Source organism: Rutidosis leptorrhynchoides, chromosome 4, assembly GCF_046630445.1.
Source record: "Rutidosis leptorrhynchoides isolate AG116_Rl617_1_P2 chromosome 4, CSIRO_AGI_Rlap_v1, whole genome shotgun sequence".
Taxonomy (NCBI): domain Eukaryota; kingdom Viridiplantae; phylum Streptophyta; class Magnoliopsida; order Asterales; family Asteraceae; genus Rutidosis; species Rutidosis leptorrhynchoides.
This window is the reverse complement of record NC_092336.1, coordinates 431,855,852-432,144,209: the sequence shown is the minus strand read 5'-3', so window position 1 is coordinate 432,144,209 and position 288,358 is coordinate 431,855,852.

The window sequence follows — 288,358 nt, the reverse complement described above, 5'->3', positions numbered from 1 at the left end:
GCGAGCTACAGGTGCAGCTCCTGGCACTAAGTCGATCTGAAACTCTACGGCTCTCGGCGGCGGTAATCCAGGAAATTCCTCAGGGAAGACATCAGAAAATTCGTTCACAATTCGAACGTCGTTCACGCTTTTCACCTCAGTTTCTACTATTTTCACATGTGCTAGGACAGCAAGACGTCCCTTCTTCATAATCTTTTGCGCTTTCACGTAACTAATAAGGTTCAACTTCGAGGTACATCTCTCTCCATAGATAACTAGTGGCTCGCCATCTCCTTATGATATATGAAGTGCTTTATCTCCACAGATAATATCGGCCCTTATCTTGCTCAACCAATCCATACCGACTATCACGTCAAAACTTCCCAATTTGATAGGTATCAAATCAATTTCGAAATCTGCACCAACTATGTTGATAATAGCTCCTCGACTGATATGGTCAACTTTCTCAAGTTTTCCATTGGCGACCTCGACATGCATACTCTCTTTTAACGGGACAAAAGACCAATTAATCTTATCGCAAAAATGTCTACATACATAACTTCTATCCGCACCAGTATCAAACAAGACAGAAGCTAAAAGATTGTTGATTTTGAATATACCTGTCACCAAGTCGGGGTTTTCGCATGCGTCCCTTGCATTAACATTGAAAGCTCTAGCGCGCGGTGGTCTGCCGTCTTTTTGTTTGTTTGGACACGCATTTCTGGAATGGCCTGTCTTCCCGCATTCGTAACACTTCCTCGGCCCTGTGGGGTTCGGCTTCCCATTCAAAGTGGTGACCTTGCAGTCTTTTCCAACATGCCCAGTACGTTGGCACTTCTCACAAACAACATTACAATACCCAGTATGGTGCTTGTAGCACCTCTTGCATTGAGGTAGGGTTCCCTTGTAGTTCGGGTTCGTGTTGGTGTTCGGATTGAGGTTTCCACCGTTGTTGTTTCCCCTAAAACCCTCATGTCGTTTCGTCGGGTTTTGATCATAGTTTCTTCCCTGTTGTTGTTGTTGTTGTTGTTGTTGTTGTTGTTGTTGCTGTTGTTGTTGTTGCTGTTGTTGTGGTTATCCCATTTGCGCTTCTCACTAGTACCCGCTTCAGACTTAGTTTTCATCGGTTCATCGATGGTTATTTGATTCATTAAAGTATGCGCCATGCGCATCGCTTCGGGAACATTCGGTGGCTTGGACGAGGTGACATTTTCCTTGATGGACTTAGGGAGTCCCCAGAAGTACCTTTCCATTCGCTTGAATTCCGGGGTGACCATTGTCGGACACATCAGGGCTAGTTCCAAAAATCTCCTGTTGTAACCATCAAGGTCGTTCCCAACGGCCTTTAACTGCATGAATTCCATCTCCATCTTTTGTATCTCGGTTCTCGGACAATACTCCTCAATCATGGCACACTTAAATTCTTCCCATGGCGTAGCATACGCTTCATCAATGCCCTGTGCCTGTGCCATTGTGTTCCACCACGTGAGCGCGCCGTCAGACAGCATGCAAGAAGCAAATTTGGTTTTGTTGTCCTCCGAACAGTTGCTAACTAGGAATATTGATTCTAGCTTTTCGAACCATCTAGTGAGACCAACCGGTCCCTCAGTGCCGCTGAAGTTATGTGGTTTACAGCTCTGGAATTCCTTGTAAGTACACCCATTTCGAATGGGTTGAATAACTGGTGGTGGTGGCGGTGGCGGTGGAGCTTGGGGTTGCATTTCCGCAATGGCTGCGGCTACCCTTTCGGCAATCATCTCTTCGATCTGAGCAGCGGTAGGTGTCGATGTTGATCGTCCGTTGGCCATGATGTTCTAAACAAAAATTTTGACTCAAGTCAAAATCCAGTATTCAAATAGTAATAATACAGTATATAGTAACCAACATGGAATCAAAACATCACATGTTATTAAACAACGCATCTAGGTAGAAATAACACAGAATCATCGTACAGTAATGTAAATAGAACATCGTGCAAGAATTAAATAACGCAAAGTTCCATTCAATAATAATAATAAGTTTCATACATCTGAATAAGTTCGTACAATACATAAGTGAAACATAAAATTACAACTAGATTACATAATGAAATCTAAATACAAAAGTCCTACGGTGAAGGTGGGTGTAGGATGTCCATAACATGGGACATCTGTTCCTCTAGCTCAGCTACTCGAGCACAGAGGGTTTCCACCTCCCTTGTCAATTCCTCGACAGTGGGAGCTGGTGGGGCGGGTGGTGTAGGTGATGCCGGCGGTGCAGAGGGTCCGGCTCCAGACATAGAGGCTGCAAGGCTGTAAGGCTTACGGATGAAGGGATCCGCAGGGTACGGCACAAGCCGCTTACGGGCGGTAACCCTACGACGCTGACCAAATGCGTCAGTGAAAGCACGACCTCCATTCACCCCTGGAATGACGGTGCCATCAAAACGGTACCGCTTCTTCGGCGGGGTGGAGGGTGCCTGTATAGGTACATCAGCAGGGTCCTCATCATCACTGGAGTCGTCTGAGGAGGTGTCGTCGGATGAAGCATCAGTGGATGACGGGTCGTCCGAATCATGTGGTGGCTGTACGGGTGGCTAAACTGGCCGTCCTTGAGCGGCCATCATCTGTCTGTACCTAGCGGGTCCTATCGGAATGAGACGTTCATCAGGGGTGCGTTGGCACCAATGGCGATACCGGTTACGGAACGGACCTTCCCCGAACTCCGCGGGAATCACAATCTCACCGGAGCGGGGCTGTAATCCTGAGGGTCCGGGGGCAGATGGAGCTGGAATCTCCGAAGGGTCCTGGGCTCCGCTAGAAGTAACCACTGGGGCAGGCGCCTGGCTGCTAGTCCCGGAAGATGAAGCGCCGGGGTAACTCGTGGGTAGCGAGATCTGTGTGTCAGCAGCAGCAGCAGGTGGGGTGGCTGACGAGTCTGAACTGCCCAAAATGATAGCAGGTGGAGTATCCGACATCTGAACAAAGAAAAATGAATTTTTCCATGTCAGTAAGTCATAAAGCAAGCACGTATTAGGCCAACAGTTTAAATCATGTATAACAATAAGTAGCATGGCAATAATAACGATTCGTACAGAAGTAGAATGCAATCGAAAGCAAGTAATATCATACAGTAGTGAAATCATGTAGTAGCATACGGCATGTAGCAGTAAAAGTAAGCAGCATCATGCAGTAATTTCAGCAGAAACACGTAAACTAGCAAGTTGTAGATTAGTCCTATTAGTGAATCCTACTCGGGTCGGTCTTAGACTCACTAATGCAACCTAATTCCCTACAACCAATGCTCTGATACCAAATGTGATGCCCCATACAAAAACATCATGTACGAATCATCAACAACAGGATTATTACAAGGTTAAGTACTATATGCTGTAATAAAAGAAGTTGCATTCACGATAAAAAGGTGACGTCATAACTGACATCAAATGTTTTACACCAACAGTATGCTTCTACGAATAGCAAGCATGAATAAATGTATGTGACCCTTAGGTCGTTACAAAACATAGTTTCAAATGTAATTAAGTTTGAATGCAAGATAAAGTAGTTCATGCAGTGATAACACTAGAGCAGCGGGTGTCTACGGCAAGACTAGCACGACAGCGGAAGCAAATACCTTAAGCACCTGAGAAAAACATGCTTTAAAACGTCAACACAAAGGTTGGTGAGCTATAGTTTAAGTATAACAGTAAGTAAGGTAGGCCACGAGATTTCAGTGCTACAAAGAGCGTTTCAAAATAGTATGATAAAGTATATGTTAACCGTGGGCACTTGGTAACTAACTTAACGTTTATACCCCCTGAAAGTACACTTGGAAAGTGCGTATGTTTACGAAGTATTAAACACTCGTTAAATGCTAGCGCGACTAGCCCAAGTGGGGATGTCAAACCCTATGGATCCATATCTAAGATTCGCGTTCACCGGTTCAAAAACCAATGACTAAACGTTACCGAGCTAAAGGGAATGTTTCTGCCATTATATAACCCACACATATATAAGTTTAAGTACTCGTGCCTAGTATGTAAAACATAAAATCGTCATGTATTCTCAGTTCCCAAAATAAGTTAAAGTAAAAAGGGAATGATATAACTCACAATGATAATGTAGCGGTAAAGTATGACTCGGAAAGTAAGCAAGTAATGAAGGTCGTCCAAACGGGTCCTCAACCTAAGTCAAATTGTACTAAGTTAGTAAATCGTTCGAATAGGTTTAAAAGTATGTAAATAAGGTCTTAAGGGTCATCATCATTCATCATCAAACAAAAGGCGTAAAGTAAGTTTCGTTTATGAAAGTAGTTTAAAATAAAGGCTGACTTCGATCAGTCACCACGGCCTCTACCCTTATTGAATTAAGGTGAGACCAGTGGCCATGGCTCCGTATATGAGTCCTTTAAGTGTGATAAAATTTACAGAATCAAACTCGTCTTCGTTTGACCATGACGACGGTCTAAGTGCGAGTAGGTCAGAAATTTCTGCACAACATAAAAAGAACATAGTGACGATCGGAGGGCCATAAATCCTAAACCGTAACTCGGATTAAGGCGAGTCCTATATGAAAAGTTATCTACTCGAAAAGATCTATCTGAAAATCAAGGTTACAGTAGCCCAGGTGTACTGGTCTGTTACAGAAAACAGAGAACAGTGGGCTGTAAACAGAAAAAAAAAACAGAAAAGTAAATGGGTTCCGGTGGGTTCTTGGTACTCTATGCTTATCACGGTTCTCATCCTTGATGCATATAGCTTCAAGTGTACAACTCGTTGATGTGTTTGCATCATCTTGACCAAGGTTTGACCATCATAACTCAAGTGCAAGTCTAAGAAATGAAGCACAACTCACTTAAGTGTTGCAAGTGTCTTGATGAACCAAAGTTTCATCAAAGTCTTAGATTTAGCACATACATGAAATGTAAAAGTAATACTAACTAAGTTTTGGCAATTATGACACAAGTGTGAGTCTAAGACATGTAGATCAACTCACTTAAGAGTTGTATGAAGTTGATGAACCAAAGTTACATCAAGGTCTTAGATCTAACACTTACATGAGCTTTAAAAGTAAAAACAAGTTACAAACTTGAAGTAAACTTATGAAATCAAGATCTTAAGTAGTAGAAAATAGTTCTTAGTTAGATCTTGAAGATCCAAGACCCAAAAGTCTAGATCTAAGGTTATTAAGTTAAATCCAACACAAGTATGTAAAGTTATAAATAAAGAGTTACACTTCCATGTTCTTGAACCTTTAAAGTTAACTTTAAGTTTCAAGAAAGTATGAGATCAAGACTAACTTGTAGTACTTGACCAACAAAAACAACAAACATGAAATTAAAGTGTATAAAATGAAGAAGTAAACTAAGTAAACAAGTAATTTGTTCATGGTTGTTCATACTTTAAAGATTCAAACCAAAGTTTGATCTTTAAGAAAGTAAACTTTAAAGTTTACTTCATGAATCACAAGTATGATTTTAATCAACACATGGACTTGCAATCTTTTAAGAAAGTATATGTAGAACATAACTAGTAAGTTTATGTTCTTGAGTGTTCTTGTAATACAAGATAAAATGAAGAATCAAACTAACAAGTTTGATTCTTGAAAGCTAGTAAGTAAGTAACAACAACTAGTAACTACAAGTAATCAAACATAAAACAAGAACAAATAGCATACAACAAATGATGATGATGATATATGGTGTTCTTGGTTTCGGTTTCTAGGAGGAAAAGGAAGGAGAAAGAAAGCTTGTAACTTACAAGAATGAAGAGAAAGTAAAGAGAGAAAATAAGATGCAAGTAATGTGTGTGTTTGAATGAGAGAATACAAGTGAGAAATAGACAAAGTTTGAAAGCAAAATCCACCTCCCCATGAGGCATAAACCTACGGCCAGCAGAAAAAGGAAGGGGGAAGAAGAAGGTCCATTAGGTTCTAACATGTAAAGATTCAAAAAGGTGGTTAATTGGTGTATGTGCATGGGGATTAAGGAGTAACTAGATTCTTCATGTAAATAACTAACTAGTTTCATATTAAGGTGATACTTACATGGTAGGTTGGGCTAAAAGTCCATTAAGAAGTAGGTTGGGCTTATAAGTCCTCATTCAAGAGTCCATTAACATTAATCAAGCCCAAGTTTCATGTAAGTAACAATTTAATCCAATTAAAATCCCAAGTAACTAACTAATAACCATAGTTAATTAAAATGATTAATAAAACTTAATCATGAATGTAAATAATACTTGAAAATATTATTCGTGCAAGTTTCGTGTGTCACAAAGACGTTTCGGGCAATTAAAGTCAAGTACGGGCAATCATGGCAACATGTAAATGTAATAACATACATTTGTTAAATCACAAGTGTTAATAATAACAATTATTAATAAATAACGTTGGAAAATCCAAGGTCGTTACAAAGACCATTCTTAAACACGGCTAAAGCAATAATAGACGTGTTTAGTAAGAAACTGACCCTAAATATAGAGGACGAGAGTGTTACCTTTTCTGTTGATAGAGCCATGCAACAACCACAATCTGTAGATGATACATGTTATTATATTCAAACTATAGATTCACATGCAGAATTGTTAGAAGAATTTCTAGAATTACAAGGAACAGGAGAATGTTCTTTAGGAGAAGGAACTGAACCAATTGATGAAGCTGAAATGTTAGCCACACTCATAGTTAATGATTACGAACCAACAACAGAAGAACTTCAAATGCTAAAAGAGGAAGACAGATATTGATACAAATCATCGATAGAAGAACCACCGATATTAGAGTTAAAGCCACTTCCAACCCATTTGTAATACGTTTATTTACATGGTGAATCTGAATTACCTGTAATAATATCGTCTTCTCTTACGAAAAATGAAAAATCTCAACTCATTCCTGTGCTAAAAGCTCATAAACCAGCTATTGCATGGAAGATTCATGACATTAAAGGCATAAGTCCTTCGTATTGCACACATAAAATCCTTATGGAAGAAGGCCATAAAACCTATGTGCAATGCCAACGAAGACTAAATGAAACTGCTAAATGCAGGTTTAATTTATCCAATCTCTGATAGTCCATGGGTAAGCCCAGTTCAATGCGTCCCTAAGAAGGGTGGCATGACTGTCATCACAAATGAAAAAAATGAGCTTATTCCTACTAAGACTGTAACAGGATGGCGTGTTTGTATTGATTATAGAAAATTAAATGACGTCACCAGAAAAGATCACTTTCCCTTACCTTATATATATATATATATATATATATATATATATATATATATATATATATATATATATATATATATATATATATATATATATATGACGCCACCAGAAAAGATCACTTTCCCTTACCTTTCATTGATCAAATGTTGGAAAGATTTGCCGAATACAGTTACTATTGTTTTCTTGACGGTTTCTCCGGATACTTTCAAATTTCAATCGCACCCGAGGACCAATAGAAAACCACATTCACGTGCCCTTATGGTACTTTTGCTTACAAACGCATGCCATTTGGACTTTGCAACGCCCCTGCAACCTTTCAAAGGTGCATGATGGCGATTTTTCACGACATGATAGAAGAATGCATGAAAGTTTTCATGGATGACTTTTCAGTCTTCGGTGATACTTTTGAAACATGTCTAGTTAATCTTGAACGAATGCTTACTAGATGCAAACAATCAAATCTAGTTCTTAATTGGGAGAAATGTCATTTCATAGTTAAAGAAGGCATCGTTCTTGGTCATAAAATTTCAAAGGAAGGAATTGAAGTGGATAGAGCTAAAGTAGATGTAATTGCTAAACTTCCACATCCCACCAATATTAGAGGAGTTAGGAGTTTTCTAGGGCATGCCGGTTTTTACCGACGTTTCATAAAAGATTTTTCTAAAATTGCCACTCCTATGAATAAACTCCTAGAAAAGGATGCTCCATTCATCTTTTCGGATGAATGCATCAAATCTTTTAATATTCTTAAAGAAAAACTCACTAATACGCCGATCATGATAACTCCAAATTGGAATCTACCGTTTGAACTTATGTGCGATGCAAGTGATTTTGCTATGGGAGCCGTTTTAGGACAAAGGATTAAAAAATGATTTCAACCTATTTATTACGCTAGTAAGAAGTTACAAGGAGCACAAACGAATTACACAACTACTGAAAAAGAACTCCTTGCTATTGTCTTTTCTTTTGACAAATTTCGTTCATATCTCGTTCTAGCTAAAACGGTGGTCTATACTGACCATTCTGCTCTTAGATACCTATTTTCAAAATAAGATGCCAAATCACAATTAATCCGTTGGATCGTACTCTTACAAGAGTTCGATATTGAAATTCGAGACAAAAAGGGAGCAGAAAATCTCGCCGCTGATCATCTTTCTCGTCTTGAAAATCCCGAATTAGAAGTTCTAAATGAATCGGCCATACAAGATAACTTTCCTGATGAATATCTATTGAGAATCGATTATAATGAAATTCCATAGTTTGCAGACTATGCAAACTACTTAGTATGTGGATTCTTTGAAAAAGGGTTGTCATACCAAAAACGAAAGAAATTCTTTAGTGATATAAAACACTATTTCTGGGAAGATCCACATTTGTTTAAAAATTGTCCCGATGGAATAATCCGCCGATGTGTATTCGGGGATGAAGCTAGTCAAATCTTAAACCATTATCACACAGGACCAACAGGGGGGCATTATGGGCCTCAACTTACCGCAAAGAAAAGTCTATGACGCAGGATTCTATTGGCCTACAATTTTCAAAGACGCGCACCTTCTTTGTAAATCCTGTGATGCATGTCAAAGGGCCGGAAAAATAAGTCAACGTGATGAAATGCCACAAAATGTTATTCAAGTATGTGAAGTATTTGACGTTTGGGATATTGACTTTATGGGTCCATTTCCAAAATCTCATAATAATCTCTACATTCTCATTGCCATTGATTACGTATCTAAATGGGCGGAAGCACAAGCTTTCCCAACTAACGATGCACGAGTTGTAGTCAATTTTTTAAAATGTCTTTTTGCAAGGATTGGAACACCGAAAGCTTTAATAAGTGATCGGGGTACTCATTTTTATAATAATCAACTTGAGAAAGTTCTCAAAAGATATGGAGTGACTCATAAAATCTCAACCGCTTATCATCCACAAACAAGTGGACAAGTTGAAAATACCAACCGAGCTTTAAAACGTATTTTAGAGAAAACCGTAGGATCAAATCCGAAGGAATGGTACATGATATTGGAGGATGCACTCTGGGCTTTTAGAACAGCCTACAAAACTTCAATTGGAACCACACCTTTTAAACTCGTTTACGAAAAAGCATGTCATCTTCCAGTAGAAATTGAGCACAAAGCATTTTGGGCTTTGAAGACATGTAATCTTGATTTACATGAAGCTGGACGTCTACGGTTAAGTCAACTAAATGAATTAGAAGAATTAAGACATGAAGCATATGAAAATTCGTTAATCTATAAGGAAAGAACGAAGAAATGGCATGATAAAAGAATCAGAAGTTCAAAAGAATTTAAGGAAGGAGACAAAGTTCTTCTTTTCAATTCAAGATTCAAGCTATTTCCTGAAAAATTGAAATCAAGATGGTCTGGACCATTCATAGTCAAAAGAGTTTTCCCATATGGAACAATAGAGTTGATAAATTCAAATGGAATTGAATTTAAAGTTAATGGTCACAGAGTTAAACATTACATACATGGTCCAATGGAAGTTGACAATGAAGTCAATCATAATTTCACCACCCAAGAAAACCCTCAGAATAAAAACATAAATATGTTATCAACAACATATGAAAAACCAAATTTGGAAGACGGGGAAGCTTCAAATTGGAGCGATGAAGAAGAATTTCTATATAAACCTCCCATTCTAAGAAACGATGAAAATTGTGAACAAGAAGTTCAAGTAGAAGTAAAAGAACCAAGAAAAGATCACCCGGAAAAGGTTAACAAACCAACTCTACTTACTAAAGTAGGAGACCCAGGTGAATTTATCATTTCTTGCTTGCTTAATGATGGTGCTATGTATAATGGGCTCGCAGATTTAGGAGCAAGTGTAAATGTTAAGCCTCTTTCCTTATACAAAAGATTAGGTGTGGGTAAATTAAGACCAACCAGAATAGGTGTTCAATTATTTGATCAAACCATTAAACACCCGGTTGAAATAGCCAATAATTTACTTGTTAAAGTGAGAAATTTGACCTTTGTTGCAAACTTTATAGTTATTAATATAGAGGAAGACCTTGATATTCCTCTAATTTTAGGTCACCCATTTTTAGCAACCACCGAATCATTCATTGATGTAAGAGAAGGTAGAATGACACTTAGGGATGGTGACAAATCGGTTACCTTTATGAACTGAAAGTTTAGATCTCCACCAACCAAATCTATTGAACCAATAAAAACGCCTAAGTGTGGGAAAGATGAAGCAACAACCAATGATGACCTTATAACAAAGAATCCCATTGTTGATACGAAATTAGCTGAACCCATTTTTAATAGTTCAATGAAGAAACTTTATAAACGGATTCAAGATGCTAGGATTAAGGGGAACTTTAAGTTATGTAACCGATTAGTATCCAATTTGTCGCCTAAAGAAAAGGCAATGTTAATTGAATTTGTGAATGTTACAGAAGAAATCAATCAATGGCTTGAAGCCAAAGTCAGAGATATGCAAATTATTGATGATCCAATTGAAGATAACAATGAAGTTAATCACAATTTCAACACCACAACTAACTAAGTTTGGGGAGAATCAAGTCTTTTAAGGATTATATATATTTCTGTTAGAGTTAGATTTTCTGTTTTTGTGTAGTACTCAAAAATGGAATCCGAATGGTCTTTCCCTAGCAGACCCTAAAGAACTAGTCTTCTCCCGCCATTCTGAATTTTTATTTCTTTTAGGTTTTACGAGATGAAGAATTCCTTTGATCTGAACCATGGTCTACTACTACACACTATGATTACTAAACGTAATAATAACACCTTCCCGAGTGAACTGGTATCATTCATAAGAGGAAAAATGAGGAAAGAACTCAGGAAAGATCATCATAAGACACATTTTGGTAAAGGAAAATCAAAATCCGCAACAAAAAGAAGAGCACGACATTTTGAAAGATGTCATAAATGCGGAAAATGGTCACACGAAGGTAAATGTTCGAACAATCAAACATATTCAAATACCGAATTTGTTACTCTATGCAAAGAATGACCGTTCATATGTTTAGAAGAAAAGTTATTGAAGAATCGAGGTTACGCTTATGTAGCTATGGAAAACCAAATCACACGACTCTCCTATGAGTCGGCTAAAGCAGGTCTCTGAGAATTCTATCTCACAGGTAAGTATGTACAGTTTTTATTTTATTTTTATTGCTTTTAACCTTTTGATAATAAATGCTGAATCGTTCACTATAAAGTATTAAATTGATATTCAATAAAATTAGGTATGCGAAACCGAAATTATTGATATCATACAAAAATTTATTACATCACTGCGAAATTTACCGTTTATTCATAAGGTATAAATATCTTTAATCAATCGATTCAAAATATTTCAGAAATTCGTCAGGAGTAAAACTAGGTAATATAGCCGAAATTACTTTACCCAAAAGAGGGGCGTATATTTTTGATAATATTTGATGGATTAAAGTGGGATAAAAGACCAAAAAGATTTTTAATTTTAATTTTTACCTTGTTTTTAAATTAATATTAAAATATTATAGTAAATTTTTAAAACCAATATATTTAAGTTTTTAAATATTTTAAAAATTAATATTTTCAATATAAGTTTGTAAAATTAATGTATAAAAATATTAATGATATTTATATGAATTTTTAATTTTATGCATTTTAAATTTGGTGTGAATTTAAAAACAAAAATGTACTTTATTTCATTAAGTTAAAAATATGATTTTTAAAATTCGTCGTGAGTTGAAGACTAGGTCGTTGAACCGAAATTGCTTTACCCGAAGGCAGGACGAGAAATTTTATTATCATTATTTTTAATTTTAATGATCTAAAGTATGCCAAAAACATTAAAAAAATCCAAAAACCATAGCTTTTAAAACAACGCTTTAAAAAGATAAATTTTTAAAATTTTGTCGAGGGACGAACTAGGTCAACGTACCGAAACGCCCTCAATATAAAAGGAAACAAAATTTTAAATTTATTTCATTTTTGTTTTTATAAGTCAAAGGTTTTAAATTAAAAAAAAAAGGTCAGGACCCCATGCGATCGCATGGGATATACCCTACAGATCCATGCGATCGCATGGAGGTAAAAATCTGGGCAGAAACAAAAGCCAGCGACCTGCTCTCCGTCTCACACAATCACACATACTCATACACGAACACCCACACACATAATCACCTAAAATCATCATTTTTCAACCAAATTCAACGAAATTTAGTGCTATAATCCGCTATAATCATGCCTTTCTTCAGATGAGGAAGCAAAAAGGTAGAAATTTCACCCCTAAACTCTTAAATTTCTCAGTTTTAGTGATAATTACAACTATTTCACTTAATTTAATTTTGATGATTTCTAGTGTAATTGGAGTTAAATTGTTAGTATATTATGCATGTATAACCTAGAATGATGCTATTTAACATGATTTGAAGCCTTAAACTTCAAAAATTTTAGAAATCTAGGGTTTGTGTTCTTGAGCAATTTGGGGCTTTTTGATATAAACAGGTTATGGCCGATTTTTGTTATGAATTAGTGCTAAATTAAGTAGTGTAACATGTTTAGATTGCTAAATGATCCAAACTTTGATCCTAAACATGATTTTTGAGCATCAAAGTGGACTTTTTAAGTCTAAAATTCATGAACTTGATTAAATTGATGTAAATACCATTTGAAACTTGTTTAATTGCTAGTAATGGTTATTTTAACATGTTATTTGAGTTGAATGCTTATGAACTTTGTATACCTTTTCATATATGCTTATTTGAAAAATTGTAAAATTGATAAAAATATGAAAATGAGTATAAGTTTAATATGGATTAAACATGTTATTGTAATTGTTTTAATTTGTTATTTTGCTAACACTAATGCATATTTGAATGCACAAATTTTGTGTTTAATGTGTTTTGCATAGAAATACAGATACAGACGGTGCTTCATCGTCTAGACATCATGAACCAGAACCTGAACAAGAACCTGATCAAGAACAACTACCGGAACCACAACCTGAACAACAACAACATAATGATCAACACATGCTTTATTATGAGCCGGAACCACTATTTTACGCTCATTATCGTCAGTTTCAGCCTCACCCGAGGATTGTGCACCCACTTATCGATGACCAACAGTTACATCCCAACCTAAGATTCGATCGTTGTTGGACAGAATACCCAAAATTTCAAAAGAACATGCACATTCTTTACCGCAAAAATATTGAAATGTCTCGGGTAATCGATTAGGAGCCTTTGGAAGCGGTTCACCTAGCCGAACCGGTTAGGGATTTACTAGTCCAGAGGTATGGTAGCTCTACATTTAACGATTGGATCCACGTATTTACTACGCATAGAACTATATATAGAGAATGGTGTGTTGAATTGCTTAGCACTATAGAGTTAAATAATGAAGTTACTATGATAGGAGATAAAAGTTTTATTAGATTTCTTTTAGGAGGTACAATGTATAGAATGTCCATGTTGGACATGGCTAGAGCTCTATTAATCTACACCCCCGCTGAGATTATTACACTTTATTGTAATAGTTTAATTACTGAAGGTGGAAGAGTAGATAGGAATTTTGACGCTAACGCCATATGGAGGCGTATGTCAAAATTTAGGGAATTTACGCGGGGTGGAAGACACCCCTACTTAGATATTGATAGAGTAGAGCTCTGGATAATACATAGATTCTTAGCGAACTCAATTACACAACGGGGTAGAAACAAATAAAAAATGACCCTAAACGATTTATTTTACCTTAAGTGTATTCGATACTCGAGGAGCTTTGTTAACATTCCTTATTGCGTAGGCCACTATTTATCTAAAGTGGTTGAGGGTATGCAAGCAGGAAGTATTATAGGGGTGGTATTTTTGTTACACTCATTGGAGAGTACTTAGGTGTAGATAAAGAACATGGGGGTCCGATGGTGGAGATTGTGGAACAAGCCGAGAGCATAGGCTTGCAGGTTTATCAGGGTGTAAAGGTACTAAAACGGAGGCATAATATGCCAATACCATATCATGGCACCCATCCACAGGTAGAGAGGGGTTCAGATGAGGAGATGGAGGAAGCAGATGACATTAGGGATGTCAATAGGGATAGTTATACTGATGTCTTCCAGCATATAGATGAAGTAGAGATGAATAACCAGGATAGGCATCATCGGTATGAGCAGTGGCAAGCCGCGAATGAGTATGAGACTTCTAGGTGACACCAACACGATAGCTGGCAAGTTCATCAGCACCAAATCATGAGCCAGCTATCATATCAGGTACCAAATAACTACATCCCGACTCGACCTGCTTACTATCCACTACATGAACCAGACATGCGACCACCCTATGACCTGTACGACCCCAACCAAGCCTACCAGAACACCTATCACCAACCATGGAACCCGAACGATGATATGAACTGGAATCCCTATCCAAATCAATAGTGTTCCATTGGTGATGTCTTATCTTTTATTATTTTTATCTATTTATGTTAAACATTTAACATTTTGATACTTTAATGTAATGATTAATATTTTTATTATTTTGTACTAATATTTTATTTTTGTAATTTGAAAGTGGGATATTAAGTCCCATTTCAAATTACCATGCATGTTTATATTTGTATTGTATGTATTTTATTTCATGTACACAACAGGGTAAAACAGCACATTTTCAAAAGACTGGCATTAAGTTCAGCAAAAGCAACTAATTTTGACGACAAGATGCAAAATAAATGTGAAATAATAACTACAGGAATGAACAAATGATGTGCACCATTTATCATTCAACACAAACAACAATATGTTTGGAAACTTTTGTAAAATTTAATCATTTTTCTACGCTAATCACCCTCAATAATTTAAATTGCTACTGATTTCTTGCAAATGAGGGCATTGCAAGATCTTAAGTGTGGGAAGGGATTAAATTATTTCGATTTTAAAATTTTTTTTGACTTATACACTTAGTTTAATAGCCACCGTTAAACTTTACTAGTAACATAGTAGTTGTATTAGAATCTAGTGCTCTCTGATAATAAAGAACAGCCCTAGTCTTATATACTGACTACCCACTTCTAATAAAATTTTTAAAATTTTTTAACTAAATGAACCCAAAATCATGTTTATACATATTTATGAACGATAAAACTAGGTGTTAACACCGAAATTATTGTTACCTCGAAAAGGACATAAATTGATAAACAACCCAAAACGCTTGAATTCATTTAAAATAGAATAGAGGAGAATAAAAAGGCAAAGAAAGAAAAATAAAAGCCAAGTGTAATTGTTCTATTTACAAGTGATATTCGTTTAAATATTAAAAGGTGAAGACAAAAGACAGATTCGACGAATTGAAGACGCAAATGACCAAAACGCTAAAAAGTACAAAGTACAATCCAAGAGGTTCAATTTATTGATGAGAAACGTCTAGAAATTACAAGAGTACAAGCCGCGAAACGCAAAGTACCAGATATTAAATAGTACGCAAGGACGTTCGAAAATCCAGAACCGGGACATGAACCAACTATCAACGCGCGACGCAACGAAGCTGAAAGTACAAGTCAACTATACACAAGAATATAATATATATATATATATATATATATATATATATATATATATATATATATATATATATATATAATTATATAAAATTATATATATTATATTATATAATATATTAATACCAGCAGCCCACGTTTTTGTTGCTTGGTGAGCAGGAAATGACGGCCATGCGATCGCATGGCCTGGAGGAGTTAAATCCATGCGATCGCATGGGTTACTGTAGCGAGCCAGGTTCTATAAATTCAGCATTTTTCGGACGAGTTTAATACACCTAATTCAATCTTCTCCCTAACTCTCTCAATATATATATATATATATATATATATATATATATATATATATATATATATATATATATATATATATATATATATATTTTTATATTTATAATTTTAATTTTAATTTAAGATTAATAATAATAAGGTTATGGTAGCGAATGTTGTAAGTTTGTAAGTCGAAACTCTGTCCGTGTAACGCTACGCTATTATTAATCATTGTAAGTTATGTTCAACCTTTTTAAGTTAATGTCTCGTAGCTAAATTATTATTATGCTTATTTAAGCCGAAGTAATCGTGATGTTGGGCTAAATATTAAGATTGGGTAATTGGGCTTTGTACCATAATTGGGGTTTGGACAAAAGAACGACACTTGTGGAAATTAGACTATGGGCAATTAATGGGCTTTATATTAACTAAACGATATCTCGTTAATTTAATATAAAGGTTACAATTTGACGTATCTATAAATAACCACATACGCTTAATCGGGTACGGTGGGCGGGATATTTATAAATACAAATTATTGTTCATTTGACCGGACACGGGGATGGATTAATAGTTAATGGACTCATTAAAACAGGGGTGGATTACATTCAAGGGTAATTGGTGTAATTGTTAACAAAGTAGTAAAACCTTGGATTACACGCAGTCGATAACCTGGTGTATTCATTAAACAAAGTATTAAGACCTTGTTACAGTTGGAATCCCCAATTAGTTGGAATATTTGACTTCGGATATAAGGTTAATTTGACAAAGATCCTCTCACTTTATAATTATGACCGATGGACTATTATGGACAAAACTGTATGGACATATCGAATAATCCAGGACAAAGGACAATTAACCCATGGTAATAAATTAAAATCAACACGTCAAACATCATGATTACGGAAGTTTAAATAAGCATAATTCCTTTATTTTATATCTCATCGTACTTTTAATTATCGCAATTTTATTTATCGTCATTTTATTTATCGCACTTTTTATTATCGCAATTTTATTATCGTCATTTACTTTACACTTTAAATTAAGTTATATTTATTTTTAATATTTTACATTAGGTTTTAATTGTGACTTAAGACATAAAATCGACAAACCGGTCATTAAACGGTAAAATCCCCCTTTTATAACAATAATAATATTACTTATATATATTTTTATACAAATATAGTTTAAAATAAATATAGCGTTAAACTCAGCTAGCTCCCTGCGGAACGAACGGACTTACTAAAAACTACACTACTTTACGATTAGGTACACTGCCTATAGTGTTGTAGCAAGGTTTAGGTATATCCACTCTATAAATAAATAAATAACTTGTGTAAAATTGTATCGTATTTAATAGTATTTCGCAATAAAAATATAACTATTTCGTATACACCTCGCATAACATCACCCGTCCTAATTCATAAGGACGAATACAATAACATATGGTTACATTGCGAGGTATTTGACCTCTATAGTATAAGTTTTACAAACATTGCATTCGCTTTTAAAAGACAACTTTCATTTCATCGAAAGTTGACGGGCATGCATACCATTTCATAATATATATCCAAACTATAAATGACATAATAATAATCTTGTTGACTTCAACGACTCGAATGCAACGTCTTTTGAAATATGTCATGAATGACTCCAAGTAATATCTTTTAAATGAGCAAATGCACAGCGGAAGATTTCTTTAATACCTGAGAATAAACATGCTTACAAGTGTCAACCAAAAGGTTGGTGAGTTCATTAGTTTATCATAATCATTCATTTCCATAATTTTAATAGACTACAAGATTTCATTTTTTCCATAAATAAACATCTCATATCAGGCATTTCACAAACTGCATTGAGATAGAATATCCCCATCATTCCGGGACTCTCATCGGATATGATAAATCGAAGTACTAAAGCATCCGTAACCCGGATGGGGCTCGTTGGGCCCGATTGATCTATCTTTAGGATTCACGTCAATTAGGGTGTATGTTCCCTAATTCTTAGATTACCAGACTAAAAAGGGGCATATTCGGTTTCATAATACAGCCATAGAATGTAGTTTCAATTACTTGTGTCTATTTCGTAAAACAGTTATAAAAGCAGCGCATGTATTCCCAGTTCCAAAAATATATATTGCAAAAGCATTTAAAAAGGGAGCAAATGAAACTCACGATACGATATTTTGTAGTAAAAATATGCATATGATGGAACTGAACAATGCAGGTTGGCCTCAGATTCACGAACCTATATCATTTATATATATATTAACACACGTAATTGTAATCGAACAAATATATATATTTATTACAAGTGATGTAATTTATATATATAATAACTTAATAAGTTTCATTATATATATTTTCATTTTATATATAGAAATATTAATATAGTTAGGTTATGTGTATTAAATATATATTTATATATAATCTTTATTTTTATGCTTATAACTTTAATAACGTCATTAAATTTTTTTATTTTCATAATCATAATTATTAATAATAATGATATAGATAATACTGATAACAATAATAATGATAGTTTTAGTGATAACAAAATAATAATTTTTATAAAAATGATAATAATGATTATAATTTTTAATAATAACAATGCTAATAGTGATAATCATACTGATAATAATAATGATAATATTAATAATAATATTTATGATAATAATCATAATCCTAACATTTATGAAATGATACTAGTACTAATATTTATGAAAATAACAATATATTGTTTTATTTTCATAATAATAATAATAATACTAAAATGGTAAAAGTAATAATAATAATAATATTTGTAATACTTATAATAATACTAATGATAATATTAGTAATAATACTACTTTATAATAATACTAGTAATGATAATAATATTAGTAATAACAATAATAATAATAATAATAATAATAATAATAATAATAATAATAATAATAATAATAATAATAATAATAATAATAATAATAATAATAATAATAATAATAATAATAATAATAATAATAATAATAATAATAATAATAATAATAATAATAATAATAATAATAATCATAATTGTAATTATATTTATGATAATAATCATAAATGGTAACTAATACTTTTATTAGTAATAATAATAATACTAATAACTATAACACTAGTAATAATAACACTAACAATAATAATAACAATAATAAAATAATAAAAATGATAAAAATAATAATAATAAAAGGCTACCTTTAAATGTTTTCCCAAAAAAAATGCCCATGACCGGGCTCGAACCCGCGACCTCACGCAAACCCAACATGTACCTTAACTATTAATTCGTTTCAGTTTTTCTGATTAAACTCATATGAATAAATATATAACCCGTATTCCTTTTTGTTCCATTTTTCTTCTGCTTCATAGACTCAATCGACCAGAGCACTAATCAACCCAATCGCGAATTACAAAATTTAATTAAGGCTTGAACTTGAATTATAATCGACCAGTTGTGAGGTTTTTAAATAACAGTCAAAAAAAAAAAAAATATATATATATATATATATATATATATATATATATATATATATATATATATATATATATATATATATATATATATATATATATATATAACAGAAACAATTTGCGAAGAACACAAAAAAAAACTCAAACATCAAAATCAAATTATCGAACGTTTTAGATCACAATTACTAAATGAAATAAGTTCTAAATCAATCTTAGAAACTTTTAGAATCGTCAATTTAACTTAAAACATCAAAACGTGTTCGAATTTCCTCAAGAACAAATCGGTTGACTTTTGAAAAATTAAATTTGACTCTTAAATTAGTGATCAATATGAGGATTTGAAATCTCAAAATTTGCAGATAGTTTGAGTAAAGGATTACTAACACTTCTGCATTTATAGATTTTGAAAATTTATTTGAAATCGAGCTTTTGTAAATGTTGGTCAAGAACAGAGGTTTCGTGCTTTATATATTTTTTCTGTTTATTTAAACAGATAAAAGATGTTTTAAATTAACTGTAATTAATAATGAGGGTAGAAAGTTGATTGATTTTGGCAACAACATGAGATGCTCGATCGTTATATAACAATGAAGGGGTCGACAGAAATATTCGATACATACAAAAAAATAAAAAAAATAAAAGATAGTGACTACAAACTGATTTTGTTTTGTAATTGAGATTTGAGATCGACATGTTATACAGATTAGAGACAGAATCAATTAAATCGTACCATTTTCTTATTATATATATATATATATATATATATATATATATATATATATATATATATATATAATTAATATTAATAATTATTATATAAATATATTAATAATAATAATACTTCTAATATTATTAATAATACTAAAAATAATAATACTAATTTTAATATCAAGTATATTTATATATTTATAATTATTAATAATAATGTTAATAATGATTTTAATAATAATAATATTGATAATAATATTAATATGATAATATCATTAAGGATGAAAGAATAAGTTTAATAATAATTAATAATTCATTCAAATGTAAATTATAATTTTAATCACTCTCTTAATAATATTTAAATTTGTTTATTCTTATAATCATAACTTTAATAAAGTTATTTAAAATCTTAATTAATGTAACAAGTTACGCGTATCAAATTTCATATCTATATATTATATATTAATATAATGATATTAATAATACTGATATTTATAATACTAATAAAAGTAATAATAACCATATTAATATAATAACTATATCTTAACTTGTAATTACTTAGTTTAATATTACAATTTATTAATTATATAATATTTAAAAATAATAACATATATTGACTATTTAATACCTATATGTTTTAATATATCACAATATGCATATAATCATCATTTATATATATATATATATATATATATATATATATATATATATATATATATATATATATATATATATATATATATATATATATATATTCATTTAAAAAATATAAATTTGTACATATTATATATAATTGAAATATTTATTTAATAATATAATATTTAGTTTTTTAAAACTAATTATATTTCAAAGTTCTTTATATATGTTAAAAATCGTTTGAATAATATAAACTATTATATCACATAACGTTTACACTTTGTAATTTAAATTGATATAATTCATTTATGTGCCAGTGTTTATTTTAATTTCTCAAACGTTCTAAATAACATATCTAAATGTCAATCGAATCAAATAAACAAGTGTTACTATCGTTTACTTAACTAATTTGAAATCATATATATATTCAATATTCATAAACACGTTTTAAATACATATTACGAGTTATTTATATATTTAATTCTAATAATTTATATCATATTATATATATTTAAATTATGTTATTTAACAAAAGCATTTTAATAATCAAATCCTATTGCATCCAAAAACGTTTTCGCACGTTTGAAGCTAAATCAATAGAATATTGTGAAATTTAGTTCTCCACTAACTTTTATCTAACTCTCGTTATTTGACACTTTGTTCCTACTTACAGAGCACTTTACCAATTATTCCTAATACTGTTAAAAGAGAAAGATTTCTTAAATCAACGTGGACCTCACAACCGAGACCCCTAATCATATCACAATGTATCTGATAATTCAATCCTTTGATATTATCTTTTAATTTCGTCGATAAATATATTAAACATATATCGAAACAAATACGTTCATGTAAAGTATTATACATCTAATACTTTGTTAACGTTTTTAATTAATATTTATATATAATTATATATGCATCAAGTTAAATATAATTGTTCGTGAATCGTTGGGAATAGTCGAAGGGTAATTGAATATATGAACATAGTTCCAAAATTTTCGAGACTCAACATTACGGACTTTGCTTATCGTGTCGGAATTATATAAAGATTAATTTTAAATTTGGTCAGAAATTTCCGGGTCGTCACATCCTTTTCAGCACTAATGTGGCAATGTGAAATATTCTTTTCATTTGTGCCCTTATAAAAGTCATTGTTGTCATTCTTTTTATTTGGACACAAATATAAAAAATATTTCTCATTGATGCTGAACGAGGAGTAGATTTTACAATAGAGTAAGTCTATTTCGCATAATTTTACTCTAGATGACAGCTAAACTAAACATTTGAATAACACTAATAACTTTTACAGGAACATTAACAATAAAGTCAGTGCATTCTTTGCCTATATATGGATATGAATGACACACAAAATATTTGTTCAAGAGGAACGGGTTCTTATAGACAACACAAATAAAAAAACATTGTAGTCAAAATTGAGATTTGTGTGTTTGTGACAATTATGTTCTTTATGGTCTACTCTACTACTACTGTAAAAGGCCTATTTCATACCAAAATAATAATAATTAAAACTAACTTACCGCAGTTGATACATGGGTAAGTCCTTCTTAAGGGCCTAATCGAGCCACATTTCAAAATTCGAAAGCTTAGCATTCTAATTTTCATCCAGAAGAATGTTTGCAGATTTAAAATCTCTAAAAATAATTAAAAAAATAAAAATAAAAACAAAGTTTATGATCTTGTAAGTATGCCTAAATAAAGAATAACTATAGTAGTGTACTAAAGCGTTAATATACCTGAAAGTCCATTTCTTCTTGTATATATGCTAAGCCACGGTTGAGCAACTTTTTGTCTCATGGTCCAAGAGAGAGTTTCACCAGACCGTAAAGATAAATGATCCTCCACACTTATATGCTGATATATTCGTAGACCAAAAGCTGTTATATTTTGCTTTTATCATCTTCTGCACAATAACCGATTAATTTAACAAGGTTTAGATGTTTAACCAATCCAAGAACGTTTACTTCAGTTACCCACTCTTTGTGCCCCTGTTGCAAAATAATCAAAAAAATGATCAACTGAACTCGTTGGCAAAGGGTATTTAAGGTACTTCAAATAAATTAAATAGTATTCAACATTATTTGAAGCTAAGACAAAGTAATAGGCTTCAATGTAAATGGAAAATAAGAGTCTTCATTCTACTATTTTTTGGATTTTTCTAACGACGACCTTTAGGGCTATCGTTAGTGTGCATAAATAGGTTGTACGTGGCTAATACATTTGACTTTTATGTAACGGTTATTGATTTTCACAAGCTTAACAACAACACTTATGTGTTTCATTAGAAAATTCCAAATTTTTGTATGAATTCTTAAGTGCTTTAAGAAAGTTACAAACTAAAGTTAAAAGTTTAAATTGACTTTGGATTGTCATCAAAGTTGGTTTATACTATATAGTCAAAACGTGCGTTTATTTAAGACAAAATTTCATTCCTCGTCCCTGAACTTTACATCGATTTTGACTCCATGTCCTTTTTCTTTTTTTTGTGCATTACTCGTCCTTAAACTATCAAAAGAGTACATCCCTCGTCCTCCATCTAGTTTCTGTCAAATTTTTCCGTTACCTCATATCACGTGCATATCATGTGAGGGTATTTTTGTCTTTTCAACGTTTTCTTCCCCTAAGCTCTGCTTTATTTTCATCAAATGGATAACGCATATCATCTCTGCCTATTAACATCTCATCTCATATCATCAATTGGATAAAACACAAACACAAAACAGCTACAGTACATCTTATAACCATCGTCACCCACATCATAACTTTTATTACCAAAAACGCTTAAAAATACGAAATCAAGCAAGAAACTTCACCAACAAGTGGAATCAGAGCCTAAGAGATCTTCATCATTGATCCATAGCTCTGATTGCGTGTTAAAATTGCTTAAAATTGATTTAGACCCCGTTTTGACTTTGTTGACTTTTTTAGTGGGTTTGGATTCTGAAGTGTTTTAATAAAATCTGAAAAAGTAGAGAGCTTAATCATCATCTCGTGATCATTTCTTCAAAATTTCAGGAGCTAACTCTTAGTATTCTTTGATTTATCAAAAATTTTAGTTCTGAAAATATTCATACATAAATCGAATTGTTGGGTAAATTTGGCTATGTTTTTTGAAAAAAGTCAGAATGGATAAAAGTTTGAACGATTTAACCGCTACCTTCTGCAGATTTTGAGACGTTAATTTGCAGATCTGAGGCAGATCTGACGATGACCACCATAGCTCCGTCACTCTCACCGGAATTTGTGTTTTTGATCAAGAACAAGTCCTTCGTACGAAAAAAATCAAAAATCCTGCGATTACACCTCTGATCAAACGAATGAGCTTGCTAATCCGTGCGAATAATAGGTGTTTCGTTCGAATTTTGGTAGCTTCTTAGCATATGGTCGTTCGTAGCAGTTGGGAGAGGGTAGAAGACACCACCGAATAAGACAAAAGTGTCGCAGTTCAGTTGTTCAATTTCGGAAAACTCAGAAATCAAACTCTCATATTTGATGGTTGTTCTAATTCGAAGTTTGACCAGAATTTAAGCTTTAATCGGATTTAAATTTGTAGATGTAATTTTTTATAATCTTGATCAAGATGCTTTCTTGATTTAAATCTTGATCTTTTGGGTTGTTTAGGTTCATATGAATGACCGACGGTAAATGAATTCTGTGACGACCCAGAAATTTTTGACTAAGTTTAAACTTAACCTTTATATGTTTCCGACACGATAAGCAAAGTCTGTAAAGTTGAGTCTCAAAAAGTTTGAACTATTTTCATATATTCATGTGACCCTCGACTGTCCCCGATGATTCACGAACCATTGCTTGTAAATATGTGGATATATATAAATATGTGTATATATAAATATATGTATAATATATATAATAACATGAACATTAATAAACTATCATATACATTTATTGTTATAAATAAATATGTACAATAAAATACATTGTAATAAAAACTATTATTTTATATGTATATTTCTTGTATATATACTGTTATATTTAATTTAATTATTTAATATATATTTATTTGCGTAGTAAATTTTGTTATTTAAAACTGTTTATATATATACATAGTGTATATTAAATATAAATAATTTTGAGCTTAAATGGTAAATGTCTGTAACTTTCGATTGACATATAATTATTTTTAAAATAGGTCTAATATATATATATATATATATATATATATATATATATATATATATATATATATATATATATATATATATATATATATATATATATATATATATATATATATGAAGTTTTAAAAATAAAAGTTGTTTCAAAATTTGATTAAAAAGATAATAGTTTTGATAAATATTTTTTTACCTTTTCAATCTAAGTTTTTGTACTCCGTACATATAAATTGGAACAGAAAAATAAATAATTATCGAATCTTTTTGATCAGGTTTCAAACAGGTAATGATCAGAATAAATAAATGGTCTTAATTTAAAAATTTGGGATTTTTAGGAACAATTTTATACGTTAACTGTTTAGCAATGGACACACCCCGTAAAAACTGTCGGTAGATTAAAACAAACTGGTGGCTGCTTTTCTATTTGAGATTACTATTCTTTTTACTATGCTATACTGTGTTTACTGTATTTTGTGCACATTTGTTTTAACTTACTTGACATATATTATTATTATTAATATATATGTATTATAAATATATGTTTACTTGCTCGATCAACTAGTTCACCATCTCATTCATTCACCATCAATTATAAACCCATCCTCCTCTACAAATCATTACCACCGACACCCATCACCTTCCATCACCATCTAACACCACTTCTGATTACCATCATGAACCACCATCGTTGCCACCATCTTTACCATTTTCAAATGGCAACACCAGCAAACCCACTTCATCTTATATAAATCAAACTTCATCAAACCCACATGTGTAATATTGTTCTTCTTTTCTCTGTAATGTATCGGCCTCACCCGTCACCCCACTCTCTTTGACCGTAGTACCACCATTCACCACGAGTAACCACAATCAACACCACCTCCATTCGATCAATCTGAGCAATCACCATCTATCCTCTCTTCTCTCTCTCTCTTCTCTCAAACGATCAACCACATATCCACCATTTCAAACCCACTTAAATTTAGATATATATATATATATATATATACTTCCATATCATACCATTATTGGATATATTTCAACTTATGCTTTTTCTGTCTTCATTTTCTAATCAAAGATCAACCAAAGACAACCTTTTCTTCATCATTCTCGATCACCAACCTATAAATCATCGAACCATTTTTTTTTCTATTTCGTTTACAGTTTTTAGTCAAGCCAAAAACCACGGCCATCCTATCATCTTTTCCTTTTATTATAACCGCTAATACCGAAACTGCTGCTATGAACGATCATAAACCGCCACCATCTCTCCATCTCTCTCATTTTTCATCTCTCATCTCTCTTTCTAACTATTGTGACTTACAACTCGTTTTAACAACCCTTCACGACCATCATGTTTTCCTCTTCCAACCATAGTAAACCACCACAAACATCATACTTTGAAAACCGCCATCACAAATAATCACCAACCTCCACGACCACCCTTGTAAACATCAAACACCACCACAACAACTATCCTTTTCTGTCTAAAACTATCGAAGGAACTACAAACATCATCTTATCGTTGATGCTATGATGATTAATTGTTAGCTTTTTCTTTAAATCCCACCGCTATCACTACTCGATTTATTTCCATCTCCCAAAACCAAGGCAAAAACTGCAAACAATTATTATCCTTTTCTGGTTCGTGTTTAGCCACCATAACTCACAACCGGCTACTGTAAGCCACCAGCTTTTGCTTTTCTTCTGTTCTGTCAAATAAACAAACCACCATCAATTATCTAGTACCTGCTACTGGTTCTTGCTGTATGAGGAGGATGAAACAGAAAATAAGTGATAAAGAATCGATATGATGATTACGGCTGTAAAGTGTTGATTAGGTTCCTGATTCTAAATCCATACACCGACACCCCTTTAAACAAATAACCCCACTTGTTAATTAATAAAGAAAAATAAACCCGATATACCTATCATTAGTTTATTGAGCTGTTAGATGGGCCATTTTTAAAAAAAATTGTTAAACAGGCCATTTAAATTCGTAATAGGGCTTGAATTTGTAGTGATCCGAACTTTTCCATGTTTATATATATTAATTAAGATTGATATTTACATGACTAAATGTTTCCAACATGTTAAGCAATCAAACTTGTTAAGACATGATTAAATGAAATAAGTTTCATATAGACAATTGATCACCCAAGTTGACCGGCGATTCACGAACGTTACAAATTTGTAAAAACTACATGTTGTGGTATATATAGACATATATATATGGTTAACATGAGATTATGATGAGTAAGTATCTCACTAAGTATATTAACAATGTGTGATATACATAAGAAATGAGATTACTAAGTTAAGAAACTCGAAATGATATATATAACGATTATCGTTATGATAACGTCTACTAAATACATATGTATCATATTAAGATATTGATACACTATATTTAACATGATAAAATGATATTTAAATATATCATTAAGTGTGTTAACAATGAACTACATATGTAAAAACAAGACTACTAACTCAAGAATTACGAAACGAGACTTATATGTAACGATTATCGTTGTAACGATATTTTAATGTATATATCATATTAAGAGATATTCATACATCATAATATCATGATAACATAATAATTTAACATCTCATTTGATATAATAAACTTTGGGTTAACAACATTAATTGAGATCGTTAACTTAAAGGTTTCAAAACAACACTTACATGTAACGACTAACGAAGACTTAACGACTCTATTAGAATGTATATACATGTTGTGTTTTGATATGTATTCTTACACTTTTGAAAGACTTTAAGACACATATCAAAGTACTTCTACTTAACAAAAATGCTTACAATTACATCCTCGTTCAATTTCATCAATAATTCTACTCGTATGCACCCGTATTCGTACTCGTACAATACATAGCTTTTAGATGTATGTACTATTGGTATATACACTCCAATGATCAGCTCTTAGCAGCCTATGTGAGTCACCTAACACACGTGGAAACCATCATTTGGCAACTAGCATGAAATATCTCATAAAATTACAAAAATATTAGTAATCATTCATGACTTATTTACATGAAAACAAAATTACATATCCTTTATATCTAATCCATATACCAACGACCAAAAACACCTACAAACACTTTCATTCTTCAATTTTCTTCATCTAATTGATCTCTCACAAGTTACATCTTCAAGTTCTAAGTGTTCTTCATAAATTCTATAAGTATAGTTTCATAAAAATCAAGAATACTTCCAAGTTTACAAGTCTACTTCCAAGCTTTCTAATCCATTTCAAGTAATCATATAAGATCAAGAAACCTTTGTTATTTACAGTAGGTTATCTTTCTAATTCAAGGTAATATTCATATTCAAACTTTGATTCAATTTCTATAACTATAACAATCTTATTTCGAGTGAAAATCTTACTTGAACTATTTTCGTGTCATGATTCTGCTTCAAGAACTTTTAAGCCATCCAAGGATCCTTTGAAGCTAGATCTATTTTTTTCATTTCCAGTAGTTTTATTCAGAAAACTTGAGGTAGTAATGATGTTCATAACATCATTCGATTCATACATATAAAGCTATCTTATTCGAAGGTTTAAACTTGTAATCACTAGAACATAGTTTAGTTAATTCTAAACTTGTTCGCAAACAAAAGTTAATCCTTCTAAATTGACTTTTAAAATCAACTAAACACATGTTATATATCTATATGATATGCTAACTTAATGATTTAAAACCTGGAAACACGATGAACACCATAAAATCGGATATACGCTGTCGTAGTGAAACCGGGGGCTGTTTTGGTTTGGATAATTAAAAACTATGATAAACTTTGATTTAAAAGTTGTTATTCTGGGAAAATGATTTTTCATATGAACATGAAACTATATCCAAAAATCTTGATTAAACTTAATGTGAAAGTATGTTTTTCAAAATGGTCATCAAGATGTCGTTCTTTCGATGAAAATGACTACCTCTTTAGTAATTGACATGTAACTTAAATTTCCGACAATAAACCTATACTTTTTTTGTTTGGATTCTTAAATTAGAGTTTAATATGAAACCATAGCAATTTGATTCACTCAAAACGGATTTAAAATGAAGAAGTTATGGGTAAAACAAGATTGGATATTTTTGATCTTTTTAGCTACGGGAAATGTTTAACAAATCTATACAAATCATATCCTAGCTAACTTATATTGTATTATACATGTATTCTAATATATTATGTAATCTTGGGATACCATAGATACGTATGCAAATGTTTTGACATATCATATCGACCGATGTATATATATTATTTGGAACAACCATAGACACTCTATATGCAGTAATGTTGGAGTTAGCTATACAGGGTTGAGGTTGATTCCAAAAATATATATACTTTGAGTTGTGATCTAGTCTGAGACGTGTATACACTGGGTCATGGATTGATTCAAGATAATATATATCGATTTATTTATGTACATCTAACTGTGGACAACTAGTTGTAGGTTATTAACGAGGACAGCTGACTTAATACATTTAAATCTTTAAAACATAATAAAAATGGTTGTAATTATATTTTGATCATACTTTGATATATATGTACATATTTGTATAGGTTCGTGAATCGATCCGTGGCCAAGTCTTATTTCCGAGGAAGGAAATATCTGTGAAAGTGAGTTATAGTCCCACTTTTAAAATCTAATACTTTTGGGATGAGAATACATGCTGGTTTTATAAATGATTTACAAAATAGACACAAGTACGTGAAACTACATTCTATGGTTGAATTATCGAAATCGAATATGCCCCTTTTTATTAAGTCTGGTAATCTAAGAATTAGGGAACAGACACCCTACTTGACGCGAATCCTAAAGATAGATCTATTGGGCCTAACAAACCCCATTCAAAGTACCGGATGCTTTAGTACTTCGAAATTTATATCATATCAGAAGGGTGTCCCGAAATGATAGGGATATTCTTATATATGCATCTTATTAATGTCAGTTACCAGGTGTTCACCATATGAATGATTTTTATCTCTATGTATGGGATGTGTATTGAAATATGAAATCTTGTGGTCTATTGTTACGATTTGATATATATAGGTTAAACCTATAACTCACCAACATTTTTGTTGACGTTTAAAGCATGTTTATTCTCAGGTGAATACTAAGAGCTTCCGCTGTTGTATACTAAAATAAGGACAAGATTTGGAGTCCATGTTTGTATGATATTGTGTAAAAACTACATTCAAGAAACATATGTCGATGTAATATATTTCTATTGTAAACCATTATGTAATGGTCATGTGTAAACAGTATATTTTAGATTATCATTATTTGATAATCTACGTAATGCTTTTAAAACCTTTATTGATAAAATAAAGGTTATGGTTGTTTTAAAAATGAATGCAGTCTTTGAAAAACGTCTCATATAGAGGTCAAAACCTCGCAACGAAATCAATTAATAGGGAACGTTTATAATCAATATGAACGGGACATTTCAGTTGGTATCCGAGCGTTGGTCTTAGAGAACCAGAAAATTTGCATTAGTGTGTCTTATCGAGTTTGTTAGGATGCATTAGTGAGTCTGGACTTCGACCGTGTTTTCTTTAAAAATGATTGCTTAACATTTTTGTTGGAAACTATATATTATTAACATGTAAATATTATGTGATATATTAATCTCTTAACATGTTTGATATTGTGTGATAGATGTCTACCTCTAGCACAAATCCCATTGACTCACCTAATAATAACGAAAAGTCAAATATATATTGGCAAGATTCACAAGTTCCCGAAAGAAGAGGAAACGGAACGGGAAGAAGAGGAACCGGAAGAAGAGGAACCAGAAGAAGAGGAACCGGAAGAAGAAGAGGTTTCGGAGGGGGGAATAGTAGGAACCACAGAAAACCAGTCAAATAAAAGAAAATCCTCAACCAATGGACCAAAGTTAATAATGGTCAATGGTGTTTCCGCTAAGGAAGCAAAATATTGGGAAAATTACCAATTTTCTGATGAATTGGATCCTGATGAGGATTCCGATGATGTTATAGAAATTACCCCGACCCAATTTAATGAGGCAAAAGAAAATAATAAGGGAAAAGGCATCAAAATAGAGAAATCCGATTTCGACCCCGATGAACTTTATATGTACCGTCAACACCCGTATTTTTAATATCGTGACAATAACCCGGGAACCTCTAAACCACCAGGTTTTTCTAAACCAATGTGGAAAATGACGGCTCGTATTAGAGGAACATCATATATCCCTAGAAAATTAGGAAAAAGAACCAAGTCCAAAGAAGAAGAAACCAGTGATTCAGGTTAGAGGGGTGTGAGCATGTTGTGTAATAAATGTATTGTAGTGTGCTTGTACTTTTATGTTCTATGTAAAAATTGCTTGTATTGTTTGTTATTACGAATCTAATCCTTGTCTATTTTACAGTATAAAAACAAAATGGACGTTAAGGGTAGATGTAACGACCCAACCCGTTAACCATCCGAAAACGTGCCACAAAAAAAAAATTCTGAAACAGTTGATCTGGACGGCGTCCAAAAGCTTGGACGGCGTCCAGCTCTTAAGACTGGGACGGCGTCCAGACATCTGGGACGGCGTCCAGACATCTGGGACGGCGTCCAGATGTACTAAAACATTCTGATCAGTTTCTCGAACTCACGCGGGCGAAAACTCGCTTCCCGACACTTTTAAACCAAAACACTTTCACAATATATTACAATAGTTTAAACTAAGAGTTTTTCACAATAAAAACCGAGTTTTACGACACCGGGCCCACATCGACCCAAAATATCATAAGTGACTATTTCGACCCATTAGTTTATACAAAAACTTAGACCGAGCATGTGATTGGGGACACGCTACCCAATCCTAATCAAATCCAAAAGCAAGTCTTCTAAAGCAACTACGCAAGCCCACTAGTCCCCGCGCTTACCCGAGCCACCGCATCCGTGCAATCTATAAAAATGTAAACAACGAGAGGGTAAGTTAACGCTTAGTGAATGAGAATATACTACATACATATATATGTATAAAATGGACACGCCACAATAATAATCAAATAGCGCATACCGAAGCATCCAAGTATAGGGCAAGCTAAACCTAGCATACCGTACGTTCACTAAGCACAAGCTAACAACACCAACAATATAGTAAGTTCGCAAACAACGTTGCGAACAATGCCAATAAGCTACAACCAGAAGGTTAGCTACATCACGTCAATACAACATTATACGTATACAATATATATATAACAACGCGTAAAACTCCCAAGGTTAACCATAACGCTATGGTGCTACCGGCTCGTGGTTCACACCATACGCAATTGAGTCATACTCTTTTATAGTGCTACCGGCTCGTGGTTCACACTCGATGCTACCAGCTCGTGGTTCACATCAATTATTTTATAGTGCTACCGGCACGTGGTTCACACTCGATGCTACCGGCACGTGGTTCACATCAATTATTTTATAGTGCTACCGGCTCGTGGTTCACACTCGATGCTACCGGCTCGTGGTTCACATCCTATCACATACACACATTATGGCACTACCGGCTTGATGGTTCATACCATAACATTCACAAATAAATACGCCATATACACATACGTATAATTATTCCACTCACAATACTACCCTTCGCCATTGGGGTTATATCTAAGTCCGCATCATAATATTAACCCTTCGCCATTGGGGTTATATAATCCACATCATACCGCGTGTGATAATGTACACACAAATTGTGTACCCCGCCAAAGGTGGCCAACCAAAACGCACAACCGTGCCAATTGGACCTATACACAAGTCCAACAAATCCACCTATATGTGAAGTGAGCTCTATAACCAAGAAACACTTCACCCCGACCCGCACCAATCCTACACATACATATGCACATAGGATATTAACACTCACCTCGTCTTCTTGATGAATGCTTCCGAATAATCCGCAACGCGCCAATGGAAAGTACCTATTCCATTATCACAAATACAGTAACACGATTAGGGTTGACTTACAAACCAACCCAATTGACCCTTAGTGCAAATTCGACCCATTTGCACTTCCAAGCACAAACCCGCCCAAATTAAACAATAGTCACTAATACACGTGAAAATGGTCCTAACATACCAATTAAACCCGAACACAAGTGTTAAACACGTGTCATACCCATTTTGACACCAAAACCCTAATTTTGACCCATTTCAAAATTAGTTAACCAAACTCACCCAAAAGAGTTTCACCACTTCCATAATTACTAAACCTAGTGATTAAACTCAAGATCAAACCCTAAACAACGCTAAAACGTCAACCGACCCAAAACCCGCCATGTGACAAGAATAGCTAGTCACCATAAACACATTTCATCACCTAAAAGGGTTTCACAACAAACTAACTCAAAATCCTAACTTGAACATCAAATTTAACAAATAAAATTCGAAGTTTGAGCTTACCAATACCACCACAACGTAGCTAGGAGCGAGATGACCAACTTTAGAACCCGAGCTTTTGCGAGAATCCGACTCCTTCTTCTCCAAATCCACCTCTCTCTCTAAAACTCTTACTCTCTCACTAGAACAAGATGAGAGTGTTTGTGTGGGTGTTAGTGGAGCAAATGAGGCTCCTAGAACTGATCTTGTGGCCTTAACTCGTTCCATAAGTGAAAATACCATTTTGCCCCTCTAAAAATCTTAAAATAACTCAGCTGGCCCGACAGACAAACTGGACGGCGTCCCAATTTCTGGACGGCATCCAGCCTTTAACATCTGGACGGCGTCCCAAACAACTAAAAAGTCAGAAACAGGATTAGGGTCTTACAACTCTCCCCCACTTAGAATCGATCACGTCCTCGTGATCCTCGTCACTTAACCAAACGGACCACACTCCACGGTCCTCAACATAAGTCCCAATCCGACTTTCCTAGGCAACTCTTCCCAAGGAATCACCTTTAACAACTAAAATCGTCACCCGCGATTTATCAAATCCACAATCCGAGCACTAAAACCATGCTCATTCCCTAACATCGGGAAAACTCAACCAATCTCGGACCGAGATATCAACCCTTCAGCGTACCATTACAGGTACAATGCTAGAAGCAACCAAGTCTCAATCCTAAAGTCAACAATCCGAAACGATGAAGACCGATCCAAACGAATCCCTACAGATTACACTTAATACTAAACATCCCTTGTAGTGCGCAATACGACCAATACGCAACTACCGTAACATCATAACAAACGGTTAAAACCAAAAGCGCCCAGAACGACTATGGCAACGCTAGTCCTAAGGTGTATAAAATCGGCTATTGTCACACCCGTGACAACATGTGAGCAAAACACGGCTATCGCATCACAAATCACACCACACGGTCCTCACGACCCCACCATCGGCGTATAAAACAACCAATAGTTCCCACAACACAACTCAAGAATGGTACTCTCATTTCCCACCGGTACTCGCATTTCCCGATAATGTTATGCCATGCCGACGTAACACTACTCTCCTGATGAAGTCAGTGGACCCCGAAGGCCATGCTTCACCAATCTCAACACCGGATGAAGTCAGCGGACCCGAAAGTCATGCTTCACCGATATATCACCTCGCTCATGATGAAGTCAGCGGACCCGAAGATCATGCTTCACCAATCGCATACTCCAATGATGAAGTCATCGGACCCTAAAGGTCATGCTCCACCAATCAACAACCATGATGAAGTCAGCGGACCCGAAGATCATGCTTCACCAATCAACCACACCATAATGAAGTCAGCGGACCCCGAAGGTCATGCTTCATTAATCAACAATCCCATGATGAAGTCAGCGGACTCCGAAAGTCATGCTTCATCATTCATCAATACCACGATGAAGTCAGCGGACCTCGAAGGTCATGCTTCATCAATCACATACGCACTTTCGGCCTCAAACAACGAGTAGTGCAACATCGCGCTCTGTTACACTATAGTGAACCCTAGCGGATACCACTAACCATCCACAATCGAGCAAGAACCACCTATATCGAACATAGGTACCAAACAATAATTCTACAAAAGAGAACCCGACTCACACACATCCCTTAACCGAGGGTTTTTTTACCTTGCTCGCCAAACACGTCCATTATCTCTCAACGAGATTCACCAACATACCACCTCAGTGATAATTTACAAATCCAATATCATAAGTACAAGTTAACCAAAATTGTACTCTACCACAAATCGACCTAAACTGTGTCTCGACCAAATTTCCGGATCTACCAAAAGCATCATCAGAAATCTCACACTAAAACTTCCTCGTGCGGGAGTGTAACTCCCCCACTTGGAACTACGTTCCAATATCCACAACTCGTACAATGCTACGAAAGGTAAACTTTACCAACAATTGGGTTCACACGACCCATCACTACATCTTGCTCCAACCTTGAGCATACGAAGGATTTTAACCAATCCTTAAAACCTTTCGAACGAAAAGTGCACCACAAATTACACAAACCAATACCCTCGCAATCGTCCAATTGCTTTAGTTTGTCAACTTCCACTTACTCACTCATGTACCTAAGGGTTTCACTCCGGTACCCTAAGCACAATGTAACCGCAACACCATCGGAGTCGAACACCACGCTAGTAGGTATAAAAGAGGCACCTAATGTCGCGTCATGTAGGCTCCATTACCAACATACATCGATATCCAAAACACTCTATCTCAAGGGTTCCAACCCCCCGACGAACCTCACGGTTCATCAATCTCAACACAAAAGCGAACACGCGCTTAACAACCGAACACCAAAACCCATTTCCATGGCTTGGTAGAACATTTCCCAAATACTAAGGAATGCTTGGTTGCACCAAATCTTAAGCCCTTCGCCCGACAATCCAACGTCACCATAGGGTACTTCCATTAGGAACGTCACCCATAACATCAATATGCACAACACAAGGCATTTAATCAACTCAAACGCAACGGCTCATACTAAATAATCAAAGGACATATTTATTAAAATGAAACGTACCTTAACGTCTCCTTGCCGCACCCGTCCCTGCTAACTTGGGACAATCCGACTTACGATGTCCTTCTTCTTGGTAATTAAAGCACACCATGCCATCACCCTTTGGTACCGATCATTCTCAAGACTTGTGACCCCTCACACCACAATTGTAACATCTAGCCGCACTAGAATCCAGTATACCCGTTCGCGTACCACCCGTGCTCACACTCGGACCCTTAGTCCTCTTACTCGGAGCACCATAAGAAACAACCTTTCTCTCCCTTGAAGGTTTACCCTTCTTCGATCGTGAATACGACTCGAAACCTCTAGCCGCGACGAATAACTCCGCAAACGATTTCGCCTGAACTCTGCTAATATTACTCTTCAAGTCATCATTCAAGGTTCGATAGAAATCTTGCATCAACAAATGATCATTCCCCAAATACTCCGGGCAAAAACGAGCCTTCGCCATAAAGGTCGTCTTGAGAGTATTCAAATCCATAGATCCTTGCCGCAAATTTCTCAACTCATTACGCAATTCCCACAAATCGGCCGAAGTCCGGAACTCCTCGAAGAATTCCTCCTTAAACTCGTCCCACGATAAGACCATAAATGTTTCGCCACCGACAAGATCGATCTTACCATCCAACCAATCCCTTGCCCTGCCCCGCAACAGACTAGTAGCGAGTCTTGTTTTTTTTCTCGGGAGGGCAATCAATAGTACGAAAACACCCTTCGACATCCGAAATCCAAGTTGTGCTTACCAAAGGATCCGGTTTCCCGTCATACATCGGGGGTTTAGTCCTCATGAAGCTCTTAAGACAACGCTCCATTTCACTACTACCCCGAAATTCGGAATACTTCCTATCCATTTCTTCTCAAAACGCACTCATTTGCTCCGTAACGGCGGCCGCAACTCTAGAGTTAAACTCCTCGTCATTCGTCTCGATCTCGTTTCACGTCGTCATTCTAAAGAATGCAAAACGATTAGTCCACGAACGTATAAAACAACACGCATAACACCGCCCCATCTTGCTCAACACTCGTCGTACATCACTTGTTAAACACGATTTGCACCCGTAATAAGGTTTGCAAGTCCTTATTACGCACACACATCGTATCCCTTCGTTAGTACAACGACCATCTTGCTCGATGATATTTGCAACGCAACATAAACATAAACATAACACAATCGTATATTAATAATATCCACGTATTAATATACACGTTAGTCCACCTATCAATTAAGGCACTAACCAAATTCCCATTCCGACCCGTAATCCTACAAGTCCCGCAACAAATAAGCACACACAAAAGTCTAAGTCTAGGCACCTATCTCAAGTCACCTAAATCCCTTAGACCATGCTCTGATACCACTTGTAACGACCCAACCCGTTAACCATCCGAAAACGTGCCACAAAAAAAAAAAATTCTGAAACAGTTGATCTGGACGGCGTCCAAAAGCTTGGACGGTGTCCAGCTCTTAAGACTGGGACGGCGTCCAGACATCTGGGACGGCGTCCAGATGTAGTAAAACATTCTGATCAGTTTCTCGAACTCACGCGGGCGAAAACCCGCTTCTCGACACTTTTAAACCAAAACACTTTCACAATATATTACAATAGTTTAAACTAAGAGTTTTTCACAATAAAAACCGAGTTTTACGACACTAGGCCCACATCGATCCAAAATACCATAAGTGACTATTTCGACCCATTAGTTTATACAAAAACTTAGACCGAGCATGGGATTGGGGACACGCTACCCAATCCTAATCAAATCCAAAAGCAAGTCTTCTAAAGCAACTACGCAAGCCCACTAGTCCCCGCGCTTACCCGAGCCACCGCATCCGTGCAATCTATAAAAATGTAAACAACGAGAGGGTAAGCTAACGCTTAGTGAATGAGAATATACTACATACATATATATGTATAAAATGGACACGCCACAATAATAATCAAATAGCGTATACCGAAGCATCCAAGTATAGGGCAAGCTAAACCTAGCATACCGTACGTTCACTAAGCACAAGCTAACAACACCAATAATATAGTAAGTTCGCAAACAACGTTGCGAACAATGCCAATAAGCTACAACCAGAAGGTTAGCTACATCACGTCAATACAACATTATACGTATACAATATATATATAACAACGCGTAAAACTCCCAAGGTTAACCATAACGCTATGGTGCTACCGGCTCGTGGTTCACACCATACGCAATTGAGTCATACTCTTTTATAGTGCTACCGGCTCGTGATTCACACTCGATGCTACCGGCTCGTGGTTCACATCAATTATTTTATAGTGCTACCGGCACGTGGTTCACACTCGATGCTACTGGCACGTGGTTCACATCAATTATTTTATAGTGCTACCGGCTCGTGGTTCACACTCGATGCTACCGGCTCGTGGTTCACATCCTATCATACACACACATTATGGCACTACCGGCTCGATGGTTCATACCATAACATTCACAAATAAATACGCCATATACACATACGTATAATTATTCCACTCACAATACTACCCTTCGCCATTGGGGTTATATCTAAGTCCGCATCACAATATTAACCCTTCGCCATTGGGGTTATATAATCCACATCATACCGCGTGTGATAATGTACACACAAATTGTGTACCCCGCCAAAGGTGGACAACCAAAACGCACAACCGTGCCAATTGGACCTATACACAAGTCCAACAAATCCACCTATATGTGAAGTGAGCTCTATAACCAAGAAACACTTCACCCCGACCCGCACCAATCCTACACATACATATGCACATAGGATATTAACACTCACCTCGTCGTCTTGATGAATGCTTCCGAATAATCCGCAACGCGCCAATGGAAAGTACCTATTCCATTATCACAAATACAATAACACGATTAGGGTTGACTTACAAACCAACCCAATTGACCCTTAGTGCAAATTCGACCCATTTGCACTTCCAAGCACAAACCGCGCCCAAATTAAACAATAGTCACTAATACACGTGAAAATGGTCCTAACATACCAATTAAACCCGAACACAACTGTTAAACACGTGTCATACCCATTTTGACACCAAAACCCTAATTTTGACCCATTTCAAAATTAGTTAACCAAACTCACCCAAAAGAGTTTCACCACTTCCATAATCACTAAACCTAGTGATTAAACTCAAGATCAAACCCTAAACAATGCTAAAACGTCAACCGACCCAAAAGCCGCCATGTGACAAGAATAACTAGTCACCATAAACCCATTTCATCACCTAAAAGGGTTTCACAACAAACTAACTCAAAATCCTAACTTGAACATCAAATTTAACAAATGAAATTCGGAGTTTGAGCTTACCAATACCACCACAACGTAGCTAGGAGCGAGATGAACAACTTTAGAACCCGAGCTTTTGCGAGAATCCGACTCCTTCTTCTCCAAATCCACCTCTCTCTCTAAAACTCTTACTCTCTCACTAGAACAAGATGAGAGTGTTTGTGTGGGTGTTAGTGGAGCAAATGAGGCTCCTAGAACTGATCTTGTTGCCTTAACTCGTTCCATAAGTGAAAATACCATTTTGCCCCTCTAAAAATCTTAAAATAACTCAGCTGGCCCGACAGACAAACTGGACAGCGTCCCAATTTCTGGACGGCGTCCAGCCTTTAACATCTGGACGGCGTCCCACCATCCTGGACGGCGTCCCAAACAACTAAAAAGTCAGAAACAGGATTAGGGTCTTACAGTAGACAACCGAATATTTTAGAAGACCTACCAGAGGATATGATTGAGGAAATCTTGTCTAGAGTCGATCAGAATTCATCAGCACATTTAGTTATGGCGAAATTAACTTGTCAAACAATTGAAAGACTTTCTAGAAATGCCTTAGTTTATAAAAGGCTTTCCTTTGATAGGTGGGGTATATCACATTGGGGAGACTTTAAGTTACGCCGTGTTTTCTTTAAAGCGTTAAATGCGGGGAACCCAAATGCAATTTTACGCTACGGGTTAAGAATCTATTTTGACTCAACATATCCCAACATAGGATTTCGTGAATTAGAAAGAGCTTCTAACATGCAAAATAAAGAAGCATGTTATGCTTACAGTTTAGTGATGTTCGCTTCTTACCAAAGTGAGAAAAAGAACATCGGATTGCAGCTTTTAAATAAAACTTTCCCACAAGTGACGGATTCAGTAGTTGGGGTGAGAAACAAGGTTTTTAGATTATTACGGGGCTGTTGGACATTACAAAACCCTCGTCCTTTTGACGACATTACAACATTCTGCCTAGCCAATGGTCATAACGGTTATTTTCCACAAGACCAAGGATGGGAAGTCGTTTTAGTAAAACCAGAATGCATGACTTGTTTCTGAACTTATGAATTACGTGTCTTTATTTCCTTTGCTGAACAACTTGCGTATTAACTAGATTTATCTTCAAAACTGTCCTATATCATAGTGTACTATATTTCATGTTATATGTAATATAGCGAAGTTGTAAGTTTGAAGAATATTTGCATGTGATATATTATTATAATCAGTTTTCCATATGGAATTGTAGTAGTTGAATTGTATATTAGCTACTAAGTATGAACTTAACGGGTAGGTAGTACCCGAATTTAAACTTATAAAATGCTAATATGAAGAAAAAGCTTTTATAAATGAGTTCATATTATGCTACGAGATACTATTGACTACTCTTAATATTCTGTATGATTAACTTGTTTCATTTGACTATTTTGAAGGAAATGGCACCGACTACTCGACACACCTTGAATATGAGCGAAGAGGAATTTCGTGCCTTTCTTGCTTCAAACATAGCCTCAGTACAGGCCGCGCTACATACCAACAATAACTCTGAATCTAGCAATACAGCTAATGGCGCAAGAAATCGTGTAGGATGCTCCTATAAGGAATTCACTGCTTGCAAACCTTCAGTGTTTGCCATAAGGACCAAACGGATTGAAACGGTGGACCGAGAAAGTTGAATCAGTGTTTGCCATAAGTAAGCGTGCTGAAGGAGACAAAGTGAAGTACGCTACGCATACTTCACAGGTATTGCGTTAACATGGTGGAATACCTATCTAGAGCAAGTGGGGCAAGATGCTGCTTACGCGCTACCGTGGTCAGCATTCAAGCACTTGATGAACGAGAAGTACCGTCCCAGAACCGAGGTCAATAAGCTCAAGTCAGAACTTAGAGGGTTACGAACACAGGGATTCGATATTACTTCGTACAAAAGACGATTCACAGAATTGTGCCTATTGTGTCTGAGAGCGTTCGAAGATGAGGAAGAGAAGATCGACGCGTTTGTGAAAGGGTTACCGGAGAGAATCCAAGAAGATATAAGTTCACACGAGCCTGCCTCCATACAAAAGGAATGTAGAATGGCTCACAAACTAGTGAACCAGATTGAGGGAAGAATTAAAGAACAGGCGGCCGAAGAGGCCAACGTGAAGCTAGTCAAAAGAAAGTGGGAGGAAAACGGTGATAAGAGTCACCAATACAACAACAACTATCCCAACAATCACAACATCAATCGCAACTACAACAAACGTCACAACAACAACAACAACTACAACAATCATCCCAACAACAATAACAACCGCAACAACAACAACAACAACAATCAGAAGCAGCTATGCCAAAGGTGTGAAAAGTATCACTCGGGATTCTGCACCAAATTTTGCAACAAGTGTAAAAGAAATGGTCATAGCGCGGCGAAATGTGAGGTCTACGGACCAGGGGTTAACAGAACGAAAGGAACAAATGGTGTCGGAACGAGTAATGGCGGAGCAAGTAGTGTCGGAGCAAGGTATGCCAATGTAGTTTGTTATAAATGTGGAAAACCGGGCCACATTATTAGAAATTGCCCGAACCAGGAGAACACGAATGGACAAGGTCGCGGAAGAGTTTTCAATATTAATGCGGCAGAGGCACAGGAAGACCCGGAACTTGTTACGGGTACGTTTCTTATTGACAATAAATATGCTTACGTTTTATTTGATTCGGGTGCGAATAGAAGCTATATGAGTAGAGATTTTTGTGCTAAATTAAGTTGTCCATTGACGCCGTTTGATAGTAAATTTTTACTCGAATTAGCAAACGGTAAATTAATTTCAGCAGATTATTTATGCCGGAATCGAGAAATTAAACTGGGTAGCGAAATATTTAAGATTGATTTGATACCAGTAGAGTTAGGGAGTTTTGATGTAATAGTTGGCATGGACTGGCTAAAGGAGATGAAAGCAGAGATCGTATGTTACAAAAATGCAATTCGCATTGTACGAGAAGAAGGAGAACCCTTAATGGTGTACGGAGAAAAGGGCAACACGAAGCTACATCTTATTAGTAATTTGAAGGCACAAAAACTAATAAGAAAAGGTTGCTATGCTGTTCTAGCACACGTCGAGAAAGTACAAACTGAAGAAAAGAGCATCAATGATGTTCCCGTCGCAAAAGAATTTTCCGATGTATTTCCGAAAGAATTACCGGGACTACCTCCACATCGATCTGTTGAATTTCAAATAGATCTTGTACCAGGAGCTGCACCAATAGCTCGTGCTCCTTACAGACTCTCACCCAGTGAGATGAAAGAACTGCAAAGCCAACTGCAAGAACTTTTAGAACGTGGTTTCATTCGACCAAGCACATCACCATGGGGAGCTCCTGTTTTGTTTGTCAAGAAGAAGGATGGTACATTTAGGTTGTGTATTGACTACAGAGAGTTGAATAAACTTACCATCAAAAACCGTTATCCACTGCCGAGAATTGAAGACTTATTTGATCAACTACAAGGCTCATCAGTTTATTCGAAAATCGATTTACGTTCTGGATGTCATCAAATGTGAGTAAAGGAGGATGATATTCCAAAAACTGCTTTTAGGACACGTTATGGTCATTACGAGTTTATGGTTATGCCGTTTGGATTGACTAACGCACCAGCTGTGTTCATGGACCTTATGAACCGAGTGTGTGGGCCATATCTTGACAAGTTTGTCATTGTTTTCATCGATGACATACTTATTTACTCAAAGAATGATCAAGAGCACGAAGAACATTTGAGAAAAGTGTTAGAAGTATTGAGGAAAGAAAAACTGTACGCTAAGTTTTCAAAGTGTGCATTTTGATTGGAAGAAGTTCAATTCCTCAGTCACATAGTGAACAAAGAAGGTATCCAGGTGGACCCGGCAAAGATCGAAACCGTTGAAAAGTGGGAAACCCCAAAAACTCTGAAGCATATACGTCAATTTTTAGGATTGGCTGGTTACTACCGAAGATTCATCCAAGATTTCTCCAAAATAGCAAAACCCTTGACTGCATTAACGCATAAAGGGAAGAAATTTGAATGGAAGGATGAATAAGAGAAGGTGTTTCAGTTATTGAAGAAAAAGCTAACAACGGCACCTATATTGTCATTGCCTGAAGGGAATGATGATTTTGTGATTTATTGTGACGCATCAAAGCAAGGTCTCGGTTGTGTATTAATGCAACGAACGAAGGTGATTGCTTATATGTCTAGACGATTAAAGATTCACGAGCAAAATTATACGACTCACGATTTGGAATTGGGTGCTGTTGTTTTTGCATTAAAGACTTGGAGGCATTATTTATATGGGGTCAAAAGTATTATATATACCGACCACAAAAGTCTCCAACATATATTTAATCCGAAGCAACTGAATATGAGACAACGCAGGTGGATTGAACTGTTGAATGATTATGATTTTGAGATTCGATACCACCCGGAGAAGGCGAATGTGGTAGCTGACGCTTTGAGTAGAAAGGACAGAGAACCTATACGGGGTAAAAGCAATGAATATAATTATTCGTACTAACCTTACTACTCAAATAAAGGAGGCACAACAGGGGGTTGTAAAAGAAGGAAAGTTGAAGAATGAGATACCCAAAGGATCAGAGAAACATCTTAATATTCGAGAAGACGAACCCCGATATAGGGCTGATAGAATTTGGGTATCAAGGTTTGGAGATGTGAGAGAAATGGTACTTAAGGAAGCACATAAAACCAAATATTCAATACATCCTGGAGCGGAGAAGATGTATAAAGATCTCAAGAAACACTTTTGGTGGCCGGGTATGAAAGCCAATATTGCTAAATATGTAGGAGAATGTTTGACGTGTTTTAAGGTCAAAGCTGAACATCAGAAACCATCAGGTCTACTACAACAATCTGAAATCCCGAAATGGAAATGGGAAAACATTACCATGGATTTCATTACTAAATTGCCAAGGACTGCAAGTGGTTATGATACTATTTGGGTAATAGTTGATCGTCTCACCAAGTCAGCACACTTCCTGCCAATAAGAGAAGATGACAAGATGGAGAAGTTAGCACGACTGTATTTGAAGGAGGTTGTCTCCAGACATGGAATACCCGTCTCTATTATCTCTGATAGGGATGGTAGATTTGTTTCAAGGTTCTGGCAGACGTTGCAACAAGCATTGGGGACTCGTCTAGACATGAGTACTGCCTATCATCCACAAACTGATGGGCAGAGCGAAAGGACGATACAAAAGCTTGAAGACATGCTACGAGCATGTGTTATTGATTTCGGAAACAGTTGGGAACGACACCTAACGTTAGCAGAATTTTCCTACAACAACAGTTATCATTCTAGTATTGAGATGACGCCGTTTGAAGCACTTTATGGTAGAAAGTGCAGGTCTCCAATTTGTTGGAATGAAGTGGGGGATAGATAGATTACGGGTTCGGAGATAATACAAGAAACTACCGAGAAAATCATCCAAATTCAACAACGATTGAAAACCGCCCAGAGTCGACAAAAGAGCTACGCGGACAGTAAAAGAAAAGATATAGAGTTTGAAATTGGAGAAATGGTCATGCTTAAGGTTTCACCTTGGAAAGGCGTTGTTCGATTTGGCAAACGGGGGAAACTAAATCCAAGGTACATTGGACCATTCAAGATTATAGATCGTGTCAGACCAGTAGCTTACCAACTGGAGCTACCTCAACAACTCGCGGCTGTACATAACACTTTCCACGTCTCGAATTTGAAGAAATGTTTTGCTAAAGAAGATCTCACTATTCCGTTGGACGAAATCCAAATCAATGAAAAACTTTAATTCATTGAAGAACCCGTCGAAATAATGGATCGTGAGGTTAAGAGACTTAAGTAAAACAAGATACCGATTGTTAAAGTTCAATGGAATGCTCGTAGAGGACCCGAGTTCACCTGGGAGCATGAAGATCAGATGAATAAGAAATACCCGCATCTATTTCCAGAAGATTCGTCAACACCTTCAACAGCTTAAAATTTCGGGACGCAATTTATTTAACGGGTAGGTACTGTAGTGACCCGAAATTTTCCATGTTTATATATATTAATTGAGATTGATATTTACATGACTAAATGTTTCCAACATGTTAAGCAATCAAACTTGTTAAGACTTGATTAAATGAAATAAGTTTCATATAGACAATTGATCACCCAAGTTGACCGGCGATTCACGAACGTTACAAATTTGTAAAAACTACATGTTGTGGTATATATAGACATATATATATAGTTGACATGAGATTATGATGAGTAAATATCTCACTAAGTATATTAACAATGTGTGATATACATAAAAAATGAGATTACTAAGTTAAGAAACTCGAAATGATATATATAACGATTATCGTTATGATAACGTCTACTAAATACATATGTATCATATTAAGATATTGATACACTATATTTAACATGATAAAATGATATTTAAATATATCATTAAGTGTGTTAACAATGAACTACATATGTAAAAACAAGACTACTAACTCAAGAATTACGAAACGAGACTTATATGTAACGATTATCGTTGTAACGATATTTTAATGTATATATCATATTAAGAGATATTCATACATCATAATATCATGATAACATAATAATTTAACATCTCATTTGATATAATAAACATTGGGTTAACAACATTAATTGAGATCGTTAACTTAAAGATTTCAAAACAACACTTACATGTAACGACTAACGAAGACTTAACGACTCCATTAGAATGTATATACATGTTGTGTTTTGATATGTATTCTTACACTTTTGAAAGACTTCAAGACACATATCAAAGTACTTCTACTTAACAAAAATGCTTACAATTACATCATCGTTCAGTTTCATCAACAATTCTACTCGTATGCACCCGTATTCGTACTCGTACAATACACAGCTTTTAGATGTATGTACTATTGGTATATACACTCCAATGATCAGCTCTTAGCAGCCCATGTGAGTCACCTAACATATGTGAGAACCATCATTTGGCAACTAGCATGAAATATCTCATAAAATTACAAAAATATTAGTAATCATTCATGACTTATTTACATGAAAACAAAATTACATATCCTTTGTATCTAATCCATATACCAACGACCAAAAACACCTACAAACACTTTCATTCTTCAATTTTCTTCATCTAATTGATCTCTCACAAGTTCCATCTTCAAGTTCTAAGTGTTCTTCATAAATTCCATAAGTATAGTTTCATAAAAATCAAGAATACTTCCAAGTTTGCAAGTCTACTTCTAAGCTTTCTAATCCATTCCAATAATCATCTAAGATCAAGTAACCTTTGTTATTTACAGTAGGTTATCTTTCTAATTCAAGGTAATATTCATATTCAAACGTTGATTCAATTTCTATAACTATAACAATCTTATTTCGAGTGAAAATCTTACTTGAACTGTTTTCGTGTCATGATTCTGCTTCAAGAACTTTCAAGCCATCCAAGGATCCTTTGAAGCTAGATCCATTTTTCTCATTTCCAGTAGTTTTATCCAGAAAACTTGAGGTAGTAATGATGTTCATAACATCATTTGATTCATACATATAAAGCTATCTTATTCGAAGGTTTAAACTTGTAATCACTAGAACATAGTTTAGTTAATTCTAAACTTGTTCGCAAACAAAAGTTAATCCTTCTAACTTGACTTTTAAAATCAACTAAACACATGTTATATATCTATATGATATGCTAACTTAATGATTTAAAACCTGGAAGCACGATGAACACCATAAAATCGGATATACGCCGTCGTAGTGAAACCGGGGGCTGTTTTGGTTTGGATAATTAAAAACTATGATAAACTTTGATTTAAAAGTTGTTATTCTGGAAAAATAATTTTTCATATGAACATTAAACTATATCCAAAAATCTTGGTTAAACTCAAAGTGAAAGTATGTTTTTCAAAATGGTCATCAAGATGTCGTTCTTTCGACAGAAATGACTACCTCTTTAGTAATTGACATGTAACTTAAATTTTCGACTATAAACCTATACTTTTTCTGTTTGGATTCTTAAATTAGAGTTCAATATGAAACCATAGCAATTTGATTCACTCAAAACGGATTTAAAATGAAGAAGTTATGGGTAAAACAAGATTGGATATTTTTGATCTTTTTAGCTACGGGAAATGTTTAACAAATCTATACAAATCATATCCTAGCTAACTTATATTGTATTATACATGTATTCTAATATATTATGTAATCTTGGGATACCATAGACACGTATGCAAATGTTTTGACATATCATATCGACCCATGTATATATATTATTTGGAACAACCATAGACACTCTATATGCAGTAATGTTGGAGTTAGTTATACAGGATTGAGGTTGATTCCAAAAATATATATACTTTGAGTTGTGATCTAGCCTAAGACATGTATACACTGGGTCGTGGATTGATTCAAGATAATATATATCAATTTATTTATGTACATCTAACTGTGGACAACTAGTTGTAGGTTATTAACGAGGACAACTGACTTAATACACTCAAATCTTTAAAACATAATACAAATGGTTGTAATTATATTTTGATCATACTTTGATATATATGTACATATTTGTATGGGTTCGTGAATCGATCCGTGTCCAAGTCTTATTTCCGAGGAAGGAAATATCTGTGAAAGTGAGTTATAGTCCCACTTTTAAAATCTAATATTTTTGGGATGAGAATACATGCAGGTTTTATAAATGATTTACAAAATAGACACAAGTACGTAAAACTACATTCTATGGTTGAATTATCGAAATCGAATATGCCCCTTTTTATTAAGTCTGGTAATCTAAGAATTAGGGAACAGACACCCTAATTGACGCGAATCCTAAAGATAGATCTATTGGGCCTAACAAACCCCATCCAAAGTACCGGATGCTTTAGTACTTCGAAATTTATATCATATCCGAAGGGTGTCCCGGAATGATGGGGATATTCTTATATATATGCATCTTGTTAATGTCGGTTACCAGGTGTTCACCATATGAATGATTTTTATCTCTATGTATGGGATGTGTATTGAAATATGAAATCTTGTGGTCTATTGTTACGATTTGATATATATAGGTTAAACCTATAACTCACCAACATTTTTGTTGACGTTTAAAGCATGTTTATTCTCAGGTGAATACTAAGAGCTTCCGCTGTTGCATACTAAAATAAGGACAAGATTTGGAGTCCATGTTTGTATGATATTGTGTAAAAACTGCATTCAAGAAATATATGTCGATGTAATATATTTCTATTGTAAACCATTATGTAATGGTCATGTGTAAACAGTATATTTTAGATTATCATTATTTGATAATCTACGTAATGCTTTTAAAACCTTTATTGATAAAATAAAGATTATGGTTGTTTTAAAAATGAATGCAGTCTTTGAAAAACGTCTCATATAGAGGTCAAAACCTCGTAACGAAATCAATTAATATGGAACGTTTATAATCAATATGAACGGGACATTTCAGAATTATTGCTGTTGGGCCAAGATATAAAGTGCTATTGGGCTGTATAAGTAATTGGGCCGAGATATGTTGCTGGCGGACGTACGAGTGTGAGGTTGTGAAAGAAAATGAAAACAAAACAAATACGGTTTAATTAAATTGGTCGTGACATTTAAAACAGAAAAGCTGTTACAGCGTGATGGTTAAGGGTTGATTCTTGTGAGCGAGAGGTCGCGGGTTCGAGCCTAGGCAATGGCATTTTTTTTAATCTTGATTCTTTAAAGGTAGCTATTTATAAATTTTATTATTATTATCTTTATTATTATTTATTATTATGATATTATGACTACGATTAGGATAATGACTTAAATATTGAAGTATTAAGAAATTTATTATTGATCATATGAAGTTAAATATAACATAAGTACGATTAAAATTATTGTATGAAATAAATATAGGTATAATAAAAGATAGTTTTATGGAAATAAATATTAAATTAAAAATGATTAAAAATAACAATTAAGTTATAAGTGATAAAGATAGAAGTATAAATATATGTATATAACTCATTTTATTATTATTATTATTATTATTATTATTATTATTATTATTATTATTATTATTATTATTATTATTATTATTATTATTATTATTATTATTATTATTATTATTGTTATTATTATCATTAACATTAAAATAAATATTTTATTTAAAATTATTACTATCATTATTATTATTTTCACTAACATGATTCTTATATATAATGTTATTTACATTATTTTTACTATCATTATCATTATTATTATTACAGTATTAATATACTACAAACATAATAATATTATTTACATAAATATTTACATATAATAAATTTTGATTTAACAATATAATACTAATTATATAGATATATATGTATTAGAGTAACTATATGTATAAATATTAATATACAAAATAAATAAATATATATATATATATATATATATATATATATATATATATATATAACCTTTGAAATAATAAATATATTACTAAATTAAATAAGTAATATATATAACCTAGTTTGATTATTATTACATGTGTTAATATATATACTTGATATAGGTTCGTGAATCCGAGGCCAACCCTACACTTGTTCAATATAGTCATATGTATTATTACTACAAAATACAGTATGGTGAGTTCATTTGATTCCCTTTTACTCTTTACATTTTTGGGACTGAGAATACATGCGCTACTTTTACAACTGTTTTATTAAATGCTTTTGAAATACATTTTGAACTGCGAATACATGAAATGATTTTATAAATGTTTGATGAGATAGACACAAGCAAAACATTCCTCGAATGAATTATGTGGACGTGATAATTGCCACCATTGAATTATGTGGACGTGATAATTGCCACAATTGATATGAATATTTTTTCCCTGATTATTATTGCTTGGTAACCTAAGAATTAGGGAACATCACTAATTTTGAGAATTAGTGCACGCCTAATTGACGCGAATCCTAAAGGTAGCTACCGGGTTTAACACCCCACCTAGAATGTTCACTAGACGGAAGGGCTAGTGGGCATGGTGTTTAGTACTTCGAATTTTATATGATTATTATACATACGTGATGTTCTGTTTTGGGGATATTATTATGCGCATTATATGTTAAGGTCGGTTACCAAGCCAAGCTATGAAAGTAATGAAAAGTGAATGTTATGTATCGAGAGAAAAATTTTATACACAGGTTATGTGTATGTTATTTTTGTGCACGAGATATGTGTACGGTTACTAAGATTTATGAAAGATGATTTCGTACACGAGAAAGGTGTACTGTATTTAAAAGATATCGCATGTACATTACAGGTGGGTGTAGGATTCGGGCCCATTTGTACCATGCAGCATTTAAATCTTGTGGTCTATCAAAATGATGAATTTTATTGTTTTATGATAAACCTATGAACTCACCAACCTTTTGGTTGACACTTGAAAGCATGTTTATTCTCAGGTATGAAAGAAATCATCCGCTGTGTATTTGCTCATTTTAAAAGACATCATTTGGAGTCGATTATCGCAATGGGACCAGATGTTGGTGACTTCGTCCAGATGGATTAGGACGGGGTATGACAAATTCGGGGCAAATGGTCCAATTAAAAGGGAAAGTGAGAACCAGATGAAGATGAATCTTTTGGGTTGTTTAGGTTCATAGTATATAATTATTATTACAATAATAAAATAAAATAAAAAAGAGGAAATAGGGGTTTGAATTTGTGTAGATTTGAGGAAAAGTCAAAAGAAATATGTAAAATGATGAAACTACCCTCACATGCTTAGCACATGACTTCATTTAACGAAAAAATAAACAGAAAGTAGACGGGGGGACGAGGGATGTACTCTTTTGATAGTTTAGGGATGAGGAATGCACACACAAAAAAAAGGACAGGAAGTCAAATCGATGTAAAGTTTAGGGACGAGGAATGAAATTTTAACTATTTAAGACAAAATACAAAACTGAACTTTACCTGCGAAAGCCGAAAGGGTCCATTTTTAACTTAAAAATTCAAATTCCATACTTCCCAACCTCCGAATCAAGTAATTTGTTATTGCAAACTTTCTCTCTAGTTCATTGTAACCACTATAATGTTTTCCTAACACACACAGTAATACTATAATGTTTTCCTAACACACACAGTAAATCTAAACCCGTTAAGGAATTAACGTCGACAAACAAAAGGTCAAATTTAAAGAGTGAATTATTTAGAAACAAAGCTTGCCTGCAATCCTTTCTGTAAAGCTGTTTTACAGCCACTTCAAGCTGATTAGTAGGATAACGAGGGATCTCGAGGACACCATCGTAAACACACCCGAACCCACCCTCTCTAATCATTGCAGACCTGCTAAGTTTTTGGTAGCTGTTTTCAGCTCAGAAAACGTAAGATTTATGTGAAACGCTTGGAAAATTTGTGCTTCCAACCGAATCCGTACTAAGATCAGAGACATGTTGAGAATTTAGTCCTGATCCAGATCGTCTAATATCACGATCAGTAAATATAGAACTAAATGAATGAACATAAATCGATTTTTGTAACATCCCTCCTTTTTCCGTCAATTTTCCGTTTAACTATTTAAGTTCCGTTATATGTTTATAACACATCTCGTTAATACGCGTTTTAAATTATCATGTTTAGGTAATTTAACGCACCCGCAACCGAACTCGAGGGACTAGTTTCGCCAAAACACCAAAGTGGTGACTAGCTTTTGACTAAGTCAACCACCTCCCCACCATTATCCATTCATTTCTCTTTTTCTAAAATACTTCCATATTTTTCTCAAATTTCATCAAAAGGAAATCATCATCCAAATTCGTTCAAGACGGATTCAATCAAAACAAATTACATATTTGAACTCCTCGTGATCTCCTCTTCGATTCCATACCGACTTCATCAATTTTGGGTAACTTTCTAAAATCACTAATTTTATGTGTTCTTGAGATTTTTGAGTTATAAAGTTGTTAATTAGTGTCTATGGCTCAAGTCTAGTATGATTATGTGATTTGTATGCTTGTTCTTGCAATTTTGATGTAACTAGTTCATTATGAAAGAACACTTGCATAATCTTGAGTTTTAGGTGTTCATATGTTGTTTGATGATGAAAGTTCATGTTTTAATTGTGTTCCTAACATCACTAGCTTCAAATTGGTATGTAGGTTGACATGGATTAGTTTCATAATCATGATTGTTGAATTTGTGATTTTGGGTTAGGGTTTGATAGAAGTAAATTGAATCTTGATGCATTAAATGCTTGATAATATTATTGGTAAGTGTTTAGTTGGATTGTATGCTTGATTACCTTCGAAACGGCATATCATTCATGTAAATTGGTTGCCCGAATCATTGAATTGCATTTATGAACTTGTATGCGGTTAATGTTAAGCATTAGATGCGGTTTTGGTTGTTGTAATAGGTAGATTGATTGATGAAATGTGTTTAGTTGTTTTCCTCGTCAAATTACCTTCCCAATGGTATAAGATACTTGTCTTGATTGTTTGCGGATCATAAATGGTGATTGTTTGAAGTTAGGTTCGTGCATAAAACTTAAAAACTGCCAGAACTCTCTGCACAGGTAATGGCGCTGCGCGCCATATACCCGCGCGGCGCGCCATTATGGTCTGTCCAACTTTGTCAATTTTCGAATAATGTTTGCTATGCTACGCACCTCCGATTCACATGTAACTTGTCCTAACATGCTCATACATGATTAAAAACCTCAGAAAAATAGTTCGGGACCCGACCCGAACGTGTTGACTTTTTGTTGACTTTGACCGACCAAAGTTTGACTTTTTGTCAAACTTAACCAAATGATTATGCAACCCCCCTAACTTGTTTATATACTTGTACCTTGCATGAAACTTGACAATTTGATTTCACATGCTACATAATCGAGTCGTAACGAGCCATAGGACTAATTGAACATCTTTGACCCTTCGTGACTATCGTTATTGATACAACCTATTTGTTTAGGTCAAGACTAGCATTGTTCTTTGCACACGTTACTTGTCGAAGTACTTTTTGGTTCGTGCATACAAGGTGAGATCATAGTCCCACTTTTACTCTTTTTGAACTTACTTTTGGGATGAGAAAACATAAACGTTCTTTTAAACTACGTGAACACAAGTACAGGGAAAACAAACATTCTACGTACGAGTTTGAACACAAATCCTCAATTCGATTATCATTAGTTACATCAGATGGTGTAAGCGAGAACTTATGTTATATGGCCATATGGGTTTGACAAACCCTCACTTCGGACGGTTCGCTACCGTCTACGGGTGAAATATATTTTCGGGAAACAGTGTATGTTCTAACACTATTATTACGGGGTTCAACGGACGGAATGTTAAGCTTTGATAATTGAGTGCTCGTGAATATTAACTTTTAGAATGTACTATGACTTTATCGATGTTGCAAATCTTGTGGTTCAACTTACTATTACTCACTTACTTATTTAAACCTATGATTTCACCAACGTTTTCGTTGACAGATTCTCTATGTTTTTCTCAGGTCCTTGAACTTAGGTGATATAAGCTTCCGCTCATACTTTTTGATACTTGCATTGGATGTCGAGTATACTTGCACACGTGGAGCGTCTTTTTGACTACTTTTAATTGTGTCGCACGTGTTTCATACAAACTTTAAACATTGTTATGTACTTGTTATGGAAACTACTTTTGTAAACTTTGAAACATCCTTACTTATGAAATGAATGCGACATATTTTTTTTTGTCAAACTTTGTTATAAAGACTTACGACCATGTAATGGGACCATACGTAGATGACGCCGTCATTTGACGATTTGTCGGGGTCGCTACAAGTGGTATCAGAGCCTTGGTTGTAGGGATTTAGAGTTCATTGGTGTCGACCCCGAGTCATAGGGTACATTGGTGAGTCTAGACTACAACCGGCATATAGACTTGACATAGGAATTACTTGGCAAATTGTGCATTTATACTCTAACTCTTCTACTCATATCTACTCTTATTCTATCTAAATCTTGCGTTGTATAATTTAATTGACACGCCACCTTGACTATATGATGTAATGTCGAATGCACATATGAATTAGGGTAATATAATTCCCGGAAATTATATTACGGTGACTCATATGAACATACCGACATTATGCCATAAAGAATTTAAGGCGAGTCAAGGATAATTTTCTCTTTATCTTTATTCCATATCGCGGTTAGTATTATTTAGAATACTAACCAACGGTATTCTTTTGTTTTGAAGTAACAATGCCTCCTCGCCGTGTACGACGCAATGAAACTCCTGAACAAGCTTTGAAACGCATGATAGCCACCGCCGTGGATGCGGCCATGGCCGGTCACTCGTCCAACAACAACAATAACAATAACAACAACAACAACAACAACAACAACCAAGGAGCCGGTAACTCTAGCGAAGGGTGCTCCTACAAAGCTTTCATGGGGTGCAAACCCCACACTTATGATGGAACCGGGGGACCGGTTGTGCTTACTCGTTGGTTTGAACAAACCGAGGCCGTCTTTAGCATAAGCGGTTGTCGGGATCAAGACAAGGTCAAATACTCCACCCACACTTTCTCCGGAATTTCTCTAACATGGTGGAACACCTATGTTCAATCGGTGGGTACCGATGAAGCTCATGCCCTCTCTTGGGCCGATCTAAGGGAAAAGATGATTGTTGAATATTTTCCGCGCGAAGAAACCCGAAAGCTTGAGGAAGAACTAAGAGCTTTGAAAGCGGTCGGAAACGATCTTAAAGCTTATAATCAACGCTTCGCCGAACTATCCTTGATGTGTCCTAATCTTGTTAACCCCGAATCTCAAAGGATTGAGCTCTACATGTTCGGTCTTCCAAAAAGCATCAAACAAGGGGTGATGTCATCCAAACCCACTACTCATCAAGCCGCTATGAACATGGCTCGCCAACTAATTGAAACGGTTGACGAAATCGTAGTGCCGGCTCCTAAGGCCGAGGACAAGTCGGGTGGCAACAAAAGGAAATGGGAAGCCACTCCATCAACCAACTACAATAACAACACCTTCACCAAAAAGCCTTTCAACAACGACGGCAAGAAGGGTTATGTCGGAAACTTACCTTTTTGCAACAAATGCCACAAGCATCATCACGGCGAATGTAACAAGCTAGTTTGTCACCGTTGCCAAGGTGTTGGTCATAGGGCCAACAATTGCACAAGCGCCGCCCCCGTTGCTCGAAAGGGGCCCAATCCTCCAAAAACGGTCACTTGTTACGAATGTGGCCAAACGGGCCATTATAAGAACGAATGCCCGAAAAAGAAAACCAACCCCAACAACCGAGGCCGAGCCTTTAACATCAACACCGAGGAAGCCCGAGATGACAACGAACTAGTCACGGGTACGTTTCTTCTCAACAACACTTATGTTACTTGCTTATTCGATTCGGGTGCCGATAAATGTTTTGTGTCTAAGACTTTGGCTCCTACTCTTTGCACTCCACCACACCCCTTAGATACTACTTATTCCATCGAAGTGGCCGACGGAAAACTCTTAAGTGCCGACACATATTACCGGGGGTGTACTTTAAACATTTTGGGTAATGAATTTGAAATTGACTTGATACCCATGGAACTAGGGAGTTTTGATGTAATAATCGGTATGAATTGGATGGTCAAAAATAAATCTCACATTCTTTGCGATCTTCACGCAATCCGAATTCCTATCGAGAATGGTGAACCATTGATTGTCTATGGCGACAAAAATTGCACCGGACTCAATCTCGTTTCGTGCCTTAAAGTTCGAAAGCTACTTCGCAAGGGTTATTTCGCGATTCTTGCTCACGTTAAGAAAGTCGAGGCCGACGAAAAGCGCATCGAAGATGTGCCAATTGTTAGTGACTTTTCCGATGTATTTCCCGACGAATTACCGGGTCTTCCACCTCATCGACCGGTTGAATTTCAAATCGATCTTATTCCAGGAGCCGCACCCGTAGCGCGTGCACCGTATAGACTCGCTCCATCCGAATTACAAGAATTACAAAGTCAAATCCAAGAGTTACTTGACCGTGGTTTCATTCAACCTAGCCATTCACCATGGGGCGCTCCGATTTTGTTCGTCAAGAAGAAAGACGGATCCCTACGAATGTGCATTGATTATCGTGAACTAAACAAATTGACGGTTAAGAACCGATATCCCCTTCCTCGCATCGATGATCTCTTTGATCAACTACAAGGTTCTCGTGTATATTCAAAAATCGATCTCCGTTCGGGTTATCATCAACTAAGGGTTAAGGGGGAAGATATCTCCAAAACCGCTTTCCGGACTCGTTATGGTAGTTATGAATTCCTTGTCATGCCTTTCGGTCTCACTAACGCACCGGCGGTGTTCATGGATCTCATGAACCGCGTGTGCAAACCTTACCTCGACAAATTCGTTATCGTGTTCATCGATGATATTTTGGTCTATTCTAAAAGCGAAGAGGAACACAAAGAACATCTCCGACTCGTGCTTGAACTCTTGAGAAAAGAACAACTCTATGCCAAGTTCTCCAAGTGTGAATTTTGGTTGAAGGAAGTTCAATTCCTCGGTCATGTTGTAAGTGATCCAGGCATTAAAGTCGATCCCGCGAAAATCGAAGCCATTAGTAAATGGGAGACTCCTACTACTCCTACTCAAATTCGTCAATTCTTGGGTCTCGCCGGATACTATCGTAAATTCATCAAGGATTTCTCCCTAATCGCTCGTCCTTTAACCGCGTTAACTCACAAGGAACGAAAATTCGTTTGGACCTCCGAACAAGAAACCGCTTTTCAAATCTTGAAAACTAAGCTAACCACCGCTCCTATCTTGTCACTTCCCGAAGGCAATGATGATTTTGTTGTATATTGTGATGCCTCGAAAAACGGTTATGGATGCGTATTAATGCAACGAAAGAAAGTCATTGCTTATGCCTCTCGACAACTCAAAGTCAACGAACGAAACTACACGACACATGATCTTGAACTCGGTGCCGTCATCTTTGCACTTAAGCTATGGAGACATCATCTTCTTGGTACCAAGAGTACTATCTTTACCGATCACAAAAGTCTCCAACATATCTTCGATCAAAAGCAACTAAACATGAGACAACGACGGTGGATTGAAACCTTGAACGATTACAATTGTGAACTTCGTTACCACCCCGGAAAGGCAAATGTAGTGGCCGATGCCTTAAGTCGAAAGGAAAGAACGGTACCTCTTCGCGTCCGAGCATTAAACATCACCATCCACTCCAACCTTAATAGCCAAATTCGTGTAGCTCAAGAGGAGGCTCTTAAGGACAACCACATCGGACGTGAACTTTTAAACATCCTCGTCTCTCGATTCGAAGTTAAGGAGAACGGACTTCGATATTACGCCGGAAGGATTTGGGTGCCTAGATATGGCGATTTACGAAACCTCATCTTAGACGAAGACCACAAATCACGATACTCGATTCATCCCGGCGCCAATAAGATGTACCATGACCTTAAAGAACAATATTGTTGGCCGAACATCAAAAAGGAAGTTGCTAGATACGTTGCCAAATGTTTGACTTGCGCAAAAGTCAAAGCCGAACACCAAAGACCGTCCGGGTTACTTCAACAACCCGAGATCCCGCAATGGAAGTGGGAAAGGATCACGATGGATTTTATCACCAAACTACCAAAAACGTCGGGCGGTTATGATACTATTTGGGTCATTGTCGATCGCCTCACCAAATCCGCGCACTTTCTCGCCATGAAAGAGACCGACAAAATGGAGAAACTTGCACGACTATACATTAAGGAGATTGTAGCCCGACACGGTGTACCTTTATCGATTATCTCCGACCGAGATGGTCGTTTCGTTTCTAGATTTTGGCGTACGTTACAAGAAGCGTTGGGAACGCGTTTGGACATGAGCACCGCATATCATCCCCAAACCGATGGGCAAAGTGAACGTACAATACAAACCTTAGAGGATATGTTACGAGCCTGCGTTGTTGATTTTGGAAAAGCTTGGGACAATCACTTACCTCTCGCCGAATTCTCTTACAACAATAGTTATCACGCGAGTATTAAGGCCGCACCTTTTGAAGCGTTATATGGTCGAAAATGTCGCTCTCCTCTTTGTTGGGCCGAAGTGGGTGACGTGCAAATTTCTGGGCCCGAACTCATTCACGAAACCACCGAGAAGATTCTTCAAATCCGAGATAGGCTTCGGACGGCCCGGAGTCGTCAAAAATGCTATACCGACAAAAGACGCAAAGACCTCGAATTTCAAGTCGGTGACCGCGTCATGTTAAAAGTCGCACCTTGGAAAGGTGTCATCCGTTTTGGGAAACGTGGGAAACTAAATCCGCGGTATGTTGGTCCTTTCGAAATCTTAGAGCGTGTTGGAACCGTTGCTTATCGTTTAAACCTTCCGCCTCAACTAAGCTCCGTCCATCCTACTTTTCATGTATCTAACTTGAAGAAGTGTCTCGCCGAGCCCGATATCGTCGTCCCTCTCGAGGAACTTACTATTAATAACAAACTCCATTTTGTGGAGGAACCGGTTGAAATTGTGGACTACGTCGAGAAGGAATTAAAACAAAGCCGGATCCCGATTGTTAAGGTCCGATGGAACGCCAAAAGAGGACCCGAGTTTACTTGGGAAAGGGAAGATCAAATGCGAAAGAAACACCCTCATCTATTTCCGGTTCTGGAAACGTCAGATTCTGAGGAAGAAACTACGATTACTACGCCTGCTTAAATTTCGGGACGAAATTTCTTTTAAGGTGTAGGTAATGTAACATCCCGCCTTTTTCCGTCAATTTTCCGTTTAACTATTTAAGTTCCGTTATATGTTTATAACACATCTCGTTAATACGCGTTTTAAATTATCATGTTTAGGTAATTTAACGCACCCGCAACCGAACTCGAGGGACTAGTTTCGCCAAAACACCAAAGTGGTGACTAGCTTTTGACTAAGTCAACCACCTCCCCACCATTATCCATTCATTTCTCTTTTTCTAAAATACTTCCATATTTTTCTCAAATTTCATCAAAAGGAAATCATCATCCAAATTCGTTCAAGAAGGATTCAATCAAAACAAATTACATATTTGAACTCCTCGTGATCTCCTCTTCGATTCCATACCGACTTCATCAATTTTGGGTAACTTTCTAAAATCACTAATTTTATGTGTTCTTGAGATTTTTGAGTTATAAAGTTGTTAATTAGTGTCTATGGCTCAAGTCTAGTATGATTATGTGATTTGTATGCTTGTTCTTGCAATTTTGATGTAACTAGTTCATTATGAAAGAACACTTGCATAATCTTGAGTTTTAGGTGTTCATATGTTGTTTGATGATGAAAGTTCATGTTTTAATTGTGTTCCTAACATCACTAGCTTCAAATTGGTATGTAGGTTGACATGGATTAGTTTCATAATCATGATTGTTGAATTTGTGATTTTGGGTTAGGGTTTGATAGAAGTAAATTGAATCTTGATGCATTAAATGCTTGATAATATTATTGGTAAGTGTTTAGTTGGATTGTATGCTTGATTACCTTCGAAACGGCATATCATTCATGTAAATTGGTTGCCCGAATCATTGAATTGCATTTATGAACTTGTATGCGGTTAATGTTAAGCATTAGATGCGGTTTTGGTTGTTGTAATAGGTAGATTGATTGATGAAATGTGTTTAGTTGTTTTCCTCGTCAAATTACCTTCCCAACGGTATAAGATACTTGTCTTGATTGTTTGCGGATCATAAATGGTGATTGTTTGAAGTTAGGTTCGTGCATAAAACTTAAAAACTGCCAGAACTCTCTGCACAGGTAATGGCGCGGCGCGCCATATACCCGCGCGGCGCGCCATTATGGTCTGTCCAGCTTTGTCAATTTTCGAATAATGTTTGCTATGCTACGCACCTCCGATTCACATGTAACTTGTCCTAACATGCTCATACATGATTAAAAACCTCAGAAAAATAGTTCGGGACCCGACCCGAACGTGTTGACTTTTTGTTGACTTTGACCGACCAAAGTTTGACTTTTTGTCAAACTTAACCAAATGATTATGCAACCCCCCTAACTTGTTTATATACTTGTACCTTGCATGAAACTTGACAATTTGATTTCACATGCTACATAATCGAGTCGTAACGAGCCATAGGACTAATTGAACATCTTTGACCCTTCGTGACTATCGTTATTGATACAACCTATTTGTTTAGGTCAAGACTAGCATTGTTCTTTGCACACGTTACTTGTCGAAGTACTTTTTGGTTCGTGCATACAAGGTGAGATCATAGTCCTACTTTTACTCTTTTTGAACTTACTTTTGGGATGAGAAAACATAAACGTTCTTTTAAACTACGTGAACACAAGTACAGGGAAAACAAACATTCTACGTACGAGTTTGAACACAAATCCTCAATTCGATTATCATTAGTTACATCAGATGGTGTAAGCGAGAACTTATGTTATATGGCCATATGGGTTTGACAAACCCTCACTTCGGACGGTTCGCTACCGTCTACGGGTGAAATATATTTTCGGGAAACAGTGTATGTTCTAACACTATTATTACGGGGTTCAACGGACGGAATGTTAAGCTTTGATAATTGAGTGCTCGTGAATATTAACTTTTAGAATGTACTATGACTTTATCGATGTTGCAAATCTTGTGGTTCAACTTACTATTACTCACTTACTTATTTAAACCTATGATTTCACCAACGTTTTCGTTGACAGATTCTCTATGTTTTTCTCAGGTCCTTGAACTTAGGTGATATAAGCTTCCGCTCATACTTTTTGATACTTGCATTGGATGTCGAGTATACTTGCACACGTGGAGCGTCTTTTTGACTACTTTTAATTGTGTCGCACGTGTTTCATACAAACTTTAAACATTGTTATGTACTTGTTATGGAAACTACTTTTGTAAACTTTGAAACATCCTTACTTATGAAATGAATGCGACATATTTTTTTTTCGGTCAAACTTTGTTATAAAGACTTACGACCATGTAATGGGACCATACGTAGATGACGCCGTCATTTGACGATTTGTCGGGGTCGCTACAATTTTGTTGGACCTTTTTTTTGTTGGAAGAGAACATAAAACACTTCATAGCTTCTTAAATCTTCTAAACTGTCAAAATGAAAATAAACTTTAAAATCAGTATAATTCACATGAAATATATTTGTATGGAACAAAATTAGTGACTAGTAAAATTAGACTTTCAAAATTCTCATCAACAAAACCATAAAATTTTCGAAGAAATGATTGCAATCTTTTTTTTTTTTTTTTAACACTATTGAGTCGACAACAATCGTCGATTTATTGGCGACTTGACTGACTCTTAGAGCCTAAATTAAATTCCAGGCAGGATTTAAAACCCATGAAAATTTTGATTCTACCATTTTCATGGCGTCTATTATTATTTTTATTCTGTATTTTTAATTTATTTTTAAAAAAAAAACTTTTTCCTACTTAAAGACCGGAGGTCCTCTCGGAAGCAATCTCTTTATCCGTCGAATAAAGAGAGAGATGACTTTCTCTACTCTTGAGAGTGTTTCACTCTGGGTGGAGAAATGACTTGTCTTTATTTCTCGGATAGGGGAAGGATTGTCTACATCTCACCTACCCCATACACCACTCGTGTGGTATTGGATTTTGTTGTTGTTGTTGTACTAGTTTGGGATCACCCAGGACTAAACTACCAGCGCATTCATCTCCCGCAGTTGCATAACCCGCCCCAACTGCTTCCAAGGAGTAAACCCGGCCCAATCTGAAGGCATGGGCGGTAAAACCCCATCCCCCACTGCGCAACGCGATGTGCGGAAAGCACCCTTGGGTGGAATTCAAGGGTTAAGGGAACCTTGTGTGAAATGTTGTACCCCACGGGAGTCGAACTCCTAAACTCTCGCTAAGAGAGGCGGGCCACTACACATGAGCTAGAACACAATGTTAGGAATGATTGCAATGTGAGCTCTGTTTGAATAAGCTTGGCAATGGAAGAATAAATTGTGATCCTACAACATATAAGTCATTATTTATGTTATTTTTCTATTAATTAATGTTTGAATTTTTTATTTGAGATCAGTAAAAAATCATATCCACAATGATGAAACTCTTGAAAGACACTGCAATTAAGACCACTCTGAATAAATAAAAACCAATCCGTCTCACCATTTTTCTCTCTCTCTCACGAGTTCTCTGTATTCTTCTTTTTTCCTTTAACTAACCTACTGCAACTTTATACCACCACCAACAACAACCCTTTCACCACCAATCCACTACCAAATCATCTTCAAATCATCCATTACAACTCATCAAATTTTTTGTCTCATCTAGATCTACAAAAGGTCCACAGCTTCTCCCTTCTTTGACGTTTTGAAGGTTTAGGTGACGATGTCCTCTCCGACCACCGGCATCTCGCCGGTGGATCGGTGTTTTTAAGCTTTCCGTCGTGAATAAAGGTCCTCCGCTCCTTCTCCGGCGGCTTTTTGCGTCGATAGAATGCTCCGGTTTCTTCTCTGGTTTTCAGGCGACGAATCCAGTTCTCGGATTCTGGAAATTGTTAGGGGTTGGGGTGTTTTGGTGGTTGTGATTCCGGCGACGGTAGGTAAGCCTTGCTGTGTCTTCTCTCCGTTTCCTCTGTTGTTTCTCTACTCGGTTTGGTTGTAGGCGACGAGTTCTGCCTGGAACTCTACACCTCACTAAGTTGGGCTTCGGTTTTGGGTGGAGGTGTAAGACCCTAATATTTATGGTACATAGAGTTTAAATGATGTACGTATAGTGGGTGAAGCGTGGTATAAATTTAAAAGCTGACAGACTGTTTTGAGCCTCGTGCGCACCGCGCAGGATGGAGGGTGCGCGTCGCGCACACTACCTGGCGACAGTTTCCTGGTTTTTTCTGATTTAAGTTAAATGAGGGGCTTTTTGGTCATTTCACTTGGGGACGGATCTGAAGCCATATCAGCTGATTTGGATCCAACTTTGGATCATTTTCATATCCACAAACACTCTCATCTATCTTAGAAAGAGAGAGAGAGAGAAATTTCTAGAGAGATTTGGGGTTTTGGAGAAGAAGAAGCTTGAATCGATCAAAAGCTCGAGCGTTAAAGTTGTTCACCTTGTTCCTAGCTACGTTTTGGTTGTTGTGGTAAGTTCTAACTCCGAATTTCAATGTTTAATTTGATATTCAAAGTTAGGGTTTGAACTTGAATTGTAGAGAAACCCATTTAAACTCTCGAAGTGAGTTCATTGATGCTTGTAATCAGGTTATTGTTGTTGTTGGTAGGTTTTGGGTTGGTTGATGACTTAGCCATGATTAGGGCTTTAATTTGGGTGTAATCACTATGATTAGTGATTTTGTTGTTGAAAGAACCCAAATGGGTGTTATTGGAAGCTTGATTTTGAATTGGGTCAAAATTAGGGATTAGATGTCATCTTGGGCAAGATAGGTGTTTAACACTTATGATTGGGTTTGATTGGCGTTATTAGAACCATTATCACTCTAGTTAGTGATTATCAGTGAGTTTGGACTTTGGTTGGGCTTGGAAGTACAATTGGGTCAAGATTTGCACTAGGTGTCAATATGAGTTAGTTTGTAATCCACTCTAATTGTGATGTTCATTATTATGATAATGGAATGGGTACGTTTCATTGGCGGAGCAACAGATTTGGCTTGCTTTCATCGAGATTTCAAGGTGAGTAGAATAATTATACATGTATGTATATAATTTATTTGCTTGTGCGCGATGTGCACGATAGCCGGGTTTTGGTGCACATCGATGCGACGATAGCCGTTTGGACACCCTTGGGGATAGTGTCACAATAGTCGGGTTTTGTGCACTACATACGACTTAGGGTTGGTGGATGCGATATATTATTGTTGTATTGCTATTAATTGACAATGAGTCACATAGCCGTTTTGTGACCATTGATGTGTTGCATAGCCGTTTTGCACACATTTAATAATTGTGCACATAGCCGTTTTGTGCACATGGTTGTGAGTAACGGCCGTTATTAAGTGATGCCATAGCCATTTTGGAACACTTTAGGGGAACACCATAGCTGTTTTGGGATACCTCGGGGTTAGCATACCATAGCCGTTTTGGGAGCTAATTGAATAATCGGTTCTTACTCACATGTGATCAAGTGATGCCATAGCCATTTTGGAACACTTGGGGGTGATGCCATAGCCGTTTTGGAACACCTCGGGGGTTAGCATACCATAGCTATTTTTGGGAGCTAACGGTTGTTATGAACACCGATGACTTGTTCGCGAGGTCATTCCCTTGCGATATTGGTTAACCATGGTTTATAATTGTTGTTGTTAGCATTTAATTATTATTATGATTATTATGCTAATGATGTTGCTAGTAGTACGGTTTTGATGATACTAGTTTGTGCGGATTGATATACGAGGTAATCGCGGTACGATTGACGTTACTAGCTCTTATGCTTTGATAAACGAGAGTATTGTGGTAAGATTGATGATACTAGTTTCTTATGCTTTGACATGCGGGATTAATGTGTGGTTTGGTAAAGGAGTGCAAGTAGGTAAATTATATATGTGTGTGTATAATTATTGCATTCACTAAGCATTAGCTTACCCTCTCGTTGTTGATATTTTTATAGGTTCGCGTGAAGGCGGCTCGGGTAAGTGTAACATCCCACGTTTTTTCGTTAAATTTATTTTTAACACCGTCTTTTTTTTAGATAATATCTTTTGTTATCTAAATTCGTGCCTTTCGTTAACTAATGTTCTTGATAATTCCGTTATTCGATTACAACATTTCCCGTTTACTCTCGCTTATCTAAAATATTCGTTTGGTTAATTCCCGCACTCGCTTTGAAACTTGAGGGACCAAAATTGTCTAGGAGACAAACTAGTTGACTAGGTCAACTAGTCAACCATTCATCCCCACCACTCATTCAACCTCCTCATCTCTTCTCTCTTTTCTCTCTTCCATTTTTGGACTCAAACACCCATTTCATTAATTCATCATCCAAATCCGAATCAAGAAGGAAACATCAAAACAAATTACATATTCGTGATCCTCTCTTCATCCTCTACATTTTGGTACCAATTTCATCACATTTGGGCAACATTTCTAAAACATTAAATTTTTCTAAATTCATTTTATATACTTGAAATGGTGTTAATTAGTGTCTATGGCTCAAGTCTAACATGAATATGTATTTAGTTTGCTCGATTTGTTGTTTTAAGTAACTAGTTTGAACACTTGAAATGAGTTTCCTTAATCTTGGATTTTGGATGATTAAATGTTGTTTAAATGTTAAAGTTCATGTATTAAATGTGTTACTAGCATCATTAGCCTCAATTTGATGTGTAGGTTGATTGAGAAAACTTCATAAACATGATTATTGATTTTGTAATTTTGGGTTAGGGTTTGATGAACTTTAAAATGAACTTTTAATGCCTTGAATGACATGAGATCTTGCTAGTAAGTGCTTAGTTGTATTGTATGTTTAATTACCTTCGAAACGACATATCATACATGTAAATTGGTTGCCCGATTCATGAAATGCATTTTTAGAACTTGAAACTTTGATTATGAACATTTAACGATCATTCGACGAGGTTTTTGTTGTGGTAAATGATGAACTTTTTTGATGAAATGTGTTTAGTTGTGTTCCTTGTCGAAATACCTTTCCAACAATATAAGATACTTCTTTTGAATGTTTACGGTTCATGAGTTATGCTTGTTTGAAGTTTGGTTCGTGCACTTGATAAAACTCAGAAACAGCATTTCCCAGGTACAGGAGCGACGCTCCTGAACTAAGAGCGCCGCTCCTGGTAGGCCTTTTTGTGGAGTTTTTCATCAGACGTCAGGAGCGCCACTCCTGAAAAACAAGAGCGCCGCTTCTGGTCCTCAAGAGCGCCGCTCCTGGTTTTGGTGCGCCGCTCCTGTGTTGAAAAAGTAGACCAACTTATTTTGTGTTTTCACAAATTCATCCCTGCTTACTCGCAACTCCGATTAACATGAAACTTGGCCAACATGTTTATATATGATTACTAATTGAAGAAAAATTGTCGGATACAGATGTTTGCAGCGGGGTGTACAAAATACTATTAAATTTTACCAGGAAAATACAATTAAATACGATACAATTTTACACAAGATATTTATTTATTTATAGAATGGATATACTTAAACCTTGCTACAACACTTATAGGCAGTGTACCTAATCGTACAGTAGTGTAGTTTTTAGTAAGTCCGGTTCGTTCCACAGGGAAAATCTTTAAACAAAGCTTAACGCTATATTAGTTTACTTTTATAAAAATACAAATATATATATAAGTAATATTATTATTATAAAGGGGGTTTTTTACCGTTTAATGACCGGTTTGTCGATTTTAAAACTTTAGTCTCAGTTAAAACCAAATGTAAAATAATAAAAATAAATAAAAGACTTAATTTAAAGCGTAAAGTAAATAACGATAATGAAATTTCGAATAATAAAAGTGCGATAAAATAAACTTGCGATAATTAAAAAGTACGATAATTAAAAGTGCAATTAAATATAATAACAATAAATAAAAGTGCTATAATTAGAAGTGCAATTAAATATAAAATAAAGGAAATTAAATATGAAATAAAAGAATTATGCTTATTTAAGCTTCCGTAATCATGATGTTTGACGTGTTGATTTTAGTTTTATGCCCATGGGTTAATTGTCCTTTGTCCTGGATTATTTAATATGTCCGTCTGGTTTTTGTCCATAACAGTCCATCAGTCATAAATATAAAGTGCGAGTGTCCTCGTCAAATTATCCTTATACCCGAAGTTAAATATTCCAACTAATTGGGAACTTAAACTGTAACAAGATTTTAATACTTTGTTTAATAATTACACCAGGATGTCGACTGAGTGTAACCCAAGGTTTTAATATTTTGTTATCAATTATACCAAGTGTCCTTGTACATAATTTCACCCCTGTTTTAATTATTCTAGTGGCTATTAATCCATTCCCGTGTCCGGTTAAATGAACGATTATTCGTACATATAAATACCCCGCCCATCGTGTCCGATCGAGTGTATATGGTAATTTATAGGGACGCCCAATTGTAAATCTTTATATTAACATTAACAAACTATCATTTAGTTAAACAAATATAAAGCCCATTAATAGCCCATAGTCTAATTTCCACAAGTGTCGTTCTTTTGTCCAAACCCCAATTATGGTACAAAGCCCAATTACCCAATTTTAATAATTAGCCCAACATCATGATTACTTCGTTTTAAATAAGCATAATAATAACTTAGCTACGAGACATTAAATTAAAAAGGTTGAACATAACTTACAATGATTAAAAATAGCGTAGCGTTACACGGACAGAATTTCGACTTACACCCTTACAACATTCGCTAACATACCCTTATTATTAGAATTATAATTAAAATTAAAATTAAAATATAAATTATAAATATAAATATTACAATATAGATAGAGAGATGGATATATATATATTGAAAAATGATCAGAATTCGGTTGGCTTTATAGGGAATTGAGTTCAGGGATACTCCGCGACTCACGGCAATTTTTGCCTTCAAACTCCGCGAGTCGCGGAGTTTGAAAATACAGCTCACTCCAAATTGGATCTTAGTCTGCCGACGGTTTTAAATATTAATATAATATATAAATAATTATAAGAATTATTTAAATATTATATTATATTTATGTGCATAGTTGACTTGTAATTTTTAGTCCGTTGCGTCGAGCGTTGAGAGTTGACTCATGTCCCGGTTCCGGATTTTCGAACGTCCTTGCGTACAATTTAATATCTTGTATTTTGCGTTTTGAATCTTGTACTCTTGTAATTTCGAGACGTTTCTTATCAATAATTGGAACCTCTTTGATTGTATTTTTGTACTTTTGAGCTTTTTGGTCATTTGCGTCTTCAATTCGTCGAATCTGTCTTTTGTCTTCACCTTTTATTATTTAAACGAATATCACTTTTAAATAGAACAGTTGCAACTAAAAGCTTGTCTTTCTTGAGGAATAATGCTATGAAATATATGTTCGTTTTTAGCATTATCAAATATTCCCACACTTAAGCGTTGCTTGTCCTCAAGCAATATCGTCTTGAAATACAAGAATCACTTCTTTATTCTTCACACTTTGTACATCAGTGATTTCTATACGGCGGTATAAACAATGGTAGTAACGATATGGTTTACAGTCCCACATGACTATAAAAATTTAGATCCATTAAGGAAATTGGATCTTTATGAAAACATTTGATCTTTTGAAAATTAAATCTAGTTTTTACCCTAGATAAGTTCTCCGGAATAACCCTTTACCGGTGTTTGCAAAATATTTTTGTGGGTTTGGTGGGTTTCAGATTTGAAAATTTTAGCTCAAAACTTGCGGTTTTGTATCACCCACTTGCTAACCTTGTATTTGGAAAGCAACACGTCCAGTTTACTTGTCCCGTATATTACCTTTCGGTAAACTACCGTCCGGTTGTAAAGGAAAGCGTTGAACAAGCAACTGTTAAGGCAATGTCCCCTGACATGCTTTTAATTATGGTCTATAACGTGTCAGACGCAATTACTATCCTTGGTAGGAGCAATAGTAAAGCTCATCCTTATAATTTTTCGGTCTGTCACAAGGTCCTGTCTTTGACCATGCTATGCAACCACCGTTCTTACGGTTGACACCCGATTTGGTTCAGGTGACCTAATGAATTCCAGGTGAATTCCTAGGATTTTACGTTCAATGGTAATGAACGCATTGAAAATAGGGTTTTCAGAAAACAAATCGGTTTTATTTTTGATCAAAATATTTTCTCGTTCAAGCTCGAGTTTAGATATCATTGAATTTCATGAGTTTGAATTCTCAATCTTTAAGGTCAATCTCTAGGATTGAGTAATATCAGGCTTTAAAAGCTGATTTTTAATTTTTAAGGAGATTATCCTTTCTGGGGATCTGATTCATTAGTCTTATCAAACTAATTTGCATGGTGCCCCCCATTGTACGAGATAAATCCTTCTCATGGTTAGGATAAATCTGACCACTTGGCGACCCTGTTTAATGCTGAGGTCCGTGGATTTCCTGCTGATTTTAGTGATGACTTTTCTAGATTTTTCGTCAACCTACAGCTGGTCTGGACGACAACTTCCCGACTTAAATCAAGAAGCGCGTTTCTTTTTCGGAAGACTTTACTTCCTTTTAATGATGGAATTGATTCATCGTGTAGATCCATCTCTCTTACAGTAAATCAGGTAAAACTTTTTAGTTTAGTCCAAAGCAAAAGTATTTTCAGTTATTTGTACAAAAATATGTGATATATGTTTTGAATAACTTGGAGAATTTTCCCACACTTGGCTTTTATTTTCCTTTTTATTGTCCTCTATTCTATTTTAAATGAATTTTAACATTTTGGTTTGATTCTCAATTTATGTCCTTTCTGAGGTAACAATAATTTCGGTGTTAAAACCTAGTTTTATCGTTCATAAATATGTATAAACATGATTTTGAGTTCATTTAATTGAAAATTTTGAAAATTTTTTACTAGAATTGGGTAGTCAGTATATAAGACTAGGGCTGTTCTTTATTATCAGAGAGCACTAGATTCTAATACAACTACTGCTTTACTAGTATTTTTAATGGTAACCAAGTGTTTAAGATAAAAATTATAAAATCCGAAAGAATTTAACCCCTTCCCACACTTAAGATCTTGCAATGCCCTCATTTGCAAGAAATCAGTAACAATTTAAATTATTGAGGGTAATTTGTGTGAAAATGATTAAATTTTTACCAAAGTTTCCAAATATATTGGCGTTTGTTTGCTGAATGATAAATGGTGCACATCATTTGTTCATTCCGTCTTGTTGTTATTTCACATATATTTTGCATCTTGTCGTCAAAATTAGATGCTTTTGCTGAACTTAAGGCCAGTCTTTGAAAATGCGTTGTTTTACCCTGTTGTGTACATAAGATAAACTGCAAACATATATACATATTTTTGAAGTTTGGTATATTACCCCACATTCAAAAATTATTAAAATCTAAGAATAAAAGTTAGAAAATTATAAAAACTATTACAATATTAACATAAGTATTAAACGTATCAACATTACAAATTACAAAATAAATAAAACTAAGTAGACTAGGGATGATACTGATACCAATAGGGGTTCCAAGCATAACCATAGGTGCTATAGAATGCTTCGGCTGGGTTATACGTAGGATACGGTGGTTGCATCTCTATAGACCAGGGAGGGAATATGGGTTTTGGAGTAGGAATATAGTTTCTACCTATATGTTGGCAATGAGCTATGATTTGGTTTTGATGACTTGCCAATCTTCAAATGCTCTCTGTCTAGCATTTTCGTACTTCTGTGAAGCTATAAACCTTTGCATTTCTTGCATTTCATTTCCCCCTCCTACATTACCTTGCTGTTGGTTTCTCTCAACCTGTGGATGTCTACCATGGTATTGTACTGCGGTGTTATTTCGCCTCTTCAAAACTTTCGCACCATGGTATACATTTAAACCTATTGTATCACGGGGTTCTGGTTCTTCGACTAATAATCCCCCCCGACTTATATCCACACCGAGATATTCAGCAATCAAAGTAATAAAAATACCACCTCCTATTATGCTATGCGGTCTCATCCCCCTAACCATAGCTGATAAATAATAACCCACACAATAAGGTATACTTACAGCGCTTTGTGGGTCTCGAATACACATATGGTAAAACAAATCCTGTTCATTTACCTTTTCCTTGTTCTTACCTCTTTGTGTAATCGAATTAGCTAAAAACCTATGAATTACTCTTAATTCAGCTCTATCTATATCCAAATAAGAGTAATTTCCCCCTTTGAATCGGTGATGGCTTGTCATTTGACTCCATACACCATGTGTATCAAAATTTTCATCTATCTTTCTACCATTTAGTATCAACCCTCTACAATCGGCAGATTCTAACTCCTCAGGCGTATATATACGTAAAGCCTGAGCCATGTCTAGTAAAGACATGTGGCGCATCGAACCTCCTAACAAAAATCTAATAAAAGATCGATCGGTTAAACTAGCTACCTGATCATTTAATTCTATACTACACAACAATTCTTCACACCATACTTAATATACAGATCTACGCATGGTGAATAAACGTACCCAGTCGTTAAAAGTAGAATTACCATACCTCTGTGCAAGTAATTCCCTAATTGGCCCGGCCAATTCTACAGCTTCTAATGGTCCCCATTCTATGACCCTAGGTACCTCAACAACTTTAGAATGAAGAGTATACAAACCCCTTTGGTATTTTGGATAATCTATCCAAAGTCTGTCAAATCTCAGGTTCAGGTGCAAATCTTCCAAGTGCATATCAGAAAATGTCATGACTGGATGAGGTATATCTTGCTTGTAGTAGTTATCCACCTCCTGTTGTTCCGCATTCTCAGCAGGAGCATTGCGAGCTTGGGATGAAGATTCACCCCTTTCAGTCTGCAAAACACATCAAACACAATTTTTGTGCATCCAAATATGCATTAGTGTCAGCAAAATCATCAATCAAAATAATTACAATGACATGATCAATTTATATCAAACTTAAGCTCATTTTCATATTTTTATCAAATCTACACTTTTTCAAATAAGCATATACGAAAATGTTCGCCAAGTTCATAAGCATTCAACTCAAATAACATGTCAAAATAATCATTACTAGCAATTAAACAAGTTTCAAATGGCATTATCTTTCAAAAATCAAGTTCATGAATTTTAGACTTGAAAAAGTCCACTTTAATTCTCAAAATCATGTTTAGGCTCAAAGTTTGGATCATTTAACTACCTAAACATGTTACACTACTTAATTTAGCAACAATTCATGACAAAAATCGGTCATAACCTGTTTATATCAAAAAGCCCCAAATTTGCTATAGAACACAAACCCTAGATTACTCAAAATTTAAAGTTTAAGGCTTCTAATCATGTTAAATAGCATCAATCTAGGTTATACAAGCATAATACATAAGCAATTTAAGCATAATTACACTAAAAAGCATCAAAATCAAATTGGGGAAAAAATTGCTCAAGAACACTAATTTTCGGATTAAATGGTGTTTAGGTGTAGAAATTTACCGTTTTTCTTGAGTAATTCCTTGATAGCATCCTTCTCAACATGATTTTAGTAAAATATTTGATGATTAACGGTTAAAAATTGTGATTTTGGGGGTGTTTTTACGGGTTTTTTCGGCAGTATTTCGCAGTATTTTTCGTGTGTGGTGTGCAACTGATCAGTTCGATCAGTATATATTTTTTTCTGGATTTTTCATCCTCCGCGAGTCGCGGTGGATTTCTCTTTCAAACTCCGCGACTCGCGGAGTTTTTTTTTTTTTTATAACATCTTATACTAATTAAAACAATTAAGTAATTAATTTTAAAATTTTGTTTCCCTTGTTATTTAGGACGAGGTCGTTTCGGATCGATGTCCTAGTCCGTCCTTCGACAAAATTTTAAAATTTGTCTTTTTGTAGCGATTGTTTTAAAAGCTAAGATTTTTGGGTTTTTTTAATTTTTTTGGCATACTTTAATTCAATAAGATTAAAAATAATGATAATAAAAGTTCTCGTCCCTCCCTCGGGTAAAGCAATTTCGGTTCAAAGACCTAGTCTTCAACTCACGACGAATTTTAAAAATCATATTTTTAACTTAATGAGATAAAGTAAATTTTTGTTTTTAAATTCACACAACTTAAATATAAAATTCAAAATTAATATTAAAAATTCACACCAAACTTTAAAATTTGAAATGCATGAAATTAAAAATTCATATTTTTAAAAATTAAAGATTCACACCAAACTTAATTTAAAAATTCATATTATAAATTCACACCAAACTTATATAAATTTTTCAAATATTTACAATTTTAAATATATTGTTTTTACAAAGTTTACAATATTAATTTAAGATTTATATTTTAATTTTAAAAACATGGTAAAAATAAAATTAAAAATCTTTTTGGCTTTTTATCCCACTTTAATCAATCAAATATTATCAAAAATATGCGCCCCTCTTTTCGGTAAAGTAATTTCGGTTCCAAGACCTAATTTAACTCATGACGAATTTTTGAAATATTTTGGGTTGATTGATTAAAGATATTTATACCTTAAGAATAAACGTTAAATTTCGCAGTGATGTAATAAATTTTTGAATGATATCAATAATTTCGGTCGCCAAACCTAATTTTATTCAATACCAATTTAATACTTTATAGCGAACAAATTAGCGTTTATTATCAAAAGGTTAAAAATAAAAATAAAAATAAAGACTGTACAGACTTACCTGTGAAATAGATTTCTTAGTTATACGATCTATCCCATTCATAAGATAGTCGGTTTAATTGGTTTTCCATGGCTACATAGGCGTAACCTCGAGCATTCAGTGTCTTTTCTTCTAAACATATGAACGGTCCGTCTCTGCATAAAGTAACAAATTCGGTGTTTGAATAGGTTTGATTATTTGAACATTTACCTCCATGTGACCATTTTCCGCATTTGTGACATCTTTCTAGGTGTCGTGCTCTTCTTTTCGCTGCGGATTTTGATTTTCCTTTACCAAATTGTTACTTATTATCTTCGCATCTGGATTCTTTTCTAACTCCGTCCAATCTTTCTCTAATTACTGATACTATTTCACTCGGAAGTGTGTCATTATTACATTTAGTGATCAAAGCGTGTAGCATTAGACCATGGTTTAGTTCACAGGCAGTCTTCATTTTGTAAAAACCTAAAAAAATAAAAATTCAGAATGGGGGGAGAAGACTAGTTCTTTAGGGTCTGCTAGGGAAAGACCATTCGGGTTCCATTTTCGAGAACTACACGAAAACAGACAATCTAACTCTAACAGAAATACATATTATCCTTTAAAGACTTGATTCTCCCCACACTTAGTTAACTGTGGTGTCGAAATTGTGATTAACTTCGTTGTCGACTTCCATCGGACCATGTATGTAATGTTTAACTCTGTGACCATTAACTTTAAATTCAATCCCATTTGAATTTATCAATTCTACTGTTCCGTATGGAAAAACTCTTTTGACTATGAATGGTCCAGACCATCTTAATTTCAATTTTCCAGGAAATAGCTTGAATCGTGAATTGAAAAGAAGAACTCTGTCTCCTTCCTTAAATTCTTTTGAACTTCTGATTCTTTTATCATGCCATTTCTTCGTTCTTTCTTTATAGATTAACGAATTTTCATATGCTTCATGTCTTAATTCTTCTAATTCGTTTAGTTGACTTAATCGTAGACGTCCGGCTTCATGTAAATCAAGATTACATGTCTTCAAAGCCCAAAATTCTTTATGTTCAATTTCTACTGGAAGATGACATGCTTTTCCATAAACAAGTCTAAAAGGTGTGGTTCCAATTAGAGTTTTGTAGGCTGTTCTAAAAGCCCAGAGTGCATCCTCCAATTTAATGGACCATTCCTTCGGATTTGATCCTACGGTTTTCTCTAGAATACGTTTTAAAGCTCGGTTGGTATTTTCAACTTGTCCACTTGTTTGTGGATGATATGCGGTGGAGATTTTATGAGTTACTCCATATATTTTAAGAACTTTCTCAAGTTGATTATTACAGAAATGAGTACCCCGATCACTTATTAAAGCTTTCGGTGTTCCAAACCTTGCAAAAAGACGTTTTAAAAAGTTGACTACAACTCGTGCATCGTTAGTTGTGAGAGCTTGTGCTTCCGCCCATTTAGATACATAATCAATGGCTACGAGTATATATAGATTATTATGAGATTTTGGAAATGGACCCATAAAGTCAATACCCCAAATGTCAAATACTTCACATACTTGTATGACATTTTGTGGCATTTCATCACGTTGACTTATTTTTCTGGCCCTTTGACAAGCATCACAGGATTTGCAAAGAAGGTGTGAGTCTTTGTAAATTGCAGGCCAATAGAATCCAGCATCATAAACTTTTCTTGCTGTTAGTTGAGGCCCATAATGCCCTCCTGTTGGTCCTGTGTGACAATGGTTTAAAATTTTACTAGCTTCATCTTCAAATACACATCGGCGTATTATTCCATCGGGACAACTTTTAAATAGATGTGGATCTTCCCAAAAATAGTGTTTTATATCACTGAAGAATTTCTTTCGTCTTTGGTACGATAATCCTTTTTCAAGGAATCCACAAACTAAGTAGTTTGCATAGTCTGCAAACCATGGAATTTCTTTATAATCTATCTTCAATAGATATTCATCAGGAAAGTTGTCTTGTATGGCCGATTCATTTAGAACTTCTAATTCGGGATTTTCAAGACGAGAAAGATGATCAGCGGCGAGATTTTATGCTCCTCTTTTATCTCGGATTTCAATATCAAACTCTTGTAAGAGTAAGATCCAACGGATTAATCTTGGTTTAGCATCTTGTTTTGAAAATAGGTATCTAAGAGCAGAATGGTCGGTATAGACCACCGTTTTTGCTAAAACGAGATATGATCGAAATTTGTAAAAAGCAAAGACAATAGCAAGGAGTTCTTTTTCAGTAGTTGTATAGTTCGTTTGTTCTCCTTGTAACGTCTTACTAGCATAATATATAGGTTGAAATCGTTTTTCAATCCTTTGTCCTAAAACGGCTCCCATTGCAAAATCACTTGCATCGCACATTAGTTCAAATGGTAGATTCCAATTTGGTGTTATCATGATCGGCGCATTAGTGAGTTTCTCTTTAAGAATATTAAAAGATTTGATACACTCATCTGAAAAGATGAATGGAGCATCCTTTTCTAGGAGTTTATTCATAGGAGTGGCAATTTTAGAAAAATCTTTTATGAAACGTTGGTAAAAACCGGCATGCCCTAGAAAACTCCTAACTCCTCTAACATTGGTGGGATGTGGAAGCTTAGCAATTACATCTACTTTAGCTCTATCCACTTCAATTCCTTCTTTTGAAATTTTATGACCAAGAACGATGCCTTCTTTAACCATGAAATGGCATTTCTCCTAATTAAGTATTAGATTTGATTGTTCGCATCTAATAAGCATTCGTTCAAGATTAGCTAGACATGATTCAAATGTATCACCGAAGACTGAAAAGTCATCAATGAAAACTTCCATGCATTCTTCTATCATGTCATGAAAAATCGCCATCATACACCTTCGAAAGGTTGCAGGGGCGTACAAAGTCCAAATGGCATGCGTTTGTAAGCAAAAGTACCATAAGGGCACGTGAATGTGGTTTTCTCTTGATCTTCGGGTGCTATTGGAATTTGAAAATATCCGGAAAAACCATCAAGAAAACAATAGTAACTGTTTCCGGCTAATCTTTCCAACATTTGATCTATGAAAGGTAAGGGAAAGTGATCTTTTCTGGTGGCGTCATTTAATTTTCTATAATCAATACACACACGCCATCCTGTTACAGTCCTAGTAGGAATAAGCTCATTTTTCTCATTTGTAATGACAGTCATGCCACCCTTCTTAGGTACGCATTGAACTGGGCTTACCCATGGACTATCAGAGATTGGATATATCAAACCTGCATCTAGCAGTTTAATAATTTCTTTTTTAACTACATCTTGCATATTAGGATTTAGTCTTCGTTGGCGTTGCACATACGTTTTATGACCTTCTCCTATAAGGATTTTATGTGTTCAATACGAAGGACTTATTCCTTTAATATCATGAATCTTCCATGCAATGGCTGGTTTATGAGCTTTCAACACAGAAATGAGTTGTGATTTCTCATTTTCAGTAAGAGAAGACGATATTATTACAGGCAATTCAGATTCACCGTGTAAATAAGCGTATTCCAAATGGTTTGGAAGTGGCTTTAACTCTAATTTCAGAGGTTCTTCTATCGATGATTTGTATCGATATCTGTCTTCTTCTTTTAGCATTTGAATTTCTTCTGTTGTTGGTTCATATCCATTAGCTATAAGTGTAGCTAACATTTCAGCCTCATCAATTGGTTCATTACCTTCTCCTAAAGAACATTCTCCTGTTCCTTGTAATTCTGGAAATTCTTCTAATAATTCTGCATGTGCATCTATAGTTTGAATATAATAACATGTATCATCTGCAGATTGTGGTTGTTGCATTGCTCTATCAACTAAAAAGGTAACACTCTCATCCTCTATACTTAGGGTCAATTTCTTACCGAACACGTCTATCATTGCTTTAGCCGTGTTTAAGAATGGTCTTCCTAATATGAGAGGAACTTGAGAATCTTCTTCCATGTCCAGAACAGCAAAATCTACTGGAAATACTAAAGTACCAACTTTAACTAGCATGTTCTCCATTATCCCTCTAGGATATTTTATTGATCTATCGGCTAGTTGTATGCTTATTCTTGTTGGTTTCAATTCTCCAAGGTCTAGTTTAGCGTATAGTGAATACGGCATTAGATTTATACTAGCACCTAAGTCTGCCAATGCTTCTATTGAACTAAGACTACCCAGAAAACATGGAATTGTGAAACTTCCTGGATCAGATAATTTTTCTGGTATCTTATTCAATAGCACTGCTGAACAATTAGCATTCATAGTAACAGCCGAGAGTTCTTCCATTTTCTTTCTATTTGAGATTAGATCTTTCAAGAATTTAGCATATCTAGGCATTCCTGAAATCACATCAATGAAAGGAAGATTTACATTTATCTGTTTAAACATATCCAAGAATTTGGATTGCTCGGCTTCAAGTTTCTCTTTCTTCATTTTACTCGGGTAAGGAAGTGGTGGTTGGTATGGTTTAACATAAGGTTTAGCCTTAACTGTGTTATCTTCATTAACCTTTTCAACTACCGGTTCTTTTTCCTTATCTTGATCAGGTTGTGGTTCTTGTGGAGTATGAATAGCTTCATCAGAAGTTACAGGTATTTTAGGTGGTTTAAGTGTTGTACCACTTCTTGTGGTAATAGCTTTAGCTGTTTCATTCCGGGGGTTAGCATTTGTATCACTAGGTAGACTTCCCGGTTTTCTTTCACCTATTAACCTTGCTAGGTTACTTACTTCTTGTTCCAGATTTTGAATAGAAGCTTGTTGATTTCTAAATGCTTGAGCATTTTGTTCATTAGTTTGTTTCTGAGATGTGAAAAACTGCGTTTGAGTTTCAACTAGCTTCGTCATCATATCTTCTAAATTCGACTTTTTATCATCGGTTTGTTGTGGTGGTTTGTTTTGAAAATTAGGTCTTTGCTGGTTGTAAGTATTATTGGATACTTGTTGATTGCTAGGACCTTGTTGGTTGTTGTATGGAATATTTCGGTTATAATTCTGGTTTTGATTGTAAATCGGTCTTGGCGGTTGATAATTATTCTGATAATTATTTCCAGGTCTTTGGTTTATGTATGAAATATTCTCTTTTTGTTCCATTGTTAATTCAATACTGAGACAATCTTTTGTCAAATGTGGTCCTCCACACTGCTCACAACTAATTCGTATTGAGTGAATATCCTTAGTCATCTTTTCCATTCGTCTCTCGACAGCATCTATCTTTGCGGAAATGGAATCTAAGTCATGGCTAGAATCGGCTCTAGCTGCTTTAGATGATCTAACGATATCTTTTTCTTGGTGCCACTCATGTGAGTGGAAAGCAGTGTTATCAATAATTTTGTAAGCATCAGTTTCGGTTTTCTTCAAAATAGAACCACCAGCTGCTATATCTATGTCTTTCCTTGTAGTGATGTCGCATCCTTGGTAGAATATTTGTACTATTTGACAGGTGTCTAAACCATGTTGCGGTCATCCTCTTAACAACTTTCCAAATCTTGTCCACGCCTCATATAGAGTTTCATTTGGCTTCTGTGTAAACGTAACAATTTCTCCTTGAAGTCTTACGGCTTTAGATGCAGGAAAGAATTGTTTAAGAAAATTTTCAACTAAAACGTCCCATGTATCAATCGCCCCTTCAGGTAACGATTCCAACCAATCTTTGGCTTCTCCCTTTAAAGTCCAGGGAAATAACATGAGATATATCTGTTCATCCTCAACTTCTCGGATTTTAAATAGTGTGCAGATCCTATTAAAGGTACGTAGATGTTTATTTGGATCTTCCTTCGGTGCACCACTAAATTAGCATTGATTAGTCACCATGTGTAGAATTTTTCCTTTGATTTCATAATCTGGCGCATTAATGTCTGGATGAGTAATTGCGTGACCTTGGCCAGTGCGTTTAGCTCTCATTCGGTCTTCCATACTTAAAGGTTCTGTTACTTCCATAATTGAATTTGTTGAATCGGAATCACTAGAGGATTCTGATTTAATGGTTCGTTCCTCAACAATCTCTGTTTGAATGATTGGTGGTTCCGGAGGAAAGTTTAGTGGTTCAGGATCTATGAATCGTTCCTGAATATTCTCCGGATTCTCAATTGTGAGGTCGGGTTCAAAAAATTGATTATCGGAAATTTGAACTGGAGTACTTGGTCGACTGGATGACGATTCTAAAGAAAAATCAACGGTGGTAATATTTGCTAAATGTCTTGATCTAGTTACAGGTGGTGAACGTACAAAAGGTGGTGAACGTCTTGCTCGGTGCATTCACTGAATATCCTATTAGTTTTTAAAAGGAAAGAAAAATTATAATAAGTTATCCAATCAATAGACTTTTCTGATTTTGCCCACGTTTTGAATAGCCAAAAGATGCAGCAGAGGGGCAGGATTCGTTTGGTCTCAATATAATTGAGGACTGTTTGGCTCCAATAACCCGGTCCACGTACAAATCCAACTATTACTACGAACCAGAAAATTTTGATGTCTATCAATTTAACCACTTAAAATAAATTTTCATAATTTTAAGAAATTTAGATAAGAAGTAGAATAAAAATCTATGTCTTAAAACTAGAATAGCGAGAAATAAGAAAGAAAAAGAGTTCGTCGAAAAAGGTCAAAAAGAAAAATAGTTGAAAAATAAAAGGTGACGGAAAAATAAAAGAAACTTATAACACTTAAAAACACTTGACTAACCTAACCTTATTACTACAACTAACTTAAAATTATAATCGCAAATTGAGATTACTAATTGGAATGATAATTGATACATAGGTAAAAGTTGTCTAAAAATATTAAAGCTTACAAGAAAAACTAAATCCCAAATGGAAATAACTTAAAAAGAAACTAAAACTTAAAAAGGCGTCGCAAAATTCTAAAGTACCTAAATCTTAGTCTAAAGAAAAAGCACTTAAGAAATTCTACGGCTAGCACTAAAAATCTAGAAGTAAAAATAACTATGGCAAAAACTAAGTTTTAAACTAAATATGAGCTAAAAAAACAAATATTACGCTAAAACGATTAAAAAGGGACAAAATATAAAAATATATAAAAAGTTGTAAAAAGTACAATTTTTTTTAAAAAAAATATTATTTTTATATTAATTATTTATTAAAACTATTAATTTTACAATTTAATTAAACTAATTTAACTAAAATATAAATTAAATAAAAAGAAACTTTAAAATAAAACTAATTATAATAATAATTATTATTTAGGGTTAATAATAATAATAATTAATAATTACCCGTAATTAATGCTGAATTAGGGTTCTGTCGGTGTCAGAGTGGCTCCGCGAGTTGCGGTGCCCGAAGCAGAAAACTCCGCGACTCGCGGGGTTCCAGAATTCAACTCAGGTACAGTTTTTTTTTATTCGACTTTTTTTTTTCTGTTTTATATTTTCTATTTATAAAATATTTATATAATAAAAACTTATATTTAAAAACTTAAATAAAAATAGAACTACTTTATAATTTTAAAAATATCTTAAAAATAGATTTATATATATTAAAATTTTTTTTTTTCGGTTTTTTTTTATGTTCCAAATAAAAACAAAATACTTAAATAAAACTTATATAAAAATAAAGAAACTTTATAAAACTTAAATATTTAACAAAATCTTAAAAATACTTATATTTTTGTTTTTTTTTTATATTTTCGAATATTTAAAACGTATTTTTATAAAAACAAATTTTAATAAAAGTAAACTAAAAATCTTTTTTTTTTATATTAGCGTTGCGCTTCCGGCGTTTAAGAGTTCTCCGGCATCGGCGCGAAAAATACTTGATGTTTGCAGCGGGGTGTACAAAATACTATTAAATTTTACCAGGAAAATACTATTAAATACGATAAAATTTTACACAAGATATTTATTTATTTATAGAATGGATATACTTAAACCTTGCTACAACACTTATAGGCAGTGTACCTAATCGTACAGTAGTGTAGTTTTTAGTAAGTCCGGTTCGTTCCACAGGGAAAATCTTTAAACAAAGCTTAACGCTATATTAGTTTACTTTTATAAAAATACAAATATATATATAAGTAATATTATTATTATAAAGGGGGGTTTTTTTACCGTTTAATGACCGGTTTGTCGATTTTAAAACTTTAGTCGCAGTTAAAACCAAATGTAAAATAATAAAAATAAATACAAGACTTAATTTAAAGCGTAAAGTAAATAACGATAATGAAATTTCGAATAATAAAAGTGCGATAAAATAAACTTGCGATAATTAAAAAGTACGATAATTAAAAGTGCAATTAAATATAATAACAATAAATAAAAGTGCTATAATTAGAAGTGCAATTAAATATAAAATAAAGGAAATTAAATATGAAATAAAAGAATTATGCTTATTTAAACTTCCGTAATCATGATGTTTGACGTGTTGATTTTAGTTTTATGCCCATGGATTAATTGTCCTTTGTCCTGGATTATTTAATATGTCCGTCTGGTTTTTGTCCATAACAGTCCATCAGTCATAAATATAAAGTGCGAGTGTCCTCGTCAAATTATCCTTATACCCGAAGTTAAATATTCCAACTAATTGGGGACTTAAACTGTAACAAGATTTTAATACTTTGTTTAATAATTACACCAGCATGTCGACTGAGTGTAACCCAAGGTTTTAATATTTTGTTATCAATTATACCAAGTGTCCTTGTACATAATTTCACCCCTGTTTTAATTATTCTAGTGGCTATTAATCCATTCCCGTGTCCGGTTAAATGAACGATTATTCGTACATATAAATACCCCGCCCATCGTGTCCGATCGAGTGTATACGGTAATTTATAAGGACGCCCAATTGTAAATCTTTATATTAACATTAACAAACTATCATTTAGTTAAACAAATATAAAGCCCATTAATAGCCCATAGTCTAATTTCCACAAGTGTCGTTCTTTTGTCCAAACCCCAATTATGGTACAAAGCCCAATTACCCAATTTTAATAATTAGCCCAACATCAAGATTACTTCGTTTTAAATAAGCATAATAATAACTTAGCTACGAGACATTAAATTAAAAAGGTTGATCATAACTTACAATGATTAGAAATAGCGTAGCGTTACACGGACAGAATTTCGACTTACACCCTTACACAAAATACTATTAAATACAATACAATTTTACACAAGATATTTATTTATTTATAGAATGGATATACTTAAACCTTGCTACAACACTTATAGGCAGTGTACCTAATCGTACAGTAGTGTAGTTTTTAGTAAGTCCGGTTCGTTCCACAGGGAAAATCTTTAAACAAAGCTTAACGCTATATTAGTTTACTTTTATAAAAATACAAATATATATATAAGTAATATTATTATTATAAAGGGGGGTTTTTTACCGTTTAATGACCGGTTTGTCGATTTTAAAACTTTAGTCGCAGTTAAAACCAAATGTAAAATAATAAAAATAAATACAAGACTTAATTTAAAGCGTAAAGTAAATAACGATAATGAAATTTCGAATAATAAAAGTGCGATAAAATAAACTTGCGATAATTAAAAAGTACGATAATTAAAAGTACAATTAAATATAATAACAATAAATAAAAGTGCTATAATTAGAAGTGCAATTAAATATAAAATAAAGGAAATTAAATATGAAATAAAAGAATTATGCTTATTTAAACTTCTGTAATCATGATGTTTGACGTGTTGATTTTAGTTTTATGCCCTTGGGTTAATTGTCCTTTGTCCTGGATTATTTAATATGTCCGTCTGGTTTTTGTCCATAACAGTCCATCAGTCATAAATATAAAGTGCGAGTGTCCTCGTCAAATTATCCTTATACCCGAAGTTAAATATTCCAACTAATTAGGGACTTAAACTGTAACAAGATTTTAATACTTTGTTTAATAATTACACCAGGATGTCGACTGAGTGTAACCCAAGGTTTTAATATTTTGTTATCAATTATACCAAGTGTCCTTGTACATAATTTCACCCCTGTTTTAATTATTCTAGTGGCTATTAATCCATTCCCGTGTCCGGTTAAATGAACGATTATTCGTACATATAAATACCCCGCCCATCGTGTCCGATCGAGTGTATATGGTAATTTATAGGGACGCCCAATTGTAAATCTTTATATTAACATTAACAAACTATCATTTAGTTAAACAAATATAAAGCCATTAATAGCCCATAGTCTAATTTCCACAAGTGTCGTTCTTTTGTCCAAACCCCAATTATGGTACAAAGCCCAATTACCCAATTTTAGCAATTAGCCCAACATCATGATTACTTCGGATTAAATAAGCATAATAATAACTTAGCTACGAGACATTAAATTAAAAAGGTTGAACATAACTTACAATGATTAAAAATAGCGTAGCGTTACACGGACAAAATTTCGACTTATACCCTTACAACATTCGCTAACATACCCTTATTATTAGAATTATAATTAAAATTAAAATTAAAATTAAAATATAAATTCTAAATATAAATATTACGATATAGATAGAGATATGGATATATATATTTGTTTTTGCGATCAGAATTCGTTTGCTTTTATAGGGAGTTTCAGAATTTGGGGCTCCGCGACTCGCGGCCCTTTTTGCCTTCAAACTCCGCGAGTCGCGGAGTTTGTAAATACATCTCACTCCATTTCGGAGTCTTTCTTGCCAACGGATTTTTATTATTTATATAATATATAAATAATTATAAGAATTATTTAAATATTATATTATATTTATGTGCATAGTTGACTTGTAATTTTTAGTCCGTTGCGTCGAGCGTTGAGAGTTGACTCTGGTCCCGATTCTGGATTTTCGAACGTCCTTGCGTACAATTTAATATCTTGTACTTTGCGTTTTGAATCTTGTACTCTTGTAATTTCGAGACGTTTCTTATCAATAATTGGAACCTCTTTGATTGTCTTTTGTACTTTTGAGCTTTTTGGTCATTTGCGTCTTCAATTCGTCGAATCTGTCTTTTGTCTTCACCTTTTATTATTTAAACGAATATCACTTGTAAATAGAACAATTGCAACTAAAAGCTTGTCTTTCTTGAGGAATAATGCTATGGAATATATGTTCGTTTTTAGCATTATCAAATATTCCCACACTTAAGCGTTGCTTGTCCTCAAGCAATATCGTCTTGAAATACTAGAATCACTTCTTTATTCTTCACACTTTGTACATCAGTGATTTCTATACGGCGGTATAAACAATGGTAGTAACGATATGGTTTACAGTCCCACATGACTATAAAAATTTAGATCCATTAAGGAAATTGGATCTTTATGAAAACATTTGATCTTTTGAAAATTAAATCTAGTTTTTACCCTAGATAAGTTTTCTGGAATAACCCTTTACCGGTGTTTGCAAAATATTTTTGTGGGTTTGGTGGGTTTCAGATTTGAAAATTTTAGCTCAAAACTTATGGTTTTGTGTCACCCACTTGCTAACCTTGTATTTGGAAAGCAACACGTCCAGTTTACTTGTCCCGTATATTACCTTTCGGTAAACTACCGTCCGGTTGTAAAGGAAAGCGTTGAACAAGCAACTGTTAAGGCAATGTCCCCTGACATGCTTTTAATTATGGTCTATAACGTGTAGGACGCAATTACTATCCTTGGTAGGAGCAATAGTAAAGCTCACCCTTATAATTTTTCGGTCTGGCACAAGGTCCTGTCCTTGACCATGCTATACAACCACCGTTCTTACGGTTGACACCCGATTTGGTTCAGATGACCTAATGAATTTCAGGTGAATTCCTAGGATTTTACGTTCAATGGTAATGAACGCATTGAAAATGGGTTTTTAGAAAACAAATCGGTTTGTAATTTTGATCAAAATATTTTCTCGTTCAAGCTCGAGTTTAGATATCATTGAATTCCATGAGTTTGAATTCTCAATCTTTAAGGTCAATCTCTAGGATTGAGTAATATCAGGCTTTAAAAGCTGATTTTTAATCTTTAAGGAGATTATCCTTTCTGGGGATCTGATTCATTAGTCTTATCAAGCTAATTTGCATGGTGCCCCCCCATTGTATGAGATAAATCCTTCTCATGGTTAGGATAAATCTGACCACTTGGCGACCCTGTTTAATGCTGAGGTCCGTGGATTTCCTGCTGATTTTAGTGATGACTTTTCTAGATTTTTCGTCAAACTACAGCTGGTCTGGACGACAACTTCTTGACCTAAATCAAGAAGCGAGTGTCTTTTTCGGAAGACTTTACTTCCTTTTAAAGATGGAATTGATTCATCGTGTAGATCCATCTTTCTTACAGTAAATCAGGTAAAACTTTTTAGTTTAGTCCAAAGCAAAAGTATTTTCGGTTATTTGTACAAAAATATGTGATATATGTTTTGAATAACTTGGAGAATTTTCCCACACTTGGCTTTTATTTTCCTTTTTATTGTCCTCTATTTCATTTTAAATGAATTTTAACATTTTGGTTTGTTTCTCAATTTATGTCCTTTCTGAGGTAACAATAATTTCGGTGTTAAAACCTAGTTTTATCGTTCATAAATATGTATAAACATGATTTTGAGTTCATTTAATTGAAAATTTTGAAAAATTTTACTAGAATTGGGTAGTCAGTATATAAGACTAGGGCTGTTCTTTATTATCAGAGAGCACTAGATTCTAATACAACTACTGCTTTACTAGTATTTTTAATGGTAACCAAGTGTTTAAGATAAAAATTATAAAATCCGAAAGAATTTAACCCCTTCCCACACTTAAGATCTTGCAATGCCCTCATTTGCAAGAAATTAGTAATAATTTAAATTATTAAGGGTGATTTGTGTGAAAATGATTAAATTTTTACCAAAGTTTCCAAATATATTGGCGTTAGTTTGCTGAATGATAAATGGTGCACATCATTTGTTCATTCCGTCTTGTTGTTATTTCACATATATTTTGCATCTTGTCGTCAAAATTAGTTGTTTTTGCTGAACTTAATGCCAGTCTTTGAAAATGCGTTGTTTTACCCTGTTGTGTACATAAGATAAACTGCAAACATATATACATATTTTTGAAGTTTGGTATATTACCCCACATTCAAAAATTATTAAAATCTAAGAATAAAAGTTAGAAAATTATAAAAACTATTACAATATTAACATAAGTATTAAACGTATCAACATTACAAATTACAAAATAAATAAAACTAAGTAGACTAGGGATGATACTGATACCAATAGGGGTTCCATGCATAACTATAGGTGCTATAGAATGCTTCGGCTGGGTTATACGTAGGATACGGTGGTTGCATCTCTATAGACCAGGGAGGGAATATGGATTTTGGTGTAGGAATATAGTTTCTACCTATATGTTGGCAATGAGCTATGATTTGGTTTTGATGAACTTGCCAATCTTCAAATGCTCTCTGTCTAGCATTTTCGTACTCCTGTGAAGCTATAAACCTTTGCATTTCTTGCATTTCATTTCCCCCTCCTACATTACCTTGCTGTTGGTTTCTCTCAACCTATGGATGTCTACCATGGTATTGTACTGCGGCGTTATTTCGCCTCTTCAAAACTTTCGCACCATGGTATACATTTAAACCTATTGTATCGTGAGGTTATGGTTCTTCGACTAATAATCCCCCCGACTTATATCCACACCGAGATATTCAGCAATCAAAGTAATAAAAATACCACCTCCTATTATGCTATGCGGTCTCATCCCCCTAACCATAGCTGATAAATAATAACCCACACAATAAGGTATACTTACAGCGCTTTGTGGGTCTCGAATACACATATGGTAAAATAAATCCTGTTCATTTACCTTTTCCTTGTTCTTACCTCTTTGTGTAATCGAATTAGCTAAAAACCTATGAATTACTCTTAATTCAGCTCTATCTATATCCAAATAAGAGTAATTTCCCCCTTTGAATCGGTGATGGCTTGTCATTTGACTCCATACACCATGTGTATCAAAATTTTCATCTATCTTTCTACCATTTAGTATCAACCCTCTACAATCGGCAGATGCTAACTCCTCAGGCGTATATATACGTAAAGCCTGAGCCATGTCTAGTAAAGACATGTGGCGCATCGAACCTCCTAACAAAAATCTAATAAAAGATCGATCGGTTAAACTAGCTACCCGATCATTTAATTCTATACTACACAACAATTCTTCACACCATACTTTATATACAGGTCTACGCATGGTGAATAAACGTACCCAGTCGTTAAAAGTAGAATTACCATACCTCTGTGCAAGTAATTCCCTAATTGGCCCGGCCAATTCTACAGCTTCTAATGGTCCCCATTCTATGACCCTAGGTACCTCAACAACTTTAGAATGAAGAGTATGAAAACCCCTTTGGTATTTTGGATAATCTATCCAAAGTCTGTTAAATCTCAGGTTCGGGTGCAAATCTTCCAAGTGCATATCAGAAAATGTCATGACTGGATGAGGTATATCTTGCTTGTAGTAGTTATCCACCTCCTGTTGTTCCGCATTCTCAGCAGGAGCATTGCGAGCTTGGGATGAAGATTCACCCCTTTCAGTCTGCAAAACACATCAAACACAATTTTTGTGCATCCAAATATGCATTAGTGTCAGCAAAATCATCAATCAAAATAATTACAATGACATGATCAATTTATATCAAACTTAAGCTCATTTTCATATTTTTATCAAATCTACACTTTTTCAAATAAGCATATACGAAAATGTTCGCCAAGTTCATAAGCATTCAACTCAAATAACATGTCAAAATAATCATTACTAGCAATTAAACAAGTTTCAAATGGCATTATCTTTCAAAAATCAAGTTCATGAATTTTAGACTTGAAAAAGTCCACTTTAATTCTCAAAATCATGTTTAGGCTCAAAGTTTGGATCATTTAACTACCTAAACATGTTACACTACTTAATTTAGCAATAATTCATGACAAAAATCGGCCATAACCTGTTTATATCAAAAAGCCCCAAATTGCTCAAGAACACAAACCCTAGATTACTCAAAATTTGAAGTTTAAGGCTTGTAATCATGTTAAATAGCATCAATCTAGGTTATACAATCATAATACATAAGTAATTTAAGCATAATTACACTAAAAAGCATCAAAATCAAATTGGGGAAAAAAATTGCTCAAGAACACTAATTTTCGGATTAAATGGTGTTTAGGTGTAGAAATTTACCGTTTTTCTTGAGTAATTTCTTGATAGCATCCTTCTCATCATGATTTTAGTAAAAGATTTGATGATTAACGGTTAAAAATTGTGATTTTGGGGGTGTTTTTGCGGGTTGTTCGGCAGTATTTCGCAGTATTTTTCGTGTGTGGTGTGCAACTGATCAGTTCGATCAGTATATATTTTTTTCTGGATTTTTCATCCTCCGCGAGTCGCGGTGGATTTCTCTTTCAAACTCCGCGACTCGCGGAGTTTGTATTTTTTTTTTTATATCTTATTAAAACAATTAAGTAATTAATTTTAAAATTTTGTTTCCCTTGTTATTTAGGACGAGGTCGTTTCAAATCGATGTCCTAGTCCGTCCCTCGACAAAATTTTAAAATTTGTCTTTTTGTAGCGATTGTTTTAAAAGCTAAGATTTTTGGGTTTTTTTAATGTTTTTGGCATACTTTAATTCAATAAGATTAAAAATAATGATAATAAAAGTTCTCGTCCCTCCCTCGGGTAAAGCAATTTCGGTTCAACGACCTAGTCTTCAACTTACGACGAATTTTAAAAATCATATTTTTAACTTAATGAGATAAAGTAAATTTTTGTTTTTAAATTCACACAATGTAAATATAAAATTCAAAATTAATATTAAAAATTCACACCAAACTTAAAATTTGAAATGCATAAAATTAAAAATTCATATTTTAAAAATTAAAAATTCACACCAAACTTAATTTAAAAATTCATATTATAAATTCACACCAAACTTATATTAATTTTTCAAATATTTACAATTTTAAAAATATTGTTTTTTCAAAGTTTACAATATTAATTTAAGATTTAAATATTAATTTTAAAAACATGGTAAAAATAAAATTAAAAATCTTTTTGGCTTTTTATCCCACTTTAATCAATCAAATATTATCAAAAATATGCGCCCCTCTTTTTGTTAACGTAATTTCGGTTCCAAGACCTAATTTAACTCATGACGAATTTTTGAAATATTTTGGGTTGATTGATTAAAGATATTTATACCTTAAGAATAAACGTTGTAGTGACCCGAACTTTTTCATGTTTATATATATTAATTGAGATTGATATTTACATGATTAAATATTTCCAACATGTTAAGCAATCAAACTTGTTAAGACTTGATTAATTGAAATATGTTTCATATAGACAATTGACCACCCAAGTTGACCGGTGATTCACGAACGTTAAAACTTGTAAAAACTATATGATGACATATATATGGATATATATATATAGTTAACATGATACTATGATAAGTAAACATATCATTAAGTATATTAACAATGAACTACATATGTAAAAACAAGACTACTAACTTAATGATTTTTAAACGAGACATATATGTAACGATTATCGTTGTAAAGACATTTAATGTATATATATCATATTAAGAGATATTCATACATGATAATATCATGATAATATAATAATTTAAAATCTCATTTGATATTATAAACATTGGGTTAACAACATTTAACAACATCGTTAACCTAAAGGTTTCAAAACAACACTTACATGTAACGACTAACGATGACTTAACGACTCAGTTAAAATGTATATACAAGTAGTGTTTTAATATGTATTTATACACTTTTGAAAGACTTCAATACACTTATCAAAATACTTCTACTTAACAAAAATGCTTACAATTACATCCTCGTTCAGTTTCATCAACAATTCTACTCGTATGCACCCGTATTCGTACTCGTACAATACATAGCTTTTAGATGTATGTACTATTGGTATATACACTCCAATGATCAGCTCTTAGCAGCCCATGTGAGTCACCTAACACATGTGGGAACCATCATTTGGCAACTAGCATGAAATATCTCATAAAATTACAAAAATATGAGTAATCATTCATGACTTATTTACATGAAAACAAAATTACATATCCTTTATATCTAATCCATACATCAACGACCAAAAACACCTACAAACACTTTCATTCTTCAATTTTCTTCATCTAATTGATCTCTCTCAAGTTCTATCTTCAAGTTCTAAGTGTTCTTCATAAATTCCAAAAGTTCTAGTTTCATAAAATCAAGAATACTTTCAAGTTTGCTAGCTCACTTCCAATCTTGTAAGGTGATCATTCAACCTCAAGAAATCTTTGTTTCTTATAGTAGGTTATCATTCTAATACAAGGTAATAATCATATTCAAACTTTGGTTCAATTTCTATAACTATAACAATCTTATTTCAAGTGATGATCTTACTTGAACTTGTTTTCGTGTCATGGTTTTGCTTCAAGAACTTCGAGCCATCCAAGGATCCGTTGAAGCTAGATCCATTTTTCTCTTTTCCAGTAGGTTTATCCAAGGAACTTAAGGTAGTAATGATGTTCATAACATCATTTGATTCATACATATAAAGCTATCTTATTCGAAGGTTTAAACTTGTAATCACTAGAACATAGTTTAGTTAATTCTAAACTTGTTCGCAAACAAAAGTTAATCCTTCTAACTTGACTTTTAAAATCAACTAAACACATGTTCTATATCTATATGATATGCTAACTTAATGATTTAAAACCTGGAAACACGAAAAACACCGTAAAACTGGATTTACGCCGTCGTAGTAACACCGCGGGCTGTTTTGGGCTAGTTAATTAAAAACTATGATAAACTTTGATTTAAAAGTTGTTGTTCTGAGAAAATGATTTTTATTATGAACATGAAACTATATCCAAAAATTATGGTTAAACTCAAAGTGGAAGTATGTTTTCTAAAATGGTCATCTAGACGTCGTTCTTTCGACTGAAATGACTACCTTTACAAAAATGACTTGTAACTTATTTTTCCGACTATAAACCTATACTTTTTCTGTTTAGATTCATAAAATAGAGTTCAATATGAAACCATAGCAATTTGATTCACTCAAAACGGATTTAAAATGAAGAAGTTATGGGTAAAACAAGATTGGATAATTTTTCTCATTTTAGCTACGTGAAAATTGGTAACAAATCTATTCCAACCATAACTTAATCAACTTGTATTGTATATTATGTAATCTTGAGATACCATAGACACGTATACAATGTTTTGACCTATCATGTCAACACATCTATATATATTTCGGAACAACCATAGACACTCTATATGTGAATGTTGGAGTTAGCTATACAGGGTTGAGGTTGATTCCAAAATATATATAGTTTGAGTTGTGATCAATACTGAGATACGTATACACTGGGTTGTGGATTGATTCAAGATAATATTTATCGATTTATTTCTGTACATCTAACTGTGGACAACTAGTTGTAGGTTACTAACGAGGACAGCTGACTTAATAAACTTAAAACATCAAAATATATTAAAAGTGTTGTAAATATATTTTGAACATACTTTGATATATATGTATATATTGTTATAGGTTCGTGAATCAACCAGTGGCCAAGTCTTACTTCCCGACGAAGTAAAAATCTGTGAAAGTGAGTTATAGTCCCACTTTTAAAATCTAATATTTTTGGGATGAGAATACATGCAGGTTTTATAAATGATTTACAAAATAGACACAAGTACGTGAAACTACATTCTATGATTGAATTATCAAAATAGAATATGCCCCTTTTTATTAAGTCTGGTAATCTAAGAATTAGGGAACAGACACCCTAATTGACGCGAATCCTAAAGATAGATCTATTGGACCTAACAAGCCCCATCCAAAGTACCGGATGCTTTAGTACTTCGAAATTTATATCATATCCGAAGGGTGTCCCGGAATGATGGGGATATTCTTATATATGCATCTTGTTAATGTTGGTTACCAGGTGTTCACCATATGAATGATTTTTATCTCTATGTATGGGATGTGTATTGAAATATGAAATCTTGTGGTCTATTGTTACGATTTGATATATATAGGTTAAACCTATAACTCACCAACATTTTTGTTGACGTTTAAAGCATGTTTATTCTCAGGTGAATACTAAGAGCTTCCGCTGTCGCATACTTAAATAAGGACGAGATTTGGAGTCCATGCTTGTATGATATTGTGTAAAAACTGCATTCAAGAAACTTATTTTGTTGTAACATATTTGTATTGTAAACCATTATGTAATGGTCGTGTGTAAACAGGATATTTTAGATTATCATTATTTGATGATCTACGTAAAGCTTTTTAAACCTTTATTGATGAAATAAAGGTTATGGTTTGTTTTAAAATGAATGCAGTCTTTGAAAAACGTCTCATATAGAGGTCAAAACCTCGCTACGAAATCAATTAATATGGAACGTTTTTAATCAATAAGAACGGGACATTTCAGTTGGTATCCGAGCGTTGGTCTTAGAGAACCAGAATTTTGCATTAGTGTGTCTTATCGAGTTTGTTAGGATGCATTAGTGAGTCTGGACTTCGACCATGTTTACTTGAAAAATGATTGCTTAGCAAATTTTGTTGGAAACTATATATTTTTAACATATGAATATTATGTGATATATTAATCTCTTAACGCGTTTGATATTATGTGATAGATGTCTACCTCTAGAACAAGTCCCATTGAGTCACCTAATAATAATGAAGAGTTAAATGTAAATTGGAATGATTCGTGGACTGATTCACAAGTTCCCGAAGAGGAACCGGAAGAAGAGTCGGAACCGGAAGAAGAATCGGAACCGGAAGAAGAATCGGAACCGGATGAAGAAATAGAACCGGTGGGGGAAATAATAAAACGGTTAAGTAAAAGAAAATCCTCAACCAACCGACCAAGGTTAATTATGGTCAATGGTGTTTCCGCCAAGGAAGCAAAATATTGGGAGGATTACCAATTCTCCGATGAATCGGATTCCGACGAGAATTCCGATAATGTTATAGAAATTACCCCAACTGAATTTAAAAAGGCAAAAGAAAATAATAAGGGAAAGGGCACAAAAATAGAGAAATCTAATTCCAACCCCGATGAACTTTATATGTATCGTCAACCCCCGAAGCCCTTAAGTTGTAACAATGACGCGGGAACCTCTAAACCACCAGGTTTTTCTAAACTAATGTGGAAAACGACGGCTCATATTAGGGGAACATCATATATCCCTAGAAACTTGGCAAAACGAACCAAAACCGAAGAAGAAGAAACGAGCGAGTCGGAATAGGATAGTTGTATTCGTGTGGTGTAATATATGTAATATAGTGTGCTTATGCTTTATGATATATGTAAAAATTGCTTGTATTAATAAGTAATTTTTTTATAAATCTAACTCTTGTCTATTTTACAGTTTAAAAACACAAAATGGATAGACAACCCAATATTTTAAGAGACCTACCCGGAGACATGATTGATGAAATCTTGTCTAGAGTCGGTCAGAATTCCTCGGCACAACTATTTAAGGCGAAATCAGTTTGTAAGACATTCGAAGAACGTTCCAAGAATGCCTTGGTTTATAAGAGACTTTCGTTTGAAAGTTGGGGGATATCACATTGGGAAACCCATAAGTTACGATGTGTTTACTTTGACGCATATATTGCGGGGAACCCAAATGCTATTTTACGCAACGGGTTAAGAAATTATTTTGACTCAATGTATCCGAATATAGGACTTCATGATTTAGAAAAAGCGGCTAACATGCAACATAAAGAAGCATGCTATGCTTACGGGTTAGTAATGTTTGCTTCTCACCAAAGTGAGAAAAAGAACATCGGGCTACAACTATTAAACAAAACGTTCCCACAAGTGACGGAGTCGGTAATTGGGGTAAGAAATGAGGTTTTTAGATTGTTACGGGACTGTTGGACATTACGTAACCCTCGTCCCTTTGACGACGTTACAACACGATGTCTTATCAATGGCCATAACGGTTATGTTTCACAAGACCAAGGATGGGAAGTAATCCTAGTAAAACCAGAATGCATGACTTGTTTCTGGACGTATGAATTACGTGTCTTTATTGCCTTTGCTGAACGACTTGTGTACTAGCTAGAATTATCTTCACAACCATCTTGTATCAAATTTATTGTGTGCTATATTTCATGTTATATGTAAAATAAGCGGTATTGTAAGTTTGTAAAATATTGTGTAAAAGTTTGAACGCGAAATATTATTATAATCAGTTTTTCATATAGAATTGTAGTAGTTGAATTGTATATTAGCTACTAAGTATGAACTTAACGGGTAGGTACTACCCGAATTTAAACTTATAGAACGCTAATATGAAGAAAAAGCTTTTATAAATGAGTTCATATTATGCTACGAAATACTATTAACTACTCTTAATATTCTGTATGATTAACTTGTTCCATTTGACTATTTTGAAGGAAATGGCACCGACTACTCGACACACCGTGAATATGAATGAAGAGGAATTCCGTACTTTTCTAGCTTCAAACATAGCCGCAGTACAGGCTGCGCTACATACCAACAATAACCTTGGATCTAGCAGTACAGGAAATCATGTAGGATGCACCTACAAAGAATTCACTGCCTGCAAACCTTTGGAATTTGATGGAACCGAAGGACCGATCGGATTGAAACGGTGGACCGAGAAGGTCGAATCGGTGTTTGCCATAAGTAAGTGTACCGAAGAGGACAAAGTGAAGTATGTTACGCATACCTTCACAGGTTCTGCGTTAACATGGTGGAATACCTATCTAGAGCAAGTGGGACAAGACGATGCGTACGCACTACCATGGTCAGCATTCAAGCATTTGATGAACGAGAAGTACCGTCCCAGAACCGAGGTCAATAAGCTCAAGACAGAACTTAGAGGGTTACGAACCCAAGGATTTGATATTACCACGTACGAAAGACGATTCACAGAATTGTGCCTATTGTGTCCGGGAGCATTCGAAGATGAGGAAGAGAAGATCGACGCGTTTGTGAAAGGATTACCGGAAAGAATCCAAGAAGATATAAGTTCACACGAGCCCGCCTCCATACAACAGGCATGTAGAATGGCTCACAAACTAGTGAACCAGATTGAAGAAAGAATTAAAGAACAGACTGCTGAAGAGGCCAATGTGAAGCAAGTCAAAAGAAAGTGGGAGGAAAACGGTGATAAGAATCACCAATACAACAACAACAGCAATTACAATAATAATCGCAACAATTATCCCAACAATCGCAACATCAATCGCAACTACAACAAACGGCCCAACAAAAACAACAACAACAACAACAACAACAACAACTACAACAATCATCCCAACAACAATAATAACCACAACAACAACAACAATCAGAAGCAGCTATGCCAAAGGTGTGAAAAGTATCACTCGGGGTTCTGCACCAAATTTTGAAACAAGTGTAAAAGAAATGGTCATAGCGCGGCGAAGTGTGAGGTCTACGGACCAGGAGTTAATAGAACGAAAGGAACAAATGGTGTCGGAACGAGTAATGGCGGAGCAAGTAGTGTCGGAGCAAGTTATGCCAATGTAGTTTGTTATAAATGTGGAAAACCGGGCCACATTATTAGAAATTGCCCGAACCAGGAGAACACGAATGGACAAGGCCGCGGAAGAGTTTTCAATATTAATGCGGCAGAGGCACAGGAAGACCCGGAGCTTGTTACGGGTACGTTTCTTATTGACAATAAATCTGCTTACATTTTATTTGATTCGGGTGCGGATAGAAGCTATATGAGTAGAGATTTTTGTGCTAAATTAAGTTGTCCATTGACGCCTTTGGATAGTAAATTTTTACTCGAATTAGCAAATGGTAAATTAATTTCAGCAGATAATATATGTCGGAATCGAGAAATTAAACTGGTTAGCGAAACATTTAAGATTGATTTGATACCAGTAGAGTTAGGGAGTTTTGATGTGATAATCGGTATGGACTGGTTGAAAGAAGTGAAAGCAGAGATCGTTTGTTGCAAAAATTCAATTCGCATTATACGAGAAAAAGGAAAACCCTTAATGGTGTACGGAGAAAAGGGCAACACGAAGCTACATCTTATTAGTAATTTGAAGGCACAAAAACTAATAAGAAAAGGTTGCTATGCTGTTCTAGCACACGTCGAGAAAGTACAAACTGAAGAAAAGAGCATCAATGATGTTCCCGTCGCAAAAGAATTTCCCGATGTATTTCCAAAAGAATTACCGGGACTACCTCCACATCGATCTGTTGAATTTCAAATAGATCTTGTACCAGGAGCTGCACCAATAGCTCGTGCTCCTTACAGACTCGCACCCAGCGAGATGAAAGAACTGCAAAGCCAATTACAAGAACTTTTAGAGCGTGGTTTCATTCGACCAAGCACATCCCCGTGGGGAGCTCCTATTTTGTTTGTCAAGAAGAAAGATGGTACATTCAGGTTGCGTATCGACTACCGAGAGTTGAACAAACTTACCATCAAGAACCGCTACCCACTACCGAGAATCGACGACTTATTTGATCAACTACAAGGCTTGTCTGTTTATTCAAAGATTGACTTACGTTCCGGGTATCATCAAATGCGGGTGAAAGAAGATGATATTCCAAAGACTGCTTTCAGAACACGTTACGGTCATTACGAGTTTATGGTCATGCCGTTTGGTTTAACTAATGCACCAGCTGTGTTCATGGACCTTATGAACCGAGTGTGTGGATCATACCTTGACAAGTTTGTCATTGTTTTCATTGATGACATACTTATTTACTCAAAGAATGACCAAGAACACGGTGAACATTTGAGAAAGGTGTTAGAAGTATTGAGGAAGGAAGAATTGTACGCTAAGTTTTCAAAGTGTGCATTTTGGTTGGAAGAAGTTCAATTCCTCGGTCACATAGTGAACAAAGAAGGTATTAAGGTGGATCCGGCAAAGATAGAAACTGTTGAAAAGTGGGAAACCCCAAAAACTCCGAAACACATACGCCAGTTTTTAGAACTAGCTGGTTACTACAGAAGGTTCATCCATGACTTTTCCAGAATAGCAAAACCCTTGACTGCATTAACGCATAAAGGGAAGAAATTTGAATGGAATGATGAACAAGAGAAAGCGTTTCAGTTATTGAAGAAAAAGCTAACTACGGCACCTATATTGTCATTGCCTGAAGGGAATGATGATTTTGTGATTTATTGTGACGCATCAAAGCAAGGTCTCGGTTGTGTATTAATGCAACGAACAAAGGTGATTGCTTATGCGTCTAGACAATTGAAGATTCACGAACAAAATTATACGACGCATGATTTGGAATTAGGCGCGGTTGTTTTTGCATTAAAGACTTGGAGGCACTACTTATATGGGGTCAAAAGTATTATATATACCGACCACAAAAGTCTTCAACACATATTTAATCAGAAACAACTGAATATGAGGCAGCGTAGGTGGATTGAATTATTGAATGATTACGACTTTGAGATTCGTTCCCACCCGGGGAAGGCAAATGTGGTAGCCGATGCCTTGAGCAGGAAGGACAGAGAACCTATTCGAGTAAAATCTATGAATATAATGATTCATAATAACCTTACTACTCAAATAAAGGAGGCACAACAAGGAGTTTTAAAAGAGGGAAATTTAAAGGATGAAATACCCAAAGGATCGGAGAAGCATCTTAATATTCGGGAAGACGGAACCCGGTATAGGGCTGAAAGGATTTGGGTACCAAAATTTGGAGATATGAGAGAAATGGTACTTAGAGAAGCTCATAAAACTAGATACTCAATACATCCTGGAACGGGGAAGATGTACAAGGATCTCAAAAAACATTTTTGGTGGCCGGGTATGAAAGCCGATGTTGCTAAATACGTAGGAGAATGTTTGACGTGTTCTAAAGTCAAAGCTGAGCATCAGAAACCATCAGGTCTACTTCAACAACCCGAAATCCCGGAATGGAAATGGGAAAACATTACCATGGATTTCATCACTAAATTGCCAAGGACTGCAAGTGGTTTTGATACTATTTGGGTAATAGTTGATCGTCTCACCAAATCAGCACACTTCCTGCCAATAAGAGAAGATGACAAGATGGAGAAGTTAGCACGACTGTATTTGAAGGAAGTCGTCTCCAGACATGGAATACCAATCTCTATTATCTCTGATAGGGATGGCAGATTTATTTCAAGATTCTGGCAGACATTACAGCAAGCATTAGGAACTCGTCTAGACATGAGTACTGCCTATCATCCACAAACTGATGGGCAGAGTGAAAGGACGATACAAACGCTTGAAGACATGCTACGAGCGTGTGTTATTGATTTCGGAAATAGTTGGGATCGACATCTACCGTTAGCAGAATTTTCCTACAACAACAACTACCATTCAAGCATTGAGATGGCGCCGTTTGAAGCACTTTATGGTAGAAAGTGCAGGTCTTCGATTTGTTGGGGTGAAGTGGGGGATAGACAGATTACGGGTCCAGAGATTATACAAGAAACTACCGAGAAGATCATCCAAATTCAACAACGGTTGAAAACCGCCCAAAGTCGACAAAAGAGCTACGCTGACATTAAAAGAAAAGATATAGAATTTGAAATTGGAGAGATGGTCATGCTTAAAGTTGCACCTTGGAAAGGCGTTGTTCGATTTGGTAAACGAGGGAAATTAAATCCAAGGTATATTGGACCATTCAAGATTATTGATCGTGTCGGACCAGTAGCTTACCGACTTGAGTTACCTCAACAACTCGCGGCTGTACATAACACTTTCCACGTCTCGAATTTGAAGAAATGTTTTGCTAAAGAAGATCTCACTATTCCGTTAGATGAAATTCAAATCAACGAAAAACTTCAATTCATCGAAGAACCCGTCGAAATAATGGATCGTGAGGTTAAAAGACTTAAGCAAAACAAGATACCAATTGTTAAGGTTCGATGGAATGCTCGTAGAGGACCCGAGTTCACCTGGGAGCATGAAGATCAGATGAAAAAGAAATACCCGCATCTATTTCCAGAAGATTCGTCAACACCTTCAACAGCTTAAAATTTCGGGACGAAATTTATTTAACGGGTAGGTACTGTAGTGACCCGAACTTTTTCATGTTTATATATATTAATTGAGATTGATATTTACATGATTAAATGTTTCCAACATGTTAAGCAATCAAACTTGTTAAGACTTTATTAATTGAAATATGTTTCATATAGACAATTGACCACCCAAGTTGACCGGTGATTCACGAACGTTAAAACTTGTAAAAACTATATGATGACATATATATGGATATATATATATAGTTAACATGATACTATGATAAGTAAACATATCATTAAGTATATTAACAATGAACTACATATGTAAAAACAAGACTACTAACTTAATGATTTTTAAACGAGACATATATGTAACGATTATCGTTGTAAAGACATTTAATGTATATATATCATATTAAGAGATATTCATACATGATAATATCATGATAATATAATAATTTAAAATCTCATTTGATATTATAAACATTGGGTTTTCAACATTTAACAACATCGTTAACCTAAAGGTTTCAAAACAACACTTACATGTAACGACTAACGATGACTTAACGACTCAGTTAAAATGTATATACATGTAGTGTTTTAATATGTATTTATACACTTTTGAAAGACTTCAATACACTTATCAAAATACTTCTACTTAACAAAAATGCTTACAATTACATCCTCGTTCAGTTTCATCAACAATTCTACTCGTATGCACCCGTATTCGTACTCGTACAATACATAGCTTTTAGATGTATGTACTATTGGTATATACACTCCAATGATCAGCTCTTAGCAGCCCATGTGAGTCACCTAACACATGTGGGAACCATCATTTGGCAACTAGCATGAAATATCTCATAAAATTACAAAAATATGAGTAATCATTCATGACTTATTTACATGAAAACAAAATTACATATCCTTTATATCTAATCCATACACCAACGACCAAAAACACCTACAAACACTTTCATTCTTCAATTTTCTTCATCTAATTGATCTCTCTCAAGTTCTATCTTCAAGTTCTAACTGTTCTTCATAAATTCCAAAAGTTCTAGTTTCATAAAATCAAGAATACTTTCAAGTTTGCTAGCTCACTTCCAATCTTGTAAGGTGATCATTCAACCTCAAGAAATCTTTGTTTCTTATAGTAGGTTATCATTCTAATACAAGGTAATAATCATATTCAAACTTTGGTTCAATTTCTATAACTATAACAATCTTATTTCAAGTGATGATCTTACTTGAACTTGTTTTCGTGTCATGATTTTGCTTCAAGAACTTCGAGCCATCCAAGGATCCGTTGAAGGTAGATCCATTTTTCTCTTTTCCAGTAGGTTTATCCAAGGAACTTAAGGTAGTAATTATGTTCATAACATCATTCGATTCATACATACAAAGCTATCTTATTCGAAGGTTTAAACTTGTAATCACTAGAACATAGTTTAGTTAATTCTAAACTTGTTCGCAAACAAAAGTTAATCCTTCTAACTTGACTTTTAAAATCAACTAAACACATGTTCTATATCTATATGATATGCTAACTTAATGATTTAAAACCTGGAAACACGAAAAACACCGTAAAACTGGATTTACGCCGTCGTAGTAACACCGCGGGCTGTTTTGGGCTAGTTAATTAAAAACTATGATAAACTTTGATTTAAAAGTTGTTGTTCTGAGAAAATGATTTTTATTATGAACATGAAACTAAATCCAAAAATTATGGTTAAACTCAAAGTGGAAGTATGTTTTCTAAAATGGTCATCTAGACGTCGTTCTTTCGACTGAAATGACTACCTTTATAAAAATGACTTGTAACTTATTTTTCTGACTATAAACCTATACTTTTTCTGTTTAGATTCATAAAATAGAGTTCAATATGAAACCATAGCAATTTGATTCACTCAAAACGGATTTAAAATGAAGAAGTTATGGGTAAAACAAGATTGGATAATTTTTCTCATTTTAGCTACGTGAAAATTGGTAACAAATCTATTCCAACCATAACTTAATCAACTTGTATTGTATATTATGTAATCTTGAGATACCATAGACACGTATACAATGTTTTGACCTATCATGTCGACACATCTATATATATTTCGGAACAACCATAGACACTCTATATGTGAATGTTGGAGTTAGCTATACAAGGTTGAGGTTGATTCCAAAATATATATAGTTTGAGTTGTGATCAATACTGAGATACGTATACACTGGGTCGTGGATTGATTCAAGATAATATTTATCGATTTATTTCTGTACATCTAATTGTGGACAACTAGTTGTAGGTTACTAACGAGGACAGCTGACTTAATAAACTTAAAACATCAAAATATATTAAAAGTGTTGTAAATATATTTTGAACATACTTTGATATATATGTATATATTGTTATAGGTTCGTGAATCAACCAGTGGCCAAGTCTTACTTCCCGACGAAGTAAAAATCTGTGAAAGTGAGTTATAGTCCCACTTTTAAAATCTAATATTTTTGGGATGAGAATACATGCAGGTTTTATAAATGATTTACAAAATAGACACAAGTACGTGAAACTACATTCTATGGTTGAATTATCGAAATCGAATATGCCCCTTTTTATTAAGTCTGGTAATCTAAGAATTAGGGAACAGACACCCTAATTGACGCGAATCCTAAAGATAAATCTATTGGGCCTAACAAGCCCCATCCAAAGTACCAGATGCTTTAGTACTTCGAAATTTATATCATATCCGAAGGGTGTCCCGGAATGATGGGGATATTCTTATATATGCATCTTGTTAATGTCGGTTACCAGGTGTTCACCATATGAATGATTTTTATCTCTATGTATGGGATGTGTATTGAAATATGAAATCTTGTGGTCTATTGTTACGATTTGATATATATAGGTTAAACCTATAACTCACCAACATTTTTGTTGACGTTTAATCCATGTTTATTCTCAGGTGAATACTAAGAGCTTCCGCTGTCGCATACTTAAATAAGGACGAGATTTGGAGTCCATGCTTGTATGATATTGTGTAAAAACTGCATTCAAGAAACTTATTTTGTTGTAACATATTTGTATTGTAAACCATTATGTAATGGTCGTGTGTAAACAGGATATTTTAGATTATCATTATTTGATGATCTACGTAAAGCTTTTAAACCTTTATTGATGAAATAAAGGTTATGGTTTGTTTTAAAATGAATGCAGTCTTTGAAAAACGTCTCATATAGAGGTCAAAACCTCGCTACGAAATCAATTAATATGGAACGTTTTTAATCAATAAGAACGGGACATTTCAAACGCTAAATTTCGCAGTGATGTAATAAATTTTTGAATGATATCAATAATTTCGGTCGCCAAACCTAATTTTATTCAATACCAATTTAATACTTTATAGCGAACAAATTAGCGTTTATTATCAAAAGGTTAAAAATAAAAATAAAAATAAAGACTGTACCGACTTACCTGTGAAATAGATTTCTTAGTTATATGATCTATCCCATTCATAAGATAGTCGGTTTAATTGGTTTTCCATGGCTACATAGGCGTAACCTCGAGCATTCAGTGTCTTTTCTTCTAAACATATGAACGGTCCGTCTCTGCATAAAGTAACAAATTCGGTGTTTGAATAGGTTTGATTATTTGAACATTTACCTCCATGTGACCATTTTCCGCATTTGTGACATCTTTCTAGGTGTCGTGCTCTTCTTTTCGCTGCGGATTTTGATTTTCCTTTACCAAATTGTAACTTATTATCTTCGCATCTGGATTCTTTTCTAACTCCGTCCAATCTTTCTCTGATTACTGATACTATTTCACTCGGAAGTGTGTCATTATTACGTTTAGTGATCAAAGCGTGTAGCATTAGACCATGGTTTAGTTCACAGGCAGTCTTCATTTCCTAAAAAAAAATAAAAATTCAGAATGGGGGGAGAAGACTAGTTCTTTAGGGTCTGCTAGGGAAAGACCATTCGGGTTCCATTTTCGAGAACTACACGAAAACAGACAATCTAACTCTAACAGAAATATATATTATCCTTTAAAGACTTGATTCTCTCCACACTTAGTTAACTGTGGTGTCGAAATTGTGATTAACTTTGTTGTCGACTTCCATCGGACCATGTATGTAATGTTTAACTCTGTGACCATTAACTTTAAATTCAATCCCATTTGAATTTATCAATTCTACTGTTCCGTATGGAAAAACTCTTTTGACTATGAATGGTCCAGACCATCTTGATTTCAATTTTCCAGAAAATAGCTTGAATCGTGAATTGAAAAGAAGAACTCTGTCTCCTTCCTTAAATTCTTTTGAACTTCTGATTCTTTTATCATGCCATTTCTTCGTTCTTTCTTTATAGATTAACAAATTTTCGTATGCTTCATGTCTTAATTCTTCTAATTCGTTTAGTTGACTTAATCGTAGACGTCCGGCTTCATGTAAATCAAGATTACATGTCTTCAAATCCCAAAATGCTTTGTGTTCAATTTCTACTGGAAGATGACATGCTTTTCCATAAACAAGTCTAAAAGGTGTGGTTCCAATTGGAGTTTTGTAGGCTGTTCTAAAAGCCCAGAGTGCATCCTCCAATTTAATGGACCATTCCTTCGGATTTGATCCTACAGTTTTCTCTAGAATACATTTTAAAGCTCGGTTGGTATTTTCAACTTGTCCACTTGTTTGTGGATGATATGCGGTGGAGATTTTATGAGTTACTCCATATCTTTTAAGAACTTTCTCAAGTTGATTATTACAGAAATGAGTACCCCGATCACTTATTAAAGCTTTCGGTGTTCCAAACCTTGCAAAAAGACGTTTTAAAAAGTTGACTACAACTCGTGCATCGTTAGTTGGGAGAGCTTGTGCTTCCGCCCATTTAGATACATAATCAATGGCTACGAGTATATATAGATTATTATGAGATTTTGGAAATGGACCCATAAAGTCAATACCCCAAATGTCAAATACTTCACATACTTGGATAACATTTTGTGGCATTTCATCACGTTGACTTATTTTTCCGGCCCTTTGACAAGCATCACAGGATTTGCAAAGAAGGTGTGCGTCTTTATAAATTGTAGGCCAATAGAATCCAACATCATAAACTTTTCTTGCTGTTAATTGAGGCCCATAATGCCCTCCTGTTGGTCCTGTGTGACAATGGTTTAAAATTTTACTAGCTTCATCTCCAAATACACATCGGCGTATTATTCCATCGGGACAACTTTTAAACAGATGTGGATCTTCCCAAAAATAGTGTTTTATATCACTGAAGAATTTCTTTCGTCTTTGGTACGATAATCCTTTTTCAAGGAATCCACAAACTAAGTAGTTTGCATAGTCTGCAAACCATGGAATTTCTTTATAATCTATCTTCAATAGATATTCATCAGGAAAGTTGTCTTGTATGGCCGATTCATTTAGAACTTCTAATTCGGGATTTTCAAGACGAGAAAGATGATCAGCGGCGAGATTTTCTGCTCCTCTTTTATCTCGGATTTCAATATCAAACTCTTGTAAGAGTAAGATCCAACGGATTAATCTTGGTTTAGCATCTTGTTTTGAAAATAGGTATCTAAGAGCAGAATGGTCGGTATAGACCACCGTTTTTGCTAGAACGAGATATGATCGAAATTTGTCAAAAGCAAAGACAATAGCAAGGAGTTCTTTTTCAGTAGTTGTATAGTTCGTTTGTGCTCCTTGTAACGTCTTACTAGCATAATATATAGCTTGAAATTGTTTTTCAATCCTTTGTCCTAAAACGGCTCCCATTGCAAAATTACTTGCATCGCACATTAGTTCAAATGGTAGATTCCAATTTGGTGTTATCATGATCGGCGCATTAGTGAGTTTCTCTTTAAGAATATTAAAAGATTTGATACACTCATCTGAAAAGATGAATGGAGCATCCTTTTCTAGGAGTTTATTCATAGGAGTGGCAATTTTAGAAACATCTTTTATGAAACGTCGGTAAAAACCGGCATGCCCTAGAAAACTCCTAACTCCTCTAACATTGGTGGGATGTGGAAGTTTAGCAATTACATCTACTTTAGCTCTATCCACCTCAATTCCTTCTTTTGAAATTTTATGACCAAGAACGATGCCTTCTTTAACCATGAAATGGCATTTCTCCCAATTAAGTACTAGATTTGATTGTTCGCATCTAATAAGCATTCGTTCAAGATTAGCTAGACATGATTCAAATGTATCACCGAAGACTGAAAAGTCATCCATGAAAACTTCCATGCATTCTTCTATCATGTCATGAAAAATCGCCATCATACACCTTTGAAAGGTTGCAGGGGCGTTACAAAGTCCAAATGGCATGCGTTTGTAAGCAAAAGTACCATAAGGGCACGTGAATGTGGTTTTCTCTTGATCTTCGGGTGCTATTGGAATTTGAAAATATCCAGAAAAACCATCAAGAAAACAATAGTAACTGTTTCCGGCTAATCTTTCCAACATTTGATCTATGAAAGGTAAGGGAAAGTGATCTTTTCTGGTGGCGTCATTTAATTTTCTATAATCAATACACACACACCATCCTGTTACAGTCCTAGTAGGAATAAGCTCATTTTTCTCATTTGTAATGACAGTCATGCCACCCTTCTTAGGTACGCATTGAACTGGGCTTACCCATGGACTATCAGAGATTGGATATATCAAACCTGCATCTAGCAGTTTAATAATTTCTTTTTTAACTACATCTTGCATATTAGGATTTAGTCTTCGTTTGCGTTGCACATATGTTTTATGACCTTCTTCCATAAGGAATTTATGTGTGCAATACGAAGGACTTATTCCTTTAATATCATGAATCTTCCATGCAATGGCTGGTTTATGAGCTTTCAACACAGAAATGAGTTGTGATTTCTCATTTTCAGTAAGAGAAGACGATATTATTACAGGCAATTCAGATTCACCATGTAAATAAGCGTATTCCAAATGGTTTGGAAGTGGCTTTAACTCTAATTTCGGAGGTTCTTCTATCGATGATTTGTATCGATATCTGTCTTCTTCTTTTAGCATTTGAATTTCTTCTGTTGTTGGTTCATATCCATTAGCTATAAGTGTAGCTAATATTTCAGCTTCATCAATTGGTTCATTACCTTCTCCTAAAGAACATGCTCCTGTTCCTTGTAATTCTGGAAATTCTTCTAATAATTCTGCATGTGCATCTATAGTTTGAATATAATAACATGTATCATCTGCAGATTGTGGTTGTTGCATTGCTCTATCAACTGAAAAGGTAACACTCTCATCCTCTATACTTAGGGCCAATTTCTTACCGAACACGTCTATCATTGCTTTGCCGTGTTTAAGAATGGTCTTCCTAATATGAGAGGAACTTGAGAATCTTCTTCCATGTTCAGAACAACAAAATCTACTGGAAATACTAAAGTACCAACTTTAACTAGCATGTTTTCCATTATCCCTCTAGGATATTTTATTGATCTATCGGCTAGTTGTATGCTTATTCTGGTTAGTTTCAATTCTCCAAGGTCTAGTTTAGCGTATAGTGAATACGGCATTAGATTTATACTAGCACCTAAGTCTGCCAATGCTTCTATTGAACTAAGACTACCCAGAAAACATGGAATTGTGAAACTTCCTGGATCAGATAATTTTTCTGGTATCTTATTCAACAGCACTGCTGAACAATTAGCATTCATGGTAACAGCCGAGAGTTCTTCCATTTTCTTTCTATTTGAGATTAGATCTTTCAAGAATTTAGCATATCTAGGCAATCCTGAAATCACATCAATGAAAGGAAGATTTACATTTATCTGTTTAAACATATCCAAGAATTTGGATTGCTCGGCTTCAAGTTTTTCTTTCTTCATTTTACTCGGGTAAGGAAGTGGTGGTTGGTATGGTTTAACATAAGGTTTAGCCTTAACTGTGTTATCTTCATTAATCTTTTCAACTACCGGTTCTTTTTCCTTATCTTAATCAGGTTGTGGTTCTTGTGGTGTAGGAATAGCTTCATCAGAAGTTACAGGTATTTCAGGTGGTTTAAGTGTTGTACCACTTCTTGTGGTAATAGCTTTAGCTGTTTCATTCCGGGGGTTAGCATTTGTATCACTAGGTAGACTTCCCGGTTTTCTTTCACCTATTAACCTTGCTAGGTTACTTACTTCTTGTTCCAAGTTTTGAATAGAAGCTTGTTGATTTCTAAATGCTTGAGCATTTTGTTCATTAGTTTGTTTCTAAGATGTGAAAAACTGCGTTTGAGTTTCAACTAGCTTCATCATCATATCTTCTAAATTCGGCTTTTTATCATCGGTTTGTTGTGGTGGTTTGTTTTGAAAATTAGGTCTTTGCTGGTTGTAAGTATTATTGGATACTTGTTGATTGCTAGGACCTTGTTGGTTGTTGTATGAAATATTTCGGTTATAATTCTGGTTTTGATTGTAAATCGGTCTTGGCGGTTGATAATTATTCTGATAATTATTTCCAGGCCTTTGGTTTATGTATGAAATATTCTCTCTTTGTTCCATTGTTAATTCAATACTGAGACAATATTTTGTCAAATGTGGTCCTCCACATTGCTCATAACTAATTCGTATTGAGTGAATATCCTTAGTCATCTTTTCCATTCGTCTCTCGACAGCATCTATCTTTGCGGAAATGGAATCTAAGTCATGGCTAGAATCGGCTCTAGCTGCTTTAGATGATCTAACGATATCTTTTTCTTGGTGCCACTCATGTGAGTGGGAAGTAGTGTTATCAATAATTTTGTAAGCATCAGTTTCGGTTTTCTTCATAATAGAACCACCAGCTGCTATATCTATGTCTTTCCTTGTAGTGATGTCGCATCCTTGGTAGAATATTTGTACTATTTGACAGGTGTCTAAACCATGTTGCGGACATCCTCTTAACAACTTTCCAAATCTTGTCCACGCCTCATATAGAGTTTCATTCGGCTTCTGTGTAAACGTAACAATTTCTGCTTGAAGTCTTACGGCTTTAGATGCCGGAAAGAATTGTTTAAGAAATTTTTCAGCTAAAACGTCCCATGTATCGATCGCCCCTTCAGGTAACGATTCCAACCAATCTTTGGCTTCTCCCTTTAAAGTCCAGGGAAATAACATGAGATATATCTGTTCATCCTCCACTTCTCGGATTTTAAATAGTGTGCAGATCCTATTAAAGGTACGTAGATGTTCATTTGGATCTTCCTTTGGCGCACCACTAAATTGGCATTGATTAGTCACCATGTGTAGAATTTGTCCTTTGATTTCATAATCTGGCGCATTAATGTCTGGATGAGTAATTGCGTGACCTTGGCCAGTGCGTTTAGCTCTCATTCGGTCTTCCATACTTAAAGGTTCTGTTACTTCCATAATTGAATTTGTTGAATCGGAATCACTAGAGGATTCTGATTTAATGGTTCGTTCCTCAACAATCTCTGTTTGAATGATTGGTGGTTCCGGAGGAAAGTTTAGTGGTTCAGGATCTACGAATCGTTCCTGAATATTCTCCGGATTCTCAATTGTCAGGTCGGGTTCAAAAAATGGATTATCGAAAATTTGAACTGGAGTACTTGGTCGACTGGATGACGATTTTAAAGAAAAATCAACGGTGGTAATATTTGCTAAATGTCTTGATCTAGTTACAGGTGGTGAACGTACAAAAGGTGGTGAACGTCTTGCTTGGTGCATTCACTGAATATCCTATTAGTTTTTAAAAGGAAAGAAAAATTATAATAAGTTATCCAATCAATAGACTTTTCTGATTTTGCCCACGTTTCGAATAGCCAAAAGATGCAGCAGAGGGGCAGGATTCGTTTGGTCTCAATATAATTGAGGACTGTTTGGCTCCAATAACCCAGTCCACGTACAAATCCAACTATTACTACGAACCAGAAAATTTTAATGTCTATCAATTTAACCACTTAAAATAAATTTTCGTAATTTTAAGAAATTTAGATAAGAAGTAGAATAAAAATCTATGTCCTAAAACTAGAATAGCGAGAAATAAGAAAGAAAAAGAGTTCGTCGAAAAAGGTCGAAAAAGAAAAATAGTTGAAAAATAAAAGGTGACGGAAAAATAAAAGAAACTTATAACACTTAAAAACACTTGACTAACCTAACCTTATTACTACAACTAACTTAAAATTATAATCGCAAATTGAGATTACTAATTGGAATGATAATTGATACATAGGTAAAAGTCGTCTAAAAATATTAAAGCTTACAGGAAAAACTAAATCCCAAATGGAAATAACTTAAAAAGAAACTAAAACTTAAAAAGGCGTCGCAAAATTCTAAAGTACCTAAATCTTAGTCTAAAGAAAAGTCACTTAAGGAATTCTACGGCAAAGCCTAAAAATCTAGAAGTAAAAAATAACTATGGCAAAAACTAAGTTTAAAACTAAATATGAGCTAAAAATACAAATATTACGCTAAAACGATTAAAAAGGGACAAAATATAAAAATATACAAAAAGTTGTAAAAAGTACAATTTTTATAAAAATATTATTTTTATATTATTTATTTATTAAAACTATTAATTTTACAATTTAATTAAACTAATTTAACTAAAATATAAATTAAATAAAAAATAAAACTAATTATAATAATAATAATTAATTAGGGTTAATAATAATAATAATTAATAATTACCCGTAATTAATGCTGAATTAGGGTTCTGTCGGTGTCAGGGTGGCTCCGTGAGTTGCGGTGCCCAAAGCAGAAAACTCCGCGAGTCGCGGGGTTCCAGAATTCAACTCAGGTACAGTTTTTTTTATTCGACGTTTTTTTTTTTCTGTTTTATATTTTCTGTTTATAAAATATTTATATAATAAAAACTTATATTTAAAAACTTAAATAAAAATAGAACTACTTTATAATTTTAAAAATATCTTAAAAATAGATTTATATATATTAAATTTTTTTTTTCGGTTTTTTTTTTTATGTTTCAAATAAAAACAAAATACTTAAATAAAACTTATATAAAAATAAAGAAACTTTATAAAACTTAAATATTTAACAAAATCTTAAAAATACTTATATTTTTCTTTTTCTTTTTATATTTTCGAATATTTAAAACGTATTTTTATAAAAATGAATTTTAATAAAAGTAAACTAAAAATCTTTTTTTTTTTATATTAGCGTTGCGCTTCCGGCGTTTAAGAGTTCCCCGGCAGTGGCGCCAAAAATACTTGATGTTTGCAGCGGGGTGTACAAAATACTATTAAATTTTACCAGGAAAATACTATTAAATATTATACAATTTTACACAAGATATTTATTTATTTATAGAATGGATATACTTAAACCTTGCTACAACACTTATAGGCAGTGTACCTAATCGTACAGTAGTGTAGTTTCTAGTAAGTCCGGTTCGTTCCACAGAGAAAATCTTTAAACAAAGCTTAACGCTATATTAGTTTACTTTTATAAAAATACAAATATATATATAAGTAATATTATTATTATAAAGGGGGGTTTTTTACCGTTTAATGACCGGTTTGTCGATTTTAAAACTTTAGTCGCAGTTAAAACCAAATGTAAAATAATAAAAATAAATACAAGACTTAATTTAAAGCGTAAAGTAAATAACGATAATGAAATTTCGAATAATAAAAGTGCGATAAAATAAACTTGCGATAATTAAAAAGTACGATAATTAAAAGTGCAATTAAATATAATAACAATAAATAAAAGTGCTATAATTAGAAGTGCAATTAAATATAAAATAAAGGAAATTAAATATGAAATAAAAGAATTATGCTTATTTAAGCTTCCGTAATCATGATGTTTGACGTGTTGATTTTAGTTTTATGCCCATGGGTTAATTGTCCTTTGTCCTGGATTATTTAATATGTCCGTCTGGTTTTTGTCCATAACAGTCCATCAGTCATAAATATAAAGTGCGAGTGCCCTCGTCAAATTATCCTTATACCCGAAGTTAAATATTCCAACTAATTGGGGACTTAAACTGTAACAAGATTTTAATACTTTGTTTAATAATTACACCAGGATGTCGACAGAATGTAACCCAAGGTTTTAATATTTTGTTATCAATTATACCAAGTGTCCTTGTACATAATTTCACCCCTGTTTTAATTATTCTAGTGGCTATTAATCCATTCCCGTGTCCGGTTAAATGAACGATTATTCGTACATATAAATACCCCGCCCATCGTGTTCGATCGAGTGTATATGGTAATTTATAGGGACGCCCAATTGTAAATCTTTATATTAACATTAACAAACTATCATTTAGTTAAACAAATATAAAGCCCATTAATAGCCCATAGTCTAATTTCCACAAGTGTCGTTCTTTTGTCCAAACCCCAATTATGGTACAAAGCCCAATTACCCAATTTTAATAATTAGCCCAACATCATGATTACTTCGTTTTAAATAAGCATAATAATAACTTAGCTACGAGACATTAAATTAAAAAGGTTGAACATAACTTACAATGATTAAAAATAGTGTAGCGTTACACGGACAGAATTTCGACTTACACCCTTACAACATTCGCTAACATACCCTTATTATTAGAATTATAATTAAAATTAAAATTAAAATATAAATTATAAATATAAATATTACAATATAGATAGAGAGATGGATATATATATTGAAAAATGATCAGAATTCGGTTGGCTTTATAGGGAATTGAGTTCAGGGATACTCCGCGACTCGCAGCAATTTTTGCCTTCAAACTCCGCGAGTCGCGGAGTTTGAAAATACAGCTCACTCCAAATTGGATCTTAGTCTGCCGATGGTTTTAAATATTAATATAATATATAAATAATTATAAGAATTATTTAAATATTATATTATATTTATGTGCATAGTTGACTTGTAATTTTTAGTCCGTTGCGTCGAGCGTTGAGAGTTGACTCTGGTCCCGGTTCCGGATTTTCGAACGTCCTTGCGTACAATTTAATATCTTGTACTTTGCGTTTTGAATCTTGTACTCTTGTAATTTCGAGACGTTTCTTATCAATAATTGGAACCTCTTTGATTGTCTTTTGTACTTTTGAGCTTTTTAGTCGTTTGCATCTTCAATTCGTCGAATCTGTCTTTTGTCTAATAATTTTACCTAGAATTATAATTAATAGTATTCGTTGAAAATCCGGAACCGGGACCAGAGTCAACTCTCAACGCTCGACGCAACGGACTAAAAATTACAAGTCAACTATGCACATAAATATAATATAATATTTAAATAATTCTTATAATTATTTATATATTATATAAATAATAAAAATCCGTCGGCAAGAAAGACTCCAAAATGGAGTGAGCTGTATTTACAAACTCCGCGACTCGCGGAGTTTGAAGGCAAAAAGGGCCGCGAGTCGCGTAGCCCCAAATTCCGAAACTCCCTATAAAAGCAAACGAATTCTGATCGCAAAAAAACACTCATATATCCATCCTCTCTATATCTATACGTAAATATTTATATTTATAATTTATATTTTAATTTTAATTTTAATTTTAATCCAAATAATAAGGGTATGTTAGCAAATGTTGTAAGGGTGTAAGTCGAAATTCTGTCCGTGTAACGCTACGCTATTTTTAATCATTGTAAGTTATGTTCAACCTTTTTAATTTAATATCTCGTAGCTAAGTTATTATTATGCTTATTTAATCCGAAGTAATCATGATATTGGGCTAATTACTAAAATTGGGTAATTGGGCTTTGTACCATAATTGGGGTTTGGACAAAAGAACGACACTTGTAGAAATTAGACTATGGGCTATTAATGGGCTTTATATTTGTTTAACTAAATGATAGTTTGTTAATGTTAATATAAAGATTTACAATTGTGCGTCCCTATAAATTACCATATACACTCGATCGGACACGATGGGCGGGGTATTTATATGTACGAATAATCGTTCATTTAACCGGCCACGGGAATGGATTAATAGCCACTAGAATAATTAAAACAGGGGTGAAATTATGTACAAGGACACTTGGTATAATTGATAACAAAATATTAAAACCTTGGGTTACACTCAGTCGACATCCTGGTGTAATTATTAAACAAAGTATTAAAATCTTGTTACAGTTTAAGTCCCCAATTAGTTGGAATATTTAACTTCGGGTATAAGGATAATTTGACGAGGACACTCGCACTTTATATTTATGACTGATGGACTGTTATGGACAAAAACCAGACGGACATATTAAATAATCCAGGACAAAGGACAATTAACCCATGGGCATAAAACTAAAATCAACACGTCAAACATCATGATTACGGAAGTTTAAATAAGCATAATTCTTTTATTTCATATTTAATTTCCTTTATTTTATATTTAATTGCACTTCTAATTATAGCACTTTTATTTATTGTTATTATATTTAATTGCACTTTTAATTATCGTACTTTTTAATTATCGCAAGTTTATTTTATCGCACTTTTATTATTCGAAATTTCATTATCGTTATTTACTTTACGCTTTAAATTAAGTCTTGTATTTATTTTTATTATTTTACATTTGGTTTTAACTGCGACTAAAGTTTTAAAATCGACAAACCGGTCATTAAACGGTAAAAAAACCCCCTTTATAATAATAATATTACTTATATATATTTGTATTTTTATAAAAGTAAACTAATATAGCGTTAAGCTTTGTTTAAAGATTTTCCCTGTGGAATGAACCGGACTTACTAAAAACTACACTACTGTACGATTAGGTACACTGCCTATAAGTGTTGTAGCAAGGTTTAAGTATATCCATTCTATAAATAAATAAATATCTTGTGTAAAATTGTATCGTATTTAATAGTATTTTCCTGGTAAAATTTAATAGTATTTTGTACACCCCGCTGCAAACATCAAGTATTTTTGACGCCGCTGCCGGGGAAATTTGACGTGTTGATTTTAGTTTTATGCCCATGGGTTAATTGTCCTTTGTCCTGGATTATTTAATATGTCCGTCTGGTTTTTGTCCATAACAGTCCAATAGTCATAAATATAAAGTGCGAGTGTCCTCGTCAAATTATCCTTATACCCGAAGTTAAATATTCCAACTAATTGGGGACTTAAACTGTAACAAGATTTTAATACTTTGTTTAATAATTACACCAGGATGTCGACTGAGTGTAACCCAAGGTTTTAATATTTTGTTATCAATTATACCAAGTGTCCTTGTACATAATTTCACCCATGTTTTAATTATTCTAGTGGCTATTAATCCATTCCCGTGTCCGGTTAAATGAATGATTATTCGTACATATAAATACCCCGCACATCGTGTCCGATCGAGTGTATATGGTAATTTATAGGGACGCCCAATTGTAAATCTTTATATTAACATTAACATACTATCATTTAGTTAAACAAATATAAAGCCCATTAATAGCCCATAGTCTAATTTCCACAAGTGTCGTTCTTTTGTCCAAACCCCAATTATGGTACAAAGCCCAATTACCCAATTTTAATAATTAGCCCAACATCATGATTACTTCATTTTAAATAAGCATAATAATAACTTAGCTACGAGACATTAAATTAAAAAGGTTGAACATAACTTACAATGATTAAAAATAGCGTAGCGTTACACGGACAGAATTTCGACTTACACCCTTACAACATTTGCTAACATACCCTTATTATTAGGATTAAAATTAAAATTAAAATAAAAATATAAATATAAATATTTACGTATAGATATAGAGAGGATGGATATATATGTTTTTTTATTTTTACGATCAGAATGCGCGAGCTTTATAGGCAGTTTCAAAATTAGGGGCTCCGCGACTCGCGTAGTTTTTGCACTGCAAACTCCGCAACTCGCGGAGTTTCTTTTACAGCTCACACAAGTTTGGAGCCTTTCTTGCCGACGGTTTATAATATATTATATAATATATAAATAATTATAAGAATTATTTAAATATTATATTATATTTATGTGCATAGTTGACTTGTAATTTTTAGTCCGTTGCGTCGAGCGTTGAGATTTGACTCATGTCCCGGTTCCGGATTTTCGAACGTCCTTGCGTACAATTTAATATCTTGTACTTTGCGTTTTGAATCTTGTATTCTTGTAATTTCGAGACGTTTCTTATCAATAATTGGAACCTCTTTGATTGTATTTTGTACTTTTGAGCTTTTTGGTCGTTTGCGTCTTTAATTCGTCGAATCTGTCTTTTGTCTTCACATTTTATTATTTAAACGAATATCACTTTTAAATAGAACAGTTGCAACTAAAAGCTTGTCTTTCTTGAGGAATAATGCTATGAAATATATGTTCGTTTTTAGCATTATCAAATATTCCCACATTTAAGCGTTGCTTGTCCTCAAGCAATATCGTCTTGAAATACTAGAATCACTTCTTTATTCTTCACACTTTGTACATCAGTGATTTCTATACGGCGGTATAAATAATGGTAGTAACGATATGGTTTACAGTCCCACATGACTATAAAAATTTAGATCCATTAAGGAAATTGGATCTTTATGAAAACATTTGATCTTTTGAAAATTAAATCTAGTTTTTACCCTAGATAAGTTTTCCGGAATAACCCTTTACCGGTGTTTGCAAAATATTTTTGTGGGTTTGGTGGGTTTCATATTTGAAAATTTTAGCTCAAAACTTGCGGTTTTGTGTCACCCACTTGCTAACCTTGTATTTGGAAAGCAACACGTCCAGTTTACTTGTCCCGTATATTACCTTTCGGTAAACTACCGTCCGGTTGTAAAGGAAAGCGTTGAAAAAGCAACTGTTAAGGCAATGTCCCCTGACATGCTTTTAATTATGGTCTATAACGTGTCGGACGCAATTACTATCCTTGGTAGGAGCAATAGTAAAGCTCACCCTTATGATTTTTCGGTCTGGCACAAGGTCCTGTCTTTGACCACTATGCAACCACCGTTCTTACGGTTGACACCCGATTTAGTTCAGGTGACCTAATGAATTCCAGGTGAATTTCTAGGATTTTACGTTTAATGGTAATGAACGCATTGAAAATAGGGTTTTCAGAAAACAAATCGGTTTGTAATTTTGATCAAAATATTTTCTCGTTCAAGCTCGAGTTTAGATATCATTGAATTCCATGAGTTTGTAATTCTCAATCTTTAAGGTCAATCTCAAGGATTGAGTAATATCAGGCTTAAAAGCTTATTTTTGATCTTTTAAGGAGATTATCCTTTCTGGGGATCTGATTCATTAGTTTTATCCAGCTAATTTGCATGGTGCCCCCCATTTTACGAGATAAATTCTTCTCATGGTTAGGATAAATCTGACCACTTGGCTACCCTATTTAATGCTGAGGTCCGTGGATTTCCTGCTGATTTTAGTGATGACTTTTCTAGATTTTTCGTCAACCTACAGCTGGTCTGGACGACAACTTCTTGACCTAAATCAAGAAGCGCGTGTCTTTTTCAGAAGACTTTACTTCCTGTTAATGATGGAATTGATTCATCGTGTAGATCCATCTTTCTTACAGTAAATCAGGTAAAACTTTTTAGTTTAGTCCAAAGCAAAAGTATTTTCAGTTATTTGTACAAAAATATGTGATATATGTTTTGAATAACTTGGAGAATTTTCCCACACTTGGCTTTTATTTTCCTTTTTATTGTCCTCTATTCCATTTTAAATGAATTTTAACATTTTGGTTTGTTTCTCAATTTATGTCCTTTCCGAGGTTACAATAATTTCAGTGTTAAAACCTAGTTTTATCGTTCATAAATATGTATAAACATGATTTTGAGTTCATTTAATTGAAAATTTTGAAAAATTTTACTAGAATTGGGTAGTCAGTATATAAGACTAGGGCTATTCTTTATTATCAGAGAGCACTAGATTCTAACACAACTACTGCTTTACTAGTATTTTTAATGGTAACCCAGTGTTTAAGATAAAAATTTTAAAATCCGAAAGAATTTAACCCCTTCCCACACTTAAGATCTTGCAATGCCCTCATTTGCAAGAAATCAGTAACAATTTAAATTATTGAGGGTGATTTGTGTGAAAATGATTAAATTTTTACCAAAGTTTCCAAATATATTGGCATTTGTTTGCTGAATGATAAATGGTGCACATCATTTGTTCATTCCGTCTTGTTGTTATTTCACATATATTTTGCATCTTGTCGTCAAAATTAGTTGCTTTTGCTGAACTTAATGCCAGTCTTTGAAAATGCGTTGTTTTACCCTGTCGTGTACATAAGATAAACTGCAAACATATATACATATTTTTGAAGTTTGGTATATTACCCCACATTCAAAAATTATTAAAATCTAAGAATAAAAGTTAGAAAATTATAAAAACCATTACAATATTAACATAAGTATTAAACGTATCAACATTACAAATTACAAAATAAAACTAAGTAGACTAGGGATGATACTGATACCAATAGGGGTTCCAAGCATAACCATAGGTGCTATAGAATGCTTCGGCTGGGTTATACGTAGGATACGGTGGTTGCATCTCTATAGACCAGGGAGAGAATATGGGTTTTGGAGTAGGAATATAGTTTCTACCTATATGTTGGCAATGAGCTATGATTTGGTTTTGATGAACTTGCCAATCTTCAAATGCTCTCTGTCTAGCATTTTCGTACTCCTGTGAAGCTATAAACCTTTGCATTTCTTGCATTTCATTTCCCCCTCCTACATTACCTTGCTGTTGGTTTCTCTCAACCTGTGGATGTCTACCATGGTATTGTACTGCGGCGTTATTTTGCCTCTTCAAAACTTTCGCACCATGGTATACATTTAAACCTATTGTATCGCGGGGTTCTGGTTCTTCGACTAATAATCCCCCCCGACTTATATCCACACCGAGATATTCAGCAATCAAAGTAATAAAAATACCACCTCCTATTATGCTATGCGGTCTCATCCTCCTAACCATAGCTGATAAATAATAACCCCCCCAATAAGGTATACTTACAGCGCTTTGTGGGTCTCGAATACACATATGGTAAAACAAATCCTGTTCATTTACCTTTTCCTTGTTCTTACCTCTTCGTGTAATCGAATTAGCTAAAAACCTATGAATCACACTTAATTCAGCTCTATCTATATCCAAATAAGAGTAATTTCCCCCTTTGAATCGGTGATGGCTTGTCATTTGACTCCATACACCATGTGTATCAAAATTTTCATCTATCTTTCTACCATTTAGTATCAACCCTCTACAATCGCCAGATGCTAACTCCTCAGGCGTATATATACGTAAAGCCTGAGCCATGTCTAGTAAAGACATGTGGCGCATCGAACCTCCTAACAAAAATCTAATAAAAGATCGATCGATTAAACTAGCTACTCGATCATTTAATTCTATACTACACAACAATTCTTCACATCATACTTTATATACAGGTCTACGCATGGTGAATAAACGTACCCAGTCATTAAAAGTAGAATTACCATACCTCTGTGCAAGTAATTCCCTAATTGGCCCGGCCAATTCTACAGCTTCTAATGGTCCCCATTCTATGACCCTAGGTACCTCAACAACTTTAGAATGAAGAGTATGCAAACCCCTTTGTTATTTTGGATAATCTATCCAAAGTCTGTCAAATCTCAGGTTCGGGTGCAAATCTTCCAAGTGCATATCAGAAAATGTCATGACTGGATGAGGTATATCTTGTTTGTAGTAGTTATCCACCTTCTATTGTTCCGCATTCTCAGCAGGAGCATTGCGAGCTTGGGATGAAGATTCACCCCTTTCAGTCTGCAAAACACATCAAACGCAATTTTTGTGCATCCAAATATGCATTAGTGTCAGCAAAATCATCAATCAAAATAATTACAATGACATGATCAATTTATATCAAACTTAAGCTCATTTTCATATTTTCATCAAATCTACACTTTTTCAAATAAGCATATACGAAAATGTTCGCCAAGTTCATAAGCATTCAACTCAAATAACATGTCAAAATAATCATTACTAGCAATTAAACAAGTTTCAAATGGCATTATCTCTCAAAAATCAAGTTCATGAATTTTTAGACTTGAAAAAGTCCACTTTAATTCTCAAAATCATGTTTAGGCTCAAAGTTTGGATCATTTAACTACCTAAACATGTTACACTACTTAATTTAGCAACAATTCATGACAAAAATTGGCCATTACCTGTTTATATCAAAAAGCCCCAAATTTGCTCAAGAACACAAACCCTAGATTACTCAAAATTTGAAGTTTAAGGCTTCTAATCATGTTAAATAGCATCAATCTAGGTTATACAAGCATAATACATAAGTAATTTAAGCATAATTACACTAAAAAGCATCAAAATCAAATTGGGGAAAAAAATTGCTCAAGAACACTAATTTTCGGATTAAATGGTGTTTAGGTGTAGAAATTTACCGTTTTTCTTGAGTAATTCCTTGATAGCATCCTTCTCAACATGATTTTAGTAAAAGATTTGATGATTAACGGTTAAAAATTGTGATTTTGGGGGTGTTTTTCGGGTTTTTTCGCGCAGTATTTTCGCTGTATGTTTTTGTGGTGTGTGGTTTGAGCTGTTCGTTCAGCTTTATTTTCTTTCTGTAATTTGGTCCCTCCGTGAGTCGCGGGGTTTTTACTCTTCAAACTCCGCGAGTCGCGGAGTTTGTATATATTTTTTTTTTAAATATCATATATCATATACTAATTAAAACAATTAAGTAATTAATTTTAAAATTTTGTTTCCCTTGTTATTTAGGACGAGGTCGTTTCGGATCGATGTCCCAGTCCGTCCCTCGACAAAATTTTAAAATTTATCTTTTTGTAGCGATTGTTTTAAAAGCTAAGATTTATGGGTTTTTTAATGTTTTGGGCATACTTTAATTCAATAAGATTAAAAATAATGATAATAAAAGTTCTCGTCCCTCCCTCGGGTAAAGCAATTTCGGTTTAAAGAACTAGTCTTCAACTTACGACGAATTTTAAAAATCATATTTTTAACTTAATGAGATAAAGTAAATTTTTGTTTTTAAATTCACACAACTTAAATATAAAATTCAAAATTAATATTAAAAATTCACACCAAACTTAAAATTTGAAATGCATAAAATTAAAAATTCATATTTTAAAAATTAAAAATTCACACAAAACTTAATTTAAAAATTCATATTATAAATTCACACCAAACTTATATTAATTTTTTTTTCAAATATTTACAATTTTAAAAATATTGTTTTTACAAAGTTTACAATATTAATTTAAGATTTATATATTAATTTTAAAAACATGGTAAAAATAAAATTAAAAATCTTTTTGGCTTTTTATCCCACTTTAATCAATCAAATATTATCAAAGATATGCACCCCTCTTTTCGGTAAAGTAATTTTGGTTCCAAGACCTAATTTAACTCATGAAGAATTTTTGAAATATTTTGGGTTGATTGATTAAAGATATTTATACCTTAAGAATAAACGTTAAATTTCGCAGTGATGTAATAAATTTTTGAATGATATCAATAATTTCGGTCGCCAAACCTAATTTTATTCAATACCAATTTAATACTTTATAGCGAACAAATTAGCGTTTATTATCAAAAGGTTAAAAATATAAAAAAAATAAAAACTGTACAGACATACCGGTGAAATAGATTTCTTAGTTATATGATCTATCCTATTCATAAGATAGTCGGTTTAATTGGTTTTCCATGGCTACATAGGCGTAACCTCGAGCATTCAGCGGGGTGTACAAAATACTATTAAATTTTACAAGAAAATACTATTAAATACGATACAATTTTACACAAGATATTTATTTATTTATAGAATGGATATACTTAAACCTTGCTACAACACTTATAGGCAGTGTACCTAATCGTACAGTAGTGTAGTTTTTAGTAAGTCCGGTTCGTTCCGCAGGGAAAATCTTTAAACAAAGCTTAACGCTATATTAGTTTACTTTTATAAAAATACAAATATATATATAAGTAATATTATTATTATAAAGGGGGTTTTTTTACCGTTTAATGACCGGTTTGTCGATTTTAAAACTTTAGTCGCAGTTAAAACCAAATGTAAAATAATAAAAATAAATACAAGACTTAATTTAAAGCGTAAAGTAAATAACGATAATAAAATTTCGAATAATAAAAGTGCGATAAAATAAACTTGCGATAATTAAAAAGTACGATAATTAAAAGTGCAATTAAATATAATAACAATAAATAAAAGTGCTATAATTAGAAGTGCAATTAAATATAAAATAAAGGAAATTAAATATGAAATAAAAGAATTATGCTTATTTAAACTTCCGTAATCATGATGTTTGACGTGTTGATTTTAGTTTTATGCCCATGGGTTAATTGTCCTTTGTCCTGGATTATTTAATATGTCCGTCTGGTTTTTGTCCATAACAGTCCATCAGTCATAAATATAAAGTGCGAGTGTCCTCGTCAAATTATCCTTATACCCGAAGTTAAATATTCCAACTAATTGGGGACTTAAACTGTAACAAGATTTTAATACTTTGTTTAATAATTACACCAGGATGTCGACTGAGTGTAACCCAAGGTTTAAATATTTTGTTATCAATTATACCAAGTGTCCTTGTACATAATTTCACCCCTGTTTTAATTATTCTAGTGGCTATTAATCCATTCCCGTGTCCGGTTAAATGAACGATTATTCGTACATATAAATACCCCGCACATCGTGTCCGATCGAGTGTATATGGTAATTTATAGGGACGCCCAATTATAAATCTTTATATTAACATTAACAAACTATCATTTAGTTAAACAAATATAAAGCCCATTAATAGCCCATAGTCTAATTTCCACAAGTGTCGTTCTTTTGTCCAAACCCCAATTATGGTACAAAGCCCAATTACCCAATTTTTGTAATTAGCCCAACATCATGATTACTTCGGATTAAATAAGCATAATAATAACTTAGCTACGAGACATTAAATTAAAAAGGTTGAACATAACTTACAATGATTAAAAATAGCGTAGCGTTACACGGACAGAATTTCGACTTACACCCTTACAACATTTGCTAACATACCCTTATTATTAGGATTAAAATTAAAATTAAAATTAAAATTAAAATATAAATATAAATATTTACGTATAGATATAGAGAGGATGGATATATGAGTGTTTTTTTGCGATCAGAATTCGTTTGCTTTTATAGGGAGTTTCAGAATTTGGGGCTCCGCGACTCGCGGCCCTTTTTGCCTTCAAACTCCGCGAGTCGCGGAGTTTGTAAATACAACTCACTCCATTTTGGAGTCTTTCTTGCCGACGGATTTTTATTATTTATATAATATATAAATAATTATAAGAATTATTTAAATATTATATTATATTTATGTGCATAGTTGACTTGTAATTTTTAGTCCGTTGCGTCGAGCGTTGAGAGTTGACTCTGGTCCCGGTTCCGGATTTTCGAACGTCCTTGCGTGCAATTTAATATCTTGTACTTTGCGTTTTGAATCTTGTACTCTTGTAATTTCGAGACGTTTCTTATCAATAATTGGAACCTCTTTGATTGTATTTTGTACTTTTGAGCTTTTTGGTCGTTTGCGTCTTCAATTCGTCGAATCTGTCTTTTGTCTTCACCTTTTATTATTTAAACGAATATCACTTTTAAATAGAACAATTGCAACTAAAAGCTTGTCTTTCTTGAGGAATAATGCTATGAAATATATGTTCGTTTTTAGCATTATCAAATATTCCCACACTTAAGCGTTGCTTGTCCTCAAGCAATATCGTCTTGAAATACTAGAATCACTTCTTTATTCTTCACACTTTGTACATCAGTGATTTCTATACGGCGGTATAAACAATGGTAATAACGATATGGTTTACAGTCCCACATGACTATAAAAATTTAGATCCATTAAGGAAATTGGATCTTTATGAAAACATTTGATCTTTTGAAAATTAAATCTAGTTTTTACCCTAGATAAGTTTTCCGGAATAACCCTTTACCGGTGTTTGCAAAATATTTTTGTGGGTTTGGTGGGTTTCAGATTTGAAAATTTTAGCTCAAAACTTGTGGTTTTGTGTCACCCACTTGCTAACCTTGTATTTGGAAAGCAACACGTCCATTTTACTTGTCCCGTATATTACCTTTCGGTAAACTACCGTCCGGTTGTAAAGGAAAGCGTTGAACAAGCAACTGTTAAGGCATTGTCCCCTGACATGCTTTTAATTATGGTCTATAACATGTCAGACGCAATTACTATCCTTGGTAGGAGCAAGAGTAAAGCTCATCCTTATAATTTTTCGGTCTGGCACAAGGTCCTGTCTTTGACCATGCTATGCAACCACCGTTCTTACGGTTGACACCCGATTTGGTTCAGGTGACCTAATGAATTCCAGGTGAATTCCTAGGATTTTACGTTCAATGGTAATGAACGCATTGAAAATAGGGTTTTCAGAAAACAAATCGGTTTTATTTTTGATCAAAATATTTTCTCGTTCAAGCTCAAGTTTAGATATCATTGAATTCCATGAGTTTGAATTCTCAATCTTTAAGGTTAATCTCTAGGATTGAGTTATATCAGGCTTTAAATGCTGATTTTTAATCTTTAAGGAGATTATTCTTTCTGGGGATCTGATTCATTAGTCTTATCAAGCTAATTTGCATGGTGCCCCCCCATTGTACGAGATAAATCCTTCTCATGGTTAGGATAAATCTGACCACTTGGCGACCCTGTTTAATGCTGAGGTCCGTGGATTTCCTGCTGATTTTAGTGATGACTTTTCTAGATTTTTCGTCAACCTACAGCTGGTCTGGACGACAACTTCCTGACTTAAATCAAGAAGCGCGTTTCTTTTTCGGAAGACTTTACTTCCTTTTAATGATGGAATTGATTCATCGTGTAGATCCATCTCTCTTACAGTAAATCAGGTAAAACTTTTTAGTTTAGTCCAAAGCAAAAGTATTTTCAGTTATTTGTACAAAAATATGTGATATATGTTTTGAATAACTTGGAGAATTTTCCCACACTTGGCTTTTATTTTCCTTTGTATTGTCCTCTATTCCATTTTAAATGAATTTTAACATTTTGGTTTGTTTCTCAATTTATGTCCTTTCTGAGGTAACAATAATTTCGGTGTTAAAACCTAGTTTTATCGTTCATAAATATGTATAAACATGATTTTGAGTTCATTTAATTGAAAATTTTGAAATTTTTTTACTAGAATTGGGTAGTCAGTATATAAGACTAGGGCTGTTCTTTATTATCAGAGAGCACTAGATTCTAATACAACTACTGCTTTACTAGTATTTTTAATGGTAACCAAGTGTTTAAGATAAAAATTATAAAATCCGAAAGAATTTAACCCCTTCCCACACTTAAGATCTTGCAATGCCCTCATTTGCAAGAAATTAGTAACAATTTAAATTATTGAGGGTGATTTGTGTGAAAATGATTAAATTTTTACCAAAGTTTCCAAATATATTGGCGTTTGTTTGCTGAATGATAAATGGTGCACATCATTTGTTCATTCCGTCTTGTTGTTATTTCACATATATTTTGCATCTTGTCGTCAAAATTAGTTGCTTTTGCTGAACTTAAGGCCAGTCTTTGAAAATGCGTTGTTTTACCCTGTTGTGTACATAAGATAAACTGCAAACATATATACATATTTTTGAAGTTTGGTAAATTACCCGACATTCAAAAATTATTAAAATCTAAGAATAAAAGTTAGAAAATTATAAAAACTATTACAATATTAACATAAGTATTAAACGTATCAACATTACAAATTACAAAATAAATAAAACTAAGTAGACTAGGGATGATACTGATACCAATAGGGGTTCCAAGCATAACCATATGTGCTATAGAATGCTTCGGCTGGGTTATACGTAGGATACGGTGGTTGCATCTCTATAGACCAGGGAGGGAATATGGGTTTTGGAGTAGGAATATAGTTTCTACCTATATGTTGGCAATGAGCTATGATTTGGTTTTGATGAACTTGCCAATCTTCAAATGCTCTCTGTCTAGCATTTTCGTACTCCTGTGAAGCTATAAACCTTTGCATTTCTTGCATTTCATTTCCCCCTCCTACATTACCTTGCTGTTGGTTTCTCTCAACCTGTGAATGTCTACCATGGTATTGTACTGCGGTGTTATTTCGCCTCTTCAAAACTTTCGCACCATGGTATACATTTAAACCTATTGTATCGCGGGGTTCTGGTTCTTCGACTAATAATCCCCCCCGACTTATATCCACACCGAGATATTCAGCAATCAAAATAATAAAAATACCACCTCCTATTATGCTATGCGGTCTCATCCCCCTAACCATAGCTGATAAATAATAACCCACACAATAAGGTATACTTACAGCACTTTGTGGGTCTCGAATACACATATGGTAAAACAAATCCTGTTCATTTACCTTTTCCTTGTTCTTACCTCTTTGTGTAATCAAATTAGCTAAAAACCTATGAATTACTATTAATTCAGCTCTATCTATATCCAAATAAGAGTAATTTCCCCCTTTGAATCGGTGATGGCTTGTCATTTGACTCCATACACCATGTGTATCAAAATTTTCATCTATCTTTCTACCATTTAGTATCAACCCTCTACAATCGGCAGATGCTAACTCCTCAGGCGTATATATACGTAAAGCCTGAGCCATGTCTAGTAAAGACATGTGGCGCATCGAACCTCCTAACAAAAATCTAATAAAAGATCGATCGGTTAAACTAGCTACCCGATCATTTAATTCTATACTACACAACAATTCTTCACACCATACTTTATATACAGGTCTACGCATGGTGAATAAACGTATCCAGTCGTTAAAAGTAGAATTACCATACCTCTGTGCAAGTAATTCCCTAATTGGTCCGGTCAATTCTACAGCTTCTAATGGTCCCCATTCTATGACCCTAGGTACCTCAACAACTTTAGAATGAAGAGTATGCAAACCCCTTTGGTATTTTGGATAATCTATCCAAAGTCTGTCAAATCTCTGGTTCGGGTGCAAATCTTCCAAGTGCATATCAGAAAATGTCATGACTGGATGAGGTATATCTTGCTTGTAGTAGTTATCTACCTCCTGTTGTTCCGCATTCTCAGCAGGAGCATTGCGAGCTTGGGATGAAGATTCACCCCTTTCAGTCTGCAAAACACATCAAACACAATTTTTGTGCATCCAAATATGCATTAGTGTCAGCAAAATCATCAATCAAAATAATTACAATGACATGATCAATTTATATCAAACTTAAGCTCATTTTCATATTTTTATCAAATCTACACTTTTTCAAATAAGCATATATGAAAATGTTCGCCAAGTTCATAAGCATTCAACTCAAATAACATGTTAAAATAATCATTACTAGCAATTAAACAAGTTTCAAATGGCATTATCTTTCAAAAATCAAGTTCATGAATTTTAGACTTGAAAAAGTCGACTTTAATTCTCAAAATCATGTTTAGGCTCAAAGTTTGGATCATTTAACTACCTAAACATGTTACACTACTTAATTTAGCAACAATTCATGACAAAAATCGGCCATAACCTGTTTATATCAAAAACCCCCAAATTGCTCAAGAACACAAACCCTAGATTACTCAAAATTTGAAGTTTAAGGCTTCTAATCATGTTAAATAGCATCAATCTAGGTTATACAAGCATAATACATAAGCAATTTAAGCATAATTACACTAAAAAGCATCAAAATCAAATTGGGGAAAAAAATTGCTCAAGAACACTAATTTTCGGATTAAATGGTGTTTAGGTGTAGAAATTTACCGTTTTTCTTGAGTAATTCCTTGATAGCATCCTTCTAAACATGATTTTAGTAAAAGATTTGATGATTAACGGTTAAAAATTGTGATTTTGGGGGTGTTTTTGCGGGTTTTTTCGGCAGTATTTCGCAGTATTTTTCGTGTGTGGTGTGCAACTGATCAGTTCGATCAGTATATATTTTTTTCTGGATTTTTCATCCTCCGCGAGTCGCGGTGGATTTCTCTTTCAAACTCCGCGACTCGCGGAGTTTGTATTTTTTTTTTTTTATATCTTATTAAAACAATTAAGTAATTAATTTTAAAATTTTGTTTCCCTTGTTATTTAGGACGAGGTCGTTTCGGATCGATGTCCTAGTCCGTCCCTCGACAAAATTTTAAAATTTGTCTTTTTGTAGCGATTGTTTTAAAAGCTAAGATTTTTGGGTTTTTTTAATGTTTTTGGCATACTTTAATTCAATAAGATTAAAAATAATGATAATAAAACTTCTCGTCCCTCCCTCGGGTAAAGCAATTTCGATTCAACGACCTAGTCTTCAACTTACGACGAATTTTAAAAATCATATTTTTAACTTAATGAGATAAAGTAAATTTTTGTTTTTAAATTCACACAATTTAAATATAAAATTCAAAATTAATATTAAAAATTCACACCAAACTTAAAATTTGAAATGCATAAAATTAAAAATTCATATTTTAAAAATTAAAAATTCACACCAAACTTAATTTAAAAATTCATATTATAAATTCACACCAAACTTATATTATTTACAATTGGGCGTCCCTATAAATTACCATATACACTCAATCGGACACGATGGGCGGGGTATTTATATGTACGAATAATCGTTCATTTAACCGGACACGGGAATGGATTAATAGCCACTAGAATAATTAAAACAGGGGTGAAATTATGTACAAGGACACTTGGTATAATTGATAACAAAATATTAAAACCTTGGGTTACACTCAGTCGACATCCTGGTGTAATTATTAAACAAAGTATTAAAATCTTGTTACAGTTTAAGTCCTCAATTAGTTGGAATATTTAACTTCGGGTATAAGGATAATTTGACGAGGACACTTGCACTTTATATTTATGACTGATGGACAGTTATGGACAAAAACCAGACGGACATATTAAATAATCCAGGACAAAGGACAATTAACCCATGGGCATAAAACTAAAATCAACACGTCAAACATCATGATTACGGAAGTTTAAATAAGCATAATTCTTTTATTTCATATTTAATTTCCTTTATTTTATATTTAATTGCACTTCTAATTATAGCACTTTTATTTATTGTTATTATATTTAATTGCACTTTTAATTATCGTACTTTTTAATTATTGCAAGTTTATTTTATCGCACTTTTATTATTCGAAATTTCATTATCGTTATTTACTTTACGCTTTAAATTAAGTCTTGTATTTATTTTTATTATTTTATATTTGGTTTTAACTGCGACTAAAGTTTTAAAATCGACAAACCGGTCATTAAACGGTAAAAAACCCCCCCCTTCAAAGCTTAACGCTATATTAGTTTACTTTTATAAAAATACAAATATATATATAAGTAATATTATTATTATAAAGGGGGGTTTTTTACCGTTTAATGACCGGTTTGTCGATTTTAAAACTTTAGTCGCAGTTAAAACCAAATGTAAAATAATAAAAATAAATACAAGACTTAATTTAAAGCGTAAAGTAAATAACGATAATGAAATTTCAAATAATAAAAGTTCGATAAAATAAACTTGCGATAATTAAAAAGTACGATATTAAAAGTGCAATTAAATATAATAACAATAAATAAAAGTGCTATAATTAGAAGTGCAATTAAATATAAAATAAAGGAAATTAAATATGAAATAAAAGAATTATGCTTATTTAAACTTCCGTAATCATGATGTTTGACGTGTTGATTTTAGTTTTATGCCCATGGGTTAATTGTCCTTTGTCCTGGATTATTTAATATGTCCGTCTGGTTTTTGTCCATAACAGTCCATCAGTCATAAATATAAAGTGCGAGTGTCCTCGTCAAATTATCCTTATACCCGAAGTTAAATATTCCAACTAATTGGGGACTTAAACTGTAACAAGATTTTAATACTTTGTTTAATAATTACACCAGGATGTCGACTGAGTGTAACCCAAGGTTTTAATATTTTGTTATCAATTATACCAAGTGTCCTTGTACATAATTTCACCCCTGTTTTAATTATTCTAGTGGCTATTAATCCATTCCCGTGTCCGGTTAAATGAACGATTATTCGTACATATAAATACCCCGCCCATCGTGTCCGATTGAGTGTATATGGTAATTTATAGGGACGCCCAATTGTAAATCTTTATATTAACATTAACAAACTATCATTTAGTTAAACAAATATAAAGCCCATTAATAGCCCATAGTCTAATTTCCACAAGTGTCGTTCTTTTGTCCAAACCTCAATTATGGTACAAAGCCCAATTACCCAATTTTAGTAATTAGCCCAACATCATGATTACTTCGGATTAAATAAGCATAATAATAACTTAGCTACGAGACATTAAATTAAAAAGGTTGAACATAACTTACAATTGGAACCGAAATTACTTTACCGAAAAGAGGGGCGCATATTTTTGATAATATTTGATTGATTAAAGTGGGATAAAAAGACAAAAAGATTTTTAATTTTATTTTTACCATATTTTTTAAAATTAATATATAAATCTTAAATTAATATTATAAACTTTGTAAAAACAATATATTTAAAATTGTAAATATTTGAAAAAAAAATTAATATAAGTTTGGTGTGAATTTATAATATGAATTTTTAAATTAAGTTTGGTGTGAATTTTTAATTTTTAAAATATGAATTTTTAATTTTATGCATTTCAAATTTTAAGTTTGGTGTGAATTTTTAATATTAATTTTGAATTTTATATTTAAGTTGTGTGAATTTAAAAAAACAAAAATTTACTTTATCTCATTAAGTTAAAAATATGATTTTTAAAATTCGTCGTAAGTTGAAGACTAGGTCTTTAAACCGAAATTGCTTTACCCGAGGGAGGGACGAGAACTTTTATTATCATTATTTTTAATCTTATTGAATTAAAGTATGCCAAAAACATTAAAAAACCCAAAAATCTTAGCTTTTAAAACAATCGCTACAAAAAGACAAATTTTAAAATTTTGTCGAGGGACGGACTAGGACATCGATCCGAAACGACCTCGTCCTAAATAACAAGGGAAACAAAATTTTAAAATTAATTACTAAATTGTTTTAATTAGTATAAGATATTTAAAAAAAAAATATACAAACTCCGCGACTCGCGGAGTTTGAAGAGTAAAAACCCCGCGACTCGCGGAGGGACCAAATTACAGAAAAAAAAATAAAGCTGAACGAACAGCTCAAACCACACACCACAAAAACATACAGCGAAAATACTGCGAAAAAACCCGAAAATACCCCCAAAATCACAATTTTTAACCGTTAATCATCAAATCTTTTACTAAAATCATGTTGAGAAGGATGCTATCAAGGAATTACTCAAGAAAAACGGTAACTTTCTACACCTAAACACCATTTAATCCGAAAATTAGTGTTCTTGAGCAATTTTTTTCCCCAATTTGATTTTGATGCTTTTTAGTGTAATTATGCTTAAATTGCTTATGTATTATGCTTGTATAACCTAGATTGATGCTATTTAACATGATTAGAAGCCTTAAACTTCAAATTTTGAGTAATCTAGGGTTTGTGTTCTTGAGCAATTTGGGGCTTTTTGATATAAACAGGTTATGGCCGATTTTTGTCATGAATTGTTGCTAAATTAAGTAGTGTAACTTGTTTAGGTAGTTAAATGATCCAAACTTTGAGCCTAAACATGATTTTGAGAATTAAAGTGGACTTTTTCAAGTCTAAAAATTCATGAACTTGATTTTTGAGAGATAATGCCATTTGAAACTTGTTTAATTGCTAGTAATGATTATTTTGACATGTTATTTGAGTTGAATGCTTATTAACTTGGCGAACATTTTCGTATATGCTTATTTGAAAAAGTGTAGATTTGATGAAAATATGAAAATGAGCTTAAGTTTGATATAAATTGATCATGTCATTGTAATTATTTTGATTGATGATTTTGCTGACACTAATGCATATTTGGATGCACAAAAATTGTGTTTGATGTGTTTTGCAGACTGAAAGGGGTGAATCTTCATCCCAAGCTCGCAATGCTCCTGCTGAGAATGCGGAACAAAAGGAGGCGGATAACTACTACAAGCAAGATATACCTCATCCAGTCATGACATTTTCTGATATGCACTTGGAAGATTTGCACCCGAACCTGAGATTTGACAGACTTTGGATAGATTATCCAAAATACCAAAGGGGTTTGCATACTCTTCATTCTAAAGTTGTTGAGGTACCTAGGGTCATAGGATGGGGACCATTAGAAGCTGTAGAATTGGCCGGGCCAATTAGGGAATTACTTGCACAGAGGTATGGTAATTCTACTTTTAACGACTGGGTACATTTATTCACCATGCGTAGACCTGTATATAAAGTATGGTGTGAAGAATTGTTGTGTAGTATAGAATTAAATGATCGGGTAGCTAGTTTAACCGATCGATCTTTTATTAGATTTTTGTTAGGAGGTTCGATGCGCCACATGTCTTTACTAGACATGGCTCAGGCTTTACGTATATATACGCCTGAGGAGTTAGCATCTGCCGATTGTAGAGGGTTGATACTAAATGGTAGAAAGATAGATGAAAATTTTGATACACATGGTGTATGGAGTCAAATGACAAGCCATCACCGATTCAAAGGGGGAAATTACTCTTATTTGGATATAGATAGAGATGAATTAAGAGTAATTCATAGGTTTTTAGCTAATTCGATTACACAAAGAGGTAAGAACAAGGAAAAGGTAAATGAACAGGATTTGTTTTACCATATGTGTATTCGAGACCCACAAAGCGCTGTAAGTATACCTTATTGTGTGGGTTATTATTTATCAGCTATGGTTAGGGGGATGAGACCGCATAGCATAATAGGAGGTGGTATTTTTATTACTTTGATTGCTAAATATCTCGGTGTGGATATAAGTCGGGGGGGATTATTAGTCGAAGAACCAGAACCCCGCGATACAATAGGTTTAAATGTATACCATGGTGCGAAAGTTTTGAAGAGGCGAAATAACGCCGCAGTACAATACCATGGTAGACATCCACAGGTTGAGAGAAACCAACAGCAAGGTAATGTAGGAGGGGGAAATGAAATGCAAGAAATGCAAAGGTTTATAGCTTCACAGGAGTACGAAAATGCTAGACAGAGAGCATTTGAAGATTGGCAAGTTCATCAAAACCAAATCATAGCTCATTGCCAACATATAGGTAGAAACTATATTCCTACTCCAAAGCCCATATTCCCTCCCTGGTCTATAGAGATGCAACCACCGTATCCTACGTATAACCCAGCCGAAGCATTCTATAGCACCTATGGTTATGCTTGAAACCCCTATTGGTATCAGTATCATCCCTAGTCTACTTGGTTTTATTTATTTTGTAATTTGTATTGTTGATACGTTTAATACTTATGTTAATATTGTAATAGTTTTTATAATTTTCTAACTTTTATTCTTAGATTTTAATAATTTTTGAATGTGGGGTAATATACCAAACTTCAAAAATATGTATATATGTTTGCAGTTTATCTTATGTACACAACAGGGTAAAACAACGCATTTTCAAAGACTGGCCTTAAGTTCAGCAAAAGCAACTAATTTTGACGACAAGATGCAAAATATATGTGAAATAACAACAAGACGGAATGAACAAATGATGTGCACCATTTATCATTCAGCAAACAAACGCCAATATATTTGGAAACTTTGGTAAAAATTTAATCATTTTCACACAAATCACCCTCAATAATTTAAATTGTTACTGATTTCTTGCAAATGAGGGCATTGCAAGATCTTAAGTGTGAGAAGGGGTTAAATTCTTTCGGATTTTAAAATTTTTATCTTAAACACTGGGTTACCATTAAAAATACTAGTAAAGCAGTAGTTGTGTTAGAATCTAGTGCTCTCTGATAATAAAGAACAGCCCTAGTCTTATATACTGACTACCCAATTCTAGTAAAATTTTTCAAAATTTTCAATTAAATGAACTCAAAATCATGTTTATACATATTTATGAACGATAAAACTAGGTTTTAACACCGAAATTATTGTAACCTCGGAAAGGACATAAATTGAGAAACAAACCAAAATGTTAAAATTCATTTAAAATGGAATAGAGGACAATAAAAAGGAAAATAAAAGCCAAGTGTGGGAAAATTCTCCAAGTTATTCAAAACATATATCACATATTTTTGTACAAATAACTGAAAATACTTTTGCTTTGGACTAAACTAAAAAGTTTTACCTGATTTACTGTAAGAAAGATGGATCTACACGATGAATCAATTCCATCATTAAAAGGAAGTAAAGTCTTCCGAAAAAGACACGCGCTTCTTGATTTAGGTCAAGAAGTTGTCGTCCAGACCAGCTGTAGGTTGACGAAAAATCTAGAAAAGTCATCACTAAAATCAGCAGGAAATCCACGGACCTCAGCATTAAACAGGGTCGCCAAGTGGTCAGATTTATCCTAACCATGAGAAGGATTTATCTCGTAAAATGGGGGGCACCATGCAAATTAGCTGGATAAGACTAATGAATCAGATCCCCAGAAAGGATAATCTCCTTAAAAGATCAAAAATCAGCTTTTAAGCCTGATATTACTCAATCCTTGAGATTGACCTTAAAGATTGAGAATTACAAACTCATGGAATTCAATGATATCTAAACTCGAGCTTGAACGAGAAAATATTTAAAGCGTAAAGTAAATAACGATAATGAAATTTCGAATAATAAAAGTGCGATAAAATAAACTTGCGATAATTAAAAAGTACGATAATTAAAAGTGCAATTAAATATAATAACAATAAATAAAAGTGATATAATTAGAAGTGCAATTAAATATAAAATAAAGGAAATTAAATATGAAATAAAAGAATTATGCTTATTTAAACTTCCGTAATCATGATGTTTGACGTGTTGATTTTAGTTTTATGCCCATGGGTTAATTGTCCTTTGTCCTGGATTATTTAATATGTCCGTCTGGTTTTTGTCCAAAACAGTCCATCAGTCATAAATATAAAGTGCGAGTGTCCTCGTCAAATTATCCTTATACCCGAAGTTAAATATTCCAACTAATTGGGGACTTAAACTGTAACAAGATTTTAATACTTTGTTTAATAATTACACCAGGATGTCGACTGAGTGTAACCCAAGGTTTTAATATTTTGTTATCAATTATACCAAGTGTCCTTGTACATAATTTCACCCCTGTTTTGATTATTCTAGTGGCTATAAATCCATTCCCGTGTCCGGTTAAATGAACGATTATTCGTACATATAAATACCCCGCCCATCGTGTCCGATCGAGTGTATATGGTAATTTATAGGGACGCCCAATTGTAAATCTTTATATTAACATTAACAAACTATCATTTAGTTAAACAAATATAAAGCCCATTAATAGCCCATAGTCTAATTTTCACAAGTGTCGTTCTTTTGTCCAAACCCCAATTATGGTACAAAGCCCAATTACACAATTTTAATAATTAGCCCAACATCATGATTACTTCGTTTTAAATAAGCATAATAATAACTTAGCTACGAGACATTAAATTAAAAAGGTTGAACATAACTTACAATGATTAAAAATAGCGTAGCGTTACACGGACAGAATTTCGACTTACACCCTTACAACATTCGCTAACATACCCTTATTATTAGAATTATAATTAAAATTAAAATTAAAATATAAATTATAAATATAAATATTACGATATAGATAGAGAGATGGATATATATATTGAAAAATGATCAGAATTCGGTTGGCTTTATAGGGAATTGAGTTCAGGGATACTCCGCGACTCGCGGCAATCTTTGCCTTCAAACTCCGCGAGTCGCGGAGTTTGAAAATACAGCTCACTCCAAATTGGATCTTAGTCTGCCGACGGTTTTAAATATTAATATAATATATAAATAATTATAAGAATTATTTAAATATTATATTATATTTATGTGCATAGTTGACTTGTAATTTTTAGTCCGTTGCGTCGAGCGTTGAGAGTTGACTCTTGTCCCGGTTCCGGATTTTCGAACGTCCTTGCGTACAATTTAATATCTTGTATTTTGCGTTTTGAATCTTGTACTCTTGTAATTTGGAGACGTTTCTTATCAATAATTGGAACCTCTTTGATTGTATTTTGTACTTTTGAGCTTTTTGGTCGTTTGCGTCTTCAATTCGTCGAATCTGTCTTTTGTCTTCACCTTTTATTATTTAAACGAATATCACTTTTAATTAGAACAGTTGCAACTAAAAGCTTGTCTTTCTTGAGGAATAATGCTATGAAATATATGTTCGTTTTTAGCATTATCAGATACCCGACCCGACCCCGTCGACATTGACTTTGACCAAGTTTGACTTTTAGTCAAACTTAACCAAACACTTTTGCAATCATTATAACGTGCTTTTATACTTGATTCTTGCATGAAACTTGACAACGTGATTCACATGCTATATATTCGAGTCGTAACGAGCCATAGGACTAATTAAACACATTTCGCCCGACCTTGTGTCGTAACCGGTTAATTGATACAACTTACTTGTTTAGGTCAAGGCTAAGCAACTTTCATGCACACGTTTACTTTGTGAAGTACATTTATACTCGTCCACTCGAGGTGAGATCATAGTCCCACCTTTTCAACAACTTTTATACTTTTAAATTGTGGGCTGAGAAACATATACTTTGTTACATTTTGTACTACTTAGTTTTATGTTTTGAACACAAGTTCGATGAAACAAACATTCCACAGTGAGTTAGAACAAAATCCTCAATTCGATTATCATTCGTTACACTTGCCGGGTGTAAGCGTGAATTTATATTGTGTGGATCCATACGAGTTTGACAAACCCTCATTCAGACGGTTTGCTACCGTCATTTCGGATGGAATGTATTTTCGAGAAACAGTGTATGTTCTAACACTATTGTGATGGGGTTCTATGGAAGGAAAGTTAAGCCTTGATAATTGGGTGCTCGCGAACCTATTTTGGAATGCAACTTTTGGATGATCAATTTTATGGAAATACTAAATCTTGTGATTTAAAAATAACGTTTATTACTACATCTATGATTTCACCAACGTTTTTCATTGACAGTTTTCTATATGTTTCTCAGGTTCATAGTTGGCTACTTGATACATGCTTCCGCACACTTTGATTACTTGCTTGGGGGTCAACCATGCATGCATACGCTAGGGATAGCATCTTTGGATTCAAACTTAAAGCATACATACTTACGCTATTTATAGCAACTGTGATTTTCAACTTATTATGTCGCAAGTTATTTCATTTATACTTTACAACTTTTGTAAACTTAAACTTGTTGTCGAACCTTTTGGTAAACTAAACTTTGTAAGTCTTGTACGTTTCAAATGAATGCGACATAATTTTGGTCAAACGCGTCTCATATAGGGACTACGACCACGTAACGGGACCTAAGTTAACGACGTCGTCAATGACGATTTTGTCGGGTCGTTACAGTAAGCGTGGGGATTAGAGACCTTGGCTAGGTTGCTTTAGAAGATCTCGCTTTTGGATATGATTAGGATTGGGTAGCGTATCCCCAATAGCCATGCTCGGTCTTTATGTTGTGTTAAAATCATGTGGTCAAAACTTGTATTTTTGTACGCAAGTCGTAAAACGGTCGATGTGGGCCCGGTGTCGTAAAACTCATTTTATTATTGGAACACGTTATTTTTATCTATTATAATGTGTTGTGAAAACTGTTTCGTCTAAAAGTGTCCGGAAGTGGGAGATCATTAAGCCAAAATGGCAAAATTTGGACAGCAAGCTGTCAGGCCATGGGCGCGCCGTGCACATATGGGGCTGCGCGCCGCGCACCCCTTCTGTATAAAAAAAAAATCTTGCATATTCGGTTGGATAACGGGTTGGGTCGTTACAGGAGGTGGGTTTGATTTGACTGGGTTTAGGTGGATCGTGTTTTGTGTTGAATTCCGACGGATCTCGGTGGTCCGGCCGCGGGTCTTCGGTGGTGTTGTGGTGGTGGTCGGTGTTCTCCCGACAATCACCCATGTTAGAGCTCCGGCGTTCTTACCGGTAGACTTTGTTCTTGTCGGAATGGTTTTTTTTTTTTTTTACTTATTTGATTATGTGTAGTATAACCGGTATTTTAGTTTCTTATTGTTGTAGCTTTAGCTGTATTTGGTCCTTTGTAAAACGCGTTTTCTCACCCAGTTGGTGAGCCGTTTGATTAGGACTGTGTATTATTTGCTAGACCTCGTTTTAGACTCTATTATATCGGTTGTATGAGTTGATCTCCGGATCGATTATTAATGTTATCGTTTTTTTGCCAAAAAAAAAGAAAAAAAAAAGAAAAACCAATCCATAACTAATTGATGCAATTCCCAATTTCTAAAAATATTTCATAAATTTGAGCTTTTTAAAGGACTATTGTCCCTTACATTTTCAAATAAGAAACTCATTTTCTTTTATCATTTCTTTACATCAGCATCAAAATCATAATGCCACCACTCTTTCTATGTCCCTGACCATGTTGTCCTTCATCAATTCTCGTCTCACAATAGTAAATATAGCCCAAACTAAAATTGTTGGTCGATCTTTAATAATTGTTCGTTGTTGGAAGCTTCGAGGAGCCCAACACACCCACTATAGAGGATCTAGACTATACTAGACTCACTACACCAACACTTTGACGTTAATTAGCCTTTAATTTTATGAATTCTTAGTGCACAATAGTACTTAGGCGACAATGTCGACCATATATCATTTAGGCGGCATAACCGACCATGTATCACTTAGGCGGCAGAGCCGACCATATAATAAAAATAACACAAGTGCACTAAGAACTCAAACACGAACTAAGGCTTAACCAAGAAACTTAACAAATAACATTTTTATTAATACAAAGAAATAATTACAATATTATGGACTCAACTCACACTCTTACTTCTTCACAATTTCTACTTCTAACTCTTCTTCACTTCTTACTTCTTCTCTACTTCACACTTTACTTACTCACTCCTTACACAAATGAACTACTCATCACTCATATTTATACTACCACATGGAACATTCTAAAAATTAGATATTTCCATGGATAAATATCTAGATATTTTCTACACATACAAATATCTAGATTTTTCCTATCAAATACAAATTTCTAGATTTTTCCTACCATATTCTAAATTCTAGATATTTCTTATACATATTAATATCTATATATATATATATATATATATATATATATATATATATATATATATATATATATATATATATATATATATATATATATATCTATCTACTAATACCAAATTTTCATTATATTTTAACACTCCCCCTCAATGCAAATTTTCTTCCAACGATGTCTTGCAGACCATTCCAAGTACTTCTCTGAATTTTATAAACTTCGGTTTACTTAGGCTCTTGGTGAATATATCTGCAACCTGTTCATCTGTCTTTGTTGGCATCATCTTGATTTTCCCTTCAAGGACCTTCTCGCGAACATAATGTTAGTGCACTTCTATATGTTTTGTTCTTGCATGAAAGACTGGATTCTCTGCTAGTCGTATAGCTGATAGGTTATCGCAAAGAAGATTTACTTGATAATCTGTTGATTGATGAAGATCTTCCATTAGTTGTTTCAACCATGTAATTTCTTGTGTTGCTGATGATGCCGATCGATATTCTGCTTCAGTGCTTGACAAGGATATTGTTGGTTGTCTCTTGCTGCACCATGATATTACTCCTGATCCAAGACTAAACATGTATCCAGTTGTTGACCGTCATGTATCATAGTCTCCAGTGTAATCGGCGTCACAATATCCAGTCACCCGACATTCTTTTGTTCTCTTATATAAAATGCCAAAGTTAATAGTACCTTTAACATACCTTAAGATGCGTCGTAAAACATCAAGGTGAGGCTTCTTCCGATTGCTCATGTATCGACTAACCACTCCAACTGCATAAGATATATCTGGCCGGCTTAGTGTGAGATAAATAAGACTTCCGACCAACTTTTGATACATGGTAACATCTTGAAGACTTTTTCCTTCATCTGCTCGTAGTTTTGTATTCGGATCCATTGGGGTTGAGATAGGTTTGCAATTAAGCATTCCGTACTTTTGTAAAAGATCTCGCGCATATTTTTGTTGTCCCAGAAATAATCCTTCTCTTTTTTGCTCTATTTCTTGTCCAAGAAAATGTATGAGTTCTCCAAGCTCCTTCATATGAAATCTAATAGACAGATTCTCTCTTGTTCTTTGGATCTCCTCATAGTGATCTCCCGTGATGATTAAGTCATCCACATATACTAGAACTATGGCTAGTTTTCCTTGATCTTTTTTCACAAATAAACTAGAATCTGAAGGAGCAACTGTGAAACCACTTTGTACCAAGAACTCACCAATTTTTCCGTACCAAGCTCTTGGAGCCTGCTTCAAGCCGTATAGTGCTTTCTTTAATTTGCAGACATGGTCAGGATGTACTTGTTCTCAAAACCTCTTGGTTGCTCCATATAAATTTCTTTGTCAAGTTCTCCATGTAAGAAAGCGTTCTTGACATCCATCTGCCAAAGCTTCCAAGATTTGCTAGCGGCTAAAGCTAGTAGAGCTCGAATTGTTGTGATCTTCGCCACTGGACTAAACGTTTCTTCATAATTCAGCCCATATTGTTGAGAAAAACCTCTAGCAACAAGTTGAGCTTTATACCTTTCAATGGAGCCATCTGATCGAGTCTTCACTTTGTAAACCCATTTACAAGATATTGGTTTTACATCTTTTGGCTTTGGAACTAAACTCCATGTCTGGTTTTCTTTTAGTGCATTAATTTCTTCTTCCATCGCTTTCTGCCATTCTCGATTTTGCGCTGCTTCTTCATAAGTAGAAGGCTCAATATGTATTGATTCATCCACATAAGCAGCATTGGCATACCTTGGATTAGGTTGTCTCGGCCTTGCTGACCTCCTTAATTCTTGTGCATGCTCCTCGACTTCTTTTTGGCTTGGATGAACATCCTCGGATATAGATTGATGTACACCAGTTTTTCATGGACTCTTTTCCTTAGAGTACGACCCTTCTCCTTCTTTTATTAGATCCAATATCTGCTCTTTAGGTTCTTCTTTTACTTCTGGACCTTCTTCTAATCCATGAGATTCTGGAATCTCTATCTTTTGAGGTGACCACCATGAAGACGCTTCATCAAATACCACATTTCTTGAAGTATGACACTTTCCAGTATTTGGATCACAACATCTCCATCCTTTTCTTGATTCATCATAACCGACAAAAATGCATTGAATTGCCTTCTTATCAAATTTGCTTCGTAGATAATCTGGCACGAAGACGTAGCATACACATCCAAAAACCTTGAGATGGTTGACGATTGGCTTGATCTTCCATAATCTTTCATACAGTGAAATATGCCCCAACTTTGTTTGTGGAAGCCTATTTATCACGTATGATGCCGTTCTCATACATTCAGCCCAAAATCTTCCTGGCACATTCTTACCATGAAGCATACTTCTACATGTTTCGGCAAGGTGACGATTCTTGCGTTCAGCGACTCCATTCTGTTGTGGAGTATTGGGACAACTTAATTGTCTTCTAATCTTGTGCTTCTCAAGATAGATATTGAACTCAGTCGATAAATATTCTCCTCCATTATCTGTGCGTAAGCACCTAATCTTATTATTGAGCTCACTTTCTATCTTCTTCTTGAACTCTTTAAACTTCTGAAAAGTCTCCGACTTTTCCTTCATGAAGTAAACTCACACATACCTTGAGAAGTCATCAATGAATGTCACCATATACTTCATTCCTCCAAGTGATGTTTGTTTCACTGGGCCAAAGACGTCAGAGTGTATGAGCTCTAGTGGTATCTTGGACTGATGTTGTGACTCCTTGAATGGCAATTGGTGAGCTTTTCCAAATTGACATCCAGCACATATTGTATCTGTTCGGATATCAATTTGAGGAAGCCCATTTACTATGTGTTTTACCATCATCTCCTTTAACTTGTTGTAGCCCACATGCCCAAGACGTTCATGCCAAAGATCAGCCGTCTCATTCTTTCGAGTCTTATCCACATAAGCTGTTTCAGCAGATAATACATAGACCGACTCTATTCTTCTTCCTTGCATAATTGAATTACCAACCACCTTCACTCTCTTGAATACGGACACATCTTCTGGTCCAAAGAGCACATAATTCCCTTCTGTTGTCAATTGTGGTACTGACAGTAAATTATTCTTTAGGCCACGGACAAGATACACCTTCTCAAGTTGGAGCTTATGAGAGCCGCCTTCATTTGTAATTATTGTCTTTTCAATGTGAGAAATAGACAACCTTAAATTGTCGGCTGTCAACACGACTCTTTTTCCTTTGTAATCATCCATTTCTTGCAGCTTCGTCCCATCGTTGGTCATATGATTTGAGCACCCAGAATCGATGATCCAATCATCTTTGTAGTTTATTGTTGACTTTAAGGTTGCTGCAAGAGCTTGATCATCCATGCCAGCTTCAACAGAAAATCCAGCTTCTGCATCCCATATTTCCTCATTAATGGTTGCTTCAAATGTGACCTCTTTCTTCTCATCTCTTGCGGTGGCCACATTTCCTTCAAAAGTTCGCCTTTTGAGGAATTTACAATCTCGAGCAAAATGACCCTTCTTGCCACAATTGAAGCATTCACAATTCTTTCTCTTATCATTTTCCCCGTATTGTTGGCGATGATCTCTTCTTCCTTGTTGAGCTCTCCCAGAAGCGTTGCCTTTTGATTTTGGGTGACCCTTCCACCCATATGTCTTACTTTCTTTCATCGCCTCTTGTCTTCGAGATGTTGCTTTCTTCTTATTGGTGAAGAGTGCATCTTCTCCGTCTTTTATGGTTACTTCATTCATCTGCTTGGCTAATGCCTCTTGATTAGCCAATAAATTCTCCAGCTCTATTAATGATGGTTGAGTAGGCCATCCTCTCACAGCGGCTATAAATCCATTATACTCGGAACTTAAGCCATGAATGATAATTCTATTCATCCTTGCATTACTCACTTTCTCTTCAGGAGAAAGTTGAGATATCTCACGACAAATAGATTTCACCTTGGTGAAATACTGAGAAATAGATAGACTTCCTTGTGAGATAACTGCGAGTTCATTTTCCAAGAGCTGGAGGCGTGCTTCATTCTTCTTTGAAAATAATTTTTCAAAAGTTTCTCAAGCTGCCTTTGGTGTTTTCTCGTCACGGATGTGCTCCAATAGATCCTCCTCGATTGTAGTCTTCAATATAAATAAAGCCTTCCCAGCCTTGATGTTCCATTTTCTCAAGGCTTCGGCATTTTCTTTCGGTGGAGGCGTTGTGTCACTGCCAGCAACTATTTTCCATAAATCATGTCCTTGTAGCTAGGATTCTATGTAAGTCCGCCAATAACCATAGTTGTGGTTATTAAGACTCTTGATTCCACTGTTCGTACTTGCAAGATCTGCCATCATGACGTCCAACGTCCAATAAGCGTGGTCCTAGACCGATGAGCTTTCACAGTTCCTAACTGTGCTCCGACAGAATCTCCCTTAGGGTCTTGGTGTTAACAAGACGATGTAAACGTCCAACGTTTACCGATGAGTACCTCCACTAGCAATGGTCCCGAACGACCCGTTCTGATACCAATTATTGGAAGCTTCGACGAGCCCAACACACCCACTATAGAGGATCTAGACTATACTAGACTCACTATACCAACACTTTGACGTTGATTAGCCTTTAATTTTATGAATTCTTAGTGCACAATAGTACTTAGGCGACAATGTCGACCATATATCATTTAGGCTGTATAACCGACCATGTATCACTTAGGCGGCAGAGCCGACCATATAATAAAAATAACACAAGTGCACTAAGAACTCAAACACGAACTAAGGCTTAACCGGAAAACTTAACAAAGAACACTTTTATTAATACAAAGAAACAATTACAATATTATGGACTCAACTCACACTCTTACTTCTTCACAACTTCTACTTCTAACTCTTCTTCACTTCTTACTTCTTCTCTACTTCACACTTCAATTACTCACTCCTTACACAAATGAACTACTCATCACCCATATTTATACTACCCCATGAACATTCTAGAAACTAGATATTTTTATGGATAAATATCTAGATATTTTCTACACATACAAATATATAGATTTTTTCTATCAAATACAAATTTCTAGATTTTTTCTACCATATTCTAAATTCTAGATATTCTATTATACATATTAATATCTAGATATTTTACATATATATATCTACTAATACCAAATTTGCATTGTATTTTAACATTCGTGAGTCAATTTAACAAGAAATCTAACCAAATACCATTTAAATTTTAGCAATTGGATTCCATCTCTAATGTATTATGTCTCTGGGGTACCAAATTATTTATTTTTGGAAGTCCTTCAATTACTAGGTGGAAAGTGGAATGTTTGAAAAGTGATTTTTTTTAGTTAGACCATTTGTAGTGGTAACTCGTGTTGTGAGTTCGTGTTGTGCACTTTTTGCACTTTTTTGATGACTATGACTGTTGTGTTGTGTTGTTGAGTGGAGTAGTGGTGGTGTTGTGAGTTGGTGTTGTGTTAGTGGAATGTTGATGTAGCATTTAATTTTGTATTTTTCTGTTTTATTTATTTGTTTTATTTTATTTTTATTATTAAAAGTGAAAATAAATATTTGTCATAAAAATAAAAAGACAAAATTAATAACATTAAATAAACTTATCAATTCATTCACGTTTTCATATTCATTTATTTGTTTTATTTTATTTTTATTATACCACCACCTACCTTATCTTCTACACTACTTTGATCCTATCTTCTTCAACAAAAGCTCCAACAATCAACTTGCTTTATTCAGCTATCATCTTCCTCATCCAAAAGAGAAAAAATCAACTTTCATTCCAGAAATAAAAAAAAAAAACAGAGCAGCACCAATAAAAAACACACACGTGGATCCAACGTCCGTTGCAAACTCCGTTGGATTGCTCCCAACGCCGCCAAAACGCCGCCGGAAAACGCTTGGATACGGGACTTGGCCGGCGTTTTGGTGTTGCCACCTAGGATACAACGGGGTTGTATCATCCCCGATACAACTCGTCATACAAGGGTATATATTTGATGCTTTGGACATAAGAACGGAAGCCAAAAGCAGAGTACGAAATTTGGTAGTCGGAATTATTTTTTTTATTGTTTGGTAAAAACAATTATATGTTGGTGAATTAAAAGAGAAGGCATAATTTGGTTTTTGTGAGTTAACAACAACATTGAGCATTGACCACTGACAATGAATAAACAGAGAGGAGCGATGATAATCGGTCGTTGTGTTATGGATTTTTTTTTCTTAAAAAATAATCAAAAATTATAGAATTATTAGTAAAACTTGTTAGTCATAAATATTTTTTGAGGTACATGTTTTTGTTAAATATGTTTTAAAAGTACAACCCTCGGTTAAAAAACTCCAAAAAATTAGGTTTTTTTTATTAATTATAAAATATATTCGATAGAAAGTATAAATTTACTATTCATAACATTATTTTATTACCAAAATTCATTTTTCAAAATAACCCCCTAACTTTGATCAAAATACAAATCGGCCTCCAAAACTACGAATTCATTATTTCCAACATTATTATTATACCAACATCCACTTTTTCAAAATAACCCCCCAACGTCGCGAGTTAAATTTTTCCAACAATACCGTTGAACTCGAAATAATTTTACGAACACAACGCTACTAACTACTCACAAAACGGATGCCTTTTAAATAACGCTAAATGGTTTGAGCCACATTTCATACTCATTGTTTTTTTTTTTTTTTCAAACACTTGGTTTTTCATTAGGGTCTGCTTTGGAGTTCCGCTGTGAAGCGTGGGCTCCTTAACTTGTGGGCTCCTTAACTTGTTTATATCAATAATGAATATGTAATCAAGCATGTTCAATTACAAGTAACATTTCCGCTAACAATGAAGAGATTGATTGTGATAAAGACGGAACTTTAAGCATTCAGCTTGAAGCTTTGTAAAACACTTACTTGATTTGACAATCCTAATATTTTGCTACACATTACATTATCAACATTTTAACAATAAATTTGAATAGCCAAGATAGCATTGAGCACAAATTTATCATACCGAGTATAATAAATCAAAACTTGAATAACATACTCACCCTCAATTAGCTCAAAATCAAAACATGTATACAAGTACCTGTGCCATCAAAGTTGGGTGACAAATCCACAACTACCTTGTGCACAACTTGTGGCAGGCTGGTTGTCAAGTTGTCGAGGCAAATCATAATTTTCACAACCAAAGTTGCGGGTTTTGACTTTTAATTGACCAAAGTTTTAACTTTTTTATATTTTTTAATTCGTTTAACTATCAATTATATTTTACTACATTATTTACAACACTACAACCCAACATTTACCATAATGTCCCTTTTTTCTACAACACTGTCATGTCAGCGTAAATACCCTCTATAACTCCACAACACTACGACATTTAGACCATGCCCAATGCGGCGTCACTACCACCAACTGGCGCTGATTTGGAAATGGAAACTTCGAATAACACCGCTAACACGCATAACCGGTGACGAAAACCCTGCGTTAGTCAACATCAAAACGGAGAAAGTTGCAGGCGTTTGTGGCACGTGGCGAGCAATGATTGGTTAGGTGATATATTCGTTAAAATCAAACGGATATATCACCGTGATTTTTTCAATTCCGATAAATCTTTTATTTTTTTCACTATAAATATTACTTTATTTCTCATTTCTAAATCATATTTCAATTATCATTACTAAAAAAACTCGTATCCAATGGCGCATAGTCTTGAGTCCTACGATTTTGTCAATGAACATCACTATACCAAAGGTTATTACATAGCTGACGGTATATATTCGGAGTGGGCGACTCATATCAAACCAAGCATCATTGATACTCCGTATAATAAGATTATTCATTCCATTACTTTAGTATTCTCATTCCCATTACCATTCTCATTCTCATTACCATTCTCATTCCTTCATAAAAACTAAGGGCATCCTTAGTTGTCACTTAATGGTTCTATCTTACTTCATCCCATAAATAACATTAATAATTATAACCATTATTATTATTATTATTATTATTATTATTATTATTATTATTATTATTATTATTATTATTATTATTACTTCCTCGGTTTTAATTCTATTGTCTTTAAATAAAAAAAATGCATAATTTAAAAAATTTTATAATTTTATTGTACTTTTTATTTATTTTTTAGTTTTACCCTTTATTTTTCACCGAACTTTTGTCTTACATGCAACTTTTAAGGGTAAAAAAGAACTTTTCACTTTACTTTATCTGTTTATAAAAAATGAAAATGGACAATTAACTTGAAATATTCTAAAATGTAATATTAAACAATAAATTTGAGAAGGACGAAGTATTAAATTACCAAAAAAGAGATGTTAATTAATCAAAGGTCCAACTGATCGCCACGCCTATATTGTAAATATGCAGTTACAAATAATCCAGCCAAAGTGATGTGTTTTCTAGGGTATATGATGAAATGTCCCGTTCTTATTGATTAAAAACGTTCCATATTAATTGATTTCGTTGCGAGGTTTTGACCTCTATATGAGACGTTTTTCAAAGACTGCATTCATTTTTAAAACAAACCATAACCTTTATTTCATAAATAAAGGGTTAAAAAGCTTTACGTAGATTATCATATAATGATAATCTAAAATATCCTGTTTACACACGACCATTACATAATGGTTTACAATACATATGTTACATCGAAATCAGTTTCTTGAATGCAGTTTTTACACAATATCATACAAACATGGACTCCAAATCTTGTCCTTATTTTAGTATGCAACAGCGGAAGCTCTTAGTATTCACATAAGAATAAACATGCTTTAAACGTCAACAAAAATGTTGGTGAGTTATAGGTTTAACCTATATATATCAAATCGTAACAATAGACCACAAGATTTCATATTTCAATACACATCCCATACATAGAGATAAAAATCATTCATATGGTGAACACCTGGTAACCGACATTAACAAGATGCATATATATAAGAATGTCCCCATCATTCCGGGACACCCTTCGGATATGATATAAATTTCGAAGTACTAAAGCATCCGGTACTTTGGATGGGGTTTGTTAGGCCCAATAGATCTATCTTTAGGATTCGCGTCAATTAGGGTGTCTGTTCCCTAATTCTTAGATTACCAGACTTAATAAAAAGGGGCATATTCGATTTTGATAATTCAACCATAGAATGTAGTTTCACGTACTTGTGTCTATTTTGTAAATCATTTATAAAACCTGCATGTATTCTCATCCCAAAAATATTAGATTTTAAAAGTGGGACTATAACTCACTTTCACAGATTTTTACTTCGTCGGGAAGTAAGACTTGGCCACTGGTTGATTCACGAACCTATAACAATATATTATATCAAAGTATGTTTAAAATATATTTACAACACTTTTAATATACTTTGATGTTTTAAGTTTATTAAGTCAGTTGTCCTCGTTAGTAACCTACAACTAGTTGTCCACAGTTAGATGTACAGAAATAAATCGATAAATATTATCTTGAATCAATCCACGGCCCAGTGTATACGTATCTCAGTATTGATCACAACTCAAACTATATATATTTTGGAATCAACCTCAACCCTGTATAGCTAACTCCAACATTCACATATAGAGTGTCTATGGTTGTTCCGAAATATATATAGATGTGTCAACATGATAGGTCGAAACATTGTATACGTGTCCATGGTATCTCAAGATTACATAATATACAATACAAGTTGATTAAGTTATGGTTGGAATAGATTTGTTACCAATTTTCACGTAGCTAAAATGAGAAAAATTATCCAATCTTGTTTTACCCATAACTTCTTCATTTTAAATCCGTTTTGAGTGAATCAAATTGCTATGGTTTCATATTGAACTCTATTTTATGAATCTAAACAGAAAAGTATATTTTTATAGTCAGAAAAATAAGTTACAAGTCATTTTTGTAAAGGTAGTCATTTCAGTCGAAAGAACGACGTCTAGATGACCATTTTAGAAAACATACTTCCACTTTGAGTTTAACCATAATTTTTGGATATAGTTTCATGTTCATAATAAAAATCATTTTCTCAGAATAACAACTTTTAAATCAAAGTTTATCATAGTTTTTAATTAGCTAACCCAAAACAGCCCGCGATGTTACTACGACGGCGTAAATCCGGTTTTACGGTGTTTTTCATGTTTCCAGGTTTTAAATCATTAAGTTAGCATATCATATAGATATAGAACATGTATGTAGTTAATTTTAAAAGTCAAGTTAGAAGGATTAACTTTTGTTTGCGAACAAAGAATTAACTAAACTATGTTCTAGTGATTACGAGTTTAAACCTTCGAATAAGATAGTTTTATATATATGAATCGAATGATGTTATGAACATCATTACTACCTCAAGTTTAGTAGGTAAACCTACTGGAAGTGACAAGAAATGATCTAGCTTCAAAGGATCTTGGATGGCTTGAAAGTTCTTGAAGTAGGATCATGACACAAAAACAAGTTCAAGTAAGATTTTTACTCGAATTAAGATAGTTTATAGTTATAGAAATTGAATCAAAGTTTGAATATGAATATTACCTTGAATAAGAAAGATAACCTACTGTATATAACAAAGGTTTCTTGATCTTAGATGATTACTTGGAATGGATTAGAAAGCTTGGAAGTAAATTAGTAACCTTGAAGGGATTTTTGAAGTATTCTTGAAGTGTTCTTCCTATGATGATTATAGCTTGATTCTTGAAGTGATTTTTGATGAAGATGATGATTAACTACTGGAAAAATACGTTCATAATAGTGTGTGTGTGTGTTGAGAGAGAATTAGAAAGAGAATTGGGAGTGAAATGGAGTGAATGATGAGTGGTAATTGGTGAGTGGTGAGTGGCGTTAAAAGGAGTTCTAGTTAGTTGACTAGCTCATGGTAGAAGTTAAAATTGATTAGTCATACATGACATAATCAAGAGTGGAATCCCATGCTAGTTCCTATTGGTATATACTCATAGTAAGTACGTTTTGAAGATGTGTATAATACGGGTAAGAATACGACTAGAATTCTTGATGAAAGAAAAGAATGGAAAAGTAACTGTAACCATTTTCATTAAGTATGAGTGTTTTGATATATGTCTTGAAGTCATCCAAAAGTATTTTAATACATCTAAATACACTACATGTATATACATTTTAACTGAGTCGCTAAGTCATCGTTAGTCGTTACATGTAAGTGTTGTTTTGAAACCTTTAAGTTAACGATCTCAATTAATATATATATATGTCTCGTTTCGAAATCCTTAAGTTAGTAGTCTTGTTTATATGTATATAACTCATTGTTAATATACTTATGGAGATACTTACTTATCATAATCTCATGTTAACCATATGTATATCCATATATATATCGTCATGTCGTTTTTACAAGTTTTAACGTTCGTGAATCGCCGGTCAACTTGGGTGGTCAATTGTCTATATGAAACATATTTCAATTAATCAAGTCTTAACAAGTTTGATTGCTTAACATGTTGGAAACATTTAATCATGTAAATATCAATCTCAATTAATATATATAAACATGGAAAAGTTCGGGTCACTACAGTACCTACCCGTTAAATAAATTTCGTCCCGAAATTTTAAGCTGTTGAAGGTGTTGACGAATCTTCTGGAAATAGATGCGGGTATTTCTTCTTCATCTGATCTTCACGCTCCCAGGTGAACTCGGGTCCTCTACGAGCATTCCATCGAACCTTAACAATTGGTATCTTGTTTTGCTTAAGTCTTTTAACCTCACGATCCATTATTTCGACGGGTTCTTCGATGAATTGGAGTTTTTCGTTGATTTGGATTTCATCTAACGGAATAGTGAGATCTTCTTTAGCAAAATATTTCTTCAAATTCGAGACGTGGAAAGTGTTATGTACAGCCGCGAGTTGTTGAGGTAACTCAAGTCGGTAAGCTACTGGTCCGACACGATCAATAATCTTGAATGGTCCAATATACCTTGGATTTAATTTCCCTTGTTTACCAAATCGAACAACGCCTTTCCAAGGTGCAACTTTAAGCATGACCATCTCTCCAATTTCAAATTCTATATCTTTTCTTTTAATGTCAGCGTAGCTCTTTTGTCGACTTTGGGCGGTTTTCAACCGTTGTTGAATTTGGATGATCTTCTCGGTAGTTTCTTGTATAATCTCCGGACCCGTAATCTGTCTATCCCCCACTTCACTCCAACAAATCGGAGACCTGCACTTTCTACCATAAAGTGCTTCAAACGGCGCCATCTCAATGCTTGAATGGTAGCTGTTGTTGTAGGAAAATTCTGCTAACGGTAGATGTCGATCCCAACTGTTTCCGAAATCAATAACACATGCTTGTAGCATGTCTTCAAGCGTTTGTATCGTCCTTTCGCTCTGCCCATCAGTTTGTGGATGATAGGCAGTACTCATGTCTAGACGAGTTCCTAATGCTTGCTGTAATGTCTGCCAGAATCTTGAAATAAATCTGCCATCCCTATCAGAGATAATAGAGATTGGTATTCCATGTCTGGAGACCACTTCCTTCAAATACAGTCGTGCTAACTTCTCCATCTTATCATCTTCTCTTATTGGCAGGAAGTGTGCTGATTTGGTGAGACGATTAACTATTACCCAAATAGTATCAAAACCACTTGCAGTCCTTGGCAATTTAGTGATGAAATCCATGGTAATGTTTTCTCATTTCCATTTCGGGATTTCGGGTTGTTGAAGTAGACCTGATGGTTTCTGATGCTCAGCTTTGACCTTAGAACACATCAAACATTCTCCTACGTATTTAGCAACATTGGCTTTCATACCCGGCCACCAAAAATATTTCCTGAGATCCTTGTACATCTTCCCCATTCCAGGATGTATTGAGTATCTGGTTTTATGAGCTTCTCTAAGTACCATTTCTCTCATATCTCCAAATTTTGGTACCCAAATCCTTTCAGCCCTATACCGGGTTCCGTCTTCCCGAATATTAAGATGTTTCTCCGATCCTTTGGGTATTTCATCCTTTAAATTTCCTTCTTTTAAAACTCCTTGTTGCGCCTCCTTTATTTGAGTAGTAAGGTTATTATGAATCATTATATTCATAGATTTTACTCGAATGGGTTCTCTGTCCTTCCTGCTCAAGGCATCGGCTACCACATTTGCCTTCCCCGGGTGGTAACGAATCTCAAAGTCGTAATCATTCAATAATTCAATCCACCTATGCTGCCTCATATTTAGTTGTTTCTGATTAAATATGTGTTGAAGACTTTTGTGGTCGGTATATATAATACTTTTGACCCCATATAAGTAGTGCCTCCAAGTCTTTAATGCAAAAACAACCGCGCCTAATTCCAAATCATGCGTCGTATAATTTTGTTCGTGAATCTTCAATTGTCTAGACGCATAAGCAATCACCTTCGTTCGTTGCATTAATACACAACCGAGACCTTGCTTTGATGCGTCACAATAAATCACAAAATCATCATTTCCTTCAGGCAATGACAATATAGGTGTCGTAGTTAGCTTTTTCTTCAATAACTGAAACGCTTTCTCTTGTTCATCATTCCATTCAAATTTCTTCCCTTTATGCGTTAATGCAGTCAAGGGTTTTGCTATTCTGGAAAAGTCTTGGATGAACCTTCTGTAGTAACCAGCTAGTCCTAAAAACTGGCGTATGTGTTTCGGAGTTTTCGGGGTTTCCCACTTTTCAACAGTTTCTATCTTTGCCGGATCCACCTTAATACCTTCTTTGTTCACTATGTGACCGAGGAATTGAACTTCTTCCAACCAAAATGCACACTTTGAAAACTTAGCGTACAATTCTTCCTTCCTCAATACTTCTAACACCTTTCTCAAATGTTCACCGTGTTCTTGGTCATTCTTTGAGTAAATAAGTATGTCATCAATGAAAACAATGACAAACTTGTCAAGGTATGGTCCACACACTCGGTTCATAAGGTCCATGAACACAGCTGGTGCATTAGTTAAACCAAACGGCATGACCATAAACTCGTAATGACCGTAACGTGTTCTGAAAGCAGTCTTTGGAATATCATCTTCTTTCACCCGCATTTGATGATACCCGGAACGTAAGTCAATCTTTGAAAAACAGACGAGCCTTGTAGTTGATCAAATAAGTCGTCGATTCTCGGTAGTGGGTAGCGGTTCTTGATGGTAAGTTTGTTCAACTCTCGGTAGTCGATACACAACCTGAATGTACCATCTTTCTTCTTGACAAACAAAACAGGAGCTCCCCACGGTGATGTGCTTGGTCGAATGAAACCACGCTCTAAAAGTTCTTGTAATTGGCTTTGAAGTTCTTTCATCTCGCTGGGTGCGAGTCTGTAAGGAGCACGAGCTATTGGTGCAGCTCCTGGTACAAGATCTATTTGAAATTCAACGGATCGCTGTGGGGGTAATCCCGGTAATTATTTCGGAAATACATCGGGAAATTCTTTTGCAATGGGAACATCATTGATGCTCTTTTCTTCAGTTTGTACTTTCTCGACGTGTGCTAGAACAGCATAGCAACCTTTTCTTATTAGTTTTTGTGCCTTCAAATTACTAATAATATGTAGTTTCGTGTTGCCCTTTTCTCCGTACACCATTAAGGGTTTTCCTTTTTCTCGTATAATGCGAATTGCATTTTTGTAACAAACGATCTCTGCTTTCACTTCTTTCAACCAGTCCATACCGATTATCACATCAAAACTCCCTAACTCTACTGGTATCAAATCAATCTTAAATGTTTCGCTAACCAGTTTAATTTCTCGATTCCGACATATATTATCTGCTGAAATTAATTTACCATTTGCTAATTCGAGTAAAAATTTACTATCCAAAGGTGTCAACGGACAACTTAATTTAGCACAAAAATCTCTACTCATATAGCTTCTATCCGCACCCGAATCAAATAAAACGTAAGCAGATTTATTGTCAATAAGAAACGTACCTGTAACAAGCTCCGGGTCTTCCTGTGCCTCTGCTGCATTAATATTGAAAACTCTTCCACGGCCTTGTCCATTCGTGTTCTCCTGGTTCGGGCAATTTCTAATAATGTGGCCCGGTTTTCCACATTTATAACAAACTACATTGGCATAACTTGCTCCGACACTACTTGCTCCGCCATTACTTGTTCCGACACCATTTGTTCCTTTCGTTCTATTAACCCCTGGTCCGTAGACCTCACACTTTGCCACACTATGACCATTTCTTTTACACTTGTTGCAAAATTTGGTGCAGAACCCCGAGTGATACTTTTCACACCTTTGGCATAGCTGCTTCTGATTGTTGTTGTTGTTGCGGTTATTATTGTTGTTGGGATGATTGTTGTAGTTACTGTTGTTGTTGTTGTTGTTATTGTTGTTGTTGGGCCGTTTGTTGTAGTTGCGATTGATGTTGCGATTGTTGGGATAATTGTTGCGATTATTGTTGTAATTGCTGTTGTTATTGTATTGGTGATTCTTATCACCGTTTTCCTCCCACTTTCTTTTGACTTGCTTCACATTGGCCTCTTCAGCAGTCTGTTCTTTAATTCTTTCTTCAATCTAGTTCACTAGTTTGTGAGCCATTCTACATGCCTGTTGTATGGAGGCGGGCTCGTGTGAACTTATATCTTCTTGGATTCTTTCCGGTAATCCTTTCACAAACGCGTCGATCTTCTCTTCCTCATCTTCGAATGCTCCCGGACACAATAGGCACAATTCTGTGAATCGTCTTTCGTACGTGGTAATATCAAATCCTTGGGTTCGTAACCCTCTAAGTTCTGTCTTGAGCTTATTGACCTCGGTTCTGGGACGGTACTTCTCGTTCATCAAGTGCTTGAATGCTGACCACGGTAGTGCGTACGCATCATCTTGTCCCACTTGCTCTAGATAGGTATTCCACCATGTTAACGCAGAACCTGTGAAGGTATGCGTAGCGTACTTCACTTTGTCCTCTTCAGTACACTTACTTATGGCAAACACTGATTCGACCTTCTCGGTCCACCATTTCAATCCGATCGGTCCTTCGGTTCCATCAAATTCCAAAGGTTTGCAGGCAGTGAATTCTTTGTAGGTGCATCCTACACGATTTCCTGTACTGCCAGATCCAAGGTTATTGTTGGTATGTAACGCAGCCTGTACTGCGGCTATGTTTGAAGCTAGAAAAGTACGGAATTCCTCTTCATTCATATTCACGGTGTGTCGAGTAGTCGGTGCCATTTCCTTCAAAATAGTCAAATGGAACAAGTTAATCATACAGAATATTAAGAGTAGTTAATAGTATTTCGTAGCATAATATGAACTCATTTATAAAATCTTTTTCTTCATATTAGCGTTTTATAAGTTTAAATTCTGGTAGTACCTACTCGTTAAGTTCATACTTAGTAGCTAATATACAATTCAACTACTACAATTCTATATGAAAAACTGATTGTAATAATATTTCGCGTTCAAACTTTTATACAATATTTTACAAACTTACAATACCTCTTATTTTACATAAAGCATGAAATATAGCACACAATAACTTTGATACAAGATAGTTGTGAAGATAATTCTAGCTAGTACACAAGTCGTTCAGCAAAGGCAATAAAGACACGTAATTCATACGTCCAGAAACAAGTCATGCATTCTGGTTTTACTAGGACTACTTCCCATCCTTGGTCTTGTGGAACATAACCGTTATGGCCGTTGATAAGACAACGTGTTGTAACGTCGTCAAAGGGACGAGGGTTACGTAATGACCAACAGTCTTGTAATAACCTAAAAACCTCATTTCTTACCCCAATTGCCGACTCCGTCACTTGTGGGAACATTTTGTTTAATAGTTGTAGCCCGATGTTCTTGTTCTCACTTTGGTGAGAAGCGAACATTATTAACCCGTAAGCATAACATGCTTCTTTATGTTGCATGTTAGCCGCTTTTTCTAAATCACGAAGTCCTATATTCGGATATACTGAGTCAAAATAATTTCTTAACCCGTTGCGTAAAATAGCATTTGGGTTCCCCGCAATATATGCGTCAAAGTAAACACATCGTAACTTATGGATTTCCCAATGTGATATCCCCCATCTTTCGAACGAAATCCTTTTATAAACCAAGGCATTCTTGGAACGTTCTTCGAATGTCTTACAAACTGATCTCGCCTTAAATAGTTGTGCCGAGGAATTCTGACCGACTCTAGACAAGATTTCATCAATCATGTCTCCGGGTAGGTCTCTTAAAATATTGGGTTGTCTATCCATTTTGTGATTTTATACTGTAAAATAGACAAGAGTTAGATTCATAAAAAAAATACTTATTAATACAAGCAATTTTTACATATATCATAAAGCATAAGCACACTATATTACATATATTACACCACACGAATACAACTATCTTATTCCGACTCGCTCGTTTCTTCTTGTTCGGTTTTGGTTCGTTTTGCCAAGTTTCTAGGGATATATGATGTTCCCCTAATACGAGCCGTCGTTGTCCACATTGGTTTAGAAAAACCTGGTGGTTTAGAGGTTCCCGGGTCTTTGTTACAACTTAAGGACTTCGGGGGTTGACGATACATATAAAGTTCATCGGGGTTGGAATTAGATTTCTCTATTTTTATGCCCTTTCCCTTATTATTTTCTTTTGCCTTTTTAAATTCGGTTGGGGTAATTTCTATAACATCATCGGAATTCTCGTCGGAATCCGATTCATCGGAGAATTGGTAATCCTCCCAATATTTTGCTTCCTTGGTGGAAACACCATTGACCATAATTAACCTTGGTCGGTTGGTTGAGGATTCTCTTTTACTTAACCGTTTTATTATTTCCCCCACTGGTTCTATTTCTTCTTCCGGTTCCGATTCTTCTTCCGGTTCCGACTCTTCTTCCGGTTCCGACTCTTCTTCCGGTTCCTCTTCGGGAACTTGTGAATCAGTCCACGAATCATTCCAATTTACATTTGACTCTTCATTATTATTAGGTGAGTCAATGGGACTTGTTCTAGAGGTAGACATCTATCACATAATATCAAACACGTTAAGAGATTAATATATCACATAATATTCATATGTTAAAAATATATAGTTTCCAACAAAAATGTTAAGCAATCATTTTTAAAGAAAACACGGTCGAAGTCCAGACTCACTAATGCATCCTAACAAACTCGATAACACACACTAATGCAAATTTTCTGGTTCTCTAAGACCAACGCTCGGATACCAACTGAAATGTCCTGTTCTTATTGATTAAAAACGTTCCATATTAATTGATTTCGTTGTGAGGTTTTGACCTCTATATGAGACGTTTTTCAAAGACTGCATTCATTTTTAAAACAAACCATAACCTTTATTTCATAAATAAAGGGTTAAAAAGCTTTACGTAGATTATCAAATAATGATAATCTAAAATATCCTGTTTACACACGACCATTACATAATGGTTTACAATACAAATATGTTACATCGAAATCAGTTTCTTGAATGCAGTTTTTACACAATATCATACAAACATGGACTCCAAATCTTGTCCTTATTTTAGTATACAACAGCGGAAGCTCTTAGTATTCATCTGAGAATAAACATGCTTTAAACGTCAACAAAAATGTTGGTGAGTTATAGGTTTAACCTATATATATCAAATCGTAACAATAGACCACAAGATTTCATATTTCAATACACATCCCATACATAGAGATAAAAATCATTCATATGGTGAACACCTGGTAACCGACATTAACAAGATGCATATATATAAGAATATCCCCATCATTCCGGGACACCCTTCGGATATGATATAAATTTCGAAGTACTAAAGCATCCGGTACTTTGGATGGGGTTTGTTAGGCCCAATAGATCTATCTTTAGGATTCGCGTCAATTAGGGTGTCTGTTCCCTAATTCTTAGATTACCAGACTTAATAAAAAGGGGCATATTCGATTTTGATAATTCAACCATAGAATGTAGTTTCACGTACTTGTGTCTATTTTGTAAATCATTTATAAAACCTGCATGTATTCTCATCCCAAAAATATTAGATTTTAAAAGTGGGACTATAACTCACTTTCACAGATTTTTACTTCATCGGGAAGTAAGACTTGGCCACTGGTTGATTCACGAACCTATAACAATATATACATATTTATCAAAGTATGTTTAAAATATATTTACAACACTTTTAATATACTTTGATGTTTTAAGTTTATTAAGTCAGCTGTCCTCGTTAGTAACCTACAACTAGTTGTCCACAGTTAGATGTACAGAAATAAATCGATAAATATTATCTTGAATCAATCCACGACCCAGTGTATACGTATCTCAGTATTGATCACAACTCAAACTATATATATTTTGGAATCAACCTCAACCCTGTATAGCTAACTCCAACATTCACATATAGAGTGTCTATGGTTGTTCCGAAATATATATAGATGTGTCGACATGATAGGTCAAAACATTGTATACGTATCTATGGTATCTCAAGATTACATAATATACAATACAAGTTGATTAAGTTATGGTTGGAATAGATTTGTTACCAATTTTCACGTAGCTAAAATGAGAAAAATTATCCAATCTTGTTTTACCCATAACTTCTTCATTTTAAATCCGTTTTGAGTGAATCAAATTGCTATGGTTTTATATTGAACTCTATTTTATGAATCTAAACAGAAAAGTATAGGTTTATAGTCGGAAAAATAAGTTACAAGTCATTTTTGTAAAGGTAGTCATTTCAGTCGAAAGAACGACGTCTAGATGACCATTTTAGAAAACATACTTCCACTTTGAGTTTAACCATAATTTTTGGATATAGTTTCATGTTCATAATAAAAATCATTTTCTCAGAATAACAACTTTTAAATCAAAGTGTATCATAGTATTTAATTAACTAACCCAAAACAGCCTGCGGTGTTACTACGACGGCGTAAATCCGGTTTTACGGTATTTTTCATGTTTCCAGGTTTTAAATCATTAAGTTAGCATATCATATAGATATAGAACATGTGTGTAGTTAATTTTAAAAGTCAAGTTAGAAGGATTAACTTTTGTTTGCGAACAAGTTTAGAATTAACTAAACTATGTTCTAGTGATTACGAGTTTAAACCTTCGAATAAGATAGTTTTATATATATGAATTGAATGATGTTATGAACATCATTACTACCTCAAGTTTAGTAGGTAAACCTACTGGAAGTGACAAGAAATGATCTAGCTTCAAAGGATCTTGGATGGCTTGAAAGTTCTTGAAGTAGGATCATGACACAATAACAAGTTCAAGTAAGATTTTTACTCGAATTAAGATAGTTTATAGTTATAGAAATTGAATCAAAGTTTGAATATGAATATTACCTTGAATAAGAAATATAACCTACTGTATATAACAAAGGTTTCTTGATCTTAGATGATTACTTGGAATGGATTAGAAAGCTTGGAAGTAAATTAGTAACCTTGAAGGGATTTTTGAAGTGTTCTTGAAGTGTTCTTCCTATGATGATTATAGCTTGATTCTTGAAGTGATTTTTAATGAAGATGATGATTAACTACTGGAAAAATACGTTCATAATAGTGTGTGTGTGTTTAGAGAGAATTAGAAAGAGAATTGGGAGTGAAATGTAGTGAATGATGAGTGGTAATTGGTGAGTGGTGAGTGGGGTTAAAAGGAGTTCTAGTTAGTTGACTAGTTCATGGTAGAAGTTAAAATTGATTAGTCATACATGACATAATCAAGAGTGGAATCCCATGCTAGTTCCTATTGGTATATACTCATAGTAAGTACGTTTTGAAGATGTGTATAATACGGGTAAGAATAAAACTAGAATTCTTGATGAAAGAAAAGAATGGAAAAGTAACTGTAACCATTTTCGTTAAGTATGAGTGTTTTGATATATGTCTTGAAGTCTTCCAAAAGTATTTTAATACATCTAAACACACTACATGTATATACATTTTAACTGAGTCGTTAAGTCATCGTTAGTCGTTACATGTAAGTGTTGTTTTGAAACCTTTAAGTTAACGATCTCAATTAATATATATATATATATATATGTCTCGTTTCGAAATCCTTAAGTTAGTAGTCTTGTTTATATGTATATAACTCATTGTTAATATACTTATGGAGATACTTACTTATCATAATCTCATGTTAACCATATGTATATCCATATATATATCGTCATGTCGTTTTTACAAGTTTTAACGTTCGTGAATCGCCGGTCAACTTGGGTGGTCAATTGTCTATATGAAACATATTTCAATTAATCAAGTCTTAACAAGTTTGATTGCTTAACATGTTGGAAACATTTAATCATGTAAATATCAATCTCAATTAATATATATAAACATGGAAAAGTTCGGGTCACTACATATGAAACGGTTATCAGTTTTATATTATTTACTACAGAAAATTTCCTAAATTAAACTAAAACACAAAAGGAAAGTATACCTATCGTGTAATAATATAGTTAAGGTAAAGTCCGAGAGGTCGATCTGTGGACACTGTTATCGGGTGTTCTACTAGGTTAAATTAGTTAATTAAGTAGTTAAACTAGATTTAGTAATATATAGTAATTTTAGTAACTTTCGGGGGATTTGCCGTTTAACGATCGGTATGTCTTTTTGAATTTTCTTTTTAATTAAAGTAACAAGATAGTAAATTTAAACTAGATTATAGCAATAAAGTAAATAAAAATTACTGCGGTAAATAAAAATTACTTTAGCTAAACAAGATGAAAAATGCAATAAAAGAGTATTATGCTTATCTGACTTCCGTAATCGTGATGTTTAATATTTTTCTATTTCTAACCTGGGTTAATTTTCTTTATACCAGAAACATTTAATAGATTCACCTAGAGTTATCTAGTGTGAATAAATAGTCAAAATATAAGACGCAAGTCTCTTTGTCGCCTCGGATCCTCGTGACTATTATTAAATATTTCTACTAATTAATGACCTATATTGTGGCTCGGTTATCACGTCTGCCATAGTTATACCAGTCCTCACTTTATATAACCCATCCCTGTATCATCTAGTTTATTTAAAATTAAATCACTCCCATCTCCAGGCAACGCACAATTATTCATATATATTATCAGTCCGTTTATCGTCTCCGATCAAACGCATATGACTACTAATCTATATTTCAAATTGTAAATATAAGTATTAAATTAACGAACTCTCATTCTGTTAAAGAAATACAAAATCCATTAATGCTAAATATTCCAATTTTTACAAGAATCGTTCTTTTATATAAACATTAATTATGATATAAATTAAATTACCCAAACCGTTGATTATTAAATAAACATCACGACTACTTAGTTCAGATAAGCATAATATTTATTTAGCTACTAAGTAAGGTAGAAAAATAAATAATACTTACAGAAAAGTTCTTAGCTTCCATTAATTCGATGTGGTAGAAACTTGATAGAAATCACCCATACAATAATATATTACAATACCCAAACTAATATTACTTGAAGTGAAAATAGAAATAGAAACTGGAAATTGAAGTGCTCCGTAACTGTGTACCCTCCTCTGTCCGACACCTCTCTGGGCTCCTTTCGTACCATCTCAATATCACATATATAATCCGTATGCACTTATGAGACTGACCAAACTTTGGCTTAACATTCCCATTGATATTAATTCTTTTGAGTATTAAATTTGGAAAGTAGCCACCCAAATTCAGTTTATTATTTGTTTAGTGTCTCGTGAAGAGTGAGTTATGATCAATTTATCAGAGTCTCCTTTTGTAATACTCCATTTGGTGTACCCAACAATCCTTCTAGTGCAACAATTCTTTTTTTTATAAAAAGCAGCACTTCACTTACCAATACCTAACTTTTATATAATTGTTTAATCCTTGTTAAGTGTGACTCGGAATCCATTTATTGGTATGGATATTTTTGTGGTATAAACTTAAATCAAAGTTGTAGTCCTCTGAGTTACAGACGCCTGGGCTTTGGATTCACCTTTTTTCAAGTCCGGATGATTTAGTTATGATTTTTTTCGTGCACGTGCGCAAATTTCCATGTAATCAGTTTACGGCAGTGATCTTGTGATTTGTTGACTTGTACTTTGATGAATGATTTAGTTTGTAGCTTAACTCCCTTGTACACTTCACTTCTTCACTTGTACCTATTCATTTATGCATTAATAACTTGTACCTTTTGGAGAATAACTTGTATATTGAGCATTTTTTACTGTTTTCTTCATTAATCTTCATTTTCGCACTTCGTCTTCACTTTTATTTATTTGCACAATTACAATGGAAATATAATACAATTACATATGAAAACCTATTATTTAGGAGAGATATTGCGACTAAATATATGTTCATTTTGAGCAATATCAAACTCCCCACACTTTGAACATTGTTTGCCCTCAAGCAATACAGAACTAGAAATACTCCAAAATAATGAAAAATCACACTTCACACAATTCTCATTTTTATTTCACACTATATACATGATGAGAATTTCTTTTTCAAGCCACGGTACAAATTTCATACTATCTCTAGATATTAATCTAGAAGCATTTTCCGTCAATTCAATTCATAAACAACGATCAAGTTTTAAATAAATGAAACTTAAGGGTCGTAGTTAAAGTCCTACGTGACTTAGAAAAATTTGGATCCTTAGGGAAATAGGAACCTGATGAAAACGTTTAGTATTTTGAAAATGCATGCTAGTTTTTACACTAGACACGTTTTCCGGATTAACCCATTACCGTGTAAGTTTTCATAAACATTTTTGTGGGTTGTGGGTTTCGTATTTTCTTTTGATTTTAAGCTAAAACTTTGGCTTTGTGTACCCACTGCTAACCCTGTATTTGGAAAGTACACATCCAGTTTACTTGTTCCGTATATTACCTTACAGCAAACTACCTTCCGGTTGCAAAGGAGAGCGATGAACAAGAAACTGTTAAGGTGATGTCTTTTAAGACATTGCATAAAATCATGGTCAATATCGTGTCGGATGCAGTTACCATCCTTTGTAGGAGAAATAGTAAAGATCGCCCTAGAAGTTTTTGGTCTGGCACAAGGTCCTGTCTTCGACCATGCTATGCAACCACCGTTCGCACGGTTGACACCCGATTTGGTTCAGGTGACCTAATGAATTCCGGTCAATTCCTAGGATTTTACGTTCAACAGTAATGAACGTACTGAAAATAAGTTCTTTGAAAACAAACCGGTTTTATATTTTTTCAAAATATTTTCTCGGTCAAGTTCGAGTATAGATATCATCGAATTCCATGAGTTTGTAATTCTCAATCTTTAAGGTCAATCTCAAGGATTGAGTAATATCAGGCTTAAATTCTAATTTTTAATCTTTAAGGAGATTATCCTTTCTGGGGATCTGATTCATCAGTCTTATCCAGTTGATTTGCAAGGCGTCCTCCCCATTTTACAAGACAGATCCTCTCAAGGATAGGATAAGTCTGACCACTTGGCGACCCTGTTTGATGCTGAGGTCCGTGGATTTCCAGCTGATTTTCGAGAAAACTTTACAAGGTTTTTCGTAGACTCTACAGCCGGTCTGGACGACAACTTCTTGACCTAAATCAAGAAGCGCGTTTCTTTTTCAGAAGACTTTATTTACTATAGGATGGAATTGATTCATCATGAAGACCTCTTGTATTAAAAGATTAATGTTTTTCTTAAGGAAAATGAGATTTTATGAACACATTTTTATCTTTTAAAATTTTTTTTATATGAAGGGTCAGTCGGGCGCAACACTATCCCTTATAGTGAAAATCACCCTTTTTAATTCTCCAATTGGCCCATGTCCCTGTTTTAATCATGTTGGTCAATCATCATTCTTTGTGGATTACAATAAAAGCACCTGCAAAAACTTCGCACAAACATGTGATATGCAATTTTAAATAAATAGATTGGTAAATCTCCCCACACTTGGCTTTTTCCTTGCCTTTTTATTCTCCTCTATTCTATTAAATAAATTCAACATTTGTGTTGTTTCTTGAATTATGTCCATTTTAGGTGACGATAGTTTCAGTAAATTTTACTTAATTTTACCGTTTATAAATATATATAAACATGATTTGAATTTATTTAGCTAGAAATTTTTAAATTTTTCACAAAATTTAAAGAATAAGCCAAGTGTATAAACCGATAGAATTATAACCCCTCCCCACACTTGAGATCATGCAATGCCCTCATTTGCAATGAAATCAGACAAAAATTAGAATTCACGAGGGAAAATAGTATAGAAAGGGAGTTAAAACCTCTTAGAGCCAGAAAGCCCCTAACTTGAACTGTTTTGTGTTGAATTGTTCTTTATTACCAATTTATCATCTCTTGTTCACATGTTTCGTCAAAATTTGGTTACTTTTGCTGAACTTACTGTCAGTCTATGAAATTGTCTTGTTTTACCTATTTTCAGACAAAAAACAAAACAAACAAACATGCACACAAAGACACACACATTTTTTTTAAATAATATTTTACAATACTTAAAATTAATAACTTGTAATGATAATAATAAAATGTGCGCCCCGTCCTTGCTTAGAGTAATTTCGATTTTATTACCTAGTCTTTCCCGCGATTAATTATTATTCTCATCATTTCAAGTCATTGATAGAATCACACAAAAGGATTTGTAAAATCAAACAGAAAAAAATATTTACGCAATATTTTTTTTCTTCTTATTATTATTTTTTATACTTTAAATTAATAAGGATAAAATAACGATAACAAAATTCTCGCCCTACCCTTGGGTAAAGTAATTTCGGTGTAAACACCTAATATTTAACTCGCGACTAATTTATAGCAATCATCATTTTAAAGTTATTAATTAAAAGTAAGTTTTTATCCCACTTAAATCAAATTATCTTTTAATAATAATAACAAAATTTTCGTTCTACGCGATTTCGGCAGGAACTTAATTTCACTCACAAATATTTTGAAATTGTTATATTAAGTATTTGACTTAAGATATTTATATCTTCTCAATAAACGATATTCCCTAATTCAAAATTTAAAATTTTGTTTGATAGCAGTAATTTCAGTTTCGGGTACCTAATTTTACCGATTACTAATCTAAACACTTAAATTAGAAGATTTATCGCTTGAAAGCCAAAGATTGAATGTATTTAAATAAACAAACTTAAATTACAAATACACTTGTCTTTTCAAACAGGCATACTTGTTTATCACACAATAGCACACTAAAATAAATCACACAACAAACTAACACACTCACACACTTGCACACTCGCACACTTGCACACTTGTGAGAATTTCAAAATCTCACAGAATTATCATCTTGAATGCGACCTGAGCGAATCGCTTCGAAAGCGAGTCGACCAAGTTGATTTTCCATAGCTTCATATGCATACCCTTTCGGGTTTAGTAAGTTTTCTTGGAAGCACTTGACTGGCCCTTCTCGACATAAAGTTACGAACTCGAAATTAGAATGTGTTGGATTCTTCGGGCATTCTCCTTCGTGGGACCACTTTCCGCGCTTGTAACACTTTTCAAGATGTTTTCCTCTTCGTTTTGCAGCAGATTTAGATGTTCTTTGTGCGAAATTTACTTTGTTATGTTCTGCTCTTTCCTCTTTTCTCACGGCAGTCATTTTCTCTCTAATCTCCAACACCATATCACTTGGTAAGGTGTCATTCTTTTGTTTGCTAATCAGCGCGTACATAAGAAGAGAATGGTTTTGATCGAACGTGTGACAACCCGGAAATGTCCGACCAAATTTAAACTTAATCTTTATATGTTTCCGACACGATAAGCAAAGTCTGTAATATTGATTCCCAAAACTTTTTGAACTAATGATATATATCCAGTTAACCTTTGACTATTGACTGACGATTCACGAACATCTATTTGTAAATATATATATATATATATATATATATATATATATATATATATATATATATATATATATATATATATATACAATAAGTTGGAATATTAATTATTCATAAATAACTTGCAATGTGTATTTAAAAACTGATTTATGTATATTAAATAAAGATATATGCATATATATAATTTCAAGTTATTTAGTAAACGATAGTAACATTCGTTTATTGATTCGATTGATATTTAGATAAGTTAACTAAAACGTTTAAGATGAACAAGTAAAACACTAATTTACTACAGTATTTTTGAATTGCTACAGTACCCGAAAAGCTACATTATTTTCGAAAATCACTATTTGCTACAGTAAAAAATCATTTTGCTACAGTGTTTTCGAAAATCACTATTTGCTACAGTGAGAACGACTTTGCTATAGTAAAACACTATTTGCTACAGTGAAAACGACTTTGCTACAGTAAAACACTATTTACTACAGTAAATACGACTTTGCTACAGTAAATACTATTTGCTACAGTAAAATACTATTTGCTACAGTACACTATTGCTACAGTCACTATTTGCTACAATGAAAATTATGTCGACAAACTAGCAAACAAAAGCGATTGTGAGCTGGAAACCCACCCCCATGCGATCGCATGGGATATATGCATGGAAGCCATGCGATCGCATGGCAGTCCAAATATGGCCAACACTATAAAAGCTCGATCGTTCTGATTTTTGATGCATTCCATCCATCTCTCTCTCACACTCTTATATTTATTATTATTATTATTATTATTATTATTATTATTATTATTATTATTATTATTATTAAGATTAATATTATTATTAATCTTATTATTACTATTAGTAGTGTAATAATTATTAGTATTATACATAAAATAATACGACGAGGTTATATCCAAATGATTTCAAAATGATTTTTCGAGTGGGAAAGAGCTAAGGAAGTTATGAGTTATAGCTAAGGAGGTGATGGGTATTATTCGGGGGTATTGTTCGTAAGTCAAACCTAGTGTTTATCATCTCCGTTGCGTCTACGTACTTTCCTACAATATTGAATCACAATATTGATACGTGAGCATTCATATCTTATCTTTTATATATTAATAGTGTATCCATGTCTAGTGCTCGAGTACATATGTTTATGCATGCTTGTATGCTTTAATTTTATCGTTAGATTGTTTATGATGAATTACGAATTTGATACATATGCTACTTGTGAAGACCCGTCCTAATCCTCCTGGACGAAGTCTTCAACATTTGGTCCCATTGCGAGGTACTAACTTAAATATGCCATGAACTGTCATAACCTGACCTTAACCATAAGGACGAATACAATAACATATGATTTCATCGCGAGGTATTGACCTCCATATGCGACATTTTTCAAAAACTGCATTCGTTTTTACAATACAAACCATAGCTTTTATTACAAATACAAGGTTTAAACAACTTAATAATTATTATCGTTTAGCGATAATCTTAGACTTACAAACTTTACATGTGATAATAACAATACGACTTCCAACATATTTTACATTACAAATCCTCCGATATGCAGTTTTATTTTTGACACAAATATGCATACTCAAGATCTTGCTTAAATTCAACATGTTGCAGCGGAAGCTTTTAGTTATCACCTGAGAATAAACATGCTTAAAACGTCAACATAAAGTTGGTGAGATATAGGTTTAATGCCGGCAGCGTTATAAATATAGACCACAAGATTTCATATATAAACGTTCTAATAAAAATATTCTAAGTTGTTGAGCACTTGATAACCATACTTAACATTTAATCAACGTCGCATATTCCCTTTATTATGAAATCTTACTACACCGTACCAAGTGTAGTCACCGAAATGAAGTACTGTGCAACCGTTGAATACTGGTCGTCCAGTCCGGTTGGGGTTGTCAGGCCCGATAGATCTATCAACAGGATTCGCGTTTACAATACCTCATGTAAATAGTAGTTACCAAGTTACAGGGAAGTATGCCAGTGGTACAACTCAACGTAGAATATATATTTTTAATCACTTGTGTCCATAACGTAAATCATAAAATGCATGTATTCTCATCCCGAAATATTTAGAGTTTAAAAGTGGGACTATATACTCACTTTTGTCTTGAAGGTATTTAACTCGACTTGGTCTCCGATAGATATCACGAACCTAACCATATATATAATATATCAACATATTTTCTTTTTAAGTAATCGTTACATATATATATATATATATATATATATATATATATATATATATATATATATATATATATATATATATATATATATATATATATATACTTTTATTACTTTTAATATTTTCTTAGTCCGTAGTTAGCAGTCCGATGTTAGTGGTCCACAATTAGTTGCTTAAATAAAATAAATAAAGACCCCATCGTATTCGTATTGATCAGAATTAATCTCGACCCATGGTACCATGTTGTCAAGTGACGTGTTGCGTACATAAAGTACCGTGTTGTCAAATGACGTGTTGCGTACAATCATGAGGTCTTATGATTAATCTTCTCGTGTTTTTTACGGGTGGTCCTGAAATATATAAAATCAAATCATAAGTAAATATATATTAAATATTATGTTAATTAGCCAAGATATGATTAATTCAATTTTGTCATAATATGATATATTACAGGTCTTGAAGTGTTTTTAAAAATCAAATTGAAAGGATCTATTTAGTTTGCGAACAAGTTTGAAATCACTCAAACTATGTTCTTGTTGTTAAAATTTTACAACACAAAATAAGATAGCTATATAAATATGAATCGAATAAGGTTATAAATAAGGTTACTACCTCAAGTTACTTGGACAAAGCTACTGGAAAAGGTAAGAAAAATCTTGGAATCAAAAGAGTGGTGGAGTGGGATTGAAAGATTGGAAGTAATCTCCTTGAAATCGGATGACTATATTGATACGTTCTTGAGTAGGTAAATGAAGAGAGATTCGGGAGTGAATTAACTTGAAAGAAAATTGGAAATGAAGAGAGATTAGGGATGGATATATAGGAGATTTAGTTTGTTTTCTTGCACAAAAGTCACACATGAGGTTAAATGGCTGGTTCCCACATGTAACATCATGTCTAGTGGCTGATCATTGAAGTTTATTATTGATATATACCAATAGTAAATATGTATAGAAGCTGGGTATGATACGGTTACATATACCCTAGATATACTTGTAGAAATTTTGAGGAATCGGAACGAGAATTCAAATATGGACGGGTTTATAAATGTAAAAGAGGCTCAAAACTGGGCTTTTATTTTTGGATCAAACCGGGCCAAAATAAAATTTTAAGACATTTTTAATAAAGCAATGTTAGCCCAAAAAAAAAATTTAATAAGCTCGACCCCAGTCAGGGGCTCTGCCCCTTGGACCCCGCCAGGGGTTGCCACCCCTTGGACCCCACTTATCGGGGGCGCTGCCCCCGAACCCCCGTCATAATCAAGATAAGTTCAAACAAGTGTGCACTCCACACTTCCCCAAACTTGTTCGATATTTATCAAGATTATTTTGGTTACAAATTAATCCCATTACACTTAAATCATATTGGTGACATAGATCACCAACACATTATAGATTGTAAGTATATATGTCAAAGAACGTTACATATAGTTATCGTTTTGAAAACTTAAGTTAGTGGTCTCAAAGTATACTTATAACTCATTGTTGTTAGTTCACAATGAAATGTTAAACCATCCTTAAATCATGTTAAATATGTATAGATATGTACATATACATAATCGTATAATTATCGTGTGTTATATAGTTCGTGATATCATCGGTCAAATTGGACGGTCAAACATTGTGTGAAACTCTTTTCAAAAACATAAGTCTCAACAGTTTGGATTGCTTATCATGTTGGTAAGGTTTATTTAATGTAAATATTAATCTCATAAGTATAAAATGATCGGAAAAATCTGGGTCGTTACATGAACGACTCCATGTAATATGAGCAAATGCACAGCGGAGGATTTCTTTCATACCTGAGAATAAACATGCTTAAAAGTGTCAACCAAAAGGTTGGTGAGTTCATAGGTTTATCATAACGATCATTTCAATATATTAATAGGCCACAAGATTTCCGTTTATAATTATATGTACACTCGCAAGTGTGTAAAAGTATTCTATAAGTTATAGGCACCCGGTAACAAGCCTTAACGTTCATGTTTTACCCTCTGAAGTACACCAGATCAGGTGTGTTTAAATAACTTCTAAGTACTAAAGCATCCCATAGTCGGGATGGGGTTTGTCAGGCCGAATAGATCTATCTTTAGGATTCGCGCCTACCGTACATAGACAAGTAGTTTAATGTTACCAAGCTAAGGGTATATTTCTGGTTTAAACCCACATAGAATTAGTTTTAGTACTTGTGCCTATTTCGTAAAAACATTTATAAAACAGCGCATGTATTCTCAGCCCAAAAATATATATAAAAAGGGAGTAATGAAACTCACCTAATGTATCTTGTAGTAAAAATACATATGACGTCATTTAACAAATGTAGGGTTGGCCTTGGATTCACGAACCTATATCATTCATATGTATATTAATACATATATTTGAAATCGAACTATTTCATATATTATATATATTTACTTTGTGTATATATTCAGAGAGATTAATATTTATATGATTTTATTAATATATATATATATATATATATATATATATATATATATATATATATATATATATATATATATATAACTAAATATTAAAAAAATACCTAATTTGTTATATAATAGATTGTTAATATGATTAATACATTTTTATATATAATATTACTTCTAAGTATAGTTTCGTATAAATAATATTTATTTGGTAAAATAACGTTTATAATAGTAATAAAAATCGTATTTGATTATAATGGTAACTATACCGATATTAATGATAATTATAGTAATGATATTAGTAATGATAATTAAATGATAATAATACTTACTACTTAATACTAATAAAAATAATAATAATATCAATCTTATTATTAAAGATAATAATATAACATTAGTAATATTAATGATGATAATTGTAATTACATTCATGATAGTAATAATAAATAATAACTAATGCTTATATTATTAATAATAATAATATTTAGTAATATTACTTAATATTAACTAAAATGATAATAATAATATTTCATATCCTAATTTTTAACATAATAACAATTTATAATAACAATAACCATAACAATAACAATAACAATAACAATAATCATAATCATAATAATAATAATAATAATAATAATAATAATAATAATAATAATAATAATAATAATAATAATAATAATAATAATAATAATATTAAAATTAACTACCTTAGTGAAATAGCTCAAAAAAGTAAAACTGCCATCTGCCGGGCTTTAACCCGAGACCTCTCGAGAGTACACAAACACTCAGCACCGTCCCTCTATTCCATTTTTCTGATTTAATACCAATTATAAAAATATATATCCAGTGTTGATTCTGTTAAAGTTCCTCTTCTTCCTCAATAAACTATCGGTTAAATTAAGGTTCTATCACAACATCGAAGGTTAATGTTTGTAGTATGATGTAAAAAAAACGACTTTTAATAATTGTTAGATTAACAGAAAAGCTTATAACTGAATCATAACAGACTCGTCGAAGAACACTAAGAACTCATATATTGATTTTGATTTACAATACGTTTTAGCTTATGATTTCTTCACGAAATAGTTTTCAATTTACTCCTAGAAACCTTTGGGATCATCAATTGAATCTGAAACACCCAGTTGAATTCGAATTTCCTCATGAATCAAAACGGTTGACTTTTTAAAATCCAGTTTGACTCGTAAATTTCGAATTCGATATGAGGAATTGGTAATTCAAATGTTGCAGAAAGATTTGTTAGAAGATTACTTACACAACTGTAAATATAGATTTTGAAAATTGATTCGAGATTAGGCTATTTGATTTAATCGACTATTAACAGGATACCGTGCTGTATATATAAAAGAAATAAAAAAAATAACCTAACAGATATAACGATCATAAGCAGTAGTGTTTGATAGATGATGGAATATTGAATAACTTTTGTTCTTCAAATGATCGATTGATATATAGATGATATCCCGACAGTTTATTCCATCCAAGGGGAACACAACAAAAAAATAAAGCAGATGAGGAAAATCTTGCCCATTTTTGTATATATCTGATTATATATATATATATATATATATATATATATATATATATATATATATATTTATATATTTATATATATATATATATATTAATATTAATAATAATTATCTATATTAATAATGTTGTAATAATAATAATAATAATAATAATAATAATAATAATAATAATAATAATAATAATAATAATAATAATAATAATAATAATAATAATAATAATATGAATATAATAGATTAATATTAACACATAATTTTGAAATATTAACAATTTCGATAAATATAGGTTTTGTAAATTACATATATTACAATATTCATTTAAATAACTATGTATAGAAATTATATATATATATATATATATATATATATCATATGTTAACTTACAATTATACATATATAAAATAATCGTCATTAACTTTCTTAAGAAAATAGAATGAGTATTTCTAAATAATGTAAAACAAATTCGTACAATATATAATTATATATATTCCAAAATAAAACATATATAATTTACATTACCAGTTTTTATTACATAAATGAATATATTAAATATATATTTTGTACAGAATAATTTGAATTGTAACAATATATATATATATATATATATATATATATATATATATATATATATATATATATATATATATATATTAAATGATTTTCCTATATATATAAGATAATAGTTTTCATTATAACGCACGTTATTATTTTACATATTTATAACAATAATTGTATATAATATTAATGTAATTCAAGTTATATACACATATTTACAAACAATGATTCGTGAATCGTCGGAACTAGTCAAAGGGTAATTCAAATATATATGAACATAGTTCTAAAGTTTTCGAGGCTCCACATTACAGACTTTGCTTATCGTGTCCGAATCATTCAAAGATTAAGTTTAAATTTGATCGGAAATTTCCGGGTCGTCACAGTACCTACCCGTTAAAGAAATTTCGTCCCGAAATTTGATCGAGGTCGTCATGGTTAACCATAAAAACGTTTTCATGACGAATATGAGTTGGTAAATAGAGTTTTATCCTTATTGAGTAATATAGGTAAAGCGATTCGATCACTCGATGCGTACGAATGAAGCTATCATGAAATAGTGAAATGAGACAGACAAGTTTCATCATAACTTTTCACTGGTCATAGTTGAATTCAGAAAATAAGGTGCGTCTAATCTTTTGACGTTGTCTCAGTTGAATTCCGGAATTCAAGGGATTTAAAAGAAAAATCTTGGAAATCTATAAGATCTGATTCTTTAGAATTTAAGGAAATTAAGATCTTTTTAATTAAATGCGATAATCTGTTTCGACTTCAACGTCTGATACTCCTACTATAAATGAACCTCTTTCGTTCCATTATTTCCCACAACTCTCAACTGTTATACTACAATCCGTATTTCCAAAACGTTTGCCAAATTATCAGAAGTCACTAGAAAAGATGGAATGATCAAAAAAATATGTTCTTGATTTTGTTTAGAGATTTAGTAGAATGTAAGAGTCGTGTAACATGGCACATGATGACGTTATGATCTGTGAATCATCACGCTCCATTTAGAAACTTAGAATGACTTACTGTAATATAATCATGTTGATCAAGTGTCATTATATTATACTAACTCATGCATCAGCTTCCAACACTACTTCAAAATCATTCATATTTTAAACTCGACTGTTTTACAGAAATTTCCAATATAATGTGTTACAGATAGCACGAGGAGGTATATAGTTTCGGACGAGAATATTTATGAAAATATCTTCCGAAATATCGAAGATGATATTTTGGGATTTCTAAGTTCGATGGTTGATGAAGAAAGATTTTTCGCAAGATTTTAACATGACTTCGGAGCAAGATATTCTCTAAAGATTTCATCGGATCCAGAATTACCTGGATTCTTTGAATGTTGGGTTTGGTCCTTGTATTTGTCCTTGGTCTCCTTCATAGTTTGCTCAATCTGTTTTTCAGTACCAAATTTTCTATTAAGCGTTCCTAACACTCTTTTATGTATCATAAAACTTTTGGCCGTTTAGACCATCTACCATTTTCCTGTTTCCTCTGCATTTAATGCTACTATATCTGAATCATCGGTTATCAATCCGAGGTGGTTTCAAGAGAATTATGTTTTTAGATGATTAAACGCTGACGGTAATATGGTGGAATATAAAAGGTTCTCCGGTAACAATAAAAGAGCATGCATACATATAGAGGTTATAATATGGTTGGTTCGAACGAAAAATTGAAATTGACTTGCTGGAGCTGTGACAAAATTAGCCAATTTGGAAAGGTATTGTAAAATTATTTTAGATAATAACAACGTCAAGGGGAGCGAGCACATATACGTGTTAAACATTTACTCAGGTTCTGAGTGTTTTCATGTGCATAACTATATGCATAAGTTCTTCCTTTCATAGATGAAGTGCGGTTGGTTCATCCTCTAAATTATGAAAGGTTTGAACGCAGATTGTAATCATCGAGATACAAATAAGGTTTAAGATGAAATCAAGTGGCAAATTTGAAGAATTGTTTAGTTTCATATGTTATAATCAATATTTTAATTCATTTTAATTGTCCATTGTTATTAGTCCACGGTCGATAGTCCACAGTTGACAGTCCAATAATTCATATATAGTCTAATATATAATATTCGAATTAATTAATAAGTATCGTGACCCGTGTACATGTCTCAGACTCGATCACAACTCAAAGTATATATATTATTTGAGAATCAACCTCAACCCTGTATAGAGAACTCGATTATTACTGCATATAGAGTGTCTATGGTGATTCCAAATAATATATATATATATATATATATATATATATATATATATATATATATATATATATGCGTCGATATGATATGTCAAAACCTTGTATACGTGTCCCGATATTTAAAGTGCGTAAAATAAATAACAGAAATTAAATGACGATAAATAAAATTGCGATAAATAAAATGCGATAAATAAAATGTAATCAGTTAGCTAGGAACAGTTAGCTAGGATTTTGTTAGCGTGGATTCTTAGCAAAATATCTCATAGTTAATTAGTCTGTTTCTAAAAAATTTTATTTTATCAAATGTTTTCTTCATTATGCCACTTGTTGGATTCTGATAGGTCAAAATCCAAATTTAAAATTGAATGAAAATGGTTATTCTGCGTTGAACGGATACGGATACCAGTGGATGTAAGTAGGATAGTGAATAACTGTTGAATCAGATTCGAAGAATATACAGTGTAACTTATTAATGTGAAATTTAAATATTCCTCGGGTATTACCTACCCGTTAAAATATTTTCACCATTAACAGTGTGTACAAAAGAATTTTTAATTACAATCTTTATGGAAATATATATACATATATATTTTCTTCAGATGTAATCATGGATTTAATGAGTCAATATGATATTAAACTCATTTGATTTACCATTTAGAACAAGAATATATAATCTCTAAAACATTAGAGATTACATAATCGCCGTGTCGGACGAAGATAAATGATGTAGTACGATTCGCAGATGGATGATTATGCTTGAGGTACAGAATGAGATGTTGAGGTATGGATTGTTGATGGTACTGTTGCTGTTATTGATGGTACTATTGGTGCCGATGATGTTGCTGAAGCTGGTAAATTTTGCACCATATTCTCCAAATTAATTACACGAGCGCGAAGTTCGTTGACTTCTTCTATTATTCCGGTTGGATTGTCGGTCGGAACAAGTGGGTGAATAAGATCTAGAATTGGAGATAGTATATAATCATGACAAGATACTCTGGAAATTAGAGAGAAAATGGTATTTTGAACAGGTTTGCCGGTAAGTGCTTCAAGTTCTTTGCCAAGAGGGCAATAAGGTGAGTGGAAGGGATCACCTTCTTCTTGTCTCCAGCGATTGTGGAGGCTACGAACCCATCAGATGAATTGGGGATGGACGATTGGTTGATTCATTCTGGTAACACTGCTTCGGAACTTAGGTGAATATTCATGTCAGAATAGCTGTCGGAATAACTATCGGAATAGCTATCGAAATCTGAGGGACTCGAACTGGTTGAGGGATTCATCTCGTACTATCAGATGAAGGATTTTCGATAAGAAATGGATTATAGGATGGAGATTAGTACCCTGAAATACATAATTTGCATATGCATATATAATACTAAAATTCCATAAGTTACGGAGGAATCTACAGAAGCTGTCAGACAAAGGTAACAATAACAGATACGCTAAGATATGAATTTATCCATATACTATTCATGCAATTAATGCAGTAATATGTGTCTAGACTAAGAATGATAAGCAGATAATTTCCTAAGGATGATAAGTAGATGATTTTTGACACGAAATGATAAGCAAAACTTTTGACATGCAGACACAGTCGGAGTCCAGACTCACTAATGCATCCTAACGACTTATCAGTTAGACACACTAATGCAGACCTGGTTCGCTAAGACCACCGCTCTGATACTAACTGTGAAGACCCGTCCTAATCCTCCTGGACGAAGTCTTCAACATTTGGTCCCATTGCGAGGTACTGACTTAAATATGCCATGAACGACTCCATGTAATATGAGCAAATGCACAGCGAAAGATTTTTTTCATATCTGAGAATAAACATGCTTAAAAGTGTCAACCAAAAGGTTGGTGAGTTCATAGGTTTATCATAACGATCATTTCAATATATTAATAGACCACAAGATTTCCGTTTATAATTATATGTACACTCGCAAGTGTGTAAAAGTATTCTATAAGTTGTAGGCACCCGATAACAAGCCTTAACGTTCATGTTTTACCCTCTGAAGTACACCAGATCAGGTGTGTTTAAATAACCTCGAAGTACTAAAGCATCCCATAGTCGGGATGGGGTTTGTCAGGCCCAATAGATCTATCTTTAGGATTCGCGCCTACCGTACATAGACAAGTAGTTTAATGTTACCAAGCTAAGGGTATATTTCTGGTTTAAACCCACATAGAATTAGTTTTAGTACTTGTGCCTATTTTGTAAAAACATTTATAAAACAGCGCATGTATTCTCAGCCCAAAAATATATATAAAAAGGGAGTAATGAAACTCACCTAATGTATCTTGTAGTAAAAATACATATGACGTCATTTAACAAATGTAGGGTTGGCCTTGGATTCACGAACCTATATCATTCATATGTATATTAATACATGTACTTGAAATCGAACTATTTCATATATTATATATATTTACTTTGTGTATATATTCAGAGAGATTAATATTTATATGATTTTATTAATATATATATAACTAAATATTAAAAAATACCTAATTTGTTATATAATAGATTGTTAATATGATTAATAAATTTTTATATATAATATTACTTCTAAGTATAGTTTCGTATAAATAATATTTATTTGGTAAAATAACGTTTATAATAGTAATAAAAATCGTATTTGATTATAATGGTAACTATACCGATATTAATGATAATTATAGTAATGATATTAGTAATGATAATTAAATGATAATAATACTTACTACTTAATACTAATAAAAATAATAATAATAGCAATCTTATTATTAAAGATAATAATATAACATTAGTAATATTAATGATGATAATTGTAATTACATTCATGATAGTAATAATAAATAATAACTAATGCTTATATTATTAATAATAATAATATTTAGTAATATTACTTAATATTAACTAAAATGATAATAATAATATTTCATATCCTAATTTTTAACATAATAACAATTTATAATAACAATAACCATAATCATAATAATAATAATAATAATAATAATAATAATAATAATAACAATAATAATAATAATAATAATAATAATAATAATAATAATAATAATAATAATAATAATAATCATAATAATAATAATAATAATAATAATAATAATAGTAATATTAAAATTAACTACCTTAGTGAAATAGCTCAAAAAAAGTAAAACTGCCATCTGCCGGGCTTGGACCCGAGACCTCTCGATAGTACACAAACACTCAGCACCATCCCTCCGTTCCATTTTTCTGATTTAATACCAATTATAAAAATATATATCCAGTGTTGATTCTGTTAAAGTTCCTCTTCTTCCTCAATAAACTATCGGTTAAATTAGGTTCCATCACAACATCGAGGTTAATGTTTGTAGTATGATGTAAAAAAAAAACAGAAAACGACTTTTAATAATTGTTAGATTAACAGAAAAGTTTATAACTGAATCATAACAAACTCGTCGAAGAACACCAAGAACTCATATATTGATTTTGATTTACAGTACGTTTTAGCTTATGATTTCTTCACGAAATAGTTTTCAATTTACTCCTAGAAACCTTTGGGATCATCAATTGAATCTGAAACACCCAGTTGAATTCGAATTTCCTCATGAATCAAAACGGTTGACTTTTTAAAATCCAGTTTGACTCGTAAATTTCGAATTCGATATGAGGAATTGGTAATTCAAATGTTGCAGAAAGATTTGTTAGAAGATTACTTACACAACTATAAATATATATTTTGAAAATTGATTCGAGATTAGGCTATTTGATTTAATTGACTATTAACAGGATACCGTGCTGTATATATAAAAGAAATAAAAAAAATAACCTAACAGATATAACGATCATAAGTAGTAGTGTTTGATAGATGATGGAATATTGAATAACTTTTGTTCTTCAAATGATCGATTGATATATAGTTAATATCCCAACAGTTTATTCCATCCAAGGGGAACACAACAAAAAAATAAAGTAGATGAGGAAAATCTTGCCCATTTTTGTATATATCTGATTATATATATATATATATATATATATATATATATATTATATTAATATTAATAATAATTATCTATATTAATAATGTTTTAAAAATAATAGTAATAATAATAATAATAATAATAATAATAATAATAATAATAATAATAATAATAATATGAATATAATAGATTAATATTAACACATAATTATGAAATATTAACAATTTCTATAAATATAAGTTTTGTAAATTACATATATTACAATATTCATTTAAATAACTATGTATAGAAATTTTATATATATATATATATATATATATATATATATATATATATATATATATATATATATATATATATATATATATATATATATATATATATATATATATATATATATGTATATATATATCATATGTTAACTTACAATTATACATATATAAAATAATCGTCATTAACTTTCTTAAGAAAATAGAATGAGTATTTCTAAATAATGTAAAACAAATTCGTACAATATATAATTATATATATTCCGAAATAATATATATATAATTTACATTACCAGTTTTTATTACATAAATGAATATATTAAATATATATTTTGTACAGAATAATTTGAATTGTAACAATATATATATTAAATGATTTTCCTATATATATATATATATATATATATATATATATATATATATATATATATATATATATATATATATATATATATATATAAGATAATAGTTTTCATTATAATGCATATTATTATTTTACATATTTATAACAATAATTGTATATAATATTAATGTAATTCAAGTTATATACACATATTTACAAACAATGATTCGTGAATCGTCGGAACTAGTCAAAGGGTAATTCGAATATATATGAACATAGTTCTAAAGTTTTCGAGGCTCCACATTACAGACTTTGCTTATCGTGTCCGAATCATTCAAAGATTAAGTTTAAATTTGATCGGAAATTTCGGGGTCATCACACTACTGATATAAAGTATATGATTTGCATGTTTTTGGAAAGCTGGCGAAAAATTATTAACTTTTCATTTAGAAATCGCGTGATTTTGATGAACGGATTAAAAGATATGGTCAACTGAATTATGGTTAACGTTAATTGAAATTGTGTTTGAAACTGTAAATTAATATTTAAACAACTTGTCTATGAGATTGATAAATTGGATTTTTAGATATTACTAATCGAGTAAATGAATTTTTATATAAGGCACGTTTTGTTTTGTTGATCAATTTTCAAAGTTGACTGTATTATCATGTTTTAAAAGCTTTATAAACACCATAATCTAATTTTACAAGTATTGGAAAAACTATGTGAAATAATAAAATATGTTCGATTGTCATGATAATTCAAATACAATATAGCTCCTGAAGTAAATAATATTTTGAGTTTGATAAACTATAAATTCATTCAATTATCAAGACTTATATTATGTTAATAAACATGTATAGATTTAAAGATCATATTGGGTCAGGTTGACTTTTGAGATGACCTTTGTTAACTTTTGCATGTCTGTCTCGAGCATTAGGATTGTGATACACTATGACCTAACCTAGCTTGTTAGACATGTATTGACCAACATATGTTCTGTAGGTTGAGATATACGGTTATTTTGCATTCCTAGTTTTGGTCACATTTCGGTGAATGACCTTATGTGCTGCTAAGGTGAGTTTCATTTGCTCCCTTTTTAATTGATTTTGCAATCTATATTTTTGGGCTGAGAATACATGCACTTTATTTTAAACACAATGGACACAAGTACATACTAAATTCTACACCGAGTTTGAACCGAAAATCCCTTAGATTTGGTAACTAGTAACTGCCGGTTATAAGAACTGGTGGGTGCGAGTAGTTATATATGGATCCATAGGGCTTGACATCTCCGTCTGTTGCAGGTATAGAAACCCTAGCCTAAACTATAAAACAGACGTATGCTATTTGAGTTTAGTACATGTTGGATTGCGTGTATTGTACATGTTGGTTACATGTATGTTAAAACATGGGTACTTATATTAAAGCATAGTTACCAGGGTGCTCAATCTTGTAGAATATTTTGATAAACGTTTCTGGATGAAACAACTGAAATCTTGTGATCCACCTTTATATACAGATTATGCGCAACATTAAAACTATGAACTCACCAACCTTTGTGTTGACACTTTTAAGCATGTTTATTCTCAGGTTCCTAGAAGTCTTCCGCTGTTTGCTTATACGTTATACAAGCTATGTGCATAGAGTCATACATGCTTTATTCGAGAAAACTTTGCATTCACAAAATCATCACCATATATCTTATTTGACTGTATTGTCAACGGATGTATTGTTAGAAACTATTATATACGATGATTGTCTATACGTAGAAATCATCAGACGTCAAAAACTTTGGATTTATATATTCATTTATGGTGTACCTTTTCAAAAGAATGCAATGTTTACAAAACGTATCATATAGAGGTCAAAACCTCACTATGAAATCAATGAATGATGTATTCGTCCAAATGGATTTGGCGGGTCATCACAGAACGAAGTGCGCAACTTATGAGTTTGAAAAAAAATAGAGACAAAAATAAAACACACGAAAGAAAAATAAAAATTTAGAATGGGGGGAGAAGACTAGTTCTTTAGTGTCTGCTAGGGAAAGACCAACCGGATTCCATTCTTGAAAAACTAAACAAGAACAGAATTTCAAACACGAGATCTTTCTCTTTCTTGGAACATTCGACTCTCCCCACACTTAGTTGTTTGGAGAGTCGAAGTTGAAGTTTACTTCATCATCGATCTTTCGTGGACCATCGAAGTAGTGTTTTACTCTATGACCATTGACTTTAAATTCTTCCCCTTTTGCGTTAATTAATTCAAGAGCGCCATGAGGAAATACTCTTTTTACTACAAATGGTCTAGACCATTTGGATTTCAATTTTCCAGGAAATAATTTAAATCACGAATTAAACAAGAGAACACATTCTCCTTCATAGAATTCTTTCACACTTCTAAGTCGTTTGTCATGCCATTTTTTCACTTTCTCCTTGTAAAAGAGCGAGTTCTCATAAGCGTCGTGTCTTAATTCTTTCAATTGATCTAACTGTAGGCGTCCAGCTTCATGCAAATCAAGATTACATGTCTTGAGAGCCCAAAAAGCTTTGTGTTCAATCTCCACGGGGAGATGACATGCTTTTCCGTAAATGAGACGAAAAGGTGTGGTTCCAATTGGAGTTTTATAGGCCGTTCGAAAGGCCCAAAGAGCGTCATCCAATTTGGTGGACCAATCCTTTAGATTTTGTGACGATCGCTCCAAATCCATATGGACAATACGTCATTCATCGATTTCATAGCGAGGTATTTGACCTCTATATGATACGTTTTATAAACATTGCATTCTTTTGAAAAGATATACCATAGATGAATATTTAAATTCAAGGTTTTCGACATCTGATGATTTCTACATATAGACAATCACCGTAAATAATAGTTTACAATAATACTTCTGTTGACAATGCAGTCAAAATAAGATACATGGTGATGATTTGATGAATGCAACGTTTCCTTGAAAAGTATGCCATGTATGACTCCATGCACATAGCTTGTTTAACATATAAGCAAACAGTGGAAGACTTCTAAGAAACCTGAGAATAAACATGCCAACAAGTGTCAACACAAAGGTTGGTGAGTTCATAGTTTTAGTGTTTCGCATAATCTGTATATAAAAGTGGATCACAAGATTTCAGTTATTTCATCCAGAAACGTTTATCAATAGATTCTACATAACAGAGCACCCTGGTAACTAAGCTTTAACGTTATAATGATAAATACCCCATTCGTTTTAATACACGCAAACCAACGTGTCCTAAACTCAAATAACACACGTCCGTTAAAAGGCTAGCGCTCTAGCTCGGACGGGGATGTCAAGCCCTATGGATCCATATACTGTTATTCGTGCCCACCAGTCCATATCCTATGTACTGGCAGCTACTAGTTACCAAAGCTAAGGGATTTTCGGTTCAAACTCAGTGTAGAATTTAGTATGTACTTGTATCCATTGAGTTTAAAATAAATTGCATGTATTCTCAGCCCAAAAATATAGATTGCAAAAGTAATTAAAAAGGGAGCAATGAAACTCACCTTAGCAGCATATAAAGTCGTTCACCAAAATGTGATCGAAACTCGGATTACCAAATAACCGTAGATCTCAACCTAGAGAATATATGTCTGTCAATTAATGTCTATCAAGCTAGGTCAGGTCATAGTGTATCACAATCCTAATGCTCGAGATCGACATACAAAAGTTATCCAAAGTCGTTTCAAAAAGTCAATTTTGACAGTTGTTTAACAAAACGAGACGTACCTTATATAAGGAGTCATTTACTCGGTTGGTAATATTCAAAAATCCATTTTATCAATCTCGTAAACAAGTTGTTTAAATCTTAATTGCAGATTCAAAAGCAATTTCAATTAACGTCAATCATAATGCAGTTGATCATATCTCTTAATCCTTTCATCGAAACTATTCGATATCTAAATGAAAAGTCATTGATTTTTTGCCAGCTTTTCAAAAACATGCATATCATATACCTTTTACCAGTAATCTATGTATTTAATTCGTGATTCATCATAAACTGTTTAACGATGAAATTTAGCATACAAGCATGTATAAATATATATACTCGAGCACTAGACATGGATACACAATTAATATATAAAAGATAAAATATGAGTGCTTACGTATCAATATTGAGATTCAATATTGTAGGAAAGTATGTAGACGCAACGGAGATGATAAACACTATGTTTGATTCACAAATATACCCCCGAACATTACCCATAACCTCCTTGGCAATAATCCATAATTTCCTTAGCTCTATCCCGCTCGAAAACCATTTTGAAAGTGACACGCTCACAACCTCGTCGTAATATTTTATGTATAATATTACTAAAAATAATAATAATAATAATAATAATAATAATAATAATAATAATAATAATAATAATAATAATAATAATAATAATAATAATAATAATAATAATAATAATAATAATAATAATAATAATAATAATAATAATAATAATAATATATGGAGAGATCGAGAGATAGAAGGTGAATGGATTCAGCAAAGAAAATGCGGGCTTTTATAGCCATTTCTGATTTTGACAGCTCCGCGATCGTGGAGGTTTTGTGCCTTACAGCTCCGCGATCGTGGAGTTCCCTGATCCAGTTCACACCTGATTTGTTTTCTTGTTTGTCGACATTTTATTTTAATATATAATATAATATATTTAATTTATATTAATTAATTATATATTATATTATATTCTCGTGCATAGTTGACTTGAAATTTTCGTTCCGATGTCTCGTACGTTGTCACTCGACTTATGCACCGGTTCCGGTTTCTCGAACGCATTTTTGTATGCTTAAAAAACTATCACTTTACGTTTCGTGACTCGTACCTTTGTCAAAATATAGTCTTAAATTATCAATAAACTATACCACTCAAAGTATATCTTAATATTTCGAATGTTTTGGTCATTTACTTCTATAAATCATTGTCTCGTTATTTATTAATATAATAGTATTTATCAAACGTTTCATAACCAAGTTAATATCTATTCTCAATATTTATAAACACATTTTAAAATACATATCGCAATTTATTCATATATCTAATTCTAACAGTTAATATTCCTTATTATTGTATGTGTCCAAATTACGTTATTTAAACAAACACACTTAATTAACCAATTCTATTATATCAAAAAACATTTTCGCACGTTTGATACAAAATCAATTGTATATTATGCAGTTTAGTTCTCCATTAATTTTTATCTAACCTTCTTCATCTAACACTTTACCATTTATTTCCGAATACCGTTAAACATGAATGATTTCCCAAATCAACGTGGATTTTACCACAGAGACCCGTAATAATATCATAATCCTTAAGGGACTCCGTAAATATCTTTTAATTCAATCGTTTAGCATAATCTTTTAAATTCGTAGTTAAATATATCAATCAGATAATCAAACTAATTAGTTTAATGCACAGTATCATTTTCTTAACACTTTGTTACATTTTCAAGTTATAGTATATATATGTATCTATTTACATATAATTGTTCGCGAATCGTTGAGAACAATCGAAGGGTATTTGAATAGTTCAAGAATTTTAGGATTCGACTTCATAGACTTTGCTTATCGTGTCGAAAACATTAAAGATTAAGTTTAAATTTGGTCAGAATTTTCCGGGTCATCACAGTACCTCCCCGTTAAAGAAATTTCGTCCCGAAATTTGAGTGAGGTCGTCATGGCTAACAATAAAAATGTTTTCATGACGAATATGAGTTGATAAATAAAATTTTTATCACCGTTGAATAATATGGATAAAACAATCCAATTTCTCGAAGCGTATGAGGGAAGTTATCGTAATAGAGTGAAATGGAGAATAGAGATGCGTCTTATCTCTTGACGTAGTAACGATTGATTTCTGAAATTTAAGAAATAGAAAATCTTCATAATCTAAAAAAGATTTGATTCTTCGGAATTTGCGGAAATTAGGATTTTTCTTTGATTAAATGCGTAATCTGCCTCGATTGTTATGTCCGATATTTCGCTATAAATTGACCTCTTCCGTTTCATTTATTTTCACCACTCCTATAATCTTCTTCCTTATTTAATACTTCTTAATAGATTGTGAAAATGCTTCATCCAGTTCTGATTCTTGATATACTCCTAACTTTCATATCTGTCATTCTTCTTTTTCATCTACCACCAGAGGAAGTTATTTTCTTCTACCATTACCTTGGGGTTATAGTGTTTTTCATTCTCCCGTTTCTTTATATTACTATACGCATTGATATACACAGTTTGTAAATTTCGGGTTTGTTATCGGGCTTATATTCTCCTTTATATTTTGAAGCTTCATGCTTTCGTTCTCTCTTCCCGCCTTCAAGTCAAGCGAATAATGGTCCTGAATTCGTAGGTATGGATTTTGAAATGAACATAGTTAATGTTCTAAGAAGGGATTTGTAATGGCACGATCTTGATTTGTCAAATTACCAAAATATTCGAAAAAGACCGAATCATCAAGAAATATATTTTCTTGATATATTTAGAGATTATATAGAATGAAAGAGTTATGTAACATGGTTCATGATGAGGGTGGGATCTGTGAACCTTCATCACGTTCCATTAGAAACTCAGCATGACTTACTGTAATATAATCACGTTGATCAAGTGTCATTATATTATACTAATTCATGCTTCAGTTCCCAACACTACTTCAAACATCTATTTTTCTAATTTTTCAGATTTTTGAAACTAAAATAGTTTCTTTTATGATGTAACACAGATAGCGTGAAGAGATGAATGATTTCAGATAAGAATAGTTATGAAAATATCTTCAGAAATATCGAGGATATTTATAATGAAAGATACGATAATCTCTTAGAATTTCTAATATTAATGGATGGTGAAGAAGATTTGTCTGTGAAGGTTTAGAGTCAGGAGCAAGGTATTCGTTAATGACTTCAGTAGACACTGAATCATTTGGATCCTTTGAAGGTAGATTTCGTCTTTGTGATTTGTCCACAGCCTCCTTCATAGTCTGCTCAATCCGTTTTCCAGTTTTAAACCTTCTCTTTTTCTCAGCTTTACCACCATACTATTCTTTATCATCAAACTTTTGACTGTTAAGGTCATTTACAGTTTTTGCTGCTTTATCAGCATTTTTCCAAAATTCGGAGAACTAGTTTCGCAGTTTGGGGTGTTTTTCAGAAACTTCACATTCGGAGTAAGTAAGTCCAGGAGATAGACATTATATGTTTATATATAACTGTTGGCGTAGAATTGCTGTGAAATTCAAAATACTGATTGCTAATGTAGCGACCCGACCAAATCGTCATTGACGGCGCCGTCTACCTAGGTCCCGTTACGTGGTCATAAGTCTTCAAAACAACGTTTGACCAAAAGATATGTCGCATTCATTTCAAATGTAAAGGTTGTTCAAGTTTTACAAGAATAGTTCCACCACAAGTTACGATACAAAGTTTTAAGTACAAATGAAACTTATGCGACACAATTTAAAAGTATCCAAAAGACGCTCCATGTATGCATGTATACTCGACATCCAATGCAAGTATCAAAATAATGAGCGGAAGCATGTATCATGTATCGTTCAAGGACCTGAGAAAAACATAGAAATCTGTCAACGAAAACGTTGGTGAAATCATAGGTTTAAGTAAGTAAGTACAAGTGAACCACAAGATTTGCATCAATGAAATAATAGTAATACATTCCAAAAGTTTGTTTCACGAGCACCCAATTATCAATGCTTAACATTTCCTTCCATTGAACCCCATCACTTAGTGCTAGAACATACACTGTTTCTCGAAAATATATTTCATTCGTAAACGGTAGCGAACCGTTTGAATGAGGGTTTGTCAAACCCATATGGATCCATACAACATAAGTTCTCGCTTACACCCGGCAAGTGTAACTAATGATAATCGAATTGAGGATTTTGTTCTAAACTCGTATGTAGAATGTTTGTTTTTCCTGTACTTGTGTTCACTTAGTAAAGAAATGTTTATGTTTTCTCATCCCAAATGTAAGTTCAAAAAGAGTAAAAGTGGGACTATGATCTCACCTTGAGTGCACGAGTAGTAAAGTACTTCGACAAGTAAACGTGTGCAAAGAACAATGCTAGTCTTGACCTAAACAATAGGTTGTATCAATAACGGTAAACACGATAGGTCAAAGATGTTCAATTAGTCCTATGGCTCGTTACGACTCGATTATTTAGCATGTGAAATCAAATTGCCAAGTTTCATGCAAGATACAAGTATATAAATAAGTTAGGAAGGTTGCATAATCATTTGGTTAAGTTTGACAAAAAGTCAAACTTTGGTCGATCAAAGTCAACGAAAGTCAACACGTTCGGGTCGGGTTCCGAACTATTTTTCTAATCTTAGAAATCATATATGAGCATGTTGGCCAAGTTACATGTTAATCGGAGGTGCGTAGCATGCCAAACATTATTCAAAAATTGACCAATTTGGACAGAATCTGTCCAGGCCATTCGGCGCGCCGCGCGGGGGGTATGGCGCGCCGCGCCACCCTGCTGCTTCAGCTATTTTTCTGCTTTTTAAATGTGCACGAACCAAAACCAATTCTAACACAATTTTTGACCCGCAAACGCTTAATACGCCTATCATACATCGTTGGAAAGGTATTTTGACAAGGAATGCAACTAAACACAATTCATCAACCAAACTTCCACTTACAACAACCAAAAACCGTAATTAAACGTTCATAATCAAAGTTCAAGTTCCAAAAACGCATTTTATGATTCGGGCAACCAATTTACATGAATGATATGCCGTTTCGAAGGTAATCAAGCATACAATCCAACTAAACACTTACCAACAATAATCCATGGCATTCAATACATCAAAAGTCCATTTCAAGTTCATCAAACCCTAACCCAAATTCACCAAAATCATAAATCAAGTTCATGAACTTTTCTAAAGCAACCTACACATCAAATTGAAGCTAGTGATGCTAGTAACACAATTAAAACATCAACTTTTAACATCTAACAACATATGATCATCCAAAATTCAAGAATAACACACCAAAATTCAAGTTCATGCTAGTTACACTAAAACAACGAGATCGAGCATATAAATCATATATTCATGTTAGACTTGAGCCATAGACACTAATTAACACTTTTATAAGTTAAAAACATCAAGAACACAAAATCTAGTGATTTTAGAAAGTTACCCAAATGAGATGAAGTTGGTACCAAAATGAAGAGGATGAAGAGAGGATCACGAATATGTAATTTATTTGGTTGCTAGCTCCTTGATCCGGATTTAGATGATGAATGAATGAATATGGTTTTGAGTGTGTGTGTTCTTGCTAGAGAGAAAGAGAGAGAGATGAAGATGAAATGAATGGGTGAAAGGGGTTGACCCTTTGACCTAGTCAAGGGTTTGATCCCTTGTCAAGTTTAGTCCCTCAACTTTTGTTCGGGTGCGGGAATTACCTAAACGAGATAATTTAAAACGCGTATCAACGGGAGATGTTATAAACATATAACGGACTTTATATTAGTATAACGGAAAAATAAATGGAAAAAGGCGGGATGTTACATTACCTACACCTTAAAAGAAATTTCGTCCCGAAATTTAAGTAGGCGTAGTAGTCGTCGTTTCTTCCTCGAGATCTTGCGTTTCCGAAATCACGAATAGATGAGGATACTTCCTTTGCATTTGATCTTGTCTTTCCCAAGTAAACTCGGGTCCCCTTTTGGCGTTCCAACGGACTTTAACAATCGGGATTCGGCTTTGTTTCAATGTCTTGACGGAGGTGTCCACAATTTCAACCGGTTCCTCCACAAAATGAAGTTTGTCATCAATAGTAAGTTCTTCGAGAGGGATGACGATATCGGGTTCGGCAAGACACTTTTTCAAGTTAGATACATGGAAGGTAGGATGAACGGAGTTCAATTGAGGCGGAAGATCTAAACGATAAGCAACGGTTCCAATACGCTCCAAGATTTCGAAAGGACCAATATACCGCGGATTTAGCTTCCCGCGTTTCCCAAAACGGATTACACCCTTCCAAGGTGCGACTTTTAACATTACTCGGTCACCGACTTGAAATTCAAGATCGTTGCGTCGTTTGTCGGTATAGCTCTTTTGACGACTTCGGGCCGTCCTAAGCCTATCTCGGATTTGAACGATTTTCTCGGTGGTTTCGTGAATGAGTTCGGGTCCGGTGATTTGCACGTCGCCTACCTCGGCCCAACAAAGAGGTGAACGACATTTGCGGCCATATAGCGCTTCAAAAGGTGCGGCTTTAATACTCGCGTGATAACTATTGTTGTAAGAGAACTCGGCGAGAGGTAAGTGCTTGTCCCAAGCTTTTCCGAAATCAACCACGCAAGCTCGTAACATGTCCTCTAAGGTTTGAATTGTACGTTCGCTTTGTCCATCGGTTTGAGGATGATATGCGGTGCTCATGTCTAAACGTGTTCCCAACGCTTCTTGCAATGTACGCCAAAATCTAGAAACGAAACGGCCATCTCGGTCGGAGATAATCGATAAAGGTACACCGTGTCGGGCTACGATCTCCTTAATGTAAAGTTGTGCAAGTTTCTCCATTTTGTCCGTTTCTTTCATGGCAAGGAAGTGTGCGGATTTGGTGAGACGGTCAACAATAACCCAAATGGTATCATAACCGCCCGTCGTTTTTGGTAGTTTGGTGATAAAATCCATCGTTATCCTTTCCCACTTCCATTGCGGGATCTCGGGTTGTTGAAGTAGTCCGGACGGTCTTTGGTGTTCGGCTTTGACTTTGGAACATGTCAAACACTTGGAAACATAAGTAGCTACGTCCCTTTTGATGTTCGGCCACCAATATAGTTGTTTAAGGTCGTGGTACATCTTATTGGCACCGGGGTGAATCGAGTATCGTGACTTATGGGCTTCATCTAAAATAAGGCTTCGTAGATCCCCATAACTAGGCACCCAAATTCTTCCGGCGAAATATCGGAGTCCGGTTTCTTTAACTTCGAATCGAGAGGTGAGGACGTTCAAGTGTTCGAGAGAGATGTTTTCATCCTTGAGAGACTCATCTTGGGCTACCCGAATTTGGCTATTAAGGTTTGTGTGGATGGTGATGTTTAAGGCTCGGACACGAAGAGGCACCACTCTTTCTTTTCGACTTAAGGCATCGGCTACTACATTTGCCTTCCCGGGATGGTAACGAAGCTCGCAATCGTAATCGTTTAAGGTTTCAATCCACCTTCGTTGTCTCATGTTTAGTTGCTTTTGATCGAAAATGTGTTGGAGACTTTTGTGGTCGGTAAAGATAGTACTCTTGGTTCCATAAAGATAGTGTCTCCACATTTTAAGTGCAAAGACAACGGCTCCGAGTTCGAGATCATGTGTCGTATAGTTTCGTTCATGAATTTTGAGTTGTCGAGAAGCATAAGCAATGACTTTCGTTCGTTGCATCAATACACACCCAAAACCATGTTTCGAGGCATCGCAATACACAACAAAGTCATCGTTGCCTTCGGGAAGTGACAAGATAGGAGCGGTGGTTAGCTTCGTTTTCAAGATTTGGAATGCGGATTCATGTTCGGTCGCCCAAATGAATTTCTTTCCCTTGTGAGTCAATGCGGTTAGAGGACGTGCAACCAAAGAGAAATTTTCGATGAATCTACGATAGTACCCGGCGAGACCCAAAAATTGACGAATGTGAGTAGGAGTAGTAGGAGTCTCCCATTTGCTAATGGCTTCGATTTTCGATGGATCGACTTTAATACCTTGGTCACTTACAACATGACCAAGAAATTGTACTTCCTTTAACCAAAATTCACACTTGGAGAATTTGGCATAGAGTTGTTCTTGTCTTAAAAGTTCAAGCACAAGTCGGAGATGCTGTTCGTGCTCTTCTTCATTTTTAGAATAGATCAATATGTCATCGATGAACACAATAACGAATTTATCGAGATACGGTTTGCACACGCGGTTCATAAGATCCATGAACACCGCCGGTGCGTTAGTGAGACCAAATGGCATGACAAGGAATTCATAACTACCATAACGAGTTCGGAAAGCGGTTTTGGAGACATCTTCCCCCTTAACCCTCAATTGATGATAACCCGAGCGGAGATCGATTTTCGAATATACACAAGACCCTTGTAGTTGATCAAAGAGGTCATCGATGCGAGGAAGAGGATATCGGTTCTTAACCGTCAATTTATTTAGTTCACGATAATCAATGCACATTCGTAGGGATCCGTCTTTCTTTTTAACAAACAAAATCGGAGCGCCCCAAGGTGAATGGCTAGGTTGGATAAAACCACGATCAAGTAGTTCTTGGATTTGACTTTGCAATTCTTGCATTTCAGATGGAGCGAGTCTATATGGTGCACGTGCTACGGGTGCGGCTCCCGGAATAAGATCGATTTGGAATTCAACCGGTCGATGAGGCGGAAGACCCGGCAATTCGTCGGGAAATACATCGGAATATTCACTAACAATTGGCACATCATCGATGCGCTTCTCATCGGACTCGACTTTCTTAACGTGAGCAAGGATCGCAAAACAACCCTTACGGAGTAGTTTTCTAACTTTAACACACGAAACGAGGTTGAGTCCGGTGCAACTCTTATCGCCATAGACGATCAAAGGTTCACCATTCTCGATAGGAATTCGGATTGCGTTAAGATCACAAAGAATGTGAGATTTCGTTTTGACTAACCAATTCATACCGATTATTACATCAAAGCTTCCTAGTTCCATGGGTATCAAATCAATTTCAAATTCCTTACCCAAAATGTTTATCGTACACCCCCGGTAACATGTGTCGGCACTTAATAGTTTCCCGTTAGCCACTTCAATGGTATAAGTGGTATCTAATGGAAGAGGTGGAGTGTTAAAAGAATGAGTCAAAGTCTTGGATACAAAGCATTTATCGGCACCTGAATCGAATAAGCAAGAGACATAAGAATTGTTGAGAAGAAACGTACCCGTGACTAGTTCAGTGTCATCCCGGGCTTCCTCGGTGTTTATGTTGAAAGCTCGGCCGCGCGTATTGGGGTTATCTTTCTTCTTTGGGCATGCATTTCTATAATGACCCGTTTGGCCACATTCGTAACAAGTGCCCGTCTTTGGTGCATTGGGCCACTTTCGAGCGACGGGAGTGGCACTTTTACAATCGTTGGCCTTATGACCAACTCCTTGGCACCGGTGGCAAATTAACTTACTACATTCGCCAAAGTGATGTTTGTTGCATTTGTTGCAAAGAGGTAGGTTCCCAGCATAACCTTTCTTGCCGTCGGAGGTGTAAGGCTTCTTAGCAAAGTTGTTGTTGCTTGATTGAGAGGGTTCCCACTTTCTTTTGTTGCCGCCCGATTTATCCTCGGCCTTAGGTGCCGGAACTACGATTTCGTCAACCGTTTCAATTAGTTGGCGAGCCATGTTCATAGCGGCTTGATGAGTAGTGGGTTTGGATGACATCACCCCTTGTTTGATGCTTTTTGGAAGACCGAGCATGTAGAGCTCAATCCTTTGAGATTCGGGGTTAACAAGATTAGGACACATCAAGGATAGTTCGGCGAAGCGTTGATTATAAGCTTTAAGATCGTTTCCGACTGCTTTCAAAGCTCTTAGTTCTTCCTCAAGCTTTCGGGTTTCTTCGCGCGGAAAATATTCAACAATCATCTTTTCCTTTAGATCGGCCCAAGAGAGGGCATGAGCTTCATCGGTACCCACCGATTGAACATAGGTGTTCCACCATGTTAGAGCAATTCCGGAGAAAGTGTGAGTGGAGTATTTGACCTTGTCTTGGTCCCGACAACCGCTTATGCTAAAGACGGCTTCCGTTTGCTCAAACCATCGGGTGAGCACGACCGGTCCCCCGGTTCCATCAAAAGTGTGAGGTTTGCACCCCATGAAAGCTTTATAGGAGCATCCCTCGTTTGAGTTTCCGGCTCCATTGTTGTTGTTGTTGTTGTTGTTGTGGTTGTTATTATTATTGTTGTTGGATGAGTGACCGGCCATGGCCGCATCTACGGCGGTGGCTATCATCCGTTCGAGAGCTTGTTCGGGAGTTTCATTGCGGCGTACACGACGAGGAGCCATTGTTCCTTCAAGACACAAGAATATCATTGATTAGTATTCTCAATAATACTAACCGTGATATAGAATAAAGATAAAGAGAAGTTTTTCCTCGACTCGCCTTAAATTCTTTATGTCATAATGTCGGAACGTTCATATGAGTCACCGTAATATAATCCCGGAAATTATATTACCCTGATTCATATGTGCATTCGACATCATTTCATATAGTCAAGGTGGCGCGTCAATCAAATTAAACAACGTGAGATTAAGATGAACTAAGAGTAGATATGAGTAGAAGCGTTCGAGTATAAATGCACAAGTAGTCAAGTAATTCCTACTTCAAGTCTATATGCCGGTTGTAGTCTAGACTCACCAATGTACCCTATGACTCGGGGTTGACACTAATGAACTCTAAATCCCTACAACCAACGCTCTGATACCATCTGTAGCGACCCGACCAAATCGTCATTGACGGCGCCGTCTACCTAGGTCCCGTTACGTGGTCATAAGTCTTCAAAACAACGTTTGACCAAAAGATATGTCGCATTCATTTCAAATGTAAAGGTTGTTCAAGTTTTACAAGAATAGTTCCACCACAAGTTACGATACAAAGTTTTAAGTACAAATGAAACTTATGCGACACAATTTAAAAGTATCCAAAAGACGCTCCATGTATGCATGTATACTCGACATCCAATGCAAGTATCAAAATAATGAGCGGAAGCATGTATCATGTATCGTTCAAGGACCTGAGAAAAACATAGAAATCTGTCAACGAAAACGTTGGTGAAATCATAGGTTTAAGTAAGTAAGTACAAGTGAACCACAAGATTTGCATCAATGAAATAATAGTAATACATTCCAAAAGTTTGTTTCACGAGCACCCAATTATCAATGCTTAACATTTCCTTCCATTGAACCCCATCACTTAGTGCTAGAACATACACTGTTTCTCGAAAATATATTTCATTCGTAAACGGTAGCGAACCGTTTGAATGAGGGTTTGTCAAACCCATATGGATCCATACAACATAAGTTCTCGCTTACACCCGGCAAGTGTAACTAATGATAATCGAATTGAGGATTTTGTTCTAAACTCGTATGTAGAATGTTTGTTTTTCCTGTACTTGTGTTCACTTAGTAAAGAAATGTTTATGTTTTCTCATCCCAAATGTAAGTTCAAAAAGAGTAAAAGTGGGACTATGATCTCACCTTGAGTGCACGAGTAGTAAAGTACTTCGACAAGTAAACGTGTGCAAAGAACAATGCTAGTCTTGACCTAAACAATAGGTTGTATCAATAACGGTAAACACGATAGGTCAAAGATGTTCAATTAGTCCTATGGCTCGTTACGACTCGATTATTTAGCATGTGAAATCAAATTGCCAAGTTTCATGCAAGATACAAGTATATAAATAAGTTAGGAAGGTTGCATAATCATTTGGTTAAGTTTGACAAAAAGTCAAACTTTGGTCGGTCAAAGTCAACGAAAGTCAACACGTTCGGGTCGGGTTCCGAACTATTTTTCTAATCTTAGAAATCATATATGAGCATGTTGGCCAAGTTACATGTTAATCGGAGGTGCGTAGCATGCCAAACATTATTCAAAAATTGACCAATTTGGACAGAATCTGTCCAGGCCATTCGGCGCGCCGCGCGGGGGGTATGGCGCGCCGCGCCACCCTGCTGCTTCAGCTATTTTTCTGCTTTTTAAATGTGCACGAACCAAAACCAATTCTAACACAATTTTTGACCCGCAAACGCTTAATACGCCTATCATACATCGTTGGAAAGGTATTTTGACAAGGAATGCAACTAAACACAATTCATCAACCAAACTTCCACTTACAACAACCAAAAACCGTAATTAAACGTTCATAATCAAAGTTCAAGTTCCAAAAACGCATTTTATGATTCGGGCAACCAATTTACATGAATGATATGCCGTTTCGAAGGTAATCAAGCATACAATCCAACTAAACACTTACCAACAATAATCCATGGCATTCAATACATCAAAAGTCCATTTCAAGTTCATCAAACCCTAACCCAAATTCACCAAAATCATAAATCAAGTTCATGAACTTTTCTAAAGCAACCTACACATCAAATTGAAGCTAGTGATGCTAGTAACACAATTAAAACATCAACTTTTAACATCTAACAACATATGATCATCCAAAATTCAAGAATAACACACCAAAATTCAAGTTCATGCTAGTTACACTAAAACAACGAGATCGAGCATATAAATCATATATTCATGTTAGACTTGAGCCATAGACACTAATTAACACTTTTATAAGTTAAAAACATCAAGAACACAAAATCTAGTGATTTTAGAAAGTTACCCAAATGAGATGAAGTTGGTACCAAAATGAAGAGGATGAAGAGAGGATCACGAATATGTAATTTATTTGGTTGCTAGCTCCTTGATCCGGATTTAGATGATGAATGAATGAATATGGTTTTGAGTGTGTGTGTTCTTGCTAGAGAGAAAGAGAGAGAGATGAAGATGAAATGAATGGGTGAAAGGGGTTGACCCTTTGACCTAGTCAAGGGTTTGATCCCTTGTCAAGTTTAGTCCCTCAACTTTTGTTCGGGTGCGGGAATTACCTAAACGAGATAATTTAAAACGCGTATCAACGGGAGATGTTATAAACATATAACGGACTTTATATTAGTATAACGGAAAAATAAATGGAAAAAGGCGGGATGTTACAGCTAATTCCCGGTAGTTGGTATGGAAATTATCGTTACAAGATGTGGATGAGTACATGATAGTGTTTTAATGAGTATAAGGATTTTTCGGAGGGTCAAGGATAAATGAAGTTGTTGGTAAATTTACTGCTAATGTGGTGGAACATAAAAGGTTCCCCGGTAACAAGAATGTATATGTCAAGATTATAATAAGGCTAATCTGAAAAGTCGAGGTTGACTGGTTGGAAGTATAGTAAAACTGGATACTTTGAAAAAAATTGCAAAGTTATTTTTGGTAAAAACAATACTAAAGGATCTTTCACAGTTTTGAAGTCAAAGTATAGCTTTGAAAGATGTAGAGATCTAAGAATGATGTCACCGATTCAGAGTTATGACTTGGATTCTGATCCGTCAATATCAGAATATGTAATTGAATTTGTATGAAAACGATTGTATATCGTTGTGAGTATTGTTAATAATTTTTGAATCAAAGTTGAAGAATGTACAGTATAACATATTAATTGTGAACTTATATATTTCTCGGGTTTTACCTACCCGTTAAAGATTTCACAATTAATATTTTGTACAAAAGAATTTTTATTACCGTCTTTATGAAAATATATGTATGTATATTTTCTTCAGATGTAATACAGATTTAATGAGTTAATATCATATTAAGCTCATTTAATTTTTCTGCTTGACTTAGAAATGATTAATCTCTAAAATATTAAAGATTACATAATCTTTGCGGAGTATTTCACTAATGTAATCGATACTTCATTATTTATTCTTATTCCTCGATGAAGGATGTTCGTGCTCTTGGAATTTTTGTGAACCTTACAAGGCACAGATGATGTTTTCTGGAAAGTTTCTAGTACATCGAAAATGAAAATGTAAAATCAATTCTTTAATTGAATAATACATTTGATTTATTATGAAATGGAATTCATTGAGTTGAAACAGAGATTGTAGTTAACGATGGTTAAGTCGTTAAGAAGGATATATATCATAGCAAATTAACAATATAAATTAACCGAGTAATGTTTACCCTTTTTCAATTCATACATAATAGCTTAGTACGAAAAGATTTATGATGGTTTTAAAATTTATATATATAAGATATACATATAAATTCTTCAGAGGAATTAAGTTATTACTTCATAAATCATTGATACAATATACTCGTTATTGATTCGTAATGATGTCTATGGTGCTTTCTTGAACTGGCAGAGCTTGTGATGTTAGAAGCGATGTTGACAGCACTGACTGTGCTGGTGAGGCTAAAGGTACTATTGAAGCTGTTGGTAAAACAAGTCTAGCTTGTACCTTACGCACCATTCTTGTCAGGGTTTCTATTCTTCCTTCTATCATCTCTATTCATCTGTTTTACGGTTAGAACTGGGATAAATAATCTCTAAGATTTTAGAGATTACCTAATCACCGTAGAATATTTCTCCGATGAAGTTATGAATCAATACTTCATCATTTATTGTTGTTGGTACCCCTTGGTACCTATGGTGAGTATGATGTTGATATTCGAGGTACAGATTGTGATGTTGAGGCGTGTGATAGGAATGTTGTTGTTGGTGTTGGTAATGGTACTGTTAGTGTTAATGATGGTGGTACTGGTTATGCTGCTGGTGCTGCTGCTGGTGTTTGTAATCCTTGCTTCATATTCTCCAAAGCCACTACCCGAGCGCGAAGCTCGTTGACTTCTTCTATTATACTGGGATGATTGGTGGTTCGGACAAGCGGATGAATAAGATTTAGAATATTGGATATTACGTAGTCGTTGCGAGCTGTTCTGGAAATGAGGGTGAAAATGGTGTTACGAACGGGTTTGCTGGTAAGTGCTTCAGGTTCTTCGCCAAGAGGTGAATGTGGTGGATGGAAGGGATCGCCTTCTTCCTGTCTCCAATGATTAAGTAGATTACGAACCCATCCCCAATTCATCCAGAATAGATGATGGCTAATTGGTTGATCCATTCTGGTTACATTGCTTTCGGAGCTCGAGTGGAAATCCATATCGGAATAGCTGTCGGAATCTAAGGAATTTGAACTAGATACAGGATCCATTTTGTATAATCAAGGAAAAGATTTTTGGAATGAAATAGATTATAGGACTAATTTGGTACTCCTCAATACATAGTTTAGATATGTATTTATAATACCAGAATCCCATAAGTTACGGAGGATTTTACGGAAGATATCAGGCAAAGTTTACTGTAATAGATATGCCAAGATATGAATTTTGTCTATACTATCTATGCAATCAATGCAATAAGACGCGTTTAGACTTAAGATGATAGACAGGTAATTTCTGACAAGAAATGATAAGCAAAACTTTTGACATGCAGACACGGTCGAAGTCCAGACTTACGAATGTATCCTAACAACTATCAGTTAGACACACTAATGCAAGACCTGGTTCACTAGGACCAATGCTCTGATACCAACTGTGACGATCGCTCCAAATCCATATGGACAATACGTCATTCATCGATTTCATAGCGAGGTATTTGACCTCTATATGATACGTTTTATAAACATTGCATTATTTTGAAAAGATATACCATAGATGAATATTTAAATTCAAGGTTTTCGACATCTGATGATTTCTACATATAGAAAATCACCGTAAATAATAGTTTACAATAATACTTCTGTTGACAATGCAGTCAAAATAAGATACATGGTGATGATTTGATGAATGCAACGTTTCCTTGAAAAGTATGCCATGTATGACTCCATGCACATAGCTTGTTTAACATATAAGCAAACAGCGGAAGACTTCTAAGAAACCTGAGAATAAACATGCTAACAAGTGTCAACACAAAGGTTGGTGAGTTCATAGTTTTAGTGTTTCGCACAATCTGTATATAAAAGTGGATCACAAGATTTCAGTTGTTTCATCTAGAAACGTTTATCAATAGATTCTACATAACAGAGCACCCTGGTAACTAAGATTTAACGTTATAATGATAAATACCCCATTCGTTTTAATACACGCAAACCAACGTGTCCTAAACTCAAATAACACACGTCCGTTAAAAGGCTAGCGCTCTAGCTAGGACGGGGATGTCAAGCCCTATGGATCCATATACTATTATTCGCGCCCACCAGTCCATATCCTATGTACTGGCAGCTACTAGTTACCAAAGCTAAGGGATTTTAGGTTCAAACTCAGTGTAGAATTTAGTATGTACTTGTATCCATTGCGTTTAAAATAAATTGCATGTATTCTCAGCCCAAAAATATAGATTGCAAAAGCAATTAAAAGGGGAGCAATGAAACTCACCTTAGCAGCATATAAAGTCATTCACCAAAATGTGATCGAAACTCGGATTACCAAATAACTGTAGAAACCTGTCCTAATCCATCCGGACGAAGTCCATATCGATTACAAACGATTCACAACAGTTGATTACATCGCGAGGTAATTGACCTCTATATGATAAATTTTACAAACATTGCATTCGTTTTTAAAAGACTAACTTTCGTTACATCGACAGTTGACAGGCATGTAAAGCATTTCATAATATATCCAAATATAATTGACTGAATAATAATCTTGATGAACTCAACGACTCGAATGCAACATCTTTTGAAATATGTCATGAATGACTCCAAGTAATATCTCTAATATAAGCAAATGCACAGCGGAAGATTTCTTTCGTACCTGAGAATAAACATGCTTTAAAGTGTCAACCAAAAGGTTGGTGAGTTCATTAGTTTAACATAAATAATCATTTTATAATTTTAATAGACCACAAGATTTCATATTTCCATTTCTCATAAACATACGTCCCATGCATAGAGACAAAAATATCATTCATATGGATTGAACACCTGGTAACCGACATTCACAATATGCATATTAGAATATCCCCATCATTCCGGGATCCTCCTTCGGACATGATATAAATTTCGAAGTACTAAAGAATCCGGTACTTTGGATGGGGCTTGTTGGGCCCAATAGATCTATCTTTAGGATTCGCGTCAATTAGGGTGTCTGTTCCCTAATTCTTAGATTACCAGACTTAATAAAAAGGGGCATATTCGATTTTGATCATTCAACCATATAATGTAGTTTCAAACACTTGTGTCCATTCCGTAAAACATTTATAAAAAATAGCGCATGCATTCTCAGTCCCAAAAATATATATTGCAAAAGCATTTAAAAAGGGATTAATGAAACTCACCTAATGTATTTTGTAGTAAAAATACATATGACAATATTGAACAATGCAGGGTTGGCCTCGGATTCACGAACCTATATCATGTATATATATATTAACACATATAATAGTAATCAAACAAATTTATATATATTATTATTAATTGTTATTTTAGTAAATTATATGTTTCATTAATAATTTAATTAATTATTTTTATTTTATATACTTTAGATAAATAATTAATATTTATTATAAAAATATTAATGTAGTTATGTTATGTGTAATAATTATATTCTATAATATTTGTTATAATAATAATAATAATAATACCAATGGTAATATTAGTAATACAAATAATGATAATGACGTTAATAATAATTTCTAAAAATAATAATTTTAAATGTTAAAAATAATAATAATAAAAATGATAAAAATAGTAGTAATAATGATAATCTATTAAGTTGTATTATTTGCATAATATTACTAATATCAATAACTTATAATAAAAATAATAATTTTAATAATAGTAATAATTTTGATAGAACTGGTAAATTTAATAATAATCTTATTAATACTTATTTTAATAATAATAATACTTTACGTCGATCATATCTTAATTATTATTTGTTTTCATAACCTTTAATTCATAATCTTAACAACATTTTTAAGTAATACATAATACTTGGAATTTATACTCGTAGTCATAATATTAACAATACATTAACTAAATCGTATTAATAATAATAATAATAATAATACAAATAATAATATTAAGGTTTATACCTAAAAGGATGAGAAAAATAAACAAAAAATGGCGCCTCCAAGTCTAAAACACGCGACCTCCTGGTAACTTACCTACGCATCAAACCAACTGAGCTACAAGCTCTTAACTGATTTTAATACGCACGTTTAAAAATATAACCCGACTCTTCTGTGATCTTTATCATATCATCGTCATTAGCACAATTTCGTTATCACCATCATTCAAATCATTTTGTGATTATCATAACACCATCATCGTTTTCTTAATATCACACTTATTATAATAACCATGATCTTCTAATGCTGCAACACGTTTAACCTCCTATTGCAATAGTTGTTATATTGGGGTTTTAGACCGATACTTACAAAACCCCACGATGTGATATGATCTTGGCCCAATAAGAAACGGTATTATGGCAGACCAATATACAAAGAGAGTCCAATACGGAATCCAGTCCGCATATGAGCTTAATTGGACCCATAAGTCCATTAATCAACATAAAAGACTTCGGTTTAACCTCAAACACGCAGAAGTTGCACAGTAATAAAATAGGGTTACGCTTTCTTTACTTCCTGTCTTCGTTTCATAAAAAAATAAAAGCTCAGTAGTGTATTTTGTGTATATCGAACGGCACAAAAGGAAAAAAGAAAAAGAGACCCGCAGGCCTGCCATCATCATGTAAAAAGTTTGATGTATACCCAATTCTTGGTCGGCCATTAGGTATTAACTAATCCCACTTGTCTAACTTAATCCCACTTATCTAACCAATTTGCAGTGTATACAACTTTAATACTTCAAGTTGACCAAAATATTAAACTGCAAACATATTAAATCTTTGAATCGTCTTCATTACCTCTTTCGTGTAGAAATCAATCGATGATGTTTAGGTCTGGGAATCGTCGAATAAAAACAGAAACGCAGCAGATTATCAGAGAGAGAGATTGGTGTTATCGGAAGTGATGGAGTCGATGGTGGAGGTTGATCAAAGTAAAAGGTGGTGATAATAGTTTTCAAGCAAAAGGATTACGAAGGTGATGGTTTTAGTGGTTAGTTCTCTACATAACAGAAAGAGAAACAGAAAAAACATACGTGAGATATAGAGAGAGAGTGGCGGTGAAAAATGGCCGGGGGTGGTGCTCCGGTGATGGCAGTGGTGGTTGTTTCAGTTGTCGGGTTGTGGTGGTTCTTACAACTAAATAGAAGAAGAATGTAGTGATGGGTTTGTAGTTGTGATTGCAGTTGAGTTCCTTAACTAGAGAGGGAGGGAAAGATTATTTATACGGGTTAGAAGTTAAATTCCAAAGTTAATTGATTAAAGTCTTGTGTAGGGTTGATGGACATTGACAGGTTTCACGAGTGTAATAGGAACAGATAAGAAAAGAACAAACATTGAATCTGATGGGAATATGTAATTACGCATAATAATATCTGTAATCATATATGTATAAATCTGTAATTATATATTTATGTATATCTGTATATATATTTATATATATAATATTGTATATGTACATGTATTTATTTATATAGGTGGTTATATATATGTTTATACATATATATATATATATATATATATATATATATATATATATATATATATATATATATATATATATATATTTCGCCAATCCTTATCAATAATAAGTATACATACATATTAATACTAATAATAACACTAATAATAATGTTACTAATTAATAATAATACTATTGATAAAGAGACTAGTAATAATAAATGATAATTTATAATATGATGATATTAATACTAACAATAATGATAATTTTAGTAAATTTAATAATAGTGATATAATACAAATTAAATATATATCAATTTTATATCTACGTAATATATTAAGATAACAACATACCGATATTAATATTAATATTAATATTGAGAGTAATAATAATATACTAATTTTAATTAAACTTGTAATTACATTTAGTATATTAATATTACAATTTATTAATTATGTAATATTATATTATATGATAACATTTATTAATATTTATCTATTTTATATATGTATAACAATATATAGTAGTTATTAATAGAAATCTTATCCTATATAGATTTATAATAATATCATATATACTTATATATATTCATTTTATTAGTAACTTAACTATTCTATTTATTATTTTATATTTTTAAGTTGCAACTAATTAAAGTATGCTTTATTAATTCAAAATATTATACATATACTTATAGTTATATTTGTATGATATCTATACCTATTTACTTACAAATAATCGTTCGTGAATCATCGAGAGCAGTCGAAGGTCAATTGAATATATGAACATAATTTCAAAACTTTTGAGACTCAATATTACAGACTTTGCTTATCGTATCGAAATCATGTAAAGATTAAGTTTAAATTTGGTCGAAAATTCCCGGGTCATCACAGTACCTACCCGTTAAAGAAATTTCGTCCCGAAATTTGAGTGAGTTCGTCATGGCGAACAATAAATATGTTTTCCTGACAATATGAGCTGATCAAAAGAGTATTATCATCATTGAGTAATATGGATAAAACAATTTGATTATTTGAAGAGTACGAATGAAGTTATCACAAAAGATTGATATAGAGATTTAACTTTTGACGTAGTCATGATTGAATTTAGAAAATAAGGTGTTTATTTACTGTTGACGTTGTCTTGGTGGAATTCCGGAATTCCAGGGATTTAAAAGAAAATCTTCGAGATTTATAAGATTTGATTCTTCGGCGAATAAGGAAATTAGGATCTCTCTAATTAAATGCGGAGATTCTTCTTGCTTCCTCTATCAGACATTGTACTATAAATTAATTTCTCCCGTTCCATTACTTTTACCATTCCAATACTCAATTCCTAAATTCAAAAGATTGAACAAATGCTTTATCCAGTTCAAATCCTTGTCCTCACCCTTACTATCGTAACAATCATTCTCCTTTTTCCAACTTCCACCTGACGAATCTGTTTACTTCTACTTTTACCTGGGGAGATGCTATTCTTAATTCTACCGTGTCTTTATGTTGCTATTCGTATTAATATCCCCGGTTTGAAACCTCCGTGTTGTTATTGGGTTTTATATTTTCTCTTATATTTTGGAATACCTGTTTCTGTCTTCTATAATCATTGTCATTCACAGTTAATGCTCTCTCTTATTTGCTACAATTTATACCCCCTTTCTATCTCGGAGCTTCATGCTTTTGTTTTCTTTTTGTAAGTAACGGTCTAGGATTTGTAGGTATGGAGTTCTGAATGAACTTAATGTTCTAAGTAAGAAAGAACGTAATAGCACGATTTGATTTGTCAAATTACTAGAATCAATGATAATAGCACTATCAAGAATATATTTTATTGATATGTTCAGAAGTTGATCAGAATGAAAGAGTTATGTAACATGACACATGATGACGTTATAATCTGTGAATCATCATGTTCCATTTAGAAACTCAGCATGACTTACTGTAATATAATCACGTTGATCAAATGTCATTATATTATACTAACTCATGCATCAGTTCCCAACATTACTTTAATAACATTCATATTTTAAGCTCGAAAGTTTACAGAATATAGAAACTAACAGTTTCTATATGATGTAACACTGATATCATGAAGAGATTAATAATTTCAGATAAGATCAGTTATGAAAATATATTCAGATATACTGAGGATATTTATAACGAAAGATACGATAATATCTCGGAATATCTAAGATCAGAGAATGATAGAAACTATTGTCCGCAAGGGTTTAGAATAAAGAGTAAGATATTCGCTAAAGACTTTAGCAGACATTGAATCATTTGGATTCTTTGAAGTCAAACTTATTCTTTGTGATTTGTCCACGGCTTCCTTCATAGTTTCACATAATCCGCTTTTCGGTACCAAATTTTCTATTGAATGTTTCCAATATATGATACACAGGAAGCACGAAGAGGTATATAATTTCGGACGAGAATATTTATGAAAATATCCTCAGAAATATCGAAGATATTGATGATGATATTTTGGAATTTCTAAGTTCGATGGTTGCTGGAGAAAGATTTTCCGCAAGATTTTAACATGACTTCGGAGCAAGATATTCTCTAAAGATTTCAACGGATCCAGAATTTTCTGGATTCTTTGAATATAGGGTATGGTCCTTATATTTGTCCTTGGTATCCTTCATGGTTAGCTCAATCCGTTTTTTTTAGTTCCAACTTTTCTGAGCTTTTCCAACATATTATTCTTTATCATCAAACTTCCGACGATTAAGGTCGTTTACGGTTGTCTACAGTTTCTGCTGCTTCATTCAGCTTTTTCAACATTCATAGTATAAATTCGCAGACTGGGTGCTTTTCAGAATTTCAGAATGAAAGATCATAGTTCTAAGAGATAAATGTTATATGTATACATATAAATGTTGATGTAGAAATGTTGCGGGATTTTAAATACTGATTTGCTGATTCCCGGTAAGGCAATTCTTGTTACAAAACTAGGATGAGTATATGATAGGGTATTTATAAATAAATATAGTGATTTATCGAAGTGACTTACGCCAAAGAGTAGTGAAGTTGCTGGTACGTTTACTGTTAATGTGATGGGATATAAACAGTTCCCCGGTAACGAAGGCGAAAAGACAACGTATGTATCAAGGTTATAATAAAGTTGTTTCGAACGAAAAGTCGAAGTTGACTTGCTGGAGCCGTGACAAAATTAGCTATCTCGAACAGGAGTTGCAAGGTTATTTTCGGTAATAATAACGCCAAAGAAGCTAGCACAAATACGTGTTAAACGTTTACTTAGGTTTCGAGTATTTTCAGGTGCATGACTATATGCATCAATCTTTTCTTCCGTAGATGAAGTGCGGTTAGTTCATCCTCTCAATTGAGGTGTTTTCAAGAATTATGAAAGGTTTGAATGCAGATTAGAATTGTTAAGATACAAATGGCGTTTAAGATGAAATCATGTGGCAAACTTGAAGAAATGTTTAGTTTCATATGTTATAATCAATATTTTAATCCATTTTAATTGTCCAATGTTGATAGTCCTCAATTGATAGTCCACAGTTGACAGTCCAATATTTCATATATAGCTTAATATATAATATTCGAATTAATTAATACGTATCGTGACCCGTGTACATGTCTCAGACTCGATCACAACTCAAAGTATATATATTATTTGAGAATCAACCTTAACCCTGTATAGAGAACTCGATCATTACTGCATATAGAGTGTCTATGGTGATTCCAAATAATATATATAAATGCGTCGATATGATATGTCAAAACCTTGTATACGTGTCCCGATATTTAAAGTGCGTAAAATAAATAACAGAAAATAAATGACGATAAATAAAGTGCGTAAAGTAAATAACATAAATTAAATGACGATAAATAAAATTGCGATAATTAAATTGCGATAAACAAAATGTAATCAGTTAGCTAGGAACAGTTAGCTATGATTTTGTTAGCGTGGATTCTTAACAAAATTTTGTCATGGTTAATTTGTTTGTTTCTAACAAATTTTATTTTGTCCAATGTTTTCTTCATTATACCACTTGTTGGATTCTGATAAGTTAAAATCCAAATATGAAATCAAATGGAAATGGTTATTCTGCGGTGAACGGATATGTATTTATGTGGTTGTAAGTAGGATAGTAAATGACTATTGAATCAGATTCGAAGAATGTACAATGTAACTTATTAATGTGAAATCTAAATATTCCTTGGGTATTACCTACCCGTTAAAATATTTTCATCATTAACAGTTTTGTACGAAAGAATTTTTAATTACAATCTTTATGAAGACATATATACATATATATTTCCTTCAGATGTAATCATGGATTTAATGAGTCAATATGATATTAAATCATTTGATTTACCATTAGAACAAGAATATATAATCTCTAAAACATTAGAGATTATATAATCGCCATGTCGAGCGAAGATAAAATAGATAGAATGATACGTAGTACGATGATTATACTCGAGGTACAGAATGAGATGTTGAGGCATGGATTGTTGATGGTACTGGTGCTGTTACTGATGGTATTGTTGGCGTCGGTGATGTTGCTGAAGCTGGTACATTTTGCACCATATTCTCCAAATTTATTACTCGAGCGTGAAGCTCGTTGACTTCTTTCATTATTCCGGAATGATTGTCGGTTGGAACGAGCGGACGAATACGGTTGAGAATTTTTGGATATCATATAATCATGGCGAGATATCCTGGAAATGAGAGTGAATATAGTGTATCGAAGTGGTTCGCCGATAAGTGCTTCAGGTTTTCCGCCAAGAGATGAATTCGGTTGGTGGAAAGGATCGCCTTCTTCGCATTTCCATTAATTAAGTCGACTACAAATCCATCAGATGAATTGGGGATGGATGATTGGTTGATTCATTCTGGTGACGCTGCTTTCGGAGCTTAGGTGAAAATCCATATCGGAATCCGAGGAATTCGAACTGGTTAAGGGATTCATCTCGTACGATCAGATGAAGGATTTTCGATAAGAAATAGACTATAGGATGTAGATTAGTACCCTGCAATACATAATTTACATATGCATATATAATACTAAAATCCCATAAGTTACGGAGGAATTTACAGAAATGTCAGGCAAAGTTTACAATAATAGATACGCTAAGATATGAATTAGCAGATATGCTAAGATATGAATTTTGTCTATACACTAATCATGTAATCAATGCAATAAGATGTGTTTAGACTAAGGATGATAAGAAAATGATCCTCTAAGAATGATAAGCAGGTAATTTTCGACGCGAAGTGACAAGCAAAACTTTTGACATGTAGACACGGTCGAAGTCCAGACTCACTAATGCATCTAAACAGCTATCAGTTAGACATGCTAATGCAATACCTGGTTCGCTAAGACCACCGCTTTGATACCAACTGTAGAAACCCGTCCTAATCCATCTGGACGAAGTCCATATCGATTACAAACGATTCACAACAGTTGATTACATCGCGAGGTAATTGACCTCTATATGATAAATTTTACAAACATTGCATTCGTTTTTAAAAGACTAACTTTCGTTACATCGACAGTTGACAGGCATGTAAAGCATTTCATAATATATCCAAATATAATTGACTTAATAATAATCTTGATGAACTCAATGACTCGAATGTAGCATCTTTTGAAATATGTCATGAATGACTCCAAGTAATATCTCTAATATGAGCAAATGCACAGCGGAAGATTTCTTTCGTACCTGAGAATAAACATGCTTTAAAGTGTCAACCAAAAGGTTGGTGAGTTCATTAGTTTAACATAAATAATCATTTTATAATTTTAATAGACCACAAGATTTCATATTTCCATTTCTCATAAACATACGTCCCATGCATAGAGACAAAAATATCATTCATATGGATTGAACACCTGGTAACCGACATTCACAATATGCATATTAGAATATCCCCATCATTCCGGGATCCTCCTTCGGACATGATATAAATTTCGAAGTACTAAAGCATCCGGTACTTTGGATGGGGCTTGTTGGGCCCAATAGATCTATCTTTAGGATTCGCGTCAATTAGGGTGTCTGTTCCCTAATTCTTAGATTACCAGACTTAATAAAAAGGGGCATATTCGATTTCGATCATTCAACCATATAATGTAGTTTCAAACACTTGTGTCCATTCCGTAAAACATTTATAAAAAATAGCGCATGCATTCTCAGTCCCAAAAATATATATTGCAAAAGCATTTAAAAAGGGATTAATGAAACTCACCTAATGTATTTTGTAGTAAAAATACATATGACAATATTGAACAATGCAGGGTTGGCCTCGGATTCACGAACCTATATCATGTATATATATATTAACACATATAATAGTAATCAAACAAATTTATATATATTATTATTAATTGTTATTTTAGTAAATTATATGTTTCATTAATAATTTAATTAATTATTTTTATTTTATATACTTTAGATAAATAATTAATATTTATTATAAAAATATTAATGTAGTTATGTTATGTGTAATAATTATATTCTATAATATTTGTTATAATAATAATAATAATAATACCAATGGTAATATTAGTAATACAAATAATGATAATAACGTTAATAATAATTTCTAAAAATAATAATTTTAAATGTTAAAAATAATAATAATAAAAATGATAAAAATAGTAGTAATAATGATAATCTATTAAGTTGTATTATTTGCATAATATTACTAATATCAATAACTTATAATAAAAATAATAATTTTAATAATAGTAATAATTTTGATAGAACTGGTAAATTTAATAATAATCTTATTAATACTTATTTTAATAATAATAATACTTTACGTCGATCATATCTTAATTATTATTTGTTTTCATAACCTTTAATTCATAATCTTAACAACATTTTTAACTAATACATAATACTTGGAATTTATACTCGTAGTCATAATATTAACAATACATTAACTAAATCGTATTAATAATAATAATAATAATAATAATACAAATAATAATATTAAGGTTTATACCTAAAAGGATGAGAAAAATAAACAAAAAATGGCGCCTCCAAGTCTCGAACACGCGACCTCCTGGTAACTTACCTACGCATCAAACCAACTGAGCTACAAGCTCTTAACTGATTTTAATACGCACGTTTAAAAATATAACCCGACTCTTCTGTGATCTTTATCATATCATCGTCATTAGCACAATTTCGTTATCACCATCATTCAAATCATTTTGTGATTATCATAACACCATCATCGTTTTCTTAATATCACACTTATTATAATAACCATGATCTTCTAATGCTGCAACACGTTTAACCTCCTATTGCAATAGTTGTTATATTGGGGTTTTAGACCGAGACTTACAAAACCCCACGATGTGATATGATCTTGGCCCAATAAGAAACGGTATTATGGCAGACCAATATACAAAGAGAGTCCAATACGGAATCCAGTCCACATATGAGCTTAATTGGACCCATAAGTCCATTAATCAACATAAAAGACTTCGGTTTAACCTCAAACACGCAGAAGTTGCACAGTAATAAAATAGGGTTACGCTTTCTTTACTTCCTGTCTTCGTTTCATAAAAAAATAAAAGCTCAGTAGTGTATTTTGTGTATATCGAACGGCACAAAAGGAAAAAAGAAAAAGAGACCCGCAGGCCTGCCATCATCATGTAAAAAGTTTGATGTATACCCAATTCTTGGTCGGCCATTAGGTATTAACTAATCCCACTTGTCTAACTTAATCCCACTTATCTAACCAATTTGCAGTGTATACAACTTTAATACTTCAAGTTGACCAAAATATTAAACTGCAAACATATTAAATCTTTGAATCGTCTTCATTACCTCTTTCGTGTAGAAATCAATCGATGATGTTTAGGTCTGGGAATCGTCGAATAAAAACAGAAACACAGCAGATTATCAGAGAGAGAGATTGGTGTTATCAGAAGTGATGGAGTCGATGGTGGAGGTTGATCAAAGTAAAAGGTGGTGATAATAGTTTTCAAGCAAAAGGATTACGAAGGTGATGGTTTTAGTGGTTAGTTCTCTACATAACAGAAAGAGAAACAAAAAAAACATATGTGAGATATAGAGAGAGAGTGGCGGTGAAAAATGGCCGGGGGTGGTGCTCCGGTGATGGCAGTGGTGGTTGTTTCGGTTGTCGAGTTGTGGTGGTTCTTACAACTAAATAGAAGAAGAACGTAGTGATGGGTTTGTAGTTGTGATTGCAGTTGAGTTCCTTAACTAGAGAGGGAGGGAAAGATTATTTATACGGGTTAGAAGTTAAATTCCAAAGTTAATTGATTAAAGTCCTGTGTAGGGTTGATGGACATTGACAGGTTTCACGAGTGTAATAGGAACAGATAAGAAAGGAACAAACATTGAATCTGATGGGAATATGTAATTACGCATAATAATATCTGTAATCATATATGTATAAATCTGTAATTATATATTTATGTATATCTGTATATATATTTATATATATAATATTGTATATGTACATGTATTTATTTATATAGGTGGTTATATATATGTTTATACATACATATATATATATATATATATATATATATATATATATATATATATATATATATATATATATATATATATATATATTTCGCCAATCCTTATCAATAATAAGTATACATACATATTAATACTAATAATAACACTAATAATAATGTTACTAATTAATAATAATACTATTGATAAAGAGACTAGTAATAATAAATGATAATTTATAATATGATGATATTAATACTAACAATAATGATAATTTTAGTAAATTTAATAATAGTGATATAATACAAATTAAATATATATCAATTTTATATCTACGTAATATATTAAGATAACAACATACCGATATTAATATTAATATTAATATTGAGAGTAATAATAATATACTAATTTTAATTAAACTTGTAATTACATTTAGTATATTAATATTACAATTTATTAATTATGTAATATTATATTATATGATAATATTTATTAATATTTATCTATTTTATATATGTATAACAATATATAGTAGTTATTAATAGAAATCTTATCCTATATAGATTTATAATAATATCACATATACTTATATATATTCATTTTATTAGTAACTTAACTATTCTATTTATTATTTTATATTTTTAAGTTGCAACTAATTAAAGTATGCTTTATTAATTCAAAATATTATACATATACTTATAGTTATATTTGTATGATATCTATACCTATTTACTTACAAATAATCGTTCGTGAATCATCGAGAGCAGTCGAAGGTCAATTGAATATATGAACATAATTTCAAAACTTTTGAGACTCAATATTACAGACTTTGCTTATCGTATCGAAATCATGTAAAGATTAAGTTTAAATTTGGTCTAAAATTCCCGGGTCATCACAATAACCGTAGATCTCAACCTAGAGAATATATGTTGGTCAATAAATGTCTATCAAGCTAGGTCAGGTCATAGTGTATCACAATCCTAATGCTCGAGTTCGACATACAAAAGTTATCCAAAGTCGTTTCAAAAAGTCAATTTTGACAGTTGTTTAACAAAACGAGACGTACCTTATATAAGGAGTCATTTACTCGGTTGGTAATATTCAAAAATCCATTTTATCAATCTCGTAAACAAGTTGTTTAAATCTTAATTGCAGATTCAAAAACAATTTCAATTAACGTCAATCATAATTCAGTTGATCATATCTCTTAATCCGTTCATCGAAACTATTCGATATCTAAATGAAAAGTCATTGATTTTTCGCCAGCTTTTCAAAAACATGCATATCATATACCTTTTACCAGTAATATATGTATTTAATTCGTGATTCATCATAAACTGTTTAACGACGAAATTTAGCATACAAGCATGTATAAATATATATACTCGAGCACTAGACATGGATACACAATTAATATATAAAAGATAAAATATGAGTGCTTACGTATCAATATTGAGATTCAATATTGTAGGAAAGTATGTAGACGCAACGGAGATGATAAACACTATGTTTGATTCACAAATATACCCCCGAACATTACCCATAACCTCCTTGGCAATAACCCATAATTTCCTTAGCTCTATCCCGCTCGAAAACCATTTTGAAAGTGACACGCTCACAACCTCGTCGTAATATTTTATGTATAATATTACTAAAAATATTAAGATTAATAATAATAATAATCTTAATAATAATATAATAATAATAATAATAATAGTAATATTAATAATAATAATATTAATAATAATAATAATATTAATAATAATAATAATAATAATAATAATAATAATAATAATAATAATAATAATAATAATAATAATAATAATAATAATAATAATAATAATAATAATAATAATAATAATAATATATGGAGAGATCGAGAGATAGAAGGTGGATGGATTCAGCAAAGAAAATGCGGGCTATTTTAGCCATTTCTGATTTTGACAGCTCCGCGATCGTGGAGTTTTTGTGCCTTACAGCTCCGCGATCGTGGAGTTCCCTGATCCAGCTCACACCTGATTTGTTTTCTTGTTTGTTGACGTTTTATTTTAATATATAATTTAATATATTTAATTTATATTAATTAATTATATATTATATTATATTCTCGTGCATAGTTGACTTGAAATTTTCGTTCCGATGTCTCGTACGTTGTCACTCGACTTATGCCCCGGTTCCGGTTTCTCGAACGCATTTTTGTATGCTTAGAAAACTATCACTTTATGTTTCGTGACTCGTACCTTTGTCAAAATATAGTCTTAAATTAATAATAAACTATACCACTCAAAGTATATCTTAATCTTTCGAGTGTTTTGGTCATTTACTTCTATAAATCATTGTCTCGTTATTTATTAATATAATAGTATTTATCAAACGTTTCATAACCAAGTTAATATCTATTCTCAATATTTATAAACACGTTTTAAAATACATATCGCAATTTATTCATATATCTAATTCTAACAGTTAATATTCCTTATTATTGTATGTGTCCAAATTACGTTATTTAAACAAGCACACTTAATTAACCAATTCTATTATATCGAAAAACATTTTCGCACGTTTGATACAAAATCAATTGTATATTATGCAGTTTAGTTCTCCATTAATTTTTATCTAACCTTCATCATCTAACACTTTACCATTTATTTTCGAATACCGTTAAACATGAATGATTTCTCAAATCAACGTGGATCTTACAACAGAGACCCGTAATAATATCATAATCCTTAAGGGACTCGGTAAATATCTTTTAATTCAATCGTTTAGCATAATCTTTTAAATTCGTAGTTAAATATATCAATCAGATAATCAAACTAATAAGTTTAATGCACAGTATCATTTTCTTAACACTTTGTTACGTTTTCAAGTTATAGTATATATATGTATCTATTTACATATAATTGTTCGCGAATCATTGAGAACAATCGAAGGGTATTTGAATAGTTCAAAAATTTTAGGATTCGACTTCATAGACTTTGCTTATCGTGTCAGAAACGTTAAAGATTAAGTTTAAATTTGGTCAGAATTTTCCGGGTCATCACAGATTTGTACCTACAGTTTTCTCTAAAATACGTTTTAATGCTCGGTTGGTATTTTCAACTTGACCATTGGTTTGTGGATGGTAGGCTGTCGATATCTTATGAGTTACCCCATATCTTTTAAGAACTTTCGCAAGTTGAGCGTTACAAAAATGCTTATCAAAGCTTTTGGTGTTCCAAACCGTGCAAAAAGATGTTTCAAGAAATTGACTACAACTCGTGAATCATTTGTTGGGAATGCTTGTGCTTCTGCCCATTTGGACATATAATCGATAGCAACGAGGATGTAGAGATGATTATGAGATTTTGAAAACGGGCCCATGAAGTCAATGCCCCAAATATCGAAAATGTAACATCCCTCCTTTTTCCATTTACTTTCCGTCTATTTATTTTAAAGTTTGTTATATAATTATAACATCTTCCGTTAATAAATGTTTTTTTAAAATATCTCGTTTAGTAATTCACGCACTCGCTTTTAAACTCGAGGGACTAATGTTGTCAAGTGGGCAAAGTGGTGACTAGAGAACTAGTCAAACCCACCTCCCAACATTCATTCACCTCCCATCTTCATCTTAATACTTCCAATTTTCCCTCAAACCCCAACTACAAAGATTAATCATCTATTTTTGATCTAGCAAGCCAACATCAAAACAAATTACATATTTAGAATCCTTGTATCTTCCTCTTCAATTCCATACCAATTTCATCTAGTTTGGGTAACTTTCTAAAATCACTAGATTCTTTGTTCTTGATGTTTTTAACTTATAAAAATGTTAATTAGTGTCTATGGCTCAAGTCTAACATGAATATATGATTTATATGCTTGTTCTTGTCATTTTGATGTAACTAGCTTAAACTTGAAATGGGTGTGTTTGATCTTGAGATTTGGTTGCTTAAATATTGTTAGATGTTAAAAGTGCATGTATTAAATGTGTTACTAGCATCACTAGCTTCAATTTGGTATGTAGGTTGACATGGAAAAGCTTCATAAACATAATTGTTAAATTTATGATTTTGAGTTAGGGTTTGGTAGAAGTAAAAATGAACTTTTGATGCATTGAATGCTTAGAAATATTAGTTGTAAGTATTTAGTTATGTTGTATGTGTAATTACCTACGAAACGGCGTATTATATGTGTGCATTTAATTCCCGGATCATAAATGTGCATTTATGAACTTGAAGTATTAATGATGAGCATTAATTGATCATTCAATATGGAAATTTGATTATTTCAATGATGTTTTAAATTGTTAAATGTGTTTAGTTGTCTTCCTCGTTAAATTACCTTTTCAACGATGTATGGCATGCGTTTTGAATGTTTTCGGTTCATGAGTCATGTTGATTTGAGTTTTGGTTCGAGACTTAACAAATTTTGCAAACAGCATTTTTTTTTCAGCAATGCGCGCCGCGCATACCTTTGCGCACCACGCAAATGTGAAGTTCAGATGCTTAACCCCCTTAGACTACTTCTGACCTGGTTCCACGCCTAACTGCGCGCCGCACACTCCTTCGCGCGTCGCGCATATCCCAGGCTAAATTTCTTGGTTGTTTTATTTTTCACAAAAATTTTCCCGCTTAAGCGCAACTCCGATTAACATATAACTTGTTCTAACATGCTCATATATGATTAAAAACCTCAGAAAAATAGTTCGGGACCCGACCCAAATGTGTTGACTTTCTCGTTGACTTTGACTTGACCAAAGTTGACTTTCGTTTAAACTTAACCAAACACTTATGCAAACATCCTAACATGCTTTTATATTTGAATCATGCATGAAACTTGGCAACGTGATTCACATGCTATATGTAATCGAGTCGTAACGAGCCATAAGACTAATTGAACAACTTTGACCAATCGTGTTTACCGTTATTGATACTACCTACTTATTTAGGTCAAGACTAGCATTCGTTCTTGCACATGTTTACTTACGAAGTACTTTTATACGCTTGTACTCAAGGTGAGATCATAGTCCCACTTTTACTCTTTTATACTTATTCGTGGGATGATAAAACATAAACGATTTATACTTTTATACGTTGAACACAAATACGAAAGCAAAGATACATACGAGTTAGAACAAAAATCCTCAAGTCCAATTATCATCAGTTACACTTGTAGGGTGTAAGCGTGAATTTATGTTGTGTGGCCATACGAGTTTAACGAACCCTCATTCGGACGGTTCGCTACCGTTAGCGAATGAAATATAATTTTATCGGAATAGTGTAGGTTCTAACACTATATCCAGAGGTAAGATTCAGTTAAGCTTTGATAATTGGATGCTCGTGATATAAACACATCTTTTGAGATGTATACGCTTGATAATCAGTTTATAAATCTTGTGGTTCAAAACATACTTTATACATGCACCGATGATTTCACCAACGTTTTCGTTGACAGATTTTTCTATGTTTTTCTCAGGTCCTTGAATACTAGGTGATACATGCTACCGTACTATACTTTTTGATACTTGCTTGGATGTCGAGTGTAGTGACCCGAACTTTTCCATATTTATATATATTAATTGAGATTGATATTTACATGACTAAATGTTTCTAACGTGTTAAGCAATCAAACTTTTTAAGACTTGATTAATTGAAATAGGTTTTATATAGACAATTGACCACCCAAGTTGACCGGTGATTCACGAACGTTAAAACTTGTAAAAACTATATGATGTCATATATATGGATATATATATATAGTTAACATGGTATTATGATAAGTAAACATATCATTAAGTATATTAACAATGAACTACATATGTAAAAACAAGACTACTAACTTAATGATTTCGAAACGAGACATATATGTAACGATTATCGTTGTAACGACATTTAATTGTATATATATCATATTAAGATATATTAATATATCATAATATCATGTTAATGTAATAATTTAACATCTCATTTGATATAATAAACAATGGGTTAACAACACTTAACAGGATCGTTAACCTAAAGGCTTCAAAACAACATTTACATGTAACGACTAACGATGACTTAACGACTCAGTTAAAATGTATATACATGTAGTGTTTTAATATGTATTTATACATTTTTGAAAGACTTCAAGACACTTATCAAAATACTTCTACTTAACAAAAATGCTTACAATTACATCCTCTTTCAGTTTCATCAACAATTCTACTCGTATGCACCCGTATTCGTACTCGTACAATACACAGCTTTTAGATGTATGTATTATTGGTATATACACTCCAATGATCAGCTCTTAGCAGCCCATGTGAGTCACCTAACACATGTGAGAACCATCATTTAGCAACTAGCATGAAATATCTCATAAAATTACAAAAATATTAGTAATCATTCATGACTTATTTACATGTAAACAAAATTACACATCCTTTATATCTAATCCATATACCAACGACCAAAAACACCTACAAACACTTTCATTCATCAATTTTCTTCATCAAATTAATCTCTCTCAAGTTCTATATTCAAGTTCTTAGTGTTCTTCATAAATTCTATAAGTTATAGTTTCATAAAATCAAGAATACTTCCAAGTTTGCTAGCTTACTTCCAATCTTGTAAAGTGATCATCCAACCACAAGAAATCTTTCTTATTTACAGTAAGATATCTTTCTAATACAAGGTAATACTCATATTCAAACTTTGATTCAATTTCTATAACTATAACAATCTTATTTCGAGTGGAAATCTTACTTGAACTTGTTTTCGTGTCATGATTCTGCTTCAAGAACTTTCAAGTCATCCAAGGATCCTTTGAAGCTAGATATATTTTTCTCATTTCCAGTAGGTTTATCCACAAAACCTGAGGTAGTAATGATATTCATAACATCATTCGATTCATATATATAAAACTACCTTATTCGAAGGTTTAAACTTGTAATCACTAGAACATAGTTTAGTTAATTCTAAACTTGTTCGCAAACAAAAGTTAATCCTTCTAACTTGACTTTTAAAATCAACTAAACACATGTTCTATATCTATATGATATGCTAACTTAATGATTTAAAACCTGGAAACACGATGAACACCATAAAATCAGATATACGCCGTCGTAGTGAAATAGGGGGCTGTTTTGCTTTGGATAATTAAAAACTATGATAACCTTTGATTTAAAAGTTGTTCTTCTGGGAAAATGATTTTTCATATGAACATGAAACTATATCCAAAAATCTTGGTTAAACTCAAAGTGAAAGTATGTTTTTCAAAATGGTCATCAAGATGTCGTTCTTTCGACGGAAATGACTACCTCTTGAGTAATTGACATGTAACTTAAATTTCTAACTATAAACCTATACTTTTTCTGTTTTGATTCTTAAATTAGAGTTCAATATGAAACCATAGCAATTTGATTCACTCAAAACGGATTTAAAATGAAGAAGTTATGGGTAAAACAAGATTGGATATTTTTGATCTTTTTAGCTACGGGAAATGTTTAACAAATCTATACAAATCATATCCTAGCTAACTTATATTGTATTATACATGTATTCTAATATATTATGTAATCTTGGGATACCATAGACACGTATGCAAATGTTTTGACATATCATATCGACCCATGTATATATATTATTTGGAACAACCATAGACACTCTATATGCAGTAATGTTGGAGTTAGCTATATAGGGTTGAGGTTGATTCTAAAAATATATATACTTTGAGTTGTGATCTAGCTTGAGACGTGTATACACTGGGTCGTGGATTAGGTCAAGATATATATATCAATTTATTTATGTACATCTAACTATGGACAACTAGTTGTAGGTTACTAACGAGGACAGCTGACTGAAAATATTTAAAACATTAAAACGTATTAAAAATGTTGTAAATATATTTTGAACATACTTTGATATATATGTACATATTTGTTATAGGTTCGTGAATCGACCAGTGGCCAAGTCTTACTTCCCGAAAGTAAAAATATGTGAAAGTGAGTTATAGTCCCACTTTTAAAATCTAATATTTTTGGGATGAGAATACATGCAGGTTTTATAAATGATTTACAAAATAGACACAAGTACGTGAAACTACATTCTATGATTGAATTATCAAAATCGAATATGCCCCTTTTTATTAAGTCTGGTAATCTAAGAATTAGGGAACAGACACCCTAATTGACGCGAATCCTAAAGATAGATTTATTGGGCCTAACAAACCTCATCCAAAGTACCAGATGCTTTAGTACTTCGAAATTTATATCATATCCGAAGGGTGTCCCGGAATGATGGGGATATTCTTATATATGCATCTGGTTAATGTCGGTTACCAGGTGTTCACCATATGAATGAATTTTTATCTCTATGTATGGGATGTATATGGAAATATGAAATCTTGTGTCTATTATTATGATTTGATAACATATAGTTTGTTGACGTTTTAAGCATGTTTATTCTCAGGTGATTATTAAGAGCTTCCGCTATTGCATACTAAAATAAGGACAAGATTTGGAGTCCATGCTTGTATGATATTATGTAAAAACTGCATTCAAGAAACTTATTTTTGATGTAATATATTCTTATTGTAAACCATTATGTAATGGTCGTGTGTAAACGGTATATTTTAGATTATCATTATTTGATAATCTACGTAATGCTTTTTAAACCTTTATCGATAAAATAAAGGTTATGGTTGTTTCAAAAATGAATGCAGTCTTTGAAAAACGTCTCATATAGAGGTCAAAACCTCGCGACGAAATCAATTAATATGGAACGTTTATAATCAATATGAACGGGACATTTTAGTTGGTATCAGAGCGTTGGTCTTAGAGAACCAGAAAATTGCATTAGTGTGTCTTACCGAGTTTGTTAGGATGCATTAGTGAGTCTGGACTTCGACCGTGCTTTTCTTCAAAGACGATTGCTTAACATTTTTTTGTTGGAAACTATATATTATTAACATGTAATTATTATGTGATATATTAACCTCTTAATGTGTTTGATATTGTGTGATAGATGTCTACCACTAGTACAAATCCCATCGATTCACCTAATAATAATGAAGAGTCGAATATATTTTAGGAAGATTCACAAATTCCCGAAGAAGAACCGAAAGAAGAGGAACCGGAAGAGGAAGAACCGGAAGAGGAGAAACCAGAAGAGGAGGAACCGGAAGAGGAGGAACCGAAAGAGGAAGAACTGAAAGAGGAGGAACCGGAAGAGGAAGAGGTTTCGGAGGAAGAAATATTGATACCTATAGTAAATCGATTAAATAAAAGAAAATCCTCAACCAACGGACCAAAGTTAATAATGGTCAATGGTGTTTCCACCGAGGAAGCAAAATATTGGGAAGATTACCAATTTTCTGATGAATCGGATCCCGATGAGGATTTCGATGATGTTATAGAAATTACCTCGACCCAATTTAATAAAGCGAAAGAAAATAATAAGGGAAAAGGTATAAAAATAGAGAAACCCGATTCCAACCCCGATGAACTTTATATGTATCGACAACATCCGTATTTTCTAAAATGTAACAATGACCCGGGAACCTCTAAACCACCAGGTTTTTCTAAACCATTATGGAAAACGACGGCTCGTATTAGAGGAACACCATATATTCCTTCAAAATTAGGAAAACGAACCAAGTCCGAAGAAGAAGAAACCAGTGATTCAGATTAGAGGGTTGTAATCATGTTGTGTATTATATGTATTGTAGTGTGCTTGTACTTTTATGTTCTATGTAAAAATTGCTTGTATTGTTTGTTAATTATCTTTTACGAATCTAATCCTTGTCTATTTTACAGTATAAAAACAAAATGGGCGTTAAGGATAGCCAACCGAATATTTTAGAAGACCTACCAGAGGATATGATTGAGGAAATCTTGTCTAGAGTCGGTCATAATTCATCAGCACATTTAGTTATGGCGAAATTAACTTGTCAAACATTTGAAAGACTTTTCAGAAATGCCTTAGTTTATAAAAGGCTTTCCTTTGATAGGTGGGGTATATCACATTGGGGAGTCCTTAAGTTACGCCGTGTTTTCTTTAAAGCGTTAAATGCGGGGAACCCAAATGCAATTTTACGCTACGGGTTAAGAACCTATTTTGACTCAACATATCCCAACATAGGATTTCGTGAATTAGAAAGAGCTTCTAACATGTAACATAAATAAGCATGTTATACTTACAGGTTAGTGATGTTCGCTTCTTACCAAAGTGAGAAAAAGAACATCGGATTGCAACTTTTAAATAAAACCATCCCACAAGTGACGGATTCAGTAGTTGGGGTGAGAAACAAGGTTTTTAGATTATTATGGGGCTGTTGGACATTACGAAACCCTCGTCCTTTTGACGACATTACAACATACTGCCTAGCCAATGGTCATAATGGTTATTTTCCACAAGACCAAGGATGGGAAGTCATCTTAGTAAAACCAGAATGCACGACTTGTTTCTGGACTTATGAATTACGTGTCTTTATTTCCTTTGCTGAACAACTTGCATATTAACTAGGTTTATCTTCAAAACTGTCCTGTATCAAAGTGTACTATATTTCATTCTATATGTAACATAGCGAAGTTGTAAGTTTGAAGAATATTTGTATGTGATATATTATTATAATCAGTTTTTCATATGGAATTATAGTAGTTGAATTGTATATCAGCTACTAAGTATGAACTTAATATGAACTTAACGAGTAGGTAGTACCCGAATTTAAACTTATAAAACGCTAATATGAAGAAAAAGCTTTTATAAATGAGTTCATATTATGCTACGAAATACTATTGACTACTCTTAATATTCTGTATGATTAACTCGATCCAGTTGGCTATTTTGAAGGAAATGGCACCAGCTACTCGACAAACCATGAATATGAGCGAAGAGGAATTTTGTACCTTTCTTGCTGCAAACATAGCCGCAATACAGGCTGCGCTACATACCAACAATAACTCTGAATCTAGCAATACAGCTAACGGGGCAAGAAATCGTGTATGATGCTCCTACAAGGAATTCACTGCCTGCAAACCTTCAGAATTTGATGGGACCGAAGGACCAATCGGATTGAAACGGTGGATCGAAAAAGTTGAATCGGTGTTTGCCAAGTAAGTGTGCTAAAGGATACAAAGTGAAGTACGCTACGCATACCTTCACAGGTATTGCGTTAACATGGTGGAATACCTATCTAGAGCAAGTGGGACAAGATGCTGCTTACGCGCTACCGTGGTCAGCATTCAAGCACTTGATGAACGAGAAGTACCGTCCCAGAACCGAGGTCAATAAGCTCAAGTCAAAACTTAGAGGGTTACGAACACAGGGATTCGATATTACTTCGTACGAAAGACGATTCACAGAATTGTACCTATTGTGTCCGAGAGCGTTCGAAGATGAGGAAGAGAAGATCGATGCGTTTGTGAAAGGGTTACCGGAGAGAATCCAAGAAGATATAAGTTCACACGAGCCTGTCTCCATACAAAAGGCATGTAGAATGGCTCACAAACTAGTGAACCAGATTGAGGGAATAATTAAAGAACAGGTGGCCGAAGAGGCCAACGTGAAGCTAGTCAAAAGAAAGTGGGAGGAAAACGGTGATAAGAGTCACCAATACAACAACAACTATCCCAACAATCGCAACATCAATCGCAACAACAACAAACGGCACAACAATAACAACAACAACTACAACAATCATCCCAACAACAATAACAACCACAACAACAACAATCAAAAGTAGCTATGCCAAAGGTGTGAAAAGTATCACTCGGGGTTCTGCACCAAATTTTGCAACAAGTGTAAAAGAAATGGTCATAGCGCGGCGAAGTGTGAGGTCTACGGACCAGGGGTTAACAGAACGAAAGGAACAAATGGTGTCGGAACGAGTAATGGCGGAGCAAGTAGTGTCGGAGCAAGTTATGCCAATGTAGTTTGTTATAAATGTGGAAAACCGGGTTACATTATTACAAAATGGCCGAACCAGGAGAACACGAATGGACAAGGCCGCGGAAGAGTTTTCAATATTAATGCGGCAGAGGTACAGGAAGACCCGGAGCTTGTTACGGGTACGTTTCTTATTGAAAATAAATCTGCTTATGTTTTATTTGATTCGGGTGCGGATAGAAGCTATATGAGTAGAGAATTTTGTGCTAAATTAAGTTGCCCATTGACGCCTTTGGATAGTAAATTTTTACTCGAATTAGCAAACGGTAAATTAATTTCAGCAGATTATATATGCCGGAATCGAGAAATTAAACTGGGTAGCGAAATATTTTACATTAGGTTTTAATTGCGACTTAAGACATAAAATTGACAAACCGGTCATTAAACGGTAAAACCCCTTTTTTATAATAATAATAATAATACTATATATATATATATATATATATATATATATATATATATATATATATATATATATATATATATATATATATATATATATATATATATATATATATATATATATATATATATATATATATATATATATATATATATATATATATATATATATATATATATATATATATGTACAAATATAGTTATATAAAATATAGCGTTAAACTTGGCTAATTCCCTGTGGACGAACCGGACTTACTAAAAACTACACTACTGTACGATTAGGTATACTGCCTATAGTGTTGTAGCAAGGTTTAGGTATATCCACTCTAATAATAAATAAATAACTTGTGTAAAATTGTATCGTATTTAATAGTATTTCGTAGTAAAAATATAACTATTTCGTATACACCTCGCATACCATCAAGTATTTTTGACGCTGCTATCTGGGAATCATCGTAAACGCCGAAAGCGAAACGCTATAAAAAAGATTTTTTAAGTTTAATCTATTTTTGTAAAAATATAAGTTTTAAATATAAAAAAATTAAAAATTAAAAATAAAATATATTAAAACTGAACCTGCGTAATTTGTGCCTGCACCTCATCTGAGCCTGCACCTCATCTGAGCCTGCATCCTCCGCACTCGCGGAGTTATTGGGCAGCTAAAATCTGCACTCGCAGAGCTGCTATGACAGGCCAACCTAGTACGTGCATTAATTGCGAAATTAGGGTTATAATTATTATTAATTATAATTAGGGTTTATATTTAATATTAATTAGTTTTAGTTTAATTAAATTTGTATTTTTAAGTTTTAATTAGTTTTATTAATTTATAAAATTAATACTTTTATAAAATAATAATATAAAAATAATATTTTTATAAAAATTGTATTGTTATAACTTTAGTTTTTAAATTTTGTATCTTTTTAATTGTTTATTCGTATATTGTATATTTTATCGTTCGTAATTAGTTTTAAGTTTAGTATTTTTGCCGTAGTTATTTTTATTTCTAGATTTTTAGGCTTTGCCGTAAAATCCCTTAAGTACTTTTTCTTTAAGACTAAGATTTAGGTGCTTTAGAATTTTGCGATGCTGTTTATAGATTTTAGTACTTTTTAAGTTTCGACGCGCTACTTTCTTATTATTATTTTTCGACCTTTGTTTTTCGACGCTTATTTTTCGACCTTTATTTTTCGACGCGCTTTTTCTTTTTCATTTGGACGCTCTAGTTTTTAGGACATAGAATTTTATTTTATTTTCTTTAAAATTTCAAAACGAAAAATTATTTTAAGTGGTTAAATTGAAAGACATCCAAATTTTCTGGTTCGTAGTAATAGTTGAATTTGTTAGTGGCGAGTTGTGGGCTTCCGATTTAAAGGGTCCTGGCTACCTGCTGCATCTATTGGCTATTCGAAATGTGGGCAAAATCAGAAAAGTCTATTAATTTGATAACTTTAATAATTTTTATCTTTATAACTAATAGGATATTCTGTGAATGCACCGAGCAAAACGTTCATCACCTTTCATACGTTCACCACCTGTAACTCGATCAAGCCATTTAGCCAATATTGTCGCCGTTGATTTTTCTTTAGAATCATCATCTAGTCGACCAAGTAATCCAATTCAAATTTCCGATAATCCATTTTTTGAACCCAACCTCACAATTGAGAACCCGGAGGATATTCAGGGACAATTCAGAGATCCTGAACCACTAATCATTCCTCCTGAACCACAAATTACTCATCCAGAGATTGTCGAGGAAGAAACCATTAAATCAGAATCCTCTAGTGATTCAGATTCAACAAATTCAATCATGGAAAATCTGGAACCTCTAAGTATGGAAGACTGAATTAGGGCTAAACGCACTGGCCAAGGTCACGCAATTACTCAACCAGACATTAATGCACCAGATTATGAAATCAAAGGACAAATCCTACACATGGTAACTAATCAATGCCAATTTAGTGGTGCGCCGAAGGAAGATCCAAACGAACATCTTCGTACCTTTAATAGGATCTGTACTCTAATCAAAATCAGAGAAGCAGAGGATGAACAGATATATCTCATGTTATTTCCCTGGACTTTAAAGGGAGAAGCCAAAGATTGGTTAGAATCGTTACCCGAAGGAGCGATTGACATATGGGATGTTTTAGTTGAAAAATTTCTTAAACAATTCTTTCCGGCATCTAAAGCCATAAGAGTTCAAGGAGAAATTGTTACATTCATGCAAAAGCCAAATGAAACCTATATGAGGCGTGGACAAGATTTGGAAAGTTGTTAAGAGGATGTCCGCAACATGGTTTAGACACTTATCAAATAGTACAAATATTCTACCAAGGATGCGATATTACTACACGAAAAGACATCAACATAGCAGCTGGTGGTTCCATTATGAAGAAAACCGCAACTGAGGCTTACAAAATTATTGATAACACTGCTTCCCACTCACATGAGTGGCATCAAGAAAATACATCGTTAGATCATCTAAAGCGGCTAGAGCCGATTCTAGCCATGATTTTGATTCCATTTCCGCAAAGTTAGATGATTTCGAGAGACGAATGGAAAAGATGACTAAAGATATTCACGCAATACGAATTAGTTGTGAGCAGTATGGAGGACCACATTTGACAAAAGATTGTCTCGGTATTGAACAAACAAAGGAACAAAGAGAGAATGTTTCATACATGAACCAAAGGCCTGGAAATAATTATCAGAATAATTATCAACCGCCAAGACCAAACTACAATCAAAATCAGAATTATAACCGAAATGTTCCATACAATAACCAACAAGGTCCTAGCAATCAACAAGTATCCAATAATACTTACAATCAGCAAAGACCTATTTTTCCAATTAAACCACCACAAACCGATTATAAAAAGCCAAATTTAGAAGATATGATATCGAAGCTAGTTGAATCTTAAACGCAGTTTTTCACATCTCAGAAATAAACTAATGAACAAAATGCTCAAGCATTTAGAAATCAACAAGCTTCTATCCAAAATTTGGAACAAGATGTGAGCAACCTAGCAAGGTTGATAGGTGAAAGAAAACCGGAAAGTCTACCTAGCGATACAGATGCTAACCCCCAGAATAGAACAGCCAAAGCTATTACCAAAAAAAGTGGTATTACACTTAAACCACCTGAAATTCCTGTAAATTCTGAGGACTCTATCCCTACTCCACAAGAACCACAATCTGATCAAGATAAGGAAACAGAACCGGTAGTTGAAAAGTTTAATGAAGATAACACAGTTAAGGCAAAGCCTTATGTTAAACCATACCAACCACCACTTCCTTACCCAAGTAAAATGATAAAAGAAAGACTTGAATTCGAGCAATCCAAATTCTTGGATATGTTTAAACAAATAAATGTCAATCTTCCTTTCATTGATGTGATTTCAGGAATGCCTAGGTATGCCAAATTCTTGAAAGATCTAATCACAAATAGAAAGAAAATGAAAGAACTCTCGGCTGTTACTATGAATGCTAATTGTTCTGCAGTGTTGTTGAATAAGATACCAGAAAAATTATCAGAACCAGGAAGTTTCACAATTCCATATTTTCTGGGTAGTCTTAGTTCAATAGAAGCATTGGCAGACTTAGGTGCTAGTATAAATTTAATGCCGTATTCACTATACGCTAAACTAGACCTCGGAGAATTGAAACCAACACGAATGAGCATACAACTAGCCGATCGATCAGTAAAATATCCTAGAGGGATAATGGAAAACATGCTAGTTAAAGTTGGTACTTTAGTATTTCCAGTAGATTTTGTTATTCTGGACATGGAAGAAGATTCTCAAGTTCCTCTTATATTAGGAAGACCAATCTTAAACACGGCTAAAGCAATAATAGACGTGTTCGGTAAGAAACTGACCCTAAGTATAGAGGATGAGAGTGTTACCTTTTCAGTTGATAGAGCCATGCAACAACCGCAATCTGCAGATGATAAATGTTATTATGTTCAAACTATAGATTCACATGCAGAATTGTTAGAAGAATTTCCAGAATTACAAGGAACCGGAGAATGTTCTTTAGAAGAAGGAACTGAACCAATTGATGAAGCTGAAATGTTAGCTGCACTCATGGCTAATGAATATGAACCAACAATAGAAGAACTTCAAATGTTAAAAGAGGAAGACAAATATCGATATAAATCATCGATAGAAGAACCACCGATATTAGAGTTAAAACCACTTCCAAACCATTTGGAATACACTTATTTACATGGTGAATCTGAATTACTTGTAATAATATCGTCTTCTCTTACGAAAAATGAAAAATCTCGACTCATTTCTGTGCTAAAAGCTCATAAACCAGCTATTGCATGGAAGATTCATGACATTAAAGGCATTAGTCCTTCGTATTGCACACATAAAATCCTTATGGAAGAAGGCCATAAAACCTATGTGCAACGCCAACGAAGACTAAATCCTAATATGCAAGATGTTGTTAAGAAAGAAATTATTAAACTGCTAGATGCAGGTTTAATTTATCCAATCTCTGATAGTCCATGGGTAAGCCCAGTTCAATGCGTACCTAAGAAGGGTGGCATGACTGTCATCACAAATGAAAAAATGAGCTTATTCCTACTAGGACTGTAACAGAATGGCGTGTTTGTATTGATTATAGAAAATTAAATGACACCACCAGAAAAGATCACTCTCCCTTACCTTTCATTGATCAAATGTTGAAAAGGTTAGCTGGGAACAGTTACTATTGTTTTCTTGACGGTTTCTTCGGATACTTTCAAATTCCAATTGCACCCGAGGACCAAGAGAAAACCACGTTCACGTGCCCTTATGGTACTTTTGCTTACAAACGCATGTCATTTGGACTTTGCAATGCCCCTGCAACCTTTCAAAGGTGCATGATGGTGATTTTTCACGACATGATAGAAGAATGCATGGAAGTATTCATGGATGACTTCTCAATCTTTGGTGATACTTTTGAATCATGTCTAGTTAATCTTGAACGAATGCTAATTAGATACGAGTAATCAAATATAGTACTTAATTGGGAAAAATATCATTTCATGGTTAAAGAAGGCATCGTTCTTGGTCATAAAATTTCAAAGGAAGGAATTGAAGTGGATAGAGCTAAAGTAGATGTAATTGCTAAAATTCCACATCCCACCAATGTTAGAGGAGTTAGGAGTTTTCTAGGGCATGCCGGTTTTTACTGACGTTTCATAAAAGATTTTTCTAAAATTGCCACTCCTATGAATAAACTCCTTGAAAAGGATGCTCCATTCATCTTTTCGGATGAATGCATCAAATCATTTAATATTCTTAAAGAAAAACTCACTAATGCTCCGATCATGATAACTGCAAATTGGAATCTACCATTTGAACTCATGTGCGATGCAAGTGATTTTGCAATGGGATCCGTTTTAGGACAAAGGATTGAAAAACGATTTCAACCTATTTATTACGCTAGTAAGACGTTACAAGGAGCACAAACGAACTATACAACTACTGAAAAAGAACTCCTTGCTATTGTCTTTACTTTTGATAAATTTCGTTCATATCTCGTTCTAGCTAAAACGGTGGTCTATACCGACCATTCTGCTCTTAGATACCTATTTTCAAAACAAGATGCTAAACCACGATTAATCCGTTGGATCTTACTCTTACAAGAGTTCGATATTGAAATCCGAGACAAAAAGGGAGCAGAAAATCTTGCTGCTGATCATCTTTCTCGTCTTGAAAATCCCGAATTAGAAGTTCTAAATGAATCGGCCATACAAGATAACTTTCCTGATGAATATCATTTGAAAATCAATTATAGTGAAATTCCATGGTTTGCAGACTATGCAAACTACTTAGTATGTGGATTCCTTGAAAAAAGGTCGTCGTACCAAAAACGAAAGAAATTCTTTAGTGATATAAAACACTATTTCTGGGAAGATCCACATTTATTTAAAAGTTGTCCCGATGAAATAATACGCCGATGTGTATTTGGAGATGAAGCTAGTCAAATCTTAAACCATTGTCACACAGGACCAACAGGAGGGCATTATGGGCCTTAACTCACAGCAAGAAAAGTCTACGATGCTGGATTCTATTGGCCTACAATTTTCAAAGACGCACACCTTCTTTGTAAATCCTGTGATGCTTGTCAAAGGGCCGGAAAAATAAGTCAACATGATGAAATGTCACAAAATGTCATTCAAGTATGTGAAGTATTTGACGTTTGGGGTATTGACTTTATGGGTCCATTTCCAAAATCTCATAATAATCTCTACATTCTCGTTGCCATTGATTATGTATCTAAATGGGCGGAAGCACAAGCTCTCCCAACTAATGATGCACGAGTTGTAGTCAACTTTTTAAAACGTCTTTTTGCAAGGTTCGGAACACCGAAAGCTTTAATAAGTGATCGGGGTACTCATTTTTGTAATAATCAACTTGAGAAAGTTCTCAAAAGATATAGAGTAACTCATAAAATCTCAACCGCTTATCATCCACAAACAAGTGGACAAGTTGAAAATACCAACCGAGCTTTAAAACGTATTCTAGAGAAAACTGTAGGATCAAATCCGAAGGAATGGTCCATGAAATTGGAGGATGCACTCTGGCTTTTAGAACAGCCTACAAAACTCCAATTGGTACCACACCTTTTAAACTTGTTTACGAAAAAGCATGTCACCTTCCAGTAGAAATTGAGTATAAAGCATTTTGGGCTTTGAAGACATGTAATCTTGATTTACATGAAGCCGGACATTTACGATTAAGTCAACTAAATGAATTAGAAGAATTAAGACATGAAGCATATGAAAATTCGTTAATCTATAAGGAAAGAATGAAGAAATGGCATGATAAAAAAATCAGAAGTTCAAAAGAATTCAAGGAAGGAGATAGAGTTCTTCTTTTCAATTCACGATTCAAGCTATTTCCTGAAAAATTGAAATCTAGATGGTCTGGACCATTCATAGTCAAAAAAGTTTTCCCATACGGAACAATAGAGTTAATAAATTCAAATGGGATTAAATTTAAGGTTAATGGTCACAGAGTTAAACATTACATAGATAGTCCAATGGAAGTTGAAGATGAATTTAATCACAATTTCGATACCACAGCTAACTAAGTGTGGGAGGATTCGAATCTTTTAAGGGTAATATGTATTTCTGTTAGAGTTAGATATTCTGTTTTCGTGTAGTTTTCGAGAATGGAATTCGAATGGTCTTTCCCTAGCAGACCCTAAATAACTAGTCTTCTCCCTCAATTCTGAATTTTTATTCTTTTAGCTTTTACGAGATGAAGAATTCCTTTGATCTGAACCATGGTCTACTACTACACACTATGATTACTAAACGTAATAATAACATCTTCTCGAGTGAACTGGTATCATTCATAAGAGGCAAAATGGACGAAGTGAGGAAAGAACTCAGAAAAGATCATCATAAGACACATTTTGGTAAACGAAAATCAAAATCCGCAACAAAAAGAAGAGCACAACACCTTGAAAGATGTCATAAATGCATAAAATGGTCACACGAAGGTAAATGTTCGAACAATCAAACATATTCAAATACCGAATTTGTTACTCTATGCAGAGAAGGACCGTTCATATGTTTAGAAGAAAAGTTATTAAAGAATTGAGGTTACGCTTATGTAGCTATGGAAAACCAAATCACACGACTCTCCTATGAGTCGGCTAAAGCAGGTCTCTGAGAATTCTATCTCACAGGTAAGTATGTACAGTTTTTATTTATTTTTATTTATTGCTTTTAACCTTTTGATAATAAACGCTGAATCATTCGCTACAAAGTATTAAATTAGTATTCAATAAAATTAGGTATGCGAAACCGAAATTATTGATAGCATACAAAAATTTATTACATCACTGCGAAATTTACCGTTTATTCATAAGGTATAAATAACTTTAATCAATCAATCCGAAATATTTCAAAAATTCGTCAAGAGTAAAACTAGGTAAAATTGTCGAAATTACTTTACCCAAAAGAGGGGCGTATATTTTTGATAATATTTGATTGATTAAAGTGGGATAAAATACCAAAAAGATTTTTAATTTTAATTTTTACCTTGTTTTTAAATTAATATTAAATTATTATTGTAAATTATTAAAACCAATATATTTAAGTTTTTAAATATTTTAAAAATTATTATTTTTAATATAAGTTTGTAAAATTAATATATTTAAATATTAATGATATTTGTATAAATTTTTAATTTTATACATTTTAAATTTAAGTTTGGTGTGAATTTAAAAATAAAAATGTACTTTATTTCATTAAGTTAAAAATATGATTTTTAAAATTTATCGTGAGTTGAAGATTAGGACGTTGAACCGAAATTGCTTTACCCGAGGGCGGGACGAGAAATTTTATTATCATTATTTTTAATCTTATTGAATTAAAGTATGCCAAAAACTTTAAAAAAAAACCCAAAATCTTTACTTTTAAAACAATCACTTTAAAATGACAAATTTTAAAATTATGTCAAGGGACGGACTAGGTAAACGTACCGAAACAACCTCCTCCTAAATAAAAAGGAAAACAAAATTTTAAATTACTCAATTAATTGTTTTATTAATAAAGGTTTTATAAAAAAAAAAACAAAAACAAAATCCGCACTCGCGGAGCTGCAAAGGGTCCCACTACCGCACTCGCGGAGTTTGAAAAACCCAGAAAAGATAAACTGGTCGAACAGACCAGTCTTCACACACCGACAACACAATTTTCTGCGAAAAAATACCCAAAAACACTCTCAAAATCACGATTTTTCACCGTTAATCATCAATTTTTTTTTTAAAATCACGATGAGGAGATTCTTCCCAAGAAGTTACTCAAGGAAATCGGTAATTTCTACATCTAAACACTCTTTAATTCGAATTTTTAGTGTTCTTGAGCAAAAATATACCTAATTTGATTTTGATGATTTCTAGTTTGATTGTGCTTAAATTGATTGTATATTATGCTTGTATAACCTAGATTGATGCTATTTAACATGATTAGAAGCCTTAAACTTCAAATTTTGAGTAATCTAGGGTTTGTGTTCTTGAGCAAAATTGGGACTTTTTGATATAAACAGGTTATGGTCGAATTTTGTTGTTGGTTTATGCTAAATTAAGTAGTGTAACATGTTTAGGTTGCTAAATGATCAAAACTTTGATCCTAAACATGATTTTTGAGTATTAAAGTGGACTTTTTGAGTCAAAAATGCATGAACTCGATTTAATTGATATGAATGCCATGTGGAACTTGTTTAATTGCTATAATGATTATTTTTGACATTTTTTAGAAGATGAATGCTAAGGAACATTGTACACATTTTCATATATGTTTATTTGTAAAAGTGTGTAGAATTGTTAATATTATGAAAATGCGTATAAAGTTTAATATGGATTAAACATGTCATTATGATTGTTTTGATTAATGATTTTGCTAACACTAATGCATATTTGGATGCACAAAAATTGTGTTTAATGTGTTTTGCAGACTGAAAGGGGCGAATCTTCATCCCAGGCTCGCAATGCTCCTCCTAATGCAGACGAGCAGGAGATTAATGACCAATACAGACAAAATATACCTCATCAAGTCATTTCATTTTCAAATATCACTGAGGCAAATTTACACCCAAACTTGAGGTTTGACAGATTTTGGATAGACTATCCAAAATATCAGAGGAACTTACACACCCTTCAGTCTAATGATGTTGAAGTACCCAGGATAATAGATTGGTAACCGTTAGAAACAGTGGGATTGGCCGATCCAATCAGAGAATTACTTACACAAAGGTATGGTAATTTTACTTTTAATGATTGGGAACATTTGTTCAATATACGTAGGCCTGTATATAGAGAATGGTGTGTGAAATTATTATGTAGTATTGAAATAAATGATCGGGTAGCTACCTTAACCGATCGGAGCTTTATTAGATTTTTATTAGGAGGTGAGATGCTCCATATGTCTCTACTAGATATGGCTCAGGCTTTACGTATATATACGCCTGAGGAACTAGCATCTACTGATTGTCAAAGGTTGATAGTTAATGGTAGGAGGGTTGATGAAAATTTTGATATGAATGGAATATGGAGTAGAATGACTAGCCATAACCGATTTCGTGGGGGATCTTACTCTTATATTGATATTGATAGAGCTGAGTTAAGAGTGATCCACAGGTTTTTAGCAAACTCGATTACACAGCGAGGTAGGAACAAAGAAAAAGTAAATGAACATGATTTATTTTACCACATGTGTATTCGAGACCCACAGAGCGCTGTAAGTATACCTTATTGTGTGGGTTATTATTTATCGGCTATGGTTAGGGGTATTGTAACACCCCAGCTTAACATGACCACAATATTGTCCGCTTTGCCCGCAGGCGCACGGATTTTTCTTGGCGACCACACACGAGAAGCACTTTCCCAGGAGGTCAACCATCCTGGTAGTGTTCTCGCTCGAGCACGCTTAACTACAACGTACTCACACTTCTGTTCAGCCTGTGGTCCCAAAACGCGTTGTGTCATTTAAGCGTGAGTATTACCTTATAATCCCATGATCACTCATGCCCGTGGGCGATGTGGGATTTGCCTAGGGTGTTACATTCACCCCCCCTCAGGGACTCATCGTCCTCGATGAGGTTTGCCCCACCACCCCCAACGACACATGAGTGGCTCTGATACCATTCTGTAACACCCCAGCTTAACATGACCACAATATTGTCCGTTTTGCCCGCAGGCGCACGGATTTTTCTTGGCGACCACACACGAGAAGCACTTTCCCAGGAGGTCACCCATCCTGGTAGTTTTCTCGCTCGAGCACGCTTAACTACAACGTACTCACACTTCTACTCAGCCTGTGGTCCCAAAACGCGTTGTGTCATTTAAGCATGAGTATTACCTTATAATCCCATGATCACTCATGCCCGTGGGCGATGTGGGATTTGCCTAGGGTGTTACAGGTATGCGGCCTAATAGTATAATAGGAGGTGGTATCTTTATTACTTTAATTGCTGAGCACCTCGATGTGGATAGAAGTCGGGGGGAATTATTAATGGCAGAACCAGAACCCCGTGATAGAATAGATTTACGCGTGTATCATGGTGCTTAGGTTTTAAATAAATGACATAACGCTGCAGCACCATATGATGGCAATCATCCACAGGTCGAAAGAGATCAGCAGCAAGGTAATGCGGGAGGGGGAATCAGATGACATAAATTCAAATTTTTATGGCTCAACATGAGTATGAAATGGCTAGACAACGAGCATTTCAAGATTGGCAGTATCATCAAAGCCAAATCATAAGTCATTGTGCATACATAAATACAAACTACATTCCTACTCCAATGCCCGTATTTCCTCCCTGGACTATACAGACCCGACCACCGTACCCTACATATGACCCAGCTCAAGCATTCTACAGCACTTACGGCTATGAATGGAATCCCTACTGGAACCATCCTCATCAACCCTAATTTTCTTTTATGCCTATTTTTGTTTATTTTATAACTTGTAATTTTATACTTTTTAATACTTCTTTTGATAATATTATAGTTTTTATAATTTTCTAACTTTTATTATTAGATTTTAATAATTTTTGAATGTGGGGTGATATACTCAACTTCAAAAATATGTATATATATGTTTGTAGTTTATCTCATGTACAAAACAGGGTAAAACAGCGCAATTTTCAAAGACTGTCATTAAGTTCAGCAAAAGCTATTAATTTTGACGACAAAATGAAAAACAAGTGTGATGTAACAACAGACGGAATGAACAAATGATGTGCACCATTTATCATTCAACACAAACAACAATATGTTTGGAAACTCTGGTAAAATTTAATCATTTTTCTATGCTAATCACCCTCAATAATTTAAATTGCTACTGATTTCTTGCAAATGAGGGCATTGCAAGATCTTAAGTGTGGGAAGGGATTAAATTCTTTCGGTTTTTAAAATTTTTTGACTTATACACTTGGTTTAATAGCCGCCGTTAAATTTTACTAGTAAAGCAGTAGTTGTATTAGAATCTAGTGCTCTCTGATAATAAAGAACAGCCCTAGTCTTATATACTGACTACCCACTTCTAGTAAAAATTTTAAAATTTTTCAAATAAATGAATTCAAAATCATGTTTATACATATTTATGAACGATAAAACTAGGTGTTAACACCGAAATTATTGTTACCTCGTAAAGGACATAAATTGAGAAACAACCCAAAATGTTAGAATTCATTTAAAATTGAATAGAGGAGAATAAAAAGGCAAAGAAAGGAAAATAAAAGCCAAGTGTGAAAAATTTTTACCAAGTTATTTAAATCACATATCACATATCTTTGTACAAATAATTAAAGATACTTTTGTTTTGAACGATTTTATCAGTTTTACCCGATTTCTTATAATATATTTGAAAGAAATGTGTCACTTGATTTAAAAGGAAGTAAAGTCTTCCGAGAAAAAGACACGCGCTTCTTGATTTAGGTCAGGAAGTTGTCGTCCAGACCAGTTGTAGAGTTTACGAAAAACCTTGAAAAGTTTTCTCGAAAATCAGCTGGAAATCCACGGACCTCAGCATCAAACAGGGTCGCCAAGTGGTCAGACTTATCCTAACTATGAGAGGATCTGTCTCGTACAATGGGGGGCACCGTGCAACTTAGCTTATAAGACTAATGAATCAGATCCCTAGAAAGGATAATCTCCTTAAAGATCAAAAATCAGCATTTAAGCCTGATATTACTCAATCCTTGAGATTGACCTTAAAGATTGAGAATTCAAACTCATGGAATTCGATGATATCTAAACTCGAGCTTGAACGAGAAAATATTTTGATCAAAATTACAAACTGATTTGTTTTCTGAAAACCTATTTTTAATGCGTTCATTACCATTGAACGTAAAATCCTAAGAATTCACCGGAATTCATTAGGTCAGCTGAACCAAATCGGGTATCAACCGTAAGAACGGTGGTTGAATAGCATGGTCAAAGATAGGACCTTGTGCCAGACAGAAAAGCTATAGGGTGATCTTTACTATTGCTCATACAAAGGATAGTAATTGCATCCGACACGATATAGACCATAATCAAAAGCATGTCACGGGACATTGCCTTAACAGTTGCTTGTTCAACGCTTTCCTTTACAACTGGAAAGTAGTTTACCGAAAGGTAATATACGGAGCAAGTATACTGGACGTGTTGCTTTCCTAATTCAAGGTTAGAAAGTGGGTGACACAAAACCGCAAGTTTTAAGCTAAAATTTTCAAATCTAAAACCCACAAAATCCACAAACATTTTGCAAACACCGGTGAAGGGTTATTTCAGAAAACTTATCTAGGATAAAAGCTAGATTGAATTTTCAAAAGATCAAATGTTTTCATAAAGATCCAAATTCCTAAAGGATCTAAATTTTTATAGTCATGTGGGACTGTAAACCACATCGTTAACATCATTGTTCATAACCGCCGTATTGAAATCACTGATGTACAAAGTGTGAAGAATAAAGAAGTGATTCTAGTAAAGTTATATTCAAGTTCTATATTGCTTGAGGACAAGCAACGCTCAAGTGTGGGAATATTTGATAATGCTAAAAACGAACATATATTTTATAGCATTATCCTTCTAGAAAGACAAGCTTTTAGTTGCAATTATTCTATTTACGAGTGATATTCGTTTAAATAATAAAAGGTGAAGACAAAAGACAGATTCGACGAATTGAAGACGCAAATGACCAAAAAGCTAAAAAGTACAAAGTACAATCCAAGTGGTTCAATTTATTGATGAGAAACGTCTCAAAATTACAAGAGTACGAGCCGCGGAACGCAAAGTACAAGATATTAAATCGTACGAAAAGGCGTTCGAAAATTCGGAACCGAGACATGAGCCAACTTTCAGCGCGCGACGCAACGGACCAAAAATTACAAGTCAACTATGCACAAGAATATAATATAATATATAATTAATTATATATATTATTATATATTATATTTATAAGCAGCCCACGTTTAACTCAAAGAGATGAGCTGGAATCCAAAGCTCCGCGACTGCGGAGCTATGAAGCAGAAAAATGCCACACTCGCGGAGATGTACAGTTCAACGTGGGCCTATAAAAGGCAACGAATTCTGCTCTATCAAACACACCTTTTTCTAATCTCTTACTCTCTCAATATATATATTTATATTTATAATTTTAATTTTAATTTAAGATTAATAATAATAAGGTTATGTTAGCGAATGTTTTAAGTTTGTAAGTCGAAACTCTGTCCGTGTAACACTACGCGATTAATACTCATTGTAAGTTATGTTCAACATTTTTAAATTAATGTCTCGTAGCTAAATTATTATTATGCTTATTTAAATCGAAGTAATCATGATGTTGGACTAATATTAAAGACGGGGTTATTGGGCTTTGTACCATAATTGGGGTTTGGACAAAAGACCGACACTTGTGGAAATTGGACTATGGGCTATTAATGGGCATTATATTTGTTTAACTGAATGATAGTTCGATAATTTAATATAGAGATTTACAATTTGAGGTAATTATAAATAACCACATACACTCGATCGGACACGATGGGCGGGATATTTATAAATACTAATAATCGTTCATTTAACCGGACACGGGAATGGATTAATAGTCAATGGACTCATTAAAACAAGGGTGGATTACGTACAAGGACACTTGGCGTAATTGTTAACAAAGTATTAAAACCTTGTTACAGTTTAAGTCCCCAATTAGTTGGAATATTTGACTTCGGGTATAAGGATAATTTGATGAGGACACTCGCACTTTATATTTATGACTGATGGACTGTTATGGACAAAAACCAGATGGACATATCGAATAATCCAGGACAAAGGACAATTTGTGATGACCCGAAAATTTCCGATCAAATTTAAACTTTAATCTTTATATGTTCCCGACACGATGAGTAAAAATAAGTAATGTTGAGTCTCGAAAGTTTTAAAAACTATATTCATATAATCAATTACCCTTTGACCATGCCTAGCGATTCACGAACAATTATATATACTTATACATATGTGTGATTATTAAATTGAGATATATTGTATAAAACATCGAACGGATTAGTGGATATGATTATAAGCTATGAGATCTATTTTATGAACCTGGAAATGCTATCAAGGTATTGAATAGCTAATACTTTACATAAATGTATTTGTTCGATGTAAGTTTATCGACGAGATTAAAAGATAGTATCAAATGATTGAATTATCAAATACATTGAATTATGATTAAGAGTATCTGTTATGAGGTCCACTTTGAATTAGGTAATCCTTATTATTAACCGTATTCGGAAAATGGTAAAGTGAGTTATAAGTGAAGACAAAGGTGTCAATTAACGGGAACTAACCAAATGTTAGTGGAGTTTTCTGTTCGACTTTCTATATAAACGTTAACTAGTTAACCTTCCTATTATTTAGAGTGAAAGTGAAACTTTGGGAATATAGTTATATTATTTAGAAAGTTTAAGGAAAACAAACTAAACGTTGACGCATAAGGAAATTATATTTTTTAAAGTATAAACGTTATAGGATATAATATCATAAACGATCTTCAAATATACTTTGAAATATAATTAAAATCTAAATATTTTATTAAAGTATTTCAAACCTATATATTATAAATATATTTTAATTTAGTCAAAAGACGTTTTGGTTTAAGTTAATGTTATTAAATATACTTCGATAACTAACGAGGGTATGAATTATAAAAGTAAATGACCAAAACACTCAAAAGATTAAGTTGCACTCTGAGTGGGTTAGTTTTTAATTAATTTAAGTCTATATTTTGATAAAGGTACGAGTCATAAAACGTCCTGATTTAAAATAATACATTTTGATAAACAACGAGTCACTGATTTATAGAAGTAAATGACCACAATGGTCAATTTTATAAGTTATATTTTTATAAAGGTAATTTATTGTTGAGTAAGTCTAATTTTTGTAAAAGGTACACGTCACGTAACGTAAAAGGCTAGTTTTCTAAACGTACGAAAGTGCGCCCGAAAAACCGAAAGAGGTACATGAGTCGTGAGACCACGACCGTGTCATTTTTGTAAAAATTATATTTTTACCATGAGCGTAAATATAATATAATATTTAATTAATTCTAAAGATTAAATATATTATATATTAAATAATATATAACTTATGTATCATATGTAACATATGAGTGTCGGTAGGAATTAGAAAATGGATGCCAGCTGGGATTGATTTCACAAAAGGATTTAAAAGCTCGAACATGCTGGCCAAATTATACCATCTATCTATCGATCTCAAACACACATACAACTACATATTACTCTTTCTCTATTATTATTATTTATATTATTAGTATTAAGATTAATATTTTTACTAATCTTATTATTATTATTAAGAGTATTATAATTATTATTATTAATATACATAAAATATTATGACGAGGTCATGAGCGGGTCATTTCAAGACAAGTTTTATGAGTAGGATAGGGCTAAGGAAATTATGGGTTATGGCTATGGAGGTGATGGGTATGGTTCATGGGTATGCCCTTGAGGTCAAATTGGTAGTTATCGTCTCCGTCGCGTCTACGTACCTTTCCTACAGCATTGAATCTCAATATTGATACGTGAGCACTCATAACTTAACTTTTATTTACTAATAGTGTATCCCTGACTAGTGCTCGAGAAAATAGAATTATGCATATTTGTATTTTTGATATTGCCCTTAGATAGGTTATGTTGAATCCTGAATTAGTTACACCTACGGTTGAGATAAGGTATAAGATATGCATGTCCTTGGAAAGCTAGCGAAAAATTAAAAACTTTTCATTTAGATATCGAATGGATTCGATGAACGGTTAGAAAGTTATGAATTAAACAATTAATTTCGTAATTAAAAATGCTGATAATAATTAGTGAACTAATTTTTTGGGTAATAAAAAGTGGTTATTTGGATTCTACTCGTCGAGTAGATGAATTTTCATATAAAGCACGTCTCGTTTCGTTGAACGGTTGTCAAGTTATGGATAAAAGAAGTTTTATAAATTTTGATGAAACGTCGTTACGGAAACTGAAATTCTCGTTGATCTGCGTTGTTTCAGATTAAAACAAAATTATCACTGAATTCTTTGCTGTAAGATGTAACAAACGACTCTGGTCGTTTGTCAATTCGAGTCTCGACGATTTTTCTAAAAATCGTCAAAGTTGACTGTTTGGTCACATTTTAAAATTCTAAAAAGAGCTGAAACTTTTTTATTAAAAATGTCAGTTTTGTATCAGTTGTCATGGTCGGCCTGATGTGTGTTTACTTTTGCCAAAAATCATGTTATATCTTTGTGGTAACGAGAATTTGAAGGCTTTGACCGTTTGTCAATCCGAGTTTCGAGGAATTTTCTAAAAATCTCCAAAGTAGGCTACTCGGTCACTTTTGTAAATTTATTAAAGCTGAAAAATTAACTTTGAAACACCGAAACCGCGTTGGCAACTACGAGTTGTCTAGGTTTAGTTTACTTCTGTAAAAATTTATGCTTAATCTTTTTGGTAATGTGTAACTTTTATCTTTGGCCGTTTATCAATCGGAGTTCCGATAATTTTTCTAAAAATCGCTGAAGTGGCCGTTTAGTCATGTTTGACCGAAAAATCATTTTTGTATAAGTTATTATATTTTTGCATGCGACCTCGTTTTTACTTTAACCTTTGACTTTTGCACATTAGTCTCGAGCATTGGGATTGTGGTACACTATGACTTGGCCTAGTTTATTAGACAAATATTGACAAATACATAAATATATATAATTACTATAGGTTCGTGAATCCGAGGCCAACCCTACACTTGTTCAATGATGTTATATGTATTTTTACTACAAAATACAGTATGGTGAGTTTCATTTGCCTTTTTACCCTTTATATTTTTGGGCTGAGAATACATGCGCAACTTTTATAAATGTTTTACGAAATAGACACAAGTACGTGAAACTACATTCTATGGTTGAATTATCGAAATCGAATATGCCCCTTTTTATTAAGTCTGGTAATCTAAGAATTAGGGAACAGACACCCTAATTGACGCGAATCCTAAAGATAGATCTATCGGGCCCAACAAGCCCCATCCAAAGTACCGGATGTTTTAGTACTTCGAAATTTATATCATGTCCGAAGGAGGATCCCGGAATGATGGGGATATTCTTATATATGCATATTGTTAATGTCGGTTACCAGGTGTTCAATCCATATGAATGATATTTTTGTCTCTATGCATGGGACGTGAGAAATGGAAATCTGAAATCTTGTGGTCTATTAAAATGATGGAAACGATTGTTTAAGTTAAACTAATGAACTCACCAACCTTTTGGTTGACACTTGAAAGCATGTTTATTCTCAGGTTTGAAAGAGATCTTCCGCTGTGCATTAGCTCATTTTAAAGATATTACTTGGAGTCATTCATGACATATTTCAAAAGACGTTGCATTCGAGTCGTTGAAGTTCATTAAAGATTATTATTAAGTAAATGACAGATTAGGTCATTTATAGTTTGGATATTATGAAATGGTATGCATACATGTCAACTTTCGATGTAATGAAAGATTGTCTTTTAAAAATGAATGCAATGTTTGTAAAATGTATCATTTAGAGGTCAAGTACCTCGCGATGTAATCATATGTTATTGTATTCGTCCCTATGGATTGGGTCGGGTCGTCTCATGTGGTATCAGAGCGGTGGTCTTAGCGAACCAGGTCTTGCATTAGTGTGTCTTACTGTTAGTTGTTAATATGCATTAGTGAGTCTGGACTTCGACCGTGTCTGCATGTCAAAAGTTTTGCTTATCATTTTGTGTCGGAAATCATCTACTTATCATCCTTAGGAAATTATCTGCTTATCATCTTAAGTCTAGACGCGTTTTCCTGCATTTATTGTATAATAGTGTATAGACGAATTCTTATCTTAGTGTATCTGTTACTGTGAACTTTGATTAACATCTTTCAAAGATTTTCCGTAATTTATGGGATTTTGGTGTTATATATACATATGCAAATTATGTAATTGAAGAATACCAAATTTAAATCCTACAATCTATTTCATAACAAAATTCCTCCCCTAATCATACGAGATGGATCCCTCAACCAGTTCGAACTCCTCAGATTTCGACAGCTATGTCGATATGGATTTCCATTCGAGCTCTGAAAACAGTGTGACCGGAATGGATCAACCAATCAGTCATCATCTATTCTGGATGAAATGGGGATGGGTTCGTAGCCTCCTCAATTATTGGAGACAAGAAGAAGGTGATCCTTTCCATCCACCAAATTGCCCTATTGGCGATGAACCTGAAGCACTTACCGGCGAACCTGTTCGTGAAACCATCTTCTATCTTATTTCCAGAGTATCTCGTCACGATTATATATTATATCAAATTATAGATTTTATTTATCCGCTCGTCCCAACCGACAATCATCCCGGTATACTAGCAGAAGTTAATGAACTTCGTGCTCGCGTGATAGCTTTAGAGCTTATGGTGCAAGGATTACAAACACCATCAGCAGCACCAGCAGCATAATCAGTACCACCAGTAGCATCAACATCGCAAACCTCGATACCCTAAACATCAACAGCATCACACGCCTCAACATCATAATCTATATCTCGGATATCAACATCACACGCACCATAGATACTAAGGAGTACTAACAACAACAAACGATGAAGTATTGATTCATAACTTCATCAGAAGAACATTCTACGGTGATTATGTAATCTCTAAAGTCTTAGAGATTATCTATTTCCACCCTAACCCTAAATCAGATGAGTGAACCAAAATGATTCAAAGAAGAATCAAAACCCTAATAAGAATAGTGCGCGATTTACAAACTAGACTTGTTATACAAGCATCGCTAGTAATTACCGGAAGTATCATCAGCAGCAACAGTACCGTTAGCATCACCAGTATAGTCAGTAACGTCAGCATCGTCAGAATCAACAACACTTATGACATCACATATTCCGTCAGTTCAAGAATCATTGTGGAAACCATTACGAATTAATAACGAGGATATTGTATCAACGAGTCATGAAGTATTACCTCAGTTCCTTCGAAGAATTTATATGTATATCCTATATATACATATATATAAATTTTTAACCATAAGAAATCTTTTCGTACTAAGCTATTATGTATGGAACTTAACTATCCGGTTAATTCAAATTACTAATATGCTATGATGTACATTCTTCGTTAAAAATTTAATCATTGTTAACCACAAGCTGTGTTGCAACTCAATGAATTTTATTTCATAATAAATCAAGTGTATTATTCAATAACATGTTTGATTTTACACTTTAATCTTTGATGCGCTGAAAATTTTCTATATCACATCAATCGTACCTTGCGAAGTTCGCAAGAATTTCACAAGCATCAACATTCTTCACTAAGAAAATATCAATAAGAATAAATATTGAAGTATTGATTACATTAGTGAGATACTCCGCGAAATTTTGTAATTCCTAATGTTTTAGAGATTACTCATTTCTAATTCAAGCCAAAAAAAAAAATCAAATGAATTTAATGTGATTTTAAACTCATTAAATCTGTATTACATCTGAAGAAAATATACTCACATATATTTTCATAAAGACTGAAATGAAAATTCTTGTTCAAAATATTAATTGTGAAAATTTTTTTAACGGGTAGGTAATACCCGGGAAATATATTAAATTACAATTAATATGTTACGTCCTTCAATTCGGATCCAACAATCATCAACTATACCAACATGCATTCTTCTATAGAAATCAAAACAACCATACTCATTTGAATCTAATTACATGCTCTGATTTTGGGAATTTCAGAATTTAACTCGAGATACAACCGAAATCATTATTCTTAGATCCTTACATTTTTCAAAACTATACTTGGAATTCAAAACTGTGATAGAACATCACTTTTAATCGTAACACTCAGATGAATATGAAAATCATTCGGGAGTCAGGACAATTCCATCATTTGGATATTGACTATGACAATCTGCATTTAAAACCCTTCGAAATTCCGGAAGACACTTCAAACATTGAACAATCGAGATGATGATCCAATCGCACATTATTCGAAGTCTTGTACCTGAAAAGCTCTCGAAACCAAAGTCGTAGTTTAACACGTACCCGCGTCGAATTCTTTATCATTTATTAGCAAAAACAACATTTCGATTCCTTTTCAAAGTAGCCAATTTTGTCACAGCTCCAGCAAAGCAACTTCGAACTTTCAGTCAGACCAGTCTTATTATAATTCCGATAAATACGTTGCCCTTTCGTCATTATTACTGGAAAACCTTTCATATTCCACCATATTACCACCAGTGTTTAATCATCTAAAACACAATTCTTCTGAATCCACCTCAGATTGATAATCTATGATTCAGATATTATTGCATTAAATGCAGAGGAAACATAAAAATGGTAGACGGTCTAAACGGTCAAAAGTTTGATGATAGAAGATAGTGAGTTGGTAAAGCTCAGAAAAAGACAGGATTTGGTACTGAAAAACGGATTGAGCAAAGTATGAAGGAAGCCGTGGATAAATCACAGAGACTGAATCTGCCTTCAAAGAATTCAAATGATTCAGTGTCTACAGAACTCGTTAGCAAACACCTTACTTCTTATTCTAAACCTTCACAGACAGATATTCTTCATCATCATCATATCTTAAATATTATAAGATATCTTCGTATCTTCCATTATACATATTTTCCATATCTTTGGAGATATTTTCACAACTATTCTTATCAAGTATCATTTATCTCTCCGTAATATCTGCAACATAAAAGAAACTGTGTTAGTTTCTAAATTCTGAAAAATTCGAATATGAATGTTTTTGAAGTAGTGTTGGGAACTGATGCATGAGTTAGTATAATATAATGACACTTGATCAACGTCATTATATTAAAGTAATTCATGCTGAGTTTCTAATGGATGTGATGATTCACAGGACATACCGTCATCATGTACCATTTACACGACTCTTACATTCTATCTAATCTCTAAATATATCAAGAAAATATTTCTTGATGATTCGGTCTTTTTCAGGGTATTCTGGAAATTTAACAAATCAGGATTTACCATTACCCTTTCCTTCTTAGAACAATTACTATATTCCTTCTTAAATCCATACATATGAATTCCGGACCATTACAAGAGCTATTTAATCGCAAGAAGAAGAAACGAAAGGACAAAGCTTTGAAATGGAAATGTGGGGTATAAACCGCAGCAAATAGAAGAGAGCATTAACTATGGAGGATGATGATTATAGAAGACAGAAGCAGGGACATCGAAATATCAGGGAAGATATAAAAATCTAGCAACAACCCAAAAAAAAAAAAAAATTACAAACCGTATATATCGATGCATATAGCAACGTTAAGACACGGGAGAACTAAAAACACTATAAACCCTAGGGTATAGTAAAAGTAAATAGATTCTTCTGGTGGCAGATTAAAAAGAAGAATGACGGATATAAACGTTAAGAGGATATCAAGGATCAGGATGGGATGGAGCATATTAACATATGAATTGAGGAAGAAAGAATAGAGGGTGTGAGTCGTAAGGAAATGGAGAAGGCGGATTTATAGGGAAATATCCGACAGAACAATCGAAACAGATTATCGCGTTCAACCAAAGAAGATCTAAATCTCCTTAATTACCGAAGAATCAAATCTTATTATGAAGATTTCTTCTAAATTCCTTAAATTCCGGAAAGCAATCTTGAACACGCCGCCGGTTAAGTCAAACCTGCATTTATTCATTTTTCACTCTTTTGCGATAGCTTCACTTATACTCTTCGCATAATCAAATTGGGTATCTATATTACTCAATGATGATAAAACTCTATGTATCAGTTTACATTCGTCATAATAACATTCTTACTGTTAGCCATGACGACCTTTATCAAATTTCGGGACGAAATTTCTTTTAACGGGTAGGTACTGTGATGACCCGAAAATTTCCGATCAAATTTAAACTTTAATCTTTATATGTTCCCGACACGATGAGCAAAAATAAGTAATGTTGAGTCTCGAAAGTTTTAAAAACTATATTCATATAATCAATTACCCTTTGACCATGCCTAGCGATTCACGAACAATTATATATACTTATACATATGTGTGATTATTAAATTGAGATATATTGTATAAAACATCGAACGGATTAGTGGATATGATTATAAGCTATGAGATCTATTTTATGAACCTGGAAATGCTATCAAGGTATTGAATAGCTAATACTTTACATAAATGTATTTGTTCGATGTAAGTTTATCGACGAGATTAAAAGATAGTATCAAATGATTGAATTATCAAATACATTGAATTATGATTAAGAGTATCTGTTATGAGGTCCACTTTGAATTAGTTAATCCTTATTATTAACCGTATTCGGAAAATGGTAAAGTGAGTTATAAGTGAAGACAAAGGTGTCAATTAACGGGAACTAACCAAATGTTAGTGGAGTTTTCTGTTCGACTTTCTATATAAACGTTAACTAGTTAACCTTCCTATTATTTAGAGTGAAAGTGAAACTTTGGGAATATAGTTATATTATTTAGAAAGTTTAAGGAAAACAAACTAAACGTTGACGCATAAGGAAATTATATTTTTTAAAGTATAAACGTTATAGGATATAATATCATAAACGATCTTCAAATATACTTTGAAATATAATTAAAATCTAAATATTTTATTAAAGTATTTCAAACCTATATATTATAAATATATTTTAATTTAGTCAAAAGACGTTTTGGTTTAAGTTAATGTTATTAAATATACTTCGATAACTAACGAGGGTATGAATTATAAAAGTAAATGACCAAAACACTCAAAAGATTAAGTTGCACTCTGAGTGGGTTAGTTTTTAATTAATTTAAGTCTATATTTTGATAAAGGTACGAGTCATAAAACGTCCTGATTTAAAATAATACATTTTGATAAACAACGAGTCACTGATTTATAGAAGTAAATGACCACAATGGTCAATTTTATAAGTTATATTTTTATAAAGGTAATTTATTGTTGAGTAAGTCTAATTTTTGTAAAAGGTACACGTCACGTAACGTAAAAGGCTAGTTTTCTAAACGTACGAAAGTGCGCCCGAAAAACCGAAAGAGGTACATGAGTCGTGAGACCACGACCGTGTCATTTTTGTAAAAATTATATTTTTACCATGAGCGTAAATATAATATAATATTTAATTAATTCTAAAGATTAAATATATTATATATTAAATAATATATAACTTATGTATCATATGTAACATATGAGTGTCGGTAGGAATTAGAAAATGGATGCCAGCTGGGATTGATTTCACAAAAGGATTTAAAAGCTCGAACATGCTGGCCAAATTATACCATCTATCTATCGATCTCAAACACACATACAACTACATATTACTCTTTCTCTATTATTATTATTTATATTATTAGTATTAAGATTAATATTTTTACTAATCTTATTATTATTATTAAGAGTATTATAATTATTATTATTAATATACATAAAATATTATGACGAGGTCATGAGCGGGTCATTTCAAGACAAGTTTTATGAGTAGGATAGGGCTAAGGAAATTATGGGTTATGGCTATGGAGGTGATGGGTATGGTTCATGGGTATGCCCTTGAGGTCAAATTGGTAGTTATCGTCTCCGTCGCGTCTACGTACCTTTCCTACAGCATTGAATCTCAATATTGATACGTGAGCACTCATAACTTAACTTTTATTTACTAATAGTGTATCCCTGACTAGTGCTCGAGAAAATAGAATTATGCATATTTGTATTTTTGATATTGCCCTTAGATAGGTTATGTTGAATCCTGAATTAGTTACACCTACGGTTGAGATAAGGTATAAGATATGCATGTCCTTGGAAAGCTAGCGAAAAATTAAAAACTTTTCATTTAGATATCGAATGGATTCGATGAACGGTTAGAAAGTTATGAATTAAACAATTAATTTCGTAATTAAAAATGCTGATAATAATTAGTGAACTAATTTTCTGGGTAATAAAAAGTGGTTATTTGGATTCTACTCGTCGAGTAGATGAATTTTCATATAAAGCACGTCTCGTTTCGTTGAACGGTTGTCAAGTTATGGATAAAAGAAGTTTTATAAATTTTGATGAAACGTCGTTACGGAAACTGAAATTCTCGTTGATCTGCGTTGTTTCAGATTAAAACAAAATTATCACTGAATTCTTTGCTGTAAGATGTAACAAACGACTCTGGTCGTTTGTCAATTCGAGTCTCGACGATTTTTCTAAAAATCGTCAAAGTTGACTGTTTGGTCACATTTTAAAATTCTAAAAAGAGCTGAAACTTTTTTATTAAAAATGTCAGTTTTGTATCAGTTGTCATGGTCGGCCTGATGTGTGTTTACTTTTGCCAAAAATCATGTTATATCTTTGTGGTAACGAGAATTTGAAGGCTTTGACCGTTTGTCAATCCGAGTTTCGAGGAATTTTCTAAAAATCTCCAAAGTAGGCTACTCGGTCACTTTTGTAAATTTATTAAAGCTGAAAAATTAACTTTGAAACACCGAAACCGCGTTGGCAACTACGAGTTGTCTAGGTTTAGTTTACTTCTGTAAAAATTTATGCTTAATCTTTTTGGTAATGTGTAACTTTTATCTTTGGCCGTTTATCAATCGGAGTTCCGATAATTTTTCTAAAAATCGCTGAAGTGGCCGTTTAGTCATGTTTGACCGAAAAATCATTTTTGTATAAGTTATTATATTTTTGCATGCGACCTCGTTTTTACTTTAACCTTTGACTTTTGCACATTAGTCTCGAGCATTGGGATTGTGGTACACTATGACTTGGCCTAGTTTATTAGACAAATATTGACAAATACATAAATATATATAATTACTATAGGTTCGTGAATCCGAGGCCAACCCTACACTTGTTCAATGATGTTATATGTATTTTTACTACAAAATACAGTATGGTGAGTTTCATTTGCCTTTTTACCCTTTATATTTTTGGGCTGAGAATACATGCGCAACTTTTATAAATGTTTTACGAAATAGACACAAGTACGTGAAACTACATTCTATGGTTGAATTATCGAAATCGAATATGCCCCTTTTTATTAAGTCTGGTAATCTAAGAATTAGGGAACAGACACCCTAATTGACGCGAATCCTAAAGATAGATCTATCGGGCCCAACAAGCCCCATCCAAAGTACCGGATGTTTTAGTACTTCGAAATTTATATCATGTCCGAAGGAGGATCCCGGAATGATGGGGATATTCTTATATATGCATATTGTTAATGTCGGTTACCAGGTGTTCAATCCATATGAATGATATTTTTGTCTCTATGCATGGGACGTGAGAAATGGAAATCTGAAATCTTGTGGTCTATTAAAATGATGGAAACGATTGTTTAAGTTAAACTAATGAACTCACCAACCTTTTGGTTGACACTTGAAAGCATGTTTATTCTCAGGTTTGAAAGAGATCTTCCGCTGTGCATTAGCTCATTTTAAAGATATTACTTGGAGTCATTCATGACATATTTCAAAAGACGTTGCATTCGAGTCGTTGAAGTTCATTAAAGATTATTATTAAGTAAATGACAGATTAGGTCATTTATAGTTTGGATATTATGAAATGGTATGCATACATGTCAACTTTCGATGTAATGAAAGATTGTCTTTTAAAAATGAATGCAATGTTTGTAAAATGTATCATTTAGAGGTCAAGTACCTCGCGATGTAATCATATGTTATTGTATTCGTCCCTATGGATTGGGTCGGGTCGTCTCACAATTAATCCATGGTAATAAATTAAAATCAACATGTCGAACATCATGATTACAGAAGTTTAAATAAGCATAATTCCTTTATTTTATATCTTATCGTACTTTTAATTATCGCAAATTTTATTTATCGTCATTTTATTTATCGCACTTTTAATTATCGCACTTTTATTTATCATCATTTACTTTACGCTTTAAATTAAGTTGTATTTATATTTAATATTTTACATTAGGTTTTAATTGCGACTTAAGACATAAAATCGACAAACCGGTCATTAAACGGTAAAACCCCCTTTTTATAATAATAATAATACTACTTATATATATATATATATATATATATATATATATATATATATATATATATATATATATATATATATATATATACATACATACATACATACATATATAGTTATGTAAAATATAGCGTTAAACTTGGCTAGTTCCCTGTGGATGAACCGGACTTACTAAAAACTACACTACTGTACGATTAGGTACACTGCCTATAGTGTTGTAGCAAGGTTTAGGTATATCCACTCTAATAATAAATAAATAACTTGTGTAAAATTGTATCGTATTTAATAGTATTTCGTAGTAAAAATATAACTATTTCGTATACACCTCGCATAACATCAATAAGCATAATATTTATTTAGCTACTAAACATGGTAGAAAAATAAATAATACTTACAGAAAAGTTCTTAGCTTCCATTAATTCGTTGTGGTAGAAACTTGATAGAAATCACTCGTACAATAATATATTACAATACCCAAACTAATATTACTTGAAGTGAAAATAGAAATAGAAACTGAAAATTGAAGTGCTCCGTAACTGTGTACCCTCCTCTGTCTGACTCCTCTCTGAGCTCCTTTCGTACCATCTCGATATCACATATATAATCTGTATGCACTTATGAGACTGACCAAACTTTGGCTTAACATTTCCATTGATATTAATTCTTTTGAGTATTAAATTTGGAAAGTAGCCACCCAAATTCAGTTTATTATTTGTTTAGTGTCTCGTGAAGAGTGAGTCATGATCAATTTATCAGAGTCTCCGTTTGTAATACTCCATTTGGTGTACCCAACAATCCTTCTAGTGCAACAATTCTTTTGTTTATAAAAAGCAGCACTTCACTTACCAATACCTAACTTTTATATAATTGTTTAATCCTTGTTAAGTGTGACTCAGAATCCATCGATTGGTATGGATAATTTTGTGGTATAAACTTAAATCAAAGTTGTAGTCCTCTGAGTTACGGACGTCTGGGCTTTGGATTCACCTTTTTTCGAGTCCGGGTGATTTAGTTATGATTTTTTTTCGTGCACGCGCGCAAATTTCCATGTTATCAGTTTACGTCAGTGATCTTGTGATTTGTTGACTTGTACTTTGATGAATGATTTAGTTTGTAGCTTAACTCCCTTGTACACTTCACTTCTTCACTTGTACCTATTCATTTATGCATTAAGAACTTATACCTTTTGGAGTATAACTTGTACATTGAGTTTTTTTTACTGTTTTCTTCATTAATCTTCATTTTCGCACTCCGTCTTCACTTTTATTTATTTGTACAATTACAATGGAAATATAATACAATTACATATGAAAACCTATTATTTAGAAGAGATATTGCGACTAAATATATGTTCATTTTGAGCAATATCAAACTCCCCACACTTTGAACATTGCTTGCCCTCAAGCAATACAGAACTAGAAATACTCCGAAATAATGAAAAATCACACTTCACACAATTCTCATTTTTATTTCACACTATATACATGATGAGAATTTCTTTTTCAAGCCACGGTACAAATTTCATACTACCTCTAGATATTAATCTAGAAGCGTTTTCCGTCAATTCAATTCATAAACAACGATCAAGTTTTAAATTAATGAAACTTAAGGGTCGTAGTTAAAGTCCTACGTGACTTAGAAAAATTTGGATCCTTAGGGAAATAGGAACCTGTTGAAAACGTTTTGTATTTTGAAAATGCATGCTAGTTTTTACACTAGACACGTTTTCCGGATTAACCCATTACCGGTGTAAGTTTTCATAAACATTTTTGTGGGTTGTGGGTTGTGGGTTTCGTATTTTCTTTTGATTTTAAGCTAAAACTTTGGCTTTGTGTACCCACTGCTAACCCTGTATTTGACCAAAAAGTGAAATCTGTCTATGACATAACAATGTCAGAATTTGAAACCCATTAATCCTTGTGTCATATTTTTGTGTTAAATTCGAGTAGGGTCTACCAGTTTTTTTAATATTACATTTTATTATATAAAATTAGTACATTATTTAATAAAAAATAAGAATTTAAAATAATACTTTGGTAAATTTAAATAATTGTTAAATTAAAATTTCTTATATTATTATTAACTTGAAATAATGTGGAGAAAAAAATTGGACCAATATGTATTATTCAAAGTGGAGAAAACTTCTCATTTTTTAACCTAAAAATATACTTCGTATTTAGAGCAGTCAGCCCCCCATTCTTCTTCTTCTTCTTCTTCTTCTTCATTAGTTAGAACAACCACCATTTTTAAGAGAAGCAAAAAAAAAAAAAAAAAAAAAAAAAAAAAAAAAATCAGCCAATTGTAGCATTCCACGCAATCCTCACGCCATTCTTCAATTCCGTCACATATGCAACTGACATTGCCGATTCCTCACCTCTGATGTTGCGTTACAGGCGTCAGAGGGCGTCAGATGATGCCAACATGTCTGACGATTGCTGGTGACGCTCGGTTAATAATGGTCTTACCTATTTTCACAATAATATACGAAGTAACTGATATAACACAATTATATTAATTTTAAATAATTATATAATTTATTATACCCGAATAAATCACTTTATAAAAGTGGATTTGCAAGACTATATCCGGATGCTTAAGTTCATTTACAATAGAATACCTAATAATACGATAAAAATTAATAAGATATGTATTTCAACTTAGAGGTACAAATAATAAATAAATATTTGACAATAAAACTAAACAAAAGTTTGTCTAGAAACTGGAAGAGAACTTAGATTCGCCCGGCTAGTAAACGAGCGGTCCTGTGCCACTTGAACTCAAATCTATCTTACCTTTAATCCATCGTTGTCCAGCAAAGCCAGCCCATAACAAAATGTCAGACCGGCTGACACAACCGATAAATAAATACTATAATTAGATAGCAAAAAAGAAAAATTACATACCGAATTGTAAGGGTGGTCAGTATTTGGTTTAAAACCGTGGAACTCCAAAACCAAACCGAAATCAAACCAGAAAATAACCAAACCAAATTTGAAAAACGGTTTTCGGATCAAGTCAAACCGAAACCGAATTTAAATTCGGTTTTCGGTTCGGTATTCGGTTTTGAATATTCTGAATTCGGTTTAACCGAAAGCCGAACTCAAAACCGAATTCAAAATTTTTATATATTTAATTTGTATATTTATGTTTTAATGTCATTATAATTTAGGATCCAATCCATAAAATACGTTTTCATTCATATGACGATTTGGTAGCTCACATTATAATTATGTTATTCAAATTACTATGTTCTTCTTCTTAATAATAGAAGCAGTAAACGTCATAATTAAGCTTTAAATCTATATAAATCATCGAATTCTTGATAATTTAATAGTACGTCATTGTTTTAGGATATAAATAACTAAGACATCAATAATGTCACAATTAAATACCATCGTCTCAGTTTTTTCTTAATATTCGGTTTTAACCGAAACCGAACCGAATCCGAATTCGAATTCGGTTTTTGGTTCGGTTCGGTTTTAACTTTGAATTCGGTTTTCGGATCGATTTTCGGATCGGTTTTCGGTTTTGCCCAAAAAATTTCAAAACCGAATACACCGAACCAAATAAATCGAACAAACCGAAAATCGAACCGATGAACACTGTACCGAATTGTAGAATGAATTGCTGGGGTGTTTGTGAAAGTTGAGCCTATTCTACAAATATAATGGCACAGATATCGTTAAAAAAAAAAAAAAAAAAAAAAACTTCGTATAAACTAAAGAGCGTATGTACCAGCCACGTGATCTGTTTTCGAACTGGTGGATATTCTGATGTACCAGTCATGATGTGACACGTCATTGAGACACACGAGTTAAAGTTAAAGATAAAAGAAAGGTGACGTACACATCTACCAAAGAAATTCATAAGACAGGCTGGATGAGTTGAATTAGTCACACATCTACCTAAGTGTTAGTACTCCGCGTATTTAGGTGTGGAACACCTACTCCCTCTCTAAAATTAAACACAATTTTCCTGCAAATTTCAGTTTTAAACATACATTTCTTTCCAAGGCAAAAGCTAAATCATGGATCAACTTGGAGATGAAGTAGTAACTTTCATCTTCATGAAAATCAACAACCAAGATGACATCAGATGTTTCTACCAAGTTTCCAAAAAATTTCTGAAAATTGCCTGCATTCGACTAGTCAATTTACACATTTCATTTCTTGATCTGCTAAATCATGTCTTGCCCGCTTCACCAAATCTTCTCTGTTTTAAATGCTCTAAACCACTTTCAAACACACACTTAAAACTCCTAGCCCACTCGTGCCCCAAGCTCCAGTACCTTAAGCTCGATTTAGACCTCAATTGTTCTTTTTTGAACGGCGATATGGACATTGAATGCTCTCATTTGTCATCCACACACGCGTTAGAAGGAAAACCAATTTGCGACGTTGTTGGCAGTACCATCGAAGGTTACTTTGGTCCTGATGGGATCATTGATTTTAATGATGATGGTTTGTGTGCGGTTGCAAATGCTTGTAAGCATTTAATTGGAGTGGATTTAAGGAAAAGGGTACATGTTTATGATGATGGAGTTGTGTCTCTTATAAGATCATCCAAGTATTTAGCATACTTGGATTTGGGTGGATGTCTTAATGTCACGGATGAATCACTTAAAATTATTGGAACCGAGGGTCAGTTAAGGTACTTGAGTTTGCAAGGTTGTAAACAGATCACAGATTTTGGTTTAAGATATCTCCCAAGTGGTAATTTGAGGTATTGTCTGGGAGAATTAATTCTAGCTAAGTGTGATAACATTAGTGATGTGGGTGCTAAATATTTGGGGAAACTGATTAGTTTAGGGAAACTGGATTTATCTTGGTTGATTAATCTAACAGATATTTCGGTGTCTCGCATTGTTGAAAGTTGTCGTACGCTAAGAGAAATCGATTTGACTGGTTGTGAGAATTTAACTAGAAAAAGTTTACTTGCTTTTGCTCAACATCAAGAAGCTGAAGAAATAGAAATGTTTTCGGCCGATGATATTACCTGGGAAGATGTCGAGTATGTTGTTAAATCATGCTGGAGGTTGAGCTGTCTTTTGCTTAATAAGAGGATTGATGAAAATCCAGATATTATTGGTCATATGATTAAGGGTTGCTACATAGGTTCAAATGATCAAAGACTTAACTCCTTAGCTGATGACGACTGACGATCAATAGGCCATATTGACTTATACTACTCCGTATTAGTTAATTAGTATTATGTCGATTGTTAGCATTTTAATTTAGATTTATATTTAGATTTTTCGCTTTCTTTGTGTAATGCACTTGACATTTGGGTACGTACTACTTTATGTATGTTTTCATTTATATGCTGATACGAATAGCATTTTCCACTAAGAACCAAATATTCAATGACAATGACAATGACAGATAACTGATAATACATATACACAAAGTACTTTTAATTCTTTGGCCCCAAAGGCCCAAAAGGAATTATACTTTCACTTATTATGTCAATATGTGTTGAAGATGTTATTAAACGTAATGGTGCGTGCATCTGTGCGCTTACTGAAGATATTCATGTTTAGCTGAACGTAATTTGGTACCAGAAAATAATGAATACATTAGGAATCCATGGTAGCTTTATTATTAACCGGGTTGCGCTAAGCGGATAGTAGTATGAAGGACCAATGTCATATACTGGTCAGCATGTAACGTAAGGCCTAGGGAAGCGCTCAACGCTTAAGCCCCGCACGGCTGCACAAAATGGCAGTATGCATTCATGGTCACGTAAGCCCATACTACAGAAAAATCTATGTGAAAGCTTATTTAGACGTGTTTTGAACACGTCTACTTAATACATATATACTAGGTAAAAGTTATCCACATCTGTCCGGTCTTGATATGCTTAATTAAACCGGTTATTAGCTTAAATATTGCGCTTACAAAATGTTATCTAGACATGTTTTGAGAATCCATGTCCATCTCGTGTGGTAGTCTCGTGTGGTAGTCTCGTGTCGGTGATTCAATAACAATGGTAGGGAATTCCGTTAGTTTAATTAACCTTTTTGAGAAGCGTAAGAGTTTGAGAGATACATGATAATGTTCAACGGTGTTATAAGGAACGTTTATTCTTGTTGTAATATTGTTCGTATATAGTGGAACTTAATAAGCTATTGGTCCCGTCGTTTCAACGCCGGCTAGAACCCACTCACCAACTCCCCAAAAAGTCACTTATCACATCAACGTCAACTACCCCACCCTACTCACCAACACCCAACAAAATAACACTTACCTTTACAATTGGTCTAAGACTCTTGTAAGTAAATAAGTATCAAGTCACTAAACTACCTTGTATAACAACCCTCACTTTTTCATTCTGAATTTACCAGATTTGCCCTTAGGGTTCATCGTCTTATTCTGTGTATTATCATTAGGGTTGTTATTCGGATATAATAAGTGCTCGACTAAATAAGCGTCTTGTAAATTAATGCTTGTAATTAATAACCTGAAACCCTAGCCCCAAATATTAATTAATATTATAAACTCTAGTAATATAAACCCTAACCATAATTAAATAATTTTTTATATATGTAAATATATAACTCTTACAAAATTATATAAAGTTATATAATTAGCTTTATAATTAAATTATAGTGTCTAGCAACTAAATTATTAATCTTGAAGTAACCTTAGCTAAATGTAAAACTCTTGAGAAATAAATAAAATTTAACAAAAGGGTCATGGACTAGTAAGTAAAAAGATTAAGTAAAACGTAATTAAAATAAAAGAACATTTAATAAAAAAATAAAAATATATATATAAAGAGTGAAAATGTCGGCCAAGAAGTAAAAAAAAAAAAAAAAAAAAAAAAAAAAAAAAAAAAAAAAAAACACTTAACAACTAAGTAATTTAATCCAAGACTCCTAGTCCTAATCTAGTTCCAATTTCTAATCCTAATCTTAATCCATCTTCAAGTTTATCACCTAGTAATCCATGTTTGATCATGAGACTAATCACCACTCTATAAAAGGATCCCAAGCCCTTTGTTTTCATTCACAAACAATTCACAAATAAGCTACTCAAACTCTCCTCTCCTTGTTTCATTTGTTCGGCAGTTTTGGTCACCACCCACACATCACTTTAGTCGACTTCCACCCCACCAAAAACAGTCCTCATGTAGCCACTTTTCTGCAGCTTATTTGCTGCTGTTTTCGGTCACTAAACGCCTCCCAAACAGCCCGCAAAACCGCCCCACTGCAGCTGCGATTTTTCTGGCTGCTGTCCGCCATAAAAACACACACAAACCGCCACTTTTTGGTCGCGTTTAATCACCATTTTGAGCTGCTTCTTTTTCTGCTGTAGCTGCGCGACCAAAACAGGCCCGAGACCCTCTCGTTTTGTTAAATTTGCTGCTGTATTTTTCTGCTTCTGTTTCGGATTATAATCACCACCATTCGTCATCCTTTCTCTTGCTCCAATCCACCTTGAGGTATCCTAAATCTCTAAGTTAACCATACTTTTTTTTTATTGGTTTCTTTTAATTATTATGTTATTAGTATGATCATGAACTTGAACTAAATAAACATATGAATATGAATTATGATTATGAAGTAACATGAAACAAGTTAATGAAGTTAAGGTTTATGGATAAATAATATAGTTAGTAAGATTAAGGGTTATAAATATGATGAATATGGTTAAGAAGAGGTATTATGATTATGATTAATATGAATAAATATCTTGAATAAGAAGGATGATGTTAATAAGTGACTATAGATGAAGTAATATGAATATGAATTGATCATGAAATTAAGTAAAGGGTTAAAAGTTTATGGATTAAGGTTATGATTTTATGTGATATTGTTTAAGGTTTAATGATAAAGACACACATGCATGTATGCATACGTACGTATGTATATGTATATATTGTAGATATATGTGTGTATGTATGTATGAGTGTTTATGTAAGTATTATATAAGGTTAGTAAATATAATAAGAAAAGTAATAAGTATATATATATACCACCTTTACATTAATGTATATATAACACTTACATATAATATATACATATATCATATAGTTATAAACACATATATGTATATATGTATAATAATAATAAGTGTATATATATATATATGTATCATCTTACACTTATATATATGTAACACATACACCTAATATATATATATATATATATATATATATATATATATATATATATATATATATATATATATATATATACATATATATACATATACATATATATATATACATATATATATATATATATATATATACATATACATATATATATACATATATATATATACATATATACATATATATATATACATATATACATATATATATATATATAGTTATGAACATGTATAAGAATAATATATATATATATATATATATATATATATATATATATATATATATATATATATATATATATATATATATATATATATATATATATATATATAGTTATGAACATGTATAAGAATAATAAAGGATATATATGTATGTATCATATAGGTATATTCATACATGTAACATAATAGTAGATTAATTAAATAATAATACTATTATTAGTATAACTTATACACTTAACTATATAGTAACACTTAATTACATTAAATATATTATCACTTATATATATAACTGATAAGGATATAAATAACTTGTTAAGTGTATACACAATTAACGTGAAGGTTATAATTAAAGATAGCGTACAAAGACTACAAACATCACTGCTACTCAGAAGAAAAGATAGAAAGATTCTTTAAAATTAGGTGATATCCTTCCTTATCTTTTATATATAAATAACATAATTTACATTAAAAGTTTTATATATGTTTAATTATTATATTATAGTTCTGATTATATCTTTTATTTCAAAAAATGTTCACTTGAGCATTCTTTATTTGTTTGAATTACTTATTTGTATGGATAACTTCGTTTAAGAGATTTGAAAATATTGTGTTATATTATTTAGACTTTTAATGGGGGCACATATTCAACCATCTCTCACAGGGCCTCTATTTTCTCAGGACCGACCCTGCACTTAACTATATAGTAACACTTAATTACACTATATATATATATATATATATATATATATATATATATATATATATATATATATATATATATAACTGATAAGGATATAAATAACTTGTTAAGTGTATACACTATTAACGTGAATGTTATAATTAAAGATAGCGTACAAAGACTACAAACATCACCGCTACTTGTGGCCTAGGGTGATCCTTGTTACCATTATGGGACGCTTGTGGATCTCGAATGCCAAGACTTAGATTCTGGTCAAGAGATCCTGGGCAGCTCGGTAACAATAGATCATTCGAGTGACTTGCATGGTAGCAACGAAGTTTGGGCGAGATTGTACAACATCTTTGTTAAAGATTGTAACCCGAACATTCTTAAATTAGAAGCTTACTATAAGTGGAAGCTTTCCATAAATAGTAAGTTTCCAAATATAGAAACTTTTGAGGAATAGTAACTTTTCTCGAAAACCGTCACTGTTAATATAGTTTACTGTATTAATAAACAAACTTTATGTCTATTAGACATTAACTAATTGAACATTATATCTCTAGGTTGAGATCTCCAATTACATACTCCGTTCTTACGACTTGCGTGGAATTACTTACTTGCTGCTAAGGTGAACTTCATAGCCCCACTTTTTTAACTGTTTCTATTACTTGTTTTGAACTTTTGGGGTGAGACACATGCTTGCTTTCAAACTGTTTTACGCTTAGACACAAGTACTCGAAAACTTTATCTTGATTAGTTCAAACTGTGCTAACATGCTTTGATTCATGCTAAATCTCTGCCATGATATCGTTAGTTGCTAGAATTTTGGCAAGCTTAGTTATTGTGAGTAGCGCTATTGAGAGTGACGTCTCTATCCGGATGACCGCTGGTCAATGGATACATAATAATGATTCAACGACACGAACGTGATGTGTTTAGGGTAACTTATGGTTAGTTTTGATATCATATACCTCAGCACTACTAACGAACTGATTAATCTTTATAACTAAATCTTGTGGTCTAAAAACTTGTTATAATTATTAAACCTATGTTGTTCACTCAACCATTTTTTGTTGACACTTTAAGCATGTTTTGTCTCAGGTGACGATTACTAAAGATTATTTGCTATTTGGACTTTGCTGCTTTTGGAGTCCGCATTTATACATTCATATTATTGCATTAGAACATTAAAGTTTACAATTGTAATGACTTAATACTTTCCGCTGCGTTAATACATTGGTTAAAATTAAAACGTCTCATCTAGAGTCATTCTCGTTTATACATACTTGTGTTGTGATATTGTGAAGTCATATTTCTCCGACCCTATTTGGGGGTATGACAGAGTGGTATAAGAGCCAGGTTGTTATAGAGAACCAGGATTGCATTTTATGTGTGTCTTATGAAATGTCCCGTTCTTATTGATTAAAAACGTTCCATATTAATTGATTTCGTTGCGAGGTTTTGACCTCTATATGAGACGTTTTTCAAAGACTGCATTCATTTTTAAAACAAACCATAACCTTTATTTCATAAATAAAGGTTTAAAAAGCTTTACGTAGATTATCAAATAATGATAATCTAAAATATCCTGTTTACACACGACCATTACATAATGGTTTACAATACAAATATGTTACATCAAAATCAGTTTCTTGAATGCAGTTTTTACACAATATCATACAAACATGGACTCCAAATCTTGTCCTTATTTTAGTATGCAACAGCGGAAGCTCTTAATATTCACCTGAGAATAAACATGCTTTAAACGTCAACAAAAATGTTGGTGAGTTATAGGTTTAACCTATATATATCAAATCGTAACAATAGACCACAAGATTTCATATTTCAATACACATCCCATACATAGAGATAAAAATCATTCATATGGTGAACACCTGGTAACCGACAATAACAAGATGCATATATAAGAATATCCCCATCATTCCGGGACACCCTTCGGATATGATATAAATTTCGAAGTACTAAAGCATCCGGTACGTTGGATGGGGTTTGTTAGGCCCAATAGATCTATCTTTAGGATTCGCGTCAATTAGGGTGTCTGTTCCCTAATTCTTAGATTACCAGACTTAATAAAAAGGGGCATATTCGATTTCAATAATTCAACCATAGAATGTAGTTTCACGTACTTGTGTCTATTTTGTAAATCATTTATAAAACCTGCATGTATTCTCATCCCAAAAATATTAGATTTTAAAAGTGGGACTATAACTCACTTTCACAGATTTTTACTTCGTCGGGAAGTAAGACTTGGCCACTGTTGATTCACGAACCTATAACAATATATACATATATATTAAAGTATGTTCAAAATATATTTACAACACTTTTAATATATTTTGATGTTTTAAGTTTATTAAGTCAGCTGTCCTCGTTAGTAACCTATAACTAGTTGTCCACAGTTAGATGTACAGAAATAAATCGATAAATATTATCTTGAATCAATCCACGACCCAGTGTATACGTATCTCAGTATTGATCACAACTCAAACTATATATATTTTGGAATCAACCTCAACCCTGTATAGCTAACTCCAACATTCACATATAGAGTGTCTATGGTTGTTCCGAAATATATATAGATGTGTCGACATGATAGGTCGAAACATTGTATACGTGTCTATGGTATCTCAAGATTACATAATATACAATACAAGTTGATTAAGTTATGGTTGGAATAGATTTGTTACCAATTTTCACGTAGTTAAAATGAGAAAAATTATCCAATCTTGTTTTACCCATAACTTCTTCATTTTAAATCCGTTTTGAGTGAATCAAATTGCTATGATTTCATATTGAACTCTATTTTATGAATCTAAACAGAAAAAGTATAGGTTTATAGTCGGAAAAATAAGTTACAAGTCGTTTTTGTAAAGGTAGTCATTTCAGTCGAAAGAACGACGTCTAGATGACCATTTTAGAAAACATACTTCCACTTTGAGTTTAACCATAATTTTTGGATATAGTTTCATGTTCATAATAAAAATCATTTTCTCAGAATAACAACTTTTAAATCAAAGTTTATCATAGTTTTTAATTAACTAACCCAAAACAGCCCGCGGTGTTACTACGACGGCGTAAATCCGGTTTTACGGTGTTTTTCGTGTTTCCAGGTTTTAAATCATTAAGTTAGCATATCATATAGATATAGAACATGTGTTTAGTTGATTTTAAAAGTCAAGTTAGAAGGATTAACTTTTGTTTGCGAACAAGTTTAGAATTAACTAAACTATGTTCTAGTGATTACAAGTTTAAACCTTCGAATAAGATAGCTTTATATGTATGAATCGAATGATGTTATGAACATCATTACTACCTTAATTTCCTTGGATAAACCTACTGGAAAAGAGAAAAATGGATCTAGCTTCAATGGATCCTTGGATGGCTCGAAGTTCTTGAAGCAGAATCATGACACGAAAACAAGTTCAAGTAAGATCATCACTTGAAATAAGATTGTTATAGTTATAGAAATTGAACCAAAGTTTGAATATGCTTATTACCTTGTATTAGAATGATAACCTACTGTAAGAAACAAAGATTTCTTGAGGTTGGATGATCACCTTACAAGATTGGAAGTGAGCTAGCAAACTTGAAAGTATTCTTGATTTTATGAAACTAGAACTTTTGGAATTTATGAAGAACACTTAGAACTTGAAGATAGAACTTGAGAGAGATCAATTAGATGAAGAAAATTGAAGAATGAAAGTGTTTGTAGGTGTTTTTGGTCGTTGGTGTATGGATTAGATATAAAGGATATGTAATTTTGTTTTCATGTAAATAAGTCATGAATGATTACTCATATTTTTGTAATTTTATGAGATATTTCATGCTAGTTGCCAAATGATGGTTCCCACATGTGTTAGGTGACTCACATGGGCTGCTAAGAGCTGATCATTGGAGTGTATATACCAATAGTACATACATCTAAAAGCTGTGTATTGTACGAGTACGAATACGGGTGCATACGAGTAGAATTGTTGATGAAACTGAACGAGGATGTAATTGTAAGCATTTTTGTTAAGTAGAAGTATTTTGATTAGTGTATTGAAGTCTTTCAAAAGTGTATAAATACATATTAAAACACTACATGTATATACATTTTAACTGAGTCGTTAAGTCATCGTTAGTCGTTACATGTAAGTGTTGTTTTGAAACCTTTAGGTTAACGATCTTGTTAAATGTTGTTAACCCAATGTTTATAATATCAAATGAGATTTTAAATTATTATATTATCATGATATTATCATGTATGAATATCTCTTAATATGATATATATACATTAAATGTCTTTACAACGATAATCGTTACATATATGTCTCGTTTAAAAATCATTAAGTTAGTAGTCTTGTTTTTACATATGTAGTTCATTGTTAATATACTTTATGATATGTTTTATTATCATAGTATCATGTTAACTATATATATATATCCATATATATGTCATCATATAGTTTTTACAAGTTTTAACGTTCGTGAATCACCGATCAACTTGGGTGGTCAATTGTCTATATGAAACATATTTCAATTAATCAAGTCTTAACAAGTTTGATTGCTTATCATGTTGGAAACATTTAATCATGTAAATATCAATCTCAATTAATATATATAAACATGGAAAAGTTCGGGTCACTACAGTACCTACCCGTTAAATAAATTTCGTCCCGAAATTTTAAGCTGTTGAAGGTGTTGACGAATCTTCTGGAAATAGATGTGGGTATTTCTTCTTCATCTGATCTTCACGCTCCCAGGTGAACTCGGGTCCTCTACGAGCATTCCATCGAACCTTAACAATTGGTATCTTGTTTTGCTTAAGTCTTTTAACCTCACGATCCATTATTTCGACGGGTTCTTCGATGAATTGAAGTTTTTCGTTGATTTGGATTTCATCTAACGGAATAGTGAGATCTTCTTTAGCAAAACATTTCTTCAAATTCGAGACGTGGAAAGTGTTATGTACAGCTGCGAGTTGTTGAGGTAACTCTAGTCGGTAAGCTACTGGTCCGACACGATCAATAATCTTGAATGGTCCAATATACCTTGGATTTAATTTCCCTCATTTACCAAATCGAACAACGCCTTTCCAAGGTGCAACTTTAAGCATGACCATCTCTCCAATTTCAAATTCTATATCTTTTCTTTTAATGTCAGCGTAGCTCTTTTGTCGACTTTGGGCGGTTTTCAACCGTTGTTGAATTTGGATGATCTTCTCGGTAGTTTCTTGTATAATCTCCGGACCCGTAATCTGTCTATCCCCCACTTCACTCCAACAAATCGGAGACCTGCACTTTCTACCATAAAGTGCTTCAAACGGCGCCATCTCAATGCTTGAATGGTAGCTGTTGTTGTAGGAAAATTCTGCTAACGGTAGATGTCGATCCCAACTGTTTCCGAAATCAATAACACATGCTCGTAGCATGTCTTCAAGCATTTGTATCGTCCTTTCGCTCTGCCCATCAGTTTGTGGATGATAGGCAGTACTCATGTCTAGACGAGTTCCTAATGCTTGTTGTAATGTCTGCCAGAATCTTGAAATAAATCTGCCATCCCTATCAGAGATAATAGAGATTGGTATTCCATGTCTGGAGACGACTTCCTTCAAATACAGTCGTGCTAACTTCTCCATCTTGTCATCTTCTCTTATTGGTAGGAAGTGTGCTGATTTGGTAAGACGATCAACTATTACCCAAATAGTATCAAAACCACTTGCAGTCCTTGGCAATTTAGTGATGAAATCCATGGTAATGTTTTCCCATTTCCATTCCGGGATTTCGGGTTGTTGAAGTAGACCTGATGGTTTCTGATGCTCAACTTTGACCTTAGAACACGTCAAACATTCTCCTACGTATTTAGCAACATCGGCTTTCATACCCGGCCACCAAAAATGTTTCTTGAGATCCTTGTACATCTTCCCCGTTCCAGGATGTATTGAGTATCTGGTTTTATGAGCTTCTCTAAGTACCATTTCTCTCATATCTCCAAATTTTGGTACCCAAATCCTTTCAGCCCTATACCGGGTTCCGTCTTCCCGAATATTAAGATGCTTCTCCGATCCTTTGGGTATTTCATCCTTTAAATTTCCCTCTTTTAAAACTCCTTGTTGCGCCTCCTTTATTTGAGTAGTAATGTTACTATGAATCATTATATTCATAGATTTTACTCGAATGGGTTCTCTGTCCTTCCTGCTCAAGGCATCGGCTACCACATTTGCCTTCCCCGGGTGGTAACGAATCTCAAAGTCGTAATCATTCAATAATTCAATCCACCTACGCTGCCTCATATTCAGTTGTTTCTGATTAAATATGTGTTGAAGTCTTTTGTGGTCGGTATATATAATACTTTTGACCCCATATAAGTAGTGCCTCCAAGTCTTTAATGCAAAAACAACCGCGCCTAATTCCAAATCATGCGTCGTATAATTTTGTTCGTGAATCTTCAATTGTCTAGACGCATAAGCAATCACCTTCGTTCGTTGCATTAATACACAACCGAGACCTTGCTTTGATGCATCACAATAAATCACAAAATCATCATTCCCTTCAGGCAATGACAATATAGGTGCCGTAGTTAGCTTTTTCTTCAATAACTGAAACGCTTTCTCTTGTTCATCATTCCATTCAAATTTCTTCCCTTTATGCGTTAATGCAGTCAAGGGTTTTGCTATTCTGGAAAAGTCTTGGATGAACCTTCTGTAGTAACCAGCTAGTCCTAAAAACTGGCGTATGTGTTTCGGAGTTTTCGGGGTTTCCCACTTTTCAACAGTTTCTATCTTTGCCGGATCCACCTTAATACCTTCTTTGTTCACTATGTGACCGAGGAATTGAACTTCTTCCATCCAAAATGCACACTTTGAAAACTTAGCGTACAATTCTTCCTTCCTCAATACTTCTAACACCTTTCTCAAATGTTCACCGTGTTCTTGGTCATTCTTTGAGTAAATAAGTATGTCATCAATGAAAACAATGACAAACTTGTCAAGGTATGGTCCACACACTCGGTTCATAAGGTCCATGAACACAGCTGGTGCATTAGTTAAACCAAACGGCATGACCATAAACTCGTAATGACCGTAACGTGTTCTGAAAGTAGTCTTTAGAATATCATCTTCTTTCACCCGCATTTGATGATACCCGGAACGTAAGTCAATCTTTGAATAAACAGACGAGCCTTGTAGTTGATCAAATAAGTCGTCGATTCTCGGTAGTGGGTAGCGGTTCTTGATGGTAAGTTTGTTCAACTCTCGGTAGTCGATACACAACCTGAATGTACCATCTTTCTTCTTGACAAACAAAACAGGAGCTCCCCACGGTGATGTGCTTGGTCGAATGAAACCACGCTCTAAAAGTTCTTGTAATTGGCTTTGCAGTTCTTTCATCTCGCTGGGTGCGAGTCTGTAAGGAGCACGAGCTATTGGTGCAGCTCCTGGTACAAGATCTATTTGAAATTCAACGGATCGATGTGGGGGTAATCCCGGTAATTCTTTCGGAAATACATCGGGAAATTCTTTTGCAATGGGAACATCATTGATGCTCTTTTCTTCAGTTTGTACTTTCTCGACGTGTGCTAGAACAGCATAGCAACCTTTTCTTATTAGTTTTTGTGCCTTCAAATTACTAATAAGATGTAGCTTCGTGTTGCCCTTTTCTCCGTACACCATTAAGGGTTTTCCTTTTTCTCGTATAATGCGAATTGCATTTTTGTAACAAACGATCTCCGCTTTCACTTCTTTCAACCAGTCCATACCGATTATCACATCAAAACTCCCTAACTCTACTGGTATCAAATCAATCTTAAATGTTTCGCTAACCAGTTTAATTTCTCGATTCCGACATATATTATCTGCTGAAATTAATTTACCATTTGCTAATTCGAGTAAAAATTTACTATCCAAAGGCGTCAATGGACAACTTAATTTAGCACAAAAATCTCTACTCATATAGCTTCTATCCGCACCCGAATCAAATAAAACGTAAGCAGATTTATTGTCAATAAGAAACGTACCCGTAACAAGCTCCGGGTCTTCCTGTGCCTCTACTGCATTAATATTGAAAACTCTTCCACGGCCTTGTCCATTCGTGTTCTCCTGGTTCGGGCAATTTCTAATAATGTGGCCTGGTTTTCCACATTTATAACAAACTACATTGGCATAACTTGCTCCGACACTACTTGCTCCGCCATTACTCGTTCCAACACCATTTGTTCCTTTCGTTCTATTAACCCCTAGTCCGTAGACCTCACACTTCGCCGCGCTATGACCATTTCTTTTACACTTGTTGCAAAATTTGGTGCAGAACCCCGAGTGATTCTTTTCACACCTTTGGCATAGCTGCTTCTGATTGTTGTTGTTGTTGCGGTTATTATTGTTGTTGGGATGATTGTTGTAGTTGCTGCTGTTGTTGTTGTTGTTGTTGTTGGGCCGTTTGTTGTAGTTGCGATTGATGTTGCGATTGTTGGGATAATTGTTGCGATTATTGTTGTAATTGTTGTTGTTGTTGTTGTATTGGTGATTCTTATCACCGTTTTCCTCCCACTTTCTTTTGACTTGCTTCACATTGGCCTCTTCAGCAGTCTGTTCTTTAATTCTTTCTTCAATCTGGTTCACTAGTTTGTGAGCCATTCTACATGCCTGTTGTATGGAGGCGGGCTCGTGTGAACTTATATCTTCTTGGATTCTTTCCGGTAATCCTTTCACAAACGCGTCGATCTTCTCTTCCTCATCTTCGAATGCTCCCGGACACAATAGGCACAATTCTGTGAATCGTCTTTCGTACGTGGTAATATCAAATCCTTGGGTTCGTAACCCTCTAAGTTCTGTCTTGAGCTTATTGACCTCGGTTCTGGGACGGTACTTCTCGTTCATCAAGTGCTTGAATGCTGACCACGGTAGTGCGTACGCATCATCTTGTCCCACTTGCTCTAGATAGGTATTCCACCATGTTAACGCAGAACCTGTGAAGGTATGCGTAGCGTACTTCACTTTGTCCTCTTCAGTACACTTACTTATGGCAAACACCGATTCAACCTTCTCGGTCCACCGTTTCAATCCGATCGGTCCTTCGGTTCCATCAAATTCCAAAGGTTTGCAGGCAGTGAATTCTTTGTAGGTGCATCCTACACGATTTCCTGTACTGCTAGATCCAAGGTTATTGTTGGTATGTAGCGCAGCCTGTACTGCGGCTATGTTTGAAGCTAGAAAAGTACGGAATTCCTCTTCATTCATATTCACGGTGTGTCGAGTAGTCGGTGCCATTTCCTTCAAAATAGTTAAATGGAACAAGTTAATCATACAGAATATTAAGAGTAGTTAATAGTATTTCGTAGCATAATATGAACTCATTTATAAAAGCTTTTTCTTCATATTAGCGTTTTATAAGTTTAAATTCGGGTAGTACCTACCCGTTAAGTTCATACTTAGTAGCTAATATACAATTCAACTACTACAATTCTATATGAAAAACTGATTGTAATAATATTTCGCGTTCAAACTTTTATACAATATTTTACAAACTTACAATACCGCTTATTTTACATAAAGCATGAAATATAGCACACAATAACTTTGATACAAGATAGTTGTGAAGACAATTCTCTCTAGTACACAAGTCGTTCGGCAAAGGCAATAAAGACACGTAATTCATACGTCCAGAAACAAGTCATGCATTCTGGTTTTACTAGGACTACTTCCCATCCTTGGTCTTATGCAACATAACCGTTATGGCCGTTGATAAGACAGCGTGTTGTAACGTCATCAAAGGGACGAGGGTTACGTAATGTCCAACAGTCCCGTAACAATCTAAAAACCTCATTTCTTACCCCAATTACCGACTCCGTCACTTGTGGAAACGTTTTGTTTAATAGTTGTAGCCCGATGTTCTTATTCTCACTTTGGTGAGAAGCGAACATTACTAATCCGTAAGCATAACATGCTTCTTTATGTTGCATGTTAGCCGCTTTTTCTAAATCACGAAGTCCAATATTCGGATATATTGAGTCAAAATAATTTCTTAACCCGTTGCGTAAAATAGCATTTGGGTTCCCCGCAATATATGCGTCAAAGTAAACACATCGTAACTTATGGGTTTCCCAATGTGATATCCCCCATCTTTCAAACGAAAGTCTCTTATAAACCAAGACATTCTTGGAACGTTCTTCGAATGTCTTACAAACTGATCTCGCCTTAAATAGTTGTGCCGAAGAATTCTGGCCGACTCTAGACAAGATTCCATCAATCATGTCTCCGGGTAGGTCTCTTAAAATATTGGGTTGTCTATCCATTTTGGGTTTTTAAACTGTAAAATAGACAAGAGTTAGTTTCATAAAAAAAATACTTATTAATACAAGCAATTTTTACATATATCATAAAGCATAAGAACACTATATTACATATATTACACCACACGAATACAACTATCTTATTCCGACTCGCTCGTTTCTTCTTCTTCGGTTTTGGTTCGTTTTGCCAAGTTTCTAGGGATATATGATGTTCCCCTAATACGAGCCGTCGTTGTCCACATTGGTTTAGAAAAACCTGGTGGTTTAGAGGTTCCCGGGTCATTGTTACAACTTAAGGACTTCGGGGGTTGACGATACATATAAAGTTCATCGGGGTTGGAATTAGATTTCTCTATTTTTATGCCCTTTCCCTTATTATTTTCTTTTGCCTTTTTAAATTCAGTTGGGGTAATTTCTATAACATCATCGGAATTCTCGTCGGAATCCGATTCATCGGAGAATTGGTAATCCTCCCAATATTTTGCTTCCTTGGCGGAAACACCATTGACCATAATTAACTTTGGTCGGTTGGTTGAGGATTTTCTTTTACTTAACCGTTTTATTATTTCCCCCACCGGTTCTATTTCTTCATCCGGTTCCGATTCTTCTTCCGGTTCCGACTCTTCTTCCGGTTCCTCTTCGGGAACTTGTGAATCAGTCCACAAATCATTCCAATTTACATTTGACTCTTCATTATTATTAGGTGAGTCAATGGAACTTGTTCTAGAGGTAGACATCTATCACATAATATCAAACACGTTAAGAGATTAATATATCACATAATATTCATATGTTAAAAATATATAGTTTCCAACAAAAATGTTAAGCAATCATTTTTAAAGAAAACACGGTCGAAGTCCAGACTCACTAATGCATCCTAACAAACTCGATAAGACACACTAATGCAAATTTTCTGGTTCTCTAAGACCAACGCTCGGATACCAACTGAAATGTCCCGTTCTTATTGATTAAAAACGTTCCATATTAATTGATTTCGTTGCGAGGTTTTGACCTCTATATGAGACGTTTTTCAAAGACTGCATTCATTTTTAAAACAAACCATAACCTTTATTTCATAAATAAAGGTTTAAAAAGCTTTACGTAGATTATCAAATAATGATAATCTAAAATATCCTGTTTACACACGACCATTACATAATGGTTTACAATACAAATATGTTACATCAAAATCAGTTTCTTAAATGCAGTTTTTACACAATATCATACAAACATGGACTCCAAATCTTGTCCTTATTTTAGTATGCAACAGCGGAAGCTCTTAATATTCACCTGAGAATAAACATGCTTTAAACGTCAACAAAAATGTTGGTGAGTTATAGGTTTAACCTATATATATCAAATCGTAACAATAGACCACAAGATTTCATATTTCAATACACATCCCATACATAGAGATAAAAATCATTCATATGGTGAACACCTGGTAACCGACAATAACAAGATGCATATATAAGAATATCCCCATCATTCCGGGACACCCTTCGGATATGATATAAATTTCGAAGTACTAAAGCATCCGGTACGTTGGATGGGGTTTGTTAGGCCCAATAGATCTATCTTTAGGATTCGCGTCAATTAGGGTGTCTGTTCCCTAATTCTTAGATTACCAGACTTAATAAAAAGGGGCATATTCGATTTCGATAATTCAACCATAGAATGTAGTTTCACGTACTTGTGTCTATTTTGTAAATCATTTATAAAACCTGCATGTATTCTCATCCCAAAAATATTAGATTTTAAAAGTGGGACTATAACTCACTTTCACAGATTTTTACTTCGTCGGGAAGTAAGACTTGGCCACTGTTGATTCACGAACCTATAACAATATATACATATATATTAAAGTATGTTCAAAATATATTTACAACACTTTTAATATATTTTGATGTTTTAAGTTTATTAAGTCAGCTGTCCTCGTTAGTAACCTATAACTAGTTGTCCACAGTTAGATGTACAGAAATAAATCGATAAATATTATCTTGAATCAATCCACGACCCAGTGTATACGTATCTCAGTATTGATCACAACTCAAACTATATATATTTTGGAATCAACCTCAACCCTGTATAGCTAACTCCAACATTCACATATAGAGTGTCTATGGTTGTTCCGAAATATATATAGATGTGTCGACATGATAGGTCGAAACATTGTATACGTGTCTATGGTATCTCAAGATTACATAATATACAATACAAGTTGATTAAGTTATGGTTGGAATAGATTTGTTACCAATTTTCACGTAGCTAAAATGAGAAAAATTATCCAATCTTGTTTTACCCATAACTTCTTCATTTTAAATCCGTTTTGAGTGAATCAAATTGCTATGATTTCATATTGAACTCTATTTTATGAATCTAAACAGAAAAAGTATAGGTTTATAGTCGGAAAAATAAGTTACAAGTCGTTTTTGTAAAGGTAGTCATTTCAGTCGAAAGAACGACGTCTAGATGACCATTTTAGAAAACATACTTCCACTTTGAGTTTAACCATAATTTTTGGATATAGTTTCATGTTCATAATAAAAATCATTTTCTCAGAATAACAACTTTTAAATCAAAGTTTATCATAGTTTTTAATTAACTAACCCAAAACAGCCCGCGGTGTTACTACGACGGCGTAAATCCGGTTTTACGGTGTTTTTCGTGTTTCCAGGTTTTAAATCATTAAGTTAGCATATCATATAGATATAGAACATGTGTTTAGTTGATTTTAAAAGTCAAGTTAGAAGGATTAACTTTTGTTTGCGAACAAGTTTAGAATTAACTAAACTATGTTCTAGTGATTACAAGTTTAAACCTTCGAATAAGATAGCTTTATATGTATGAATCGAATGATGTTATGAACATCATTACTACCTTAATTTCCTTGGATAAACCTACTGGAAAAGAGAAAAATGGATCTAGCTTCAATGGATCCTTGGATGGCTCGAAGTTCTTGAAGCAGAATCATGACACGAAAACAAGTTCAAGTAAGATCATCACTTGAAATAAGATTGTTATAGTTATAGAAATTGAACCAAAGTTTGAATATGCTTATTACCTTGTATTAGAATGATAACCTACTGTAAGAAACAAAGATTTCTTGAGGTTGGATGATCACCTTACAAGATTGGAAGTGAGCTAGCAAACTTGAAAGTATTCTTGATTTTATGAAACTAGAACTTTTGGAATTTATGAAGAACACTTAGAACTTGAAGATAGAACTTGAGAGAGATCAATTAGATGAAGAAAATTGAAGAATGAAAGTGTTTGTAGGTGTTTTTGGTCGTTGGTGTATGGATTAGATATAAAGGATATGTAATTTTGTTTTCATGTAAATAAGTCATGAATGATTACTCATATTTTTGTAATTTTATGAGATATTTCATGCTAGTTGCCAAATGATGGTTCCCACATGTGTTAGGTGACTCACATGGGCTGCTAAGAGCTGATCATTGGAGTGTATATACCAATAGTACATACATCTAAAAGCTGTGTATTGTACGAGTACGAATACGGGTGCATACGAGTAGAATTGTTGATGAAACTGAACGAGGATGTAATTGTAAGCATTTTTGTTAAGTAGAAGTATTTTGATTAGTGTATTGAAGTCTTTCAAAAGTGTATAAATACATATTAAAACACTACATGTATATACATTTTAACTGAGTCGTTAAGTCATCGTTAGTCGTTACATGTAAGTGTTGTTTTGAAACCTTTAGGTTAACGATCTTGTTAAATGTTGTTAACCCAATGTTTATAATATCAAATGAGATTTTAAATTATTATATTATCATGATATTATCATGTATGAATATCTCTTAATATGATATATATACATTAAATGTCTTTACAACGATAATCGTTACATATATGTCTCGTTTAAAAATCATTAAGTTAGTAGTCTTGTTTTTACATATGTAGTTCATTGTTAATATACTTTATGATATGTTTTATTATCATAGTATCATGTTAACTATATATATATATCCATATATATGTCATCATATAGTTTTTACAAGTTTTAACGTTCGTGAATCACCGATCAACTTGGGTGGTCAATTGTCTATATGAAACATATTTCAATTAATCAAGTCTTAACAAGTTTGATTGCTTATCATGTTGGAAACATTTAATCATGTAAATATCAATCTCAATTAATATATATAAACATGGAAAAGTTCGGGTCACTACATCTTACATATTAGTTAGGGTTCGTTAGCAATCTATAGGACTATAACCTTTCCTGCCTTAGTATGAAGTGTAATCCTCATATCTATGCTTGCCTTACTATGCTCTCCTTATATCTTTGCCGTTATACCGTGCCTTAGAATCTACTTAATACTCCTTCTCTAGGATGCCTTGTCATCACCCGGTCATCATTTCGGACACCGAAGGATCCGACACTGAAGAATCTATCCGCACACCCAATTACTCACTTGCTTCACCATCATTATCACTAACTAACCCATACTACCTTTTCTTATCCATTGGTGTTGCTACCTTGTGCACCGTAACTCTTCAACTAATACTGATTTTGTGTATTGAAGATCAATGGCACTCGTGGTGCTAACACTCTTCCAAATGTTACTTTGACTCCCGCACAATTTCAACAACTGCTTGCCGCCGCTCAAGGCAACAATAATCAAGGGAACAACTAAGGAAATCCACCTACATCATGCACCTACAAGGAGTTTATGAACTATAAGCCTCCATCCTTCAATGGAAATGAGGAAGCAGTCGAATTGTGTAACAACCCAACCCGTATTAAACTGGCCCATAAATTTTTTTTTTCCTTTTAATATACGTTAAATAACACTTTAGGTCCCATTACACAATTTCCAAAACGTATTTATTACCAAAGTAAGTTCAACGAACTTGAAAACATACAATAATAATTAAAACTCCTTAATACAATAATACGTTGATTAAATCATAAATCGGTTATAATCATTATGACCCGACTAGTTACGTTTACACAAAACCGAGCATGGTGATTTGGGACTACGCTACCCAAATCCTAATCGAGTCCAAAAGCAAGATCTTCTAAAGCAACCTAGCTAAGATCTCTAATCCCCACGCTTACCCGAGCCGCCAACGCACGAACGTATAAAAATATCAACAACGAGAGGGTAAGCTAATGCTTAGTGAATGTAAAGATACTATACACATACATATGCATAAAATGGCTACGCATCACCAAGCATCAAATAACACATACCGTCTCCGCATGGTAAACAAACTACAAAAGAGCACAATACACAAAGTAGCTACACGCTACATAATCGCCAAGCTAACGTCATAAGATTAGCTACAACACGACAATAAGTATATACGCGTATATAACAAATATAATCAACAATAACGATAAGGTTAACCCTTAACCCAAACCACATGAAGGTCGGCCGAACTACCCGAGCCTTAGTGAATTCGCACTAGCCGAGATTCACTTCCTTCACCACTTCTACAACCGAGGTTGGCCGAACTACCCGAGCCTGAGTGAATTCGCACAACCCGAAATTCACCACCTCATCACGAAGATGACCGAAACAACCCGGGTCATCATGAATCCGCACTAACCGAGACTCATTTCCTCAACAACAAATGCTAGCAACCCATCGCCAAAAGGGTTATCCAAAACGCTAGCCAATTCACAACACCAAGGGTAAAAACCCACAACGCATAAGCGTATCACATGGACCCGAAGCACAAGGTCCATTCTCCCACACGAACATAGAGTAAACCCAAACAAGGGTCACCCTACACACACGCACCCATTTTACATATACACATGTGCATAGTAAATTTACACTCAACTTGTCGCCTTGATGAATGCCACCAAAATAATCCGCAATCGCCAATGGAAAGTACCTATTCCATTTATCACATAACAAGTAACACAATTAGGGTGGATATACAAATCAACCCAAATTGACAACTAGTGCAATTCCGACCCAAAAGCACTTCGATGCACAAACCACGCCCAAACTAACCAATAATCACTAACACAAGTGAGAATGGTCCTAATATGCCAATTAAACCCAATCATAGGTGTTAAACACCTATCTTGCCCAAAATGACACTTAAACCCTAATTTTGACCCATAAGAAGTCAACATCACGCCATTAGCAAGTTTTGACACCAAAACATATTTAACTCGGTTTTATACTTCAACTTAATCCATTTTAAGTTTATAAACCTTATTAAATCGATAATTGGGTCATAATCATCACCAAACCCTAATTTTGACTCTAGTCAAAATTATTCAACCACATGAACCCTAATGGTCTCCAAAACATCAATAATCACTAATACTAGTGATTATTCACTCTTTGCAAGCCTCACAAGTATAAACTTGCACACCAAACCCAAAACCCGCCAACATCAACAATAAACCTGAATCTTGATGTTGATCTTCAATTAACAACTAATGGGGTTTCATTTATGCACATACAAGCCAAAAGCCTCAAATTTAGATGATGAACACAAAAATGAAATTCGGAGTTAGAGCTTACCGCTAGTATCAAATTGTAGCTAAGAACGAGGAGAACAAAGTTTCCTCTAACGCCTTTGATCAAAACCCGGATCTTCCTTTCCAAAAATCCCTTTGAATCAATTGGGGTGTTTGAGTTTTTGAGAGAAAATGAAGAAGAAAAGGAAAAAGATAAAAAGGAAATGAAATGAATGGACCAGATTTGAGGCTATAATCTTTTAAAATCACAAAATTGGTACCAGTCCGCCCAGATCGCCGCGCTGCGGCCCTAATTCCTCACGCCGCGACATTTAACGTGGTCTGGTGGTTGCCTTGACATGCCTTCTGATTCTGAAACTAGTTAATCGTCGTGCCGCGACCTTCTGCACAGTCTGATTCTGACTCTGACTTTCAGGGACAGAACTTGCCTAACTCTGATTCTGATGTAAATTCTGAAAATGCATAAGTGTTAGGTTCACTTTTAGTGGCGCTTTCTGCTGTGCACATTTACTGACACTTTCAGGAACCTTTTCTGACGCACAAAAATTCGGGATCTTACAACTCTCCCCCACTTAAATTCGATCACGTTGATAATGCTAAAACGAACATATATTTCATAGCAATATCCTTCTAATATATAAAGCTTTTAGTTGCTGTTGTTCTATTTTTATGTAATAATCGTTTAAATAAATAAGTGCGAAGACAAAAGAAGAAAACGAAGATTTGAAGACGCAAACGTCCAAAAAGCTCAAATGTACAAGATACAATCCAAGTGGTTCCATTTATTGATGATTAGCGTCTAAATATTGATAAGAGTACAAGTCGCGGAACGCAAAGTACAAGATATCTCCGCGTACGAAAGGACGTTCGAAAATCCGGAACCGGGACCTGAGCCAACTATCAACGCGCGACGCAACGGAACTAAAATTACAAGTCAACTATGCACAAGAATATAATATATATATATATATATATATATATATATATATATATATATATATATAATTAATATAAATTATATATATTATATATATTTAAATAAAACGTCGGCAAACTAGAAAACAAAGTGATTGAGTTGGATCCAGCTGGCCATGCGATCGCATGGCCTGGCTGCCTTATTCCCATGTGATCGCATGGCAGGGAAATGGTGGCCAGGTCCTATAAAAGCCAGCGAATTCGACGAGTTTTTATCATCTTTTTCTTTTCCTTCTCTGTAACGAAAACATATATATATATATATATATATATATATATATATATATATATATATATATATATATATATATATATATATATATATATATATATATATATATATATATATATATATATAATATTAAGTTTAAATTAAGTTTAATAATAATTGGGTTAATGTAAGAAATGTTTTAAGGTTTTTAAAGTCGGAACTCTGTCCGTGTAACGCTACGCGATTAATAATCACTGTAAGCTATGTTCTTCCTTTTTTAAATTAATGTCTCGTAACTAAGTTATTATTATGCTTATTTAAGCCGAAGTAATCATGATGTTAGACTAAATATTAAAGACAGGGTTATTGGATTTTGTACCATAATTCGGGTTTGGACAAAAGACCGACATTTGTGGAAATTGGACTATGACTATTAATAGGTGGGGGGTAGTGTCTAATTGAATGACAACTCATTGGAACCTGTCGAACCTATCTTCAAATTAGTTAATCTAATAATTATTAAAATGATTACGCATGTCCTATTTAGTGACGTTTATACGACATCGTTTACAATCATTTAATTAATCAATTGGATTGGGTAATTGATTATTCATTTTGGCCAAGTGGATAAATTAATAAATCATGGACCCATTAAAACAGAGGTGGATTACATACAAGGGTAATTGGTGTAATTGTTAGCAAAGTATTCAAACCTTGGATTACACGCAGTCGATAACCTAGCGTAATCATTAAACAAAGTATTAAAACCTCGTTACAGTTCGAATCCCTAATTAGTTGGAATATTTGACTTCGGGAATAAGGTTAATTTGACGAGCATTTTATAATTATGACCGATGGACTATTATGGACAAAAACCAGATAGGTATCAAATAATCCAGGATAAAGGACAATTAACCCAGATAAATAAATTAAAATCAAAACGTCAAACATCATGGTTACGGAAGTTTAAATAAGCATAATTGTTTTATTTTATATCTCATCGTACTTTTATTTACTGTCATTTATTTATTTGTCATTTTAAATATTGTTATTTATTTTACGCATTTTAATTATCGTCATTTATCTTTACGCTTAAAATATAAAATCGACAAACCTGTCATTAAACGGTAAAACCCCCCTTTTATATAATATTATTACTACTTATATAATTATATATATTTTATACAATTATAGTTTATAAAAATATAGTACGTAATCGCTATCTCCCTGTGGAACGAACCGGACTTACTAAAAACTACACTACTCTACGATTAGGTACACTGCCTATAAGTGTTGTAGCAAGGTTTAGGTATATCCACTCTATAAATAAATAAATAACTTGTGTAAAATTGTATCGTATTTAATAGTATTTCGCAATAATAAAAATATAACTATTTCGTATACACCTCGCAACACATCACACGTCCTCGTGATCCTAGTCACTTAACCAGTCCGAACCTACACTCGATGGTTTTCAAACAACGTTCCAATCCGACTTCCACCACACTTATCGTTAACCCGAAGGTTAATCCATTAACTAAAATACACACTTGCACGCATTCCGAGCCGTGCAATACATGCACCATTCGAAGCCTATAACAATCACTTGGAATACGCGGAATCGCCACGTATTCTTCCAACTCCTCTAGGCAATTCTTCTCGAAGAGTCACCTTTGACAACTAAATCGTCACCCACGACTCGTCAAATCCACAAATTCGAGCACTAACACTTGCTCAACTCCTCCTATCGAGAAACACTCAACCAATCTCGTATCGATATATCAACCCTTTAGCGTACCATACCATGTACAATGCTAACAATAACCACGTACCAACATAAGGTCAACAATCAAACCGATGAAGACCGAAAAAGCGAATCCTTACGGATAACACTTACCACTTAACAACCCTTGTAGTGCGCAAACACGGCTACTACGCAACTACCGTACAACATAAGCAAACAGCTAAAACTGATAGCGCCCAAAACGACTATGGCAACGCTAATCCCAAGGGGTACAAAATCGACTATTGTCACACCCATAACAACATGTGAGCGAAACAAAACTATCGCATCACTAATCACAAAACATGATCCTTACGACCCCACCATCGGTGTATAAAACAACCAATAGTTCACACAACATGGTCCTTACGACCCCACCATCGGCGTATAAAACAACCAATAGTTCACACCACATGGTCCTTACGACCCCACCATCGGCGTATAAAACAACCAATAGTTCACACCACATGGTCCTTACGACCCCACCATCGGCGTATAAAACAACCAATAGTTCACACAACCAACATGGCCGAAACAACCGAGCCTAAACACATATGGAGGATGGTCAAAACAACCCGAACCTTAGTGAATTCGCAACAACCCGAAATTCACCAACCCAATCCATATTTCCCATGACGAAATGACCGCACAACCCGAGTCATTGTGAATACGCGCAAACCGATATTCACTACCTCCACCACATAGTATAACTGAGGATGGCCGTACAACCCAAGCCTTAGTGAATCCGAACTACCCGACATTCACTACCTCAAACTATGAGTCCAACCAACAGGGACAATCGTACTACCCGAAATATTGTGAATACAAACAACCCGATATTCACGTCCCTAAACTCAGCACATGAATGGTACTCCCATTCCCCATCGGTACTCGAATTTCTCGATAACGTCATACCATACCGTTATAACACTACACCCATGATGAAGTTAGCGGACCGAATCAACGGCCATAACCCACCAATCACATACGCTATTTTGGCCTCAAACAACGAGTAGTGCAACATCGCGCACTGCTACACTATAGTGAATCCTAACGGATTACACTAACCATTCACCACAAACGAAGTATATACGCATACTTAAAATCATTCCACACCGCCTGGAATTTTCGCACACGAATCACACGCACACGCCAACATCACTATCACAATCGAGCAAGAACCACCAACATCGCACGTAGGCACAAAACAATAATTCTCTAGAAGAGAATCCGACACACACATCCCTTAACCGAGGGATTTCACCTTACTCGCCAAATACGCCCATTATCTCTCAACGAGATTCACCACATTACCACCTCGGTGATAATTCAAATCCGAAACCATAAGTACAATTTAACTGAAATTGTACTCTACCACAAATCGACCAAATCTAGGTCCCGACACTAATTCCGGATCTACTATGAGCATTATCCGAAATATCACACTAAACCTCCCCGTGCGGGAGTGTAACTCCCCCACTTGGAACTACGTTCCATAACCGCACCTTGTACAACCGTACAATGCTACCAAGGGTAGACTTTACGAACAATTGGGTTCACACGACCCATCACCACTTCTTGCTCCAACCTTGAGCATACGAAGGATTTTAACCTATCCCCAAACACTTCGAACGAAGAGTTTACCACAATCACACAAACTTCATTCTTGCAACTTTTCAATTGCTATAGTTTCTCAATCTCCACCTGGTCACTCATGTACCTAAGGGTTTCTCTCCGGCACCTTAAGTACAATGTAACCGCAACACAATCGGAGTCAAACACCATGCTAGTAGGTATGAAAGAGGCACCTATCATTGCGTCTCGTAGACTCCATTACCAACGTTCATCGAGATTCAAAACACTTGACCTCAAGGGTCTCACCCACCCGACGAACCACACGGTTCCTCAACTTCAACGCGAGAGCGAACACGCTCTAACAATCGAACACCAAAGCCCATAACCATGGCTTGGTAGAAACATTTCCCAACACTAAGGAATGCTTGGTTGCACCAAGTCTTACGCCCTTCGCCCATTAATCAAAACGTCACCGTAGGGTAATTTCATTAGGAATGTCACCTATAACAGAATATGCACAACACAAATGCTTTCAACAAACTCATACACAACGACACATAATAAATATCCAAGGACATATTTATTAAAATAAAACGTACCTTAACGTCTCCTTGCGGCATTCACCGCCGCCAACTCAGGACAATTCGGCTTGCGATGTCCCTCCTTATGATAATAGTAGCACATCCCATCATCACTTCTCAGCATTGTGCCCTCCCATAACTTGTGGCCCCTAACACCACAATTGAAACATCTAGGTGCACGAGAATCCATCGTGCCTTTACCCACATTACCCGCACTCGCACCCTTATTTTTCTTACTTGGGGCGCCGTACGAATCAACCATTCTCTTTCTTGAAGGTTCACCAATCTTCGATCACGAATATGACTCGAAACCCCTAGCCATGTTGAATAACTCTGCAAACGAGTTCACTTGACCAACGCTAATTTTGCCCTGTAAATAATCATTCAAAGTTCGATAGAAATCTTCCATCAACATCCGATCGTTCCCAATATACTCCGGGAAAAAACGAGCCTTCGCCATAAAGGTCGTCTTGAGAGTATTCAAGTCCATCGATCCTTGTTGCAAATTTCGCAACTCATTATGCATTTTCGACAAATCGGTTGAAGTCCGGAACTCCTCAAAGAATTCCTTCTTAAAATCGTCCCACGATAACGCCATAAATGGTTCACTGCCGACAAGATCAATCTTACCATCCAACCAATCCCTCGCCCTACCCCGCAACAAGCTAGTAGCGAGTCTCTTCTTCTTCTCGGGAGGGCATTCAATAGTGCAAAAACACCTTTCGACATCCGAGATCCATGTTGTGCTAACCAAAGGATCCGGTTTTCCGTCATACATCGGGAGTTTAGTCCTCATGAAGCTCTTAAGACAACGCTCCATTTCACCACTACTTTGAAGTTCGGAATACTTCCTATCCATTTCTTCTCGAAACGCTCCCATTTGCTCCACAACGGCGGCCGCAACTCTAGCATTAAACTCTTCGTCATTCGTCTTGATCTCGTTTCGCGTCGTCATTCTAAAGAATGCAAACGATTAGTCCACGAACGTATAAACCACACACACAACACCGCCCCATCTTGCTAAACACTCATCGTACATCACTTGTTAGACACGATTTGCACCCGTAATAAGGTTTACAAGTCCTTATTACGCACACACGCCGTATCAACTCGTTAGTACAACGACTATTTTGCTCGATGTTATTCACAACGCAACACAAATACAAACACAACGCAAAGTATATTAATAATATCTGCATATTAATATAACCGTTAGTCCACCTATAAATTAAGGCACTAACCAAATTCCCATTCCGGCCCGTAAACCTACAAGTCCCGCAACAATTTAAGCACACACAAAAGTCTAAGTCTAGGCACCTATCTTAAGTCACCTAAATCCCTTAGACCATGCTCTGATACCACTTGTAACAACCCAACCCGTATTAAACCGGCCCATACATTTTTTTTCCTTTTAATATACGTTAAATAACACTTTAGGTCCCATTACACAATTTACAAAACGTATTTATTACCAAAGTAAGTTCAACGAACTTGAAAACATACAATAATAATTAAAACTCCTCAATACAATAATACGTTGATTAAATCATAAACCGGTTATAATCATTATGACCCGACTAGTTACGTTTACACAAAACCGAGCATGGGGATTTGGGACTACGCTACCCAAATCCTAATCGAGTCCAAAAGCAAGATCTTCTAAAGCAACCTAGCTAAGATCTCTAATCCCCACGCTTACCCGAGCTGCCAACGCGCGAACGTATAAAAATATCAACAACGAGAGGGTAAGCTAATGCTTAGTGAATGTAAAGATACTATACACATACATATGCATAAAATGGCTACGCATCACCAAGCATCAAATAACACATACCGTCTCCGCATGGTAAACAAACTACAAAAGAGCACAATACACAAAGTAGCTACACGCTACATAATCGCCAAGCTAACGTCACAAGATTAGCTACAACACGACAATAAGTATATACGCGTATATAACAAATATAATCAACAATAACGATAAGGTTAACCCCTTAACCCAAACCACATGAAGGTCGGCCGAACTACCCGAGCCTTAGTGAATTCGCACTACCCGAGATTCACTTCCTTCACCACTTCTACAACCGAGGTTGCCCGAACTACCCGAGCCTGAGTGAATTCGCACAACCCGAAATTCACCACCTCATCACGAAGATGACCGAAACAACCCGGGTTATCATGAATCCGCACTAACCGAGACTCATTTCCTCAACAACAAATGCTAGCAACCCATCGCCAAAAGGGTTATCCAAAACGCTAGCCAATTCACAACACCAAGGGTAAAAACCCACAACGCATAAGCATATCACATGGACCCGAAGCACAAGGTCCATTATCCCATACGAACATAGAGTAAACCCGAACAAGGGTCACCCTACACACACGCACCCATTTTACACATACACATGTGCATAGTAAATTTACACTCACCTTGTCGCCTTGATGAATGCCACCGAAATAATCCGCAATCGCCAATGGAAAGTACCTATTCCATTTATCACATAACAAGTAACAAAATTAGGATGGATATACAAATCAACCCAAATTGACAACTAGTGCAATTCCGACCCAAAAGCACTTCGATGCACAAACCGCGCCCAAACTAACCAATAATCACTAACACAAGTGAGAATGGTCCTAATATACCAATTAAACCCAATCATAGGTGTTAAACACCCATCTTGCCCAAAATGACACTTAAACCCTAATTTTGACCCATAAGAAGTCAACATCACGCAATTAGCAAGTTTTGACACCAAAACATATTTAACTCAGTTTTATACTTCAACTTAATCCATTTTAAGTTTATAAACCTTATTAAATCGACAATTGGGTCATAATCATCACCAAACCCTAATTTTGACTCTAGTCAAAATTAGTCAACCACATGAACCCTAATGGTCTCCAAACCATCAATAATCACTAATACTAGTGATTATTCACTCTTTGCAAGCCTCACAAGTATAAAGTTGCAAACCAAACTCAAAACCCACCAACATCAATAATAAACCCGAATCTTGATGTTGATCTTCAATTAACAACTAATGGGGTTTCATTTATGCACATACAAGCCAAAAGTCCCAAATTTAGATGATGAACACAAAAATAAAATTCAGAGTTAGAGCTTACCGCTAGTATCAAATTGTAGCTAAGAACGAGGAGAACAAAGTTGCCTCTTACGCCTTTGATCAAAACCCGGATCTTCCTTTCCAAAAATCCCTTTGAATCAATTGGGGTGTTTGATTTTTTGAGAGAAAATGAAGAAGAAAAGGAAAAAGATAAAAAGGAAATGAAATGAATGGACCAAATTTGAGGCTATAATCTGCCTCATACGCGAAAAGACCAAAACGCCCTTGAATATCTTTTAAAATCACAAAATTGGTACCAGTCCGCCCAGATCGCCGCGCCGCGGCCCTAATTCCTCGTGCCGCAACATTTAACGTGGTCTGGTGGTTGCCTTGACATGCCTCCTGATTCTAAAACTAGTTAATCGCCGCGCCGCGGCCCAATCTGTCGGGCCGCGAACTTCTGCATAGTCTGATTCTGACTCTGACTTTCAGGGACTGAACTTGCTTAACTCTGATTCTGATGTAAATTCTGAAAATGCATAAGTGTTAGGTTCACTTTTAGTGGCGCTTTCTGCTGCGCACATTTACTGACACTTTCAGGAACCTTTTCTGACTCACAAAAATTCGGGATCTTACAAATTGACTCGTTGGTTCGAAAAACTCGAATCAATCTTTCGCATCTGTAACTGCGCGAAGGTCGACCGAGTGAAGTATGCCACTCATACACGAAGTGGTTTTGCTTTGACTTGGTGGAACGCTTATGCCCAAACTGTAGGGCTAGATGCTGCTAATGCTATTCCATGGGCCGTTGTGAAAAGAATGATGACTGATAAGTTTTGCCCAAGGAACCAAATCTAAAAGCTAGAAGTAGAGTTTTGGGAGTTAAAGGTTAATGGTACCAATATTGAAGCTTATACCAACAGGTTTATAGAGTTGGTTTCATTATGCCTGGACATGGTACCCACTGAACAAAAGAAGATTGAGCGATACATAGAAGGTCTTCCTGATGAGATTCAAGGAAATGTTATTGCTGCTGGTAAAGAGACCTTAGATGCAGTGATACTTATGGCTCAAAATTTGATGATGGCTAAGAGGAGAAAGGCTGCAGCTAATAAACAAGCCGAGGCTAGGACTAGTGAAGGCAAAAGGAAATTTGAGCCTACTCGGGAATCAAACCAAGGTTCAAATAAGAAAGCTGCCGAAAATTCAAGAGGATGTTATTTAGGGAAACAACCTTATTGTAATCGTTGTGAGAAACACCATTCTGGGTGGTGCCAGGCTGAGTGCACCAAGTGTAAGAAGATTGGTCATATAGCCAAGACTTGTAGGGTTGCAGTTCCTTCAACTGGTGCACCTGCAACAAAGGCCAACGCAATCGTTCCTACATGCTATGACTGTGGAGAAAAAGGACATTTTCGCAACCAGTGTCCAAAGAAAAAGGACAACACGGGAAATGCTAAAGGCAGAGCGTTTGTGATGACTGCCGAGGAAGCTCGGGATAATGAGGAAGAAGGGGAAGAAGCACAATGAAGAGTTTTGACAACTGCAAGCGTCATTTAAATTTCTCATAGTGTTCTTTATGTTATCATTTAGTACTCCTATATTTTTGGAGGATTTCGTTAAGTTTCTGTATTACTCTGGTTATTTTATTTTTAAATGAATGAGTGATGTTATTTTCTTTTCTTTCATTTTCCATTAAATCATTCACCTCGAAGAAGATGAATATTGACTAGATGACATAGTAGAAACCTTATGGAGTGATAAAAGTGTGATTTAGTATAATATAATGACGCTTGATCAACGTAGTTATATTATGATAAGTCATGCAGAAATCCTAATGGATCATAATGGAAATAAGATTTGATCAACCTTAGGACCATTGTGTACCGTTACCTACTCCTTATCACTATATTGTCAACTAAAAATATCAACCCTAGATATTATATTATCCTTCACTTGTAAATTATCCACCCCCGGTGATGCACCCGTTGCATAGGTACCATACCGCTAGCTCCATCCGAAATGAAGGAATCATCCAGCCAACTTCAAGAACTTTTGGAGAAAGGTTTCATTCGTCTTAGCTTGCCTCCGAGAAGAGCACCCGTTCTTTCCATTAAGAAGAAATGCGGCACGTTGAGAATGTGTATTCACTACCGAGAACTCAACAAGCTAACCATCAAAAATCGTTATCCATTCCCGCTTATTGATGACCTGTTTAACCAACTGCAAGGGTCAAGTATTTATTTGAAGATTGACCTTAGGTCGGGTTATCATCAACTGAGGGTCAAAGAAGCTGATATTTCTAAGACTACTTTCCGAACTCGTTATGGACATTATGAGTTTCTTGTCATGCCTTTTGGTTTAACCAATGCTCCTGATGTATTCATGGATTTTATGAACCATGCATGCAAACCTTATCTTGATAAATTCGTAATCATTTTCATTGATGACATCTTAATCTATTTCAAGAGCGAGAAAGAACATGAGCAACATTTGCGACTGATTCTAGAGCTCTTAAAGAAGGAACAACTAAATGCCAAGTTTTTCCAAGTGCGAACTTTGGCTGCGAACCGTACAATTTCTTGGGCATGTAGTTGATAGTGAAGGAATACATGTCGATCCTATAGAAATCACCGCTATTCTGAAATTTTTCAAGAACTAGTCTTGGATGAAGTATATAAGACTAGATGTTCTATTCACCCAGGCTCTTTTGGCTGAAATTTCATACAATATCAGCTATCACTCAAGTAGATCCCCATTTTGCTTTAACAAAACGTTGACCGAATGGTAATTTTTAGTCAACACTTCCTGTTAACTGAAGTTCATACATTTCACATCTCGAATCATAAAAATTGTCGTGCGGTTAAAGGCTTGAAACAAAGCTCTATTCCTGTTGATAATATCCATTGGAATTCACGAAGAGGCCCCGAGTATACCTGGGAACATGAATACCAGATGAAGCGGAAGTATCCACATCCATTCTCAACCGAAAATGCATCCGAGAAGTCTTCCTGAAACTTCGGGACGAAGTTTAAATTAACGGGGAGGTACTATAACAACCCTCACTTTTTCATTCTGAATTTACCAGGTTTGCCCTTAGGGTTCATCGTCTTATTCTGTGTATTATCATTAGGGTTGTTATTCGGATATAATAAGTGCTTGACTAAATAAACGTCTTGTAAATTAATGCTTGTAATTAATAACCTGAAACCCTAGCCCCAAATATTAATTAATATTATAAACTCTAGTAATATAAACCCTAACCATAATTAAATAATTTTTTATATATGTAAATATATAACTCTTACAAAATTATATAAAGTTATATAATTAGCTTTATAATTAAATTATAGTGTCTAGCAACTAAATTATTAATCTTGGAGTAACCTTAGCTAAATGTAAAACTCTTGAGAAATAAATAAAATTTAACAAAAGGGTCATGGACTAGTAAGTAAAAAGATTAAGTAAAACGTAATTAAAATAAAAGAACATTTAATAAAAAAAATAAATATATATATATATATATATATATATATATATATATATATATATATATATATATATATATATATATATATATAGATATAAAGAGTGAAAATGTCGGCCAAGAAGTAAAAAAAAAAAAAAGAAACTTAACAACTAAGTAATTTAATCCAAGACTCCTAGTCCTAATCTAGTTCCAATTTCCAATCCTAATCTTAATCCATCTTCAAGTTTATCACCTATTAATCCATGTTTGATCATGAGACTAATCACCACTCTATAAAAGGATCCCAAGCCCTTTGTTTTCATTCACAAGCAATTCACAAATAAGCTACTCAAACTCTCCTCTCCTTGTTTCTTTTGTTCGGCAGTTTTGGTCACCACCCACACATCACTTTAGTCGACTTCCACCCCACCAAAAACAGTCCTCCTGTCGCCACTTTTCTGCAGCTTATTTGCTGCTATTTTCGGTCACTAAACGCCTCCCAAACAGCCCTCAAAACCGCCCCACTGCAGCTGCGATTTTTCTGGCTGCTGTCCGCCATAAAAACACACACAAACTGCCACTTTTTGGTCGCGTTTAATCCCATTTTGAGCTGCTTCTTTTTCTGCTGTAGCTGCGCGACCAAAACAGGCCCGAGACCCTCTCGTTTTGTTAAATTTGCTGCTGTATTTTTCTGCTTCTGTTTCGGATTATAATCACCACCATTCGTCATCCTTTCTCTTGCTCCAATCCACCTTGAGGTATCCTAAATCTCTAAGTTAACCATACTTTTTTTTTATTGGTTTCTTTTAATTATTATGTTATTAGTATGATCATGAACTTGAACTAAATAAACATATGAATATGAATTATGATTATGAAGTAACATGAAACAAGTTGATGAAGTTAAGGTTTATGGATAAATAATATAGTTAGTAAGATTAAGGGTTATAAATATGATGAATATGGTTAAGAAGAGGTATTATGATTATGATTAATATGAATAAATATCTTGAATAAGAAGTATGATGTTAATAAGTGATTATAGATGAAGTAATATGAATATGAATTGATCATGAAATTAAGTAAAGGGTTAAAGTTTATGGATTAAGGTTATGATTTTATGTGATATTGTTTAAGGTTTAATGATAAAGACACACATGCATGTATGCATACGTACGTATGTATATGTATATACC